Genomic DNA, 288,358 nt, shown 5'->3' on the forward strand with positions numbered 1-288,358 from the left:
TAGGTGTTAGGTCAGTTCAGTGGTAGTGCAGTTTTATTCTTCTCAAGGGAGAGTTCTCCTGGTTATTCTTGGTAGGCTGCTGTTAAAATAAAACCAAAAATAAAATCAGGTTTTGGTACAGCTGACTCCAGCCTTGGGTGGAATTTTCTTTTTAAAGTACTTACTGGAATCAACACAACAGAAGTTTAAAAGTGTAGTAAACCCTGTACCCAAGAAAGCAGCAACAAACCCATTTGAGATGAAAGGAAGTTCCTAAAAAAGACAGTTCCTAAAAAAAGCCAAAGGCAGCAAGACTCTGTGATGCCAGTTTCTCATTTGGAGGCTGTGGCTTGTTTTGTTTTTAGCATCTGCTCCATCAGCAAGATGAATGTGTAAAGCCTTGCCTGACCTGCGAGCAGATGAAAATAATGAATTGCCCTTGTGCACCTACTGCAGTCAGAACAAGATGTAAATCCTGTTGCAGCTCTGTGACATGTGCTGTGTTGTTTGCTTTTGGTACATTCCAGCAGGCTCGTGGAGGCTGCTGCAGCCCACAAACTCACCACAAGGCAAGCACTACTTGCTGCATCCACTTGGGCACAAAGTAACTGGTCAGCAGTCAGTATTTTTTACTTTGGTGATTTTTTTTTTTAAATAGTGGAAGGAATATTTGTTGTGGTTTCTCTGGCTTCAGGTAAACGAGTGAGTGATCCAGACTGGTTGCCTTCATTTGGAACAGCTTCACGCTCTTGCACCCAAGGATGGCTGGTATTGTTTCCTTATGGTCATCTCAGCCAAAGATGGGTGCTGTGATGGGTGTATTGCATATTGAAGGTGTTTGCTTCATGAGAGATTAGAGGAGCTGAAGTCCATCATCAGACCAGCCAGCTACTTATGAGTGTTGGCATTCCTTGCTTTTCACTGCCATCTTTCTTCACTTTGTTAACCTGTGTAGTGGAAATCTGGATTTTTGTTATGTTTTTTCAGTCAGTATCTGGGGAGAGATAAAGGAGGAGGTGTATTTTTCAGGTTTCTACAGTAATGCTGTGTAGCACTGTATCTCATTAATGTCCTTCCTTTATGCTTTTTGGTGAGGCAGTTTGAGATTCTGCTCTGCTGCAGGTAGTTCAGCAGTGTGTACAAGGCTGTGTAGTGTTTGAGTCTGGCAGTAAGTGTAATTTCCAGGGTGCACCTTGAGGTATGTCAACAGCCAGTGGTGGTATGGAATAAGAGCAGATGAAGTGTTGTTTTTCAGGGCTGACAAGGTGCTTGGATTCTTGCTGTGCAAACAGAGACAAGTGGCTACCCTCTCTCTCCTCCTAATGCTGCTTCAGAGTGACTTGCCTGTCATTCTATTTGATCAAACCTCCATCAGTCTAGACCTCAGGAGTCCCTGTCATTTCTTGAGTGATCCATGTGTGTGCCATTTTATAGAGTGGTTGAAGTACCCTTCTCCACTGGGTAATAACATTTCCAGCGCTGATAACATTTCAGGCAGTTTTAACTCTGTTTTATAGCCAGAAAAAGTTGATGACACATGTTGTGATGAAGCAATGTCTGTCCTTGAAAGCTTGAGCCCTCTCTTCCTAGTTTTTGGGGTTTTTCTCTTGCTGATGCTTTGAGGAGCCTGAGTAGTGAATATGATTCTAACTTCTTTCTCTATAAACTTTTCCTTCTTTACTTTGTCTTTTGAGAGGTGGGTTTAATGGCAAGAGGCTACAAAATTTGCATGCTGTTTTATTAGCTATAAACAGGTAACCAGGGTGAATCAACTGACCACAGTGGTGGAGTGGATTTAATATTAACCTGCCAGTTACTGCATGCAAGTTCTCTATATTCAAAGTCACAATTCCTAGTCTTAAAAGAATTAGAAGAAAAAAAGCACTCTGGTGCTACTGTAGTTAGTGTAGCAATGGATTTTTCCATCCCCTGTGTGTTGCTCCAGGCTTTTCCCACAACTTCCCACGAGTTTATGTGTTGAGATTATTTTTCTGGCTTAAGTTCCATATTTTTGATAATCAGTGTATTGTAGGAGAGTGTGTACTGGAAACTTGTGTAACACTGTTCTTTCCAGCAAGTGACTTGTTTGTGTCCTGCTTGGCCTGCTTCTGGTCTAGCACTGATGCTTTACCAGGGCTGGCTGAGCAGCTTTTTGCTGATCAGCTGTTTAACAGGTTTCACTACTTGGAGCTCATAATTTCAGTTTTTAAGAGAGAGTAGTGATGCCAGGAATTTATTTTATTAAAAGTGCATTTTTTAGTATATTGGTTTATACTATCCAGGTTTGCTGTAAATGTCTGCCTGCCACTGAGACAGAAGCACACTGTTTATCAGAAATGTCTAGACCTTTTGTTAATGGAAAATTCACCACCATTCTTTGCCTTGACTCCAGAAAATAAAATTACTTTAGTTTTTCCATTGACTTGATAAGAGTGTTTCCCATCTTCAGTTTCTGACAAACACACAAATGGGTTTTTGTGCTTGGATTGCTGTCAGGAGATGTGACAAAAGCTGGTCTTGAGTATCAGTAATTGTTTTGGGTGTTCCCTTTCTCCTGAAGCAATCGTGAAATTTTGTGAAATTTTCAGTGGGACGGTGCCTCTGTCTTTTATTGTGAAGTCAGGGCTATAATCATTGTTCCACCAGCTGAATGAAGAATGTGATTTTTTATTTTTTTCCAAAGTGGGTAGCACATGCTTGATTTGAGCTGCCTCTATGAGCTGCTTTGCAGGAGCCATCCTGTCTCCTGGTGGGTGTTGGAGACACTGTTTGTTTCATTCCCTGTTGTGCAGTTCTTGTGGCAGTGGGCTGGTCAGTCATGGCTTCTGCCAGAGCAGAGGGCTTGGAGGAAGGAGCTCAATGAGTGTATCTGGACTGTGAGCTAACTTCAGGTTCGCAGGTTCATGGCAGTCTGGTTTTGAATTTGTAACCTGTTCAGGGTGTTTGCCTCTAAACACTGTTGTTACTAGCCCATTAACTCTGAGATCTTAACAAGTAGTTTATCTTTTCTCAGGAGAAGACCTCTCCTGAAAATACAGTATCACTACTGTCCTTGGAGAGAACTGTGTGGCTCCTCAGTGATGTTTCAGAGAAGGGTTTTAGCAAACCTTCCTCAGCATTAAAACCAGGAAGTGGACACCTGATGTGCAGTAACCTTTGACACTGTTTCTCTGATGTGCTCATCTGTTGCTGGGAATGTTGTCTTGGCTGAAATCTCTGGTGTGCAGCTGGTGCTAACAGCCAAACACAAAATGTTAGCAACACGTACTGTGGAAGACCACTGCTGACTGCAGTAACTTTCCTCGAGAGCCACAGATGCACACAGAGCTTGGAAATACCACTAAAGCATCAGCAACTTGCATTTCAGTTTGTAAGCATCCCCAGTATAAGGCAGAGAAAGTTTTAGTTGGACACAAAACTAATTAAATGCTTCAAAGTTCCTGTCTTCTTTTTCTCCTGAAGCAAACTCGGGCAAGTTGTGGCGATGTGCTTGTGATGGAAACAGTCTATGCTGTGTGTGATGCTGTGATCACTCTCAGTAACTTGCCAGTTTCACTCAGTTGCAAAATAAATGGGCTGCTTTAAATCATTCTGAAGTTGCTTATAGGAGATAGGATTGTCCCATACTTCTGGGACATGAAACATTATAATCATGACTACATCCTTATAAACATGAGTGAATTTCTTTATAGTTTATTAATGGCATCCTCCTGGATTTCCACTAAGCAACTTAAAACCAAATCCAAATGAACTAACAAAAAGGTTTGTTTCAATATTACTGATGACTTTTCTTCATTCATAAAGGGAGAAAACTTCAAGTCTGAAGAGTATTTGCATAGTGGATATTTTTAGGATAACCTACAGCAATCTTTAAAATTGTATTTTCAGAAAATTAAAAAAATCTTATCTTGATAGTTAATACTTAAGTATCTGAGTTTGAAATTAAATTGTGTATTTACTGCTAGCAAAGTGTATAAGGCTTGCTTCTATAATCAGTTTAGGCAGCTTTTATACTGCCTCTCCTCCAGTGGAAGCATATTCAAGGATGCCTTTGTTTCAGCAGTGTTTTTGTTTAGCTTTGTTTCTTGTGAGTTACACAAAGCTTTCTTAGAAACAGCCTTTTGTACTTTAAAAAGGGAATGAATCTGAAATAGTTTTTGATTAGTAGAATATGTTATGTATAGTTGTACTTTGAAGCAGGAAAGTGTTTATGTTCTAGGAAATGCATCCTTAAAACCATTTTCTCTCCCATAATTGTGCTGTTTAAGCAAATCATCTTTTAAATAGAAAAATAGGTGAGAATGTGTGTTTGGGGTTTTGAGTTGAATTGTAGTAGCAGGTGTATGGCCATTGAAATGTTCCAGGTAGCTGGATTCTACTTGCCAGTGGAGACCAGGCTGTGGCTGTAAGCAGGGTGTTTCACTGTCACTGTGATTTCAGAGACAAGGGAGGCTTTCATATCTTGGCTTTTATTGTTAGGCTGTTTTGGATTCTCTTTCATTTACCAGAATGTTTTAGGGTGATACATAGCATTTGCACACCTTTGTTTTCTGGAGGAAATTTATACTCTAGGGGATCTATTAGTGAGATCTTATCAGAATAGACACCTTGTGCTTTATGAGAACAATTTCTCCTCTTAACTACAGGGGTATGATACACAGCAGTAGTTATGTTATAGAGAGACTGCCTTTGAAAAGATGAAAAACATGTTGAAAGGAGGTAAAAACGTCACTTGACTTCTGGTGAAATACTGAAGCAAAATAGTCTGTTACCAATCAGTTAGACTCCTTAACAGTGAAGGGAGAAGAAAAATGTGTTTCCATGGAACATAATAACTGCTAGGCTGATAAATATTTTCTCCCTCCAAACACTTCTGGTTTTACAAAACAAGCAGTGTTACACCACCCACATACCCATGAAGCTTAAAGCCCTAAATACAGAATTTGCCTTCTTTTTTTCATTCCAGTTACTGTTAACAAAGTGTAAATCTATGTGCATCTCACTTTGTGTTTGTTGCTAATGACTGAAACCAATAATATTTTAATTTTTTTTTGGTCTTAGCTTCCCCACATATGAAACACAAGAAGGAACTTCCAAACTCTGCCTGTGTAGTAAGAAAACCAATTATAATCTGTAAAATTCTGTAAGGAGAACTGATTTTTCTTTCTTCATAGTAGGATATTTGCCTGTAGCCTCCTGTCTCAAAGCATGGCCCTGTAGTATTTAATAAAATGAGAATGAGCTAATAAATTACTGGAAGTTTTTAATGAGAGCTTCATTTTTGGAGTACAAATCTGCTATCTATTACCTGAACGACATTGAGAGATAATGGAAACTTGTTGCCTATCTAAATCAGTTTTCATTAATACATTAGAATAAGGAATCAGTTTCATTTTTGGCAGGGAAAACAAAATCCAGTAAAAAAAAATCAGACTGAGAGGTTGAATTCACTATCTTAATTCCAGCCCTCTCAGTTTTCTTTCATCAAAAAGTACCAAGTTTTAAAAAACCATTGGGGATTAAGATTTGTTTGCAAAACAATATTAGCCTGCACTCACAGCAGTAGTATTCATTGGCTTGGTTACTCTGTTTTACTTTGTGGAAGTATAATTCATGTGTTTTGCATATAGTAGGTACATGCAAATGTAAACTAAAGGGCATTTCTAATTGTTCCATTCCATCTTTTACTATTGATGCAACCAAATCGTGAAACTGCTTTCATAAAGATAATGATATCCACAGTACTATGCAGAGCTCATGAAAATTCTTTGCCAGAATTTTTCTATTGTTTCTATTTTCCTTGTAGCACTGAAGATCAATAATATTAAAGATTAAATTTTGTTGGGGTACAGGCATTAAACAAGTACTTAAATTTCCTTACCAGCTGTATGTCAGCATGAGGAAAAGCCTCCTGCCACAGGAGAAGGCAGACTGGGAGCAGGAGTGCCCTTAGCTCTGTGTTCCCAGCTGAACTGCAGGGGGCATAGGGATGTAAAATCTACCGATGTTCATCACCTTTGCATACAGGAGGCTGCCACTGCAGCTGAGTCTATGCCTGAAATGATGAAGGGATTGTCAGCATAAGCTTAATTTGAAATCTGTCTGTTACTTTGAGAGAATGGTCTTCTACTGGTTTTACAGAATTTGGCAGGTTGAGTTTGAGAAGATGTTTAGGATTAGGGATCAGGGTTGAACAAGGATGAGATGTTTTCTTGGAAGAAGTTAAATGCTTCACTGTACCTATGTTTATTTTTAGAGTGAAATTGCTTTATGACTGCCTAATGAGCTTAAAAGTTGACAAGGATTTAAGCTGTGTCTTGAAATACCTTGAAGATTGAGAGATGGCACATTAGCTAGTCTGAAATACAACTGTCCAAGCCACTAGCAAACAATTTCACTGAGTATACTGTTTATCTGATTAGAATTGCTATCCCCCTAGTTAATATTCACAAAAAGCAAGATTTCTGTTTTCTTGTCCCAGACGAATGTGAAAAAGTATCAGGAGATATCCTGCCTTGCATTTTGAATTGTCAGGAGGAAAGGGAGACACTGCTGTGTTGTGATTGTTTTGCTGCTTTCCCATTGATCAACTAAATTGACAATCAGCTCCACTGTCCTGAGCAATGTGGTTTAGAATAACCAGAAATATGGGCTATTTACCAGCAAATAGCAATATCACTCAGTGGCAGTGCAGTTCAAAATGTGGTGTAACAGCAAATTTCCTGCAGGAAAAGGCCAATCATGCCTTCCTTTTACAATACAAATAATCCTCTGATGAGGTTATCATCTCTTCAAGACTCACAGAAAGGTCTAGGCTGTTTTCCAATTACATGCTGGGATACTGTCCATTTCCATTTGCTAGTGTTTTCAGCCATCCTAAAACTGAAAGCAAATGAAGAATCCCAAGGGGACCACCTTCTTTGGCAGCTGAAGATGAATCAGTGTGTCCAGCATGAACAGTCTTGTCCTATTTCCTTGTCTTTTTCCACCTTAGATCTAATAGAGATGGTGACATCTGGGTTGTTCGTAGCAGCAGCATTTCTGTGTGTGTGAATGTAACCATTCTGCATTTAAAAAGGAAAACAAAAACTTAAAGAACTGTTAAATCTGAATCAAATACCTGTTAAAACACATGAAAATCACCATGTGCTTCTGATTGCCCACCACAAACTTGCCGAAAATTGTTTGTGTTTGTTTTCTCCATTGATGTACCTTATTTGTTTGGCATCAGGCTGCTTTTTGCCACTGGATTTGTACTACTGTAAGAAAATGCAGAAATGAAATTTAAAGAAAGCTTCAAAGAAAGATAAAGGTCACTTTGAAAAATTGCCTCTAAAATTCAGCATGTAAGCAACCTTGACACAACTTGTCATGTATAAACTTCTGAGCGAGAAAGGTGGAGTATTTTGGATGCAAATAAATAATGGACATTTTGGGATAACTGAACTATAATCACTTTGTAAATCAGCAATCCTTAAAAGAAGATCAGTTAAGTGTTGTGGTTTCTATTGGTACCATTCAACAAATGAAACATTTTATTTAATGGATAATGAAGAGAGGAATGACTTGATAGTTTTTTTAACTCAGGTCATGAGATGAGATGGTCACTAAAGGTCTGAGTACTCTTGTTTGTTTTCTCAGTAGTACACTTTATTGAAGACTGTTGTCCATCATTAATTCTTCTTTATGATGCTGAAGGTAGACTTGGTCCCATGCTCCTATAAGTCTTTAAAGGCTTCCACTGTTTTCAGCAGCCTCTACTTGCTCTTTGTATCACCAGTAACACCCATTAACTGGCAAAGTGCCTCTGTGGGCCTGAAGGTACTACTAAAGGTAAAAAAGGGAAATGCAGGATTTGCAAGAATCAAAAATACCTTGCAGAACTTACCAGGAGCTTCTGCACTTACATACCTCAACTGCTTTCTTAAAATCTATCCATTGCCTTTTTTTAAAATGTCTTCTTTCCCTTAGGACTCTATTAAGTGGCTTCCCAAGTCTCCTAAACTGCACAGTGGCCATAACTGGAGCTCCCAGAGCTCTCGCTGGGCCTCATTGAAAGGGAGGGAAGGTTTTCCTGGTGGTAACCTGTACAAATTCAGCTCTGCCAATGGGAAATGGAGAGAAGGGAGGATCAGTCCTGAGCAAGAAGCAGAGGAACTCGAGGATCCTGATGATGTAAGTAGTCTTGAAATTGGGAGAGACAATGTGCATCTGTGAAGAGGCTGCAGCTGCTCACACTGCTGTGCAGCAGAGCACATTGGGTCTGTGGGACCTGCACTGCTTATACTCTCATGTCCTTGCTTGTGCAGAGGGTACAGAACTATGTTCAATGTTTTATTCCTTCACTTTGCTTGCAATTAATTCATCCAACCCTCAAGAGTACAGTTTGACCTGCAGGTTAAGATGGGTAACCTGAGCAGTGATGAGACATGTTTTGTACTTTCCTCCTGCTTGCATCCCCAGTCACCAAGCTCCCTCCATCTCTTTCAGGTAAGTGGGTTGCTGGCAGCACTTGGGCCTCAGCATCTCCCTGGGTCTGGATGCTAGAAAAGTGAGGTTGCAGTGCTCCTCCACTGCATGTTGATTTTGGGTGCTGCTCTTCCAGGATGCTGATGTCTGCGAGCCCCTGCCTGCTGTAATTTCTCCAGCCTGTGCCTGCCAGGTGTCTGTCACCTGTGCTGCAGCCTGCCTGGGAAAAGGAGGTGGTGATTGCACTCTTGCAGCCTTTCAGGGCATTGCTTGCCATTCTTCCTGATGTTAACTGGGAGATGAGGCAGGAATGGGGGCTCCTGCTCCTCTGCTTCCTTCCTAGCCCCTGTGAGTGCTGCTGGTGTGCCCCCTCCTCCAGCCTGCACTCCTGGCTCTTGCTCATGGCCTTCTTCCCTGGCACTCACAGCCCTGCAGACGTGTCCAGGTTAGTCAGCCTGGCACTGTAAAGAGAAATCTCTCTCAAGAGAAGAAAGGTAATGAATGCTTTGTGCGAGTCAAAGCTAAGCAAATTCCCTTTTAAGTGAAAATGGGAAGCAATCATGCCTTTTATGCTTTCCCTGGGGTTGGCAATGCTTTTTTCCATCCTAACCAAAAAGAGATTGTGGGAAAGTGCCAATATAGATTGGAAAAATAAACTGTCCAGTGGGGTTCTGCACAGCTGTTCAAGGTAATATCACTGCTTTTTATTTTGGTATTAAACTTCCAGGCTTAGAAAAACACTTCTGGGGTTGATTTTCAGAGGTGTTGATGTATGTTTGCTGCATAGTTTTACTGCCAACAGAAGATAGAAGGATTTGGGCAATATGAAGATCTGATTTGACGTGAACCCATCAAATTAAGGAGCAAAAATCAACTAAATATAAGTAAAGCATTCCTAAAATGTGAACAGAATTTGAGCATTGTGTCTGAATTTAATTTAACCCCTTGCCCTATAACTGATAGCTGGAAAACATCACTACATTTTGCAGTCAAAATTGTCTGAAGCTTTAATTGTTGGTGGATGTATTTTAATTGTGTATTTCTCTCTTCAAGCCCTTGTGGTTTAGCTAGGCATTGGGTGACGTTGTTGCTCCTCACTGCATCTCAGAGTAGGTTAACCCTAGGGCCAGGCTTCAGAGTAGACTTTAGTATGCATCACCTTTGAGGTTCCATTTCCAGAGGACTCCTAAATCATTGAAGTTTGCAGGTCTCCACTCACTGCCATTTGCAACTGAAGTCAATCCAATGACTGAAACAAAGTCTTGGATACATAGATGCAAGGTAGGGGCTTGCCTTCCCTCTCACATGTATGCTTCAAGAATGGAATGTGAGTTTTGAGGAACTCAAAGAAACATTTTATTTTCTGTATGGAAATATCTTTCCTTTGCCTTGTGTGTGTGGTTCCTTCACCCAGAACAGTGGATTCAGTGCTACAGAGCTGCCAGAGGCTGCCCAAAATGGTCTTGTTCTCATGCTCTGCCATTTTCACCGGCCATTGCAGGATTTGTGCACATATGGATATGTGTGTGTTACCTGTACTTGTGTGTGCCAGGGAATCTAGTGAAAGGATGTACAAAATCCCAGTCCTCTCCCTGTTCCCACAATTTCAACCCCAGCGTTGAAGGCAAAACATGCCCAGAGAAATAACGGTAAAAGAAATCTTTGTATGTTTGCTGTAAAGTTCCAGTTTTGTCTTCAGTGAAATAAATTCTATCATTCAGCAGTGTGAGGGTGAGGAACGAGTCCATGTTAGCACGGGTGAGTTGAGTGTTTCAGATTCTCCTTGCTGTTGCTGTGTTTACCTTTTTTATCTTTAACCCTCAGGAACCTATCTCCAAGTTTTCCGGCAGCCTTTTTGATAGCAATGAAAGCGTGCGAGATCAAAGAAATAGCAGAGCAACGCTCCAAGAAAAGCACAAGTTGGCCATGAAGGGGAAGGCTCTTCCAGGATCTAACAGCAGGGTGCAGCCACCCGTGTCAGCAGCTGGCAGCTTCCCCAGCCAGGGCGGCCGCGCCGCCGAGGAGCTGCGCACGCTGGATGTGCCGCAGCCCCCGCTGAAGGTCTGGAGCTGCTGCTGCTGCTGCTGGGCGTCTGTGGGGCACTGCCTGTGTCTGTGGGGCACCCCTTGTGTCTGTGGGGCACCCCTTGTGTCTGTGGGGCACTGCCTGTGTCTGTGGGGCACTGCCTGTGTCTGTGGGGCACTGCCTGTGTCTGTGGGGCACTGCCTGTGTCTCTGGGGCACTCCTTGTGTCTCTGGGGCACTCCTGTGTCTCCCTGTGGGGCACTCCTCTTGGGTGAGGCAGTTTATAAAAGATGCAAAGATGGGGGGACATTTGTCACGATCCGTCCTAGTGAACGGATGGTTCGTAGGAGTGATCTCAGGGTACAAAAAACCGACACGGTACAAGGGGGTTTGCACTAATAATCAAAACAAATGCACCTTTATTGAATGACCACAGCAAAATGCAACAGAGGGATTAAGGGAGAGAAAAAGATAGACAAAGAGAGAGAAGAGAGGGGGGGGGGATATAGCTACCAACGTAGAGATGAAGTCCTTTGGTCCAGTCCAGTCGAGGATCCGCCTGTTACGCTGGGGAGATCTCAAAATCTCTAGCTAACTCAGAGGTTTTTATTATTGAAAATTGTGAGGGGGGGGGGAACAGATACAATAGGGAATAGATGTAACAGGTAGTCTATGTTCTCAGCAGTAAATGAGAACCATTGTTTTCTTGGTGGTCACAACATGCAGGCAAACATCTCGCTTTGGTCAGCTTGCCTCCCCCACACACCTCCCCTGGCTTGGGGATTTCAGTCCCAGTCCTTGGAAGGAGGAGAGGGGCCTTTTCACATGGGAGTTTCATGTCTCAGTCCTTGATGGAGAGGCTTCTTACATCTCAGTCTGTCTGTCATGGTGGTTGTAAAACAGGTGAGGGTCTTCTGTGGGAGACCACCCAAAACTCAGGAGAAGTCCAGCCAGGCCGAGAGGTGGGACAGCTTCCAAAGCCATTGTTGCAAAAAAAGGGCACAGTGCCCCTTCTTCTTCTCAGTGTAGCATACAGCAAACACACCTGTGAAAACAATAACTTAACACTGTCCTTTCAGGTCTCAGGGCCTTTGGCGTGTGACTTTCTCCTTCAGAGCCAGAGATTCTAGACAGGGGGGGGTCTTCTCTTCAGTGGTCCCCCAATGACAATCATGAGGCAGAATGAGGGAAAATTCGGACGGACTCTCACAACATTGCATGGCAGATGTCATGAGGCTTACCTTAAAGAGAGTAAGGTCATTGTCATTGCTCCCCATGGCTTAGATGGAAAAAGAATTTCCCATTTAAAAACCCCAACAAAGCCCACTTTCCTTGTAGCCATGCATCTCACTTCATATATCCAGCATTAGTACTTTGAGGCCAAATCAGAGGTACGTGCAGGTGGGCACTGAGCTGAGTGCAGTTCGTTCAGTCCATGGTTTCACAGCAATGGTGGTAAGTCTTGCATGTGCCAGTGTTGAAGTGTAGCACCATTTTTCACAGGGCTGGGCTCTTCAGAGCATGTCTGCTGGTGTTCAGAGTGGGAGGTAGTTTTTCAATGCTCACATAATTAAGAGGCAATATTTTTGATTAATCAGGTCACTTATCCATTGTAATTCTTTTCCAGGTTACCATTACTGTGTGCAGTCAAATGGGGAGCCTTGGTATTAGCATTGCTGGTGGAAAGGGCTCATCGTCATGTAAAGAAAGTGATGAGGTGCATTTCATTTTTAAAAATTTGTCTAGTGATTGTTAGGAATAGACAGATGAGTAGATCCTTGAGTTGTTGTGTTTTGTTGTTTGCTTTCTGAAATTGTCCTTCCTGTAACATTTCCATCTTTCTAAAGCTAACAAGGGTTAACAGAGGTCGCTTATTTCCCAGAGTAGGATCTGGCTTTACATTTTGATGGGAAACTCCAGAAGGGATGATTTGGGAGCGATACCCAAATGTAAACCAATGATTTTGCAAAGACAACCTGATGGCTGAAATATTCTCATTTTCTGCCTCAATTTGGGGTCACTCCCTTGGCAATCTACATGCCTCTCCCATCTCATTTGCTCATTCCCAGGAGCTAACTTGGTTTGAGAGAAATATTTCACACATCTTCTCACTGATTTATCTTTTAAATAAATCTTTGTTTTCCAGTCTGTTCCCCATGGCACAGTGTAAACAATTACTGACTTTTGTTCATTGTTGTAAGTGTCTGCCATGGAGGCTTTTTTTTTTTGTCTTGATAATGTGCTAAGGCATCTAGTTTTTAATTTTATGGAGGCAACAAAACAATAAGTCTTGAAAATTAATTACTTCCCATTTGCTTTTTGTATCAATGGGAGAACAATGGGAGAAACTGTCACTTCTGAAACCTGTGTTTTGTGTTACCAGGGGATCCTGATTGCACGGCTGCCAAAAGATGCTCCACCAGACTTGGCTGGTGTACAAGCAGGAGACAGAGTGGCTGAGGTAGATGGGTTGTTTGTCACTGTGGAGTGTGTTCTCTTGTTGTTGTCTTTTAATCAAACCACTTAGAGTTGGGGAACTTGACATCCACATCTAGGCCGGCCTTAGCTTTTTAGATGCTTGCCATTATGAAGAAATTATAATAACATTAAATTGTTGTTTTCCTTCTTATTGTGTTCTAGTTGTCAGATCTTTATGTTCAAAGTGCTTAACAAAATATTATTAAATTAATGATATACAAAGGAAAATAATGGTCTTAAGTGGTTATGTAAGTATAAATGAAGTATTTGATCCAAGAAGCTTTCTTGTGAGTGGTATTAGATTTACTAGATGAGTTCATTACAGCTGCAACAAAGAAATATAAACTAGATGAGCTTGTTTCCCCAAGGTAATTTTTGGTGGGAAGAGAACAGCTCAAAATAACTCCCCTGATGGAGGCTTGCAGTGCCAGGGGATAAATGTGCCCCTCGGGCTGCTCCACCTCAAGCCTCATCTTTCCTAGCACAAGCCACATTCTTGAGCTTCAGAATTTCCCAAGAACAATGGGGAAAAATGGCCACATACAATTTTGTGTTACATACTTTTGATGTACTCTTTGGTTTCTACCTGCTGAGAATGGTGGAGTAGGAAGAGAACCTCTACAGAATTACTTTGAAGTGTAACTGGCCCATATTTCTTTCAGCTCTTGTTCTCTTAAACTGTCATTTATACTTGGTTATATTAATAGTTTTTGCTCCACCATGGTCCATGTTGAATTAAGGTGGGATAGAGCAAGCAACATTGTCTGTCTGTTAAATTGTCAGGAATAATGATACAATCTGTATCAGCCAAAGACTTTAATGATAAATTAATCTAATAATTTTGTAAAATTATGCTATGGAGTTATTAATAGAAGGTGGTGTTCCATAATAGTAAATATTGTGATAGTTTGACAGTTCTTAAAAGGTCAGTTGTAGATAAAAATCTGTATAATTTTGCATTTTTTCTTTAATGAAAGGTATTGTAACAAATGAGAGAGAATGTAAATAATTATCTACATATTTCACATTATCAGATGATTAGGGAAAAAACCACAGGAATTTTAGTTACTGTACCTTTACTTTCTGAGGAGAGCTTCTGATCAATTTAGTATCTTAAAAATCAACCCCATTGCTCAGGTTCCTCCATGAGGCTATCATTAAATATTTATTTTGGGGACTATTTGGAATATACTAGGTGTTAATGTCTGTTCACTTAATCAATAGTGAAATAAGTGAAAAAGAAGAAATTTCCCTTCCATCCTGTTCTGCCCTGCTGTTATTGTACAAATAGTTAGAATTTCTCCATCTCCCACAAGATGGCAGAATCATTCATCTGTTTAAAGAATATAGAAAACAACTCTCTGCTTTTTTTTTGTGTGTGTGTGACAAGAAGGAATTAATGGGGTGTGCTATAGAAATACTGCTGTTTTTACACAGGACTAATCTGTCTACAAATAACAAGCATTTTTCTCTGGACACTGTGTTACAACTTCTTATTCTTGAACTGGTAATTTCAATAGTTCAAATATAAAATTCACCAAAAATGGGAAACAGCAGGAATTGCAATTTTATTTGCTTTTGTTGTACAACCACATGTAGCAATAGGGCCAGGTGTTTGTATACTAACTTGAGAGGGAGGGAGCTCCTCTTCTTAAACAGCATTCAGAGTAAAAATATGTTCCTGGTGTTTTCTTTTAAAGGCAACCTTTGTTTCAGAGCCTGCTGCCCTTAATGCTGCTCCTACTGAAGCTTCCCCCAAGGGCAGCCCCTCCCCGACAGTCAACCATGTCATAACAGTAAGTAGGATGCCCCCAGCAAATAACAAATCTCTCTTACCTAAGAAATTTGTGTTGTCTTAATGTTTGTGTTGTCTTTATATTAATGGTAGTAAAGACTGGCACAGAGCTCAACACATGTCAAAGATCAGAGACCCTACCAAGGATTTAGGTGGCTGTCACTGCAGCTGGCACATGGCTTCTGGAGGAGCTCAGCTCTTGGGTGAGCACCCAGCTTCTGAAGCACTCTGGTTTGGGGACTTCAGGGTGGTGTCCATTCCCCCCAGTTTGTCATCGTTCTGTTGTCTGGACTCTGTCTCCAGCTAATGCAAGGAGCAGCATTTCCAGGGTCCCTCTTTTAGGAGGGAGAGGGTGAACTGCTACTTGGAGGTGGTGACCACTTTCCTCTTCTGACTGGAGGAGGAACTTGTGTCACAGGCTAAGACATGCCTGTATTTTAGGTGACTGGTGAGAGAAAGCTTACTGCCCATGTTACAGAAGGCAACAGCTGGGCCTGCAGAAATCCACTTTTTTGAACTTCTCTAGCAAGTTCAATTCTCTGAAGACCTGCCCTTATCTTGGTCGTCTATGGGCACCACTGATGAAACTATGGCTTCACTAGGAATATAGAATAAGATCAAGATATCTGAATAATTAAGGTCAAAAAGCATCTTACTTGTGTGGAGCTTGAAGTACCAGGAAGCAATAACTGTTTCTCCTACAGCAAATGCCCGAGGAATGCTTTGTTTGATTCCTCTTCTTCCAGTCTTTGTTTAAATCTTTCTCCATGAATACCATTCACAACCCAGCTAATCACAAAAAATGAAAGTATGTATATTATGTAAAAGACTATAATCAAAGACCATATCAGTTTTTGTAAACCATTTATATAACTAAAGTGATTTGTTAGTTGACTGAAAAAGTGAGCACATAGATCATTCAACTGTTTTTCTCTGGTTTCCTGTGTTGGTCATTGTCACTGTCAAACTGTGTTTGGCATGTTGAGCTAACAGCTTTTGTCCATGAGATAGACTAAGAAAGGCTTTCCCTTCTATTAGTTGCCTAAAGAAACTTATTTTGAGGCCTCTGGCCTCCAACATCATCTTGTAGATCATCATTTAGACCAGTTTTATTTTCCAGCTTAAAACACTTTCATCAATATTCATCAGTTTTACCTGGTAGCTATTTCTTAGTCTTTATCAGCATTGCAGGAAGCATGAGGCTTCCTGTTAGAGGAGTCACTGTTGGAAGGGTTTATTCACACATTGGCAGTGGCCTGGATCTGTTGCAGTTGTCTCTGACTTGTAGTATTTTCATCCAAAACAGAGAAATTACTGTATTTTTATGTTGTATGCCTCCCTTTAAAGTTCTTCAGGTGTAATGGGGGAGGAGGCAGATTAGACTGAGATACTTAGAGCAGAGTACTCAGAGGGAGTAAACTGGCAAAATATGTTCTGAGTGTCAAAAGTGCAAGTTCTTTTGCGAAGAAACATTTGTATTTCTGGTTTTGTTTCTTTTTTGAAATCAAAATATTGGTGCTGTAGCAAATTATACATTTTATTGCCTGTAACCTGGAGCAGCATTCATCAATTTTAGGGATTATGGGCTTGTGGGGAGTATCCTGCTGACTTGGGACTGTTCAATTTCTCACTTTGAAGTCCCTCTTATTTCTCAGTAACTGAAGGAAATCCTATTATCTGAAAAATGTTTGGAGCCTGGCTTCTCATGGAGGACTTGCTTTGCATGTTCAGATAAGCAGGTGGCAGTAGGACCTTAATGCAGAATCTTCTTCTGTGCTAGGAATATAGGAAAGTTCATTTCCTTTGTGTTTCTGATCAGGTTTCAATAGAAGATGGTTGTGTCTACATCAGGGGAGGGAAGGATTGAAGCATAATGGCAGAGAAACCAGAGACTCCTATTAGTATTCTGCAAAAACTGAGTATGTGCCAGATGGTGTCATCCTTCTTCTCCCTCTCTTCCATGTCATCATCCTGCCTTCCAGCAGATACTGTCTTCATCTGTTTATTTTTATTGAATTTTAATAAACATCCTCTTGGCATATGCTCTCTGTGATAATATTTGTCTCATTCTTGTAGCCACAGCCCAGCCCATCTCTGAGCCAGCTGCTCTGGCATTACAGCAGGCAATGCTGCTGCCAGGTTCAGGTTTCCTCTCTGTTTTCCCAGACCAGGCTTGGTTGCTCTAACTGCTTCTAAAAGGCTCAAGTAATTGTTAACTCATCCAGCCAAACTCAATTTCAAACCCTTTGTGTCAGCTTTGGGATTTCATGACAGTGTGAATGACCAGTAATTAATTGGACAAACTAAATGTTCTTTCACAGTGAGTCATTGTTTTGCAAAGGAAAAATGAGAATCTTCCTTGGTTTTAATTATAATTATTTTGCTGACATGTAGATAGAGGGCTCAGAACTTTAATTACAAGTAGATAGTTTTTACATACAGTATTTTATAGACTTGCCTCAGTTATGCTAATCACACCGCAAAATTATGAAAATGCATTTTACTTTATTTAATATATATATATATATAAATTCAAATATTTGAATTGAAACTAAACAAAAAAAAAATCAGGGATATAAACAAATGCCCATACTGACTTTAACAGAAGGAACTTTAACTTGGATTCTGGAGTCTTCATTTCCAGTTTTGTTATTGTTTCATATCCATCCTCTCAAACATAGAGCTAACTCTTCACAATATTTCTCCATCATAAATATTTTCATTCAACCTCTGACTGAAATTCCCAGAGGATTTTGTCTGACTGAATGGAGAGTGTTGACAGGTTTCAGCATTTTGTATAATTTCATAATATGCATCATCATGCCATCTTCTTTTACTCATTTTTGGGGCTATTAACATAATAAGGATATTAGGTAGATTGTAATTAATATCAAGTATTCAAGATATTTCAATCTAGTATTTAACTTAAATTGTTAGCATATTATTTGATTTAATTTTATGCCATTGCCCTTGGAATTTTCTCAATTATATTTTTTCATTTAGTTCACCAGGGGTACAAGTGTCACTGATACTAGCATTTTCAAGGGAGGTTAAAGTAAGAATTACCAATTAAAAGTGATTGTGTGGATAAATAAATAAATAAATAAAAGGTGAAGCTTACAGAACTGAAAAAAATCTGAAGAGCTTCTTTAGAAGGCTAAAAAAGCCAATTTTTTTGGCTGCTCTGTTAAAAATCCAGAGATACCAAATGTTCCTAAATCTGCTGAGAAAACAGACAAGTGTACCAGAACCTGTAACATGTATCAAAATGAAATCCTCTTGTGCCTGCAGAAGGTGCATAAGCAGGTACACCATCTCCCACAGTATGCAGGTCTTCTGCCTTTGTCTCATATTGTTCACGTCCAAGTTGTGAGAAATCTTACATGGATGAGAATCCCAGCAGATCTACCTGCTTCATTTCCAGCTGATAGACTTTCCAAGAAAAAACCTTGATCCACTTACATTAGTTAAAAATCTTCAAAAATCTAATTATCAAGCTCTTTCTTTATTCATCTGAACATGTTCTAAACATATCAGAAAACTGAAATAATACAGCATAAAATAAAACTTTTGTTTCTTTAATCATTGTCTTACTTTGTTGAATTTTAAAAGCAAAGCCAGTGGAGTACTCAGGTCAGAGAAGCAGTATAAAAGGAGACAACAAAAGTGAGATTCAGAATGTCCTTATCATGAACAAAGCCAGCTTTCTTCTTAAGCTTGTTTCAAACAGGAAAGACCTTGCTCACATCACATACAGTGTTTGACTAACCTATAGCACCATAAGATCTACTATTTCAAGTTTCTTATGAGCAACTGTTTTATCCCTTCTCCAAAACATTTTCATGACTCTTTTAATCTTACCAGGTAAGGGTGTTTGTGTTTTTATGTTATTCTTTTTTCTATTCTGACAAGCTAAGTTTGTTTAAGAAGTCAGGAATCTAACTCTCCCCTGCCTTGCATCTGGTGCAGGTTTACATGTGTTTCTGAAGAAGCCTGTGAGCCTTGTTGGGTGAGGGAACCTTAGTCATGCTGTGAGCTCCAGTGGAGTGTGAGCACCCATGTGCCATGGGATTGCCTCCTCCATTTCATCTCCTAGTTTGCTTCTGCTTTTATCTAAGCAACTGAGTATTTCTGAGTCATGATGAAAGATGGAACATAAAAGGTGTGTGTTGTAGACACCGTGTTTGTATCCATAGTGTCGTGGTTAGGAACTTATTTTGTGAATTTGAAATTAAGTTCCTGCTCCCAACAAATGCTTCTGTTTGCACAGTGTATCTTCTCCCTCTCTTCCTTTTAAGTAGTTTTCTCACACACTCAGTCAAAACTGACTCATTTCAAACTTTAAGTTCTTGGATTTTGCAAGGCTTGTAATTAACAATGCTACATAGGAAAAACCTTTTAAAAAGACAGAACATTAATTGATCTTTTCAAGTTACCATATTAAAATATGTCCAAGTTAGAGAAAATCTACAAAGTGAGCCCATCATATGGTAGACAATATAAGCACTACAGACAATATAAGCAAAAACATACAAAAGACAGACTCAAGCAAGGCACCTTGAACTGTGCTGTAGGATAGCAGATTATTTGAGAATAAAAGAGGGTAAGTATTTAAAGAACTACACAAATAATAAATAATGTCCTCCCTGGTGAAAAGCATCCTCGTGGACTCTGGGAGTGCTGCAGGGGAAGAGACTGCACTGAGTTCCTGCAGGCTTCTGACAGCCACTGCCTTCCACAGGGGTGACGAGTTTTCTTCAAAAAAATCAAAGGATTGGCAACTTGGACTTGCTTATGGGGGCAGTGCCTTTTAAGTCTCCTGATGTGGTCAGAGCAATGCATTTTCTTTGATGTTTTCATGGTATCAGGCCATAAATGATTACACACTTACATGAAGGCACTTACATAAAAATCTGTAAGTCAGGTTCCAGTGTCAGGGAAGTCACTATCCAGTGGCACATTAGAAGATGAAAGAAATGGACCAAGGACAATTTTTCATACGCAATTTGAATCATATAAAAGCCTTTTGTGCTTGACAGCATTGCAGATATGACATGATGAGAATTGATCTTCCATTTTTGTTTGACACAGCTCCATCTTTCTTGCCTTGTGCATTGCCCTTGGGAGGCGCTTGGCAGAGAGCAAGAACAGAAAAGAGCTTTGCTCTAAATGTGACATGACCAAATGTTGTATACACTGCATGCTGGGAGACAGATGAAACATGCAAGATGTTCTCTTGCTATTCCAAGAAGTAGAGAAAATACTCAGTTTTAAAACTGGGCTATAAAATATATCAATACCTAGAAAATTCACACAGCGGAAATTTCCATAGAATCATAGAGTGGTTTGGGTCAGAATGTACCTTTAAAGGCCATCTTGTACCCTAGTTGTAGTGACCAGGGACATCTTCCACTAGAACAGGTTGCTCAGAGCCCTGTCCAACCTGTTCTTGAATATTTCCAGGAATGGGGAATCCACATGTGTCTGAGCAACCTGTTCCAGTGTTTTACTGCTTGTCTGGTTCATTGACTTCCAGGAAATCATACTGAGCTGAATTAGATTTTGAAATTAATCACTGTGCACAGTGTGGGAACAGCAACAGGGAAGAGAGATGGGCTGGTGGGGCAGCCCCTGCTCAGGCCCTCACCAGGCTGCTGCGCACAAAACTGAGGCAGCACTTGCAGAAGCATGGTGCCAAATGCACTGTCAGTGCTTGAGAGTGCTGTGGCTGCTCCAAGGGCAAGGATGAACTGAATTATGTGGTGCCCTCTCCCAGCCCCAAGCAACAAAGGTGTTGTCATGAGCTGGTTGCTCCCTGAGTGCAGCAGCACAGGTCACACATTTCCTTGTGCAGAGGTCTTCTGTAGCCAGGTGTAATGAGGTGCTTCATCCATGCTTTGCATCTCACCAAAGATTTATCTTCCCCAGAGTGTAGGAGAGGTTTATACCTCTCTCTCCATCCAACTATACAATTTCTGGGGTTTGGCCAGAGGTCAAACACAGCAGTAAAACAGCAGTAAAATAACATTGTAAAGTGCTGGGAAAAGGGATGCAGCCAGGGATTTCTACAACCAGGAGAGCTGAGGGTGCACCATAAAACACAAGCTTATTGAAACGTCCCTGATACGCTATGAAAAAGGAGCTGTGTTGAACGCCTGGACGGGGTTTCCAGGTTCCTGTGTTTCCATACCCACAGCTGGCCATCAGCTGGTTTGTGTCCCCTTGGCCCTGCCCCAGCTGTGCCCTGGCTGCTGTGCCCGCTCCCGCCTGGAGGTGGGGTTGCTTGTGAGTAAATAACTCCCAGGGAGATAACTGGATCTCTTTCTCTCTCTTTGACTTGTATTTCCTTGTTTCTTTTCGGGGAGAAGGTTGTTTTTTTTCTATTGCTGCTGACATCAGTTAAGAACACCATCAGATGCTGCTTTGTTGTGAACTGTGCAGCTCAGATCTGCCCTTTCTCTGCTGTTCTGTTGGATGCATTTTTGCAACCGCTTTTAAAAATTTTTATTTAAAAGTCCAACTGTGAAATATTTTTTTAGGCATGAGTAAATGCCCTACTTTACTAAATTATATTTAGACCGTTTCTTTTGTGAATACAGTCACTATCAAATGTGATCTTTTGCATCTAGCAAAGGACTGTTCTCATTGTTTAGTGAGAAGTCTAAATTTCCTGTTCAGGTCTAAAAAACTACTTCCACCCCAAGTGATGACAAAACAGGTAAAACTAAGCATGAAATCATAACATTATTCATGAGGTTTACATAAACCCCTGCACACGCTCTCAACTGTGCTGATAATTTTGTTTTCCCCAGTTAAGGGTACCATCCTTAGCACTGGAGCCACTGCAGATCAGCTGTAAAGTCAAATTTTAAAAATATGCATTATTTAAATACAAATTTCAATATGAGCAGAGCTAGGCAGACATTCCTATTACAGGTATTTTCTAGTTGGGGAATATTTTCTTTTAAAATTTACCTGTTTGAACTAGGTAAAGTTGAAAGTATGTCTGGTTTTCTTGCTAAAAAAGGTCAATCCAAATTCTTTGCTCTTGCCCTTATTCCATCAAACTTTGGCCTTTCATGTGTCATTTCACCTTTGATTTGTAGCCTCTGTCCCCAGCAGCTGGCCTTGCTGCCAGCTGTGATTTGCCCTGTCACTGCTGGCTGTGCCTTTGATGAGAAGCTTGGGCTGTAGCTGTGACTGTTGCCTTGAGAACTTCCCTCTCTGGCTAATACTGGAGTATGGATCTGTGGGCTGGGAGAGGCCAGGGGAAGGGAAAGGCTTATAAAAGAAAAACAAGATGATGGGGTTTGTTCTGTTCGGTTTTAGTTTAGAAAAAATTATAAAAAGACATAATGAACCATCTTTTATGGACTGTTCTGCAATGTTTTGGACAGACATTTTGGCTAGAAGTAGGCAAGGAAAGCATATGTGTGCATCTGGAAGTTAAAAATTATTGGATGTTAACCTGTTGGCAAGACATCACATTTATCATGCTTTATTTTAAAAACTGCTTTCAAGCATCATAGCTAGTTGTGGGATTGTTCCTATCCTGAATTTTTGCAGCCAACACTGCAGCTGAATTGCCCCAAGTTGTTTAGATGGCTTTATTTTGCTTCTTCCTGCAGAGGACCAGGCATGCACAGGCAGCCCCCTGTCTGTGCTCCAGCTGAAGGACTCTGAGTTTCAATGTAGGATGTTAATCCTATTAAATGAGAGTGTCTGAAATAATTTGATTTTTAGTTATGTGTGATTCAAACAAAATTGAATTTTTTTAGTGTAGAAAGTCTTAGTGGTTATGTTAGAAAAGTGACACAAACAAGGTAATGGAAGAAGTTTCCACAGAAAGCTCACTGGTTTTGCTACAGGACATGTCCATTTTGAAGTTTACTTTTTAGGTACTGAAAATGTAATTTTGGGGAAAAATGGAAAAATAGTAACTTGTTTCAAGTAATTAATGATGCATTTTTCTGAAAAAGTATTCTATGTATTTTGACAATTTGAGATTGAATAGTAGTTCCAATATTATTTAAATAATGATATTTAAAGCATGATGATGGAAAGTGAGTAGGAGGACTTTGAAATTTCAACAGAAGAATTTTAAACAAGTTCAAACACTGCTGAGTAACCACCAGTGGAGAAAACAGTGGAATAACAGGAAATCTTGATAGTTTGTCCTCCTACACTGGCATAGATTTTTTTCTGCAGAATTATCTACAGAAGATGGAAGTTTCACACCTTCCCACATGCCTTAGACAAGCAACTCAGGTGCCTGTACTGGAAGGGTTTTCCATCCTAAATTGCCATCCTAAATGTCTCTGTGTTGCCCTGTCTGTAATGGGCAGTGGAAATAGTTTGCTTCCTCTTTGCTGTGCCATTTTTTCACATAGGAAATCTGTTCTATCTTCCCTCAGTCATGCTGCCCAGGAAATGTACATTAAAATACAAATAGTAAAGAAAAGTCCAAGAGCCAATTTAATAGGGTAATGCTGAGGTCAGTGAAAATAAGCAGGGAAATAAGAAAGCAAAGGTAAAATCCCTCTGGGACTCTGGGAAGAGAAGCACTGGGTTTGAGAAAAGGATATAACAAAATATAATGCATGTTTAGAGTTGTTCAGTTTTGTTACTTTCATTTGTTTGTGGTTTGTTTTGTTGTTGTTGTTGTTTTGTTTTGTTTTAACAAAACTGAAAGAGTAAAGGAAGCTGATAAACCTGATATTGTGATATTCCTGGAGCTTGGGTGAATGTGAAGGCAGTGACAGAGAGTGCTGGGCTCTTAGGGGATGGTTAGGTGCAGATGGTTAGGCCACTGTGGTTAGAAATGTGATGTGTGTTGCTTACATCCATTTTGAGTTGGTTTTGCTTTATAGAGGAGCTTGATTGATACCTCTGCTGCAAGGAGAGAGGGACTAGAGGCCTGAGCCTCTTTTCATTGAATTAGACCTTGTACAAATGCATGCTCTGTTACTTAGTTGCATTTAGAATTGCATAACTGGCACCATCCTCAGCTGAGAGTTGTTTTTTCATTGGTCCCTATGATTCAGATTTGAGGAAATGGGCTCCTCAGCATCCCATCAGGGAGAGAGGCACAGAGGAGGATGCCTGGCTGCAGGACAAGGAGCAGCCATGGTTTAGGGACAGTAGTGGCACAGGTTCACAGGGGGTTTCAGAGGGACAGTGGGCAGGGGGTGTGCAGAAAGCAGAGGGGCAGAGATGCAGCTGCACGGGGACCAGGACATTTGATTTGTTAGAAAGACTCACCAGAATGTGTCCAAATCAGCAAGAGTCAGTGTCTGTGTGAGCTTTCACCTGCCTGGAGAGGGCGCAGAGGGGCTGCTGTAGATCACACCTGAGCCCACTCTTCTCTTGGGAGTGCAGGTTTGCAGCCTCTGCAGCACTTCTGGGCTGAGACACTGTTCAGCCTCTGCTGTACAAAACTGGTTGTTCATTTAGTAATGCTTTCTCTTTACCTGCAGCAACATGAAACACTAGATGTAAGACTTCCCCAACACCATGTGTTTTGTGGAGCAGTTAACACAATCACCTCAGAAATGTTGAAGGAGCACTTTTCATCAATTAAATTGATTTTATAATTTTCAGACCTAGTTCCATCATAATATTTGAAAGACAGTATGCAAGCAGTCATGAAATGTTTGAAGAAAATCTCTTTTAGAGAATTAGTTTCAGTTCTTTGGAAACTGTGTAGTAGGAATCATGCTGAAAAAGAGTACTTAAAAAACTGACATTCAAAATGGCTAGGTCTTTTCTTCAAAATGACAAATAGGTACAGGTGACTCTGCATTGCTAATGAGATGCATGTCAGTCATGGGGAGGTGTGCACATATCTATTTTTGAGCAGCACAGTACACAAAGAAAGGTCTTCCCTGAGCTTTGAACTGACAGCTCAATGAAATGCAAAGCATGGTCCTGGATATGACTGTAGGTAACTGGGAGCACAGACCTCTGCAGTAGTTCTTGAGCTGTCAGAATTTCATTATGTGACCCAGCAAACCACCTGTATGTATAGATGTGCATTTGCTGCACTGCAAAGCAGCTGGCTGCTGGCTGTTGTTAAGCAAGAAGCATATTTCAGCAAAGATCAGAACTATCCAGAGCAAGGAAAGCTTATAAATTATGTCATATGTGCATGACAAAACCACATCTTTCCAGGACTTGTAGCTTTGCCAGTGCTTAGGATCTATATAGGTTATTTAAAGCTTCTGGAAAGGTGCCCTCCTTAGTTTAAACAGAAGAAAGGGGGGGAAAAAAGGTACATAATTGGGTGCTCAGTACACCAGGATATACACTAGATTTATACATGGTTTTAAAATCAGCTTGCACCTATCAGGGGTGAGATTCAGCTCTGGACTGACAGCTGCAGTTTGGTGTCTGCGTGTAGTGTGCTGTGAGCAGAGGGGAGTTGGACCTAATGTCAGAGGAGCCTGGGGAATAATTCATTTCATTTCAATGCAGACACCTCCTGGCTGAATATGCAACACCACAAGGCATCAATATGCTGGTGTCATTTCCTAAATCAAATAATGTACAGAGAGGAAATAATAGATAAACAATTGAATTGTGTGATGTCAACATTAAATGTTCTCATGAAGTAGAAGCAGCTGATAAGTCAGAAGATCTAACTTTCCTGCAAATTTTCATACTGCTAGTAAGATGGCCACTTTATTTATTAAACATTATCCTCTTACCTGTTTGTTAGAGATATTGCCTCACCCTTATATGTTTACATTACATGTTAAACCTTTTTTGGAAAGCAGTAAAAAGGAGGATGATTTTGTGCATCAGAGTGAAATTTGTAATAATCTATTCATTGATAAAAACAATTACTGATACATTATATGACTATATGACAATTACTGCTACATTATATGACTGACACTGGGGTTTTTTTTCCTCAGTTACAGCATTTAAATGAATTTTAAAACATTGCAATATGATTCTCAAAGAAAACAAAGTTCTTGTCCAAAAAAATACAAATCAAATCCATGTATGCATATTTTACTGAGAAATTTAAACATTTATGTTTTCTCTTAATGTTTCCCTTAAATATGTTTAGTCAGTAAAGAAGCTGAAATATGCAATTTTTTAAAGATCAAGAATTGATTTGATTTATGGCTCTTAATTAATCCTTTATTGCTTTCAGGGGGATGAATTGAATGAATGATGAAATTAAATTAATTTTGTATATTTACTTGTCTTTATTTTTAAAAAAGTATCTTAATCTTTTTTTCACCTAGAGGAGGTTTTTTAAAAGATTAACTAATGAGAGGAAAAGGCAATTTATCCTAATTTTGCTTTATCGGTGGCTTTTTGACATAAAACAAAAAATGAAAGGCAGACCAAGGGCAATCATCCTTTATTGGAAGTGGTAAGAAACAGAAAAAGGATAAGCAAAAGTCTGAGGTACTTAATGACTTCTTTGCCTCAGTCTTTAATAGCAAGACCAGTTCTCTGGGTGCCAGTCCCCTAACCTGTAACACAAGGATAGGGAGTAGAATTAAAGCCCCTTAATCCAAGGGAAATATCCAACACCTGCTGCACAAGTTAGACACACACAGAGCTCTGTGGAGAATCCAGCCAGGGGTACTGAGAGAGCTGGTGAAGTGCTCACCAAGCCCCTTTCACCATCTCCTGGCAGTCCTGGCTAACTGGGCAGGTCCCAGCTGACTGGAGGTTGGCAAATGAGATTCCCATCTAGAAGAGGGGCTGGAGGGAGCATCCAGGAAACTTCAACTTGACTGACCTAATCTTCTATGACAAAGTGACCCACTTAGATTTTGTCTACCTAGAATTTAGTAAAGCCTTTGCCTTAATTTCCCAGAGCATTTTCCTGGAGAACCTGGCTGCTGATGGTTTGGACAGGGACACTGTTGCTGGCTTAAAACTGGCTGGATGGCCAGGCCCAGAGGATGGTGATGAATGGTGCTACATTCAGCTGGTGGCTGGTCACTGGTGGTGTTTCCCAGGACTCAGTACTGGGGCCAGTCCTCTTTAGTATCTTTATCAATGATCTGGATGAGAGCACTGAGTGCACCATCAGCCAGTTTGCTGGTGACACCAGGCTCGGTGGGAGTGTTGACCTGCTGGAGGGCAGGAAGGCTCTGCAGAGGGATTTGGACAGGCTGGATTGATGGTCCAAGGCCAGTTGTGTGAGTTCAATGAGGCCAAGTGTCAGGTTCTGCCCTTCAGTCACAACAGCCCCATGCAGAGCTACAGGCTGGATGCAGAGTGGAAAAGGACCTGGGGGTGCTGGGCTTCAGCTGGCTGATCATGAGCCAGTGTGAGCCCAGGTGGCCAGGAAGGGCAGTGGCATCCTGGCCTGTATCAGCAGGAGCGGGGCAGGGATTGTCCCCCTGTACTCAGCACTGCTGAGGCCACACCTCAAATCCTGTGTGCAGTTCTGGGCCCCTCACTGTGAGCAAGACATTGAGGGGCTGGAGTGAGTCCAGGGAAGGGCAGTGGAGCTGGTGAAGGGTCTGGAGCACAAGGGCTGTGAGGAGCAGCTGAGGGAGCTGGGGGTGTTTAGCCTGGAGAAGAAGAAGCTCAGAGGAGACTTGAGCTTCTTCTTCTGTCTGCCATTGCCTGAAAGGAGATTGTAAAAAGGTGGGGTTTGGTCTCTTCTGCCATGTAACAAGTGACAGGGCAAGAGGAAATGCTGTCTACCATTGCCTGAAAGGAGATTGTAAAAAGGTGGGGTTTGGTCTCTTCTGCCATGTAACAAGTGACAGGGCAAGAGGAAATGCTCTGAAGTTGTGCCAGGGTAGGTTTATACAGGATATTAGAAAAAAGTCTTTACAGAAAGGGTGTTCAAGCATCAGAACACATTGCCCAGGGAAGTGGCTGAGTCACCACCCCTGGACATGTAGTTGTGACACTTAGGGACATGGTTTAGTGGTGGACTTGGCAGTGCTGGGTTAGTAGCTGGACTTGATGATGTTAAATGTCTTTTCCAACCTAAACAATTCTATGATTCTCTATGGTGTTGGACCTCTCACATATTGTTTTCTCATCACTTGTTTCCCCTGTCCCTTTAAAATATTCCTATTAAACACATCCCTGCTCTTGATCTGATTCTTTTCTCTGAAATCTTTCCCATCTTGCTGAAGATACCTCGGATAATCCTCACACGCCCGTCCACTTCTGATGAAGATGCCGACCAGCTGCCCCCAGACCCTGAGGACTTTGAGCCCGAGGAGCCTGACAGCACAGAAGGCCATGCCTATTCAGACTGTCTGAGCAGTGCTTTCTATCCTCCCTAATAAAGTACTTTTCTGGCAGGAGTTCATGGGTGGTTTTCTTTCCCATTGTTTGATGACATTTAATGTAGTACTTGAACCGCTATGCCTTATTTATAGTGAAAACCATGACATGGAGGATGGATTTGTGAGGAGAACCCTGCTTGTATTTCTTTGCCTTGAACTTTTTTCAGCAAGAACTTATGAACCTGGAATGCACTGGGTCAAGTTTTGTGAATGTCACCACGTGTTTCAGTAGCCACTTGTAAAGGTACCCTGCAGCACCTAAATGTAATGGAGAAAAATGCAAGTGATTTTTATTCAGAAGGTACTTTACCCATTTGGAAACACACTGAAAACAATTGTATAGTTGGGTGGGAATTTCAAAATCTTGTGTCCATGATTTGTCTAAACAGCTCATCCTTCTATCTCTGCCCAGGTTCCTTTGATTTGTCCCTTTTAATGTCATTTTCTATGAGGATTTAAAAAAAAAATCTGTCTTTAAATAGTCCTGTTTTGTTTTTTTTTTTACCCACTGAGAAATGTTATCTGTGTTGGAATTCTGTATCTCATTCTATTGTAATAAAGAACAGTTTCTCCAGTTATATCAGTAATGTGAATGTATATCAGATTTGAACAGGACCTGTAAGTTGTATTTCATTAGATCCACATGCAGGAGGCACCTTATGCAACTATGTACCTGATATGAAGTGAGAAGCAATTTATTATGCATGAGGAACTGCCTGAAACTTCTTTTTTTCCCCCGACTTGCATATAAGCAGAACACTTAATTTGCCTTACTGCAGTATGCCTGTGTTTCATGTATAGATGTGTATGCGAGGAAAACATTTAAGAGCAAATTGTTCTGTACAACACTTTTCAATCCTTTAATTCTCTTCACTGCTATTCAGTGCATTGATTTCTAATGCATTTTAAGCTGTTTAAGGGAACTGTATGGGGCTGTTCTTTTTTGGGGGTTCCATGGTGCTGCCTTAACTCAGAGGTGGGGTCTGGCCCTGCTAGACTTGAATGCCATGACTTTCTTTTCATGTACATTAAGTGTGCATTTATGGTTTTTATGATGTTTATACAGTTTATTTTCCTGTAAATGTAATATAACACAACCTGACCTGGTAAATGCTCATATTTTATTCACATTCTTGAGAAAGATTTCTCAGGTGACCATTCATAACTTCAATGAATGCTGGTAGCTGGATTTTACAGAATTAGAAAGTTTCCAGGAGGGTATGGCTGTCACAAAGAGAACAATATCTCCTACTAACAAAAGGGAAATTTTATTTTGAAGAGATGGATTTGTGCTAGCAGTATGATATCTAGTCAATGGCATCCAGTTAGGTTTTTTATTATCTTGTACATCTGCATTTTAATTGATGATAGCAATAGGAATATTAAGCTAACTTCATTCATTTGCAAAATGAACATTATCTTAGAATCTCCTATGACTGTAATATTAAAGACTGAATAATGTGCGTAAGCATAGGCTTAAATGATATTGATAAATGAAATGTTATTTAAAATATTTGTTTCCCATCTCTTTTCTTCCTCCAAAATATACAGGGTTCTTTCACTATGACTTAATGTTTGATCAATGCACGTTGTAAAAATATCAAACTCAGAACCCACAAATGCTTTGGCCCTCTAACTAGTAATGCACAATTTACTACTACTTTATTGTGTCTCACTAGACTGCAAAAAAACCCACAAACCCTCAGCTGTTATAAATCAGCCTTAGATTGCAGAACAAGTTGTAGTTGAAAGCTAGTAAAAATAAGAGTTCTGTTGAGAACTTGGTATTTTCTTCCTTTTTACTTCCCATGCAGAAGTGTTTGTTTTAGATTTTCCATTAGATCTTGGAAATCAAAACAGTTGCTATCAAAATTACAAGCTTTAAACCAAATGCTGTCGCCATTCAGGTAAGTTTTAAACACTGAGATTTTTATCTGTCCTTCTTCACTGATTTTCAAAGCAAATTTCATACTGCAGTGTTGAAAATTTTGCTGTGAGTATAAACTTACGGTGGTAACATTTTGTAGAGCTGCATGTCTCTGTGGACATGCAGCTGTACAAAATATATCAATCAAAGCCTATACTTATTCAAGCTTTCATTAAAAATAACCAAAAAACAGTGGCAGTTAATTATGTTTTGCTTTTGCTCTGCCAAAGAGGGGCAGGGGTAAAGGTCAGAAGCTGGTGTCCTTATCAGCACTGAGTAAAGTCTCTTGAGGTTTGGCTGTTTGATAAGAATGGGCAGAGACAGAAGGTGGAGAGGCTCAATGGGAGTTGGTCTTTAATGACAGCTCATATCCTGTGTCCTCATTTCCTGCTGGCCTGGGAGGTTACTAGAAAAAGTTGCTGCCTGGCTATGGACTAGTTGTTTTCTGTGGGGAATGGGCTCCTCCTCATTCTCAGCTGCCACATAATTTAAAGATAGCTATGAAGGTATATAATGATTTAGTAGTGTTTTTCATTAGCCTAATCTCGTTATTTTTGCATCCATCATTGTGGAGAAAGGCATGGCAGTAGCAATCAATATGGGAGGGAAGATTTTTCTTTGTGCAGCTAATCTATTGATATATATTTTTCAGCCCAGGATAATTTGGTTTGCTGGAATTTAGCAGTAATATTTAGGGACATCATGTATATAGCTGAAACAATGGATATCTGACAGAAGTCTGTTGTTCCATTCCTGTCTGTACTCCTGGAGGACAGTAGATGTAGGACCTGCCAGCACAAGGATAGTCCACTTTAAAACAATTAACTTAAAAGACCTGCAAAGAGAAGAATGCAAGTACAGGATTGCCATTCCAATCCTGGAAGAATGCTTCCTAGGATTGCCATGTCAGAAAAGGACCTGAGCTCTTGGAATCAATTTACTGTAATGTTGAAATAATCTTCCTTGTTTTCATCCTCAAACATAAGCAAACTTATCTCTTTGGAGAATATTTGTCAAGGAGCCTTCAGCTCCCTGTCCATGACATGCAGGACTCTGCTTCCTCACACACAAGGCACTTGTGGTGCCTGTGCTGTTTTCCTTTTCCACACCTGCTGTCTCCTGCTCTGTGAGTGTTTGCAGAGCCAGCAGGGTGGACCAGGGAGTGACAGCAGCAGCTGTTGGGTGCTGTGGCAGGAATGTGGACCCATCTCTCCTAAGGATCAGCTTCCCACCCTTGGCTCCTGGCTGCCTGGAAGGTAAGCCTGCTTCATATGCTGTCTCTGTAGCTCTGTCATGCTCTTGGTTTCTGCAGGGATCCTGCCATGGAATACCATCTCGAAATGCTGCTGGGGTTCTGTGATTCCAGGCGTGTGCATGTGATCTTGGATGCATGTGACCTGGGCTAGCACAGGGAATGCTTGCTGGTGGGGCAGGATGGGGCTGAGAGAAGGGTGAGCACCAGAAATAACCTGGGAAGCTCAGCTTCTGCTGGACTGGCACTTACAGAGGCACTGCTGAGTTTGGTGCTTGTTGTTACTTTCAACTTTTTGATTGAAGTGTGGGACAGAAATGCTCTCCACCTTAGAGCTTTAAAAATCACTGTGAGAGTAATTTCTGTATTAGTCTTAGGGTTTTTAACTGGTAAATGTGACTTAAGTAGATGGTTTTCAACCGAGTATGGTCTCATTGACCACATCAGGGGCAGAATTAATACTTCTGTTGAATTTTTATGATGTGTCTGATGCTGAGTAAATAAAAGCTACAGGCTTAGGAGAGCAGAAGTGCAGATGTGTGATGTGTGGTGCAGCCACTGGCTGGCTGCCCTGGGCTACTGCTGAGCCAGGCTGAAAATGAAAATGTGCAAATTTAAAGAAGTGCAGGAGCCACAAGAGTGAAAACACAGCTGAGTGTGACACACAAACTTCATGATTGCATCACAAGCATTCACTTGCTTCCTTCTCCAGGAACAGCAGATCAAATGAGCACAGAAAACACATCTGTTTAAGTGCCTTATTTACAAAATAGTGTTATTTGGGATATTCAGCACTTGGATCTTACAAGAAAGCCCACAGCCCTCTCCTCCATCAGCTTCTTCTCTTGGCCTCTTGTTGTTTCTCTTCTGCTCTGAGAAGAGAAACAGGTGTCAAGAGATGAATAACTGTAATAAAAAGAAGCAATTGGAAATAGCACAGTAATTTAGGCAATGTCTAGAACATGCTTTTTACTCAGCACCTGTTTGCCCTGTTTCCCCTTGTGAAATAAAACAGGAAATATACAGTTACTAACAGTGTCTCAGGAAGTTCTTGGAGTAGAATAACCATTATTTCTCTGTAGGAATAAGAAATGTACTCTCATGATTGTATAAAACCATGGTCTTTCCTCAGGTTTGGTGAGGAAATGCCATGCTGAGCAAGGTGTGGTAGATAATAAGGTGATGTCAGCTTTTCTATGCTATCTCTAGGGTCCTTATATAATAGCCTTCAGGCTACAGAAGAGCTCTGCATCCACTGTTTCCTGGGCTCCTTGATTTTGGTGCGAGGGCATGAAGTTTGGTGTCATATTCCCTTGTATTCATAGCCTTTTTTTCATGTTCCCATCTCCAATGCAGTTTGCTCCAAGTGCCTTGCAGTTGCACGGGCAGCAGCATGATGCATCCAGAATATGAATTTCCATTCATGAGAAGTGGAGATTCTCAAGTGAATGCTTTAGATGGTGTTACAAGAATGTTAATGGGAAACCTACTTGTGAAATGACATACTCTCATCACTATCTTATGTTAAAATTATTGAGTACAGTTCACACCATAATTAATTCCTTGTGTCTTTCTGTAGCGATTGTTTTCGATATCAAAGGGTGAGCTGACACATGAAAACAGTATTGAACCATGCAAGTAAAGACTATAAACATATCTGAATATTAAGTTCTTGGGTAGATAGGATGAGTGCTAAGTTACATGCTACATAAACACCAGATAAAAATCTGCCATTGCTTGCCTGTATACCTCTCAAGTCCTGCATTGCTGGTTTCTTGCACCACTGAGAGCCTGCTCTCTTACCAACATGGATATCTGTTCCCCAGCCCAAGGAGGAAGTGCCTCCCCTGGAAGCTGCTGTTTGCAAGCCTGCTGACATCCAGGGTGTCCCAGCTACCAGAGGGACAGGGCTGGGAGGGCGCCGAGCCACGCAGCTGAACGTGCCCACCTGAGGTGCTCCTGTCCTAGTCTGTCAATTAAAACCATTGCAAATGGACTTCATTGCAAATGAAGATTTAGGGGACTGGAGGAGCTTCAGGTTCTTCACCTGCACTGCAGGAATGGTCAGTAATGTAAGCAGCAGTGTAGTGCAAGCTGCTGTTTGGAGCCCACTGAAGACCTCCTTTGAGGTCTTTAAGTGGTGCAAAGCCATTATGAAGTCCCTTGCCACAGGGATAAGTCTCAGCCTCACAAAAAGATTATGGAGGTATGAACTTCTTGTTACTGTTTGCCTTCCCACTGAAGAGTGGAGAACTGCAGCTTTCCTCTGGGTATTATGTCACTTACTCTTGCTCCTTTTGTCCCAGCAGTTCCAGGAGACACAGTGGGGTGTATTTTTGCTTCATGACATCAAGCTCATATTTATTCCCTCTGCTGCAGCAGCCCGTACAGATTTGACTGGTTCTTTGCATTTGCCTTGCCATATTTACTCTTCTGATGGCTCTCTTATACTTCTAAAAACACAGGTAAAATAAAGGCTAAAGAAAACAGTTGTCACTGAAGTAACTTTTTGTTTGTTCTGAAGAATGTTTAAGAACAGGAGCAGTCTTAGGTTTTTTCAGCTTTTCATATATAAGGTATAAAGACTGTTGGGAGATGACTGGCTACCTTTTCTTCCTATTCAAAGCTCTAAAGATCACGTGAATATAGCATCTCTAAAAAAGCATGCAGAAAGGAATGTGCCTAGTTAGGGCTCTTGAAAAATTGTAGATGAAAAATGGTTCAATATTCATTTATTCATTTATCCTATCTGCTTATTTATCCATTTTATGAGAGTCTTCTTTTACCAATGTGTTGACAGGAAGAAGTGGAAAGGATGTGTGTTTACTGGGGATTTAGTGAGATGCTTAAACAGCCAGCTTTAGAGCATGCCTAATGAACCACAGATTACCAGAGAGCACATTCTTTAACAGTAGGAAACATTTTCTGTGTTACTCTGTGTCTTCATGCTTCCCCTTCCCTTGCTGGCACACGCAGAGCCAGGCTTGTGTGTGAATCACACCTTAGACAACGTGAGCCCTGTTGATGTGGCAGCAGAAGGGTGTGTTGTAAACCTTGGCATCCTCAGCAGAGCTGCTGAGAGGTTCCTCCAGCCCTGCAGTTTCTAATATTGGCCTCCTGACTTTGTCACTGTGAACCAGAGCCAGGTTATTCTTCAACAGTCAAGTAACAAACTCCACAACCACCCTCGTGCGGCTGTCGGCTCCATGCTACTTGTTCACTGGTCCCTTCTTCACAGTGCCTGATGGAAGTTTAGCATTTCAAAAGTGCAAGATGTCACTCTGATATTAGGATAGGAGAGTACTCTCTGCTTGAGGGAATGTGGGGATAGCTCAGTCCCAAACACTCAACAGGGAAAGATCAATAGTTATGGTGAAACACTGTTTTAAAGTGCTTTTCTGTATGCTTTTGTCTTGGCATAGCACATGTAAATTATATTCATTATTTTGCTTGCTTAATAATCTCTGTGAACTCAAGTCAGTGCTATTGAGACATAACTATTAATTTTCATGGACTTTTTCGGTATGAGCTTTTGGGATAGAGAGGAAAAAGGAGAGAGTGAATGGGGCTGGTAACCAAAATCCATCCTGAACAATCTGCTGTGATACCAACCCAATGTTTATTGTTATCAGAGGCAGCTGTCTGCCCCCTCTCCACACTTCTATTTGTGGATTTTTGATGGCTATAAATGGAAACACACGCTGACCAGAAATCACCACGGTGCTCCTGATACTTTTCTGTCCTGACTCCAAAAGTACAGGGATATCTAACATGTAGTCAGGTTGAATCACTTCTGCTCAGGATATTAGGTGGTTTTTATTCCTCTGGGAAATGGAGTTAGGAAAACATGAAAGCAAAGCCTCAGGAAGAGAAGCTTTAGAGGAAAAGCAAATGGTAAGATATACTGAGAAATGTTGATTTTTAAATTTTTTAAGTACTATGGATTATTTATTTTTCTGCTTATTTTAAAAAATAAGCAGGAAAATAAATGATCCATAGTACTTTATAGGAGTATTTCCTGGCTTCCTTTAACCACTGACCTTGAAGATTAAAACTTCATTCATGTATATTAAATTAATTATGACAGTGCATTTCTGTGGAAATTATGTAAATTTGTGAATTCATTTTGTGTGCATGTGAAATGCCAAAACTGAAATCTGGTTAAACTTTGTTATCATAACCCAAACTGATAGCTAATATCATTGATTTTCTTGTATTTTTCTTAAGGGACTATATCCTTGCACATAATGTTCCATAACTTTAGATCGGTAAATGGCAGAAGAAATTATTTGTATCTGGAATGAATCTGAAGCTTACTGAAAAAAAGGTGTGACCAAAACAAATTATTAAGAGAAAGTGAAAACAGTCAAAACACAGCTTATTCCTAATTAGCTGAGGCTTGCAATGCAATTTGTAATTTGCCTTGCATTAATGAGTTTTTTCCTTGATGTCACAAAAAGGGTAGTTTATTCTTGGCTTTGCAAAGCTGTGAAGAAAAGTGGTCATCACTCTTGCTAAGAAACAAATTAGCACTGAATTTTTTAGCACTTAAATGGTGGTATTGCATTGATTTGGTTTCTTAGTGGGCCAACTTTTACTCCTGTTTAATCACAATGTTGGCCTCTGCCAGCCTCAGTTAAATTAGTTTTGGCAAGCTTGTGTATTAGTTAACAGTTTTCAATACCACTTCACCAAGGCAAGTGCATTAGGAAATAAAGAAATAAGGCAGGAAATAAGGAAAGCACTAAAACTGAAAGTAATGACCTGGTCTTATAGTACCTTTTCTTTAAAAAAACACGATTTATCTAAAGAGTAGTATCTTAAAGAGCATTGCTAAAGCTTCATTGCTTAAATTCTAATGGGAATATTATTTATTGTTTTAATTGTTCATTTTCTCATTAATCAATGAATTAATTCTTTAGACAGTGACCTAATTTTCAATTTGTGGTTGATATATAAAACATAAGGAAAACATCAAAATTAAAAACAAGTATAAAATCCACTTGATCTTTAAGGAACGTTTTGGAGGAAACCTTTGACATTTTGTTCTAGCTCATGCAAAGAGAAAATGCATAGCAATGTAATCAGCCTGTATGGTTATCTAATTGCAGACCATATCCTCATGCACAAAGAATTGAGCAGCCAACCTTAAGTAAGGCTTTTCCAGAATGCAGAGTGCTTCATTTGGAACACTAATGATCTGCTGTTGACCTTCTTTGTGTGCATCATTTACTAATTTTAAGAAGAGCAAACTGGAGCAAGCAGGGCCCCCGCTGCTGGGAGCCATGCTAACGCCCATGTCAGGTCACACACTGTTCAGTAATTTCCAAACTAAATCCTCCCAACACGTTGAGCTGAGAGTGTCCCTGAGCAGTGGCAGGTCACGCTCCTGTGGGTGCTCAGTGAGGGGATAGAGCTGCCTTGGCTCAGGGGGTTTCACAGCACTCTGTTGACAGTGGGGGAATGCCTCTGCTTTCGTCCCAGCCCCTTCTTCGCTGACCCCTTCCAGCTGAGCCCCAGCCTCCTCTACATCCCACCTCAAACTGCCTCTGCCTGTTTAGTCTTAATGCCTTTCTTTCTGTTTGCTAGATTGATTTCCCTTTGCCCCCACATTTTTTCCCTAGTTTTGCATCTCCAGGATTTTTACTGATTCTGCCCTTTACTCTTAGTTACATGCTAGTCAGGTCAATTGACTGCACTGGAGCAGTGTCAATCTGTGGTACAGATACTATTTGTACATGCTGTTGTGGATGTCTGTTCATATATTTAACTTCAGTAGAGCAAATACACACACTGTTTCATGCTCTGCTTCCACCTCCTGTGCTGCCTTTTTGCACTTCACCTCAGTTGTAAATTTTCAGTTTTGCCACACTGGTGTCCTGGTAAGTCTGCTTGTATTCCTGAATCATGAATAGCCTTGCATGTGTAAGAGGTTGCTTTCAAGGACATGATAGCTTTCCCAAATTCCCTGTGTTTCCAAGCTTCCTTCTACAGTATCCCACTTACCATCTCCTGGATAGGCTGAAGTCAGTTTTCCTAAAGCCAGCGTGTGTGTTTTGGTACTCGTCTTCCTCGGTTCCCCACACGGTCTTAGGCCTCACTATTTCACAGTCACTACAGCCCAGCCTGCCACTGAGTGTAAACATCCACAGCCACTTCTTCTTTGTTTGTAAATAACAGATCCAGCTGGGTATGACACTGCTCGGCCCATCCTGTGCCTGCATCAAGAAGCAGTCCTTGATGCCCTGCAGAAATTGTCTGCATTGCTTGTGCCATGCCACTTTGTTCTCTGCGGGTGTCACAAAAGCTTAAGTCTCATGTGAAAAAACCCAAACAAACAGGGTGTGCAGTCCAGATACTTCCTTGAGTTGTTGTGAGGAGCACTCTCCACTTCCTCACCCCTTCCATACTGTCTGTAGCCCAGTCCCACTGACCTCTCCTCTGATCCTGACCCACATGCACTCACCCAGCCCTGTTGTTCAGCCTGTACAAATGTTCTCCACGTTTTAGCTGTTGCTTCACACAGAGATTGTCTTCTTTTCCCTGCCTTTCTGAAAAGCCTGTGTCCCTTGCAGCACTATAGCCATGTGAGCTATCCCACCACATCTGTTATTTCTGTAATGTTGTAGTTCTATGCCCTATATGTATTTATATATGTAAAAGCAATCTTGGGTTTGTATGCCTTGTTACAAATATTTTCTAGCGATTTTCAAAAGAACAAAGTCTGTCATCCTGATTGTAGCATGTCAGTCAATCAGAGACCAGTTCATGCTCAGAGTCTAACATAGAAGACAGCATCACAGACAGTTTTATGAAGTTGTATTGTACCTTTACATTCACTGCTTATTGTGCATGAGGTAAATACTATAATATTCTCTACCACAGGCTATTTCATGTAATATTTGTGAAATTTATTGTTAAAGAATTCTTGTCCTTGCTTCCTGGAGGAAGACTTGGCAGCCAGAATCCTGAAGAGAGTCTTTGTGTAGAGCTGACTGTGAGAATGGAAGATAATGGAGGGCCCATTTTGTGAAGGGAAAATAGAATGACTCACTATAAAATAGATTGGACTAAGTAGATGGGCATACGTGCCCTTTTCAGAGCTTTGATAGCTCAGAAGGACCCAATAATTCCAAAGTTTTCCTACTGAAAAAATGGCTCACCTCAAAATAGTCTGTTTTCATTCTAAAGTCCTCATCCCTTAATGCATATTGCCTTATTTGAATTTATTTTAATTATATTTCACACTTGTCTCTTTCCTTTTTGTCCTGTTCTCTCCCCATGAAAAACAGCACATAAACTATTGCATTTAAAATAATGTTTACATTGGTATATTTAATGGGGAACATTTAATCTTTGTACTTTAGTTTGGATTTTAAGGTTTTTCTTTACTTTGTTCTTACATGGAGTAGCAATAAAGAACAGTTCTATAGAGAAAATAGATCAACCAAATGGATATGTGAATCAGAAAGGATGCCATGCACTCCTTAAAAGGCTAGGTTTTGAATGATAGAGTTGCAGGACTTCATTCAGAGAATTAGCTTTGCTTTTCACTAACTGTGGATACAGCTTTACAGAGCAGGGCAATTTGGATCAAGCCCGCCCAAGTGAAGCAATGGTTCATCTTCTTACTCTGGTAGCAGCATCAGAAGTCCTGTCAATATCAGGCCTTCTCCATGGCAAGTGTGGGAAGTAGAGATTCCTTGAAGAAGGCAGCCTGTTTCCTGAAGTGTGCCACCTCAGGGAGCCCAGGCAGAATGAGGATGATGATTAATGAGGTGATGGCAGGTCCTGCTTGCAGGTTTTGTTGTTGATTTAACGATGTGTAAACCAGGTGAGAAGCGAGTATGAGATGGGAAGGGTTGTTTGAAAAGCAGCAGATAAGGGAGCTGGGTGGAGGCTGGTGGGATTGGCAGGGCAGGAAGCACTGGGTACAGCCGTGCCTCCATGGAAAAAAACCCTTCTGCCAGGTCACCCCCAGTGCCATGAGGGCTGGGGTCAGGGATGGCAGCACTGCTCCTGGGCTGCTGGGGTCAGGGATGGCAGCACTGCTGCTGGGGTCAGGGATGGCAGCACTGCTGCTGGGCTGCTGGGGTCAGGGATGGCAGCACTGCTGCTGGGGTCAGGGATGGCAGCCCTGCTCCTGGGCTGCTGGGGTCAGGGATGGCAGCACTGCTGCTGGGCTGCTGGGGTCAGGGATGGCAGCACTGCTCCTGGGCTGCTGGGGTCGCTTCTTTTCCAGGAGCAGGGCCCCCTCCATGGGCAGTCTCTGGCACACTCCCTGGGTGTGCAGCAGGCGGGTGTGTGCTGTGGCCAGAGGTGTGCTAAGGCTCTGTGGGTTGCCACAAGGAGGAAGGAGGAGCTGAGGGAAGAGCAAGTGTTTGTCCCACCTGGACAATGGGATCTTCTTTGGCACAGCAGAAATCTCTGTGGCTGAGGAACAAAGAGTAGTTTGATAATTCGGTGCTGAAGTTCGAGTACCATGCTCATTTCATGACATAAAATTAAATAAACAGAAAAGTCAGAGAAGGCTTTATATGAGTATATATTTAATTTATTCTTTTTTATCTAAGAGGAAGGTTTTAGTTCATGCTGTGGAGGGTGTGTGTGACCTCCTCTGGGAGATTTTGTGGTGTAGCTGAAAATGTGGTGGGTGAGTTGACACACTTAAGATATTTTGTGCTACTTTGTCCTGAATTACAGCAGCTCTGGCAAAGAGGGTTGCTTCAGAAGGGCAACTTTCAAATAACCCAGAGCTTTGTAGATCAGGACTGAGGCTTTGCAGTTGCTACAGCAATAAGATCTCAACATGGTGGCAATTGCATCTTGCTGTACAGGTGTAGGAAAGTGACCAAGGCAGAGCTCTAGCCAGAGCAGCATTTCCTCTTGCATACCTAGAGCTGCATTCCTGCCTGTGTGGAGGCATGGATTACTTCAGCAAGCAATCACCCAGGAGGAGGAGGAGGAGGGAATAAATTGGAGCCTGCACGTAGCAGCATATTTTTAGCACTGTTGATGTGACATTAAACAGGACAAAAGAAATTGGGAAGCACCGAATCTTGGTCTGCCCTTCTTTCTAATCCTGTCACGGGAGCATAAATGCCATGAGGCAGAAGCTGCCTTTTCTTTAGGCTGATGCCAGTCTTACAGAGGCACTGCTGGAGCATTTGAGGCAGGCTTTGGTTGTATCAGTGGGAAAAGAGCTATCTGGGGAAGGTGTCATCAGTGCATTTTTGGTTGGAGGTTATGTGAAACAATACCATACAATATCACACAGGGGTTCAGGAGAGGAGTGCAGCAGATTCCTGTAGGGTCTTGAATGTTGTGGTAAAAGAGGCTTTTCATGAGCAAGTAGCAATTGCCTATTTTAATGTTTGGGGTGAGGAAAGATAGGAACCCCGGTGCCCCTGTAACAGTTGCATCAGTTGCTGCCACAAAGTCATGCAGGGCAATTCAAGTGATAGAATTTTGGGTGAGGCATCAAGAAAATGCCTCATAGAAAATGCCTCAGAGTGTTAGTATGGAGAGACAGCCCATGTTGATTAATTAAAGCAGTTCTGGGAAACAGTTCTAGACATGAAACTCTCTAGAAATCAGTTAAATTTTTTTCTGTGGTATTTTTTTGAGACTTCTCTGAGTGTTACTCAGGTATAACCTGAGAGTTATAATGAGTGAGAAACCATTTCCAGAAATAAGTTTGGCTATGGAGACTGTTATTTAGAAAAAACCAATTTTTTCTAAAGATATTCCTCAGGAATGTCTGAGTTATGAGTGATACTTGTGAAGATGTTCACTGCTGCTGCTCACACTGAAATTCAGAATGAATTCTAGGAAAAGCTCCTTCATTAGAAGTATAGTGCAGCACTGGAACAACCAGGGAATTTTTGGACTATCCACTCTGGGAAGTTTTCAGGACTTAACCATATGAAATCATGGCCTTGCTTTGGCAGTAGTCTGAAGTTGAATCCATATGCTGGAGTGGATGATTTTTGGAGGTCCCTTCCAAACACTTCTTTAATTTAATTTTGAACTACACTACGGCATTTGTCATGAAACATGCTTATAGCTTTTCCCATCTGCAAATCTCCTCACACATTTAGTATGGATACACAATGAGACTGTAGTTGTCATGAAGGCATCCTTATTCCAACATTTTAAGCCTAATGTTTTCAATTCACTGTTCTTTGAATTCTGAAAGCACTCAATAATAGAGTGGCAACATTAAATCTTTTGCTTTTGTATGAATTCCTGAAAATAGAGATTTTTGTGGTTTAATCCCAGACAGCAATTAAGTACCACACCACAACCAATTAAGTTGCACCCTCCTTCCCCTTTCCCACCCCACGTTGTGGAGGAGAATAAAAAACCCGTAAAACTTGTGGGTTGATATAAAACCAGTTTTTATCTGTTTAATAAGTTTTATCTGTTTAACAAGTTTAGTAATTGAAACAAAATGCAACAATAATGGTAATTATAATGACAATAATGAAACAGAGAAATAGAGAGGAATAAAAGATAACAAAGCTTTTATGCACAATACAATTGCTCATGACCTGCTGACCGATGCCCAGCCTGTACCTGACCAGCTCCTCCCAGTTCATGTACTGGGCATGGTGTTCCATGATATGGCTCATAGCTTTGAGCCATATCATGGTCAGCTCTCGTGTACCTGCTCCCTGGCAAAGCAAGGGAAACTGAAAAGTTCTTGATTTAGAGTAAACACTAGTTAGGAAAAACTGAAACATCAGTGTATTACTAAGACCTGTATCCCAGCTGAAACCAGGAAAAACTACTTGACAATGTACAGAATAAAGAGAGAGGAGTGGTTAATGAAAGGGATAAAGAAGGCAGATGTTAATGAAGCTGGGCTTGGAGGACAGCATGCATGTGGTGTCCCACATTGCTCCTCAAGGGGAAGGGGCACCCAGGATTCACAGGTGCCCGTGGTCAAAAAGGAACGACAAAAGTCAGAGGGGCTGCAAAAATTTGCAAAGTTTTATTAGTAAATTATACACATGGCAGGGCAACTGGAGTGTTAGTCCCTTATGATATAAACACACTGCAGTGGATTTTGAGTAAGGAGTAGGGTGAAAGAGGAGGGAGAGAATAAAGAGAGGGAGAAAGAAGAAAGAAAGATCACCAGTCCTGGCTCTAGCATCAATCCTGCTGATGGGGTGCCCGGGGTCCTGGATCACATGTGTGCCTAGGTTTTGTGGGGTTATGTTTTTATTGGTACTTTTTGCCTGTTCTGGAGCTAAGTGTCTCACTTTCTGTTCAAATGAGTTGCCATATGCAGTTCATTCTTCTAGATCCTTCTGGAAACAGGTTGGAGGACATTGGGGGTCTTTGGTGGTCTTGCTCCCCCTCTGCTGGGTTGGCCTTTTGATGGCAGCCCATTCCTGCTTCTAGACCTCATCCCAGCACTTGTGCTGTGCCGTGTTTGCTTATCTCCAGAAACCAGAACAAGGATGTTTATCCAGGAAAGTGCTTCCCTACCTCAGTATGGCCTGCTTCTCCAGTCACATTAAGTGAGGCATCAAGCCTCCCTCGAGTGATGGTTGCTTATTTCATCTCTCCTTGAGAGGAAGATTCCACTGGATGAGGAGAAGCTGGAGTAGCATAGCCTGTATTTCACTTTTTAAGCATGTGGTCTGCTGCAGTGAGGTTAGCAAAGGCAGGCTGAAGAAACACAAGCTATGTGTGGAATGAGTTTGTGCCCCAGACGGATGATGAGGCACTGGTGAGTCCCTGCCATTTCCTGACAGGATGGAAAATGGAGCAATGCCTGCTGGTCCTTAGTTTCTAGGACCACCCTAAACCTTTCCTTCCTGTTGCTGCTCCTTTAGAGGGAAGCCCTACCCTAACCCCGAAGTTCTCTGTGCCAAGGGAGCAGAGCTTCAACTCTTGATTGAACATGAACGTCCTGCAGATGCTAGATTGATGAAGGAAACCTTTCTCCATTTAATACTTCATTTTTTAAAGTTAACTGTTACCTTTTTGGATAGAATGGATGGTGATCTGTAGTACATATTGCAAAATAATTTCCGATGGAAATTTTGCTATATTAGTACCTTTCTGGTAACAAAGATCCATTCTTGAGGAAAAGGAACAAAAGCAAATTTGCTAAATGTTGGTGAAAAATTAATTTTGCTCAACCACTTTTAATTTGTTCAGGGTTCTCAAAAGTAGAAAGTAACTGGTTGAAACTTTTCCTATCTTGAATTGTACACAAATGAATGTATTCATACGCCAGAACTGACAGAAATCCCTAAAGCAATTTAACATTTTTCTCTATGAGACAAAAAGTGAATCATTGCCATTCTCTCTTTGCTGTATCATGTTTCTTGTTCTTGAAGAAAATTTGGAAACCAAACATGGGAAAATTATAGTGTTTTATAAATGTTATGTTTTTAAATGATGTGAAATGAACCAACAGGATTTGCTTTAAACATTTAAAACTGAAGATTCAGGGAAGAGCCATCAAAAATTGTTCCCCTGTTGAATAGATTTAAAATTGTTTTTATAGAAACTCCATGCATCTCATAAAATGTTACTGACAGTACATTTATCACCATTTTACTCCTTGAAAATACACCTGTTGGTGATGATAAAAAGAATGTTTGAAAAACATCATTAGATTTTTCAGCCTCAAGCAAGAATTAAATAGTTTAATAGCCTTTTTAGTAAATACACTTTGAAATACATCCAGATCAAACCCAAAATCTCAACTGAGTTAAGTGATAATCAAAGAGTAATTCTTAGCAAAGCTCCTGAGCCAAAACTCAGTTCTTTCAGTCTGAGACAACAAAAGCAAAATACAAAGTATCTGTATTTGAAATTCCAGCAGAGGAAAGGGCATGATTTGTCTTTCTCTCTACTCTCTACTGTTCTTTAATAGATCATTTTTTCACTAATGTGATGGAACAGATCTCAGTTAAAAATACATCAGCTTTCCTTATAGCAATCTTATTAACAGTCTTTAGGTGAATTGACTCTGATATTTACATATTTTAAAAAATCCAAAGAAAATGTCAGTTTCTTGGGGTTTTTTGTTTTTTGTTTTGTTTTTTTTTTTTTTTTGAGAGAAGTAGCCAAATCTAACAAGAAAGATTTCCTTTTTTAAATTTCATTTTATTCTTAATAACAATATATTCTAGTTTACAGTGTCTTTTTCTGAGAAATAAAGTGTATGTGCTGAAGGATTATAATGATAAATGATTCATGTAATGGTTTTCAGCTCCTTCCCAGTTTCTAAGTCTTAGAAGAAGAAGTCAGGGCTGTGCACCTCCAGCCTTGCCAATGACTTGTGGTGAAACAGTGCTGCATCGTGTGATGGATTGCCTGGGGTTTTCAGAGGCTCCAGAGCACTTTAAAGTTTGGGAAATAGGATTATCAGGGCAAATTGAATTTTCACTTTGTTTTATTTGCTTTGTTTTATTCATAAGTGTTATGATAAAAAACAATGTCAATAACAGGATTACAGGCTATTTCTTTGTTCTCCGGTGGTGATTTTGCTTAGGAATCACCATGACCAGCTACATCAGGATACAATGGGATCTGAAAGAGAGTAGTTACCCTCAGTGGTATTGTAAGTAAAATGTGGTAAAATAAAACCTAATATTTCATCCTTCTGTTTCCAATTGAATATTTTTTTGACTTTTTCAGAATGTGCTTCTTGACATATGTAGAAAATCTAAGTCAAATGGTTGAGATGTCCAAAGAAAGGGAAAGCTGTAATTTTCACCCTTCCACATGACAATCACAGGGATGTGTCCAGAAAATGGTTCTGCATACTGCAAAGTGCTCTCAGAAATTATCCCCTGGCAGCAAGTGTGTGGGTAACACTCTCCAAATTACTAGGAACAAGTTAAACCAGTTTATTTTCTTAAAATCAGCTAAATTGTTGATATTAGTAATTTTTAAGAAGTGTTAATGGTCAGACTGCATGACTTCCAGGAGCACTGCCTCTATGAAGTGCTCAAGTACTGCAGATGTGAGTGTCATGTAAAAGTATGGAAATAATTTTCATGATGCTCTGGGCAGTGTATGTCTTGGGAGGGGTGTGAGATTGAGATTGGGCTTTGCAGAAGTAGGATATGCTTTGACACATGTTGATTTTCAGAATATCCTCTGGTGTAGCAATATTACAGATTCCTCAAAATTCAGATCTTATTTGAAATGTTGACCCCAGTATTCTGAAGGAATCTCTTTGGTGTTCCTATGTTGGAGTTTCTTGATAGGAAACTCTGTTAAGAACATAAGTACTTATATACTGTTATATTTACTGTGTATAGTAGATTTCCTGTAAAACATTATTTGTCTATGAAATGGTATATTAGAATTTTCTAATTAATGTTCTTTTGTTCTATTTGATTACTATTTCTCATGCAAGATCTTACAGGTTTAGATGTTCCTTCATTAATGCAGGAGATAGTTGCCCTCTTTCAGATTTCTTAAGCAAGAACAATTTGGTCCAAGAATAGAATTCTATTTGAAAGAATGGCTTTTGTATAAAACATAAATAGTTACAGTAGTTATCTCACTGAGCTGTCTCAGGGTGGCAGTGATTTGGTTTGATAGTTGTTTGTCTTCCTTTGTGATTGTCTTATATTGTAGCTACCCTCTTTTTGATGTCAGTGAGAGGGTACAATTCTAAATGATATCCAGCAGCTTACATGTGTAGTCCAAGAATTTATCAAATTTTCATCACATGTAAATAATTTAGAGGGCTAGTCATGGAGATAAAATATATTATATATAAAATAAATTTGTTTATATAAAACCAGATAGCCACTTTCAATCAATGTGTGAGTGAGCAGATGATGACTTTCAAGTAAATCTGTTGTTACTTACATGTCTATGTCTTGCAAATAGACTGCATTTTATGTAAAGTGATGATGATCTGTAGCATGTCTGAAACACTGCCCTGCAGTAGAACAAATGCCAAACAATGAAGAGCAATGTTTTTGTATTTGCAGGTGTGGGACAGAATTTGCAGCATAAAGTGTGAAGGGAGTTGATAAGCTGTTTTGTAAAACCAGCTTTCACTTTTGAAGCAGAATGCAAAGGTATTTTTAGCATTATTGGGTGTTTCTGAGTTCAGTGCACCAGCTTTTCCTCTCAAAAGAAAAGACCAGAACTTGTTCAGAGTGTGACTGTGCCTGCTCTGAGAGAATCAGGCCATTCTGGGAAGTATCCCAGCCAAATATTCTTTTTTTTTATCTGGGAAGTGGAGGAAATTGTGAGAGGGATTTTAGTACTGCGGCTTAGTGAACATAAAAGGAATCAGATAATATTTGAATTCCAAATGATTGTTTTGGAAACCCGTGGAGAATTGAAATCATTGCATAAATATTAATGATATTTGCATCATCATTAGCATTACTAATATTGTGATTTTCTATGATGTATGTTGCAATTTCACCCATGAATCATCTACATCAGGGCCTTTTAGCTCAAGGTTAGGAGTTGCCAATGACTACTTATCTGCAGAACCCTTATATACTAAATTCTTCATATGAGTTCTTTGTAAATGTCTTTCTAGTTAAGATGTTTGCTTTAAGCTGCTATTCAATATGTAGAAAAGGCACGAATTCAAGTGATCTTGAAGCAATCTTCAGAAGACTACGACCAACTTATTTCTTCCCATCTGATGCATAAATAAACATCTCAAACTGTTATATTCTTGAATTCAACAAATAGTTCTCTAATTTAATGTGTGTAATTAAAAATATGTAGATTTCATGAACAGAAAGTTATTTCCATAATTTAAAATATTTTTGTGCTAGAAAATGAGGCATGTTTTAAAGCAGTTTTAATGAAGTTTTAAAACCATAATGATATAATTAGTTTAAAATGTTTTCTGTGCTGTTACTTTCATTTCAGAGGAACGAACATATCTGACAGAAAAATAATCAGAAAGTACATTTATGTCTATTAGCTGTGTGCTGAAATCAGTTATTTAGAATTCCACTGAAGTGACTGGCTGGGTATTATGTGGAATGGCAAATACTCAAGCTGTTTGGGACTGTTAACCCACACAAGAAATTGAAAGACATTTTTTGACTTTTAAAATAGACACAGGTCAATGAATTATATCTCAGTGAAGTTTATTTGCACCAACCAGTTACTTTTCAAAATTTTTTTTATTATGTTATCACCTCCTAATTTCACATTTTTGGCTGTTATTGTGGTGTGTCATCCCTGCCTGTCCTCCTCCAGCTGAGCAGCAACACTCCCCTGTCAGGAACGCCTCTGGTGCTGGCTTTTGTAATGTGGATTCTCCTGAGCACTGCTGCTGCCTGTCAGGAGATGTGGTCTGTGGCACCTGAGTAATAAACCCCAGTCTGGATTTGGGTGTGAGATGAGCATCCAGGTGGATGTTGAGCTGAGCCAAGGCAGTGACAGCTCTGGATAAGCAGCAGTGGTAGCCTGGGTACCTAAGGATGCTTTATCCCCATATTTAGGCACATGTGAGTTTACAGGTGTGGATAGAGGGATGAGCACTGAATGGAGGAGGAGTACGGGTTGAAAAGTTGAATCTGAGAGAAGCATAAGTGCTATTTTGAGTTGCTAAATTGGTTTTGGTGGGGAGCTTCAGCACTTCATTGTTTCCTGAAGCAATGGGACTTAACAAAAGCATTTTACTCTTTGCTGCTTATGTCAGTAAAATCAGTGCTGCAGGGAAAAGTACTGGTGAAGTAAGAAGTGGGGTGAATCTAGGGGGCTCTTTGCACACACTGGTGCTGTGGCAAAATGTGGCATGCACCACAAACCTTTTTAGTACTGCACACCATAGACATGGTTGTAATACACACATTAGACAAGACTTGAGAGGGAAGCTGGTAATAAGACAGGAGAGGCAGGGAGTCCTAAAAATTATTAAAAGAAGGTGGAAAAAAAGTAATAAAAGTAATTCTCCCTGAAATGGGAGAAATGAAAGAAAAGGGAAGAAAGATAATTACTTCTGAAAAATGAAGTAAAAAAAGCCTACAAGATGGTGGGAGTGAAAATTAAATAGATATGTGTGAATTAAAGAAGTTCAAGAAATGTGGGAATAGTGATGGAGAATGAAAAATAGGGGATGTGTTTGGATGAATTTTCAGCAAGCTTATCTTTTAATAATTGATGTGTGACTAGCTTTATTTTATTTGTCAATGTAATAATTCCATCATTTGTACCTACTATTAAGTTTCCTCACACTTTTGGTAAATAACTGTGTAGAATTCACAGATTACTTGGGAGAATACCTGTAAACATCTTCTAAGTTATGGCTCAACAGCAGCAACTCCCTCTGCTAATGTGTTCATAGCAACCCTTTGTATTCGTAAAGTGATTCTCCCAACATCTGTTAATTCCCCACTAGACACTTAGAAGCCTCTTCCATGAAAAAATTTAGTTGTGTTTTTTCACATATTGTATGTATTTCACATATTACAGGATAAAAGATTTCAGTAAGGATACTAAAACCTTGTTGCATTTTTCTTGCTGGCTTCATCAGCACAGTTTTCCACATACCAATGTGGGTTGATGCTGATAGTAGGGAAAAAAAAACTCTTTTCCTTCTGTACAAACACGTTTTGCCATTGATTTCCATACCTGAGCCCTGCTGAACTGTTAACAAGATTTCCCTCCTTTCACTCCAGCACTTCATATAAAGCACTCGACTGCACTTGTAACTTAGTCTTAACCAATTGTTTTTGTGCTGATCTATAGAAATAGATGTAAATAGGTATACAGAAGATTTTATATCCTGCAACTGCTGTATAAGTAGAAGAGATATATTTCTACTCAGAAAGCTGGGAGTGATACTTTGCATCATATCTTAAAGTGAGAATGCTTCAGCTCTTTTCTTGATTTATTTTGCTATTATTATTTCTGTGGTTAATATCTCTCCAGCATTGCAGACAATCCTCCTTTGCTGCTACTCTTTCAGTGACATGGTTGTCTTCTCACTCGACAGCACTAGGCAATGTGTCACTTCTTTGGTTGACCTCTTGTTCTCCTGTATTTTCTGAAGTGTTTACAGGGTTTGTGGCGCTCCTGCTCGCTGCACTCCAGGCATGTGAGGCAGCTCGCAGGCTGTGCTCCAGCCTGGCAGGAGCTTTGGGCATGATAACAAGAATTGTCCTTTTACAGCTTTGCAGTGCTCTGCAGTCCCATGGTTGGTTCTTTATTTGAGTCTACAGATAACCTTGTATTTTTTCAGCATTAGGAAGCCTGAAGTAATATCAGATAACATAAATTAGATTGTGCGTTGCCCTTGTTGTTTGTGGGCTCTTACAAGATTCTATTTGGGTTCCTTTATTTTCATTTTGGTTGTCTCCTGTCACTTGCAGGAGCAACAGACTGACTGCTATTAATTTCTGACATATTATTTATTTTTTTGGCATCTGGTTGGCACCTGTTTCTCTCTGATAAATACTTAGGGCTACGACTTTGTGTGGATCTGTGCACACACTTCATTAGCAGCACGCCTCCACTGATTTTGTTTGGATTGCTTCCGTGATTTACTATCCATAGGGACTGGAGTTTGCAGTTGAAAAATTTGATAACTCCATGAAAATGATTGTTGTAAGCACTGTGTGTCTGGCTGCTAATGCTGAGATGAATGTAAGCACTGACTGTGTGTTCCTTTAGGAAAAGCACTTGCACTCTTAATTGCCAGTGCACAGCTTCATGTGGCTCCTTTTCTGCAAATGCAGCCAGCTTTGATTATATACCATTTTGATTTGATTGAAAAAACAGCAACAAGGCCTCAGACACTACAGATTTTTTTAAAGCTTACCACCACAGAATGCAGGTTTATTCAGACAGCTGGCTTGCATCCTGATATAGTCCCTGTTCCTGCCTGTTATTATGGGCTCTCTGTACAGGCTTGGCTGCAATAAACATAGGTAAAATTTGGGGGGAACCCCTGAAACACACACAAACCTTTTTTTTTAAAAAAGATTTTCTTGAAAACACTTGTATCTATTTCCTGGTCTTAGCAGCATTTAATAGTCCTAGTGTGTGTGTGTGTGTGTGTGTGTGTGTGTATGTCTATTTCTACACAGTTTTGAAATAACTGATGTACATTGATTGTACTGGAAAATAACAGTAATTAAGTTTTCTCTGAACCATAATGGGATGAAGGGAATGGTAGTTACTTAGTGCAAAAAAAAAAAATTCCTGTGTTTATTTGGATTTTTCATTTTTTTTTTTTTCTGTAGAGTGGATTTGAAAGTGCTCAGAAGAAATTGAATTAGCATAATATGACAGTTTTTTTTCCCTAACATAATTCTTTCAGTCACGAGGGAGATGTATTTAATATAAGGGATATGTGTCTCCTTCAGCCTGGCATAAGAGTTCATATTTGGTAATGCATAGCAGCAGTGATTGGTGAAATACAGTAGTTAGCCTGATGGCTAATTTAAAAGTAGAAGGAAAATGAGATGTTTGGATAGAAGGAAAAAGAATGTCATATGTAAAATACTTTTTATCATAAACATGTCAGAGCTTATTTTGTGTTGCAATGATAGCTCACTACTGAGTTCCAAAATATTATTGGGAAATCCCCATGTGTCTGATTCTTTAGAAAACAGGGTTTAAGAAGAGGGTTTTGAGCCATAGTTTGGTGTTTCACTGTCATAAAAAATAAGGGACAAGAGACAATGCAGTAAAAAGAAACATTACAAAAAGCAACCTTTTCTCTTACTGTTTGTGTTCTCCCCAAAAAAGATGGAGGTAAAAATTCAATTAGCAGCATTAGTCACAGGCTAAGATTTGAGTTCCCCAGAAAAACACTCTGCAGTCAAGTTCTGCTGCTATTTTTAGCAATTTTTCAACTTTGCTCGAAAGGATCGAAGATGAGACCACTGCTGGTGACTCACGTTGATGACAGAATGGATAATATCAAGTAGGTGTTTGGCTCCAACACTAACTCTCCTCACCAGTAAATATCTCTACTGAAATAATGTGTCAGGAATGGAGGATTGGACAAAGCACAAATGTTTTGAAGTAATATTGGGAAAGCAGATAAGGTGATGGCTTGCATTTTTTGTTTGGGTGCTTTGTGGTGTAAAACTGAGGCTTAACCTGCATTTGATAATCCTGGAAAAAAATGGTATGAGTGAGATAGGACTATAATGCTCCTTGCTTGGCTCACTGCTGGAAGAACAGTGTTGGCAGTATGAGGTCAGAAAACAGGAATGGATGACTGAATTGGAGATCCAGTCCATCTAGCTCAGAGTCCTGTCCTCAGCTGTTACTTGAGGTTCATGTTTATGATAAAAAAGGCCTAGTGAAAAGGATAGATATTCCTGTGTCTTCCTGTTCCCCCTGAGCTTAATGTCAGTAAGTGGATCTGTACACTGTGGATGTTTTTTCTTGGGTTTTGATCTGTTTTCCTTTTTAGCATCTGGAACTTCCTGATGCTGCAAGTTTCATAATAATTATGTGTTATGTGAGCTGACACTTTTGTTTGTATGATAAATTCATGTGGTGCCTCATGGCAATTTTGTTCTTATCCCAAGAATCCATGATGCTGTAGTAGAAACTTAGCTTTATACAGATTCGTTTTTCTAAACAATATTATAGTAGTCATAGTCTTGTTCTAAGTACCCACTAGCTCATATTTACAGGGAATCTTTTGCATGAATGGTCCAACAAATGTTGATTAGACAGGAATCATATCCCCTCTTTGAGATGTCTATAATGTACATCTGAATGAGAAGAAAATCTGATGTTTTTAATATCAGCTAAAAAAAGAGACTATGATTAATCTGACCCAAATTAAACATTTACCTTTGAGTATAATGGACTGCACCTCAGAAGTGCCAATTTCTCTCTTTTGTATGTAGAGACAACATGGCTTAGATGTAGACTTCTGTTCTGGACACCTCTGCATTTGGTCAGATGAATATTGCTTTTGGGGATGTCATTCACTGTGGAAGAAGAAAAAACTGCTTTATGAATCATTCACCATATATAATAAGCTGGTAAAATGCATTTTACTTGCTGTCCTACCTCAGACACTCTTTGGGCAAGTGGTAGCCAGACCTTTGGCACTAGCTGAGATGCTTTTGGAGTACAGAAGGAAATAGCAGAGGAGATTTTATACAATGAATACTCTTTAGCAGGGTTTTTTTCCTTAATTCCTGACATCATGGTATGCCCACAATTTCTTTTTTTTTGGTGAAATTGTTTGTAACCTCAAGAGAGCCCATTCCTTGGATGATGTGCTTCATTTAGATTGTGAAGAGGGCTCCCAGCACAGTGTCTCTTCAAAGGTCACCCAGAACATTTTGATTAATGCTATCTTGTGTCTGTTTGGCAGCTAGTAAAAGGGAGGAAAAGAAAACAGACAAAAAAAGCAAGGCAAGGTGAAAAAACCACTTTGCTCCTTTAACTAAAGCAAGGTGGCAGGTAAATGTTATCACCACAAACACATGGTGTGCAGTGTGCTGAGGAATAAGAGATGATCCCAGGGCCAAGGGAAGAGGAGAGCTGGTCTCTGCACCTGGGAGATTGTGAGCCTCAGCTTGCAGGTGCCTTGGTAGTGTGCCTTTAATTGAGAGCTTGCCATCTTAAGTCAGTTCCAAACATTTGATCTCCCTGATGGCTGAGGAATCTGTTGCTGCTACACTGAACACTGGCACAAACACGCTGCCTGGCAATTGATGTTGCCCTCTGATGTCAAATCCATAGAGTGTGATTCCACTAGGTCACTGGAAACTGTATTTTGATTTTAACCGGTTTTTAATAGGAAAATATGAGAGAAAAACTTTATTCAAAGAAATAAACAGCCCTAGACTGAGCCACTTAAGTAAGCTTCAAGAACCTCTAGCATTTGCCTTACCCTGGTTATGCAGTTTCAGTAACTAACAGCAAATGATATTTAGTTCCTAGTTGTGCTTTCTGGCATTCTAGCACTAAGCTTTCCTCAAAAAAAAAAAAAAACCAAGAACTTTGGACCTATTTCTTGATAGTTCTGATTTCCAGCATTCATTCCCACTACAATTTCAGGTGCCAGCATGATATTTCAATGCAGATATTGTAAAGAAAGTATCAGAGTACTGTTTAAATTTTATTCAAGACCTATGCTATTAACTTTGATGTGGAAGGCAGGCTCTAAGTGTTTGAGACCTACAGAAGATTTCAATATTTTACTTGCTAGTCTTCAGAAATAATTGAAGAGGAGAGAATGGGTAGATCCCAGGTTAGAGTCCTTTTTCTCCTGCTAATTCAGTGTCTGACCTTGCTTCAATTACCTGATTTTCATTCCCTAAAATCAGTAATTTAGAAATTCTTATTTTAGCTAACAGGGCTAATCAATAGGCTGTGATTCATCTCTCCTGAATTTAGACAACTGCATTTACATCTGAAGAGCTTGTCCAGGCTCCTGTTGCAGTCAGGAGAAGGAAGTAGGGACTTCTTGGGCATTATTCTCTGATGTAGTTTAGATGCCTGTCTTCACTCTAAGTCTAATCTATGTTTCCTTAACTGTCTGTATAGGAAATGTCCCTTTAAGTTTGCAGAAACTTTGGCTTTTCATATTATTGCAATACTATTTTTTTTCCTGTCAATTCATTTAATTCAATTTAATTGCTCAGAGTTATATTTGATGTGGAACAGAGGTATCAGCAGGCACACCAAAACTTTAGATGTGAATTTCAAGATATACACAAGTGAAAATACAGGGAAAATGTAGACTGAAATCCGGGCACAGTCCCAAGAAACAGCCATTGGCATTCCTACTCCTATGGAAAGTGTTAGGCTATATTAAGAACCACTGTTTTTGATTGATAGCAGAAGGGATTCCAGTCTGGAAAAATATTTTCAGCATGTTAAGTATGTCAGGCATTTATTATCTTACACACTCTTTTTTCTTCATGTTTTCTGAAGCTATTTTTTCCCACAACCTCTTTTAATATCCTACTACACCCTATATGTTCTTTCTGGTACATTGGGCAGGGCTCTGCTTGTGTTTCTGTCTTGAACAATAAAGGATCAAATGGTCAGAAGAGCATTCAATTTGTACTGCTACTTATGTGAAATTAAGTACAGCAGTTTCCAAGTTGTAATAACCACAACTCTTTCCTCTTAGGGAATTGCCATTCAGACATCACCACTGCAGTGGGATTGATCCACAAGGCTTGTAGATTCCTTCATTGAATTGTCAAACAGAATAGTCCTGGAAGGTTACTCTCCTTGCTGTGTTTGTAAATTCAGGACAGTCTCCGATTTAGTTGTTACTAGTCAGGAAAGAAAAAATTGTGAAGGGACATCACATGTCCTGGGAGAGGGCAATCACACCCACAGAAAAAAAATGGCTGTTGGATAAATGTAATTATCTGTATTTTCCTTGGCAATCCCTTTGTATTTTGGGAAAATAGAATTAAGAAATATAGGGGAAAAAAATCTGCCACTGGGATGATTTACATATACTTAATAAATGCTTTTCACCCAGTATTCATTTGTTAGAAGAAGATGGAAATTATTTAACTTCTGTGTATTCACTGATCATCACAGATGCAGTCAGTGTATCTGCCCTCAAATAATCAATGAAAACTTCACTTAGACTGCCAAGAAATTTTCTATGCCTTTGTCATGAAAGTGCAAGACAGAAATATGTGGAAATATCCCACTTCCATTGCTTGAATTTTGCTTAATTTCAGAGTGTAAATACTCTGTTGAGTATGAATTAAAGCAGTAAAATTATGCAGGAGCTCTGCAAAAATTCTTGCAAGAATTAACTGAAATTATAGCAACAGATGAACCAGTTGATTGTTCTCATCTAGCTTTATATTTCTGTTACAAAATCATAATGCAGAAAAATTCAGTTCTAGGGAAAAATGCCTTGCAATATAAAATCTTTACAGACAAAACAGGTTTTGTCATTTAAACAAGAGTGACTTTACAAAGGAAACTCTGTCTACAAATAAAGAAGGACATTTGTAGGAAGAGAGAGGATTATTATTGGAGTGATACATTTGTACCTATAGACATGTAGTGACACAGACAGAAATTAAATCCATGATACTTATCAAAGGTACTGACCATGGTACCCATAGCAGGTAAACCCACCTAGTACTTGTCTGACTGAACCAGATACTCTGACTCATTGCCCCTGGTGTCAGATTAACCTAATTTCTTTTGTGCTTGCACTTATTGGACTGAAATCAGAAGTCTTTCGCAGTACTTTTTTACAATTAGTTTTTCTTAGGCTGTTTTGTCCAGAGAAAACTTAATTCTCCAGGGGAAAATTCTACATTGCCTAAAGTAAAGCAAAAATCTGTACAGTTGAACTAAGGAGACAAAGAACATTACTTTCAGACAAGGAATTGGGCTGGAGGAGAGCTGGAAAAGAGATGCTGCTCTTTTTCTCAGTCACATTGCTCACTGGATTGCTCCTCTTCAAATCAAGCTGGCTTAGCACAGGAATTGCCTGAAGTTGAGTAGTATGAAGTGGAAATAAGTATATATATAAATCTGTTAGCCTCAGTCTGCTTTAATCAGAATTTACTACAAAAAAAAAAAAAAGAGTAGGTTTTACTGACACTTGACGTGGAGTTATTCCAGGCTCTTTAGAAGATTCTGTACCTGCACTTGACCCCAAACATGCATGAGACCATGGAGCTGGCTGCCTTCTCTTTGTTGTGGGCCCCTCCCCTGCATTTGTAAAAAGATGGCCACATTTGCTTCATTTACAGCCCCAGAGGGGTGTCTTGGAAGGACATCTTAAGCTTTGTCTCCCTTCCCACCACCAAGCCCGCTGTTCTAAAGGTACTGTAAGTCTTAAGAGAGAAGGAAACATCAGCCCTGAGACAGAGCACTCCAATATTCTGTAGATAATGTAGATTAGTCCAAGAGACAGTGCAATATTATGGCATGTAGATTATTTTCAGTCCATTTGGTCTATAACAAATCTGCTCTGTTCCTATTTATTTTCCAGATTTATACTACAATTCTTGAGCTAGAGATGACAGAAGACAAAAAAATTAAATGGCTCTTACTAACCATATTTGCCAACTAGCTTACTACAGTGCAGAGAAAGGAAGAAGTCTCCTTTTCCAGGACCAGAGATGAAAAGCTTTTCCCACCCAGAATAAGGTTCAGACATAATTCAAATATCTCAGTCAAAATTCTGGAAAAGCAATTTTTAGTTCCATTCAAGTAATGGGCTTTCAAAGTTTTCATATATGAAAATTTCCCAAGCACATCCATTTCAGCTTCAGTGGCTCCATTTTACAGTATATTCTGAGTATTTTGGTGCTGGTCTGTAACCATATCTCTATCACAAATGCAGAAAGCAGAAGTTATTTTGATAAGTCCTTTCATCCTATGAATTTGATCTGAGCCCCTCACAGAAGAGAGATCATTTCTGTTAAATACAAAGGGAAAGGGAAAAGAATAATAATTGTCCCCTTTTGAAAGGCATCCTGCTGGAGTGGGGCAGGGGAATGTGGGTGCCTCCAACATCCTGGAGACCCAGTCTTTAAATAATTTCTTTAAACCAACCTAAAGATGCATCCCAGCCCCCAAATCTCATACTCTATTAATAATGTCCCTTTATTATTGGTGGCCAACAAGCAATCATAAATACTGAATATTTTCTGAATATAAAGTAGTGTAATAGAAGAGGGAATGAGCATTACCTGTTGCAAGAATGGCCTCTTGCCTGGTGGTTGGGGAATACATGGGTTTAAGTTTCTTCAGGCAGACTTTATTCAGAAAACTGGTTTGCAAAGGAAAACCAACTGCCTGTATTACACACCCACACTTGTTTGGTAGTGTTTCCATCTCTGTATTGCCAGCCTTTTCCTAGTGTAATAGAAAGAATATTTGAAATTGAAACAACTTATAAAATCAAACAACTTATAAATAGCTTATGGAGGATATGAATTTGATGCTAAATAATATTTAGGAAGGTATTTAGAAATGGGTTCTATGCTAATGGAAAACATTGTAACAAATAAATTATAGTCATTACTATAGATTCATGATAATATTAGATAATATTTTATCTGGGAAATACTTCTTGAGACTTGCCTGTTTTCCTGTGCTACTAAAAGCCTGATTGCTGAAGTTTGGCCCAGAATTTGTATTACTGTCCTGGGGGGTTGTTTCAGAGTCCTAGATGGCACTGGAAAATGTTTCCTGATCCCCAGCTGAATATATCTTCCTGCTCTGATTTTTTTCCCCCACTGGCACTGAGATGTGGACCAGTGAAGCCACGGAGAGATACAAGGAATGCTGGCACTTCACATCAGCTGAAGAAGAACCCCACAGTCCCTTAATACACCTTCAGATGAGTTTTACCTCTTTAATGAATTCCTCCACAGATACTTCAGATTTTTTATGCTTTCCTGAAGCTGCAGGATTCATTCTTTACTACTGCACAATTTTAGCTCTATATAAACTTTGTTCCATCATTATTGTAAAGCTTTCTCATAGGCACAGCAGTGTCAGATTTTTTTCTGTTTTGCTTACTATTACCAACATATCTAGACAGCTTTAAAGAAAAAGAAGAGACCTGCAATGGTTTCTATGATGTTGGAGTGCTGCTCTGCAGCAGAGTATTCTACAGGAATGGTGCAATATGGTATGTAGTGCTTTGTATGGAATTATGCATCAACAGATAGTATAGATGAGAGGAAGTGTGAAGCTGAACACTAGGTGATCTTTGGTTTAACCAAGACCTGTGTTAATGAACCAAGCTTTGTTTTTCTTAAGAGATTCTCTACCCCAAAGAAACAAATATCATGGTGATTTTGTGGTTAGAAAGCTATTTGCTACTTTGTCACATTCGAGGTATAGTTTAGCATTTGCCTACAAGTTGTGGGGACTGTATTAAAGAATATGGGCTCATTAGCTTTCCCTTTCCTCAGTGTCATGTCCTTGTCAATTTTAAGGCCATCTGGTTTAATTTAAAATTGTCTTTCATTGCAGTACTTACTGCACGGATCAAGTATGTTTTTGGGAATGCCTTTAGAGAATTAGGGTTTGACAAAGTGCAGTGATATTTATACACATTTATGTACATTGAAGCATGCAATGGATTCTCTTTGGAGATAACAGACAGATCCTGAGACTATTGCATTTATATTGGTTTTCTCTATCACTAGAAATGAACTTGGCTGGCTGTCATCAAAAAACTTCATTTCCATAACAGGCAAAGAAATGTAATTGCTTTTGTAGATTTGCACACCATAAGCTCAAGGGCTCTAGTGTATTTTATCACAGTTGCAGTTGACTGATGGAGATTAACCTCATGCTAATCACTGTAAATGTAAAACCTTCTGTCTCAGATGGTGCTTACTACAAAGATCACTGATGTAATTTATTCATATAAACAATAAGGTTTTTTTAGTTGTTTGGGAGCCTTTGTAAAATCTGACTAACTAATACATGACTTCTGACCATCTATAATATTTATGGTGCACTTTCAGTCATACAAGATATACTGCTGCTAAACTTGAACAGAAAACAGGAAATATCTTCCAAGTTGACAGCATTTAAACCCTTTAAAGCATAAAATTTGTGAAGTAATGATATTGTTAGCATTTTTGTAAGTGATCCTTCAAATATTTTACTCCCTGTCATGTGTCTTGCTTAATGAGATGGATATTTAAGCCAAAAAGAATAATAACAAAAAAAGATTGTTATTCTGGAGGCTCATATAAGGAGTAAGATATAATGTATATTTTACATTTAGTTCTGAATTGAACACAGTAATAATATCTAGCCTTGCTAATGCTATGGTCTTCTGTCTCATGTTTTGGGAGGATCTAGTGCAGGATTAGATGAGGTTTCCATGACAGAATATAACCCAAGTCCACCCTGTGCTTTCTTTTCTCTTTAGAGAAAGTAAGAGCAGCACATCTGACCTCACATAAGCATTTTCATTAAAGTACTCTGGAAAAAATTTGGTGACATTTCTTCACTGAAATCAATGAAAATCTAAGAGTGAAAATCTCAGAGGCCTGTCTGGTCCCAGAATTTCCATCCCACCTCTACCCTCCTCAGCACTCATAATTGGTTTGGGCAGATACAACACTACCTTGTCCCCCTTTGGTCTCAGAGAGCCATGGACACACTGGTCAGGGTCAGTGGCTGTGACCTGAGCACCTGCTGCCACCACTGCAGGCAGTGTTCACCAGAGCCTGTGCAAGTGGCAATGAGCTACAAAGGACTGGTCCCAAATTGCTAGAGATTTAGGGAGTAGTCTTTCCTGCAGGTGACACTTGGGCCCAGAAAAGCTGCTGTCATGCATATGAGTGTTTCTAAGGGGTGTTTTTATTTTATGAAGGCTGGAAAACAGCAGTTAGGCTAAAATGATGCTTAGAAAGTTTTTTGTCTCCGTATCTCTTGCATAAGTGTTTGCAGTGATCTTTAAAAAAAACTTCACTGGGAAAAAACCTGTAAAATGATTTCAAGGTCTTCTATAGGTAATCAGACATTTCTGTTATACTGCCATTATTGTATTACTAGATGGTATATGTGGTACTAAAAAAATGAGGCATTTTCATAATATAAAAGCTATTAGAATATTCAGCTGCAATCACTGCCAGTCTTTTATAGTATCTACACTGGCAGAACCTTAGTTTGCTTGTAATGCTTGAAAGTTTATTACTTATTCATCAGCATCTTAAATTAGACAGCCTCAGTATCTCAGCTCTCTGTAGCAGGGCATGTTGATTAGTGTTTCTAGAAAGATTTGGCATAAGTTAGGTTGATGCTGGCAGAGAGAGGTGGGTAGCATATGTACTGCATTATCACTATATGTTTTCAGTGTTGACAGGAATAGAAGGAAGCTGACATAACACATCTTGATAAGTAATACTGCTATTACGAGTGTCACTTTTATCACCAGCCATGCAAAACATTGACCTAGGACTCTGGTTTGATGTTAAAATAACATTGGTGTGTATTGACATATATATCATATTGATTTTGTCATGACATTCCTTGGCAGGAGTATTATTGTATATTGCTTCAGTTTACTTGTTAGTGTTGCCCTTAATATCTCCTTCAGAAGGCAGTAGTTATTTTTGTGCTTTTTTCCCCCCTAGTGACAAAGATAGCACTTATTGGTTTGGATATGAAATGCTTATAGGTAACATTTTCAAATGAGAGGCTGTCATACAGTTAATTTCATTGCCAGCAATTCAAGTATTGAAAGATTCAATGTCATTCAAAGATTTCTTTTTTTTTTCAGAATACAAATCCATTTTTGATAATTCCATCAAAATTTGATGTCTGGAACAGCATACTTTTTCTGTTAAAAATGGAATTTTACTATTACTTATGTAATGTTTGATGCATCTTTAAGATGTGCCAATCATTTGATTACAATTTAAAGATGATTAGCGGTTGCTAACTTCTGAATGTGAATGACTGGTATCAAAATACTAGGCTGATCTAGCAGAGGTATTCTGGAAAACACCGTGTTGCAAATTGCATAACCCTCCAAAGTACAGGGATTTTGGGGTGGTATAACTGGTATGGACTCTGAATGGGTGGTGGGAACCTGAGCTGTGAGGCATTTGCTTGCACAGGTTCATGATGACAGCACTCTAGATCTCACTGGAGTTGATTTGGCTGTAGACTTTTATTTTCACCATGTAGGTACTGTGGGAGTGTACAGAAAGTGTGGGGTATTGTCTAGGGCACAAACAGCTCAGCAGCACACATTTGGACAAAAAGGATCTTTTGTCAGAACTGAGAGTTGCTTGCTGGAACCTCTGAGACGTGAGAGGTGGGACCACAGTGGCTCTTAGTCCCGTGTTGCCTTTGCAGGACTCATCTGCTGGTGCTGTGCGGTGTTTTGTCTGTGCAAGTAATAGGAGCCTCCTCGAGTCCCGTCTCATAAGCTCTTGAAGGTCTATTTCTCACCCAAGATAGCTCAGCCACCTTTGGAGGCATAAAATCAGCAGGATGGCTTCCGTTGCAGTGTTGGAAACAAAAAGGTTTAATAAAAGGCAAAATAACAAACTTCTTACAGGGAAAAACCGAGCCAGGTGCAGGAGGTTCTTGCTCCTGGTAAAGCACCTCACAAAAGCAATTAGTCTCTTTGTTCTCTTCTTTTTCTAGTAAATTGCCCAGGTGGGATTTTTTGGCTCCTGTCCAATTGGCTATCCTTAAGTTTGAGGCGAAGTCCCCTAGGCCTATGAGGTGGCTTTTTCACCTAATCGAGGAGAGAAACTTCTGGGCTTCTTTCCTTTTTGAGGGGACAAAGGTTAGTTTTGTCACTCCGTCAACAAGGAGCACATTTCTGTACATGCACACAGGCACATCCCCTCTAAAGCTTGGAGGGCCGTGTTTAAAGGAGAGGAGACACCACCATGCTGTGACCATCTGGATGGGAGCCACTTTGGTGTGGAGGATGAGTCATTTGGCTAGCACAGAGCTGTGCTCTGCTTATTAAATTAGGTGACGTGTTACACAATTAGCCTGTATTTGCGCGGCTGGTGACCCAGACTGGCTCAGGTGTCCCAAGCTCTGGAGCTTAGGAAGGGATAATTTGGACCTATCTGTAGTAATCACCCAAGAAAGCTGTGACCCCGGAGTGGTGGAGCTGCCTCAGGGAGCCATCAGGAAAAGCCGCCTGTAGAAAAGCGTCCGAGCCCTGGCCCTTGGAAGCGGTAAGGACCTGACACGGAGCCCCAGGGAGCTGCTCCCCTTCTCGCCTTTCTCAGCTGTGGCTCCTTCCAAATTTAGGCCTCTAAAGTAGGGATCAGTTTCTTACGAGAATGAGGCTGTGAAAACGGCCCCAGTGGATCAGCCAGAGTGCCAGTGGTGCAGTGTCCTGTCTCAGGCTGCGTCTGAGAGCTGACGCACAGAGAACAGTGGCAGAGAGGGGCCAGCATTAGAGCTGAGCTCACATCTCTCCATTTGCTGGGCAATTACAGTACTTCATCATTAGGCACAGAGTATGTCAGTGAGTTTCTCCTAATGAAAGTCTTTCATATTGTTTAACTAATTGAATAGTCACTGGGCCAGAGGAATTTAGGGGACCTAAATTGTCCTTTCCATTCCCATGTCCTGATCAACACCTAATCCTTAGCTGCTTCTACATTGCCCTAAATATTAATTATTTATATGGATTTTTTTGGTGGAATTTCTATGTATTTGTTAAATGAATCCCCCTTTGTTACCTTTTACTAACCTAATATTTTAACTTTTTTCCCCTTAAATATTCTGATTTTTGGCTTCCCCCCACCCAATGATTCAGTTTTCCTGAGAAAATTTCAAGAAGCTTTAAATGTTTCTCTGCATTCTGAACAGAATTTGTGTGTTTGAATATCTCTTACATTTGATGTCAAAATCTAGCAGCAAACCAATTCTTGGTGACTTTTTTGTGCACCTTCCTTTGCTGCTATATGAATAAATGACATTCTTCACATATTCTTCAAAGATGTCATGCCTCTATTTTATTTTAGTTTAGATTTCATTTTTCAATAATTTTATTGGCATTTTATAATATTAATTAGAATGAAAAAGTTTTTGCATTGAACTAGCTCTCATTAGGCTCTCAGAAGTTGTGTTTGATAATTTAGTGAGTGCATTTTTACAATCCCTGGAAAGTGTGCAGTCAATGTGAACAGGGAAGAAACGTGAAGCTTTACCAGAGGGTTTATGTAACTGATCAGTTGCAATGATGGATGCAGTGTATAAGAATTCTTTCCCAGAATATACTTTCTAAGTGTGTATTTGTGTAACAGATGTTTTAAAGTGGTGACAAACAGCAAAGAGAAAAAAAAGAAACAAAAAAGAAGATAAATATCTTAGAAGTGATGTAGAATTCAATGTTGATGACTAAGAAATACTGCAAAAGAGTTTTTCAGGATGTTTCAGTCTTGTTTTACCAGTTATGAAAGGCCACATGACTGCAAATGCTTGACTAACATTCAAAAAGTCATCCCCTGTTAGCAGAGAAACATTCTCATGCTACCCAGGGAAGAAGTAATGGTAGGCTATTTAAATAAATCCATTTGCACCACAGTATTTTTTTTATTTTGCAGTTGTGGATGTCCAGCAGTCCCTAGATGATTGATTCACTATCTGTACCTCCACTGACAGATAATAACCTTTAAAAATAGTCTTGCAATCAGATGCACATGTTCCAAGAGAGATGAACTAAATTTGGATGAGAAAACAACTTCTGAAGAGTGCACCATTGGTAATTAGGCTTGAAACAAGCTGATAGTTTAGAATTTGGTCTTCTGAAGTGATACAGCATAATACTTATGGAACTGCTTCTTTCATTAGTCTTCATGGAATGAAGTGTATTTTTAAGTAGCAGGTGCAAATGCATGAAAGCCTACTTTATTTTTATCATGATGCAATCTCAAAAACACTGTAAAATCTTGCTCAAGTCTAATTTTTTTCATTTAAAAATCCATTAAACTGTAGAGTTTCATGTGAGCAAGGCCTAGTCTATTGTTATAGGACAAGTACATAGTCTGCTGATCTAGCTGTTTGCAAAAGCAAATCCCAAATTCTTGACACTTCACCTCCACCCACATAACATTCTCCTGTCTCTCATTTGAGCACACACACACACAAAGACACACACTACAGAAACCATGCCAAAGCCTCTTAATCCTGAATGCTCTATTAAATGTTTGAGGTTCTAGTAAATTGGAGTGAAAATGCAATGACTAAGAAATAGTTTGTGTCCTATGTAGTAGACAAGGAGTTCTTAAACAGACCTGATCTTGTTTTTGTAGCACAAATCACTCTCTTTAAACCTTTTTGGCCGTTGAATTTTGCCAAGAACAGCTGTGGGTCAGTACAACCTTACATCTTGTGTTTATTTAGCATTAGTGAGGAGCCAAACAAAAATGTCTGCCCATTGCTTCAAATCTGTGACTGTGTGCATTTCTCATATGCATTGTTTTGGAAGAAGAATAAAGGCTGATGGCAGGTCAGATGTGCAGATCCTTCACCTGCAGCTTTCTGGCTTGTTTGTGACCATCAGGTGCTGCAGTGGCTCTTGGCTGCTGGCAGGCAAAAGGCAGGTTCCAGTGAGTGCTGCAAAACAAAACCTGTCACCTCACAGTTACCTAAAGCTCCTTTCTCTTGCTCCACAAATCCTTCTTCCAAGGCCTTAGTGTCAGGATTTTTGAGTCAAATGCTTCTCCAGCTCTGGAAGGTTGCAACGCCATTTTAACTTTCAATAACTGTGTCTGACAATTCTGACTAGGAAAAGACTTTAGCGGGAGGAAGGCTTCAACCTTTGGCAATCTGTTTTCTGATGCTAATGGTGGAAGACCTCTTTCAGATCTTATGCTGAAAAACACATCTGAGAAAGAGACATCTGAAAATAGTCTGGTAGCTGGGTCATTCTTATTCTTGTCATTCAGAGAGACATTTTCAAAAGCAATTCTGTCTCTCCATTCTGGTGCTTCCAGCAGTCATTCCCTCCTGGATTCAAGGCACCATCCAGATAAAATGAATGAAGCCAAGTAGGTTCTGTTAAAAAGGTTTTGTTCAAGCAAACTGACTTTTTTAGTGTGGGAGAAAATACTTAAATGAAAGATTCCTGGTCCACTGCAGAACTGCAAAGGAGATGGGATCTCCTATGTACAGTGGCAATACAGAATCTGTTGAGGTAACATGCAACAAAACACAGCATCTGACTTCTACCAAAATTAAAGGCAACCATTTCAATTAGTGGAATTTCATAATCTACTAGTATATTTTGTAATTTTCTAAAACATCTTTCTTGGAAAGCAGAGTAAAAGTAATTTTTTTGGTACAAGAGGTCTTTTAAGTTACTTGAAAAACAACTTCATTGATTTCCTTAACTTTTAAATTCTTTTCTTCATGCTGATTTCTGGCTAGTTAACAAACAAGACCTTATAGGCAGGGCAGATACAAAGTCAGAGACTGGAGCTGGGAGAAAAAATACTGTATGAGGGTACAATTTTTGGGAGAATATGTAAGTGGTTACACTTTCTTTAAGAGTCAGAGAAGGGGTGTTTTAGGGAAGAGGACTGGGCTTGTGAGTGTATCTGCCTTTTGCTCTTCTTGGGTGCCTGAGTTCTCCCCTTGACCTGTGTTCTCTGCTCTTATCAAAACCTCACCTGGATAGCTGTGGCAGCACTGGGCTTTCACTTTTTTTCCTGAAGAAAGAGCTGTAGCCAATAGGAACATAAGGTCCAACACTATGAAAAAGAATTTGGCATAAATAGTACAGCAGTGCCTTTTTTCATAAAAACTGAGTTTAGAATATTTTAAAATAATCCAAAGATTTAGTAAAAAGTGTGCATGATTAAAATTTTATTGGATTGCCAATACATTGCTGTTAGGATGGTCTTGATACATGACCTAAAGTTTCAGGGATTTTATTTTTTTTTTTTTTAATTTGAGACTAGCTATGCTTCTGTGTAATGTAAACTAATTAAGCTGTTCAGAAGACATTGATTATGAACCTTTCATAGATTGTGCCTTGTGCAGGCAGATGGGAGAGCTTTATTAAAAATGCTTGTCATTTCTTAATATTGTTCACAGGACATATAATCTCTGGGATAAAGAATACTTGCAAGAGTCATTTGCTGATGCAGAACAAGGACTTTTATTAAGTCCAAATCTGTTTATTATCTGTAAATCTTCTAACTTGTCAAAACATTGGATGAAAAAGTAATGCATGAGTTATAGGGTCTTTTCTGTTGAATTTAAATGAAGAATATATATTTGATGTCTGGTTTAATGATCCCTGCTCTTGAAAATTAAAACCATGACGGATATGTCAAACTAACAAACTGATAACTGAAATGCTTTCACTTTTTAAAACTTTATATTAACCTCCAATTTTATTTAATTTGAATTTCAGTTTCAATCTTCATCCAAGATATATTTCTTCCCTTTTCAAAGCAAAGACCAAGTTCAGAAACTCAGAATCATACTTACTTTCACTCAATTCTTGGGTGAAATTTGACTTATTTCAAGTAACTTTAAGAAAAAATGGTCCAAAGTTATTAAAAAAAATTTAAAAGTCACCATTTCTTCTGAAATCTTGTAAGATTCTCCTCAATCCAGACATTTTAGAGCACTGCAGTAAGTAAGGGATGTTTTCCCTGAACCTGTCGGCTCTGCTTTTGGGAGATTGCAGATTCATCTCCCACTAAGGCAAAAGGAGCAAAGGTCTCTTTGGCTACAAAATTTTGGGCTCTAAACCCTAGAGTTTGAAGAAGAGGGCATGTGTCTAGCTAATAGAAAACACAGCACAAGAGAACCTTGACTTATGAACACTCTTAACGTCATTGAAATGCTAAATGTCCTTTACAGGAGGAGGGACAGAATCCATCCTATATAATGTATGTCAGGAATGTCACTTAATGCACAGCTTAAGGGTAATCAGTTCTCCCTGGTGGTGAGGGTGGTTTAAGAATATTATGAAATATACTGGAATTACTGCCAGGACCAACCTTGATTGTACTGAGTTTATTTTGGGGTATTATAGGAAATACAGGCTTTGAACTATTTTAAGGTGACAAAAATATTTCTAAAATCTCTGATATTGTAGTTCTTTCAGTAAATTAATTAAATTGCTTCTTTAATCAATCTAAAGCTATGATTATTACATTCATGCCTTCCTCCAATTTCCTAGAATGAAGATACAACATGACAGTACAAATACGTAGGAATTAAGTACTGAACCGACATTGTTTCTCACTACCTGCCAAAGTGTTTTCCATTGCATTGTCACGTGTATTCTAATATTGGGAACTTCTGAAGAAAGTATCTGTAGACAGCATGTAGATTTTTGTTAATTTCAATTAGGTCCCCTCCCTTTGTTATAAGCCTTTGAGCCTCTGATCCTTTTAGTTGAAAAGTGTGTTAAATAACACTTAAACAAGTGTGTAATAAATAACACTTAAGGAGTGTTATTTATTACACATTATTACACATTATTCATTTTCAACTGAAACACCAAGGTATTCTTTGTAACACTGACAGGGTTTTGCTTAAATTTGGAAGACTCTTCTTTAGAACCCTGACATTAGTAGCATACTTGGTCTTGAAGTGTTTTCTCACTACCCAGATTTGTTGTCTAAAGAAATTATGCTTGTTCTTGGTGCAAAATGTACATTCTGCTGTTCTCCTACAGTTCTTCTATTCTTTCTCCTACACTCTGAAATATCTGAGGAATGGTACATGACTGTATTTAGTGAATTATTAAGCCAAAGTGGAAAAGTAACAATTTTTTTAAAATGAGACAAAGTCAAGCTTGTATATATATAGTGTAAAATTATTTAATAAGTAAAAATAAAGTTATTTAATTGGACCAAGTGTAATTATTCTTCCCAATAGATAAAGTCATATGAAAATGACCCTAGCACTATAGCACTATTCAAACATGCAGTATTCTCGATATCCGGGAAAGCTCAAGTTAAATGTTTAAGGACAACTGCTTTGGAATGATTAACACAGAGAAGAAAACAAGATCCTAAGTTTATTATCGTGCCCTCCTGTGAACGTGCAGAAGAAGCCAACAGCCATTCAGCTTTACCTTATTGCTTGCTACTAGCTGAGTGCCAGAATAATTACTCTTTGTAGCCAGCATTCTTCTGAGCCCACACAGACCTACTCAGAAAATAGCTCATTAAAAGGACCTCTGAAAGTCCTTGCTGAGAAGGGGAAAATATGACCTCTTCTTCAGTTTTATCATAGACATTTTGTTGCTGCTTTTTTAATGTTCATTTTTTATTTATCTTCCAACTGTGCTCTACATACTACAGGCAGCAGTCTGCAGAAGGAGGCATCTGAATTATCAACCCTCTGAGTTTTATTAGTAGGGGACAGGTAAGAATGCTTGTAGATGAGCTTGTATTGATTATTCCTTAAATGCCTGGCACAGATGACTGTAAAGGGTGCAGCTTCTGATAGGGAAGCCTATTGCTGATAATACAAGATGAAATAATCCATTTCTTAGAGATTAAAATATTAACTGCCTTCCCCTATGTGTGCTTTGTTTAAAAGCTGAAAATTTAGCAGCAGATATTTCCAAAGTGCTCTGTGTATCCCTAATGTACCATCAAGGAGAACTCTGTTCTCTTCTTTGTGGAAAGGAGCTGAGGAATATGGGCTAGCTGGTATTACAAGACTTTCACTGCTGTCTGCTGAAATGACAGTAGAAAAAAAATTATTCTAGATTAACTAGAAGCCCTCAATCTGGGCATAAATGGAGTAGGTAAAGAGTAACGTTTTAATTTGCCTGTGTTGAAATCTATGACAGCATTGCTTTTCTTTTTTCAATATACCCTTTTCTGATTGATAAAAAAGCTTGTTAAATCCAGAGGCCAGATGGCTTTTTGAATCTTGGAACACATATTTGAGAGTATGTAACAATAATTTAGTGAGGTAATACCAAAACATGGAAGATGTGCTATTATCTGTCGTTGGTATGCGGGTGGCAGCTGTATGGCCTTTTGAAAATCTAACACAACTCTTTATTAATATTCTTTGGATTGCAGCTCCAAAAATATAGTTCCTCTGCAGTACCAGTGGCCAGACACAAGCTGTAGCAGTTTGGGAAAGGAGGCACCTATTGAAGATGTGATTCTTATTTTAAAATAATAGTAATAGCAGAGTCCAAACACAGGAAAGAATCTGTGCTGCCAGAAGCAAATCACATCAGCCTTTACTTTCCTCCTGCCAGATCAACTATTTTTAAATGAATATTTACTTTCCAATTAAATAAAACCTGTCCAAAACATTTTAACTCTCAAGATCCCTTACTTTCTACAGTTTTTAAAAATGAAAATATTTTAATAAACTAAACTGAAAAAGCCATCAAAAAATTAAATGTACTTTTAACAAATTTTTGTTTAGCTGAGAACAGACAACAGTAATAAAAGAGGAATATTAGAGGAAAAGGAAACTTTTAGGAAATCAGAAAATCAAAATGAGGAGACAGCTGTCAGTGGAGACATGCATGTAGTAGCTGCAGGCTGTGTATGAGCATTTCACTGCATTTTGGTGTTTGGATGAGAGCAGCTGGAGCTGGTTGGTTGTATCAGGGCAGGAGGTAATGACAGGATCTGTTAACCTGGGGCATGGGAATGGGAACATTAAATCTTACAGAGGTAGCTGCAATCTCTGAGGGGGAAGTATTGGATACTGTCTTATGTCCTCTCCTGGAAAGAATTTTCTTTGCTGAAAATGCTGGCAGTGAGAATGAATTTGAACCTGAAGCTGTAGTCCTTTGGGTTAGAGGACAATGTTTCTTAGAGTAAATGCTACAATTAACAGGTGACCATGGTACAAAGGGCCATGGTTGTTCATTTCTTCCTGTCAGATGTGGGTGACTGGGGTGTTCACACTGTGTTGGAGTGTTTTGGATAGAGTTATACCTGGGGGAACACAGAGAAAACGCTGTTGTGAAACAAATGATGTTGTGCTTGCCAAAATATTGCTGAAGTGCTCTTGCTGACAGCAGGTTTGCCCCAAAGCACTGAGAGCCCATGTCCTCATAAGGGTCCATGAGGGATTTCACACACAGCTGTTAACCTGGAGAAGTTTGAAGTGTAACTCTGTATAAATCATCTGCTGAAGTGGGGCTGTACCAGTCCTTCAGTTGCATCTAAGCTAAGGAGCAAAGCACTGCTTTAAAACTGAGCAGAAACCTGCACAGGTGGGAAATGCTCAGTCTCATCTCCTGTATCCAAATCACTACCAAACCTCAACAGAGGTAAGACCAGATACCTTGTGCAACTCATGCAAGCTAGAGAAGCATCTATAGAGATGCAAAAATTTCTAGTTACACTAATTGGAAAATTAGCAGTCTAATCACAGACTTATAATGTTATTAATTCCCTTTTCCCCGACAGGAACAAGTTGAAGGAAGCACTTCTCAAAAACAACATTTATATGAGCCCTTTTTCTAGTCAAGATATTAAGAGAATGAGGCTGTTGTTGTTAAAGCAGATAACTTTCCACAGGGTGTGTTTGGTTGCTGAAGCAGCTTTCTCAAATTCTCATGCACTAACTCATGTCCAGCTGGAGGCACAGCCCTTTGTGCAGAAGTAGAAGGCTTTACTACTGCGCCTTTGGCTTCTTGGTGAGCTGTATGTGTAATCCTGCAGTCTTTGGGTACAGCTGATACAGGGGGGGTTCAACTTGTTCATTGCTGATTCCAGTGTGTCCTGGGGGTCTTGGGCTGATACTTGGTATTCTGAATTTATCATTTATTTTGTATTCAACTGGACCACTAATCCCCTAAGTTTATCCATTTGGGAAAGACTTTTGTGCACTACCTCTCACACTTACCCTCTCTTCAATCTGTTTTCTCTTAGCACCTCCTCATTGTACTGTTCACCGAAGTGCATGCAAACTCTCGTGTGCATGGGGCTTATATAATGGTGTAGTCTAGGTACAGACATACACTTAAAGTCCAAATGTCCTATTATTGCAGCTCAATGGTCTCACAGTTGAAAGCAACCTAGATAACTTCCTCTTCTCTACCTCTTTTATTTTCTATGTATCATTATGGAAGCTGCCAGCATCTCTATTGTTTGCAGGAAGGTGGATGATGGTGGTGGTGGGGCTTACCCTGTGCTTTGGGCCCACTTGAAGCTACTTTACTGTCTTTGTTAACAGTTTACTTGTTCCTCCTTCATCAGCCAGCACATCTAAATTTAATGGTGTTTGACATGTTTTATATATGCCACATAAAACATGTTCTTTTCTTGCTCTGTTATCCTTAATACCACCAGCACACAAGGTTACATTCCTGTTGTGAGTTACAACTTATTATTAATGATTTGTGCTTGTAACCCTAAGGCTCCTATTCCACACTTGCACTTTCAAGGCTTCTGCTATTATCTTGTCCTTGTACTTTTGGAAGCATCTTTTAAAATCCCTTGTTTTCTTCAACAACCTTCAAGCTATGATAGCATGACATGTAGTATTAGCACATATATATCCTTTTTCTGGAGTCACTCTGTAGTTAATCCAGTGTACAAAATTAATGGTATAATGGTCTGCTAGGAGATTAGCTCAATTGGTTAAAGCATAAGTAAGATATGCCAAGGCTGTGGGTTCAATCCCTGGCCACTCACAACACAAAAAACGAGTTGGACTCATTTTTCCTTATGGGTCCCTTCCAACTCAGACTGTTCTGTCATTCTATGAATAAGAGGGTGCAGTTTACAACACATGCAGGGGTATGTGCAGGCACAGCTGTGATGCTGGGCACCACCTGCTTCCAAAATGCATTGTTTGCAACAACGTCACTGGTGTGTTCCCAAACTTGCTCTGCAGTGTGCTTTTGGAAGGAGAACAGCAGAGATGCTCACCTGTGCTGGCTGCACCACTGGGCTTGGTTCAGGCAGGCAGGACTGGCAGTGCTCAGGGTGTGGTGGCAGAATGTCAGAATGTGAATTGGTGGCACGTGAGCCCCAGCTCTGCAGGGAGGGAGCTGCTCTGGCTGAAACCCCTCTGCCCTCAACCACTCGGACATTTTGTGACACCAAAAGGCAAATGGCTGATGTGGGATACTCTAAAATTGAAGTTCCTTCCTAGCATCATCCCACAAGACTGATGTCTCAGCTCTGACAGATGTAAGGAGGGATTTATTTATCCTCCCAGTGCTTGATTTCAAACAGCACCCTCTTACTGATAGGCACAGCTTTTGGGAAAACACAATGAGAGGAATTATGTCATATAGATTAATGAGAACGTGCTTTAAGTTTGCTGTGAGGGTAACAGCAGCACTTTGGTACTCTGTCACAGGGCTGAAATTGCAAGAAACTTACAGAAAAAAAGAATAAATTCTAATTTTCAATTTCTCACTGAGTAAACAAGTCAGAATTGTTCAAAAATGAACTGGAAAATGGGGATCTGTTTTGCCTCTCTGCTATAGTAATGTGACTGACCAGCGTGCAGCCTTTTTTGCTGGGCAGAGGTATCGTGACATTGCATAGGCATATATTATATATATCAGTTTTTATATGTATCTGCTAATGTGCTAGCATGAATGCTTTACATATGAAGGCGTAAGTCCTATGACCTTGCAAGGCCTCCAGTTTTAAGGCAGATATTTTTCTTTACCTTCAGGCACTGGATTTGATCTGAAGTCTCACATTTCCCAAGAAGTCTTCTGACAATGATCAATATAAAAATATTTAATAAACAACCCATGTGCATGTACGCAGCACCAGTTTTTTGTTTTGTTTTGATTTTTTAAAAGTTTTCTTTTGCCTTCAAACTTTTTCAGTCTACTTTTGTCAGTCCTTGACTGCCTTCTGTGGAAGGCCAGATAGCAAGCCTGGCCACACTAGTGCAGAATCAGCAACAAGATTTCAGCTTAATTTCTGCTTGATCCACACAGCAAAATGAACACAGGACAGCCAGAAGGAAGTGGTGATTCCCTGCTGAGGAAGAAGCCAGGGGCAGTCTGGGTGTGGGACAACCTACCTGTGGTTTTTTACATGGGTGATGGACTAGAGCAGCTTGGGATGTTACAACACAGTGTTTTAACTTGGGAGATATTGCTTCTTAGGAAGTTTCACAGACTGAAAGCAAATCAGCAGTTTAAGGGTGCCAGTGACACTAGAAATATAATTTAAAGACCCAGATCATCTTAGGGTCTAATATTTTATGACCATTTAGTCACACTGCATTTAATTAAGTCAAGTAAGCATAACAGAAGAGGTATTTTACTTGCCCTTAGCAAAAGGAGGAAATTAAATGTTATTTTCACTTACTTTTCATCAAACTTAGCTGCATATGTGTAGAGCAGTATCAAAGAGCAATTACAGTTGTATAAAGTCTGCTGGGCTGAAGAGCTAATTAAAATGATGTTTGAAAAAAACCCACTTAATCTGAATGAGCTCTTGCATTTTGAATAATAGATTAAATTTTTTTACTATTATTCATTTGCTCTTTCCTGTGCTGTAGACACATCACACATTAATTTTCAAAAGATACTTGTCTGCATTTGAGTGTGTGTTGATGTAATGAAAGAAGCACAAATGATTTGCTGAAGGTGATAAAATGGGCACATCATAAAGCTTGGGGAAGCTTCTAGGCCAGAGTTATCCTGGGAACTTTGGCACAAACTTCTTCTTGACTGTAATTTCATTCTGGACCTTTGGAATGGGTTTAGCTTTTTCCTCTGAAGTTCCACAGAGAGAAAGTTGGTGTTCAGATGATCAACTGCTGCTGTTTGTAAAAGGTTTTAGAAAAGCCAGAGCTCATTACACAATAAACAGCTAATCCATATTAGGTTACTGTGATAGCTATAATGAGTCATGATATGAAGACAGGCTGAAGATTCTTACATCTCATTCACTGATCATTCCATCTGACTAGATTTTTCTCTAGATTTTTCTCTGTCTCGAGGAGGAGGCAATGTCTCTTTGTGCTTTGACTTTAGTCTGGACATAGAAAAGGAGTTTAAGGAGCGATTACAGAACTCAGACTGTGTTTTTGGATGGCCCCTCTCCCTAGCTGGGTGAATGGTGTTAGCTGTGCTCTCTCTGAGTGTCAGAGCTATATTTATCACTCAGGAATTGTGGGCATGTGAATTTGTGCTCTGACCAAAACAGTGCTTCAGTCAACATGTTTCTATTTCATGATGTACACACTTGTTATTTTGCTATTATTTACTCATCATTTCCTTTTCTGTCCTTTAAACAAATAAATATCTTCAAAGGAAGAACTAGATGTTTCAAGAATGAGGTTTTCTCAGGGTGTTGTTTTATTAATAGAATGACTTACATTAACAAATCAGTGCAAGAAGTGGTAACGTGACCCAGCATATTGAATTTCACTTTAGCAATCTGTATTCCAGAAGGAAGTCCTGAGAAGCAATCATTGACAATAGAACCTCTATTTAAATTACAAAATAGGCAGCATGCTGAATGCATATGGAGCATATGAGAGATTAAACAGAAGTGTTTGTTTGTGTTCATAAGGTAACCAAGACAATAAAAATGGGCTCTACAACTAAGGACTACAGAAGCTGTGGTAATGAAAACAATAATTAATATAATTTAAGTTACTATCCCCAGGGCAGCTGTGAATTGATGGTATTAATTATGCAACAAACCTGTTTGTAAATTGATGACATAGGAGCTCATGGAAGTCATCTAGAATAATTTTTTTGTTTTGAAGCTTTTTGGCAATATATTGTCCAGCTGCCCATAGGCACCAGTGGATATATATAAAGGTTATTAATATTAAACTCTATAATTTCTATTCTTCAAAAAACTAGTTAATGTGAGGCTGCAATTATAAAAAATCAGTTATTTCATGTGCATAAGATTGATTATATAATATAAACCAGAATTCCTCAGTTATTGAATTCAATAGATGTCCCATTTGGTATTTTTCTGCACTGTAACTGTATTGATTCAAGTGAATTCCAGCAGCAGGGAATGTATGATATTGAATTACCTCTGCTGTTACTACTGATTATGAAGGAAAGATGATAAGAAGTTTAATATATTTTTAATATATATTTGAATTTTAAGCTTTTTTCTTTATTGTCTACCTCTACATATCAGAGTGGCTATTAACAGATGAAATGCAGTGCTGGAGGTCCAGCCTGTTCATTTCTTTTTGGTTCTTCAAGGTTAGAAACATCAACCAGAGAGAGAGAGATGGTAAATGAGATGAGCATATAAAAAAGGTATAAAAATCTTTTTTCTACCTTAAAGAAGGAAGTAGTATTTAACAGTTCCTTCTGCTTTGCATTGTTAAATGAAAAATTAAATTTTAAAATGTCCAATTATTTTTACTTATTTTTCAAAAAATATATAAAATAAAAATAAGCACTTAAAAATAATTTAAAGCCACAAGTATCTGTCTTTTGTTTTCCCTCAGTGGCAATGTTTGTGTTTTCTGGCTAGTCATGTGATATTTGCTTGTCTAGGTTTCTGTGAAGCAGCTTAGATTGCATGACCGGTTTTACCAGCTGGAAGTACCTGTTTCTCAATTGCTGTGAGTGAAACTAAGAGGAGCACAGTCCTGTCACTGCTTAGTGCAGTACCTAGCAACTTGAAACTGTCTGAAATGCAGTAATTGTATTTGCTTGTGTATGCTTTCTAAACTTTAAGAAAATAATATACACTAGGGGAATAAAAATAATGCCATGATTTAATGGCATCTCCCACCTGAAAAAAAATCTTGTTTGTCTATTTTAATGTATTTTCCAATCATGGTTTTAGCTTGCAAGCAATTTTGATGATTATTTCCACAGTGTCTTTAGGCCAAAGATGGTGAGGTTTTCTTTGTGTGTTCTGTAATTTTTCCACCAAGGCAATAAAAATGGGAAGTGCAGGGTAAGACAGATACAAAATAAGGTAATATTAAGATATCTCCATTACTGTGCAACAGCCTGGAGCCTCTAGTCTAATTTCTTGTTTGTATTTCCTTGTTACAAATATGCAAATAAAATAGTGGGAGTTTAGCAATGCTGACACATTATATTGGAATTTGCCATAAATCTGTTTGTGTTTGGGCTTGCTATTTGCACACTTATTCCCTCTCTTCCTTTTTCTTTTATAAGGAATATTTTGCCCTCTGACTCAATAATGTCCAGTGATACAGAACAGCTGCTGTCAAGTGTCAAAACAAGAGCATGACTAAAGGGTGAGGTAGAGGGGGGAAATGGTTTTAAAGACAACCAAGGAAGTCAAAGTCCTCAGCTGCACTTCCTAATTAGAGAGAGAAGATGAAAGCAAAACTACAGGTCTTCAGGAAAGCAAAGGTCATCTCTAGCTGATTTTAGTGTAGACCCAGGCAGGGTGTAAGACTGCAGTGAATGGTGTCAGCTGTACAGAAATCACTAATGCTGATGTGATGCTCCTGCCTGTGTGCAGGTAATCCTGCCCCTTGAAGGCACCTTGGGCTGGAGGCTGCATCCCTGGCTGTGTCCTGGGGAGTGGCAGCTGCTCCCTAGGGAGTGCATCCTTGAGTACTGACGGTACTCATCTGGCTTTTATCAGGTGCAAGGACAAAGTGTTTATTGGGCTGGCTAATAATATTTAAAAATGGTGTTGGTCTGTTATGAAGAGCAATGATCAGACTCTAGTACCTTAGCTCCTGAGAGAAGGACAGAGCTATTGTTTCTCCTTCACATAAAATAACATCCCGAGCTCCTGGCATGGTGCAGCATTTAGCTGTTATTCCTTTACTGTTGATTCAGGCCGTGCATTATTTGTTCCAGTGCTTGGTCACTTGTGTGAAATGGAGGGGGAAGTAAAGTAGGAGAGCACCTTGTACCTGCACACCTGGATGTGTCTGAGAGAGCACAGTTGTTCCAAACTGTAGAGGAAAGAGCAGTTGACTGCATTTCTACATATAACCTGCCTCTGTTTTGCCCAAGCACTCCAGGAGACAGCTGTTAGTAGAAGTAACTAATATTTGCCTAGAGTTTTTTAAAACTAGAAATCTGTGTCCATCATTTTAATGTTCCAGCCACAAGATGATCAAGTAATGTAAACCATAATTCTGCTCTGTTCCATAATTGCTATTTGCTTATGGATGCAAATTACAAAGAAGCATAATGAGAGTCATAGCTCTTCAATTTGTTTCACTTTAAACAAGCAAGCAAGCAAGCAAAAAAAAAAAAAAAAGAAGCTGAGGCAATAATCATGTTTTCCTGTATGATTCAATACAGTTCAACCCTCTGCATATTAGAGTTCATTGAAAAGACAATTAACAGAATTAACAGTCATAAGATTTACATAAGATATAACAAAGGAATATCAATGTACTTCATATTCTTGAGTCAGAAAAAAGAATTTTTTACACCAACAAGTAATGGGAAGGCCAACATGTCAGGTTCAGTGGTTTGGGGTGTGGCTCCCTCTATTTACCTGGTGCATGTGCAGTTCCCCTTCCTGACATCTGGCAAAGCAACTGAGAGCTTTATGATGATGTGGACTTCGTCTTTTCCCTGGTCCATCTCCTGTGCAGGGGATTCAAGTGATCGGAGAGCACTGTGATAAAACCAAACATTTAGGTGAAATTGCCTTCATTTAGTCTCTCTTGTCTTTGGTGCATTCAGGCCCTATATACACAGCCCTGCTGAGAGGGCAACAGGGGGAAGGAGAAACAAGCAGACAGACAAACAACTAGTTGGTGTAGGTGGCTGGGAAGCCCAAAGAAAATGGAGAAGATACTTAAATTACAATTTATTTCTGACAATTTGGTATTTGTTAAGCAAATACTCTAGGGACTGTAATTTGCCCAGATACACTGATATAATTGAATTTTTGTTCTTCTAAAGTAGAGTTAAACAAAGATAAAAACAGCCTTGAAATGGATTAAATATGGTTTCCTAATTTTGTTATGGAAAATTGAAAGAATAGCAAGCTATCAAACAAAAGTTCTCCTGTCTGCTGAGCCACACTACTAGAATATAGAGAATGTTGATGAGTATAACCATGGCAGTGTTTTGTCTGTTAAAAAAGGCTTTAATACACAATTAGCCAGTTAAAAACCCCCACCAAAACAACTACAGGTAGAGTTAAAAACAGACATGTAAGTTACATAGATTCATTATTTCATGTTATTCATATTATCTCAACTCTGATAAAAATTGTCTTTGTTTGGATAAAAAAGTTGAATTAATTTTGTGTTTTGTAGGTCTCTTCTCAAGAATCTGGGACCAAACCATTGACCTTCACATTCGTACCATCCATTGGACAGCTTCCAACTCATTTTGAGGTTGTGGATATCTCTAAGTTCCTTGTGACAATTCCAGAGGAACCAAAGGATCTGAGCAACCAAAAAATTGTAAATAAGGTAGATTTTTCTTTGCATTGCTTTTTCCACTTCTTCAAAAGATAATTTTATTCTGAGCATTACTGAATTGAAGCCCTTTCCCTTGAATGGTTTCTTGGCTTGTGCTTGGTTTAATTACCAAGATATGGAATCATTGTGCAAGAGAAGGTGAGTGTCTGCTCAATAGCTTGCATTGCCTTTGCCAGACTTTATACTGGAAGGAAACCCTTGATCATCTCAATTCTGTGCTCTGTCAGTCATGCAATGGCAGAGGGGGACTCCTTCTTGATCTTCATGACAGCAAGTGTGGTGTGCAAGGAGTGTTATTACATGGAAATGGACCAGGAGTTGTTCACTGGATCCTGGTTTCAGCAAATGCCAGTGCTGTGGCTTCCAGAAAGGTGCCAATTCCTTTCATAGCTGCATAGTAATGCATCAAAGTGGAAGTAAGCTTTTGATTTTTGAAAACTTTTCCCTGTGATTTCTTGCACAGTGAAGCCCGCAGCACAGCATTCCTGGCTCTCCTTCTTTTAGTCAAGCCTTTGTTTGTTTCTTTCCTGCCTCACAACACTTAATGTGCTATTTTATTCCATGTTGCTTGAAAGGCTACCACAATCCTCAGGTTAATATTAGTGCTTATGGCAATTCTGCTTTTGTATAATTGCTCTTTTCCGGGGACATTGCTGGGGCTGCAGTTCTGGGTGCTTCTCCATAATAAACTTTTCAGAGGAGTTCACAGCCCTCTGACCTGAACATATTCCAGCATTTCAGCAATCTATCTGTCGAAAAAGGGGTTAGGTCTGGGCAAAGGGTGGATGTATTTGAAGAGACATTCACTGGAATATTATCCTCAGGTGGTTTAACTAATTAGTTACATTTACAGGTGCTCGGTATTGGTTTTGTTGTAAGTAATGCCCAGGGTAAAGCAGAATCAGGTCATCCTGTGTATCTCTTCCCCATGTGTTTCTCTGTAGACAGAGGAACCCTTTCTGGAGGTTGATGCAGTAGTGAGGCCTTCATAGCACAGATTAGTCCCTCTTCTAAATTGTCTAGAACCTGAACAATGTTTTGACAACAAACATCAGATAATCAAAATAACACTGTCAAACTTGTAGTGGTGCTATCCCCTTTTATGGTCCAATATTTTTTCTAAGAACTGAACTCCAGGACTCATGGAGCTGCCAGTGAAGTGGAAATTTGTAATTACCGCATTCCTCAAGCAGCATTCAAATATGAGCCCCATCTGGAGGCCTTCTCTTGCAGTACACAATATGTCTATTCATTTACCTGATTCCTCCTCTGACAAGAAACATGATTTACAATAGCAGTTTCAATACTGAATGCTTTAATGATATGTGTGTCATGTGTGTAGTCTGCACTATTTCTGCTTTCATCTGAAGCATGCTTGAGAAATGACATACTGGATGTGGAAATTGCAGCAAATACGAGGAACAATTGCGGTCTGTGCTGCGAAGCTTGAACATACAGCAAAGCTCTCTGACCTCTGAGTCTGTTCGCTCTCTTCGAAGAATGCCTTGTCTTAAGGGCCTTTGTTTCTTCATTAATATGTATAGGTTTTGTCCCAGATTTGTCTGTCAGGCTCCTCTGAGGAGCATTGTCTGCTCCGTGGATGCTGTGGTCGGGGTGCCTTCCCACCGTGTCTGGTGTAGTGCGGTGTGACAGCTCACTCGGCTCGGCTGCTCTCTCCTTCCCAGCCCCTGTGCCGGCTCTGTCTGGGGCCATCGCTGTCTCAGAGCCCCCTGTTGCTCTGTGAGCTGCTGAGAAGGCAGCTCCCACAGTACTGGCTGCGGGCTGGAAGCTGGGACTCCCCAGCTTCCAGCCAGAAGTGGCTTCTGCTGTGCACTCATGCCTAAATTCTTCATTTGCCTACAGCACTTTTGGTAGTGCAGAGACAGCCACTACCTAAAGCCAAAATTACCTCACATTTTGGGGAACACAAATAAAATGCAGTTAATTGGGATCTTTTTCCTTGTGTCTTTTGCAGTCTGACGCAGTCTCTGATGAGCTGGTCTTAAAGAGTGGGGCCAAACAAGGCTGTGTGTCCACTGTCTGTGCAGGCAGCGCCCGAACGGCTTTCCCGTCCCTGGGGTGTCATTCAAGCAGAGGAGAAATGCAGGAGAATGACCTTTTTAAGGCTGAGTTTATCCTGATTACGGACTCTGGTGATGAAGATGAAGTAGCTGCTGCCTCAAGCAACGTTCATCAGCCTTCCGATGGCTACAGTCCCATCAGTGCTCAGCTGCTGACCACATCCCACGATTCCCCTGGCACCGAGGCAGGGAAACCTCCCGGCGATGGGCACCTTCCAGGTGTTGCACTTTCCCACAGTATTACTGATCCACAAAAAAAACAGGTAATGAGATCTTTAGAGATAACCTTTGCTTTCTAAACCTTTCAGGATATGGAACCAGTTTGTGCAGCAACTGGGTGAATTTGTTCTTTAATTAACATTTTCATTGGATATTTCTGTAACATTTGGACCTTAAGGAGGTGGCCCATCCCTTTTGACTTGCTGCCTCTCCAGCCTACCCATATGATTTTGCTGTGTGTGTGGAGCAGATGAGGCAGATGTATTCTTTAAGAGCAGCTCATCATGACAGCAAGTTAATCAGGAGATGTTAGATTCCTAGCTAGTCTAAATTGGGTAAGGTCATTGAAATCAATGGAGCCTCGAGATCATTTGAATTATTAGCATCAGACTTCCCAGACCTAGATTCTTTTTTCTCCTCAGCACCTCTTGCAGTCCTTTATGCAAGAGAAAGAAGCTGTAAAAATCCTATTATTCTGATTGTTGGTTGGTACACCTGACTTTGCACAGATGTAAAGAACTAATGAAGATGAAATTTCTATTTTATGTGGATCTTTATAGGTGCATTTATCGACTGATTAAATTTTCAATTCTCCCTGGGGCATTTCCAAAAAAGAGTCTTTGAAACGTTTCATTTACAAAATGCATCAATCCAAACTACTTCATGAGAAGTTAATGTCTCTCCTCTTGGGAAGAACACTGATGTATATTGAAGGGTGTATATGCAGTGGAAAATTCCACCTTTAGCAAAATAGCAATGTCCATGTCACATGAAATAAATTCAGGCATTTCCTTTGACCTTGACTGGGTTACCATCACTTGAAAATGCAATTCTTCATTGATGATTTAAAAACAAATGTTAAGCATGGCTACTTTGTTTCTGAAAATGATTTCCAGATTTCCTATCTTGTGTTGAAATACTTTTGCCACTCAATTTTTCATAAAAATTCAGAGTCAATTTATGATAGAAGACATTGTGGATAAGAAATCCACTCTAGTTTGGGATTCACAGCATATGAAATGTTTATTTCTTCTGAGAAACTCCCAGTAAAGTCAGTGAGATTTTTCCATGAGGAAGGTTAAAGTCATAGATAAGCATACATAGAGGAAGCAGCCTGTAACAGAATACTTGTCCTGAGGAAATACAAATTTACTTTAGCAATGTTCAGGCTTACTTGGGTAGTTTTTAAAAAGCTTTTACAGAAATCAGGTGAATTTTGGAATACTATATAGAAGAGTTCCTATGTTGGATCTTAAGCTTCTGGTGACTTGAGAAGAAAAGAGGGGTTTGGCTGGTAACAGAAGATAAAGATTGCACAGAACAAGAAATTAGGTCCAACTTTGCTAACTGTCCACCTGAACAGGAAGAGAGGCAGTATGTAATATGGGTAATTGCATATCTTGTCATTATTCCTTACTCACAAATTTTCAAGACTGTACTTCCTCAGTCTTCATTATCTCAGTATCTTTAGCCACCTCTATTCTTTCATAAAAAAAGATGTTTTTACTAACCTGCCTTTCACTGTTTTGGTTCTAAAGTGTTTCCTTAGGCATCATTCTTTCTGACTTGCTAACTAATGAAGGATCATCACTTCTGAAATGAGGGAAAAACTAGAAAAAGATTAAAGAGATACATTGTTTATCTGTTGGCACATTTCCCTTTTACAAAGGACTCCATATATGGGCTACCTTTTCAGTTCTTGGATTCTAAGGGCAGTATCATGTCCCTTTTAAGAGTTATTGCATATAGCATTACATTAACTTGAAAACATAATTAGACAATGAGTTTCCTGTCAGATGTGAAAAAAGCAAGGACCGGTTTTGGGGACCATTGTGTTGCAGAAGGGGTCACTCTAACTGACCCAGAGGGCTCATTCAGCTTAATTCATTTCTGACTTTGTTTAAACAAAAGGAAAAAAGGAAAGCACTAAAAAATTGGAAATTTCTGTTCTGTGAGGCATAGAGGTCCTGACTGATGTTGGAAAATGCCATGCTATTTTCAAAGTCTGAAATAAAATAACCTGTTATTCTGGTCACATTTGGAACTTTTTGGTAATAGTTTAATGTTTATATGTTGTGTTGGGGTTCTTTTGCCCCCTTTTTTTTTTTTTTTTTTTTTTTTTAAATGTTAAAGAGAGTCTAGCCATGCAAGAGAGTCAGACTGACTCCTGCCTTTGGGAATTTACCCTTTGGCTTCAGCGGGATGTCTGCTTCCCTGAGTGTCAGGGCATGGGCTCAACTTGGAGAAATTTCTTGACTTGCTGTGGGGGGTCAGTAACTGGAAGGATTTTTAGTTACTTGAAGTCACTTGACGTTCCTCAGTCCATTGAGTGCCATCTGGTTTGGCTTTTCCAGATGAATGAGTCAGGGTTCCTACAAACTCATGCCATTGCTTGGACAATGCACCTTCCTTGTTGGGAGAAACTGGACTAAATAGCATTTATATTAATTGGGTCTCAGCTCACAGTCTGATTTACTGTGTTGTCTCTAGGGATTTTTTCATGTTTTTCACAGTTTCTGGTATTTCCTTCTGACTTTCTGGTTCTCAGGTTGCAGTCTTTGTAGGTAATTTGTTTTTATTTTTTCCTGTCTATAAGGATATTCTACTGAGGTCAAAGCATGGTTAACTAGGCCCAGGATCAGGTCTAAATTGAAGACATGATTCACTCAGACGTGATTTGTGCCTTTTGGGGTCTCAGTTTGCACACTCTTTGCTTTTTCCTGTTTGACCAGCACATCTTTCAGGGTCTTGCTGGTATATAACTAACCACATCTTTTGTGCCCTTCCAGAACAGTGTGGCCTCACCAGAATGACCATTTGCAATGTCTCCAGCTCAGTTCTGCCATTTCAAATGTGCTAAAGGTCTTCTGGGCAAGGCTCAATACTAGTATTATGTCCACTTTGAAAATTCTGGAATGATTAACTACAAAGCATCAAGATCTTTTTCAAGTGCCTTTATCCCTTTGTGCTAACATAACCTTGCCACCTTTTTCAACTTTCTTCATACATTTTTGGGACATGTATAGGTACTCAGGAGAACAGAAAATGGCTTGCAGTTGAGAATCACAGACCAAAGAAGCACAAAACTACTTTGGTCACTCACTTCTTCAGCACTAATCCAATTCACCTACAGGAGGGTTTAATCTGGTAAAGAACCTGAAAGGAAAAAAATTCTCCTGATTGAGGGAAGTTATTCTATCTCACCTGGCACTGTTGAGGCTGCAACTGTAAAGCCATGCTCAGTTTGGTGGCCAGCAACCTTCACATTCAAGAGAGATGTGAGGAAGGGAGTGGGGTCCAGCACAAAAGTGTAAACATGTCTGGGGCACATGTGAGCTGAGGCTGAAGGAGCTGGCTTTGTTGACTCCCACCAAGAGACAGCCTAGGAGGCATCTGGGAGCTGCCCAGAGCCCCTTGCAGGGCAGTTACGGGCACGACAGAGCCAAACTCTCCTCTGCAGGGACAGGTGAGGCAGCAATGGCTGCAAATCACAGCGTGGGTGATCCCATCTGGAGCCCAGGAGCAGCTTCCTCAGTGGGAGGTGGTGCAGCACTGGCACAGGCTGCCTGGGGGTGCTGGAGCTCCATCAGAGCTCTGGGGACTGAGGAGACACAGGCACAGCTGACCCGAGCCACTGGTGCTGGTGAGAGCCCTGCTTTGGGTAGGAGGCTGCACTAGATGATCTCTGGAAGTCACTTCCAAGCCACTTTGATTATGATTCCCTGATCCCGTAAATGAGGTTCATCATCTATGGATGTGGTTATTAATACTGTGTTGCAATAGCAAAATCATTTCTGAATATTTGATTAATGGCTCAATTAGCTCAGCATGTGAATGTTCAGTGGTATTTAAACTGGAAGAATTCTGCAAAATGTCTTGATCTTACTTGCAGGAGCATATTTGTCATCTGCTACCATGAATATTTTTGTAGCTGCTTATAAATCTTATTAAGTTTTAACTAATTAGAAGTCAGTGCACATCATATGATTTTATTATGAAGTTTCATATTTGTTCCTTGCTTTTTTTTAATCTGTTGTCTTTGTAAGGGAAATTTATCTATTCTAGTTTGAAATACAGAGATTAAATACCCTAACTCTGTTTTGGTAGTTGATTAACTTCCAGAATTCATTATTAAATTCAGGAGGCTGCTCCAAATTATCAGATTTATTACCACACTGCTTTTCAACTTGTTAAATAATTTTATCTTTCATGACATATTTAATAATAGTTTTTCATAATGATTAAATGCTGGTAAATGATTTTCAATTTCCAGTATTTTTGCTTCTTCTTAATTAGCAGTATTTTCAACAAGAGTCCTAATTTCTCAATTGAATAGAATATATATACAAGGATATAAACAACATTAATTTTTATATCCAATATTTTCCCTGTATACATCCATTGACTTTCCACTTTGAAATGTGACACCTTAACACATGTATAAAACAGGGGAAGTTAGTGTTGTTGTAAAGGCATTTGGAGGTTTTGTGTTTATTCCCATAAATCAAAGCATTGACCTGGCTTTTCTGAAGTTACCTTATGCAGAAAGCATCTTTGGTTTAAAAGGCTTGCTATTTGTATGGTATCATTTAGCAAGAAGACCTCACTGATTTAAAGTTACAAGGGCTAATAGGGTTTTGAAGTGTGTGTTTAGCCTGTATTTAGGCATAGTTTTGCCTTTGAAAGCTTTTAAATCTTCCTCTTCTGTCGCAGCTTCTTCCAGCATGTGCTCTCACTTCAACATTAGTTGTTTTGTTCTTATTTTTGTTTTGTAATATATCAATACTATATTACATAATCATCATAATTTGTCTGTATTATGGGTAAGATATATGTATTAAAAATATAATTAATAGGCTGAGCCAAAGCCATGAGCAAGTAGTGTGTTGAAATTGAATTGTATAATAATAGTCTTTCATAGGGCTGCATAATATTTTCAGGGTATCTAACAGCAGTTAAATAGGTGTTCTGATATATACATCAAGTTTGATGAAATTGGAGTCAATTTCCCTGCTTTGAAATTGCTCAGTCAAATGTTAGGTGACAATTTGTATCCTTTTGGTTTTACAGTTGACTTCAATCATAATTTCATACTGCTATGTTTTATTCATATTGTGCATACCTCAGTTTTTAATTTCAGCATTATAATAACTTGAAAGATTTTGAGAGAATTTCTTTCTTTAGAAGCATGAAACTGTATAACAGGTTGATAATATACTTGTATGCTCTAATTAGTTTTGACAAATCCTAATTAGAAGAGACTCAAGAAAAAAGACACTCATGAAAGAGCTCATGACTGTTTTATTAGTGTATTGAAAGACTGTGGAGAAGGGGATAAGGACTCTAACATGCCTGGAAACTGTCAAATGCTCTGCACTGTGAATGACAGGAGAAGTGAAAAGCAGACTGGATGTCTGATTTAAGTAGTTCCAAGCAAATTTCTCATTCTGATATCACAGTGCTGCAGAAGGGCAGTTTGGTTGTTTACTGAATGAGAAAAAGAACACTTGACTTGAATCCTATTTTCAAAAAGGCTGCTTTCCAGTGAACTGGCAAAGTGAGATTGGACACTATTGCAATTTTCTTACCTTCCACTGTGTTTGCATAATGTGGATGGCATCACATGATTCCGGACACTCATGGCACCACTGTCTTGGGTTTTACCTCAAAGGAAAAATACTGTAGCCTTGAACCTTGTTTACATCAACAAAACTGAAGTGTCATAAACCCAAAGTACCACATAACTTGTCTGCCTCAGTCACCTCCCCATAAGGACCTTAACCATCAGGCTCTATGGCCAAGCTTAAAACAGCCCTATGCTTTTAACCCACACAGCAGTACTAATGGAAACCCTATACGCATGACCACAGGACTGAAATGTGGGGTGTTTAACAGTTCCACAGGTTCCACCTATTTTAACAATTCTGTTCTTTTTTTTTTTTTTCTCTCCAGTTAATTTCTACTCTTTCCACCTCTGATCATCTTTCCTCTAAACCACCTGCTGTCCACTTAATTTCTCCAATTAATCAGAAAGTAGCGTGCGGTGCCGTGGTTAACATGAATCAAGCCTCTTCGCTGGAAGATTCCTGTAACAACTGGCAGTCAGCAACCAGGTTATCTAAGCAAGAGTCATCTCTCTACTTTCAGTCTGCTTCCCATAGTTCATCTCCCTCAATGTCTAAAATATCCTCTTCTGCATCAAAGAGTTGGTACTCCACTCCTCGATTGTCAGATAACCTACAAACACCAAGTCTCTATAACCCTGACTGTGTTTGCAAAATGGGAGGCTTCACCACATCCTCTGTTCTGACAAAGAGTCCAAATCTTTCCTCCAATCCTCCATGTTCAACTGAAATTCAAGGATCTTTAGCTCAGTCTGTATCCCCCAGTTCTTCCAAAAAATTGAATGCTCTGTCTCCTCTCCCTGTACATATAATAACACATTCATTATCTCCCAGCCCTAAACCTTTGTCTCCACCCTCTCTTTACGGGTCTTCTTCGACCATATGTAGTATAAATGAGCCTTGCACACAAACGTTATCCAGAGGAAATTCAACCAAGTCAGGAGTCAAATCCCCTCTGCCAACCAGACTGACTCTCTTAACTGCTATTCTGAGATCAGGCTCCTCTCAGCGGAGGCCGCTTTCTCCTGCTTCTTGTCCCACATTTTCCCCTAGCTCCCTTAGTTCCTCAACACTTGCAATAGATCAAAAGTTCAAAACAACTCCCCCAACCCCCAAGAAATCTCTTTCAAGCCCTCCTATTAGGCCAGATTCCCCCAGCAAAGAGGATTATTGGCTTTCAGGATGGGCTCAGCATCTGCCTTTACCTTCCAAGCCTCATTCCACCCCTCAAGCAAGGTCCCTTTTTCCTAAAAAGCCCCCTCCTGTTCAATCACTTTCTCCAGACTGCCGAAATTCTTTGTCATCCCCTCTCTCCTCCCATAGAAGATCAGTTGCTTCTCCAGATTTGCAGTCTTCCCTGCATCCTCCTTGTGCCCCAGCTCCCTCTTCCTTTGCATACCCCACCTCTCCTTCTCCAGAAGGGCTGGGCGGTTCTGCCTCCCGGTCCTGGGCACCTCAGAAGTCTCAGAGAGTGCACACTTACTCACCCATCTTCACTTGCCGGTCATATCCTTTGCTTGCTTCTACCAGTCCTAGTGGTGCATTGTCTCCTCCCTCAGAAAAACACTCATCTCCTTCCCCAAGCTTTTTGCACTCACCTTCTAGATCTAGATCAGATTCATCCCAAACATCTGTTCATGAGATCAGCGCCTCCTCTCCTACCCCTTCTAGCATCTCAAAGCAGTGGTCTCTCCCACGGCCTCACTCTACCCCACTGGTTCCACAAACTGGTAGCATTAATTCCCATCCACAACAATTGAATTCTTCATTGGTGCAAGCAAATTTTAGGTCTAACTCCTGCTCTCCAAGACCTGAGCATTCTGCCACCTCATCAGTGTTAAAGTGCAGATCTCCCATCTCAGTCAAGGCACCAGGCACACTGCCATCAAGACCCAGAGAGCTGACTTCACCACAGTCTTTTTCCCTGCCTCCTGGCCATGAAAACTTCAAACCCAAGGTACTCTTGGTGCATGCTTATTTTATAATATTTCTTTGTCCCCGCAGGAAAAAAATTACACCCATGTTGCAGAATACTAGTAAAATAAATGTGATGTGGAAAAAATGTGGAAAAGGAACAGGTTTTGTATCAATAGTGAAGATAGTGAAAATTAAATCCTACCCTTCAAATTGCTAGCACTGTGTTCTGTATTATGGAGATGATGTTGTAGGAATCCTTTAGCATAAAAAAGAAGATACTTTATTCTTGACTATGATGATTTACTACTAAAGATGGATTTGTGTGCAGTGGCTCTGATGTACATTTGGTACACATATTTGTGAAGCTCGCCTAAAATCCTGGTGTATCAAAAATCAACCATGAAGCATGTTCTCTTCACCCCATTCTAAAATAAATCCTTATGTGTTCCCAGGGAAAGTCATAGAATTGTGGTGATCTGAGGTGCAGGGCTGAGCAAGAAGCAGTTTAATCGAATTGATGCAAACTAGCTGTTCCACTGATAAGTGATTCCCAAGCACCCCATCCTGCCTGTCCTCCTCATTTTCCTGGAGGCTTTCCTCACCCCAGCCACCCTGGGACTGGCCCGAGGCAATAATGAGCTCAGCCTGAGCAAAGACTTTGTGGCCAAGGGCCAGCAATGGAAGATGAGGACAGTCTCCTGCTTCTTCCCTTCCTTTTGTACTCCCCTGATTTTGTTGTGCTAGACAGAGGATGAGGGGGAAAAAAAAAAGCCAAGCTTCCTACAGCCCAAACAAGCTCCTGCTGTTTGTCATCCACCCAAAGGCAGGAGAACCATTGCAGAGTGAGAATGAGCAACGATGGCAGTTTCTGCAGGAGGGCTTGGGAACCAATCACACTGTGGATTTAAAGGTGTATCTCAAGAAAGGGAAGTGAAGGGTATCCAAAAATATGCAGCAGGTAGGTGAAAACAAGAGGAGCTGCTATGCGAAAAGGAGGAGTTTGTTGCAGAAAGCATCAGAGCTGCAGGAGGCTTCCCAACATTTTTTATCTTATCTTTGCACTCTATCCTTTCCTTGTGCTGTGTTCCCTTTCTCCGCTCACATCTGAGCTCTGTCCATCACACAAAGTCTATCATAGTTTATTGATTTATTTCCTCACAGCACACCTTACAGCCTGGTCTGCCAGATCAAGTTGTGTCAGATGTACTCCTAACAGTTTGGCCATGGCAGGGGTGACTTAAAAAATGTTAATTGGAAATGAGAGGTTAAAATCAGCACAAAGTAGCAATTGTCATGAATGGTTCTTTTAAAATCCAAATGAGCCAAGAAAAGCCATTGTGCCAAGCAAAGCTGTTCAGTGTTGTTACACCCTGTCAGTATTAGTTAATGAAACAAAAAGAGATATGAAATTGTAGAAATTCCAAGAAAAAAGACCCTGAGACCAAACTGTAACCCATGACCAAGCCTGCAGATTGCAAAACAGTTGCTGTTCCTGCTGGCTGGTGCATGGAGCACTGTGAGGTCTCTGGCAGTAAGGAAATTCTCTACTTGTGACACAGAGCTATTGTCTGGGTTTATATTTGCAGAGATTGTTATACTTGTGTCTTTCCTACTGTCCCTTTTCCTACTAATTCTGCTTTATCATGCAATATGGCAGCAATTTTGAAACTGCCCTACCATCCCATGGAGACTGGGAGAGTGTCCACCAGTATCACAGACTTGGACCATTAGTCCAGTCTAATTTTTAATCTTGTAGACAAAGCTGACTCAACTGGAGATGTGGAAGACCTAAAATATCCAAATCTAATGCAGCTGGGTGTTCAGTGCAAGAAAGGTCTCTCATGGCTTTAAAATGTGAGTCAGAGACTTCATCTACTGCTAATACTGCCCATTCAACCCCCACTCTGCTCACTTATTTCCACCCCTAGATTATGGTTTAGCTTAATGAACTTTGCTGATGTATTAATGGTAGCAGGCTGTCCAGTGATACTCCAGCCTCAAATCTCAGTATATTTCCAGAGAAAAAAAGAGAAGTTTTGAGGAAAGACAACTTTAATATCTTTAGCAGCATTTAGGTCTCTTTAGTAGTATTCAGCTCAGCTTTATAACTAGACAAAAAGCAGATTGCTTTATCTGACGACTTTTGACGCATGACAAAATCTTTTTATGTACAAAAGTACTAAGTGAACATCAAGGGAAAAAATACAGCATCTGGAAGTGCTTGCCTTTGGTGTGTATAATTTGGCACGTGTAATTTTTCAGCCTTAATGTTGCTTCAACAGTCATTACAGCAACATTAAGGCACACATTAAACCAACATCTATTAAAGCAGAATTCGGACATGCACCAAATAATACAAATCAAAGGATAACCTATTCATTTGTTTAACTGTTTGTATATATATATATATATATATATATACATATATATATATAAAAGCATGTGCTTTCCCTTGGTTTGTATTTGTTAATGATTTAAAAATGGAAATGTTTTGCAAAGTGAATATAAACATGAATCCACAGATCAGTGTGAAGTGTCAGCTTTGGGTGATCACAGGAAATAAAAGCCCTCTCCCTAGACTTTGTAGATACTTTGTTAATGTCCTCATGGACCTAATATAGCAAAATGGACAGTGAAACACTCTAGGGACAGATAAATTGTGCTGGAATAGTTGTTAGAATAACAACTTCTAGCTTTCTGTTTTGAAAAAACTTTGCAGTGGTTTCATGGGGTATCATTCTTCTAAAGCCTTTGATTTTTCCTATTTGAATGTAGCTCAGGAATGCATACAGATCTATACAAAACAGTTGGGGAACAAACTGACTTTAGCAACATGGAGCTCAGCACAGCTGCAAAACCTACCATAAAGCCAGAAAGATTATTCATGAGGAGCTCTAAGCTACCAAGGTTGGTAGCACTGATTTTAAGCCCTTATAGCAGATGTCTAGCAGATTTTGAAGTGCCTCATGGGTGCCCTAGGTGATCATTTGAACAAAAAAAGCAAAAGTTTCTCCCAAACTCCCCATCTGACATTTTCCCAAGCTCTTATGTTGGAATTGGTTTGCTTTTGCCTGTACTGTGGTGCAGGCCAGCAGACCTAACTGTCCACAGCTGTTTAAAATTATTGCTAGATTCCTATGAAGCAGATTATTAAATATATTTAGGTATTGAAAAAATAATTTTAAAAACCATGAAATAATGTGTAAAGAAACATATTCATATAGATGAGAAACTGAATTAAAGACTTTCTACTCATCAAGACCTGCAAAAATAGCATATTGCTCTCAGGTTCTACAGTATATGGAAGTCATGAAGCACATGAAAGCAGTACAGAAACTTTCACATTTTAAGAGTCTGTTATGTCTTTGTTTAGCAAATATAATAGTACAACTAACCTCAAAGTGATCACAGTTCTCTTTTCATATATGATGCACATTTTGTTATATGTCTTCACCAGCCTAGGAGCTAGTGAAGACATTGTATTTCACATGTTCAATGACACAATTTTAGTTGGATTTCAATTATAATCAAACAAGAATACATTTTGTGAATATGCCTATTTTAATATTTGGAATTCAGTCTTCTGTCTCAGTGATCAGTATTTTATTTTAGTTTAAAATAGCTAAACAGAAGTTTAGTTACGCATAACTAAACTTTTGCATATAGTTTTTGTATATGCATAAATTCATCTATGGAGCTCTGCAGTGTTGCTGTCTAAATGTTCAAAGGCCAGGATTCATCACACATGACTTTTGACATTTGAAAGTTACATATCCAAGCACAATTTAGGTGATTCTATTACAGCTAGTGGAGAGAATATGGTGTATTTAGAAGATGATTTTATTTTACCTTTCCATTTGCCTACTTTGGGATTAGATTAATTCTGTAGAAATGGCTATGATTATAAAAAGCATCAGTGTTGACTGAAGAAACTGAATGATAGACATAAGTTAGAATCACTAAATCTCAAATGAATTACTATCCCATGCTCTAAAGCCTCTCCCACCAAAAAACAGAAAAAAGTTCAGTTCCAGAATTTGCATTCATCTGCTTTGCCAAGCTGTTCATTCAATTTGATTGCTGTGATTACTGACTTCTTGAATGACTCATTCTCCTGTTTCCGACTGAGTAAAGCCAAAAGCAAACAATATTATGTATAGAAAGAATTAAAAGGTTGTTCCCTACACTATTTCAAGACAGTTGTGTGGATAAATTTCTTATCTGAGTTAAAATTTTGCCCACTCTGCTGTCATTGAGACCTTTAGTAGATATAAAGAAAATGAAAAGTAAACAAAATAATGACCCAAAGTGCAATATGCTGTTTCGGACTGTTATCTCATAATCACCAGTATTTACTGATGCAGATAATGGTACATTAAAAAACCTGACCCGATTAACAAATAACCTTATTTCCGACTGACTGTCACAGAAGTAATCAATCACTAACTTAGAAGTCTATTTTTGTGTGAATTTATGACTTTTTTGTCAGATTGTTGCCAAATAGGGAACAATGTAGCAAATATCTTAATAATAATAATAATAATAATAATAGTGAACGTTCTAGCAGTCCTGTGATTAAGAATCCTACCTCTTGAACTCCTATAAATATAAAAGAGACTCACCAATCTTCTAAAAATTACTGAATTCAGCCTCTATATTTGTAAAGAAAATGTTAAAAATATTATTTGTAAAGATTTAAAAATAACTGGGCAAACAAATATAGTCTAAAATATAAATTATTTGAAAATAATAAATTTTAAGGTTCATGTTCAAATTTTCATACCCAAACTCATACATTTTGTATGTTTAGATCGCCAGTTCTGTTAGTTTTCTTAGAGTGTGAAAGTTCCTATGCTTATTTTGTTTGGGTGGTAGAGTTATTTATTCCGGAGATGAAAAGCTGCATGAAGATTTAAATGGCCTATCTACTCAAACAAGCAATTCAGCATTTAAGGATCATAATCAGTCTCATGAGAGCCAATCACAGTAATCTCTCTGATTTCATGGTTCAGGATGACACCACTCAGCAACAGTTGTTGAGGTGGATGTACTGACAGATGTAGCTGTACATTTTCATATCAATTCGCAAGAAAACTTGGAAAAAAACTTACAGCCTGCCCTGATACTCATTTAAGGGTAGCAGTCAGCAGAAAGTGGTTAAACTTACTTTGGAAGCTATAAGATAGAGGGAACTTGTTTTGTCCTACTTCATTACTAAGAACAAAACCTGTACATTACCAGACTTTAAAGCCTCAACAAAAACACTAGATTTTTAAAAAGGAATAGTTTTTCTAGGAAATACATAAGCATTGTTTTGTTGCAACATGTCTGCAAGATGATTGTAATTGTCTTTCATTCTGTCGTACCTTTCCCCTCTCTCCCCTCTCTCTCTTCTACCCTGTTTTACTTCTCTTCCTGCTCTCTGGTTTACCCTTTTAGCAGTACAAGATCAAGACAAGCTACAAGGCATTTGCAGCAATCCCTACAAACACATTGCTTATGGAACAGAAGGTTAGTGTTTGCTCAAAGACATGGGCACTGCATTGTACATTTGAGACCATTCAACTTTGTGTACAAAATCAGATATGTCTGTTGGGGAATACTGCAGAATGTGAATTCTGGGAAGTACTCAGGACTGTAATTCCAGCCATTTTATAGGGTCATCCACTTTCACTGAAGATCAAAGTTCCAGTAATCTGAATTTCTGAAAATCTATTTACTATAAAAAAGAAAAAAAATTCCACTGTCCTAAAGGAATTGCCTTTTATCGCAGCATCTCAAAATCTGTTTTGTTTTTGCAAAGTGTCTGAAGCACTGCTGTTCTGGGACCTGACAATCAGTAGATCTTGGTCAGTTAATGATTATTGGACAGCTGTGCTTATACCCATAAATTTAACAACAAAAAATACGATATTTTGACCTGCTGTCTTGTTAAACTGAGAACCATCCTGGCCATTGTTCTGACCTCTGTTAACTTCCATTCTTCCTGAACACTGTGAGAGCTAGTGGGCCATTCTCAGTTTGTAGTTTATGCTAACAATAATTTTCTGTAGGACAGGCAGATAGATTCAAACCCCTGACTTCAGTGCATTGGTTTACCGCCAAAATCACAGTCAACAAAGGCAGGGCTGTATAGTCTTATTCAGACAATTCAACTTGGGAAGTCAATTGAAAATTTAAGCTTTGCATTAAGGGTTCAAAATACCCACAGACATTTATTTTGAAAACATGTTTCCCAAATTAATTTACTCAAAAGAACAGCTAAGTTTAAGAAAAATTTTCTCTGATGACCAATGAGCTAAGCGTCTTGCATGTTTAAAGACATGCTTAATCATGGTGACATTCAGTTTGTAACTCTATCAGAAAAAGCTTTCTGTTCAGGACCTAGTTGAGGAATTTCCCCTCTGATTAATTTCTTTAAGCATTCCTGACTACACATCTAAATATTTATGCACATACACAGCTCAGTTGATTTCACTAGGAGTTTACAAAGCCTGAAGTTATTGGTTAGGGTGAACTCAACTGTGTACAATATTTGAAGATGATAATTTTTTCCTTGAAATGTTACTGATTATGATCTAGTAATGATCAGTTAAGTGCTATAAATCAGATTATTTTTCAGAAAAAAAGAGATATTCTTTTCCAATGTTCTTTTAATCTTGAAGGATTTTCTTAATCTTTTGCATAAAACCTGATCCTTCCCTTACTTAAATCTTGAATGCACTAATGAAGGTTATGTTTGCTTTAGCTTGCAATGTGGTGCAATAGAAACGGCTCTGTAAAGGAAAATAGCTGATGCAGGAGATTCTACACCCCTACAGAATGTATTTTGGGAGGGTTTTGTTTGAGCAGAAAGCCTGTTAGCAGGTTGAAGAATTTGGTGGACTCCTGAAGTACCACTTCATGGTTGACTTCACCTGAAAGGCACTGTTTGTGCACTCTGAGACTGCACCACCCTGCAACCCAAGCCAGGTAGGTGACCCTGAGCAGGACACTCACTCTAAGATCACACTCCTGATGTGAACTAGTGGGTTTATGTCAACTGTCCGATTGCACTTTTTCGTAAGAAAATGAATTTCCTTTTGACGGTCTTGCTGGTGCTGTCTTGGGCATTGACTCACAACCTGCATGTTACTTATCCCCAGTACATGAAACTGATTTGTACAATCTAATGCCAGCACCTCTGGAAAAAGTAACAACTCAAAAGATATCTGTGTTTAGATAGACTTTTAGTTATCCATGGATTTACTGAAAATCGTAGCCTTGGTGTATCCTTCAGTAGTGAGAGCAGTCATGTAGTACTAATAAGAAATCAATTCTTTGTTATTGGATTTCCCTTCAGGAGAGACTCTTGACTAAGTAACTTTGTAAGTGTATGTTTCAGCATTGCCTGAGAACATGCTTTCTCCCATCTGGGGAGTTATGGATGACAGTCTCCTATTGATCTGCAGCAGCAGCTAATTGTAGTGCTCCTAAGCTGGTCCTGTTGTGTCAGCTGATGGGAGTTGAGAGTATGACTCCTATGAGAAAGCATGAAGAAGTCACATGGCACACTCGGGCCCCATTGTACCAAGTCTTAATATCCAAATATTTTTCTCAAAATGTTGGGTAAGGAACTCATGATATGTTCTAGCTCAATGAGAATAGTTATGTTGTTTCCATTTTATGCAAAGCATTTTATACGCAGCATTTAAAAGAGAGAGATTTAGGCAGTAAGATTTTAACTACATAAGTGATATTTTATTAACATCCTAATAATTATTATATGATTAGAAAACCAACATAATTTTAGATACATTTTTTAGCCTAAGGTGCTAAAGAAGTGTTTTGCTATGTGATTAAATTAGAAATGCATGTTACCAGAAGTAGGCTTTTTCCCACTGTGTAAGTAATTATGTTATTTAATTTAAGTGGTCATGAGAAATAAAATTAGTAAGAATTGTGTTGTGGGTGATCCTAGTAACAATTCATCTGCAGTATTAATTGGGTCCTATGACAGAAAACTGCTCCTCATGGGCCATGTAAGGTGCAATGATTTGACTGCCTCTAAATTTTCTGTTGATGTCTAACTTTCTTTCTCAAGTTTCTTTTACGTTTGTGTAGATGCTTTAATTTAAACTGGCATTTTTCAACTTTAATTTAAACTAGCATTTTTCAACTTCTGCTAATGAAACCATTAGGCTGTCATCACCTTAATGTTTTTTCTAGAACATGCTCCTATCCTCCAGTACTCTTACTCAAAGAGAGTTGTTTGAGTATGCGCCCATTAGTTGAGAAGAAAAGGCTGATTGGCTCTATATGTGTATACTTTGAGAAACCCAGAAGTGGCTTAAGCTCATCAAGTCTCCTCACTGGCAAGTTTCCCAGCTGTTTGAGTTTGTATGAACCTGGTGTTTCTCACATAATTTCTGTTCTCTGCTCAGAAAAAGCGCTATCCAGGATATCTCTTGAAGGATTGGGTTGTAACTTCCTTCACAGCCAGAAGAACAAAACTTGTTTTTAGGGGACTCACCCTCAGCATGGGCAGGCTCTGTCAGGGAGCAGCAAGAGGGGGCTGCTCTGCAGAGAGCTGAGCTGGCAGCAAGGACGTCAGGACAACGTCCTTACCAGCACAGGCACAGCTCCTCAGTGCCTGAGCAGGGATGGCAGAAATGCTGATAATGAGTTGGTGATACCCAGGGTCACTCAGCAGTGCCATCACAGCCACACAAATCCAGAGCTTTGAGTCAGGACCACAGGCTGTGATACTGAGCTCTTCAGCCCAGCAGATCATAGGATCCACTGGCCAGAAGAGGAAGCCGAACAAGTTTAAAATAGGCATAAGGCAAAAATTTGACAGAAAGAATTAATTCGCTATTAGAAAAAATTGCTGGAGACTGAAATAGGCTTTTTATCACAAAAATTGAAAAATCAAGACAGGAAAATTTTCTGGTTTCTCATATTCCACATAGTCCTGTGGTTTAAAGACGTCGTAGTAGGTGAACGCTGTCATTCCTTCTGGCCTTATTAACACGGAGACAGTGAGTCACACTTATACAGACAGTCACTCTTGTGTAAGTTCTACAATTATATGGATGTGGACACAGTCTAATTCAAAATTCCCTTCTGAATTGGGTATTATTTAAAAAGTAATATGTCTGTTATTTAGAGGTTGTATTTATCAAGTATCAACTGTAATGTCTTTCAGCCAAAATATAGAGATGAAGAATTTATTTCCAGGCGCTATAGCAAAATTCGTAACTTTAAATACCTCATGTTAAGAAAGAAAAGCAATAATTTGTGCAGTTGTAGAGTGATAAAGGGCCTTGTTTGTCTGTAAGAATAACCAAATGTGCTAATATAGGAACAGCCTCTGAACTCCTTCTTTCTTTCTTTCAAGGGCCTTGAAAATAGTGTCTTAAAACAAGTACAACTTCATCTTTAGGATTATGTAGAATTTTATATGTAACCCAAAAACTGCTGTAGGCTTTGGATTTACAAACCAAAAAATTATTCTCTTAACAGTTCAGTCTTCTTTGGTCTACAGCAAGCTCTATGCAGGTGAATATGGGTTTTCTGTATTTGTCCAGCTACACATCCCCTCTACCTACTGATTGGTGTGAATTTCCCTTGTCTAAGCATCATTTTGGTGGAAAGGAAACATGGGCATACAGACTGGGTGCTGCAAATATTCTGCTCAGACTTCCCTCAACCTGAACTGAGGATGAAGTGTGGCACATGTGTTACAACCCAGGATGATGGAATGTGTCATGAAACAAACCTGCTTCACAGCTGAGGCTTATCCCACACTTCTTCTATCCCACATGTCTTCTGAAACACAATAGGTAGGACTGGCTGTGGATGGAAGGGGTGCAAGTGTAGTCTCATTTGGATTCTGTTTATTAACTGATTACAAGCAGACAGCAATAATTTCAATTCTAAGTAAATGTAGAAAAAGTAAAACAGTCTTTCCATATTTTGTTACACTTCTTGGAAAACTTCAAAGATCTGGTAATTGCATTCCATCACCTGCAAAAACAGACTAAAGACAGTGCAGCATATTCTCTTTGTGGAAGAAAAAAATAGAAAAAGGTATTTTCCTCTGCACGCAGAAGGAAAAAAAAGAGGGTATGTTGGTTGTCTTTTTTTTTTTTTATTTTTAGATTTTTTTTTTAAGTGAAAAGGAAGAAATGCAACTGAGGAAGTATGGCAGCATTCAGCTACATTGAAGACCCAGCTTTAAGTTCTTGCCTTTAGGAAACTCTTAGTTATTGTATTATCAAAAATCCATTGCTACAGGAACTGATCATGGCAAATGCAGATACAGGTTGCTCCTTGAAATCATACAGCAGGAGCGTGGAAGACAATTTTTCTCACTCAGATGATTGACCTAACTGCTGGACAATTGGCTATTATGAGGCATGTCAGAACTTTCTGGACCTGGAAAGCATTTCTGACAACACTTTATTGAGAATATTTTGATAAAAATAGGTTTTCCCAAAGTATTTCTGGTGTGCAATTACTAGGTGAATTTCTTTCACCCAGATTATATGTTCACATCAAAGTGTTTCTCAAGGCTAGAGACAAATACCTCGTGGTAAGAAAGGCAATAATTTGTGCAGTTGTAGGACTAAATAAAAGACCTAGTTTGTCTGTAATAATAATCAAATATGCCAATGTAGGAGCAGCCTTTGAGCTCACTCATTTTTCATGGGCCTTGCAGTTTTCAATATTAATTATTTTATGGGACAGAAAATAGTAGGTATAATTTCAGTAAAATTTTCAGTATAATCCCCCAGAATCTTCAAGAGAGAAGTTAAAGGAAACAATGGTATGTGAAGTTCCATTGTATGGTGGGATTTCTTCACATGTGCTGAGGGCTTGGGAAAAGATAGAGATGGGGAAAATATGCTCAGTCCAGGGTTTTCAGAATACAGTAAGAAGAAAGTTATGTCAGATCTAGGTCACAAAATTAATTTTCTTCTCTTTCTATTGATGCAGTCCATTGGACTTTTCAGTCTTCTAATGAAATACTAGGTATTGTGTTTGGATCATTTACCAGTGTCCTTTCAGCTCTGATACAGTTTTAGCAATCAAAAAGGAAAAAAGAGGAGGGAAGGGTTGTAGTCATCAACGATGTCAATGGCACAAATGCATCACACCCATAAAATTGCCCTTTTCAAGGAAAAAAAATAGTGGTTCAGCAACTGGTTATTTCATTTAAATTGCTTTACATTTTCATTATCTAAATTATGATGTTCTTTTAAATTGTGGTACCACTGTTGTTTCATATATAATCAAAAATTTGAATGTCTAAACAAGAATGTTCCACTTCTAATACTGTTAGACCATCAGCATAGGAAGTGAATCTTGAGTACTGTTGATAGTGCTAATCAGCAGCATGTAGATAGAAATTAATCATAACATTTTTGCATGATGACACCAGTAATTTTGAAAATGTAGTTGTACTTTTTATCTCTTTATTTTTTCTATGTGGAAATGTGAAAGAAGGCATGCTGGGAAAAAAATGAGATGTGTTTTGAAAAGCTAACAACAGATTAAACAGAACCATTTATCTTAGTAGAGGTGGTAAGGATAGTTATAGAGAGTATAGTTTCCTGTTTCTACTCTTTCTTTGGAAAACTCAGCTGTTCAAATAAGAAAAATTGAAAAATAGGAAAAAGAAAAAAGAAAGAAAGAAAGAAAGAAAAAGAAGAATTAAAGATGAAATAGTGAATGAAATTAGATTAATTGGTTTGAAGATAAAAATTTTCTTTTCCCAAAAGTACAGTAAGGGAAAACACTGCAGCTTTTTTTAGCATGGCTCCTGCATGATGGCTGTACCTCAGAGGGACTGTGGAGAGCACAGACCTTGGTGCTGTGCTCACCTGCATTCCTTAGTCAGTGAAGGCTCCAAAATGGAAAGATATTTGGGAACTCAGCTTCTGAAATGAATAGATTCTTAAATTAGCCATCTTGGTTCTGAACAGAGACTTCTGGATGTAGCTGTAATTTCTCTGGAAAGATTCCCCCAAATCTTCAGGGTAGTTGTTTCTTACCCTTGATTTTGTTCACCCACTATTCTGGTGAAGTGAATATGAAACAGCAACTGTATTTTTTTTTCTTAACAATCTCTTTATTATGTTTATTATCTTACTGGTTTATTGGGGGTTTTGAGAAGCTTAGATAATTCCCCATTCCAAATCCATGATTGATTACAAGTTTTTCTTTTCCTAACTCACATTCAAACTCATCATCCCTCTATATCAGGCTGTTTTGTCAATCCTGACCCTAATAGGTACTGAAATTACTCTTCTACTTAATTTTATTGCTTATTGAACCAGGGGCACTGTATTTCAGTGCAGTGCTGAGCTCTCTTTGGCTGAGTCCTCCTCTTCAACAGGACTGTCTGTCTTTTTGAAACTCTAGCTGGATGACAATGATGAGACTTCAGAGATGAGAAAGGCTATTTATCTTTTCGTGCTCTGTCTTGGGATAAGATTACATTAATTTCTGTATATCAAAGTGAATCACTTTTACTTTTCACCTTTTGAACTAAAACTACTCTAAGGCCAACACATTTGTCACTTGTCAAGAGATAGAGAGAAAGGAAGAAATGTTGGAAAGCAATCACTTTTAATTTTAGTAGAAGACATGGTGTTCCATGAATGTGCTTTTGTGCAAGATCATTTGTGGGTGGTATTATAATATTATGAAAAGTAAATTGTCACTAACTTTTCGCTTAGGTGTACACAGATGCATGCTGCCAGTAGCTGGACAAGGAAAGAAATCAAATGTAGTCAGCAAAGTAAAACTCAGAAATAAGTATGCTTCTTTTCTTTTTTATTTTTTAAATACTCTGAAATTTTCATCACAGGTCCACATACATCTCCTGTATTTGGCAGCCCTCATACCCACCTCAGTGGCACCAGCCCATTCACGCAGAATCCCACATGCATGAAAAAGGGCTTTATTGGAATGCTCTTTTTTCTCTTATACTTAAAAAAAATTAACAAGACGAAACCTTACAAAAACATAATGTGTTAAACAAAGAAACTCCACAAACCCTGAGGTTCCCTTCCCTGTAGTCCAGCTTCAGCAGATACATCAGCAGGCTTCCAGAGTAATTTTTGGTCTCAGCACGGTGTCTATTTGAAAATCACTTCAAAGCAAAAACGGGTGATGGCAGGGAGAATGTGCTTCACAGATGCTGGATGAAGATGAAAAGGGAACTGAGCAGTGGATTTTGGCTTTTGAGGGTGTTTTGTGACCCTTATAAAGTGAAGGGATTGGCAAACTGATTTCCACTGTTCTCAGACCTGTTCCAAGTGCCGGTATAGGGAAGTGAGCGGTATAGCCAAACACAAAAAGCTTGTGTTTTGTTTGGACAGATTGCATATGTGCTGATTGTGAGATCACAAATAGAGTATGGAACATATTTTGCTCCATACATTTCTGATTTCAGGCTAAAACCCAAGAATGGCAAACACTGGTTTTTTTGCAAGGTGACACCACCATCCTCTTTTAAACAGGAGACGCTTTTCACAGAAAATATCCACTGAGGGAAAAAAAGAGCCTCCTGTGTGTTTGGGTCCCTGCCTTGTCCACCTGCTCACAGGTGGTGGCTCTCTGTTGACACACAGCAGGCAGCCCCCAACACCTCTGTGGCACACAGTGCACACTCACTATGTCACATTTACTGTGAAGGAGGTGGCATTATTGAAGGAGAAGACAATTGGAACTGGTAGTTTCTGATTTTCCAAAAGAGATGATTCATCCTGCTTGAATACTGTCTTCTCTGTAAACCCATACCCATACCACTATGAATCAGGTTTTGGGAACCTAAACATCACTAGGCCTGTAATTTCTTTCTTTTCCATCTTTCCATGGTGAAAGAGAAAGTGCCACCTTTGGAAACAGAGTATTGGAAAAAGTGTATGTTTGTTTGGTTTTCAAAATTTTCAACTCAGTATCACACCAATACCTCTTGAATTGCAGGCATTAGAAGAGCCAACCAAGCCTGCTAGTGTGACTGAAGGCACCGCTTTGGACACTCATTCAGAGGTAGTGGTGTTATTTATCTTTCAGATCTATATTTGAAATCAAAAAAGCAAAGTTTAACTGAGTGATCCATCCTCCCTTTTCAGATGTGCTCCCCTGCCCAGCTCAGACAACAAACAGAAGAGTTGTGTGCTGTCATTGATCAAGTCCTGCAGGACCCCTTGACTATGGTAACCCATCATCATGTGGAATGGACTTATTATCTTCTTTCCCTTTTGTCTTTTGGCATTAACATGTCTATTCTCTGTTGAAAATAATCTTCCAGCGCCGGTGTGAGTCTTCTCCAAGTTTTCTGCAGATGAGCACAGAGTCAGATGTTGGCAAGGTAGGTGAATAAGCCCATGTCCACAGCAAGGGCTCTTTTCAAGTAATTATAAAGGCAGGCAAAATCGGTAGGCAGTAGGGACTGCTGTGACAATAAAACTAATGGCAACTCAGAGCTGCAGCTGAGAAATGCAAAATCAAAAGTGTTTGGTGGCAAAAAAAGTATGGAAAGACAGAACTGTAGCCCTGGAGTCAGTGCAGTCTTTGCTGCAGGACGCTTTCCTGAAGTCACAAGGAGATATATTATGAAGGAGTGTTTTAAGGCTTCAGAGGCTAAAAATCTCTCATACCTTGCCTGCCATATGGCAGGGTCTCTGGCCTTCTCCCAGACTTCATCCCATCCATGTGTGCTTACTACAAAGCAACCAATGTTTCTAGCTTTGGTGGCTGGAAGCATCTTTCAGAACGTAGGGTTTTTTTCAAGTTCATGATTTATTTTAAAATAATGGGAGTATTAAATTAATAGTTGGACATGTTCTGAAGTTCGATTTCATTTTAAGTCTCACCACTCCTAGAAGGAGGATGTCTGCAATATCCCTTCGTCCTGGATGACTAAGAAATAGGTAGTGAGAGGGAGGGTTAATTTTCTCCTTCTGAACTTCTGGTTTCATTAAGTTATACTGATGTGCCTTTTGGGTTCAGAAGGATGGCTAACCAAGGGAAGAAGGTCCTGTATTCAGTTTGCTCCAGCTAAATTAAAGTTACCTATCACAGCTATAGGAAAGTGAAAATGGCAGAAATACAACTAAAAATGGCAGGAAAGGCATTTCTGGCAGATGAACACACAAAAAAGTTAATCCATTCAAAATATCCTGCTGAATGTCCAGTCCACCATGCAAGAATAGGGCACAGGTCCAGTATTTCTCAGCGGCTATATTGAATATAAACTTCAAAGTTAATTTCTGTTTTTGAAAGTACTTCTGTCAATCGGCGTGCAGGGGTGAATTGGACTCCAGGAGGCTGAAAGACAGAAATGTGACAGCAGGAGAAGGATGGGCAGATAGTGTAATTGAGTGTGTTTTCCAATGCCTGAAGAATCTGGAGTGGTTAAAATCCTGCTACCAAGTTGAGTTAGAGTATCCAAAAAACACTTCCTTGGGCAATTGAGAATGGCAGGCATCTTTTAGCAGTCATGAATGTCAAATAAATGCAGCATAGGGACCAAGCTAAAAGTGTTGAAGATCTCAGAATGAGGTCAAAAAGTGCTTAACAGAGGGTGAAAGAAGGTCATAGACATGGAAGAATAAAAAGAGCTGATATGCCTTAGAATTGTTATGGGTTAGTCAAATTAAAGCAAATTCTTGCAAATGAAAGCATGGAGGTGTAATATTTTGTATTCTGTGAGCAAATGTCACTTCAATTTCATGGGGCAATGATACTTATGGCTATCTAATAATAAGCATTTTGTTATGAGAGTTCTCATTAAATGCCAACCTCAATAGAACAGGATCAATGTTTTTGAGCAGTAAAATTTCGTAGTATTTTCTATAATAAACATACAAGCAAAGCTTAAATATGCCTTAGTCTCATGTATGGTGTGAATATTTCTGGAAAACGTAAGTTTTCCTGAATTTGAGCAATTAATAAAATCTCAGAATGTTGAAAATCTCTTGGAGTTACTGTTCAGAGTAACTCAATATATTGATTATATATCTGTTTGTTTTTTTACAAGATGTCAACAACACTGCAGAGAGCAGCTGGGCGTGAAACCAGATATGTAAGTACTTTTACCATTGCTCTCTATTTTGCATGCAAAAATGCTTACTTTATCTGCTCCCAAACAATCCTGGGTGAGTCTGAACGCGCATCTGCTTGTGATATCAGATGTTGACTAGAATAGACAAGCAAATATATTACAGTGCTGGCATTTGAGACTTGAAGTGTCTTCTCACGGTAATAAACCCATCCCAGCTGGAGTCTCTCTTCACTGCTGTGTCTGTTGATAATTTTACCTGTGTAAATATGATGTTAAAATTAACCTCTTCACACACTTTGTTGTTGTTTCCTTCAAGCCTGGGGCAAGAGTTTAGCTGTTTGGTAAATGAGTGTTGTTTGTTATGGGTGCTGAAGGGTGCATTTCTCTGGACCCAGCCTGCACTGTAGGGGACTTGCTTTGGTAGAAGTCCTGTAGTTCTTGCTTATCCTTCAGAATCTGGGATTGATCCAAACTTTTCTTTCCAAGATACAGAGCTGGCTGAAAACCCAGATGAATTGAAGCTGTTTTGCCACATACCAACATATGTTGAAAATATCTGTATTGAGTCATTTATTCAATTACTGAAACATTAAACCCAATTAATATATTAATTCTCTCTAGCATACACACTTACTGCAGGTTCCACATTTTACTTGCAACTCATTTAGTCATGTGGTGAGAAATCTCAGCTTCCTATTCATCATTCAGCATTTCTATTGAATCTCAAATCAAAGCAGTACTGGCAAAGCAACAGAGCTCTCCCAGTTTTATGCCAGCACAGTGCTTGACTGATCAATTCAATTTTGCTTCCTGAATGTGGCACTATGCATATTTTATTGCATACTGTGATTTTTGCTTGACAGATTGTGCTGGCTCATACTAATTAGGAAGAATATCAGAGGAGAGCTTTTTAATGAAATAAAAGAGTGTACTTCAGAGGTAGTCTGTGAGAACAGAGTGTATTTAATAACACTCCAGTGCAAATCTCCAGCTCCCAAAACTGAAATATGGACATATACCATAATTTCAGGCATCCAGCTTAGGGAAGCCTAGGGATGGCATAGAAAATCACCCTTACAAACACCTTTTCTTCTGTTTCCACCAGAACTTTCTAGATGAATGAAACAAAACAATATTTAAAATGCATTTGGGAATAACACAGAGGTTTATTGGAAGGCCAATCTTTCCTATAAATTGTACAGGTGTGTTGAACTTTTTGTGTGTCAGGAGACAGACTGGGGTCCCCAGGCTGGGCTGTGGTGCCTGAACTTGATGGGTCCAGGTTCTCCTGTGCTCTGCCATTGCTGTACTCTGCAGGTGTCTTTAATAGCATAGGTGCATCACAGTTCTTTCCTCCTCTCTCACTCTGCTTCCTTAGTAGGATGTAAAAAGGCTATTTCTGCCCCAGTTAATAATCCAGGCAGTGGTTTGTCCTCTGGCCATTAGAGAAAGGACACACAGAAATGGTTTTCCATAGAGTGATCTTCTTTTTGTATTTACAATATCTAATACTGAGATGCTTGTCAAAATGTTGCTTTGAAGGCATTTTTTATTAAAAGAGGAGCTTAAATTTGTTTATGAGTAATGCTTAAGTGTTATTTATAACCACCACATGTAAAGGTATATGTATGTATACATGGTAATATTGCTAATTACTTCAATAGGTAATAAAAAGTACAAAACTATGTTGAAATAGCCCGCCATTTAACAATTACAATGTCATAGATTTGCCATGGCCTCAGCTACCTTTTATATTCTCATGAACTTCAGAACCTTTTAAGGATGTAAATTGTACAAACAGCGAGTGTCTAAGAAGTATGAAAACTAAATTCAGTTTATACCAGCTGACAACTAAGTACCACAGTTGTAATTTAATGACATTTAAAACTGTATGGTGTTTGATATGATTCTATTCACCATTTAATAATAATGCATCTCTGTTGGCTTTAGGGATGATACTGCCAATTTTTAATAATAATAATACAATGATTCTCTAGATAGGAATTTCTCATTATTAACTGGAAAAATGAATGTCCATGTTACTGACATGTATGCTTATGTAGGATTGTTCTGGTTCTCCTACTATAAAGTGAGAAAAGGTTGAGAAGGTACTCAACCCAGTACTATTCATAATATTAAAAAGATTGATGCTGCAAATTAACAGACAATGGCAGGCTCAGAAAAATAAGATATAAATTTCAAGATTAGATCAAGACGAAAACCAGAAATTTTGTTGCACTTGGAAAAAAGAATTCCTAAAATCTTAACAGGCATTTGACTATATCTAGAAATAAACTGGAAATGAGAATGTTTTATATTCTTTCATACCACTGTGTCAGTGGGAAAACCTTCTCCAGCTAAGTTAAGCCTAGTGCTGTTCCTGAATTTTTTTCTGTCATCATTATAATCACAAATACATTGCATGTAATACTGTATATATTCATCTTTTTTGCAGGCCAACCTTTACAAATCGGTGCCTATAGTAACTGAGAGTCAGCTGGTATGTAGAGCACAGCTGTGATACACTGTTTTCAAAATTTGCACGAGCACAAAATTTTATTAATTATTTACTTCCTTAGTCCTTTGAAAAAAAATCCAGTCAATTTCTTTTTACAAAGCTGCATGGCTTCTACAGAGCTGTATTGGGGTTTTTTTCTGTGCTGAATTACAATTTTTTCTGTGCTGAATTACACACCCGTTTCAAGTAGCTGTAAATCCTGACACTACTTGTAAACCCATGGGCCAAATGCCAAACTACAGAGTCATGCTGGATCTTGAGGTGCATGACAGCAGTAGAATCAGCTGCTGCTTCTTGGACTCTTTTAATATTCCACTTATATAGTTTTGTTTAAATGTGAAATTATTCTACCATCTATTTTCTTCTTACAATCTATTTTATATCAAAGATGCTTTAATGAGTGAAAAGCAAGGGTAAGATCAAGTAAGAAAGGGAAATTATGTATCAGATGTTCATTTAAGCTCTGATCACAAATTTATCTTGTTGGAGACAAAATTTCTGAAGAAGAGTCAGAAGAGAAATCATGGAGCCTGCCCAAGTGACGGTGATCATTAATAGCTGCTTAGGGGAAAAAAGATGTGGATCAGAAATTTTTCCCTTGTATTTTAAATAATGGAATCTTAGGGACTTCCTGAATCAATTTCTTCTCCTAGCAATCTTTGACTAATCTGCTTTCATGATTTTTCCAGTTACTTTTTGAATTTTGTTGTATTTTGATCTTTATAACATTCTCTAGCAGTAGACTTTACTTTTAAATTATCCATGGTGCAATATAGTACTTTAGTCCTTTGTTTTAAGCCTATGACTTGACCTCAGTTCTTGTACTGAAATAGCAAATAATTTTTCTTTGCTTTCTAAATAACGCAAGTTTTTTCTAGGTATTGCAATAATATCTAGACCTAGCACTACCAGTCATGTCTATTTCATGTAGAAAATTAAAAATTGCTTGGTCACTCTTTGAAAAGTATGGATACTATCTCATATCACTGATGATCCTTCTTGCCCTTCTCTGTATCTTTTTCAGATATTTGTTTTTGAGACTGGGAGACTAAAACCATAAGCTGCTCTAGTATAGCTCTGAATACAGAACTTTCTATTTACATGAGGATGTGATAAGGTCCTTTATTGCTATTTCTATTCCTTTCTTAATAATTTATATTACTTTATTTAGTTCTTCCTACTTGTATTGAGCAGCAAGCCAATGTTTGCACAGAACTATACACAAAAAAGTCAAGACATATTTCCTGAGTAGTGAGAGCTGGTTTCTCAGCTAATTAGCTCATTGGTGCATGAGCATGAGCAAATTTGGGATGTAGTTTAGTTTTCTGCTGTGAAATGTGTCAATGCTGAATTCAGTTATGTTTCACCTGCCTTTTATTATTCATTTACTCAGTATTTTAGGATCTCTCTGTAAGTCTTTGCAACAATATTTTTAGTCTCCTAATTAGTATTACCACCAAACTTTGTCACCTTACCAGACAATCTTTTCTGTCTTATCTGCATCCATAATTCAAGCCCAGATTCCCAAGCAGATTTCTCCGGAACTCTGTGACTTGTTCCAACGCTGGTGCTGTGGACAGGGACACCTTTGACTAGACCACATTGCTCAGAGCTCCATGCAACCTGACGAGGGCTGGGGCATCCACAGCTTCTCTGGGCAACCTGTTCCACTGCCTCACCAGTCTCACAGCAAATAATTTCTTCCTAATACCTAATCTAAACCTGCCTTTTTCTGTTTCAAGCAATCTCCCTTGTTCTGTCACTGATGGAATGGGGTTGCAACTGGGACCTGACGCACCAGTTTCGGCAAGATCCCAGGGGCAACCAGGGTGATAATAACGGGGGAGAAAATTAGAGGTGAATGTGCCCATACCTCTGCCAACATTCAGTCTTCTCATTTTTTGGACAAATACTATGCAAGGCTTATTTTCACACAAAATAACCTTCAGTTCCTGAGGGAGGGTGGCCCTGCACCCCAGCCCAGCCTGTAGATTATTTCTATTTGTGCATTTGCTCACTTGGGCCAAACCCATGCCAGAGAATTCCCTGGCACTGGGTCAGTATCACTGATTATGGGTCAGCTCTGGAACTTGTGTTTTGGCCCTGTGTAATTTGCTGAAAGTTCTGTGCACATATGATGGCAGCCCAGTGCTACCATGACAGCCTTTACCATTTTTTCATGTTGTTGTAGGAATAACAACAGTTTCCTTGGCAAAACTTAGTTTTAAATTGTTTCTCAGCATGTCAGCTGGGACATTTGTCATCAAAGAAAGAGTTCAAGTTCTTAGTTTTGGATCAAAGATTTTATGTAGTTTGTCAGAGTGCTAATAAAGTGTTTAGAATTCTGGTTGTTGGCTGATATCTGTCACTCTGTTAGCAGAGTTAGACATAAACATATGACTCAGCCAGCATTTGAGTACATGATGTTGTTTAGAAAATGCTTCCTTAAAAGCATTTCTACAGCATGCATTTGGAAGAGGTTTCTTACAAAAGGAGAGTAGCTCATCCTTGATGATTTCAGGTACCACAATGGGCTTTTGATTGCGTGGTTACATGGTGTGGAGAAGTGCCAGAAGACAACATGTCCTTTGTCTGCATAATAATGACTTGATAGCAACTGCACCTTTCTTTTTAAATTTATATTTATTTCGAAAACCAGACATTTTACGGATGCTTTACAGAAATATTGATAGAAAAATAAGCATCCTACAAAGATATAGTCATGAAATATGGACTAGCAATTCAGTAATAAGCACTGCATCTTTGAAAAAGTTGATCTTTGTAATGAAAATGTTTTTGATCCAGTTTGACAGTTACTACTCTTTAAAAAAAATTAGTATCACTGCATGGCTGATTTTTTTGCTTTCAGTTGAGTATTTTTCTTGCTTGATGAGACAAATGAAAGGGCCCCAATATGTGGAGAGGAGGGAGAGTAGAAAACACTAATGTAAGAGAAGATACTTTGCTCCCTGGGCCTTGCTCTGCCCAGGAGTGTTATGCTTATGCCTGCCTCTGCTGCCTTCACCTCAGACCCTGGGCTGAGCTCTGTCCTTTCCCAGGGCAGAAGCAGAGCACAAAACACCCTCTGCACCCTCCCCTCAACGGACATTGCTGGATGCCTGCAGATCCTGTTTTAAGGGGATCCATGACTCAGTTTACACACTACATCCAGCAATCTCAGCTGAATCATTTTAAGCTTACTTTCATAGTAAACTTCTCTTTTTCCAGACTGACTGATGAAGTGTATTGCTATTATAAATAGACAGCAGGGTATTATTGAGTATACGTATGAAGTGGTCCAGCTGGAGAAAGACTGTCCTTGCACATCCCGGCTAGCTATCCAGCACTGCTAGCAGTATGGGGGCACTGTCCCGATCTCTGTGGTTCAGGACAGCACCTGAGGCAAATGCTCTGTGCTATGACAGCAGCGCAGCTTGTGGTAGGACGTGGCTTGGCTTGTGGCTACAGTCAGCAGAAATAAGAAGAGAGCGCTCTCCAGCTGTGGTGAATCCAGGCTTATTGGGTCCCAGGGGAAACCAACAACCGAAGAGAACAAGGAAGGAGTTGCAACAGCTTATAAGGAGGGAGGGACACAGGGGAGGAGTCAGTCCTTGGATGAATAGGGTTTCAGAGGGGAGTGGGATACAAAAGATTGACTTAGGGAGAACCCCAATGGGGATAACTTGAGGGTGGGGCCCCGGCCCCTGAGCCAATCACTCGATGCTCTAGCTGGAAGTTTCTAGAGAGTTCTAGGGAGAAGGGTGGGAGCACCAAGTGACAGACAGGGCACCGGGGAGGGATTTGAGAAAGGGTACATTGATCTCCAAGGCAACTGGGGAGGAGTTGGGATAACTGGCAGCACAAAGGAGGGAGGGGAGAGCCAGGGCAGAACCATTACATGATAGGGGGAGCAGAACAGTCCAACTTATACAGACAGAACACAACATATGTATTTATTTTATAAATAAATCTAATAGTGAATCAAGTTTCTTCTCTTCATTTTTATACCTGGTTGGATACTGAGGATGGGGAACTGTGACAACACTTATTTCTCAGTCCCAGCTGGGCAAGCTGCTTCTCTGTGCTGCAACCACAGAAGGACCTCAGCAGCAGTCCTGTTGTTACTACCTTCATCAGTTGTGACAGAGACCACTTATTTTCTATGGGTTTGTCATAACAGAAGAGAATACAATGGACTCATTTAAAAGTTTAAATTCAATCACGGATCTTGGAAGACTTGACTACTTCTAAATTCCAGTGAGAAAGTGTACTTTTTCTTCCTTTTTTGGCTCACTGAACATGTCTATTTCAAAATTATCCCTTAGCCTCTATTTAGAGTTTATGCCACAATCCATCTTGTCAGATTTTACAGTAAGAATTAAAAAAAAAATCACAGATATACTAAATTGAGAAGGTAATAGTCAAATTTTTTGGTTCACTGGTTGATGACCAAGGAATATTTTCTTGGTGAAATAATCCAATTTGTCTGAAATGATGAGTATCACATATCCATGCTGATCAGATCCTCTAAAATTGTACTTTTCCAACTGAACTCTTAAAGATACTGTCACTGTCACCGAGGTGAGTGGCTCTAGTGCTGGCATGATTGGCAGTGGAGCGCTGCAGTGAGGTGCACAGAGGGGCTCCCTGAGCCAGGGGAACCTCAGAGGGAGCTGGAGAGAAGAACTGGCTGGATGGCCAGGCTCAGACAGTGGTGGGGAATGGGGTTAACTGGCTGGTGGCCAGCCACCAGGGGTGTTCCCCAAGGCTCAGTATTGCAGTCTGTTCTGCTTAGTATCTTTATTGATGATCTGTGAGAGAGGATTTAATGCACCCTCAGCCAGTTTGCAAGTTGGATGTTGATCTTCTGGGTAGGAGGGTTCTGTGCAGAGGGATCTGGATCTGGACAGACTGGGTAGATGGGCTGAGGCCAATTGTATGAGGTTCAACAAGGCCGAGTGCTGGGTCCTGCCCTTGGGTCACAACAGCCCCATGCAGAGCTACAGGCTGGGGCAGAGGGGCTGGAACGGGGCCCAGTGGGAAAGGGCCTGGGGGTGCTGGTCAGCAGCATCTGAGAATGAGCCAGCAGTGAGCCCAGGTGGCCAAGAAGGCCAATGGCATCCTGGCCTGTATCAACAATAGTGTGGTCAGCAGTTGCAGGGCAGGGATTGTCCCCCTGTACTCAGCACTGCTGGGGCCACACCTCCAGTGCTGGGTCCAGTTCTGGGCCCCTCACTGTGAGCAAGACATTGAGGGGCTGGAGTGAGTCCAGGGAAGGGCAGTGGAGCTGGTGAAGGGTCTGGAGCACAAGGGCTGTGAGGAGCAGCTGAGGGAGCTGGGGGTGTTTAGCCTGGAGAAAAGGAGGCTCAGGGGAGCCTTATCACTGTCTACCATTGCCTGAAAGAAGACTGTAGCAAGGTGGTGATAAGACAAGAGGAAATGGCCTTAAGTCATGCCAGGGAAGGTTTATATTGAACATTAAGAAAAGTTTCTTCAAGGCTGCACAGGGAAATGGTTGAATCACCATCCCTGGAAGAATTTAAAAGATATATAGATGTGGGTCTTAGTGATATATTTTACTGGTGGACTTGGCAGTGGTAGGTCATTGGTGGGACTCTATTATCTTAGAGGCCTTTTCCAATAAAAAAAAAAATCTATTCTACATGTGTATCATTTACAGTACCTGAAATCAGTATTATGTCTCCACTTTTGGTACTCTGTCTTAACATTTCCACTCATTGGACACAATATTCTGCAGGTACTTAAAAGATATGCAGATGGAGTGCTCAGGTACATGGTTTAGTTGTGAACTTGGCAGTAGTACGTTTATGAGTGGACTCAATGATTGTAAGGGTCTTTTCTATCCTGTGATTCAGTGACTCTATGACTCCATAACATCCAGCACACAATCACTGGTATTATTCCCCAATAAGACTTTTCCTAACATGCTTCTGCCTGGGTGTAAGCTAACAGCATCACAGGTTGTCCTTGTTTCCTTCACAGTTACTGTTTTGAGGAGCCCAGTGTGAAAGCAGATGTGTGGCTGTGCATAAAGTGTGACTTGAACTAATCAAGCTGCAGCTGAACAGCCAGAAAGAAAAAACAGCCAGCAAAACCCACAAACCACGGTCTGACAGCTCTGTAGCTATTTTTTGTCAGTAATAAACACATGCCAGTGATGAAGTTCTGTGCCTAAAAGCAGTTCTTGGCACTTTTCCACCCTATCTGTATTAGAAGTAGTCCAGGCAGCATGACACCTGAATAATTTTGGTGGTGAAACACATCATTAAGAAAATTTTTTTAAATATAGTCAGTATAGCCCCACCAGAATTGACTTGTCTAACAAATATTCTGTAAATGGTAAGGTGTTTTATGTGATTCTTCTTCCATCTCTTTTCTCCTGGGTGTGCTATGGGTCAAGACAAAACCTGGTGTTATTCGTCCCGTGTTGGTGAAAGCAAAGAGTACACAGCAAAAGGAGGAGTCCTATCAACCCAATCCTTTTAAAAAGTACCTTGAAGAAATCAGTGATCAAAATATTGAGCAGGTGAGTAGCTCTCACTCTGAAGGATTTTGTAGCCTCAGCTAATTTCCCTAAAGGAAATGAAGGAATGATGAAGGAATAAACATAGATCCTTGTTTTGCTCCTGTCTCTTCTTTTTTTTTTTTTTTTTTTTTTTTTTTTTTTTTTTTTTTTTTTTGGCAAAGTGAGATGATTCCCTAAGGGGCACCTGGATCCTAAAGGAAAGTCTTCAAGCTGAGATGAGCAGCTGGGCTTTCTACAGGGCCATTTTTCTTTGGTGATGTAAACACCTGTATGTTGAGGAGAGGAGCTTTTCATGACATCTGTAAGAAACATTGTAAAAAAGAGGGTGGAAATCCTGTGCTTCCCTATCAAACAGATGTCTAGGTCGTATCTACTAGAGAGTGCTGCCTTCATCTGGGGCCCAGACCTGAAACCTCTCTGAAGAGAAATGACAGTGAGGACAGGGCAAGGTTCACAACTTCTTCTCCAAGGCAGACTGCAGGGGAGCCCCAGTGTGTTTCTGTTCCACTTCCAGTCCATGTCTCCCCCAGTCCATTTCTCCCCCAGGTCCATGTCCATGTCCCTCCACAGACTGAGGGTACAGTTGTACCACATGTGATGCTGGGGCAGCAAAGATGCTGTCTTCTCCCACAGCCCTCTGCATGAAACTGTAGGATCACTTTGCAAAAACACATCTTGGACTGTGCTGACCTGTATGAGGCATTATCTCAGAGAAACTCCAGATAAATGGCTGTGACAGCCTTTCCCCATGCATTTGTGTTTGTGTGCATTATTGGGAAAAAACCCCTAAATATGATACACAATCTGAATGTCCCTGTAAGAGTTTGTTATTAACCTATCCAGTATGTTCCGGATCTTCCATCTGGAGGGAAGTAAAATGAAGCCAATAGTCCTCTTGTCAGACACAATGTGAATAAAATACCTTACTAATTGAATTTCTCTTACTCCTGTGCCTCTCTACGCACATTAGACATTTTTGCAATGGCAGCCCCCTCTTCTTCCTTTTAAAACAGAATTTAATTAAGAATTTAATTTTATCTCTTTCCATTCCTCTCCATAGCTCTGATTTGATGTAGAAAAATCCAAGAACTCCTCGAGAGTACTGCAGCAGTACAGAGGAAAATAATTGTGGTTATGAGTGGGTTTCAGTGACATATATGGGTGGCATCAGAAGGTTTCCATAGACTGTAGAGTTTATATAAAGTATAAGAAAAAATGAATAAAAAATAGTGATTTTTAGTTTGACTTTGAACTTTTGAGGTTGGCAGTGAATATCTGAGTTCAATGACTACAGGTGAGTTGATAGTGAGTTATTCACACTTTTACTTACTGAAAGCCTTCAGATTCCAAGGTGCTGTGCTGCCATTTCCTGGCATGAAAGAGCAAGAGAGTTATCTGGACATTTTACTATAGAGCTTTTGCTCTAGGGCACCTCAGCAGAGCCTTCCTGTAAAGGCAGAGGCAGTTCAGACCTCCCTTTCATCAGGGCTGGACACTGATTATGATGGCTATAGCTTTACTAATGAAAGTTTACCAAACTTCCTCTTTTCAGACAAATACAAACCTGGGGTTATTGCCAGGGTTTGAAGCATTATGACATTTGAAGCTAACTCTGGAAACCAATCAACTTACACTTTATAAATTACTTGTGGCACATATTACTGAAATACTGACAGCATAATAAGTCTAATGTTGTTACAGTAGAAGGCAAAATTATTTATATGAAAGCTACACATTAAAATGAATAAAAAACCCCCTGCATTGTCTTTAATAGATGGAAAAATTGATTTCACAATTAATAGGTTCAGTTTTGCTTCCTTTATGCAAATGAATTGTTGTATGCTTTATAGTACTGATAAATTGGTATCTTTGTCCTAAGCTAAGTAATATTACAAGTTGCTGTAAAATACATGCTATTTTAGAAGATCTTTGTGAAGACATCTTTGCTCTGAAAAAAGAAGTAATGACTTGTATTCAAATGGATTCACTTAACAGAAACTGGTTTTGTTAGTGTGAGATATGGCTATATGATTCTCGTTGTGGTCTCATAGAACAATTAATAGTATAATAATATGCAGATCTAGGGAAAACACTGAAGTGCCAAACAAGACAGCATATGCTCTTAATTTCAGCTCCTGCCTCCCAGAGCAGGTTCATGGTACTGGTATCATATCCCTTGTGGGTGGAGGGGACTTGGATGCCCAAGTGAGGATGTTCACAATCTTTCAGCACCTGTGAAAATTTCCTGAGGGATTTTAGTGCCTGTAGGAGGGCTGCAGCACTGACTGTGGAACTGGGCTTGGTGCCAAGACAACAGCTTGAAAATTGCTCTGGTTGTCTCTAACTGTGAGGTTTTTAGCCTGTAAAGACTAATGACTCATTCTCCCCCTTCACCTGCTCTCAGTAAAAGCATTTTTGGCTGCATGCTGGCTCACTTCTAAAGAGGGGGAGTTCTTCCTGCCAATATTCTCCCCAAATTGGGTAAATTTACTGCTTGCATGGGATATAAGAGCTGGGAATTAAAACTAGGAGACTGGAAGTTAGGCATTCTGTTCTCTGTGGAAGAGCCGGTGCTATTCTGTCCTCAGATAAGAACTTAGGAGACATTAATTGTGGCTGTGGGCTAAAGTGCTCATACTGTTACAGATTTTCCCTGTTTTTCTTTGAAGATTTTCCCAGTCATGCATGGGAGGTTCAGCTCTTACATTTCTATTCTCTTTCTCTCTCTGAGTTTTCTTTTCCTTTCTTTCTAATACTGTTGCCAACAACAACCTCGCTAGGTAACGTTGCTGCCTCTCCTTCACGTAGCCCATCTTGAAAGGACAGACCCTTTCAGGCTGCATCTCTGAGGAGGGTAGAGAGTAGATGTGATTCCAGATGACATCAGCTTTATTAATTTATCTCTTTTGATTTTTCTTAGACCTCTGCAGTACCTCCCTGCCCTGCTGAACCTCTCAGTGTGACACTGAGCACTGGTGACTGTGTGGGTGACATTCAGTTTGAGACATAATGATGCAGCCAGCTGTAACTGCTGACCTTCAGCTTCACATCCCTCTGTTGAACACTCTAGGTGTTCTGCACACCAGAGAGTAGCTTGTTTGTTTTTCATTTCATTGAGAAATATCGTTATGTGGAAAAGTCAATTTCCTTTAGAATGGAATAGTTTTTAGTTTAACAGGTAGATGATCTCACGCAGATAATCCAAAGTAATTAACAGAGAAAAAAAATCTAAATTAGCAAAGATCATCCAGAAAGGATGTAGTTCAGCTCACAGATATCTGTGAGATATCACAGATATCACAGATATCACATCATCTGTGTTCTGAGCACAGTGTGTATAGATTTAGACTCATGTGCCAATAAAATTTATAAACCAAGGAAAAGCTCCAGTTTATTTTGGCTTTTTTTTTTTTTTCATGTTAGCATATGCTGCCACCTTTTCTTTTTGTTTTTTTTCCCACCCTGAGGACCTATACAACTGGTATTACTGTTACCTAGTAGATATCCACCCCTCAAACACTTTTTACAGACAGAGTGTAATGTTTTTGAGGTTCCAATCCAACAGTATTAAGCTTCCCACATTTTTAGATGCCTTTACTAGACATTATGTTTTTCCCATCATGAGAAAGAATTTTTTTTCTCTTAGCACATTTCAATAGCATCCAGGATTTTTCTAAGTATGTTTCACTTTGTTCAAAAAAGAACCATGAAATACACTGGAACTGGAAATAAATCTGCAACAGTGCTCATATGACAGCTTTATGAAGATTTTGATTTGAAATTAGGGAAACAATTTTTTTTTGGAGGAAAGTTAAGCATTTTGCTACATAATTATATGAAATGACTCATAAGGAATGTTAGACAATTCATATGCTTGCAAATATTTATTAGCAAGAATGCTTACAGACCCCTTTGTCATTTAAAAAATAAATTACTTCGGGACATGGAAGAAGAATGATAAGGATGAACTAAAGAGATATTAGTTCCATTTGGTGTGAACCTGTGTGACCAGTTTGCAAAGGTTTAGCATTAATAGGGGCAGGCCTGGTGCCTTTGAAGAGGCACGGCAGGAGGCAAGGCTTGTGTGAAGTGGCTGGGCTGCTGCCCAGCTCTGATCCTCTGTTTGCCCATGCTCACTCTTTTGGTGGGCAATGCATTAGCTTCTGCTGGAACTAATCACAGCTCTTGTCACAAATTTTCTGGTTCTTTGGCTCAAAGGCACAGCACAGTGGAGTTGCTGGTCTAGACAGCCAGCCAACTAAGTGAGAATCCAGGATGTATTATGTCAACAGCCTTGACAAAATCTAAGTGCAAGATGTGTGCCAAAACCTGGGTATGCCTCCTTGACTCTATCCCAATTCTTTTGAAAATCTCTTTTTAAAAAGGGTTTTAACCTTAGGTGCAAAAAGAGCATACATATTGAGTTTTCTTAACCAGAAACACTATTAACTACTGACAACTTAGAGCAGCAAAAAATATTGTCTATGCACCTTCACTGGTTTAACACTTTAATGTCTCAAAAGTCTTGTTGGAGTCTTGCTAAAAACCCTGGAGTGCTCCTGCTCATATACAGATACAGCTATCTTTTTTACCTTTCAGACACCATTTTTACATGGGTCTTGTTCCTGTTTTATTAAATCCCCTAAATATGATGATTTTATCCTAGCACAGGATCCTTTAGGGATTTTCTTTTCTGTCGCTTGAGCACCAGTTGAGCTGCAGGAGGGAGATGCACTGGACCCCAGTCAATCAAAGTATAAGTGGATTAATGGGACATCTACTGCAGGTTTTTGTGTGTGCACTTTCATGCCAATCAAAATGTTTAGTGTAGATCAATTGTATTGGCATAAAAGTTCAGTACCTTTCCTGGATCCATCAAGATCTAGGAGACATAAAATGCTGCAAGAAAAGCACTTTGCTTTCTGCCCAGACTTCTTTTTTTTGCACCCATTAATTTGTTTCTGTTTACTTTTCTTTTTTTTTTCATAGAAGATTGTCTCCTAAACCTTCTCTATCCAACTAAACTGATCCCTCCAGCTAAGTCCCCTTTGTGTCTTCCCTCCATCTCCCTCACTGACTGTCCAAACCCTGGACTTTCAGCCACTTCTCTTCTATTGTGTGTGATGTTCATGAGAATCCTTATAGCCCTTACAGACACAACTTTTTGTACAATAAGGTGAGCATCAAGTATAGTGTGATTCAAGATCTGTGTAGGCAGTTATTCTTTTAATTCTAGGCAGAATTCAGCTGAGTCATTAGGATTCAGTGTTGGCAAGAGCTATGGGAGAGGTATCTCAGATGAGCCTGTGTGTCCAACTTCCCTGGAGATGTTACAGCTTTTCCTTTCCTTGACACAGCTCCTGTTGGGTCTGGCTTTCTCTAGACCAGCTAGGACAGTCTCCCACCACTTTTCATTCAAACTATTTCTTCTCTAAAGCAGTAGTAATCTATTTCATCCCTCATGCTAAGATTAGTTTTAACATTTCCCCTCACTAAAGTAATGGGGTATTTATTTTTTCCTTGGTGATCGAGCAAAGGAAGACTAATTGAGAGAAATACAGACTTTTCCAGTGGCTCTGTCATCCTGACAAGCAGTTTTCTCTTGCCAATGCAAGGTGAATGATGTTATTGCTGACATTTTTACCTTCTTTGAAGCAGCATTGGAGAAGTTGGACAAAAATAACTGTAGTCCAAGGTGTGTGGGTAACAGGGCTGGCTAATGAGCTTTGTAAGGTGAAAATTGTGTCCTATGCCTAAATTGAAGTCTTTTTGGTGAGCAGCTGACACAAGGTATTTACAGTACCTCAAGAGAGCCCCTGCCCTAGAAAAGCATCAGTTGTGGAAGTTCATAAAAGATGCTGTTTGAAACCTCTCAGAGGCATCTCTTCTACTTCCTCTCTTTCTAACACAGAATCTGGCTGGAAATGATCAAACCTTGTTTCCAGGAGAGACTGTCCCACTCTGAGCTGTACAGTGTACTTTGTTTGGGATGCAACAGGTTAAAATGTTGGCATTGGGTGCTGTTTCTTTAGGCTGTGTCCTGGTTTCCTCTTCAGGGGAAGTACCAGGGTGAAATAGTTTCAGGCATGCTTGACAGGGAGTCAAGACTGCTTTGAAAAATGTGTAATCTCTGCAGAGGATATGTGTTGATCAGCGATCAGACTCTAAAGCAAAACCTGGAAATGCCTTTCTCTCTCCATACTAGAAGCATGGTTTAGGTTAATAGGCAGCATCAATAGTGGTTGATATTGGCCCCTCCATCCTGTGGGATTTACAGAATTTGCTATTTTACCCACTTATGAGGATGAGCCAGAAATAAAACTAGAACTAAAATCAACCTTCCATTCTGTCTTTGAGGCAACCTGAACAAAAGCATCTTTTCCAATCTGAGAGACTGGTTTAAGCAGAACAAAGTTCTGTTTAAATTTTTACTGAACTGGGCTGACATATTTAATTAGGCAGAAAAGATTTTACAATGAAATATTTTGGATAAGTTTCGTGGTTCATTGTAGGCATTCACATGAACAAATAAATAGTTCCTATGACCAATAAAACCATTGCTTTATAAGGAAAATGGGTTTTTACTGTTGCTAATGAAAACAATGCTAAAAACTCAGAAATTTGAATAGAAAAGTGAATAAGTCAGGAAAAAGGTGTCTGAAGGTAACTAAGATAGTGTAATTTTTTGGTATATCATGTCAGCTGTCCTTTAGCAAACAGAATAATCAGATGTCAATACTGGGCTATTCTAATACAAACAGAGTTTTTTTCACCCCAAAAGCAAATATTCATCAGTTAAGATTTTTTTTTATGCTTCTGTTTTGGTCTATAATATTAACATTCATTGATAAACAAAGGAAGATTAATTTTGATTTTGTTCTCATAATTAATATTTAACATTTGAGTCAGTATATGCTGATAAAATTCCTAACGATATTTGCCTACTATTTCCTGTACCACCCAACTAAAGTCTTAAGGTAATAATATTTTTAAAAAGAAATTATTAAATTTACTGTCATAAATACTTGCAGTAGCGGAAAACATAGCGCAGCAGACACAGGATAAAGTGTTGACATTTCAAACAGTTGGACCCATTCTGTAAACAACATCCTGACAGCATGGGAATTTCTTTCTGTTCTCTACTAAACCTGGACTATTTTCTCTGTTAGTTGCCTGGATTTTCCCCTTTCCACTTGCCATCCTTTAGGAATAACATGCAGTGTCTCACCTGCTGTCTCTCCAGCCACCCAGTAAACACGTGGTCAGTGTCCACAGGGTCAATCTGTGAATGATAAGTTTCTAATTACTTGTTGTAATTAGAAACATGTTGCTTCACCTTCCACTAGAGGGCAAAACCAGCCGGTATAAATTCTTATAACCATTCTAAATATGTTAAAAATGCAGTATTGAAAAAGGACAGGAGGTCACACTGAATTAAGTTATTCTCCACATGCACTATTGTTAAAAAATTACCTTAAACCAGTGTTCCATCAGAAATGGGAAATGGAAACAACCAAAATGATTACCTATGTCTTATATTAGGGAGACTGGATATGGTAAGGACCTAAGCCAGGATCATGTCATTTGTTGGCTTGGGGTATAAGACAATATCAGCTGTATTGATCTGAAATGCTTATTGTGGTATTGTTTAGGCAGGCTTGACTTGGTGCCAGATTGGTTTTTTTGAAGTACCTGAATCTCCATAGGTGATGAAATTACAGAGATCAAGCTGAAAGATAGACCGGGCAGTTTTTGTTGATTTTAACTGTTTGAAGTGATGAAATACATAATCTGTGTCCCAAATAATTTCACAATGTGGTTCTAAGATTTGATAGAAGGAGGCAGTGGGAACTAAGGTATTGTGTCTCTCTCCTCACATCTGTGCACAGGCTACTTCTGAAATAAAAGTGTTGTCCACTTCACTGAGCTGATTCTGTTCTTACTTGACCTGTTATCTCTCTTGTCCTCTCCTTCTCCACTCTGTTGCCCAGCCACCAGGTGCTTCTGCTCTTATTTAAACTCCCCAGACTTTAATAATTATATGATTCAAAAGCTTTATTATTTAAAAAGCTCCTTTTGCTTTTGATTGCAACAAAACAACTCAAGAAAAAGGAATGACATACAAGTGTTGCAGTGATGGAGAATCAGAGGAAATGTGGAGCTCTGTGGTTTGCTCCAAAGCATGGTTCTGATGGGAATCCCTCCAGTCTTTAAGGGAGAAATGTGGAAGAGCACAACTCTGCACCTGGGATACTGTGTCCAATTCTGGTCCCCACAATTCAAAAAATATGCAGACAGGCTGGTAATAGTCCAAAGAAGGGCCACAGATGTGATCAAAGGACTGAGAAGGAGAACTTGCCCTATGAGGAAAGACTGAAGGAGTTAGGTCTTTTCTTCCTGGAGAAGGGAAGGCTCAGGGAGGACCTCTTCACAAGATTCCAGTACTTAAAAAACAGTCAGGGAGAGCACAGAGGCTTTATCTTCTTATGGAGCCACATGAAGAAGACAAGGTACAATAGGTTCCACTAGCAGTAGGAGAGAATTAATTTTGTTATACAAAAGATTTTTTTTTTTTTTTTTTTTAATGAGAGGGACCAATCACTGGAACAACCTTTTTAGGGATGTATAGAATCCCCACCACAGGTGGTTTTCAAGATGTGTTTGGACAAGGTGCTAGGTAACCTCACCTAGGCTCTATTTCCCTCAAAAGGCTGGGCCCTTCCAATCGGTGCTGTTCTAAGATTCTGTGTTTTGTAGGAGGCACAGTAAATACCTCTCAGGGCAGAGACCACTAGCTTTTAGAAAATCAGCTGTTTTTTGAAGGAGAAAGGAATCACCTGCTCATGCAAAGAGGCAAGAAATGAATGAGTACAGCTCCCTCAGTCTCTAAGTCTCCAGTGCCTTTCAAACTTTTCTTTCTGGCAACAAGGGCTGAATATACGATTTATGAACACTCCTGTGAAAATCTCCCTATTTGTTAAATATTTAGGAGCACAGCCTTTGAAAATGGATTGGAGGGAACTGCCTTCTTGCAAGCAGTGTGAGAAATGTTAAAAAAATTACCATTTCTGTCTGGCCAGGCATTACTTATAACAGTAGCAGAGGACAAGTTCTCTTTAATGTCCAAATTTGGGCTCAAGCCAATTTAATTTTTTTCTTTAATGGTCCAAATGGAATTTTCTTGAAACCACTAAATGCAGTCATGCCAAAAGTGTCAACTTTTCATAATCACTTGCAGGTCTCCAGGCTCATAGGTAAGCAGAATATTTAAAGGGAGTCTTTATTATTTTTTAAATGAAATCTGTGGTGTTTACTTCATCATGCAATCTCCTACTCATTGGAGTTTGTATTTGATTAATAGTAGCATAGTGGGAAGTGACATTCTGTGAATACAGCAGCCTTTCAAGGTTGCCATGGAAAAGCACTTTTCTCCCAGACATCATTCCAACGGCTTTTATTTTCTAGAAGACAGTTTCTTTCTCTCTTTTGAACTTTGTTATTTAAATGTTGCACTTGTGTAGGTGTATTGTGGTTGATCAATCTACTATCTGTGACCCAGAAAAATTGCTTTGGTGTAAAAACAGATATCAGAGGTAAACAAGTCAGTTCATTAGTGCTGAGCTACAAATTGGACCTCCTTGTTGGGAAAATATTAATGATTAATATTGCTGTGTCTTCTTTGTATATTGTTTTATAGCATTCTTGGGCTTAATGATTTATTTTAATGATATCATATTTAGATGATATTTCTATCATTTTTGACTTAGTTTGATAATGCCTTCAGAAAATGTGTCTACAGTCCCTGCTCAGCTCATCTTTAAAGAAAGGTGTTTCTCTTGAAACACTTTTTAGAATGATCATAACTTTCTAAACATAATCAATTGCTTTCTTTCAAAAGCCATTGAATTAGCAACAGAACTTGAAGGTATCTTAGGCTCAACAGAAGACCCAGGAACAGCCCCTTAAATGGAGGTGTCCTAAGTCTGGCACCACTTGGAATGACTTCAGCCACCCATTTCTCTGGAGACAGCTCTTCCAACGAAAGAGAAAGGAATTGATTATGGTGTCACCTCTTTTGGCCTGGGCAGTTTGACAAGTTTGAGAGCCTTTCTGTCCTATTTCCAGTAGGAGAAGCTGCTGAGGGTAGCACCCTGGCATTTCTTTGGTGTGCTGCTGTTCATTTAGAAAACATGCACACAATGCAATGGGATCGAGCCCCAGCAGGCACTTTCTATGCTTAGAAACCAAAACATGCTTCCCAGTGAAGACACCCAGGAGTGTTCAAGCTTCCTCTTGAAACATAATTACAGCCACTTCTATTTCTTTCTGCCTTTTCTTTTATACTGGATGTCTCTGCTAGGACAGATTAAACCAGTCTCAAGCACCAAATAGCACTTTAAGATGTTTTGTCTTCATTCTTAGAAGTCTCTACCTAATAAAAATTTGAGTGAGTTCAGCCTTATATCTGGCTTTCTAGGGTGATGGCATCTGGTCTTCTGCCATCAGAAGTGGATTTCAGACAGACATTTTTTATACAATAAACATTCCCAAATATAATAGAAAGTCTGGTCCTAGCTAACAACTCACTTCTAAGAACAGAAGCAATCCAGAGATAAAGGCTCTTATTAACAACATTAGCAGAAATATGTAATTGAATGAAGAACACCAAATCAGATTTGGTATGTATGAAACCTGTATGAGAAACAAAACTTGTATTTGTGCACTTTCAATTGAAGATAGTGAACAAGCAAGACCTAAAGGAAAAAGAAAATCATAATTAATGGAAAAGCACCCAAAGCTATATTCCAAAGCACCCAGAGCTATATGGGCATTTTTATTGCAAGTATTTCTATAATGTATACTCTGAAATAGAGTCTCAATTCACTCTAATTTCAGTTATGTTAGATAAAAGCATGAAATATAACTAGTTCTGGTAAAATTCCAAGGATGTACTCAGATCTTGAATTCAAGAGGTCAATATTTACTGATTTACAGAGATGTTGTGAACTAGCTTTTTCTTTTTCTCAGTTAAAACTAGATATAATTAGTTATAGTTATCCTATTGGCAGAATATGATCTTAATGCAAATTTTTATATAATAGGTGACAATTACAGATGTTCACTCTTGAAGATTCATTAGAAGTTTCTGGTTTGAACTTAAAGTAGCTAAGGGAAAAGATCTCTTGCATCAGACACTTGCTCAGAAAACAGGGATTTTTCAGTTTAGTAGCTGATCTGCTAATAAAATATGTGGGGGAAATTCAGATCTGAAAATTAAATCCAATTCATTTCACAGTGGCACCTGGAAAGTGGTTAGAGTTCTTTGGATGTTTTCATTCAATTAGAAATGAGCCCCTTCCTTGGGCAGGAAGCATCTAAGCAATGACTATTTTGATGAGTAAATAAATAGTTCACAGTCAATATGCTGAGGGAAATTTCAAACACTTGTGTTATTGGAAATTCTGACATTTTCTTTCCAATACATATTAAATTTTGAAGAGATTTGAATACTCCAGAAACCAATATGCATCCTTTAGGTTACATGAACTAACTCAAGGCAGATGGCTCTAACCCATGTGATTAGAAGCGGTTTGTCTCTGCTGCCTTACCCTATGGATGTGTGGGTTGTGGTTCTCATGCCTTGAGTGTTCATCATGGGTGGTGATGAAAATCCTTGCTGACCACCAGCTCCCATCATAACCAACAGTGAAATCAGCCCTGCAAGGAATTGCAGTGCTTCATTAGCCACAGCAGAAAATAGAGGCTCTTAACATGATTGCCACAAAGTCAATAGTGAAATGCATCTTAGTATTTTATGCAAGTGGTCCAAAATGAAACATCCAAGACAGAAAACACAATATTGTTTGTTGCAGATGGGTTTTCTTGCAATTGAATGCTTCATTTTAATTTTCTAAATTACTAGCAAGAATTTGCAAGAGAAATCAACATATTTTGCAGAAAGCTTAATTTTTTTGTTGTTGCTAGTATTTTTCATTGAAAAATAATTTTGGCAGAAAATCCTCAGTCAAGTCCATCGTGGACTGGCCCTGCATGTGAAGTTAAACTCAATCTGGGAAAAAGCAGCCCAAGGAAAAATAGTGCACTGCTGGGCTTGCATGCATCTCTCTCCCACTCCACTTATAGATAAGGAATCCTTACTGCAAAGCCCTGTAACTCTTCCAGCCTCTGGTATTCTCTGGTGTTAGGCTGCCCAGAGAAGCTGAGGATGTTCTGTCCCTGGAAGTGTTCAAGACCAGATTGGAGGGGATTTGAGCAAGCTAGTCTAGTTAGAATATGATATGTTAGAATATGTCTAGTTAGAAGGTGCTTCTGCCCAAGGCAAAGGGGTTGGAACTAGGTGATTTTTAAGGTCCCTTCCAAACCAAACCTTTCTATGGTTTTATGATTCATTCTATTTAGATTCAAATCTCTCAGTCTCACTGCACTCTGGAGACCTCTGGGCCTGTGTCTGTTAAGAACCCGTCATGAAACAGTGCCTGTGTGAGAGTTGTTTCTTTTTTGCAGGTACTTTCAGTACCTGGAAAGAGTTTTGAAATCTTCAAAATAAAAGCACATGGCTACAATAGTGTATAATAAGGATTTTCAAGTCTGTCAGGATGGTTTACTGCGTAAGTCTGAAGGCACATTGTAAATATGTGTTGTGATTCCTATTTCTACCTTACTTTTCCTTTTTATAGAGGTACAAGATGCAAAAGAATTTGGTGCTTAAGGACTGAATCTTTGAAATAGAATTTATACTGTGTCATCTCAAAAAGACTAGAGACATTTTAATCATAAATTGACCCTTTACATTATATTATTTTCTTTCCCCTTAGTTGAAAGTATTCATTTATGTACTTCTGTGGGTGGTTTACCATTTATTGGTACTGAGTATTTCATGTTCATTGTCACTCAGATAAAGCAGAGAGACATAAAACTGTTTTATGAAAATATTTGCTTGTTGTACATGTTTAAATTAGTGTTTTTAGTTTTCTTTCCTATTGTGAAGGAATGTATATATGTTTAATAAAGGTCTAGAGTGTCTAATTTATTTTCAAAGGGTAACTTGACGGCATAGTGTAAATGTGAATGTTCTCTGGTTAATATAGTTGAAATATTCTTACTTCCTATGAATGCTATCTCTCAGTGGTTCCAGTTTTAAGCTGGTGCCTCAATTAGCAAAGGTTGCAGACCCTCCAGAGAGCGACTTGGATTTATGAAAAACATCTTACACTGAGAACAATTCAGAAAGCTTTATATTAGTTCAGAGGCAGCTGTGATTCATAGCACAATAAAGATCAAATGACCTTTTAAAGGCAAATATGTCTTGCTGATTACAGAACTAAATGAGCAAAGGTCTAATCAAGATATTATATAACCACCTCTTTCTAAGCCTTGTCTTAGTCTGTAAGAGGTTATTTTGGGCAGGTGTATAATTTCTCTTTGAAATTACATCCTGCAAGTACTTATATATTGTAAAGATAATCTACTCTCCTCAGTACAATTTTGCAGTCACAAATGCAGATTTGTCTAGTTTGCTCTTTCACTGTTCTTAGAAATAATAAAGAAAAAATACCACATTAAGAGAAATCTGAGTACCATCTGGAAAAGTTAAAAATTTTTGATTAACCTTGTAGGAGTAATGCAGAATTTTGTAACTGTCACAGGAAAGAGTGGTAATTATAAAAGCAATATTCATCTTCTACCATCAACAGACACAATATTTTCACATTTGCATAGGAGATAGGGCTTCTTGCCAGCTGCTTTGACCTGAAGATGAAAGAATGACAATGACAGAGTTTGATGAGGTCTCACTGATACTATACACCCTTAAAAAGTACAAAGTCCTACTTGCATTCACATCTCAGATCAGTGGACACAAGCACATTCCTGTATGATTCTGAGGGGAGATAGTGACACAATGTCAAGTAAGAAAGGGCTAATCCAGCCTCATGCTGCCTACTTCATATTCTGAAGTAGTACTTTGAAGTTGGCTGTGTTGTGTGCAGTCAAGAACACAAAAAAATCGTATTTTTAAGGAAAAATCAGTAAGAACAAGATTCTGTAACCTTTTGGTTAAACTCAGGACAGGTATGGTACACTTTCTAAAGCAAGGCACACACATTTTGGTTTACACTGACACTTGATGGAAATAACACATGCAATCAGCCTCTGGGTCTTTGGGCTGATGTCAGCCAGGCCAAGGCATTTGTTTCCTTTTCAGCTGGCAGAGGCAGAACTGTATGATTTCGGGCAAGATCTGAACACCTTCCTTTCAGGGACCTGCAAGACTAAGTGTTATTTCAGCAGAAAAAGGGTGCAGCCCTTGGCTTATTGTTCTATATTCACTAAAGTACTACTTAAAGTTCTTTACAAATGAGCTATATGTTGCTTCCTTAAGACTAGACCCACCTGGCTATTAGAAAACATAGACTCTTCTATGATAACTTCAAGGGGTTTTGGTCAGAGAAGCCTTGTGGAAACAGAGGGGACTCAATATTGTTTACTAACTATTTTTCTTCATTATTACTTGGTGAATTCCTTGCCTTCTTTAATTAAATATCTCCAAACCAATTAATATTAAGAGTACCTCTTCATAAAATAGAAATAATTTTCCTCCCTGTGGAGACTGTCACATAGTTTGGCTCTTTAGTTTGAAAAGAGGATGCTATCAAAATAAGGGAAGAAATCTCTTTCTTGGACAAAAAAAGGTAATTACTTTTGTCAGGTCTAAGGATGGACTTGAGACCTCATATTCAAGAAAAAAGGTAAGGTAGAATCATGACTCACAGGGGCATTTCAGGTTAAGAGAGCAGGCAGTGAGTACCAGCAAGAAAGGCCGGGATGAGATAACACAATAGAAGTGCATTTTTCATTGATTTTCTCTCTGTGCAATTTGAGGTGTTCCTTTCTCAGGTCACTGCCTGACTAAGGAGCTTTTCTTTCTTGTGAGAGGTGGAGAATTATTCTCAGAGGGCTTAGCTGTACATCAGAAAGTGAACAGAATATGAAAAATACTTTCCTTCTTCTCTTTGTGGCTGACCCTTCTTACTTTGTCTGGGATACAGATGTGCCATATTCTGATGAGGCAATGAATATCTCAACTCTAGGGTTTCTTCCAATGGGCTGCACTTGCCAAGATGCCACAGGTGTTGCTAGAACTTTGTACCCTGTGTATCATCAAGGATTGCCTAGGCTTGGTGATCACGGGATGTTGGGTTTGGAGGCAGAACATCTGTTCCACGCAGACCATCAAACACCTCCTGTGTGTGCAGCAGCAGGAGGTGGTGTAAGGTCTGGGGGAAGCCTTGGCCTGATTGACATTGGGAGCCACAGGAGTGTCAGAGGGAGAGATGTTGCCACTGAGAGGACCTAGGCACCTTACCCCTTCCTTACCCTTCTTTTGCCTAAATTTACTCCTTTATAAAAATCTATTGAATAAATAAACTTGTTGCCTAAAGTTGTTCCCTGCCCTTTTCATTTTTGGGAATAGTAATCACAAAAAAAGAAGTTAAATGGTTCAAAGCTTCTGTTGTCGATAAAGTAGATGCCTTCTTCTCTGGAAAGAAATCAGGGAAAATTTGCAAAGGAAGAGAGGAATATATAAAGTAATTGCAGAAAATTAGAGTATATTCCACTTCAGTATATTTCTTTGTGTACACAGCCAGTTTAGCAGATCAGTTCTACTTCTCAAAAAGCACAGTGTAAAAATCAATTTTCTTAGAAGAGCAATATTTTTAAGCAACATATAATTCGCTGGTTTACTATTTGATCTAAATGCCAAAATAAATGAATGCCTTTGATACACTGAAAATAGCAGGCTTTTTCCAATCTTTTAGAGAATACTCAAGCACCCACATCTTTTAGCAACCTTTTCTTTAAACATGATGTCTCTGTGTCACACTATAAGAAAATGTCACAAGCTTATGATCTTAACACTGCCTTTGTAAACTCGAGCTGATTTACCTGCATTCTAATTAAATTCTCATTGATGTTGGTATGGTTCTGGTTATAAATAACTTTAAGTGCATTATCTCATACTAAACGTATCATAAAGTAGGCGCTTTTGCTGTGATTTTTACTTGAGATGCCTCTTTGAAATTCAAAAGGGATTTATCCCTTCCGCACCCTTTTAATTATGGGAATATAATATAACAGAAAACAGGCCATACCTTGAAATAGATTTTAATACAGACAAGGAGTAGTGAGAGTCTGCTGAGCACAGATCTAAGTGCCTTGCTATCCTTAGTATGTCTGAGGGTATTGGCTTTAATTTTAAATTTTAGTGATATTTTATATAGAAATTGAACTGATAATGGATTTCTTTTTCCTGTGTTTAACCTCATGCTCTCTCCAACCTGTGACATCTTGGCTCAGCAGTCCAGTCTTTCCATGGTGCCTATTCCAGAAAATGAGATGCTCATCTCCAAGGAGGTAATCAGTTGACATTTAATGGGTTTAAGCATTTGCATGCTGGCTTTATCTTCTATTTGCATAGCCCATATAAGGTTGATCAGTAAAAATGTGCTGAGCTTCCAAACCTACTTTTTTTTCCAGTGCAGAGACTAATAAACATTAATTGTTCTTAATGATCAATAAAGAAAAAAACCCAGAGGTGTTTTACCAACTGTTGCTCATGTGAATTTGAAATAACAGTCACATTTATGCTTCAAGTTCCTGATATGTGCTGTTGAGATGTTAGCAAGTGGGAATGGTAAATTATGCAGCCATGTTTAAATAACACATTCCACAATTTTCAATCACTACTATAGCTTCTGTTTTAAATATCAGGTACTACAGCTACCAGAAACACTTAGGATAGTTATTAAGAATTTCATAAAAGATAGTCAAGAAAACATAAAATGTAATTCAAGTTTTCCCAGTATTAAAATTCAATGCCAGTTTGTTGTTTTTTTTTTTTAACTTGAAGAAGGGTAAAAAATTTTCTTGAAGTCAAAATTCAGTTGCCAATTCCCTACAGCATTTATGTGTCTAAACTGTAGGACCACAGTTATTACCACTGTAGACAACTCATTCAGTGAGAGAAGATGCAATCTATTATTCATTATCAGTTTTCTCTTGAGACAGAGCATATAGAAAATCAAAAAGGTTCAGCTGGCACTGGCAAGTCCCTTTTTCCAACATGAGCATGAAGATGAATGATAGCCTCAGTGTTGGAATAGACATATGTAATTCAATTAACTATCACACTCTTTACTCTGGCTTTGGAATGCAATAGGACACCACTCATTAGGGAGATTTTCAATACTATTTTAGAAATTCACCCATGAAAGCATAATTTAGTACCAATAATAGCAGTATGAGAATGTTTATGACACAAGAATGAATTTTTTACTACCAAGCCTCTTTTACCAGGTGCATTCTCACAATGATCTCACTAGTTTTTTAATGAATGTAAAAATACAGATAGGAATTATAATTATAAATTTAAAAACAGTTTGGTTTAAATTTATTATTTTAAAATTAGATTCTAGTTCGTCTGAAAGCAGCCACATGATAATTTAAATATATGAAATGGGTATTTGCCAGTCATTTCTACCAAACATATAACTTCCTTTTAGTTTTGAAAAATATTGTGGGAGTTTTAGGGTCAAGATCTTCACATTTTAGAAGTGGAGGATTTGCCTGAATTCTGAGTTTGTTGACAACATATCAATATATCCTCAGAGTTTATCTCAGTTTCCACTGGAAAAAAAAATAAGGGGGAAAAATGATAAAAATGAAAAGAGGTTGATATCTTAGTGGTTGGGTGGATCAACCGACTGCAGTTCTGCACCAGGAGTACATAGGCATGACTGTAGCCTCTTATTCTCTTGTGCATCCCTGGCCTCTCTGCGCAGGGTGTCAGGGACTTGGAGCTGTTTCATATCTCTTTTTGTTTGAATCTCCATCACAGCCCTCCAAATCTCCTCCTTTGTTCCTTGCCTTTGACATTTCTGCTTGTTTTTACACCATCAATCCCCTTTCCTCTGCCTCCCAGGAGCCACTTCTTGATTCTCTCAAAAGCAGGTGTTACAGTGTCTACTATTCAAAGAAAAACCCAAAATGCCCTCACAAGGTGAAGTTAGACCAAGAATACATTTTAGATCTTCTCAGGTTGGTTTTTTACCATCTTAGCTGTAAAGTTTTGGAAATATTATTGAAGTAATGGTATATCATTAGAAGGCAGTGAGAAGGACTAAATATTTCTGAGGATGAATTTGGTTTTGAGATTAAGCAGATTTGCAGTACACCAGGAACTCTAAAATGGGTATATATACACATACATGTATACATGTGTATGTGTGTATGTGTATATATTTGCAGCCTCTGATGATGAAGATGATTTTCCTGTATTTGAAAACAGAGGGAAGCAAACAGCTAGATCCTTGTGTCTCATCCTTCTACTTTACAATTTGCACATTGAGGTAGAATTTTGCAAATCTAATGGAAAGACTGATGCTTTCAAACAGAATTCTCTAAGAGACAAGACACATAGTTTAACTACTAAGATTATTAAGATCATTATTACAATCAATTCAGAAAGTGAAGGATCTTGTACTGACATAGTAAAGTCAGACACAAAAAAAGTGCAAAATTCCTTTGGTTAGAGGCCAGCTTGGTCTGTTCCAAGGCAGGTAAAATATATTAAAACTGTCTTCTAAAAGTTCCCTTGTAATTCAAACAAGCACTTTGAACAGAATTTCTATCTACATTTTTTAAAAAAGCTTAAATGTAGTAAAACAATGGGAGAATTTGTACCATGATCTGTAGAACAACTATATCTGATGAAACTGTGGTTGCATTTATAAGGACCAAAGACGATTGATGGGAAAGAAGATTTATAAGTGCTGTTATCAGTACACTTTATATTTCCTTTGATTAACGTCTTATTGGATGACTTATAATAGTGTTAGCTAGAGACAAATAATTAGCTTTAAAGTTGAAAAAAAAGTGTCAGATATCATTTTGTACAGCTGAGCAAGCTGACTGCTGGTTCCCTGGGGCCTGTCACTAATGAGTATTTTGCCACTACGAGTATGCAAGTGGACTCCAGTCCATGTAGAAATATCAAGAAGAATTGTGTCAGGCTCACCGCAAGCTGCTCAGAAAGTATCATCAAGAGATGACATATTTACTCTTTTCTCTATTACAAATAAAAGAAGGCATTTTTCATAGAACTGTTCAACTCATAACAAGCAAATGATCCAGTATTTTCCCAATTTTTTAATCTCATTTTTAGAAGGAGGAGGTGACCAGGGCACATCTTGCTGGCCACGTGAAGGCTGAGCAATCTCTTTGTCTCTTTAATGGGTGTCAGAGAAGACACAAATGCATCTAGAGATGACCCCCATTTTTCATTCTCAGTCAAGAAGAACTGAACAAAGGCATCTGTTTCCCCTGAGATCTATTGCTAGAAACTGAAGTATTCAGCATTGATACACAGAAGGAGATCTACATTTATGCTGTCTTGGAGACAGACAGGACAGCAAAACAGAATTAGGTGCAGCTCAAGTTATTTGGGACAGCCTTCTTAGCTGTCCTGAGGGTAGTGGCTTCTTGGAGATAAGTTGTTGTCAAGCTGTCTCTGAAAAACTAACATATTTTCACCATTTTCTGTTTTTTCTGTGGTTGGGTTTTCAGAATTGTATGTTATAATGCTTTCTCTTTCTAGTGCATTAAAAAAAGCAAGGAAGGTCTTGGTTGATGATTTTTAAAATCACAACATCTTTCAGGCACCTGTGTTGTTCCTTTTTATTTGGGAACATATCTTGACTCTAAGAACAGTTTATACTGAATTCTCACCTTATGAGTTTCATAACCCACAAATCCTCATCCTAATTTAATATGTCTTCTTTTTTTTTATCAGTGAATTCTGTTTGGATGATGAACTGATTAGGAAAAAATCTGCCAAGTCATAAGTCCAATATTACTCTTACTGCTATCATAAGACCCTTAGATCATTCTCCTATATTATCTAAATTATTATCTACTCTCTTTATCTAAAATTATATATAGGCTCATACTTAACATTTCCTGCAATGTTCCCCCCTCAGAATGAGAAAGTAAGTGTGATTTGTGCAGTTGCAAAAGAACCCAAATGGAGGGACAGATGCTCTGTGAAATGTAAACACCTCTAGGAAGGAGTAAGAGAGGAAATGAGGGAAATGTGCTGCTAGTTTCTCCTTAGTAATTTGTATTGTTTTCCTCAAAGCAAATTATTCAGTGGAAATTATAATAAACAAACAAACAAATAAAATAGAGGTACCTTTTTATTCAGAAGAATAGCATTTGTGTAATTTTAGCATCATTCTGTTATGGCATGTACCAAGTAAGACCTGTGACTTCCCTGTGAAAGTAAGAAAATAAATAAGTGATATTCTGCTCCTTGTGAAATCCTCCACTACAACCAGTGCATTTTAAATGGAGGAGGTCTGAAGGATACTCTTTGAAACATAAGCAAGCAATATGCCAATAATTTCTGATACCTACTGTCTTCCTTTCAAGTGAAGCTAGTGTTTGCCTAGGCCATGATGTGGGAATAGTATTATAATCAGTCTCAGAATTTTACTGAGTCAGAACCTTTAGACTGAATGTTGGGCATATGTACCTGTATAATCTGAAAAAAAAAAACCATTGTGTGGAGGGGCTAAAAGTATGTCCTCATTACCCTTATTCATCTATGATTTACAAAATCCTAAGTCTACAATTACAATTACTAATAAATGACTAATTATAGTTACCAATACAATTACTTTAGGCCCATGTAATCTTTTGCTAAAGTTGAGTAATTACTCAGTTTTATCTGTTTGTTTTGTTCACGAAAGATCTGCAATAGTTGCTTGAGAAATCAATAGCATTTCTAAAGTCAACATTTATAAAAAGACCCCATGAGAGAAAGTTGATTCTATTGACTTGGGTGGCAACAGGATTTTGCCAACTATCTTCTGTGCAAAGTAACGAAAGTTCTTGAAATTTGAAATTCCATGAAAATGTCAATATGGTCCAAAGTTTTGTTTTACATTGCTCTTGGTTTTTATTTACTGAAGGAGTGTTCCTGCTCAGAAGTCAACAATAGTATTAATCATTGATAGAGTCTACCTATAAGAGGAAAATGTACCCATTTTAAGAAAGTGTCCTTGTACTACAGAATTTTTGTAAAAGGTTTTACTGTAAACAAAAGCTCCAACCTAAATGATGTTATCATGGCAAAGTTATGTCCTTCCAGTTTAACACCCTCCTCACTGGACCCTGAATTATTCTGTAATGATTCAGCTCTTCCATACTGCTCAATACCTTTTCAACTTGTAAAGAAGATTCCAGCTTGTCAAAGCAAGGACCTAACAGAAGCAGAGGGAGCTCCAGAGGGAGCTCCACTGGAAACACTCCCACTCAAAGGTCAACTTTATGCAAGCACCTACTTTTTCCATTTGGCAGATGAGATACATCTTTCCAGACGTGTTGGGGACAAAGACAGCTCATTGTGCCTTCCTAGGAGACAAGCATGGGCTCTTCATGTGTCACATCACAGATGCGCAATTCACTTTTTGCTTTCCATCTTGCACACGTTTGCAGCCTTGTTCCTCAGACAGTGGAGCTGCTGTAGACTGGTATGGCAGAAGATTGCTGCCCCTTCCTCTCTGGAGTCGGGGTCTCACTGCCCTTGGGTTATTTTGACCAAGCCAAGGAGTGCAACCCTAAGCTCTCTCCATAGACTTATAGCAGTTCATTTAGCTGAAAATTTAATGACCCTGAAAATGAACATTAAATGTATGAATAACTACTGTTTTTACTAAAGGAGTAGGATTTTCAGGTGTTAATGGTGACAAATTCTTTAACTTCTAAATTGGATGGGCCACTGAAACAGCAAACTGTTGCCTTCTAATATTTATAAATAGAAAGGCAAGTTCAAACAATGCACATTTCTAAAATCTCAAATAAAAACTTTAAGTATCAGCAGACAAACTTTCTATTACTTTAAACTTGAACAGTGCTTTATTTTTCTTTCTTTAAGATTTTGTACGTTAAGCAGAAAATTTATATTGCAATGGGTATTTGGGCAATACTTTAGTCACCTTCAACTATATCTTCTTGTTTTAAGTAAAAACTTTCAGTTATAGCCTACTGACTTGAAAGGGCATATTAGATCACCATGCTGTAACAAGGAGAAAGCATTATATGCATTTATAGAATTTTATTTGTACAGTGATTGCATAAAAATAATTGCTGTAAATATATTCATTTTATAAGTTTACATTTAAAAGTCTGAAAAGGTAGTAATATAAGAACGATAAAGAGAAAGTTTGAGATATCAGTATGTGATTCAAACTTCAATTTGAATCTAATTCCCCCTGGCATTAAGAAACAGCTGTTGTTATTGGTCCCCTTCAAAGAATGGCAGGAGTTCTGAGAAATTGTTTTAGAGGAAAAGAACTTGCCTTGAATAGCTAGACAGAACATAACTGTAGGCTGAAGAATTTTTTTTTAATTATTCAGTACTTAAGTAATGCATAAGTAATTAGAATCATAGAATCAGATTTAAATTAGCTATTGTGTTTGACCACTCCTATGATATAAAATATGTTTCTTTATGGCTAATTAAAATTTCCCCACTTGCTGCCTTGTTTTCTTTCACCATGCAAATCTGGGCTGTCATTAAACCTTTCTTGAATGGCTGGAAAAGGAAAAAAATACCCCATGGTCTACTCTTTATGTTAAACAAGTGCTACCTGTAGCCACCCTTCATCTGTCACATATCTTTCCCAGAAATCAACAAACACTTGTAACTGTCCTGATAGTTGTCCATTGGTTTCCTCTGCTTGCTTGACAAAGCAAAATCTATTTTTATAGTGAGAGCTCAATAATGGAAATTACATTCCAGATGCAGCCTTGCTAGTGCCCAGCAGAGGGGATTAACTTCAACCTGCTGGCTGTGCTCTAATTAATGCAACTGTAAATGAGGTTATCCTTCATCACAACAAGGCTAGACTGATGCACGTTCTGTGTGGTGTCAGACCTCATATCCCTCTTGGCAGAGCTGCTTGTCAGTCAGTCAGTCAGTCAGTCACTGTCCTGTGCCATTGCACGGGTTATTCACCTCCTCCATGCCCCCTTCTCTCCTGCCCCATGCAGGATTTTGTAATTGCCTTTGTTCATGGATCTTCTGCTAGCCCATTGCTCCAGTTTGGCAGAGTCCCCCAGACTCCAGAATGGGAGTCATACCCTTAGCATATCAGTCTCTCTTGTCCTCCAAATTAGAAATATCCACAGACTTCCAGGACACGTAGGCTCTTCAGATCTCTGATGGAGATGTCACCCTAGCATCCTCTGAAATATTCCCTGGAGGAGACATTTTGAACTGTTGAATGCTATCTTTGTGGACCAGTGTCCCAGATAGGGACAGGCTGCATTGGGATTCACCCTGTAGTCTATCCCACTCCTTGGTTTGGGTGCCAGGCTGTTACAGAAGACTGGCAAAATCCATGCTAAGGGGGAGGCAAGCAACACACCTGTGGCATGTGAATTCAAGGGTGGCCACATGCTCTGTCCTCCCAGCAGGAAGTTCAGAAAAGAAGTAGAAAGTGGAAAACCAATGTGAATCTGGTGTGTGATTAGTCAAAGTGACGCTTGTCTGTTGAAATTTCTGTGGGCAGAGGAATTCCTAAAGAATGTCAATGCATGAAAAATCATTTCTGGTTCAGTAAGCAGAGTTGTAAATTAAGAGTGCAGCAAACCAGTGATTAAAAAAAACTTAGAAGTGCTGTGTGGAGTTTTCCACCAGTTTTTACAATTGCTCCTGCATAACATTTGCAGTTTTTATTTTCCTCTTCACTTTGTTTTCGCTTTTTATTTTCATTTTTCTATAGGTTTCCAATGAAAGAGGTTCTGTTTAGATATGATGGTGAGTATTACTATTTTTTAAAAATATGATTACAGTCAAAATTAAAATATGTAACTATTTTGGTGTCACTTTATCAAATTTTTATCATTTTATTTGAAAAGATAATAGGATGCTTTAGGTAAACAATTTAGTGTTTGGACAATAAGATGGCTATATTTGGTGAATGATTTTCTATGAAATATTACCAATGCAGAATAATTCCAATTCTTAACGTGACAGAATAAAGTCACAATAGAATTAATTTTAAGTGGGATTCAATCAAATGGGTGTAAGAAATTGAGGTATACCCTGGAACTAGATTGTGAAAGGATGTCAGGGAAATAAGAGAATTTTTTTTATATTTGAGCACATAACCACATACTGCCATTAAATGAATGGTTTGCTAGAGTTAAATACATTGCAAATAATGTACTATGCTTGAGAGCTGACTTAGAAAGAGAGGTCAGCAAATAGGTGATACTGAAAAGTTCAGTGCCTTTTTTCCCCCTCTTACCTTGTTTAAGTCTTCACAAAAAAAAAGGAGATTAATTATGAATAAAATTTTATTTCTATTATTATTAAGAATTTGTGAGTAGGATCATGGAGAGAAATGGAAAATGACACCTGAAGGAATACTGAGGTAAATTGGAATATTTGTAATGGAACAGCCTGATGAAATTTACCCTTAAAATACTTAACCTATGCCATTTCTCAAACACTAGTGATTAGCAGGATGAGTAATTTCCCAGAAAACTGGAGAAAGGTAAACACAATGTTCTATCTAAGCACAAGAGGAAAGGAAAATCTGAGGAATCACAGAAAATTCAGTCCTAATAGCATTTCCAAGACACTGGAACAAAGTCTTAAACAACGTTTGTGGGCATCTAGAGAATGGTAAGAAGATAAGATTATTTGCACAGGGACACGTCAGAAACAAATCCTATCAAGTTGATCTCATTTCCTTCTGTGACAGCAAGGCAGATACAAGGATGTGTTTTATACAGTGTCTTCAATGTAGTCTCACATGACATCCCTAAGCAAGCAAAGTAAATTAAATTCACATAAGGTAGATAGGTACTTGATTGGAAAGCAGGACTCTAAGAAGGGTTATTTGCTGCCTGAGTGGGAGAACATCTCAGTGACTTCCAGAATGCTGTCTTCTAGCTCTAGTACTATAAAGCTTTGCTATTAATTACTTTCTCAATGACATGGACAATAGGCTTACCCAATTTACAGATAATGCCCACTTGGGAGGATTTGCAAGCAGCATGGAAGCCAGGATTTTAATTCAGAAAAATTCACTTATATTAAAGGAATGGCTTGAAATAAATATGATACAATTGACTGAAGAAAAATACAAAGAAATATGATGGGTACAGACAGAAAAAGAATGACAATAATACTGCAGATGAGAACCTGAGGATTATAGGGGAGGAAAAACTGAGTCTGAGTAGAAGAGGTGATGCTTTCAGGGAGATGTTGAAAGGAATGCTTATAATATGATGAAGATAATTACTCTTTTTTTCACTATTAGTGCAAAATCAGTGGCATAAGATGTGGGAAACAAATGGGAGGTTTAGAAAAAATGTAAAGGCTTCAGCATTTTCACACAGAAGATAAGGACATAAGAAATAAGGACAGAGGAGAGGCACAGCAGTTTCTCTTCATAATGGACTATTATAAAGGGAGATTAGTCACTTTTTCATCTTTCCTATGAGTAGGAGAAAAAGAGATGGGTCTAAATTTCAGGGAGAGAGATTTAGTTTGAATTTGAACAGTTACAGCTCTGTGAAAATTTAAGTCCCAAAAGAAGTTTGCCTCAGGCTGCTGCAAAGACAGGCAAGCTTCTCACAAAGATAAATCTGATCTGCCAGCTCTCATCTTCTCCCACAACTATAGGACAAAGGAGGTGTCTGAATATATCTTTTAGGCTTTTTTTTTTTCTGTGAAACTAAGAATTCTATTTGTTAGCCAGATCATCAGGTTGTATAAACTAGGAAAACTAAGTGACCTCAGTGTGTGTTATGCATTTTACTAATCTGTATTTTTGACAAATTGTGTTCATATGAAAATACTTCTTTTGCAGCCCCAAATTAGGATCAAGAGCAAAAACTGAATTTGAAGCCTGTTTCTATATTAAGAAGGAATCCACAGCACCAGTCTTATTTAAAGCAACATTAAAAAAAATTGCTTATGGTATGCTAGTTGCAAGGCAGTAATAACAATGAAATATTCTTTCAAGAAATAATATGTACTAGCATAATTAACCCCAGAGATACACACATGAATATGCCATTTCTTGAAGTGCTTGCTGATTTAAGAGATGCCCAATATAACACAGCATATTTTCTTTAGAAATAATATAAATGTTGAAATTAAATAAAGCTGTATTTTTGTTGCAAAACATTTTTTGTGATCCTTGTTTTTACTCCTGTAAATCTGGCTCCATGGGTTTCAAATAGCTGAGAAGAAATGCCAACATTGCTGAAAGGAATGCTCCTGTGTGCTTTAACTTGGTCACATTTTGCCACCACACAAACACTTGTATTTTGTGAAGTAGTCCAGGGATTATTCATGTTGGTGTCAGCACCCACAGCAGTCAGCAGTGAACATGCACAGTGATTTTCCCCTGCCATGCAATATTCATAGCCCCTGTGACCCTGCCAGGTGCAGAGTGCAGGCAGAATTACCCTCTGCACTCCTGGAACAGCAGGAAGAAACACCGCTTTCCACTTTATGCTGCTGGCTTTTTGATCTTGTGCTGCTTCCACATGATGTTGTACAGGCCTGGTTCTTAAAGATTTTGCTTTCAAAATGAATTATGAAAGGGTAAGGAAGCTGGTTGTCTATGCTTGAATGAGCTACCTGAGTTCTCCCCAGTGTCTTGGTCCTTTGAATCCCAAATGACTCCGCTGGTGACTCTGACAACACGCTCAGGACCTTTGCATCACAGCCCTGTCCCAGAGTGCAGGAGCATTTTATCTCATGATGAATTGTGATAAAGACTGATAATTTAATGAGAATCCTCCTTGATTAAAATTAATGTGATGAACTATTTTATGAAGTACTACCATAGGGAAAACCATTAAAATTAAAACCAGCTTAAGTGGAATAGTCCATAGGCTACTCAGCCTTTTGCCCTATTGGAACTGATGTAACTTCAATCCAGCCTGCTTTTAAGCTGTTGGACTCTGTAGCTATGAAAACTGAAGAAAAGGTCAGCAATTAGTGATTATTTCTCTCTATAGGTAATATATAAATTTTTAAGAATATTGTGGAAAGATTGCTACACATGTAAGGGTGGTTCTTTCTCAATGGAACCACCTTTCTCTTTAGTTTCTTTCTCAATGGAAAAATAACAGAAGTTAACTGTATAGATCTTGTGAATGACATACCTATTAACTAGGTGGTGGAAAAAACTCATTTCAGTGAGTTCAAGAGTTTGTGGGGACAGAAATCCACACATACAAATAGAACAAAAAAGTATAGAAAAATTTAAAAAATAGATAAAAATTCATACATATAAACCATCTATCACTATAAATGTGTTAAAAATACTGTAGGAGCTGTAATAGATCTACCCACTAAGGACCTAATAGTATTTCTTGGTTTCAGTAAAGCACTGAAGTGGGAGAAATTGTTATTTAAAGACATGTGATCTGTGTGATTCTCAAAAGCCTTAGTCTGCTTTCCTGCTCATTTTTTTCCAAGGTATTTGTTTTATTCTGAATTTGTTCTAACCCCAGATTTCTTTTCCTCTTGAATTTCAGTTTTGTAGAGCCCAAATCCAGTCTAGCATGTCTAGCTGAGACAATTGTTCACACAGCTTACGTTTAAGTTTAAATTAACCCATGAGATAGACTGAAAGGTGAAAGGAACACAAGCAAGAGAAGGAACTACTGGGATTAGAGGAAGAACAGAGGAGAAATCCTTTTGCTTACCTCTGGGATTTTGTTCATCTGTGTGTACTTGAAGAAAGAGTTTCCCTCTCTGTTCAAAAAGCTTCCATCTATGAATGAAAAATGAGATTATACTGGCAATCAGTTCCTAGAAATTGTGTCCTGGGAAACCAATGGAAAAAGCATTAAGAAAAAAAATCTTTAAGGAGAGATTATAAAGAGCAAAACAACATGAAAAGTGATTGCCTTTTCTGTAGTACTGAAAGATTAATGGATGATGCTCATTCAATAGTGTAATATATTTAGTCCAGGTTCTGATGCCTTACCCTGATTTTAGTAATGATTTTATGGTAAAATACACATTCCCAACAGGATCACAATGGCTGCATAGCTTTACTGAGGGCTTATGATCCCCTTTTTGCCTCAGCTTCTTGCAATCTGACATGCCATGTTCACCCCTCTATGTGCATGCTTGTGGTGTTTCTTTTGTTGCTCTGTGCTACAACTCAAGCTATCAAGAAAAGAATTTATTAAAGTTGGCCCAAGTGGTCAGAAGGGAAATGTGTCCAGCACAATAGGTGCATTTGGACAGGGACATACTTGAGAAAATCTGGATGCTGCATCAGAATAAGGACAGCCCTTGGTCCCAGGGTTCAACTGGCTGGCATCCAAAGCCTGGTTTGGAATGGCACAGATCTGTGCTCTGGACTCAGTTTTAATGAGAAAATTGCTTAAATCTCAGGGAGTTCACAAGCTAAAGCTATGCAAAATGAAAAAAGTAAAAGCACAGAGAGAAGGATTTTGTTAGGATGGTAAGATTAGCAACTCAGGGATAGAAAATGAAAAAAAAAATCTGTACGTTAAAGTATGAAAAAAATCATTGAAAGCAGAGAATCAGCAAGTGGCAACTAGGCAACACTGAGGATCAGTCTGTTTAAAGGATTAAGATAAAGTCTTACTAGAAGCAGCTGAGGGAGCTGGGGGTGTTTAGCCTGGAGAAAAGGAGGCTCAGGGGAGACCTTATCACTCTCTGTGAATACCTGAAAGGAATCTGTGGCCAGGTGGGTGATCAGTCTCTTCTTCCAAGTAGCAAGTGATAGGATGAGAATGGCCTCAGTTTGTACCAGAGAAGGTTTAGATTGAGTGTTAGGAAAACATTTCTTCACTCAAAGGGTGGTCAGGCATTGATATAGGCTGCTGAGGTTAGTGGTGGATTCACCATGCCAGGTACAATAGGTGCTTGGATGTAGCACTTGGGGACATGTGATAGACTCTGTGATCTTAAATATCTTTTCCAAAATGAATGATCCTATGATTCTAAGATTCACTGGTGGGATAAGATAGGAGCATACAATTGAGATGAACACCAACATGTGAATAACTTGCTAGCAACACCAGCACAATGCTTTCTGAGAGCTCATATTGTCAATGAAATACAGTCCAATGCTTGTCTCCTTCATCTTTGACTGGATGACGAGGTTGGGATTGGCAAATTCACAGTAAACATCACCTCTCTGAAGCTAAATGCAGCCATGCACAGGTTAATATGTTCACAATAGTCTGCACTGATGGTATAATGAAGGTGGCATGTCCTCTCAATAGAGGCCAAAATTTCTGAACCTGATTGTGTTTCTTGAAAGGTTCCTTTTCAGGTATGAGCCACAGTGACTGCTGCTACCTGTTCTGTAAGTCCTAGTGAAACACCATTTAGGAGAGCCCCTGCAATTGTAGGACTACACAGACACTGTGGTGGTTCATGCACTGGGTCCCCACTCTTCACAGGCTTCACTGGGCTGAGCACAGAGTGGTCTGGCCTTACACAACACAAGAGCATGGCTGACAAGAAGAATGAGATGGCATCTGCTTCCTCAAGGCTGACCAAGTGATGCAGCTGGCACAGGAAATATGCATCGTCAATTACTGTGGTGGGTGGGGCAAAAAGGCTATGAGGCCATAACAACCACATAATAATAATGATAATAGAATGATAATAATAATAATAGTAGTAGTAAACCATGTAATGTATATTTGTAACACCTATAATGTAATTTCCTTTTACCTGCAGTTGTTGACTCTGAGCTCTTGGGCATTCATGTGTGTGCATCTCTGTGCGTGAGGAATGGGATTCCTTTGGCATGCACAATTTGGGTCAGTTGCTCTTCCTCTACCTCCAGCCCTAAATCTGTTGATTCAAACATCTGATGAATTGGAAGAACTGGTGTGAGAGCCTGTGAATAACAAGTCACACTGTGACAGGGCGATGAAATCTGTCACATAAGTGACCATTATTCTGAGTTGCATGTGACTTGGATTAACATCATAAGACTTGAGATAGGCAGCCCTGAAATTTTGGATTAAAAGTGTCACTGCTTGCTACCACGCCAACAACACACAGCAGTGACCTGCAGGCTCTTGGCAAACAGGCACTCCCATTCCTATGCCTGCTGTAAACATACAAATAGTGAATTTGCAGTGAGAAAATCACTTTAACACACAGCTTGTCTCTGCGTAAACACATCTAGGAGCTAGGCATTCACAATTTGGGAGGATGAATCCTATTCTACCATTAGTACATGGCAGAGACAACACATTGTGGGATAATACTTTTGTTGAAGTAATTTTGCCTAGAAAACTTTCACTGCATTGCAACCATTAATAAAAAAGAGGAGTAAGCATAAAGTGCTGTGGCCATTAGAAATCAGTGGTGCATTCTGTGCCAGGAGTCACCAGTTAAATTTCCATTTGAATTCAACAAAAGGGATGGATGGTATCTTTGCAGAGTTTAAACTGGAGATAAGCAATTACATGGATTCTCTGATGCATTGAGTTGTGCCTCCTGGCAAATGACTGACCTGAGCTCTGGCATTGTGATTTCTTCCTTAACTGGCCCTTCATTTTCCTGGCAGAAGGTCATAGTACTGCAATTCCCCCTGCACAAGGATTGGCTCCTTGTGGCAGCCAGGAGAAGGGAAGGTATCATTGTTGTCTGATGGGGTGGGCTCAGCTATCCATCCTGGGAGTCATCTTCAGCACCAAGAGTCTTGCCAGCCACTGCTATCCTACACTTCTCTGAAGCTGATGAGATTTTTATGATGCCCAGTAGGCTCAGTCAGACAAATTAGGACAGCTTTTGAAAGAAAGGCTGTGAAATAACCCTAGTGCAGCTTTAAAGAGATTCTTGGACATTTTAATGTCTTTTTATTTTTTTGATTTGTTACTCCATCAATCATTCAGTGCTATTAATATTTTAATTTCTGCCAAATGTGTGGTGTTTTCTGAAGATCAAGAATAAACATCAAGAACTGCTGAAAGAGGAACAAGACAAACATTTTTGCACTTAACTGTGCCAACTAGAACTAATACTAGGACCCTAACTCAAAATCTTAGGACAGCTGTTATGCTTGGAACAGGTTAATCTTCAACAGAGAAAAAGGATCACGTCCAGCTGTTTCTAAATTATTACAGATAAGTCAGTGCAAGCTTTCACACAGTGAAGACAGAGCTCCTTGCTTACAAAGGAAAATGCTAAAAAATCTATTTGCTGAAGCACAATGGAATAGTTTTGTGAGTTTTTTAAGATTTGATCAGAAACCATCAACTGAGAAAAATGGGTTATATCAACTTTGCTGGAAAACAAAGGGGCTTAGAACACAAGTTGATTTTTGTGTTCTTTTAAAGGAAATCTAACATCTGTGTAAATGAGCTGAAATGGTTTCCAAGCAAATTCCTTGCCTCTGGTTTATCATCAGCAGGTCTTTAAAGTTAAAAAGAGATATGCTTGTTCATTTAATCTGACTGACATTTACCACATATTCTTTCTTTTGCTTCCAGAGCAAGGCGATAACTAGATAAAAGTGTTTCTGAAGATTTGTAATACAAAGGAGATTTGAATTTTTCTAATGTCAGTGCAAATCAGAGGTCATTTTCTTGGAGCTGACAGAACTGCACAGATGTAAGGAAAAGAAATGAATTATAATTTCCAGAGAGCACTTCACTGTTTCCATGAATATATCCTTTCTCATCTCCCTTATATTTGTTGCATCATTGCAGTCAGTGGCAGAATTAAGGTTGTGCAAATTTTTCTACTATGAACAAAACAAAACCAATCAAACAAACAAACAAAAAAAAAGCAGAGCAAATTTGAAGGGTTAAGATTTATGTACCATTAATGTGATGGACAGTGATTGCCTGTTGCTGACCTTGGCCTTTCTGATATCTTTCATACAGAAGATTTCCTGCAAGAGAGAAAAATAAAATTGTGTGGTCAGAGGTAATTTTCCCTCATCTGCAGCTCCTTAGTTGTGACAAGGACAGTGTAGGAGGCAGGTCCAATAAAAGCACTGCTGGCAAGAAATTGTATTGAAGACTTCAGTCTTCAATAAACGTACACACATTCTGCCTCTTAATGTCTCTGTCATTCATGGTAATGCATCCACACTGGCTGTGCTTTCAAAAGTAGCTGCCCTTCGATGCTGTGCCTTCCCAAGCTGCCCAGCTGAAGTCACAAAGGGGAAACCCCCCTTAATTCCCTAGAACACAGCCCACCATCAACTTCTCCATGTTCCTCTCACCTACTAAGAAATGGAGACAGAAGGATGACTGATTTTTACCTCTGCTTGTTCAGCTTTGGGAACTTAAAATGTCTTGTTCAGATCTGAAATTGTGTGTGGGGTTTTTTATTTCAGTTAAGCCTTATGTGCTCTCTCTGGTAGAAACTTCAAAGTTCCTTGGTACTTTTTTCTGAATCTTTTCTGGAAACAGTACCACATATATTTCTTTAAGCCCTCTGTTCAAAAAACCTGGAGATTACAGATCATGTAGCAAAGGCTGTTAGACTTATCCTTGATATCTGCTTTTTGGTTTTTTGCTTTTTTTGGTGAATATATAAATATAGACATTTACTTCTTAAATAGGAATGAGCACTTATTAGTGGGTATTTATTATATTAGTTAGAATGACTGCCAAGTTCATTTTGACTACAGAAATGCAAACCTTAAAAGAATACCTTTGAGTAATGTTTTATACTGAATATCACCAGATTTTTTTTCTGAGTTTGCCCATAGTAAAACAAGTGAAAAACGTGAAGCATATAAGGCTAAGATAGACCACTGGAAATAAAACTGAAATGGGGGATGCAGGATAAGTTTACTGCAGTGATGTCACCCTGCTTTTCAGATAGGAAAATTTAGGTGAGATGTTAAAGGTTTTCTAATCATGTGGAGCACATGCTGGTTATGGGAACACAGAAAGAGAGCTTCCTTTGACACCATGTACTCATTCCTCACATTGTTTTGATTTTAGAAGTCTGAAGTACAGAAGTAAAATACTGGATCATGTATATTTTGTATATGTTGAAACTTTGCTATAAACTTTCTCACTTGCAAGAGATCACGCCAAAGTTTCATAATGACAAATACATAGTTGTGGCTCTGTTTCCAGTACCTCTGTATCTTGGACAAATAAATCTGTTTACAACATATCTGACTAATAATTAACACATGCAGAGTCTTCCTGGAAAACTGTAGTCTGCAGCTTTCTGTTCAGATTTCTTTCTGATTGCTGACTGGAGGTACTACCTCTAGAGTAAATGCACATTTGCTGAGAAAGTGAAGGACAAAAAGCCTCAAAAGAGGCTCCTAGAGGCACAAGAATGTGGCACAAAATTCAGATATTGCTCTTATACTGCATTGCCAGTGAAGTTTCAATGACAAAGCGTCTTGATTCTAGAAGAAGTTTCCCCCAAGGAGTTTACTCTGTAAAAGACAGTGGTTCTGCTAAGTGGAACAGGATTACAAGGAGTCTGTATCAGGGAAGTTCCTGCAGGATACGAGGCTGTTGCACAGGAAGAGATGATGACTGCAGCTTCACCATTGTCTCCAGAGGAGCTATATGTTACTGTGACCAGTACTGCACCTCGGGCTCTCCTGGGCCTGTCGACTGCTGTACTGACTACTGGGATGTCTGCAACCGCCCCGTGGAGCCCACCAGGTCAGAGGAGCCTTGGCCACCTCCAGCATGGGGTAAGTGGGCAGAAAATGCTCAGCTGGCTTTAGTGCATCACAGTGAAAATATACATAGAAGTAAAATCCTGAAAAACTGACTCAAGTCATAGTGGACAAAAACACTGACCATGAAACTGGAGTGAGAATTATACTTGCTGTTATTTCTTTGTCTCTAGGACATTAGCGTTGATTTGATTGGTTCTCTTGGACAGAACCCCTGTTTTATTTGAAATTTCTCAAATAACCTAATTGGGTCAAAATTAGTGTAAACTGAAAAATTTCAATAGGGTTCCACAGATTAACATGAGATGAACAGCAAGCTCTAAATATTAGTACAAACAAATAATCAACAAAACTGAGGGTTATCCTGAATGATACTGCCCTGAGATGTTCTGCAATGCTTTTGATTCAGCACAGCTTTCCTGTAGGGCACTGTTTTTCTGGCAACAGCTCAGGTGCAGGACTAAATGAAGGGATGTGCTTAGAACAAGGAGTAGGTGAAGGGATGTATTTAGAACAAGGATTTGTGGCATGTTTTAGTTCCTTACAAGTTAGTTTGCAGTGCAAGTTCCTCCAGGACTACTGTAAACTAAATCTAATTATTTTTATCACTAAAGATTCAAAAAAAATTCTTTTTCAAACATCTGGTCCTCCCTTGGCTTGTGGATAGGCCAAATCTCTGCTGGTGGAGAAAATTTGGTATTCTCTACATCTTTGGCCAGCTTCTTACTGACAGTACACCAAATCTGGCCAAAGATGTAGAGAATGTACCAAAGTTTTAAAAGCCTAAAATCAATAAAATACTACTGTGATTTTTAAAAATTAACTCTTTTTAATAACCTTGCTGCTTGCAGTTCAGCACTTAGAACACAAGCCCTTCAGGAGGCTGTCCTCTTAGGTGTGCAGCCAAAATCTGATAAGTGGGAGTGACAGAAATGCTGCAAAACAAATTTAATTTTCCAAAGTGTTTCTAACCATTTAAAAGAATTTTCTAAGGCTCTGTGTAAATGAAGACATTTCTTTTCATTTTTATTTGGTGCAGTGATGTATATTATTTTTGACATGAGATTTTTGTTGTAGGCTCTACTTAAACATGCAGTTGTATTTCTGCCTACAGCTGAGAGCTGGTGGGTCTACTTTGGCAAACTGTCTTATGGAATTGAATCATTACAAAACCTGCAGCAGTTTGCCACATGGTCACTGCCACAAGTCTACCTCTAAAAAGTAGAAGTGTAATAGAAAGTTTAGATAAGGGAATAGGTGAGGGGTGATCTTTTTACTGCTTTCTTAATCCAATTTTTTGCATTTGTGTTAGCTGTTTGCAACTCCTAACATACCTGCCAGGGGTAGCAATTATATTTAAAGTACCTTTACTTGTCCTATATTTGTTCTTATACTATTTTTTAATATGTCATCTTTAAAAAGATGGAAAGTGTGAATTTTTTAAAAATCTCTTTATTGGATATTCATTATGTAAGTAATTTAGAGGGTAAAAGATGAATAATAAAGCCAAAATTAAGCAGGGGAAAAAAGGTAACAAACAAAACCATCTCTAAAGAATCTTTATAAAACTGGAATATCTGAGGAATTGGAATAAAAAAAAAAGGAGAAACAATTAGGACTAAATGCCTGAAAATTAAGAAAATTAGGAAGCATCATTAGAAATGACATAAGTATGCTAGCTGACTTTTAGCAAATGAGACTACACTTCTGTCTTAGGCTAAGAATTATTTAAGCACTTGAAGACCACATGTGCCAAAGTATTTTTTACCTGGAAGGTCTTGATCTTTTGGTTGCTAGAGGTTTTGCTCTCAGAGCCTCCTGAGTCATAGTTCTTTAAATAAACCAATAAAGTGAAGTGTTTTACATGGGCTGGAATGTACAGCAATAAAACTGCTCAGTGGTTTATTTCTGGATCTCCACATATACACTGAGAGGCTAAAGCAGAAACACTGTGACTTCTTGCATGTGTGTGCACCATGCTGGGGGTCAGTATTGATTTAATTGTGTGGAACTGCTTTTATAAACCCAGCCTGCCTTTATAAACCCAGCCTTCAGTTTGTTTCTATGGCTTTCATGTGTAGTTTCAGAAGAAACTGCACATTCCTCCCTTAAATACCAAATAGAAGTTCAGGGTCTTTTTATTATAGTCATATTTTAAATTCTGTTGTTAGAAGAACTTTTTGAGTTTTATCTCAGGACTTTATTTATTATTTATTTTATCTCTTTGTTTCAGTTATTCTGGTGGTACAAAAGACCTCATGAAAGCCCACACACTGGGTCTCACCCTGTTGGTGGTGTAAAAGTGACATCCAGTGAGTTTGCTGATTGCTTTTACATGACAGATGTGATCTGACCTACAAGGGAGTAAACCTAGAGATATTTCACGGGCAGAAATACTCACACCAATGCTGGGGACAAATTAAATAAGGACAATTAAGGGTATACGAATGTTGGACTGTGAAGGAAGTCTCCATTTCTCAAATCTTCTTCTTTCCAATAATGATTTTCACATCATAAAATTTCATTCACAAAGTCATCAAGCTGCATCTTCAAATTAATTAATTTCCTACTTAATGTATTAATATTCCAACCTAATACATTCAGAACCAGACAACCTCACTGTATTCTCATGTGTCCTTTAGCTTAGAAAACTCTGTTGTCTCACTGATGCCTCAGGCAGTACTCTTGGCCCACAAAATATTAACTTGGCTAGGCTAAAGAAACTGCATAGTGTTAATTTTCAATTCCCTAAGCATAAATCATTGTAAAGCTGCTTCTGTACTAGTCCAGGTTTGCCTTTTATCTTGGGCACAGGCAGTGAGCCCTGCCAGCAGAGCTCCAATGAGGGGCTGTTCCATCTCTCAAATGCTGCATCAATACTTCTCTTGATACTTTTAAAATAACTTGCTTGATCCTCCTTCCAGCTACTGTCTGATGCTGACTTAGTTACATACTGTGACAAACTATGGCACTTTGGTAATTTGCTTTGAGTATTCTGTGAAATATACCTCAGCTCTTAGCTGACATTGGATTACAGCAGACACTTTGGGCCTCAGACTGCCTTGGCAGGATCTATTTTACCTGTGCTAGCTCCCATAGCCTGCTGAATTAACAGCAGGGAAATAAAGGCATTTATAGTTAATACTCACTTAATAATCACCTCTAGTTCCCTTCTGCACTTTGTTATGTAATCATGTAGGGCTCAGAGTGTGTTTCTGTCCTGGCAAGGAAGGAAGTGCAGGCCGCCGAGGGTGGAGTGTGTGTGTGCCTGGGCAGCCAAACTCCAGCCCTGGCCATGAGAGGGGCATAGCCTCCCTCACACTCCTGCTGGGGAAAAGCAAGGTACCATGCCAGTTTGCAAGTCAACACCACGTTAGAGCTTCTTGAGACTGGAGGAAAAGATCGGTCTGCCTTCGGCTGGATGGGCTGCCGATCTCACCCTCCTGACTTGGACTCTGCGCCGTCCAAAAAGCGGCGAAGTCAGAGGAAGCTGGAAGTCCCAAAAGCTGACATAGTCCACACATGAATTACCAGCTGCTGCGTGGGGTCTCACACCTCATGGGAGATGTGGGCACCAGTTGTAAGAATCCCTGTCTGGCGCGCTGTTTGGGTCCAATCTGGCTAGCTATGGACCCCAGCCCATACCATCTTACATGGACAAAGGCAAAAGATGAGAAGCGCTCTTCTCCACATGGGGACAAAAGTCCTAAATTTATTTCCTTGATAGGAGATACCAGATCATCCAGGTGACCCCTCAGGTGAAGAAAAAGAGAGCGATGCCTCATGGCGGGAGACTTTTAAACCTGGGGGATTGGGAGGTGGGGGAAGAGGACCACAGCCAATGGGATACAAGTGAGGAGTGGGCAAGTAAACCTGGGACAAAGTAGTTTAGTGCAAGTCCAGGCCCTCTCAGCAGGGGAAGAAGCATGGTGTCTGTAGGCTCAGCTGTCAGAACAGGCTGGAAACACAGAGCCGTGTGATAAATGCACGGTGCTTGCTCCTGACTCAGTCCAACACCATGTGCAGGCCTTCCGGATCGTTCTTCCACTGAAGCTTTGACAATCAAATGCACCGATGAAGCAATTTATGTGGGAGATACTGAAACGCACACAAAATCTTTTCTCAGTGAAGTGTTACCAAATTAAAACAAATGAGAGGGATGTATTTTTTTGGAGAACTCATCCCTCACTTTACGTTTCATGGTGGGTTTTGGAGAGTGCATGAAACATACATTTGCCTTGAAGTGCAATTGATCTGTCTGTTTTTAAAGAGGAATTAATCTGGCAAGGAAAAAGAGTTTATTACAATACTTTTGGAGTATTCACTAGTTTTATAAATTCTATACCTGTAAAAACCTATTTCTATTTTAATTGTCAATTAGAAAATAATCTTTAATAGAAATATTTTCTTTTTAATATTGGGAAATAACTTTATTTGAAGAACTTTTTATTTATATATAAGATAGTAATTCTTCATTGGGTGTTTTGAATCTGATGCTGAATTTATTTACTATGAAGGATAATATATTTTCTAAAAAAATAAAATACATTAAACTGGCTTCATTACTTGGAAGAAACTGGAACCATATTGCTGACTTTCAACTAAATAATTCAAGCATACTGCATAAAACCAATTAATACAATAGTAGCAAGAGTTTTCAGTAATTCACTTGAAGAATTATTTTATTTTCACACATCTATATGTTATGTTGGCAGGTTGTTATAAAGATGGCCGATATTACGGAGAAGGAACAATAATTAAAGACAACTGCAATTCCTGGTAATGTTTCAGAGAACTGCGAATTGAATTTTATCTAGCATATGTCATGAAACAGGAATTAAAGAAGAGAGCAACTTTAAATTCATACTAAACATGTAATCAAATCAAAATGGCTGCAAAAGTAGTGCTAAGTACTAAGGTTTTGTGGAGGTAGATTACAGTCAATTTAGAAGAACAGCAAGAGGGAAACTGGAATTTCTAATCAAGATCTGAGTATTAGACTATTCAAATCTCTTCCTCACAGGCCTAATTCTGTTTCTGCTCAGTCAAACCTAAATTGAAATGGTTTCAGTCTAGACCTGGGCATTGACCTGAATGCAGATCAAATAAATATAACAAATATCATTAAATTTTATTGAATCCTTCCTCCTTGGTGTTTTTTATTTTTCTTTAATGAGTTATGAGAACTTATATTAGCCTGTAAGGAAAGGATATATATACACACACATATATATATATATATATATATATATATATATATATATATATATATATATATATATATATATATATTTTTTTTTTTTTTATGTGGAAAGGGGTGAATTTTTTGAGCACCCCTTTCTCTGCCTTGGGACAGAAGCAGACAGTGCAGGCAGGTGAGTTTTGCTGTCAGCCCTGGCACCTGCCTGCCTGGGCTTTGCCTCTCCAAAAACCAGCCCTACCCTGGAGTAGGAATCCCAGGGCTCCAGCCCCACCCAAACAGGGCTGGAGTTCCCACTGTGCTGACTTTAGTCCAAAGTCCTTGGAGCACAATGTCTGGGGCCATAAAACCCTTCCTGGGTTTCCAGAGTAAAACTTCCTCAAAACATCACATTTTTTCAGGAATTCAACATCTACGTTACATTCCCTGGTTTGGTCTCCCAAAGATGGAAGCAAAATGTTTCAGATATGACCTTTCTCACAAACTGTAAACCTTCCCACCTTGTTCCAACTCATTAGACGGTGAAGTAGGAAGAAATGATCCTATGTTTTCATAAACTGTCTGTGACAATTATATTGCTCACACGTTTTTCCCCCTTCCATCTGCCTTCTGCTGTTAAAGTGCATATTTTTCCTTTGACAATTCTTTTTTTTTTTGTTTAATGATATTCTTGTCCTTTCAGCAAATGTTTCAACAGTCTCTGGAAATGTTCAACAGACGTATGCCTTGTTCGCCAAGACTTAATTCAGCACATCAATTCTGGAGATTTTGGGTGAGAACCCTTTTATTTAAAAGTTTTGTTATGCATCACAGTATTGCTCATTCTGTGTATGTGCAAATAACAAGGTATGCACTCTTTCCCACCCCTTCTTTCTCCAAATACATTACAGCAATTTGACAGTAAGTATGCATTTGTGAAACTTTCCAAATCACTGGCAGATTATAAAGCTTCAAATGGAAAGATACTGAACATCTCATGCTGGTAAGAGAACATCTGCTGTAAACATCTATCCAAAATATTGCCCAAATTTAGAACAATTTCTTTTCTCTCAAAACAAGATTTGCATCATCTTCCCCTATTCTTCACTGTGTTTATTACTTGGGATAGATATTTAAAGTAATTTTTTCCTGCTCCCTTGAGAGCACTGCTCCATGTAACAGGACTCTATGTAGCACTGGAAGTGGAGAAGATGGGTGAAATGGGGATCAATCATCAGAACTTGGGAGGCTTGGTGTTTTTCTTACTAAAAGTCTTGTTCCTGTGGCTAGTGCACAGAGATTAGGGACCTCAGTACTGGATCTGTGCCTTGGGAGCCTGCTGGCTGTGTACAGACAGAGATACAGGGGCAGCCTCCCTAGAATCTGGGGTGCCAAATTCACCAATGAAGCTTGCGCGGATTTCAAGCTGTCAGGAGTGCTGAAACATTTTGTACTTCACGGGAGGCATTTAAAGCAACTGAATTAAGATAAAAAAACAAGTTAGGCCCCTGTCTCTTGTCAGTTGTGACCCTTGAGATTTATCCTAGGGTGACAGGTGAGATATGACTCAACTTCTACATGTGTTTGCACTTTTCATTGACCGCAGGGAGACCAAGAGCAATGAGACTTTTTTGGGCAGTATAAATCCCACTCCTTGTTCTTACAAAAGCAAGAAAGAAACTGGTAAAAAGAATGCTCTCTCCCCTGTCACTCAGCCCTTATCCAGTAGTAAATTTCAGTGTGTTCCAAATGTGTTTTACGGGATAGCTCCTCCTGTGGGGGAACTCCTGGGCAGGTGCTGGCAGAGCGACTCCTTCGTGGATCCCGGAGGAGCGGCCGCTCAGCCCCCTGTGCGCACAGTCCCGGACGGTTATCGTTCGTGCAACCAGTGTGAAGGAGGGCTCGAGACACTGGCATAAATCCAACTGGGCTTATTTCAGGGAGGTCTGAGGGTCCAAGGAGGGAGGGAAGCAGGGGTACCACCGCAGCCGAAGGGAGCCAGTGCCAGGGCGAGCTCGAGCCCCGAACCGGGGTGGGACTGGGGTTTATAAAGGGGAGAAGGTAGGCAGGGTTGGGGTACAAATCAACCAGTAGGGAGAGGGCTCAGAGGAGGGGACAAGGTGGGGTTGATATGAGGTACACCTATAAAAATGTGGGGAGAGGGTGGTCTGGTTACAGAGTCCAATGGGGAATAGGAGAACATGGAACTTTCTAGAACTGGGGAGAGAGCCACGGCTGATTGACATTTAGACAGGAATGTCTTCCCAAGGCATCCCCGCCCCATTTTCCCTGTGCCCTCCTCCCACAGTGTATGGCTGCAAGGGTGGTTTTCTTTGTGTTGTGCATATAGTTTGAAAATCAACATTGCAATCTGAGTTGGGTCCACCTGAGAGTAGCAAGGGAATACTTAGAGAATCATGGGGAGCCCTTTCTCTCACAGTGGCTATTGGTATAAAACTGGGGCAGAAGGTGTCAGCTGGGCTTTTTGCTGGGTTCAATAGTATCTCTCTTCTGGTGCCCCAGAGCTTGAAGGTGCACTGCAACTCACAACACGAGGCTGCTACCAGTGGGAATCTGGGCTGGAGCATGACTTGAGCATAAGTTCAAGAGAACAGCACCATTTTGACCGAGTGTCTCATTTGCCAGTACTGCTCTGAAGTATTGCACATTCATGTCCTGCAGGCTGATGTGATGCTGACTCCAAATCACCACTATTCATATACTGCTGTGTTGCTCCATCCTGCACTTATCTGCAGTGGAAAAGTCCATAGCAAATATTTTCTTGTACATATTGAATGCAAGTTCTTGAAATGCAATTTCAAAAATTTATTTCTGGATGCTTTTGCTGTTGTACTCTTACATGAGCAGCGTGTTAATGTGAATGTTATCTCTAACCTGGGTCTTGCTTTTTGGTTTTCATCTGTGAGGAAGATGGAAAGCTGACAACTACAGTCAGTTCTGGGGAATGACAGTGGAAGAAGGTTTCAAAAAGCGCCTGGGCACTTTCCCTCCATCTCATTCTTTGCTGAATATGAGAGAAGCTCCTGTAAGTGTCATGTACACTTGTTAATTGTTTTAAATAACCTTATCACATAGAAAAATAAATGTGGACAATTATAAGAGTATGATTCAGGGTTTTGTCACTAAATGTTTCCATGTTGAATATGATGTTCCTGGGACAGTTCTATAAGTCATAGAATGTCTGGCCTTATTGACAGAAATCAAATAAGAAGGAGCAAAAGAAAATCCTAATCACTGTGAAGCTCTGCAGCAATATTAATTTATCATTTTAGTTCACTTCCTCAAGAGGGCTCCATATTAATTCTCTCCATTTGCTAATCCTGGCACACACAGCTGTAACCACTGAAAGATGCATCTGGGCATAGTTCATTTAGGAAAACAGCTGAGACTAAACAGCAATCTTTGACAGAAGCTGTGAAAGCTTTTTTCAGATTTTGAACAAATGGACAGCAAAATTATGGGAATCATTGTAAAATGAAATGGTTCTCTACTACCAGCTTTCTAAATCCCTTGGCCATGACAATTTTTGTGACAGCTAAATTGAATTTCCTATCATTTATTTATGCTGAAATTAGTTTGGCATTGAAGCAAATATACTTTAAGTTATGTACGTTGATTAAGCAATTTAAGAAAAATACAAGTTATTGAATCCAGAGTGATTTTTCCAATGCTTTGGATCAGTTACTTAGTTTCTTTCTTAGAGGACACAATTTATGGAGTTCACAGACCAAAAAAACCATTCCTAACTAGCTCACCAGAGTGAAATTAGAAGTGAAAGTATAAACAGATAGATCCAAGGTTTGCAAAAGTGTTAAGTATAACAGGTGTTTATCTTTGCCTTCATTATAGCTCAGGCAAGTGATGCCATTTCATTATCTATTAAAAGTCAATTGCTGATGCTTGTTTATGTGTTGTTTCTACAATCCAAAGGAAACTTTCCAAACAATATTAAAGGTGATAATATAAAGAGCAGTTCTTTAATGAAAGCTTTCAGGTGCAGAAAATATCTTTGGCACACCTGAAATTGGATTTCCACAAATTTTGTAAGTTTAATTAATTAAGATACCCAGCAAGTACATCCTATAAGAGACCAGTCGCTCTGGTAACCACCCTTGGGCCTGACTCTCAGTGTCTCTCCAAGGGGTTCTCAGCTCTGTATTTTGTTATGTCTCCTGTGTGCTGGTGCAAAACAGGGGTGTTCTTGTTAGAAATGCTTTTCTTGAAAATAAGACTATTTCTTTAAATAGAATTTCAAGAAGGTGGCATAAATGTGTGAGAAAGGATGATCTACTGTTCTGAAGCGTGAGAAAGCATGAAAAATTATACAGCTGCATATTAAAAATCTACAAAGCTGCATATATATATATATATATATATATATATATATATATATATACACAAATACATATTTAAAGCTAAAAATCTTTAGGCATCAGTGGCAGAAGGGTTTCCACATGATAGAAGGCACTGTGGTGACAGAGTGTAGAGCTGCCTCTTGAATGGGTTTTGGGGAAAGAAGGCACAGCCTCTGCAATAATTTGGGCAGTCCTAACCCTTTTGCTTGATTCAGACCATTCTTGGTGACACACAATGCCAGCTCCCTGCACCAGCAGAGTGAGGCATTGTGCTCAGGCCCAGATTGGCCAACTCAACCAAAATTACACTCTGAAGGGTTGCCAGAGCAAGAAGTGGACAGGAATTAAGCTTTGGAGTTTTGCCTTGTAGGATTTTCTGGACTACTCTTGGCAGCCAAAGAAGGATCATTTGAATTGAAGATGGCAGGTCAAAATAAGACAATGACATAAAAGAATTTAACTAAATTTAGTAGGTGTCTGCCTTGAGTTACCAGTGAACTGCACTGAGGCTCAAAAGAGTTGGATTGATTTGTTGTTTCTGGCATTTTCCTTGAGGGATACAGTGTGAAGCTTATATAGAACAGGCAAAAATTGGATTTCATGTACCCAGCCCAGAGACTGACATCTCCATTGCTAGGTATCTAGGTAAGACAAATCCCACCTAGGAAAACAGGAAAGGGGAAGGTTTCAAGAAATTCTTCATGATACTTCCTTTCCTCTGTTCAGTTTGTAGCAGCTGTTTACTCAGTAGTCCTGCATTATATCCAGCTTATTGAATAATTGTTATTAAGCTTCCTGTAGCTACTTTACCTGGTACACTTCTCACAGCCTTTGTTCTACAGATACATTTTTCAGTCATATTTTCTCTGTCTGCTGTTTTATGAAATCTATGAGCCACAACCCAACTCTCTTTGGCACTGCCAGACACCCAAGGAGATTCAATGCATTTTTCTCCAGAAATCCAACTTGGCACATTCATGCATTTAGTCATCATGAGACTTCCTTACGTGTTGCTGGAATCACGTACCTTTCACAGCATTCTAGGAAATCTTTCTACTTACAAAAGCTAAAAATATAAAATAATACTCTCCATGTGACTTTCTCAGCTTCTGCAATATTCTCAGGGAAATCACAAACTTCCTGAAGTTGCTCATAGAGCTTTTAAAAGTTCTGCTTTTAATAAAAGACTTTACCTGCTCAACAAGGTGATACTTTTTTCTGGAAGGGAAGTTTGTCATAATGGTACATTAGAACACCCAAAAGACAATGATATGGAGCAAGAACCAAATCTGAAATGAGGACCCTCTGTTGCACAGTATGGCTGGACCTGAGTATAGACCAAGAGCTAAATGCACCACTAAACCTGTTTGCCTCCTGAAAAAGCTGAAACTCCTCCATCTGAGAAGGCATTTTCACTGCAGGAGACAGTGCAATCATTCTTGAAGTTCCACGTAGCACAAGAATAATTGCAACACCTTTAAAAACACTGTGATGCACTTTTGGTGGTATTCTGTCAGCACAAGTTCTGGCAAGAGGTACATTGCAATGGTGAGATCTGCACCCCCAGCAACAAGGTGCTCACCTGAGTGCCATCTTACAAGAAGATGAAATACATAATTCAGTAATAAGGCACCATTTTCTCAATAAATATCAAGAGGCTCAGAAAAACAATTGAAAAGTAGACAAAGTACAGCCTCTGTTCCACTGGTATATGGCTTTTCACAGTAAAAAGCCTCAGCAGTTGTAGTTCTCTTGCAAATTGAAGGTCATTCATGCCCATTTGGTCTTCACAAAGCAAGTGATGTCCAGGATCTTTTTGCTACATTAAAAAAAACCCAAAAAACCAAAAAAAGCTATTCCACAGGGAAACTATTTCCACATTTGCAAACTCAGTTATCTTTGGCCTTTTCCCTCTTATTGGTCATCTATCTTTTCTGAAGAATTCATTGTTGAAATTTGAGTGCTCTTTTATGTCCTCTTACCTTCCCGCTTTAGCCAGGCTGCTAACTTCACTGCAGAGAGTACATATAAAGGTTTAAAAATAGTTCACCAGTCATTTTTCTGATTGCTTTGTGCTGTCTGATGCTGGTCCATGGAGCATACATTGAGAAACAGTTGTCTAGACTTGATATTTGCCATAGACCAGCAGCACTTCTCAATATCAGGGTAGAAACTTTTTCAGAAAAAAGGCCAATGTTTCTGGCTACAGATCAGTCCTGTATTTCTAAATGACAAGGTTGAGGGTTAATGAGTAATTTGCCCTGGGATTTACAATCAGAAGCTAATAAATACATTGACAGTAGGTTAGGAATACAGAAAGAAATACATTGTCAAAACTGGAGATCTATTTAGAATTTTGCTTTTCTCATTGGGCTCATTTGTAATGAGGCATCATAATGAGCATTATAAGCAGCCATTACCCACACAGTTGTGCTAAATATTTGCCAATTTTTGCTTTTTTACTGGTTGTTAGTCTCATCATATAAAAGAAATTCGATCTGTCTGGGATTTGTCCTGTATGTTTAATCTTCAAAGTAAATCTTTGTGATATTAGTGAGTGCTTACTCACTAATAATGAACAGAATGATAATTTGTCAAGTTATTATTTAAATTAGTTGCTGCTTCCCGAGTGTCACTTGATGTTGCAAGTCCCATGTATATAAAACTATGAAAAAGCAGTCTTTGAAACTGATTAAGCAAAATAATGAGATTAATATTTTAGCAAGGTTTAAAAAATTTTTGGCCTTGTATGGGTGGAGGTGAGACTTTCAAAATCATTGAAGTGACCTAACAGTTTGCAGTATTCCTTCATGGATTCAGGACTCACAGCCTGCATCTAACCTGCTCAACCTAGTACCAGTGGGTCTGGGAAAACACATGGACTGTATCAATTTGCCTGTTGAGGCTGTATCCCAACCTAATGTCAGATATAGACCTGAGGAACAAGCTTCCTTTTTCCTCACCCACTCTTTCTCAGCTGGGGATTCTCTGTGGCAAATCCAGGTGCAGGAACTGAATGGAGGTGCTGCTGTTTCACAGTGTACACAACAAAGTGATATTGATACAGGCAAAGGGCTAAAATTTGGTTCTCCAAAATGTCCTAAAATAGTTTGAAAGAACTGGCCTCAAAAGTTTAAATAATCTTAGCCAAAGGTATGTTTTATGATTATGAATCACATAAACAATTTAGAAAAATGTTTTAGCAAGGGTACCCAGAATTTAAACAGGATAGAAGCCATTGTGCTTCACAATTTCAGCTTGCTTATGAGAAAGAAGCATCAGTGAGTATTTTGCTCAGAAACAGATTATCTTATTTTGTATATTGCATTTCCTTCTGGAACTGAAGTTATCAAGAATTTTTTGAAACAGACTGATTGCATGGCCTAATACTTCAATTCTCTGTGGCTATTCCTATTTCCTTGCACAGCATAATCCATCATTCTATGAAGTTCAACAGTAAAAAAAAAGGGTCAATAATTTTGCTATGTTGAACACCAAGCAGATTATTAGCAGTTGTACCAGATGGCTCTTGCATATGCAAATATTTGTTCAAAGCTTGGAGGACTTTGGAGGAGGACATAAATTTAGGCTGGAAGATGAATTAGGCTGGCCAAATTGCTTTAGTGAGCAGATAATGAATTTTCATGAATTCACTATCAAACTGAAAAGCAGAAGAAAAATAACTGATTTTTATTCTGGAAAAGGAATAATTGCTTCAGATTGAATAACGTCTATGTATAAGACAAATCTATTATACACTATACTTATTTCTCTCCCACAGTGACTAAAATTTCCTACCTACAGCCATGTGTCTGGGAGAAGAGGGTAACAGGTATTTAACTTCAACTCTATTTGTAGCAGAGGGCTTTTCTTTCCAAAAATGCCAGCTGGGTCACACTTAGCAAATTTCATAGGGAATCACTGTTTGAGATAAAAATCAGAGAGGAGCTGGTCAGGTTATTCAGGCTGGCAGTCTTGAAGCTCAGCTTTCCAACTCAGTTAATTGAATGCCAGAACCGTCCCGCTCTCAGGGACCTGCAGCACCCAGCCATGGGGAGACCACCATGGAGTTGCTTGGGAAATCACAGAGGCCAATGCTTTAGGTTTCTTCAGTCTAAAAATTAAGAATTTTAAAAACAAAATTACGATAAAATTTATCATATTTAAGGAAATTAAGCATTTACAGATCTTCTACATTTTGTTTTAGGGTAAGTCACTTCCAGAAGAAAAGTTTCCTGCAATCTTTTCAGCCATTTATGAGTGGCCTGATTGGATTCATGATCCTTTGGATCAGCGAAACTGTGGAGCATCCTGGGCTTTTTCAACCGCAAGTAATATTTCTTTTTGCTCCCTTTGAAAGTATCAGTGATGTTAGATGTGTAATGAAAATTGGAGTGGTTTGTAACAAAATTATATCAACTTGCTTTTCACCTTTTATTACCAAATAGGAACATTTAAAATTGCTACAACTTTCCTTCTATACCGCCCCAAAATCTTTAAATGTCAATATAAGCTGCAGCACTTTGCTTTTCATAAAATGGTGTAACATAAGCATGCGATCAATCTTTGTGACTTAATTTGGCCAGAGGGTCCTCACAGGTGCAGGTTTCTGCAACTGCTTCTTTGAGTCACAGCAGTCAGAAAAGGAAAGGAGCTTCAAAGTCAGCTAATCCCAGCTCCCTGAAAAAACCAGACTGAATGTGCTCTTTTTCTGATTTATCTTATCCTCTGCAGTTTTAAAAAGAGAAAACCAAGAGAGCTTTTAACAGCTCTTTTGACAGATAACTGCAGAGATGAACAGAGATCACTGAGGGAAAGAATTTGCAGATATTGTGTCTAATTTTTCCTTTCTACAAACAAATATTTTAATTTTAATTCACATAATTATTTTCAAAGCTGTGTAGTGTGAGATGCCTTCACATGTTGTTTAGGTCCATCTAACGTTTTCAGTCAGAGTTTTCAAGATTAGTTGTTGCTCAATGAACAGATAAGCACCGCTGTATAATTTTTTTCTTACCATGAATAATTTCTGTAAGTACTCCAAAACTTTTTATACCTATGAAAATAAACTCATTATCATGGGACTTTGCAAAAGCACAAAATACAGTTGCCGCCTGACGTCAGCAACTTTGTTTTCTGAAGACTTCCTCAGAGTTCACCAAAGTTAGTGCTGATTTTGATGGGGATTTAGATTTCAAGAGATTTTTTTAGATTTTATTTTAAAATTGAAAAATGTGGGGCTAAAAGTAATACAAATAAAATTCAATCATAGCTAATGACTTGTAAGAGGCTTAATGATTGTTTCATTGTCATTTGATAAAGAAAGTAGAAGCACCTGAGTTTCACCCACAACTAAGTTAACCTAGTCTGCCTTTAAATCAGTTCATAAATATATAAGTACTAAGAATCATGATTATCTGATTCAATTCAGATAAGGTATCTATGTCTGAGGATTATTTTTGTGTAATAAGGGAAGGAGATACAAAGAGTCCCACATTTACACTTCAACATGTACATCTCCAAATATTCTTTGTAATAAAATCAAAATATACTTCCAGTCTTGAATTGTCTTCTTCATAGGACTGCTCTTTTTTTTTTTTTATTTTCCCTCACATAAAGGAAAGAAAGGCTGAAAAGAAAGCAAAGAGATTTAGAGATTCAGCTGCAGAAAATTGGGAAGTATTTGTTTCTTCTACTGAAGACAAGCAGATGTGAATATGCATTTACAAACATGATACAGACAATTATGCAAATGTCTCATCTAATATTTGGGTATTTGGGACTTTATAATAGCCAGTAAATCTAGGAATTTGTCATATAACAGCAAAGTTGCTCATGATGCTTTGCAGTTTCACAATCTTCTCTCGCAAAAGCCTGGACAGATTATATCAGTATTGTTTAGTGAAGATATATGCACAGACAGAAAATATTGAGGTGGTATTTCTATCCCTCTTTCACAAAAACAACTGCAAAGTTGTGAGTAAATACTTGATTTTGATAACAAAAAATTTATTTTCAAATAGGTGTTGCAGCAGATAGAATAGCGATTCATTCAAAGGGTCAGATCACAGACAACCTTTCTGCTCAGAACTTGATCTCTTGTGATACCAGGAATCAACATGGATGTAATGGTGGAAGCATTGATGGTGCCTGGAGATATCTGAAAACACATGGGTAAATATTTTATCTGTCTGTTTAGATTATTTTAAATTGAAACAGTTGCTTAATTTGCAATAAGACAATACTGTAAATGTACTTAAAACTTCTGTGTTTCTTGGGATACAGGCTCTTCATTTGAAAAAACCTTGAGTAAGCAGCCAGTTGCATGAGACAACACTGTGAATATTCAAAAGAATCAAACATCTTTTCTCAATAAAGCAACTTGTAATCATCTCATTCCAAGGTTGTTCCAGAGTGCAACACTCTATTAAGGATTGTACCTAGATCCTTCTTCCTTCAGATCAGACTAAGCAGAGTTAAGAGCTATCAAATTCCCCCAAAAAGCTAGAAACTTTAAAATGGGATATAATCATTTATGGAATTACAAAATTATTTTGGTTGGAACTTTGGAGGTGACCTGATCCAACATTCTGTTCAAAGCATGACTTTAAAATTAGATCAGGCTATTTAGGCCATTTCCCTGGAAACATTTTGAGTATCTTCAAGGATGGTGGTTCCACAACCTTTCTTGTAGCTGGTCAGTTTTTTGACTAATGGTCAAACACTTTTTTCTTATGTCAGCATTTTCCTTGGTAAGTCTTGTGACCAGCACCTTCTTTCCAGCTTTTCACTGTGCATCTCCAAGGGTTTTGTTCTGTCTCCTCTATACCTCCCCTTATGCAGTTGAAGACAGGAATGATATACTCTTTGGCTTTCTCTTCTCTAAACTGAACAAGTCCAGCTGCCTCAGCTCCAGTTCCCTAAGTGCCTTCCAATGGATTTGCTCAGTTTGTCAGTGTCTTTCCCAGGGAACACATAAGTGAAAATACAACTCCATCTGCTGAGTAGTAATTTGAGGGGAAGATTAATTTTCCACAATGTCTTGGTTATGTTCTTGGTAACACAGCCCAGTATTGACCAGCCACATTTGCCAAGAGCACTCACTGCTCACCTACATTCAATTTGCTGTTTCTCAGGACCTCATGTCCTTCTCTCTTAAATGACTTTCTACACTGGCAGTGCCCTGACAGTACCTGGGCAGTTCTGGCTCAGAGGCAGGGTTTGCCATCTGTCTTTGTTGAAATTCAGGATATTTCTGTCAGGCTCATTTCTTCAGCCTATTAACACTGCTCTGAACAGCAGCCATGCATACTAATCACTCTCTAAAAGTTTTACATTCTCCAAAAACTTGCTTAAGGTGCCTTACATCTGGCTGTCCAGATTGTTAATAGAGATACAAAAGTGTTGCTTTTGTGTTGTCTCCTGGGGAATGTCATTAATAAACAGACACCAGTCACTTTGATCTGTTGACCATTCAACATGCCAGTCCACAACTGACCTTGTAAGCAATTTAGCTAGTCCAATAAACTAGAGGAACACCACAGCAACCTATGCTGAAAATGTCACTAAAGACAAGGTAAATGATAGGTACTGCTTTCCTTATTCTCTCTGGAGCCAGTCATTTCATCATGGTCAGGCTGTCTCATCATATCATCATTACCTGTCATGGTAAATCCACACATCCTGCTTTCAGTCCACTCCTTGAAGTCTGTATGCCTGGAAATGGCTTCCAGGAGAAGTTCAATAACTGCATTTTAGATACCATATAATAAAATTGTGCTGTTTCTCACATTACCAGAATTTTTGAATCTTTTCTGTTCCATACCAAAATCTATTTCCTGTCTTGCTTTCGTACAATCTGATCCCTTACTCTGATAAATCTGAAAATGACAGACAGAGGGATCTCAGGTGTTCTCTCTGTCAACTTTTGATTTTATCTATAACACAAACAAACAAACCATGTCAAGAGCAGAAGAATGTCAGATGTGTCATAGTTGACATGGCGCTCTGGGGATCCAGGAGAAGACCTGTCACACTATACAAGTGACAATTCTGCTTTCTGCAAGTGTATCAAACTATTTCTGATATGACAAGGGCTTTGTATTGTTATGGGGAGAGTTTACTTCGAGTGCTCCTCTATCTTTTTCTCTCAGGGTTTCAACACTAAACTGGCTTTCATTTAGGTTTTAAGAAGGAGATCCTTCAGCTGAGTGATTAGCAAAGGCCCCTTAGCACCTCAGGAGCTAAGGGAAGAGGTTTCATTAATGAAGAAATGAAAGTTATAACTTGACATTTTAATTTTAAGCACTTTTTAACTGCAATACTTTTATTTAACTAGAAAACAGTCTCATGTTACTCAGTAGTTCGTGTTTTTATGAGAGTAATTGCAACACTTAGTCTCTGAACGTTTTTCTTGCCTGTTAAAAACAGGAGCATGAGAATTGCTGGTATAGATAAGAGAATTTTTATGAGCATTATCTCCAGAACAGTTGGATCATCTTATTTTAGAGGAAAAGCTGTAAAGAATGCAGTGACAAGACAATCTCCTAGTTTTCTATTCCCTCTGACTATTACCCCTGTACAGGCACAACTACCATGAGCCCCATAATAATAAAATTCTTCCTATGCCAGAATGTAGTATTATTTTGACCTGAGCACTGTGGTTAGAGACATGGCCTGTTATACAGAAGCAATTTAAGTATAAAAGAGTTACTTAGCTTATTTTTAAAAGAAAAGCAAGGCAGGCTGAAGCTCTACAAGGGACTTCATGATCAACCTAGCTGTACCCTCGCAGGAGCTTGTTCTGGTGTAAATGCAATAACATTACATTTTTACAGCAGAGTGACAGTGGTGTGCTGAGCAGGCTTTCTGTGAGCCTGGAAACACAGAGCCACAGCACCTCAGCTCACACAGCACATCTGTGAACTCTTTTCACCTTCACACTGCCAAGTACTTGCTTATTGCTCAGCCTCATGTTAGCCACCACCCTCTTGCAGCTGATCTTCTCAGAAAAGAATCTGAAGGGCAGTTGTGAAAACCATCATGAATTTTTGGAAGCTATCTAAATCTCCAACAAATCTCAGCAATCCAGGATTATTTTCTTAGTCATTTATTATGCTTCTTTTGTTGCCACGGAGCTAGCCCCAGCTTGTACAACATCACTGTGCTATGACAGACCTTTGCTTGCTACCCATTTTTATCCCTGATCATTGATTTGTCATCAAAGTACCACACATGAAAGTATCCCTACTTACCTATTTTTATAAACATTTCTACATTCTGCTTTTCTTTCCTCAAGTTCAAATATTTCAAAACCCACTCTAAAATTTCCAGATGCAAATAAACACATTAAGGGAAATATCCAAATATCTTTAGAATAGATACTGGAAGAACATATGAACAGCACTTCTCGGTCCATCTAGCCCAATGTTAAGTCTCTGACAGTAGCCAAGAGCAAATAATATCAAGAACAAGAATTAAAAAAAAGTTTTGATTCACTGGAATAATAATTTAATCAGTTTTGTAGGTAAACCCCATAATCCATAACCTTTTACCTGTGACAATGCAAAAATATTGGAAATTTATGGCATACAAGTTAGAAGTGTCTTTTGAATGAGCCCTTTCAAATAGTGCTAGCTTCCACACACTTCCAGGTGACTTATTTTTAGGAATCGTTATATTGCAATCATTGTGTCATTATCTGCATACCCTGCAACAGGGAGAAAACACATTGATTTTCTGTGGGGCCTTGTAAATTATCACAGCAGGCATTCAATGCTGTTTAAAGTTTCTGCTGTTTTGATTTCTGGAGTGTGCTCAGCTCAGGTTTTTGACAGATTTTCAGAAAAATCAAGTGCTGACCTAAACTAACCCCAGTAAAGTCAGAAAAAGATTTCCATAAAGCTCAAGGAAGCTAGGCAAGTGCTGAGACCTGACTTTTCAGAATTACTAAACACCCAATTAACAGTGAAATCTGCTGTAAGTGGACCTGAAATACTGTTTAAATATCTTTGTCTTCCTCCATTAATTAAAGAATAATATGTATTCTATTACTAATTATCATTAGTTTTAAGTGTTTCAGTTACAAGTCATAATTTGGGAGAAATAAGTGTTCTTGAAAGCATCTATTTTAACTAATAAGAAAAACAAAAAGGTTATATTCATCAAGAATGAGGAAGAAACACTTCATTTTCAGGTGGTATAAAAGTTAGACATGAATGTAAATAGTGCTTCTAACCACAATAGGGCTTCATCTGATTTGTACTTCAGGCTCTTGGCAGCTGTAGGGTATGAGAAAGATATTATTGTTATTAGCCAGCTTGCAAATAACATAGTCTAATGTTTAGGATTATTTTCTTATCTCACAATTCAAATATATAAATGCAATGAATCCACAAAAATTTCATTAGATTGAACACACAGACATGACTTCAAATGAATTCTGTCAAGAATGTATGAACACACTACAGAGTTTTCCTAGTTGGCCCTGGATTCTGCTTGTTTCTAACACTATTTTTGTATATATGTGTCTATATTTGTGCATATAAACATATTCACATATATTTCTGTTTTTCTTCTATGACTCTTTTGGAAAGGTCTTCTCCTTGAAGTGTTTTTGATGTTTACTGTAGTGCTGGTGCTTCAGCACATACGACATTGTACTTCAGCACATATAAAATTATGCTTCAGCAGAAAGCTGTTCAATTGTGGTAATCAAGGCTGCAGAAGCTGTGGTTGGTGAAAAGATTCAAACGTGACTCTTAGTTCAGAGATCTCATCTGGATTACCACTCAGCTCCAGTGTGCTACTGTATGTGCTCTACTTTGGGCAGAAAGAAAAAGATTTCTCAGATTTTCTATCACCAAATGCTAATGGTAAAATGTGATTTCTTATTCAAAACAGCTGAAGGATATAGGGGCTTATCTTGTAAAACTCCTGACAGCTAAATATACACTGTCAAGTGTAGTTATACTCCATATAGTATAGAAATATAGTTTTCAATTCCTCAGGTTCAGAAATTCCAGTATAATTGATGAATACAAATGCTTTTTATAGGAGTGACTATTTTAAAGTATTCTGCTTCAGCAAAATATTTGATTATGCTCTGTAAAAGAAACCCTCTCCTAGGCCTGCATGGCATTTATGCAGAAATGTGTATATTGTTTCAGGAATGTCTAACAGTGTTCCACGTATCCCATTTCACAAGCCATTTTTGATAAACTAAGGCCATTGACAACATTGGTAATTTATTGATCTTTTTCAGTGTGAGCTTTCATGTATCATAAATGAGATGAATGTACCAGGTGACAATTACTAAACACATTTTTTACCCTACCTCTCTTTGGAGAAGGGTGGGAAGAGGACTACTGTAATGGAAACTTAATCATAAATATCATGTATATTAATTAAAGAAAATGCCATCCAGCTGAAAATATGCCATCTACATTTCTGAAGAGTATTACTTGAAATACAACAGTTGCAAAATAATTAAAAGCTTGAAGTAAAATGACAAAAATTTTTGAGTGAGCTTCTTATCAACTCTTTTTTTTTAACTACCTGAACAGGGTTGTATCATATGCTTGTTATCCATCATTTTGGAACAAACACCTGGGGCCATCAGCTGAAAATCAGTGTTATGTGTCAAGTGAATATGGAAAAAACCATACAAATGGGCCATGTCCCAATGCTTTTGAAAAATCCAATCGGTTATACCGGTGTGCCTCTCACTACAGGGTGTCCTCAAAAGTAAGTTAATGAAATTCATCTGTTGTCTCAACAATTTTACTCCTTTGAGGTTTGATTAAAATATGTTCACTTAACTTCAAGACTAGAGCTGTGAATTTTCCTTTATGTTGCCCTTGAATTTTCCTATGAGTTGAAATTCTTTATAGTTTCTCAGTTGTACATCATCTCTTTAAAGTTAATGCTTTGTGGTCCCATAGAAATTTGAGATAGAAAATAAAGTATGCAGTCATAACAGTGCAGTTCTTCTCAAACATGTTTCTGAAGGCTTTGTTAATTTGGTAAACCAAATATTCTCCAGGAGAAAAACAAGTACAAGGGCATACTTATACTATATATGTGTGCACACAATGATAAACTAGTATGAGTTTTAATTTTATTTAATAAATGTTATCTTCCCTTGCTCTCTCTGTTGCTGCTCTCACCTCCTGTCAGGAAACTGATATAATGAAAGAAATCAAGGAGAGAGGACCAGTGCAAGGTATGGTAAGTTTAAAGGATGATAGCATTATTGAAATGGTTAGACTTTGCAATGACCTTGTACCAAAATATTAGAAAATGCAAATTACATGCCACAGTGGAGAAACAAGTCATATGCACTGCAGTCCATCCAGGGATATTTGGTGGGTAAATAGTGGCCCTAAAGGCAGCATGGCTGCATCAGAGCCTGTAAAGAGTAAAATGACCTTGAACTGGATACGTTGAAACTTTGTGCAAAATGTGCGTGCAGGAAATCTGTGTGCCTTTTTTCATGACAGTTCTTTGGTCATTGGTGAAATAGCAATTTATGGAATTAAATGTTAGCCAGGCTCCGATCTATAGGGCTGGGGTGGATTCCCCCATGGCTAAGGCCAGCCCACCAGACCTGCTCTCCTCTGAAGGTAATGCTGAACTATATGGGACTTCCAGCAAATCATTCAGTACTGAAATACCCTAGAATTTCTCATTTCAGAGCCCAAATGCTCTTGTTGATGCCTACCAGTTTTGAATTTCTCTGCTGAACTTTGCAATGAAGATCCCTGACCTCTTGGAGGTCAGAAATACAGAGACTCAGCATTGAGTAGGGAACTGCAAATGTTTTCTTTTTTACCCTGGGTGCTATCCATTTGTGGCCATGTATGGTGCTGGCACCAGCTGAAAATGCAGATTCCTGCTCACACCCAGGCCAGTGTAACTAGAGAGATTGATGGATGTGAGGTTTGGGATGATGGAGAATGGTCACAGAGCAGGATCTCCACCTCTCTTGGATGGCTGGCTGATGCAAACCCAAAGAATTTTACTTCAGGTGACTTCTGCATTTCTACTGCCTTTAATTATATAAGGAATTATCATAATCTTCAATTTAGTATTCAAATTGTTTTGATTATGAGATAGAATTCATTTTGATTCATCATGTAGTTGAAATTACTTCTTAAAGCTCTTTATATGGGCAGCTGCAATTAATCTGAAGTTCAGACTTACAAGATCAACATCATCAGTCTTTTTTGTGTGTTTGCTCAAGGAAAATATTATTTCCCACATTGCATTTGATCTAGATGTGAAAAACAGTAATTTCTGCCAGTTTTAGAAAATGATAAAAATTAGGATCCTCAAGATAGAGTTTCAAACCTCAAACATTCTTCTGGATTAAATCTGCTAGTACTAAATTTTACACATGAAATAATCAATATTCAGCCATTTATTAGGATTTAGCCACTCAACAATTCAATTTTTTTTTTTAAATTTAATGCTTTTGTGTATCAGGTTAAGGTAATGTTTTTTGCAGAAAAATCAAGATTTACATAACGGCATATAACCGAGACTATGTATCACTGACTGAAATCACTTGCTCTTTTTTCTTTTGGATATGAGTTTTAAATTAATCACAGTTATGACCCTGTAATTTGTCACTGATCCTCTCTTCTATCTTCCCATATTACAAATACAACCAGGGCAAAAGTCTAATTTTAAAACCATAGCATACTTTTTCTGCAAATGATCTTCAAATACTGAAGGGGTTTTCCATTATTCATTCACTTGTCACTTCTGACAAACTTACAAAATGCTCAGGGACAGTCTTTTCTAATGTACTAAGCAATGTTTAATAGCTGGGAAATGAATTCAAGATCCCTTCAAGATCATGATGATGAATGGATGTGGATTTTTGGACATATTCAAAGTTAAGAAAAAAAAGGTTTTTTAACAACTGTGAAGCAGTAGGTTTAGGAATGTAATTGAAGATTTTACGTTATACAGCTTTCAAGTTTGAATGACAATTTCTCTTTGACCTACATCATTGTCTTACATGGTACAGAAACCGAGCAATTAGCAATTTTTAATTCAAAGATGAAATACTAGTTTTTTTAAGAAATCCATTTTCAAGTAAACATAGTGAAATTTCACCAATCATTTCAAAACATTCAGACAATCCTAATATGGCCCATACTTTTTTTTTAATGGACTTTAGGAAATACTCTGACAGTTACAAGGCTGACGAAGGAAAATTATCCTCTCTGACACATCAGTCAGTCTCGATTAAAAGACAGGCTTACAAATTGCTGGCAATACATCACAGTTTTGACCCCACAAAACTTAAAATTTCAGCTGTTATGATCTTGGGAAAATTTTTTATATTTGCTAAAGAAAGTAAATTTGTAAAAAGATGAAGAAAATTATCTGTAGAAAGTGGTTGATTATATTAATGTATAAGCTAAACTTTGTTTCCTTTTGTAGCAACTAGTTTTAATTTCTCATGTCTTTGTATGAGAGACAAAAAATCATATTTAAGCATTTTATGCAGGGGAATGCATAGTGGAATCATTATTTTGATCTGCTGCATCTATATGCATAGATCTGACAAGCTCAGCATGACTGAAGTAGCCCATGCATGAAGTATACTAAATCTTATGAAAATCGCTGCCTTTTCTGATTCATTAATAATTAATCTGTTCATTTTGGGAAATGCAAAGTCTTTCCTATGTGAGAAGGAACAAAATTAGGTGGTGGACTGTGATCACCTTGTCCTGTCCAAGTCACAGTCTGTATCAGGACAAAGCCACTGGATAAATAAAAATATCTCAGTTCTAGATCTAGAATTACCATAATCTTTGTCCATCCTGTACTTCATGCACCCAGACCACTCTAAATCCAGACCATACCATTGTTTAGGTCCTGATTACAAGGTATTACATACACATGGGTATATATATTTACACTCATATAAAAATGTGTGTGTACACATGTGCCCAGGTGTGCAATGTATATAGAATATACAATCATGGATAAAATTCTGTCATATAAACTAAAGTTATTCTGGAAATACACTTCAAAAATTTCTACTTTATTTAAATGGAAAAAATTGAGGTATGATATCTTCACAGACAAGAATGTGTCTCATTTGGGGCACAAGTTGTATTCTCCTTTGTACTTACAGTTGAAGGCAGCAACATTGGAAGAAACAGATGGGTTGAGTCTATTAAGACATCATGGCTCCATGGCTGGTGTCACAGCTAAAGTGTTAGGGGGTTTTGACAATGGGATGGGCTAAGCACCAGGCATGCTGGCATCAGATGGGACTCCCCTTTCTCAGAGAGGAAGGAGAGCCTTTGCTCAGGAGCAGTGGGTCTCATTGCCAGAGCTTCATCCAAGCTGTGATGGGGAAGGGACACAATATCAGGCTTGTCTGTGGCAGGGCAATTGGCCTCATTTAACCATGTTTTGAGAAATCTCTCTCATCCCCTAAAAGTTTTGACTGTTTCGTATCTTCAGCCAAATATGATAGAGGTTCTTTTAAAGATAGTTAAATTTCTTCAAGTTTATGAAAATATTCAGGTAGGAAAAAGAAATTTGTAAGTATGCCAGATAGAAAATATGGCAGCATGATCTCATCTTACTGGATGCTGCAGATCTATACCAGGCACATATGTTATAAATGGTCCAACCACGTAAAAAATGGTCAGTGAGACTTGTACTTTATGGGACTCCCAAGGTGCAAGACTTTAGGAAATTGGATTTCACTAATTCTCATGTTCCAAGCAGTGTGACAGTTAAAATCATAAACTAAAAATAAAATGGAATGAAGCTTATAGTTAATGCTTCTAATTCACTGGAATCTAAAGGTAATGTAGACCTGAAAAATACTTTCATTTCTCTGGATCTGGTAGCCCACCATAAAGCAAATGGTACTAATGGTGGCAGAACATATGTGGAAAAGAAACCCAGAACTATTTTCTTAATAAATGAATGATGCTTCTAAGAAATAATAAATAGGCATAAAATGCAACTTGTAATCTTCATTTTCTTGCACAAAATGTTCAGTCCATCAGCTCTTTCACCTTACATTTTTATGAAAAAAGGGGTGACTCTTTCCACACTTTCAACTAGCAGTCACGATTTATATGCATACAAACAATTTAGTTTTCTTTAAGGAGATTACTGTGTATTTGATGAACTTTAAGTTTCAGAAAAAGGCATTTCACTCCACTATATTTCACAGGATATACATTTTCTGTTAAATACTTTTCTTGAATATGCAGATGCTAGTCTGAACTGAGTAGTTTTTATATGAACCTTGGGGAGATTAATTTTATTGAATTAGATTTCAAAATTTATGTAACCCTTCACGAGGCAATGTTTCCTCTTAGTGCATTGGAAGAAGTCAGTGAGAGGGAGTTTCCATGACAAGGAAAACTGACAAACTTGATAAGAGACCGTAGAGAGAACTTTGTTGAAGTATTTCTATTGGTTCACTCAGAGCAGGACTCTTCCGAGAAATTGATGCTTTTAGTGGAATTACAAAGTGCACTTAATGCAATCCAACACACAACAAGAATTTCACTGGTAAAATGCAAGGAGCAAAGAATAATAGCGGTTGTGTTTGCTGACTGTGACTTTTCCTACTGTTTTTCAGCTATAATGAAAGTATATGAAGATTTTTTCCTTTACAAAGAGGGAATATATCGACACTCCCAGAAAGCAGGATCTAAATGGAAAACTCATTCAGTCAAACTCCTTGGGTGAGTAAAGCACATTCTTTTACCTTTTTTCTCTGCCAGTCACGAGTGTAATAAAATGTCAATGACCAGTCTGTAAACCAAAGACTTGACTGTCACAGATGGAACACTGCTAGCTCCCAACATAAGACTGATGTTTCATTTTTGCCTTGTCTATGAATTTTAGAGAGTATTGAAAAGAGGTGTAGACCCATCATCTCTTAATCTATTCTTATATTTGTTCAAAACCATCAAATATAATGTTTATAGAATAAACCATTTAACCCCATATATATATATATAGTTAAAACCCACATACACACACACGCACACACACACACACACACACACACACACACATATATATATATATATATATATATATACCATATAAAAATACTTGGTTGGGTATTCACAAATATTCCAAGTTGTGAACAAAGTTGATATCATTTTCTTCAAATATGCCACCAAACAGAATGCAAATAGAAACATGAAAATTGAAAACAGTGACCTCCCACTTAAATGACATATTTAGGGGTCTAGGCTTTCTGTGCCCTGAATAGAAACCAACTGCTGCTGAGATGCTGCTGATTTTATTTGGAAAACTGCTTCAGAAGCATGTGTGTAGTACACTAGTGGGTTTCCTCTCAAATGTAGACCAGGCCACTATGTTAAGAAGACAAGTGTCTAATAATGCATATGCTTGAATTACTAAACACACCACAAGGCTTTATTCTTTGCCATGGAGGGAATCTGCAAGGATGACTTTTTATTAAATCAATGAGTGAATACACAGAAAAATTACTGTAGAATCTCAAGAAAATATTTTATTGGTGGTCTAGAATATTATATAAGTAATGATTCCATGTGTGCTAGGAAAATTACTGAGAGTATTTACAACAAGTATTTCAAGAACATAAAATTGCAAAATAAGGTTAATTTTGTGCTTGTGATCTTAGTGAAGAAATCTTCATGAAGGGCATGGAAATGTCCTTCATGGTTGTGGAAACTGCTGCCTATAGATTACAAGAGTGTGCTTGACAGTGGCATAGAAGCAAAGAGACGCAGCAGGCTTATGACAGATCATCTTTGATACTGCTGCAAAAAGTATTGGCTCGGACAAATAAAGGAAAAACTCCCAGTCATATGATTATAGAGAATATTGTGCAGCAATGAAAAAGAGAAACTGGAATTTAGTGTAGAAAAATGGGGCACTAAATTAGGAAAATACATTTATGGAGGACAGATGGTAAGTGTTGATTTTTGTATCTGTATTTAAGGTAACAGCTGTGAGAAACCAATAACATTAGACAGTAAAATGTGCAGTGCAATTTGAATACTTTAGCTCTGGAATGAGCTGCTGTGAGGCTGTAAGTTCAGATGCTGGGAGGGCTGTGAAGTGTGCTTGGTGCAAGCATAGGGTGATGACAATTCTTCCCTAAGACAAGCTGCTCCACATTTGTGCAGAATAACTTACCCAGATGAGTGATTATGCAAGAATAGCACCAGGGGAAAAAGTGATGGCTGAGGAGGGAGAGAGGAGGAGATAACTAAAGTGCCAACCATATGTACCAACCATATGAAGCTCAGGGGAAAGTGCCAGATTCTGCACCTGAGATGGGGCAACCCTGAATGTACAGACAGACTGGGAAATGAGATGCTGGAAAGCAGTGCCACAGAAAAGGACCTGGGGAACCTGGCTGATTGAAAGTTGAATATGACTGAGCAGTGCCCTGGCCAGGAAGGCCAACCCTGGGGGTTATCAGGCTCAGCATTGCCAGCTGGGCAAGGGAGGGGATTGTCCCTCTCTGCTCTGAATTGGGGCAGCCTCACTTCAAGTGCTGGGGGCAATTTTGGGCACTGCGATATAAGAAAGATATTAAACTATTAGAGGGCGACAAAAATGGTGAAGGGCCTTGAGAAGAAGCTGTATGAGGAGCAGCTGAGGTCACTTGGTCTGTTCAGCCTGGAGGAGACTGAGGGGAGACCTCACAGCAGTTACAGCTCCTTGTGAGGGAAGGAGGAGGAGCAGACACTGATCTCTTCTCTGTGGTGAAAAGTGACAGAATCCAAGGGAATGGCCTGAAGTTCTGCCAGGGAGGTTTATGATGGATATTAAAAAGAGATCATTCACCCAGAGGGTGGTTGGGCACTGGAACAGCTCCCCGGGGCAGTGGTCACAGCACAGCCTGACAGAGTTCAAGAAGCATTTGGACAATGCTCTTGGGCACATGGTGTGACTCTTGGGGTGTTCTGTTCAGGGCCAGGAGTTGGACTCAATGATCCTTGGGGGTCCCTTGCTAGTCAGGATATTCTACGATTCTGTATTTCCACGCTGAAGTGGATGCTGATTTAAATGGGAACTGACAGGTTTTGCAAAGAAAATATAGCAAGGGACCCTTAGGCAACCCTTAGGCAAGGGACCACTATGAGCAAAATCTGAACACCTTGACTGAGACACAGGACTGTGTTGAATGGTCACTGGTGAACACTGAGAAGGAGGAAAGACAAGTGATCTGATGTACTGAAAAAGAATTTAAGTGAAGGAAAAAGAAGAAAACTGAAGATGATATTATATATGAAACCCCAGATTTGTTCAGAGTTTAATATGGGGGGATGCATTTTCTTACTAACTCATTTATTTAATTTGAATATTCCTGAAATATCCAATGGATCCAACAGTATAAAGATTTACCAATCCTGAAATTGTCTAAGGCACAAATGTTGAAATGTTGTGGCCTCCAAAGTTGTGCCATATAAAATACTTGCAGACCTGTTTAACTGTAAAAATTGAATTAGATCTTGACAAGTTGGAGGCTGTTGGAGCCTTGAGCTAGGTGCTTCTAGAATGATAAATCCAGCCATAAAATGTGATTCTGCATCATGAACTTTAAACCACTTCATTGTATAGATTCTAATGTCTTCAGGATTAAGCCATCACTTTTAAATATAATTTATTAGTTTCAATGAATTTGAATGCAAAATATGTGTTGTGGGTGTAAGTTCTTTGTCACTCATATATAGCTTGGAAGCAAAAGAAAATGTAGACTCCTTGACCTCAATAAAAAAACTCATGGGAATCTCATCATAGTTGTACTTCAGATAAAAATACGGATGAATATTTGCATTTTGCTTAGCTGAGATGGCTCCTGGGGAGACAAAAAGGAGCAGAGACATGCTGATAGATAGGATAAAATATGCAGGTTTTTTGTGGGTTGAGGTTTATTGTAGGCTTATTTTTATTTATAATCCCTTCCATAAAAGACATTCAATACTTGTAAAAGACAGCCATAATAATGACAGACCCTATTAAACTGATATTTGTAATATCTCAGAAACATTTTTGAAAATGCCTTAAATTGCTCATGAATTGTGCAACATATAAGGCAAAGGAGTGATAAAATGCAAATACATTTTGGTGATGCTTGCAAGAGCTATTTGTACAAAACCAGAAATGCACATACAAACTGCTCAATTGATCATTGGGCCAGAAGGATTTTAAATTTTTAGACTGGCTTCCCTTGTTCTGCAAAGGGGAAATTGAAAGTTATTCTCCATCAAAGGTTTATTTATAAAATCAGCTGTGACAAGACTGGGAGTCTATCTCCCAGTGTAGTACTGTGAGGTACTGTGGGACCTCAGGCTCAGGGAGAGAATATGAAAAGACAGAATAGCATGGAAGGAGGAGAGAAGAGTGTGGAAGAGCCAGGTGGAGGCTGTTGTGGGTAGCAGAGTGTTTGGGTTTGGTCACAGTCTCTCTAGTGAAATAGGGCTTTCAGTAATCTGAAGGCAGGATGGACTGACCCACTGATACTTGACGAGAACAGGATCTCAAGCAGTTTCTGTGTCTATTCTAGACACAGGGAGATAAGCAGAAGAAGTGAGTAATGGAGACTGGAATACATAATAACTAAGTTTTGACGTAGTAAAGTTAAATTCCTATGCCTCTGCACGTTTCCTTTATCTTTTATAGATATTCATCTGCTCTAGCTCAAGTATCTAAAGGTAAGCTGAATTGCTTTGTTGGATCTGATTTCTCCTTTTAGACTATAATAAAATCTGTGGGATAACATCACACTTAAATAGCTAAAATGAAAAATTCTAGATTAGATTACAGAAATCCCACATGGAATGACATCTTAAAGTTGCTTAAAACCAAAATGACTGGTGCATAATATTCATAGTGAGACAGTATTTTCAGAATCTTGCATATGTATGTGTGTATGTCCATACATGCATTCATGGATCCATACATCCACAATTACAGCTCTTAATGACACCAGAATGAAAATCAGTTAAAGAGCCACAACAAAACTGCAAATGGCAAGTGGGACTAAAGAGGACAAACTATTAGTTTGATAATTTTCATTTTTCATTGGCACTCTCCTATTTAAAGAAGATTGATGGCTGAAAAATGACATACAAAACTGTCATTTTTATCTCAAGGTCTCAATAAAAAAGGACTAAATTCACATCAAAGATGAACTCGGTGGTAGATTTCTTTCAGATCTGTACATTTAAGCTAGGATTTCTCATCAAACTTGTCATATTTGTTCTCTACTAGATTCTCTGCAATTTTTTGTTGTTGTTGTTGTTGGTTGGTTGGCTGGGTTTTTTAAATTTTATTTTCTCTTCTTTCTAGTCTTCTGGCTTTCTTAGTTCCATCTAGGAAAAGAAATGTAATGTCTATAGGAAAAGAAAACCTGGGGCAGATTTGTTGGTATAAAATGCCATAGTCTTTTTGGTAAGGAAAGTACAGCTCAGTCAAGGAATACATTGGATGGATTAGCTGTGGTTCTAGTTCAAAAAAATATCTTTTCAAATTTAGTGAAGTACCCATCCTGTATGTTTGCCGCTTGTTCAGACAAATCTCTCTCAGATTTTTATTTCTGAATCACTTTAGTATCAGTGCCAAGCTACAGTACATGATCCATACCTCACTAAAAAGCTGCAACTGCTGAAGCCATGACACTGAAAAATCCAGGCAGGTCTCAAAAGCCCATGTCTTTGGCTGCAGTTAAATCTATGGACTATCACTTTAATGCTTGGAGGAAACAAACAAATGTTATTAAAAGCCTTGATAATCTTTCATGAACAAGATAGATTTTCAACGCTTGGAAGGAGCTCAGAATGACAAAAGGCTTTAATAAGAGGACACTGAGATGTACATTAGCTGGAAACACATTTCCCCTCTATTTTAATTAGCAATTCACAGAAAGATTTAAATGGAATAATGCAGCAGATTAAGTGGCTTGGCCAACTACTAAACTGAAACTTCTATGCCCTGAAAAAACATTGGTTGAATGTTTAACACAAAAAGCCATACTAATGGAGATAAAATTGATATGTGAGGTGAAGAGCTTGTGGTTTAATTTTGAGGAGAGAGCCAGACAGAGCAACAACATTCTGAGATTTAATACATTATTAAATGATGCACCTATCCAAAGTCCAAAGTCTTGACTACTGTTAGTGATATCTGGGGTTTTGGCTTTGGAGACTGTTTTTCTCTATATTTTTCTCTTAGTTGCCCTCACTCGATCTTACACTCAAAATAGCTACAAACAAGTAACATCTTAAACCTCCAAAAGTCATAACCCAAACTGTTTTGTTCCTGAATAAAGAAACCTGGGCTTGAGTTCCCTTCTTCTTTCATGGGGAAAAAATAATTACTTTTTCACTGTCAGACAATCAACATCAGGTATTAAAGTTAAAAATTAAACAGCAACACTCAAACATTTTATAGCAAAGAGAAATACATGAGGAGATCATGGGGAAAAGATACAGTGTCTGATGATTCATGCAGTTAAATCCATGAGAGTATCTCTCATACAATTCATTACAGTAGATCTGTGGGATCTGTGGCATCTGTGGGAGTGATTTAACTCTTGGCTCACTGGCTCAATTTGACTCACCTCTCATGCTGAAAAGTCCATGCAAAACTACAATGTCAAATTCCAGCAACCACTTTCTAAGAAGCTTTTTCTTGTGGTGAACATAAGTTAGTGACCCTAACCTTCTTATTTTTAATACAAGATTAAGAATTAAACTTTTATCCAATTGACTAGATAAAATTGCTAATTTTTGAAGTGTACTAGGCCGTTGTGATCCAGCACTAAGAATAGGACATGACCCACAATACTTACAACTTTTTTCTCTGGTAGCATTATGATAGTTATACAATCAAATCCAGGAAGAAACTGAGATGAGAAGTTTTTAGACTGCATATATTTATGTCCAGCAAGCAGTTTAAATCCTTGGTTAATGCAAAGCATTGACTTCTACTAATAACAACTAATCTGCAGAAATTTGCTTGAGATCTAAAACCTGCCATTCCTCTTTATTTTTAAGGCCATATTTGTTTTCTGTTCATACCTTCAGTCTTAAGGAGACAGTTTGTATAATATTATTTAGCACAATCTTCAGAAATCTTCACTGTATTTGCTGTTAAGAGCATTTTACCTACAAAAGTGAGTGTAAGCACCCTTGAACCTAGTTTCTGTTATCTGCCAAAACACCTTAGTTTTGAAGCCACTGCTGATAACCCTTTTTCTTGTGTAAAGTTATATTTCCCATTTTTTATAATTTTATTTGATGATTAATTATCAGCTTACATTTTTTCCTAATAGCTTTCTTTATGCTTTCCTTGTGAAGTCCACATAAATTTTAGTGGTGTAGTTTATTGAAAAACAAACTGGGAAATGTTCAGATAAAACCAATTTCCATTCTCTGTAATACTACTGAAACAGTCTCCGTATTCTAGTTTTTACCTGTCAGGCAAAGTTGTGTATTCAGGGCTTGCTCCTACAGAGTTAATGTCAAGGGAAAGTTTTTACTGAAAAGGACAGCTAAGGTGCCTCTACTATATAAAATTGGACAAAATTATGAAAATCATTTTATATGAGACCACAAGAACTCATCCTTTTATCTGAAAGAGCAACAGAATTCTTTTCACAGAGTCACTCGGAGCAGGTTTCCTTGGAGTAAATGGAAACACATTGCTTACTTTTTTTCCTGAAGGGGATTAAATGTGGTTTTGTAAAATTACTTTTTTTAATTCAAGGTTATTTTTGATTGAAAATCGTGATAGTTTCTTTTGGAAAAGCTAAGTGGAGTATATCTCACAGAATATTTTTGCAAGAGAGAAGAAAACTCCCTTTCAAAAGTAATTTTCAGTAATTGATAAACAGATCTTCTTAATGATTTCTTAAAATCCCTTCTTTTTCTTCTAAATAAAACCAGGAAGTTTGAATATGAAATAGTGTCATGATTTAAGCCCAGCTGGAAATCAAGCAGTCACTCTCTCAACAGCTTCTCTCCCCCGACACATCCCAGTGGAATGGGGGATAAAATCAAAGTAAAACTTGTAGATTGAGATAAGAACAGTTTAATAATCAAAAATAATGTAAAATACAATGATAATGGCAAGTGATAACAAAAAGGGAAAAAGAAGTGCTGTATGATGCAGTTGCTCACCCCCTGCTGACTGGCATCAGAACCCCTTTCCTGAACCCAGATTGGACGTGTTTCTGGTAACTTCCCCCAGTTTATATACTGGGCAAGAGTTCTGGGGTGTGGAATATCCTTTTGGTCACTTCCAGCCACCTGTCCCAGCTAGGGTCCCTCCTAGTTTATTTTGCATTCCTCTTCACTGCTAAAGCATGAGACAAAAGGATAAAAAAGTCCTTACTTAGCAAAACCCGAAAAATCAGTGTGTTATCAAAATCACTCTCATTCCAAATTCATATCACAGTACTGTAACAACTACTGAGACCCTCTATTCTAGTGGAAACCAGGACATACGGGATGTTGTCCAAGAATGTGTCACTTTTAAATTTTGGTTTTGAAGATTTTGAGGGACCGATCAACAATTTCTCTGAGCTGCTGCTCTGCAGGGAAGATGATCTGGAATTCTATCTAGAGTAAGCTGGATGCAGCCATCACTACCTCCACTGGAAGTTGAAGTTCAAGTAGGGGATGTAGAAGGGTAGAAGGGGAGCAGTGGGGGGACCACCAAAATACATCAGGGGAGTCTGTTCTGTCTTCTCTTTACCCACCCTTTGCAGAGAAGACAACAAATACCTGCCCTGAGCCTTCCTTCCTGAAGGCTGTACAAAGCCAGCTCCCTCAGCCTCTCCCCATGCATCATGTGCTCCAAACATCTCAGTGGACTCCTGCTGGTCTCTTTCCAGCCTGTTTATGCCTTTCCTGTGTGGGGAAGCTCAAGAGTGGGCACTGGACACAGAATGGCAGTCCCAAAACCAAGGAAATCCATCACTTCTCCTGAGCTGCTGGCTGCACACTATATTTTAATTTACTTTAATTTAGAGTATTTGATGAATACCCATAGGCACTGATTAATGAGAAAGCAGCTCTTCTTTCCAAACTGTAAATAAAAAGCATATCTCAAGTGCCTATGTATCTACAATGGCACAAACCCTGGGAAACTAAATTAATGGATATGTTAGAGTCAAGAATAAAAAAAAGTTTCATTTTCTATCATGGCTTATAAGTCTTCTTTTATTTAGAAACATTTCTAAGAATCAATTAATTCCTGTCAATGTATGAAACTAGAAGTTGACTCTTTTAGAAAATAACAAATATTAGAAAAACATTTAATCACAGGAATGTGACCCTGTGAGATATCGTCATACTCAAGCAAGCAGGAGAAATTATGTGTAGTACAAAATGCAGGAATACATGAATTTCAATTCAAGGCAATTTTCTGTCTTTGAGACTAATGTAAATATTGGACTTTCACATTACAGCTGATGTATTTTTTTAGTAAAATGGCCATGAGTAAAGAAGTAAATCTGAATCTGATATAAAATTCAAAAGCCTACAACTTTTTTAAAAAAAATTATGATCATGACAGATTGTATCTGAAATATTTGGTGAAGAAACGGCAATTATTGAAAATCCCTGAACATTCATGTGGAAATGAAAAGAAAATGCATCATGAGGCCTCTTTAAAAGAAAGATAATTGCATGCCAGGCTCATTATGGCAAATATTGTTTTTATGATTCCTTGAATTTAATCATCAGTAGCTACAATTTGTGCTTGCAAATACAATCCACACTTCATCTCTCTGCTAGTCACCAATTTATCTTCCTTTCCTTTTTCCCTTTGTCTGAAAGCACAGGTATTCCATGTGAATGATGGTTCACTGTTAACCAAGGAGAGTTGATGTCACTGTTGCTGCTCAAACAAAAGGATGACAGAAAAATCCTATTTTCCCCATTCACAGTGTGGGATTTCTCATCATATTTTTGCTGGTTGCCTTTGAAAATGGCTGGAGCACTGCAAATACAGCTCAAACAGGCAGTGTTGATGGGATATACACCAGTAAACACCCTGTCAATGGCATTTGATATATCCTAGGATTAACTTCACACTGGAGAAAACCATCTAAAAGTTCACATCTTTGCTTTTCTGTTTATTTGTGCCCTTTCAAAGGCACCCAAGAATGATGAGCTCTGAATAGTAACTAGACAAGCATTCCTTGTATAAATTAAAAACAAGACAGAGCTCTTTAAGCTCCAGCAGAAAACCCATGTGGACTTAACTACCTAAGGTGTGCTGTGCAATTCTTGCTCACTGAAATACATCCAGGTGGTTGGGTTGGAACGTCTTCCCTGTGTATAAAGTGAGACCTAAAATCAGAGTACTAAGCAGTTCAGCTGCAGCTATACCTCTGTGAAAATCCCATCACTTGACAGGTGGGGAAAATTTCTTGTATGATTTCACAGATATTTCCACAAAAGTTAGTATGCCCTCAAAGATGACAAAATCACCAACACCCCCCCCCCCCCCCGCCCGTTGAAATGAAACAGATTAGGCTGTCAGCAGTCCAATTTAATCTGAAAAAAGCTAGGAATATTTTCAGTCCCAACTCACCAGCTATTTCTGTAAAGGTGCTGGATGAGACTTCTAACAAAAATGTTGCTAGGGATCTTCAGTTGATTTGAAGAAATATGCTCACAATAGTTTCAATATTTCTACACAGTTCAGTTTGGCAGGCAAGCTCTCCAGAAGAGAGATTCTGTCAATGAAAACAGGTTTTTGCAATGAAAAACTAAAACTAGACTTGTGTTAACTTTTTGTAATAACTAATGGCAATTTGACTTGCGGTTAGCAAGTCAGCAGGTAACCTCACTTGAATCATCAGAGTTTGTTGCTCAGGATTTGTTCTGACACTGATAATGAATACAGCTAATGCTTGTATTTTCTGACTGCTTGTTTCATCAAAATACCATTCTTTTCTAAAAGGTGGGGAGCATTACCTGACAAAAATGGACAGAAACAGAAGTTTTGGGTAAGTGAATACTTTGAACATGTTTTGAAGCAGATGAAAAAATATCTCAACAGCAGAGATCATCTAAAATCTACTTCTTTACTCTCTCTGCACCGATTTTTTTCCTTCACCTTAAAGTGTCCTACATAATTCTATTCCCTCTCTGGCAACTTTTATCATGCTGACCCTCGAACTATTGCATCACCTACCTCAATTTCAAAACTTGCTTCATCCCACCTATACCTGTGGTTTTTCCTACACTGCCTTTTCTGTTTCAAATCTTATTCAATTTTTCAAATGGTATTAAAATTTCTATGAAGAGTCAGTTCTTTTTGATGTCTGCAAATGAAAGTCGTAAAATTAATCAATAGTAATTGTTAAAATATTTGGAAAAGACAAATTTTCTGTTTAAACAGTGTTGGAAATTGTCATCAGAATAAGCCCCCAAAACTAAAACCAACCAAACTAAGAACATTTCTTTTAAGCCATTTAGAGTAAGTTAAATTTTATCACTTGGACTATGACTAACAGCTCATCCCATTATTCCTGTGTTCATCTGAAGTTACTTTGGTGTTTACACAGCTGATGGCAGGGCTTATGGTAGGTATTTCACTGGTATCAAAAGCAAAACCTACTGAGACTTCATCAGAAAATAAGATTCTTAATATGTCAATCAATAGCTACCTGAATAAAACATCATTCTTTAAAACTCATTATATATATATATATATATATATATATATATCTTTGGTGCATCTCTGACAGGTTAGTTGGAATTCTGACCATTGTTGTTTCAATAACCACTTTCAACAGTAAATAGTTGAATATTCATGTAATGATTTCTGCTTCAATGTATCAAACTGTCTTGTAGAAATACTATTCCATTTTTACTAACCCTGATTTTGGAACTGAAATTTTGATCAAACTGAAAAAGGAACAAATTATTCGAAACCAGAAAAAGACACGTGCTAATTCTCAGTGCACTCAATCTGAGAGACTCTGTTCCTTAAAGAAGAAGTTAACACAAAATATTAATTTTGCATTTTACACTCTGCATTTTAAAATTAAAATAGATAATTTTTTCTGTTTTGTTTACTTTTAGATTGCTGCAAATTCCTGGGGAAAATCCTGGGGAGAAAATGGTTATTTCAGGATTCTTCGTGGACAAAATGAGTGTGATATTGAGAAGCTGATTTTAGCTACTTTGGGACAACCATAGTTTATCTGTACCATACTCTGCTTGATGTATCTATTCTTTCCATTGTTGTTTATTGAGTCTTTATGGGGGAAAAAATGATGTCTTCTCTCTCAGTTACCTTTCTAATAGCCCTCATGAGGTCTTCCTGACTTGAACACACTGCAGACATCATAGCACACTTGGATCTCATCAGGTACAAAAAACCCTTTAGACTAAAAGCATGTTTACATCCAGGACTACTGAAAACCTTGATGTCTCACAGAGCAGGAAGTTCCCTCCTCATTGAACAATGCCTGAAAAAAATGGAGTTACAGTGTTAGCATTAATCTCTTTACAATATATATACCCTGACCAGAAATTATTTCAGAAATATTAGGTGCTCTTCCAAACAAAATTGGCTCAGACAGCTCATGGTCGTACTGGATAATAAATTCCAAAGAAATGTAAGCAGTTCTGATCCTGTAGTTGAAGAATTATTTCCTATCCACCTTTACTGAAAACTAAGTAGATAAGTTGTATCTATGTATCAATATCTCATCCAGGAAATTAATTTTTTTCTAGTAGATCCCACAAAGTTGATGCATTCAGTGTAATACAAAAATAGCTTGTAATGAAAGAGTGTGTTCCTGTTCCTGCAACCACAACCAAAATGGTACAATTTTAATAATGTTTTAATTAAAATAAAATAAAGAAGAAAATGTAATTTCTCCTCAATTCAGTCTAGACTAGACTAATTCCTGAACTGCTTGCCTTCCACTCCCTGTTTAACCTGAGAACAAGCACGTGCCAACATTCCCACAAGCTTGTTGCAAACAGAAAAAGATGGAAAAGGTATTCTGTGTTTGTCTGGACTGACATATCTGTAATTCAGGCTCAGTTCCTGGTGTTGGTCACCACGATCACTAGTGCAAATGAGACACACAGAACTCCTGATGCTTCTGTAGCTACTTCTGTCTGAAGAAGCAGCTTTTTGACACACATTCCCTCCTATAAGCATTGCTGCAAATCTTGACAAGTTTGAGGACTGTTTTGCTTATTTGCTAATTAAAATATCAATATTGAAACTACTGGCATAAGAAGAAATTAAATAATTTCTAACCCTTTCTGTTTCAATTAATCCAAAGGCCAAATGCCAGCTAGAATAAAATTATCTATGAAAGAAACCATGGCACGTTAAATAAGTAGGGGGAAAGAGCTGCCATGAAATATCAGTGAACAAAGAACTTCCAGGTGTACCTTCAGTGTGTTTAATAATGCTTATTCTTTCTAGAATAACAACCTGTTTTCTAATGTCATCAGCAAATTCATTCACGAATTTTTCATGGCAGTGGTATATGACAAGTGCCCATGTCTCTGAAATAACCTCTCTTAATCTAAAGCTGAGTGACTATTTATGCTGCATCACTTAAAGAAAGACATTTGTTAAAATGGCATTACCATACTGCAGCACAACAAGCCTTCTGTGGCCTTTAGTGTCATATAGTAAACTGAATTTAGACACAAAAAAACCTTTATCATTTGAAATTTGTAGCAAATTGTAACACAAGCAATTTTAGAAGCTCTAAATGCTGTTAGAGAAATAACTCTTCTAGTTTTAGTGAGCTAAGGTAGTACTTGAGAGAAAAATATACTGAATCATCTGCACACCTATTTCCCAACCTCTTGGTATGTATTGATTCCATAAATGTCAAGATTTCAGAAGAGTATAATTTAACTTTGAAGTGAATGACACTGTAAAAACATGTTCAGTAAACTCTGGAGGGGATTACTTATTGCAACTTCAAATTGGCTTGCACTGCTGTGGCTTTTACTTTTGATGGTGGCTGTTGCTGCTCCTGATTTCCTTATGAGACCTTCCTAAGATCTGGTCTGTGATGTTAAGCTTCTAATTTAAGGTAGTTGCTTTGTCCTGGATGCTCAGAGTGAGATTCCTCAAGGAGAGCTTCCCCTGGGCATGCTGAAATTAGGGAGGCTTCACAGCTTCAAGCTGGCAGCCAGCACTGGGACTCACAGCTGCAAAGCTTTATGTGCATCTTAGTGCAACATGCTTTATAGGAACACAACCTGAAACAAGAGGAACAAGAACTCCCATGACATAAGGAATTTGCATCTAGAGCAGAGATGAGACAAGCCCCGAGAACAACATGGAAACTGTTTTCCTGTAGTTGCAGGGTTCACAGAATATTGCCAGACTAAGAGCAATCCTGAAGAGAGGAGCTACACTTCCAGAAATCAGAATAAGAGAAAGATATGTTTGTAAATATTTTCAGTGTAATGTTTTAGTAGAGATCTGACAGGAACTTGCACTTGGTCACTTAATGCTATACCTACCATTTGGAAACTGTTTTGTAAATGAAATTACATCTCTGCACCCATTCCTCCCTGCAAGGACCAGGTTTTTATCAGGATAGAGGCTGGGTCTCTGCTTCAGTTAACAGAAAATTGTAACATTGCTTTATTCTAAAGTTCTCCTGCATCCCCTCAGTCCAGATACACCTGTATCCAGTTACCATGTTTGTTTCCAGACAATGTGGAGACTCCCAGATCTCAACATTTTCTCAGTCCCATGTTGTTCAGCAGTCACCCCAAATCAAGGATGGTGGCAGAGGTCAGTGGGTGAGGGCTGTAGAGCAGGCACCTCTGACTCAAACAACTTTTAGTTAGGGCATATTAGAGACAGAATGAATGCAATGAAAGGAATAATTTCTCTTTTCTTTATAAGTCTAGCTGTCAAATACACACACCATAATACAGTGAATGTTATTGCTTCATCTATAACAATTTATTGTTTTGTCTGGAAATCTTTATCATGGAGCAGCACTGCACAAAGCTTTTCCTGGAGAAGGCAGCTGAGGAAGAAGCCTGAGGCAGGAGGTCAGACTAAGCTCACCACTGAAATCCTCTGTGCTTTAAAGTCTTTGGGGCTCTTGAAGCTGTGGGCTGCCTCAGGCTCTGTATGAAATATTTTAGGTTTATCTGGATGTTTCATTCAGCTCTTCCAACAGTGACAGCCACACAAACACATAGATGGGAACTCATTAATTTAAACTACTGCCTTAATATAATCACAACTGCAATTCAATTGCAAAACTCTGGAGACTATAATCTTTTATTTCTCACTGCAGCAAAATGAGCATAAAAACACAAGTGTAAATCATTATGTCTATCAAATAATGATACACAGCCCAATATGTTATCAAAGAAAAATTTCTAGAAAACTTATGAGTAGAAGAAAAATATTTAGCCCTAGTGTGCTGTATTGTCATACTGTGAAGGACTCAGCTGTTGGTCCAAATTAATCAGCAATATTGCTATTGCATGTAGTTATAATACTGTTCTCTCTCAGAATCATAGAATTAGAAAGGACCTCTAAGGTCATCAAGTCCAACCATTAACCTAGCACTGCCAAATCCCAAACATGCACCCTTCAATGGCACATCTACAGCTTGTTGAAATACTTCCAGGCATAGGGACTCAACCACTTCCTTGGGCAGACTTTTCCAAGTCTTGAAAAGCCTTTCTGTGAAGAAATTATTCCTAATATCCAATATTAGAAATTATTCCTAATATCCAATGTAAAACTCTCCTGGCACAACTTGAGGCCATTTCCTCTCGTCCTGTCGCTTGGCAGAACAGATTAACTCCCCACTTTTTGAAAAAGTTCTTTTCCAGCCTCCTTCAGGCTATACAAATCCAGTTTCCTCAGCCTTGTAAGATTTGTGCTCCAGCCAAATAGCTTCTCTTCATCAAGAAACTTGGAAACAGCAAAACTGGAAAATCAAGGTTTTAGAAACTGCTTGTCTTCTTTTTTAAACTACAGAAGAAGTTTTTTAAGAGCACTGTGTGCTACTAGCTAGCAGGATCCACTACATGTGAAAAAGTGTATTAAAGTGTGACCTCAATAGAACCCAAATTGCTGAAGTCTGTGAAGGTCTTGACATCAGAAGAAAGGCAAAAAAGCATAGAAGAAGAGGGAGGGAAGAAGTGTTTTAATAATTCTTTTTGGTTTCCACCAGGTATGGAAGCAAAAAGTAATTGTACTTTTGTCTTGGAAACAAAATTCAGCGAGTTTTTCAGGGCTTCAGCTCAGTCTAAAACAAAAAATTGGGCCATATTTACAGATTTTTCAGCAAGTCTGGGCCAAACTTTGACAAAGTCTAAATCCACAATGTGTTTCAATTGGAATCATCATCTTGTTATAGTTCCACTCCACCGAGTCTGGCATGAAACTCACCTGTTTCACTCTGATTTCCTTCTTGGAAAACTAACCAAAATCAAAATGGACTGTAAAAGGAGATTTTCTCAACTGCACTTAAGGAATGCACCAGAACTAAAAAAAAACCCCCAAAAAATAACAAAAAAACCACCCCTGCATCTTTGGTCTCTACTAAATACTGACCCTCCCAAATTTCATACAACACTGCTGCAAACAAAAAATACTAGACCACCACAGTGGTAGCTGCCGTAGTGACATTTTCATGGTAAATAACTGCATAAGGATTCATCCAATAAAAAAAGACAGAGGGAAAAAACACAACTAATCACTCATCTTTTCAAGCCCTGAATAATTTATTGTTCCATTAAACAGGAAACCTTCCTTCTTTGAGTGAAGTTTGGATGAACAGATGGCATTTTACTAGTTGGCTACTTTTAATGTGGATTTTCATTCACTGTTCTAATGCTTCTTTGTCCCTCATCGTGTGCTGCCTTTTAATGTGTTTGCATTTCTTGTGTTACCTTTGTTATTACTGACATGCTAATGTTTGGGACACTGAAGGTGATATTTAAATAAGGTTGCAGGCAAGTCATCTGTGTATACTTAAGAACTTGGGTTCCCATAAGTTTCCATGGTATTTTGGAAAGGCTGGTGGAAGTTATTTAAGGAGAGCAGAAGAACAAGAAATTTAATGGAATTTCTGTGTACTGAATTTTCTCAATGGACCGGCTGCCCAAGTGCCAGTAGCAGAAAGGGAAAGAACATAAATGGGCAAAACTACTTTGATTTCAGTCTGATTCTGTTCTGCTCTTTCATAGAATCATAAGATCACAGAACCATCAAGGTTGGAAGAGAGCTTTAATATCATCAAATCCAACTGTCAACCCAGCACCACCACTGCAACCCCATAATCACTAAACCGTATCATCCAGAGCAAGATCCAGATGCTTCCTAAACACCTCTGGGGTTGGTGACTCCACCACCTTCCAGGGCAACATAACAGTGATTTTTTTTTTCTAATATCTAATCTGAGTCCCCCCTGTCTGAGTTTAAAGCCATTTCCCCTCATATTCTCACTGCAGACACAGTAGAAGAAACCAGCCCCCACCTCCCCACAACCTCCTTTCAGGGAGTGTAGAGAGCAATGAGCTCCCCCATGAGCCTGCTCAACACTTAAAAATCCCAGCTCCCTCAGCCACTCCACATAAGACATGTTTTCTAGACCTTTCCTTCAACTAAGTGGGCCACTATTTCATAGAAGGAGATCAGATTGGTGAAGCAAGACTTGCCTTTGTAAATCACATTGGCTGGGCTTTATCCCATAGGTGTCCTGCCCATGCTGTAAGACGGCACTCAGGATGATCTCTCCACAACCTTGCCTGGAACAGAGGTCAGGCTGGTAGGTCAGTAGTTTCCCTGATCATCCTTCCAACTCTTCTTTTCTTGTGGATGGGCATTACATTTGCTACTTTTTTTCTCCATAGCACTATCTTGCGTCTAGAGCTCCTCTGCAGGAGAACTTCAATTCAAAAGGATGGATAATACAGGTAGTCAGGGTGTTCAGAACTGCAAAAAACTCAGGGAAGAGAAGGAAGTTTTCTTTCTAAAGGTATGTTGCTCAGTCTACAAGCTGTGAAGGTACCTGTACAGAAGACATGAATTTGCTTTGCTGAGAACATTGACTGACAAAATAGGCCTGTGTAACTATTTCTTGTATTTTTTTTTAAAATACTCTTTATAAAACAATAAATTTGTAGCCAAAGGTCAAGAACTTTAACTCTTTTTATCACACAGAAAGCTCTGCAAAAGCATCACACCCTTTAGTACCAGGAAGAAAACAACAAGGAGGCAATCCTGGTGCAGATCCCACAGCCCTGCCAGGCCCAGGGCCTGGTAGCACACTCTACCAAAAAGAGTACTAGTTTCAGAAATGGTACTGCTTCACACCAAAATGCTCCTGCAAAAGTCAGCTGAGGAGTAAGAAAGGCCTTGAATGGTCTGTTTCTAAAACAGAACATAGCACTGGGTGTGAACGGTAAACTCTGTGAATTTATGTGAAATGCACGGCAACAGAGTTTGCTCAAGAGCAGGTCATCATGTGAGATGAGCTATCTGGCAAGTTTTTGTTCCTGAGGCTGGAGCTTGTGTTTTCTGGGTGTGGTCCCTGAAAGGCCCCTGATGTCACCAGGGAGTCATTGTGACACCTGTGACAGCAAGGCTTTTGGTTCTACAGGGCAGTCCTGAAGGGCCACAGTGCCTGGCCTCCTCCATCAGGGACAGACATCCAGTTGTGTGCTTTCTAAGGGTGCAGAGAAGATTTGCTGGACAAGGACACTGGCAGGGCCTGGGGCATGTCTGTGCCTCTTTGGGGAGGAGTGAACACCATCAGTGGGACTGCCACATTTGTTTCCTTGAACTGCAGGGGACAGGAATCCAAACCCCGGGGTGGTCCCACAGCACCTGGCACTAAATACCACAGGAGAAGCTAAGGAGGATGGAACACATTGTGGGTCAGGCTCTAAGCTCTGAACACGATGATGCAGTGTCAAGGAGGAGCGAGCGCCGTCGGCGAGGACGCCGGGTTTCTTTCAGCGAACCGCAGACGGCGAGGAGTCGATCCCCGCAGAGGTCCTGCAGCACCTGGCACCAAACTCTGCGGGAGAAGCTAAGGAGGATGGAACGCGATGAGGGACGAGCTCTGAGACCCGAACGGGACAACCCAACCTCCTTGGGGTGGAGTGAGCACCATCAGCAGGGACGCCAGCTTTCTTTCACTGAGCCACAGGTGGCAAGGAACTGATCCCCATGGAGGTCCCGCAGCCATGCTGGGCACGAGCCTGGTAGCACCCCCTACCAACAAGGGAACTATGTATGCCCTCTTACCAGTGTCAGGAATGATACCACTTTAGATAAAATCAGATCCAATGCTCAGGCCTCAGGCCAAGTATCTATTCTCCATAAAAAAATGCATCTGAAAATCTGAAGACACTCTTGCAAGGCCTTTTATGTTAAGAAGATAGCAAACATGAAACTTGAGGGCTGGTTTTGTCATCGCATTCTGTTTTATGCTGTTCTATAAAATGTGGTACTGCATTTCCACAGTGTTATTAACTGAAGATGTTTTATCAACTGAAAGAGCACTTTTTCTCCTTTTTGCCCAGATATTAACATCACCAATCACTTATTAGAAAAAGCTTTTGTCCTTCCATACCTGTTTTCACATACTTCACTCCAAGTATCACCCAAAATAGCTTTTCCTATTTTTTACCATTCTCACAAGGTGGCAGTGAAAAGTGAAGTCAATTTACAATTACTCTGTCTCACACTGCCAATAATGCCAATCTAAATCTCATGCCTGGTAGCAAGCCTCTGAAAAGCTTTCTCTTCTCCTGCTTCCTTAGAGACTTTAAAAATAACCCCCAAAGCCTGCATGGAGAAATTCGCCCCCATGCCATGCCCTGTACAAAGCCTCAGGTTTAATGCCCAGCATGGCACTACAGGCTACATGCTCTTCAGACCATGGCCAAAGACTACCAAAGTCATCAAAAAACAGTGTTGCACCAAGAACTAGTAAGACTGGAGCAAAAAGAGGAGTCTTCTCAAAAGACAGGTGTTACAATACATTAATTACTTGACAAACCCTCCCTGTATTCCATTTTTGTATTTAACTGCAGGTCACCTCTAATTTGTACACTCCTCGTGTCCTTCCATGACTAGTACTACTGCAGAACAGAAGCCTTAAGATGCCACTGTGAAGGAATTCAGTTGAGGATCAAGCTGCCTTCTTCTGGCTCACAGATTTGATGTGCAGCAAATTGCTTCAATTATAAATTGTGACCTGCCAACCAACAGGGAAAACTATAGTCACCTGCAACACACGCTGAGACAACAGAGCCAATGATTTTAGAGAGGTTTTTCACTCATTGCACCCCCCATATTTTTTTAGCTTGTTAGTTGTCTATGCAGTCACTAATAAATCCCCTAAAGGGAAAAAAATTTAGGATGTGGAGATCTCATGGATGACCAGCTTCCATGAGGCAACTTACAGCCTGGAGGCAGCAGTCTGAGCCCTTCCTCATAGAAGCTGCTCTAGTCCCTTCATTGTTTTTGTGGACCTTTGCTGGAGGCTCTCCAGTATGTCCATCTCTCCTAGTGTTGGGGAGCCCAGCACTGGCCAGAGTACTTCAGGTGTGGCCTCACCAGCACTAAGCAGAGGGAGAGGATCACACCCCCCTTTGACCTGCAAAGCCTGCTGAGGAGTAAGAAATGCCTCGAGATTGTTTATTTCTAAAACAAAGCAGAGTGCTGGGTATGAATTTGAAACCTGTGAAATTATATTAAAAAATAGGACAAGAAACACTCCTTTTTCATATGTATTCTTAAATAGAAAGTACTGAACTCTTGGTGGTGTTCAGTAGCTTCAGTGCTCACCAGCTTCTTTTCTTGTCCAGAAATGCACACAAAACCCCAGAGAAACAGTGTCACCATACTGAGCATGGACAAAAATTATTCTCTGACTAGACTTCATTGAGACTGATGATGGGACTTCAGACCTCGCTGAACTGGGAAAAAATATTTCTTTCCCTTTTTTTTAAACATCTTTTTCTTCAAGACCCTGAAACACTTTTGATTAGTGCTGCTCAGTACTTATGTGGTTCTGAAGGGATTCACAGAACAGTGAATCAGAACTGGACAGTGCCAGTCTGGACAATAACATTTGTCTTTATTCAGAGGAGTCGAGCTCTGTATCAGAAGCAGCTGTAACAACCTTTAAAGTTCATGTACATCCACACATGTGAAATCTATCTCTTGGGGAATGCTTTAAAGGTTTGTATGAGTATCTGATCAGAGCAGTTAATAACTTTTAAAAAGTTTATAAAACTTTTTTTTTAACTTTTTAAAAGTTTAAAAAGTCTATTTAAAAAAATCAAAACAAAACAAAAAAACAACAAACTTTCATCTCTTAATTTTACATCCATCAGAGCAGAATTTACTAACTTCCCATATATATACAGCATCTTTGAAGAATTATAAAACTCCTAAGGAAACAGCAGCACTGTGTCCTGTTTTAAATCCAGACAGAAATTAGGGTACCATGCAGCCATTTGATCACCCTGCCCCTCCCACTCCTCCTCGGTGGGACAGGAAGGAGAATCAAAAAAAGGTAAAACCCACAGGTTGAGATAAGAACAGTTTAGTTATTAAAATTATAATGACAGCAGCAACAATAATAACGATAACAATAGTGATGATAAGGATGGTACAAGAAGAAAGAGAGGAATAAAATCCAAAAAAAGAGAACCCATGCAAAATGCAACTGCTCTCTGCCCACTGGCCAATACCTATTTTACTCAATGCCCAAGCAGTGACTGGTACCTCCTGATAACTCTCCTCAGTTAATAAACTGAACATGATGTTCCATGGTATGACATAACACTTTGGCCAGTTTGGATCAGGTACTGTGGTTATGCTCTATATCAGCTTTTTTGTGCAGCTTCTCACTGGCAGAGCACGACACACTGAAAAGTCCTTGACTTTATGCCAACACTGTTTAGCAACAGCTAAAACATTAATGTGTTATCAACATTATTCTCATGATAAATCCAAAACACAGTACTACACCAGCTACCAGGAAAAATATGTCCCAGCTGAAAGCAGGAAACACTAAAACAGTACGGTACAAGTCATGTCAAATTGTAATTGTTGGAAAATGAAACTCTTCCTGACCCTTCTCTGATCAAGCAGACATCTCTGGATGTCAGTACGCCTTCTTTGGCTGACCTGCTCTCCTGTAATCCTCTCCACCCCCCTCAGGGTTAGGTAATTGAACAGAATTGTCAGAGATGCAGTAAAACTTTGGATCATTCCAAGAGTGAGGTAAGGAAGGAAGCACAATCTCTTTCTGTTAATTTGATTTCCAGGGCTGATATTCACTGTGAATGGGATGAAGCATTGCCTTTGCTCAGAGCCTGAGCCAGGACAACTTGACCCTTGCTGCAGTTCCCCTTTGAGTTATAAGGGCTGGCCCCTCATTTCCATCTCTGTTTTGCACTTATAGTAGAGGAAATGTATTGTACCTGAATATCTGTACTTGAATATCTGTACTTGAATATCTGTATAGAGGCTTTGCCCCGGGAGGTCCCGGTTGTCTTCAATGGGCTGCAGCTGTGATGTCCTTAACTGGGCTGCAGCTGTGACCAATGAAGATAACTGGGATAAAAGGGGGTGGGTTAGCCAGTCAGGGAGAGCCTTGGAGGAGCCCTGAACTGAGAAAGAATAAGATGTAGAAGGAGTCTGTGCCGTGAAGATCTGCAGCTGTAAGAACACACTGAGGAGGTATGGACTTCAGAAATCTGATAACAACAGTATGAGACTCCAGAAATAGAACAACAACAGCACTGACCAGGCCTGTTGCACTCCAGGTCAGTTGTGTTAAAGCACCTTTTGGAAGTTGGGTAGTGGTGCATCTGGCAGTACAGACAGAGCTAACAGACCCAGAAGCATCCCAAACCACCATCACACTGCTTAGACCATCTTTTTTTATTCAAGTAACTTTCAAATCATCTGCTTTCAACACAGAGAAAGTCTTTGTGAGTCATTGATTACCTTTTTATTCTCCCACAATGCTGTTTCTCTTGCTCCTGTATTTAGAAACAAATGGGCTGTCTGTAATATAACAGTCATTATTGATATATTCAATATCAGACATGTGGCTAAGGTTTTTTGGAGGTGCTTAAGAGAGCTTCAAGTCAAGTTCTACTGATGCACAGGAAAGTTGTGTGAATTATTTATGAGCGCTTATGAAAAGCTCACTTATGTGTATTAGAAAACTGATTTGTGTTCATAAAATTCCACTCTTTGTAGACACAATGTAACTTAAAAAAGCATCTTAATGGAGTCTAGCAAGAACCTAAAATCAATATTTCATTTATCCTAAAGAGAGCCTTTGCTTTCCAAAAGGCACAAAAAATAGTGTCTAGAATAGGGAATTGAGAGGTTTTGCCTGATAACATCACACAATCCTTCATCCACTAGAATTATCACATGATATCACCCATTTTCTTTACTTTGCACTTTACGTCGTCCTTCCTTTTGATATCCACAAATTGATAAACATTTTCCAGCTTATAATTAAGCACCTGATCTAAACTTAGAGGTATGCAATTTTGTGTATCAATTTACATACAGGTTCTTGTACTAGTGGTGGAAATTTAGATTGGGTTGTTCAATACTTGGTGAGTCAAACCTCAGATCTCCTGTGATCCACCAGAACATTGTCAACTTCTATAGACAATGGCAGGTAACCATTTATTTTGTGTTTCTGTGTGGTATGTAGGACTGGCTAAAATGAGGGATTCCTTGTGGATTACCAGGTGTACACAAGGCATATACTTTTTCTTTATTCCTACTTTGACATTCCTAGGCATAGTAAAACCATATGTCTTAGATTCTCCCACCTCTTTACTTGTGGTCTTTAATTGCCAGATACATACTTGTGGAAATTATGACTGTGCCTTTTGGAAATTCTTATCCTGAGAAGGAGTGAGATTGATTTCAACACATAGGTAGTGAGCATTCTCCTAAGCTGTGTGAGGCTATGGGAGAAGATGGACATGCATGCAGAATCCATAGTGATTCACAAGGTCCTGAGTGTGATCTATGAGGCTAGAATTGTTTATTACATGAACTTGACAAAAATAAATTGTTTAAGATTATAACCACTCAGAAAAAAAATGTCTCATGCAGGATTTCAGTTTCCCGGAGAAATGAAACTTTACACAAAATTAATTCTATGGAATAAATTACTAAAATAAAAAAGAGACAAATATTTTCTGAGTCGAGACTAGCACTTTGTCCCCTTTGCAATTTCTCATGTGCAAATCCCACAATGATAACAAGACACATGGATTTAACTTCCTTTTCTTTTTCCTGACAGATAAAGCTCCTTACGGCAGAGATGAATAGAGGGTCCTTCAAAATGGTTACTATAGAATTTTTTAATACCAGAAAACATTGTAATACATTGATGTCTTTCCAAAACCTACTTGTAGCTACATTTCCATTTCCTTTAGACTCCAAGAGGCACAGGCATTACATTTCAAGCCAGGGTTTCTATTTTTAGAATGGCATTAAGTTTCTTTAGCAGTTTCTCCAGGCTGGCTGTCATTCTGTCTGAGCTAAATGGAGCTGAGCAAATGAAGTCATTCCATTCATCTGTTTCTTTGCATGTTCGTGGTTTAAAGTGGAACTGGTTTGTTGGGCTTTATTTAGCTTGACTGCAGCTTGCACTCAGTATAGCAGCAATGGAAAGACAAGAATGACTGCAATGTTTCAAAGTAAAACCAACATTCACCCATTGCATTCTTTCTCAGATGTGTCTTGCAACATCCTACAGCTAAATATTTGTCAGATCTCATAGAATCAAAAGATTATTGTAAATGACTCATTACTTTTAAAATGTTGGAGATTTTTTCAGTTTAAAAGACTTTTGGTTTACATACAGACCATGTACTTCAAACCCTTTATCACTAGATATGTGAGCTTTGTAATAAATTTTAAAATGGTAAAAATTATCTAAAATCCTCCCAAGGACACCTCACTTCAGGAGCATAAAATTCTTGCTAAGTCTTCAGGATGTAAAGTATAAAATATAAAACCATGTGTCACTCCAGGAGTGTGCATTTCCTGTATACATATTTATTTCTTAGATTCAGTAAAGATAGTATTCTTAGTGTAAGTGAACATGGTATGGTCATTAGGAAATAATGTAGTAGGCTGTGGCAAGTTCACTTCTGCCAATAGTTATTGGCATTTCCATTTATTTTATTATTAAAAGATTGAATAAACAGGATTTTTAAAATATATTTTTGCCTAATTTGGTTGGTATTACATTGCCCTTTCTTTAAGATGAGTTAAAGATGATGCACCACTACTTGGAGTTCTTATATGCTTGGACCTAGAGGAAGCCTTCTTACTGGAATAGAAGAGGGTTTTTTTATTCACCATGATCATGTCTTCCCTATCAAAATATAATAATACTTTCCCATAAAAATATAATAATCAATTAGAGTTGGGAGTTTCATTCCCAACTCACTGCAATAAAATGATCCTGTGTCAGCTGGTTTTAGGTGGCAAGGTGAGTTACTTTTCAGTTTAGAAGCTAAATGTATAGTACAATTACAGGGATTAATTTCTGTCAGTGCTCTTTGTGTCATCCTGCAGAAGGTTCAGCATTCTTTTGCACTTTCATTTCCCATGTATAGAAAGAAATACTTATTCTCTTAGCTCACAGTGCACCGATACACCACAGGTTACAATCATTGCTCATGAGAGTCTGGGTTTATTTGAGAGAGGTCATATAGGTCTGAATGACTCTGCTGTCATCCAATTGAGCATAATTTTTCTCATTATGGTAATTTTGACTAAGTAAGAAAAATACTGTAATATATAAATCCAACAGCTGTGACATATAGGAAAGAGAGGTGTTTCTTGTTTAATATGTATTCTGATATTAAACACTTGACACTTCTTTTTCATCTTACATCAAGGTCTTACAATTCACACTTATGAAATATTCCTCAAAATGAATGAAACGGGATTGCCAAAAGGCACTGACTTATTAAGATGCATTTCCTTTAAATTCCAAAATTCTTAGTTAGAAACATAAATAGAAAGTCCTGAAACATGAGAACATGTTACGTGGAACATTTGTACTGGTTCAAATGGATTTTGTCTCTCATAAAGGTAATATTATGTCCCTTGGAGGGATATGCATCTATCTATATTTTTTTAGCTATGTATTTATGAGAATGTATTGATTGATATTTTTGGATGTAGAGCTGGATGTCTAAGTATTCAATATTCCCAAGTGGAGTTCTTAATTCTGATTATTAAATGTATCAAATTGCCAAATGTCAAGTATATAATCTTCAAAATATCTTGAAGACATTAAAAAATTTTGATAAGTAAACCTTCGTAAGGTGCAGAAGCATGAATGTTATTTCAAAATGGAGGAAAAAGTGAAGAAAAGTGACTTTCCTGTCACCCAGCAGTTTGGTAGAAAATAGATGATTCTGCTGTTATGATATGGGCAAGTACACTGTCAGTAGAACACCCCTGGAATTCATCAGGCAATTAAAAGAAAAATAGTCATACCTTATAATGAATTTTTAATGTTCAATTTAAATTAGGGTTGTGTTCTCTTAAATAATCCTTACTTATCTAAGCCACCATTCTCCTGTAGCTGATTTTACCTTGGTTTTTTAAGAGATGAGCCTAAATCCTTTCTTAATAACTTATTGCCAGTTGTAGCTTATTTTAATGGTAGAAGATCCACAGAGATATTAATTAAATATGTAGGAAGTTAATCTAAAGATGCAAGCAGAAGCAGACCTTATTTTACTTCCTGTCAGGATAGAAGAACCCCTTACTGTGCAATGGATAAGTCAAACTGTGGGGAAATTACTAAAAATGCTTTGAGATCTTTCACTGAGTATTTGCTGGACCTCACATATACTTTAAAAACAATTTAGGACACACTGCCACCCTTCCTCCCACAAAAAAGTAATCCAAAGAAAAAAAAATTAAATGTCCTTAATTCTATTGTTCACACTGAGTCCACCTGCAGAGATATTTTTGTGAGTTTCTAATGAGAGTGTGGCCAAGACACAGCTCACTGAGGTGCTACCTGGTATGTTAGCATTTGCATTTAAATAATAAACCATGGCACAGTAATTCTGTGGACAGAAGTCTACTGCTGGGTGAGACCCAACCAGCTGCCTTTCTCCCTCTTATTATACTGTTTCAGTCACTTCCCATCCTACCAGTCAGGCATTTGCAGAAAAATCGGAGTCATTTTAGATACCCAGGCAAAGTTATGTTCAGTAGACTTCTCTCAAATGTCATTTTCTTTTTCCAGCCACACACAGCTTCAGTCACAGTGCTCCTTTTGCAAGCTCTCTTAATCCATTTTCGTGTAGTTACCTTTCTCACTGCATTTTTCCCCCAGACCTCCTTAGTTCCAAATTCACTTCATAGCTGTTGAACACTCTCTGCTTGGGAAGTCCAGTTTCCAGTTGTGCAATGAAAAAGTGCACCTGTGCATTGAACTGCTGATTGCCCTGTAAGCAACAGTATTTATTAAGGTTCATTCCTGTGTTAGCACCATTAATCTAATGTGGCAGCTTCTAGAACACTAGAACATTGCTTGTGCTCTGAGCTGTTTTCCCACCTTTATTCTAAGAGAAGGGATTCATAAAGTCTGTTCAGAAGTGTGGGTGCGAGTTTCCAAATTGTGTAGGGCTGGTCTGTGTTTCTATGTGCGCACCTGAATGGCTGCCACAGGTCTGAAAATTATTTGGATTTAGCTCTTTGTAGTTTTTCTTGCATCTTGCATTAGTTAGATTTGAATCTTGAATGTGAAAGTACAGAGGTATCTCTTCCAGGCTGTATCTGGAAGGAACTTTGAGGGTGTTTCAGAACTGTTTGTCTTTTTTCACAGACATGACCAAGTGACGTTATTAGCTACTGCATTTCCTTCCTTCCTGTTCATTGATGTCTGACTTGTACTGTTGCATCTGTTGCAAGTTCCCTAAGGATCCCAAATATCCAAGTTTTATCCCTCTTCTGCTTTTGCCAAGGAACTCCCCAGGCTGATGACAGTAAGCAGAAAACACCTCTTTTACATAGCACCTGTTGTAAAGTACTCATGAGCTAACCTGAGCATGCTAGCCCACCTTGGCTGCTCTGAAAAGTACTGCTGGGTACTGTCAGAACCTTTCCCTTTAGATTGTCTCAAAATCAGTATCCTGCAAGACAGTTTGTGGCAAGTATAAGGATGTAGTTGAAAGACTAAATACAGGCATCCACCTGGCTGGGAGATGGCAGCACTTTCTTCATTACTGAGGCTCCAATTACAATACCCTAATTGTATTAAAACCACAAAAAATGGAAACTTTTTCTCTCTCTTCTTACACTGAGAAATTTGACTTTAATGCAGACAATATTCCTCTCCTTTCCAATAATGAGTAAAATAAAAGATAAAAACTTTCATGGGGCATTCCCCCCACTCACTGCTTAGTAACAATTATATTATTCCTTTATAAAGGGTGTAGTTGACAATCAATTATAAAAAAAGGATATTTCTGAATAGAAAAATAACTAATAAAATTAATAAGAGAAGAAAGCATACTAAGAGGAATCACTGGGTATATACTGTTTCTTATGCTTCTTCCTAATGCATTTTTACTGAAACCTGACAGACAAGATGCTGCATTAGGCAACTGGATCCATTAGGAATGTTGGAACAAAGAATATGGGATTGCTAAGTGATTATCCATTATGAATTTCCTGTGGCTAGGTCTCATCCTGAGCACTGTTTTCTTTTTATACCTATGAAGGCTGGATTATTATTTTGAATAAAATGTGAGAGAGAAAATTTCATTGGCTTGGATTATGCCATTTTCTGCAGCATGACACTTGAGTCAAATTATGTCAATGAATAATAGTTTAGAGGCTTTGAGCAAATATGGAACACTATTCTTCCTAATTAAAAAGCAAAACAATGTGAAGCTCTTTGTTTCTGTAATGAAATTGCCACAAGAACAAGCACATTAGAGGTACAGAAACAGAATTCACAGTCAAAAAGCAATAACTGCCTGCATGCTATTGAGATTACAAAACAATATGTTTCCAGCTGAATGACCATAATTCTTTGTAGAATAGAGATCCATTAGGCAAGCAGAATTTACAGCTCATTTCAGCCTATGTGTACTTCCAGTAAAAAAACCCCAAAATACGATGTCAAACCCAGGAAGTCACAGATGGCCTTAGTCCAGCACAGGAAGAAGCTCAAGTGGGACTCACAGTAATACAGAATATTACTTTACCTCACAGATATTTAATTCAAGTAAAAGTCTTTTTGAAAACATTTGGGATGACAGTATGATTGATTAGTTACACTGTACAAGCCCTATACTGTACTGCATGAGAAATGCTTTCAAACTCTCAGGACCACAAACTGGGTTGAGCTAAAAGGACAGAACTAAGCAGCTTGGAATACATGCTGTAGACAAAGAAATTAATGCTGAATTTTAAAATATGCATAAGATATCAATAAAGCATTCATATTTTAACAAGTATTTTCTCTATTGCACTGACACAAATTATCCAATGAAGCCTACTTTTAATCTGTAGGCTCTTTCTTTTATTTTCTTTTTTTTTTGCCTTAGAATCGCAGGAAATGAGATGGGAATCAGAAAGTCCATCTGATTTTTACTCCCCAGTTTGAGGCAAGGCTGGCTGTATCTAAGCTAGCCCTGACAGATGTCTGGTAAGTTCTTAAAGCCTGCAGAGGAAGATGTAGGACATTACTGCTAAGCAATTTACTCTGGTACTTACCTGTCTTTCCCATTAGATATTTTTTCACCTTTCTGATGTACACTTCCACTGCTGCAATTCTAGTCCATGCTACTTGTTTCATTCTCAGTAACCATGGAAAAAGCTTTTCCCCTACCTTCTTTTTCAGCCTCTTTTTAAGCTTGCCACTATGATTCCCCAAAGATTTCTCCTGAAAAACCAAATCACATTTTTATGTTTCCACATTTATTGTCTAATAATTCTTAAGGGCTCACCTTTTTGATTGTGTAACATCCAAATTGGAAATGGCAGTCCTGGGGAGGTCATATCATTGCTGAGAAGAGCAGAATGATTACTTCCTGTGATTCATTTTAAACAATTCCATTTCAATCTTTCAGTATTTCAGTAACATTATTTAATTAAAATTGAATATCTTTTTGCAAACAATAATTATTTAAATTCTTATTTGCACTGATATGATATGTCATTGACTGCTATGTAAACTTGATTTTATTGTCACTATTTCCTGTCTAGGACAGGTTTTTTTGTAGGGTTTTTTCACCACTGTTTGTCTTGGTATTTTTGTTCATTTGGTTTTGTTTTTGTTTTGATTGCTGCTGTTTGCTTTTATTTCTTTTATCAATATCCTTCATTCTAATATTACTTACAGTAAGCCCACAACCACACATGGCTGGCACATTTAATACATTGGATTTTGTTTAGGTTCCTATATAAATAAGAATGTTTGAGAATATGGAACCATAAAGTCCCCCCGTAGTACTTATATCCTTTAACTTTTGACCTATTAAAATATTTTTCTCCAATTACTTATCTATTTTATGAGAAGCTAATCAGGAGTGTGCTTTTGGAGGAAGTCAAGTGACTATCCTGTTGGACAGGGTCAAAAGTCCTATTCAATTCAAAGTATCTGCTTTCACCCATCTTTCAGGTTTCTTGTCATGTCAAAAAATGTAATTGGTTCATCAGGATTTCTTTTCAACAAACCCATATTGATTATTACTCATCAGTTCGGTGTCTTCGAGATGACAATGTTTTGAAGTTGTTTCTTTATAATATTTCTTTGAAAATTGAAGTTACAATTATTGCAGAAGCTTTTAGGCCTCTCCTATGGTTTGGTCTCCCTTTTTTTCTAGGAATGAAACACTGAATGATGTTATGATTAATGTCTACCATATGGCCAGTTTTCCAAAATTGTTCAGAATAATTTTGTTTGAAGAAAATGTTATTTTTTGACTATGTCTTAACTTCCTGGATCTAAAAACATGTCCTGCTTGCCTGTTGTATAGTCCTACTCTCTTTCTTCAGTGAATCAGGAGTTAGACCCCTGCCATCAACATCAAAGCCTATCTGTCAGATGATGGTACTAACACTTTTTCACTTTTTTTTTTCTAAAGGTTTCTTCCACTTGATCTTGCTAATTTAGAAGCCAGCAATAGACCATACCTGATGGCAATATTCTTGGGGGTTTTTTTTCCTTTTATTGTTGTGTAGAGATTTAATGAGTCTAAATGTCATTACATTTTGGATTCAGTGAAAGTGCATATAACTTGATATATAAAATTCTACCCTAAACTTCTTAATAAGTGTCATTATTCACCAGCATTCATGTTATAGAAATGATCAACTGAGTGATAGTTTTGGTGCTGAAATAATGTTGCTTACATTCCTGTGTGTTACATACACACATTTTTGTCCTTGTTACTTTGCTATAGTTCTCTTTTCCGTGTAGGTGCATCTAAAATCTTGCTGATAGTGATGCACCTTTTCCTACCCAACCAATTCCCCCTTCACTAGAGATTTTCATGTTCATTATGTTGATAAGCTCCTGGTCTTCCTTGAAACTCATTAACCTACAATCATTCAAGTTTTCCCACTCGATCAATTTAATAGGACACATCTATCACACCAGATGAACTTCCTGACATTTTCTCTTGGCAGGAAAAAAGAAGACAAATTGTGTGAAACGTGGGCCAGGATACAGTGTGAGGATCCTCCCTCTGTCAGACAGAAGGCATTTTGACAATACAGCAGTACCCTGCTGTGGTGGTTTGACAAGAAATGTGTTTTTTGGGATGCTGTGTTTTGGGCCAATAGATATTCAGACTTTAATATTGGCATTTAACCTGACCATTGAGACATGGACACGCCTCTGAGAACACGGAGTTAAAAGCAGAGCTCTCCCCTGAGAAGGCCCTCTTGGGTTTCCGGCGGGAAAGAGTTCGGGTCTCTTCCCCGGCCCAGCTGCTGGCTGGGCAGGGGGAGGGGAAAGCCATGAAGCCGAGAGAAGTAGGCCTGAGCCCGGGGGTAGAAAAGTGGAAAAGAGAGAAAGAGAGAGAGACACCGGGAGCCATCGGGCAGCCCCCCCTGAGAGACACAGAAAGAGAGAAAGAAAGAGAGCCGCTGCCTGAGACTGTAACCTTGAAGCTTGATAAACATGGGCCTGTGCCGGCAGCACGGCTGGGACGGAGAAGAAGGGGGGAGTTCAGCCGGCCGCTTGTAGGAGCTTTTAACCCCTTTTTAGAGAATGCGAACTTTACAGAACATTGACCTCTCCTAGAAGATAGAGTAGAAGATAAAGAAAGAAATGGGCCAGTGTGAGAGAAGCCTGGGCGAGTGAGAGATAGTAGAAGAATAGAGAAGAATCCTAGTGAGAAGAGATGATAGAGTAGCTTTTGCTAGACTCTTTTTGTATAGCCATAGACAGAACCATGTTCCTTGTGATACAGAGACTGCATTCTAGGGGGAGGCAATGGCCTCAGAACCAAGAAGGTTCAGTGTTAGTGCCCCTCAGCCCCAAAAAGTGAAAAAATATGGAGAAGACAGGTGTCCCAAAAAGAGAGATTGTAGAGACAGGTGTCCCAAAAGAGAGACTGTGCCTTTTTTAGATCAAGACAGAGCATCCTTAAAAGACAACCCTAGAAGCAGTTCTAGTCCGTGTTCAGTGGTGAGAGCACTGAACATAGAAAAGAAAAGTCACGACGGCAGATGTACTCCGGGCGGTGCCACAAGTGACACAGAAACACACGAAGCTTCAGCTGTGTTTCCAGGAAAAGCCCATAGTACAAGAAAGACTCCTCTCCTCTTGATGAACTGAAGATTGATTGTCTAAAAAGTAGTACTGGACCGAGAGTTAGTGATTTGAAGAACCAAATGTATTGTGTTAGAAATTTAGTAAAGAGAAGAAGAAATGCATTTGTGAAGTTTTCATTTTCCCTGTATGTGTGTGTTCCTTTTTATTTGTAATTGTAGAGTAGTTAATAAAGTTCTGGTTCTTTTCTTTCCTAAGTAAGAGCCTGCTTTGCTTATTCCTAGTCACATCTCACAGCAGAAACCAAAGAAAAAGTATCTTCATAGGGGCACTGGCATTGTGCCAGTGTCAAACCATGACACCTGCCAATTTGCTTCCTCCTCCTGGAGTCTTTGCAAACTCGAATGTTTGCTTCGTGTGTTATTGTTTTGGGATCAATATACAGAAAAAATTACATGGGTGTCCTCAAAAGTGCTGTAAAGGAATTGAGGGCAGCCTATTAAGCATGTGTGTAACATCATGAACTCCATTGGAAGTGTTTTAATGAAAGTCTCTGTTGTACATGGGGCTGGACGGGGAGAATTTTTTTTTTCAGAAAATTATGAATCCAGATCCACAGTGTTATTTTTTTTTAGACCAAATACTGCTAGAAACATAACAGTTCAAATTCCTATGCATAAGATTGAATTTCTGAAAATACAGAAAACTATATGACAAGAATACCCAACAAATGTGTAATAACTGAAATGGATAGCCATTAACCATGATTTACTCTCAGCTAGAAAACTGGTCTCCTTATCAGTTATAGCAGTTATAACTCATGGCATAAGAGACATCACCTCTTAACAAAGAGTATAATTGCTCTGGGTTTTTTTTTTCTGATTATGAAAGGTCTGACTGAGATAATTTGCATCAAAAGTCCCCCAAGAAAAGTACCTACAACAAATACAATTTATTTTTATTTTGTTTTCTGAGGGATGTTTTAGTCTCTAAACTTATGGAAAATACCTTTAGGACTTCTCTGTAATTTTAAACTATACAAATAAAATTTGATATTAGAGGGATGATTAGTGTTTCTTCATTACAAATGTATTAAAGTAAATGCAGTAAATTTTGGTTTTGAGAGCAAAATGGTGTAAACCAAATGTAACAGAAACTGTGGTCTGATTGTGTTTATCCCCTCATTGCAAAATAAGAGCAAAGGCATTCAATAAGATCCAATCGCAAATTTTTATGTTGTAACCAAAACCACGTATAACCAAGTAAAATGCATAGAAGAGCTGCTTGTAACTGATGAAGAATACAATGTAGAACATCCACTGATGGTATAGCATAGAGAAAATATGCTCCATTGTTGGAAATAGAGATCAAACAAGCTAATCTATGTCTTAAAACCTGTGGGATCTGCCATGCTTTCATTGATGCCAAGGTCAAAGATAAGGGCTGTGCTCAGCAGGCATACATCAAAAGTACAAATTACTGCAGCCACTCATTGGAGTGACTTCTGAATAACTACTACCATCACTGTGGGATGGGTCAAAACAATTATCATTTTGAGCCCCTCAAATAGCTGTTATATTACCAAGTATGTCTTATGTATCTAAGTGCCAGACTCAAAAGCATACTTAAGACTTAGAGGAGAAACAAGCAAGGAATATGAATCAGTGAATTAGTGGTCAAATCTTTTAGATGGTAAGACAGAGTCTTATGTACAGGTCGAGCTCCCAAAGTCATTACTGTTTCTTGCTTCTCATCCACTGCTAATGTGAAATATATCCCAAGGAGAGGATCAGGGCTCCTTGTTTCCTGCTTCCTCCTCCTGTTATCACTGCCACCCACTTTTAACTTTCCAGAGCAGATCTGCAGTTGGGAGGAAAGACATCTGACTCCAGAAACTTCTTTGAGACTTGCTGTAAGCCCTTGAATGTTCTTTCCTTCTTTACCCAGGGAACCCAACAAGAAGGATGAAATATGGGCATCTTCCTATAAAAAGCCTACATGCTTCCACTCCAGGAAAGCCAGGTACCAAGATATTGTGAAGTGTTAGAGCCTGAATCCTAATAGGGAAATCTGGACATAGAAGCTGTCTGTGCATTGCAAGGAGTTGAAAAGCATTGGTTTGTTATAAGCTAAAGGCAACATCTCAATTTTACAAGTAATGGTAATGAGGAAACTGTTAAGGGAAAGAGCTGAATTGTTATTAAAAGTCACTGCAGCATAAGTAATTTAATTTAGTTTACTCAATCAATAAAAAGCCTTCTAGCTAACTGTAGGGCTTTGTCACAAGCCCTTACAATCTGTGGCAATTTCTTTGTGTTTTTCCAAAATGGAAAGGCAGAGTGAAGACTTTTCTCCAGATCATGGAGAAGAATCAATGAAGCAAGAGACCAAAATTAGTACAGGATTTCAGCTGAATTTGGAGTTAGGCTCCAAAACTGATCCTGAACATGTCTTACCTTTTTTGGATACTGGTGGACCTAGATGGGCAAAAAATGCTGACTTCTTTGGTCAAACAAAACTGCTGAATATTTTAACCAACAACCAACCACCAGAAGGTCTGTTTCTGGTCACTTGGGTACTGCCTTTGCAGACAGGAGTGAGGGAGGGGTCAGGAGTGAGATCTGGGTGCCCAGATCCCAGCCCTCATCCTGCTCTGCAGCTGTGAGAAGGGGCTCTCCACCATGGCCCACCAGGTCACCAGCCTCAGCTGCTGCCAGAGCATTACACACCTTACAGACATTCATAGGACTGGCACTCAGAACATGCTGAGTGGAATCTCCACTGGAGGAGGGAAAATTGACCTGACCGCAAGAGAAAGGTCATAACAGTCTGAACAGTCATCCAAAAACAAGCAACCCCAAAATCAAAACCCCATTCCCTCAATTTTATATATCTTATCTGGTGACTTTTTCAGTCATTGGCCACTGAGTTCTATTCTGGCACACTGTTGTCCTGGCTCTCAAGGGAAGCAAAAGAAACCCTGCTATCTGTGAACTCCCATTTCAGAGGAAGAAACCCTTAGTATTTCAGAGGCATTGTAGGTAGCTAAGTTTAATAAAGCTGGTGAGGTATTTATATTATATATGTATGTCTATGTCTATGATATGATATATAATTGAGGGAAGATAATTGTCAAAAGGAATGGAATGGAATAGAGAGGGGTGAGAGCATGGGATGGCTGATAGAGTCACAGAGCAATGTAATTTAGCAAAACAGATGAAGCAATAGAGACCAACCTACTCAGCTCAGAGAGCTGCTGGCAGCTTGCTTACCTCATGCTGAATGCTGCTCATTGTTTAATCAGTCAATATATGACTCCCCTGACTGTGTTTGGGGAATCAAGGGAAGAAAGATTGAAAACATGTTTTGCTGCATTAATTCTAAGGCTTAATTTTGACACTTCTTTAGTACCATCAGATGTGACTTCTATGCATCAGCTCACCAATAAAGCACTGCTATTCAGTCTCAGTGTATTTTTTGACAGACTTACAAACTGAAAAGGGTGTGAAAATAAGGAATCAGTCATAGGACTGGCCAAGCAGCAATTTTCCATCAGCACACAGGAAATGGAGTAGTTGTCCTGTTAGCATACTCCAGCAGGGTGTTTTAGAGTGGGACCCTGGTGATGACATCAGTTTTAGGAATATGGTTGCACTGGCCAAGTCCTGTGTCCTGAGCATGCAGCCAACACTGCTGGCTTTTAGGTTTGTACTTCCTACTCTGAAACCCTATATGCATTTTGCTGCCTCTGCACTGGAGTCCAGTACACAAAATACTGTGAGGGATATTAGAAAATTCTCTAACAGCAACCCAGCAGGAGAGGGGCTCCCACTCCTGATGCTCATGCTCACAGGCAGAAAAGAAAGTGGTCCACCAGTTGTGGGACATAAGGGAATTAATGGGGTATGGAAAATGCTTTCATTTCATTCTAAAATTAAAACTCTGGATAACTTTGTTTCACCGCTGATTAATTTAAAACTTTGATTAACCAGGCCTGGCTTTTCATTAATAGAGACTAGAATTATAAACAAGCTGGCAAGCCAAACAAGTCAATGTGGTTTCTTAAGTCCAGGTCTTTATAGATCCCGGCAAAAGTAAGGTTTACGCAGATTCCAGCCAACGTGTTCCCATCCCAGTAAATTCTGAGTACTTCACCTTTATGCCCTGTCTGATTCTACTGTCTGCTTTGTCCCACAAAAGGAAGAGATACACCTAGTTGAATCATAACCACTCTCACACTGTGTCTCAATGCTCTTCCTCCCCCTAAAAAAGAAAAGATCAAAGGCTCTTTCATTTAAAGGCCACAAAGATCCTAGGTGAAATCCCAGTGCTATTGAAGGCAATGTCAAAACTCCCACTGAGTCCAATCAGGTCAGGATTTCAATGCTTGGTTTTGTGAAGCAGATGAGTAAGAGGACGTGGGATATGGGTACATAAAACAGTCACAAATCACACTGTGAATCATGCACTGTTAGAGCTGAGCTTTTGTATTACAAGAAATAGGTCATCCTGGGAAAATAAGAGTTGCAAATCTAAAGCTGATAAGAGCGAAGTGTTTTTATCTCATGCATAGTCACGTTTGGAACATCATAGCACAACTTTTTCATTGCTGAGTGAAGTGCTTAGATTAACACATTAGCCACTGAATAAAATTTGATTTAATTTAATAGGGGCTAGGTAGTAAAAAATAAGCATTATAAATGTCTATGATCAATAAAAGAAGATATTGAAATCAAAAACAGATGAGCTTTGGCAAAACATTTAGGGAATGGACAATTATTGCAATACCTTCTCCAAGGTATTCCTATTTGCCATCTTAGCTGAAGGATACAGCACACAGAAGAGATTCCATAAGTTCTGTTGGAAATAACTGATGTTGTGAGAAGAGATGATTCTATGTAATTAGCCTGTGCATTATATGCCTCAGCAACAGTTACAAGAGTTTAATGCTAGGTAATCTCATGTCTCCCCATGTGGACAGGAACTGCACTCTGTGCCCTGCCTCTTACTGTCCCATCTTTGCAGAGTGACAGCAGCTTCAAGAAAAAAACAAATTTACTTGAGGCAAGCAAAAACCAAGACCTTATCCAATAATTTAAAAAGAAAATTAAAAAAAAAAGAAAAAAAAAACAGTAGTGGGGGCTGGAGTAAGTGACCAGACGTTCCTTCTGACCTGAATTATCTGTTTCTCCTGTGAAAACACAAGCAATCTGTAAACTCAAAATGCACAAGATCTCAACCTGTTTTCAGTGCAGGAAGGGATTTCTCTGATGCATTTCTTGGCTGCAAGAGCCCAACTGGATAGTCCTGCTCCTTACATCCTATCTGCAGAACCACCTTATTCATCTGCTAGTTGGTAGTGCTGCTCTTCTTAAGCTACCCAGCACTTGTGAAAAGTTTAGTGGTTGCTCTTCAGGTTATATGAAAATTAGTGAGAGCCTTTCCTTAATGCTAATTCCTCTATCCATATAAACCTTTTTCTCCTAGGAAAACAACTGAGTTGAAGCTACAAATCCACAGCTGCAGTATTTTAGAAATTATGTATCTGAGAGGTATGTTCTTCCTTCACAGTGGTCTTCCTGTCTGCTGGCTTTTACAGGGACAGTAAATGGCACATGAATTCATCTATTCTTTAAAGGCACCTTGTCACAATATAGTATTGGTCTCCAGATCAGTAATATGTTAATAACTTCACAGTGTTAAAAGACAGATACTTGGGTTTTGGACAAAAACCCCCAAAATTAAAATAGCAGCAGCAATGACAACAACAATATCAAAACATTTTCATTAAAAAATTCACATTTTTTAAAAACTTGAAAATTCCAGCATCTTTCAAAAGTCATTGATGAATCCACATGATAATGTGTCAGTTACTTAATCAGTGATTGCATCTATTGAGTACCAGCTCTCAATTTTCTTTTTTCATTCTTGTTGGATTTTTCCATTCTTTCAGAGGAAGAAAAAAAGATGAAGACTTTATCTCTGTTTCACCTGCACTTAGAAACTAAAATGTTTCTCCAAATTGGGCGCTCTAGTGCTTGTTCCTACCTTATAACATTCTACAAAGGAAGTTCCAGCACCGGGATTTTATTTAAAGACTTTGGGCCAGATCATGGAACACAGAGCCTGTAATAACAGACTTTTTATATAACTGATTCAGCTTTGATTTAGCTCAGTGTCTGGCTTTTAATTGCATAGAAATCCATAAGCCAGGAGGGAGGGAAAAAGAATCATTGTGACTCATCTAAAGGCTTAGATAGCAATCATTTTTGTGGTACCTCTCCACATGAAATTAACCTTTGCAAAGGTGAATTGATATAATCCTCTTGCTAAAGTAAGTCCTCCTCTTTAACCCAGGGAGAACCTTATCAAATTATGGACAACACCTCCACTGCAGATAAACTCAGTAACTGAAGCTACTGACCACAGTTATTTCACTGTTTAAGAAAGAAAATCTAAGAAGAGCCAACATGAACAAGTACATAACAAAAATGTCTGGTTTGGCTACAGCCTCGTTTTGGTATCTCTGCTTTAAGAGCTTTGATGGGGACTACTCCTTTAGGATGACTCCCTCCTGCAGTAGGATTGAAACTTATTAAATTTATTTCATAAATGAATGGTGTTCATTCTGTTCAGTGTATTACAGATACAGAAATATCATGTAAGGATTGGGAAATTTTGCTTAGAATATTTATGGATCACTTGAGAGAATTTGTAAAAGAGAGAAGTATACTGATCTTACCTAAGCCTATGACATCAAAACAAGTGTTAGAGACATTATTTTAAAAGAACTCAATTATTGACACTGTTCAGTAATAGGTAAGCCATTTATATTAAGAAATTAAAAATAGATTAATTTCTTCTCATTCACAGAACCAGAAACCACTTTATGCATGCTTTTCTAAAGCAAATAATTGAAAGGAACCTTGATTTAGCACCTTAAGCTAAAATTGATAAGGATTTTTTAATTCCAGAATATTTTGGAGCTATAAAAATTAGTGTCAGATGGGCCAAGGTTTTTTACAATTTCACTTGTTATTGCTTAAGATATGACTAAAATTTTGACATCTCATACTTTCACAAAAGAGGAAGCCCTAACCCTAAAACTCCTGAATGTTTCATTAATATCTTTCAGTAAAGAAAAAAATACATTTCATAGTTTGTCAGATCCTTATAAGTTTACCTCCTCACCATAAAATAAATAAAGTCCCAGTAATAGTCTCTCCCTAAATATACTTAAAACATATAAATCTTAGTAATTGTAAAAGTAATTATAAATATAAAATTTCTGTAAAATTCTATTATCTCAGGTAGTGAAATGAACAGAAAACCAATAATTTAATTTTTGTTTTGATGACTTATTTTATCTTTTTGTGCAAAGAATAAAACTTTGCCCTCTAAGTGACTGTACCCTCTGAACTAACACCAGACCTTTATGATGTTCTAGTGGTTTTTTTTGTTTGTTTGCTATTTTCACATTTTCACGGAATAAAGTGACCCAAAATTTGAGTAAATGTAAGGTGCTTTGTATATTTTTACATGTTATATATAAATATAGGCCCAATTGTGACTCACTGAGGGGTCTCAAATATCCTTGAAGCTTCGTCAGAGTGTTTACTCTCTTTTGTTTTTTCTAAATTAAAATGTTTCCACAGTCCTCTTTTAATGTTGATGACATGCTGGCTACCATACTGTAACTGATGCCATTAAATATGTAACAGTGTCACTTTCAATTTTTTTCTCTGTTATAATAATTGGATGAATTTTGCATAGGAGTTACTATTTTTACATTTGAGGTGAAAAGTTACCTATATCAAAGCCTTCATAAAATGTCTGAATCAATCTAAAATTATAAATCTTCAACTTTTATCCATGTTGAACAGTAGAACTGAATCAAATATTACTTCAGGATCTGGAAATAGCTGGAAGCTTCATCTTTAGACTCCTATTTTCCTGTATCTTTATGACATCTAGGATTTTGAGGCAGAATATATTATCTCTTAGAGGTTTGGTCTTTTAACCCATGGTAACAGTTCATGCAAGAATTGAAGTTTGGTCTCTAAATGATTTATGTCAGATGTATGTAAACTGCGTAAACATATTACATATGAAATCTGAGCACGATCTTCTGCAACCTTCACAGGAATATACACAGTGTTCAAAACTGGAATAGATATTCAAAATGTAAATATTTTCCTCATCAGATACCTGCATTTTTGGGGCTGCCTATAAAAATCCAACTTCTCTGTTTTATTTTTCTCTTCTCTTTCTTTTTAAAACTCTGTTTTAGTGCATCTCTTCTATTAGGTATATCTTGAAAGCCAGCCCAATTCTATAAAAACACCTTTCTTCCTGCAACTGGAGTTCCAAGACTCCCCAGCCTTGTCAGTGAGTACACTGAAGCCCAGTCTAGTAGATATTTAAGCAAGGCAATGAGCGTGGGCAAATTGTTGTTTTCTAAGGTTCTGCCAGTCATCACTGCCTTAACAAAATGAATACGTTGTCTCTTTCCTTTACAGTTGCCCTTTTCCTCCTGTGCATTGCACTTCAGATGTTTGTACATTTAAAGGCCAAACTGTGCCTTGACATGCAGCTTGTACAGCCGTGACCTGTGAGATCGTGCGTTATGACACATTTACAACTGTTTGCCTCACTCACTAAAGAATGATGACAAAAAGAGTCACCATTTTAAGGCAAAATCTTGCATTAAATAACCCCCAAATCTTACAATGTGCAGGCAATTCACCACTGGTATTAGGTCACCCACCAAAGAGCACTGAGCTGAAAAGCATCAGTGCTGAGTGAGTCTGTGTCTCTGCCAAAGGGTACAGAGCCATGGGAAGCAGAGGCAACCTCCCCTGAAAGAAGATGATACCACAGCATAAAAATCCACTTCCAGTGGCAGAAGCAGAAGGCAGGTCAAATTAATCTAAGCTTTTAATTTTAGTTTGTTTACAGGGATGTGAAAGACAAGATGAGATGTATCCTGAAATTCCCAGAATGTGGCAGACTGTTAAGCATAATGAAACATCAAAGCACCAAACAGGGGATTGAGCAGTGGAAAAGGGGTTGTGAGTGCCAGCTTCCCATTTGGAGCTGGATGGACGTGGCCAGGCAGTTGGTGGGAATAATTCATGTCTGCCAGACCATCCAAGAGGTGAGCACAGCACACGAAGACGAGAGGGAAAGGCACAAACGAGGGCGTGAATAAGGTTCCTGAATAACACACTGGGCACTGGTTGCAGGTTACACTCCTTGAACATGCTTCAGAGACAAATGCCCGAGCTCTGCAACAGGACACATTTTCAACTTGTTGAGGATATTAAGGATTGAAATGTTTTTGTGCTCCTATACCTAACAGCAAGGGCTAAGGAAATCATATAAAACTGGGAAATTTATATGGTTTTCTCTGAAAAAAATCTCACTCATTTATAAAATCCTTTCTTTAAATTTCTAGACAAAATGAAGCACCACCATATGCTGAAAGTCATTCTTACATTGCATTTTGCTCCTCAGTCAAGTCTGGTGTCTCATAAAGGATTGCTATTTAAATGTTTTATTGTTAATGTGCCACTAGGGATGCTATGATCACTTCTCCAATTTTCTTCACTGTTCTCAATGGTATCCTTTCTATATTTTTACTTAAAGAATTTTTTATATGCAAGATGATCCATTTGACTAAAACAGATTAAAATTAAAGATATTTCGTTTACATTTTTGTACTTTATGACTATAGAACACTTTAAGGAATGTATTATAGTGACAAACTTCTAGTCTGTTTGTTTCCACCAAGGATGTGTCTGTCGTCAAGTACCTTGCTATTAGAAACAAGAGTGCTTTGCCCCCTCTTTTGTAAACCTAGAGAAGAGAAAAGTAAGTCTCAAAAGAACAAGCTAATAATGAATATATTTGAAACAAAGATAATTCAGTTTTTCAGGGAAACAGATGCTACCTTGTAATTCTGATTTCCTACTGCAATAAAAAAAAAAGTGGAAAAAAGATTGCAAGCAATAAAAATAAATTATATAAATTATATCAGATTCTTTAATAGACCAGGACCTGTCAAATATTCTTTGATGACTGGTGACCTGGAAATCCTGTAGCCTATTTTATATCCATTGGTTTACTTGCACAGTACCGGAAAGTCAATATCTGTGTCCTAATTCAGCTTCCCTGTATTGTTCCTGTTTGTGCTCCTGGGACTGCAATAAGCCACTGCATTTTACAGTAATATATAAAAGAAAATCCAGATCCTTAAGTATATCTGCTTGCTCTATATTATGTCAAAATGAAGCAGATGTGTGGGCTGATTTTTTTTCAGATAATTTGTTTATAAATCCTGTCAAACATGGAAAAATAAACAGTTTGGGTTTTGGGGGTTTTTAGAGTATTCAAAAACAAATTTAGACAGAATCAGCATTCAGAAAATCAGGAAATGAAAAAATAAACAAATTGAATGAAACATAAAAAACATGTCATTCTTTTAAAATGTCATGAAAATGGAAGAAAACTGCAGGTCATTCCAAAGACTGGTATCTCACATTCTTAAAAAAACTGGGTTATTTATTTGGGCTGTCAACCTGACTGATGATCAGCACAAAACCTTGTTGTAAAATTTTCATTAAACCTTTTACCATCAATTCAATCGTTCTTCAGAAAGCTATATTGATTTAATTCTTCTTTTGTAAATGAAATTGTTCTTAGAGAGATGCATTGAGATGAAAATATTTATTATTTTAAAGAATGACACTTTTAGGTTGGATTATCCTTTCAAAATCACTTAATTTATTACTATTTACTATTTTACCTTTCTGTTTCCTCATGACAGTATATAATAGCACATCAATCAGTAGTAATTCACAATAATATAAAAATATTGTTGGGCTTTATCGTGTCTCAGATTTTAAAGGGAAGCTGATACTTTAAACTGGTTGAAGCTACTGATTTTCTAGAACTTATTGTCTCCTCTGTTCTTGTAAGAAAACACTTTGGCTTTTAAAACCCAAAGGAAGGTAAACTGAAAATATGCCAATTACATGACCAGCAACTTTCAAAACCTTTTTTTTTGGGAGGATTTCTTTTTTTTTTATTTTTAGAGTGAAAACAGTTCAGTGTTTATTTCACTTCTTTCGAGATAACAGGAATACTCATGCCATGCACCGTGAAGCCCCTGATTTATAAAGTCTAATCTCTCTTTCTGTCACTATAATTTATGGACAGAAGTGCTTAACTTCAGTCAGTAAGAAGACAAGCTTGAAATTCTCTAAAATGCTTGTATCTCACTACTTACCGAAAAGAGATCTTAGGATAAAGAGGCTGCCAGTTTAGGGATCTAAACTGAAATCCTAATGTAGGCAGAGTAAATACCATCTTCATCCAGTATTGACAAAGACCTCGCCAAAATACTTTGATAAAATTTGTAAATAAAAAGAATAATTCTATTATGCCGCAGTATATTATTGGAGATACAATGATAAATTGGGTTACATTGTTCAGAACAATGACATTTAAAAGGATGCATTGTCCAGTCATGTCAACCATAGACAGCCCAAGCAGGATTCAGACTAAAATATTCCTCTTAACATCCATAACATCCATTATATGCTAGGATATGTTTTATAGGGACAGTGCAGGGGAGTCCTGGGGTAGACTAATTTCTTGTTGCTGTTTAAGAGCAGCATAAATTAAAAAACTGGTGCTGCTGATCAGAAAATATAATCACAAATTAAAATCAGCTGGTGAAGTTATTTTAAACACCTACAGCAGCACAAGTATCTGCTTTTAAGCTGGATTATAATTTTTGATGTTTCACAGGGAAAATACATATTCAAATGCACTCCTAGACACAGTAGAGCACTGACAGTGGTCAGGCCACACATCCTCTGAGTAGAAATAGTCACCAATGTATCTGTTTCAAAAAGAACTAATTTAATGTTTATATTTCTTCTGTACTTTTGAATGGGTGGTTCTGTGGGAACCCAGGAAATTCCTCTGGCTGCCCTGGAGGACTTGAGACCCTGCCCAGGGCGCTCAGAGACCTTGGCACAGAGCCCAAGACCCCTGTGCCTTTGATTTAGCCCTTGGAAAAAAGAATTACCAACCTTGTATGAAGAATTACAAGCCACGAAAGTTTAAGTAGAATGATAGTGAATTTATCATGGGGTGAAAAAGTAGATTTTGGGGTTTTTAGAATGGGGGTTCAGGGGGAAAGATGGAGGAATCTGGGTATCCTGCCTTTCTCCTTCTTCTTGGCCTCCATCTTCTGCTGTGATGTTGGCACTTTTACATTGGTTTAGAGTAGAAGGTCACTGATTAACATAGGTGATAGGTAGTGGAAAGTAATTGTAAATATTGTATATGTAGTTTTTAGTATAAAGACATAACACCGCCCCGGGGGCAGGCAGAGTGCCCTGGACTGTCTTGCTGAGTGGACCTCAGCTGGACAGGAGAAAGAATTTTATAGATAAGGAACAATAAACAACCTTGTGACCGAGAACTGAAGAGCTCTGACTCCTTCTTCAAGCCCCAGGCTGGGAAAAGAGACTTTCTAACTTTTCTCTGGGTTACTTTGACCAACTAGAGACCCCGAGATGCTTCCACTCTTCCAGTTTGGTGCACCAGTGTGAACTGCAAGTTTTCAGAGAGAGGGTGTCAAACCAGCTCACACCTTAGTTGTTATGCTCTAGAGTCATGAACTCAATCTTTATACTCTGTTGCGGTGTTGTGGGTCCCCAGGATGAGATGAGAGATGAGAATTGACTCCAAGTTCTCAGAAGGCTGATATATTATATTATGTTATGTTATGTTATGTTATATACTGAAACTATACTAAAGACAGAGAAAGGAGACATCAGAAGCTAGAAAGGAATGATAATAAAAACCTGTGATTGACCAGAGAGTCTGACACAGCTGGACTGGGATTAGTCATTAAGTAAAAACAATTCACATAGAACCAATCAAAGATGTACCTATTGGTAAGCAATCTCCAAACCACATTCCAAGCAATCAGATAATTATTGTTTACATTTCTTTTCTGAGGCTTCTCAGCTTCTTAGGAGAAAAATCCTGGTGAAGGGATTTTTCAGCAAATATCATGGTGACAATACCCCATTATGATTTTCATCCGTACCCAGCAGATTTTCCAGCTAGCTGTTCCTCAGTAGATATTTTCTTGAATTGTGGTGTTTTATATGAAAATATGGGAGCATTTAAAGAAAAATGTGGAAGTATTTATATCTTCTTAATGTAGCACAATGTTTGGAAGCTTTTTTGACAGGCACGGAACTGCTTTATCAGGAAATGATAAAATCTGTCTGATTATTTAACAGATCTATCAATGATTCAGCAGGTGTGTACTTTTCATGTTTAAGAATAAAGAAAATTTGTTTATTACCACTGTAACATACTATTCTCTTTATATCACAAGACTGATGCGCATAGATTTGTGATTTAGGAAAAAATTTACTCCTTGTCAAGGAACTGAAATACATTCCTTGTAAAGTGCAATATGAAAATGCATCTCTTTTAAACATATTTGAAAAACAGAAACCATACATTATAGTATTATTAGATTAAATTGTTACTATTGTGTAGACAAGCATTTTGGCCAATATCCAGTGGAATTAAATGCTTTCAAACATGCCTCATGCCATCACAACTTCACAGGATCATCTTGACCATATCTTTTAATTCTTTTGTATATTCAACATGTCTATTTGTAAACCATTGCATTCTGTAAGCCTTGATAACTCTGAAAATGATCCCCCCAGACATTCTGAGTGCCTTTAAGGGTACACTGGCAAGTCCATTGGCATAACTATTTCTTAGGAGCCATATTCACTAATGTTTTCTTCCATATATTGAGGATACAATGGCTGCTGGTTAATGTACATTTTCTGCAGTGATGGCTGGTTTTCAACCATAATCATAATTGTGTCTTTTCTGATCAGCAACACTGATAGGTAAAGTCAGGATGTGAATAATATCTCTCAATCTCAATTTAAACAGATAGTGGTGGTTTATAGGAGAGGTGTGAGATTGAATCAGGAAACACAAAGCAAATAATTACACAGTCAAGGCACTGCAAAAAGAGTGTAGACATGGCTGTTAGATGGCAAAAGAAAGGAAAAAGAGGATAAGGTGGTTTATCCATTTCAGAAATAAATAATACTGTGATCAGTACGTGTATAATGTCTTAATTAATGGCCTAGATTAATGGAAGGGTTTCCCTCTTGGCAAGTTTGTGGGCAACACCAAGTTAGAGGGCATAGTCAGTAAGTGGAGGCTGGAGAAATGGGCTGACAAGGACCCATGTCCTGCAGCTAGGTAGGGATAACCCCCACAGCACAGAAAGCCGGGAAGCAGCTCTGTGGGAAAGGGCTGGAGGTCCCAATGGACTGCAAGGAAAGCCTGAGCCAGCAGTGAGCCCTGGCAGCAGATAAGGCCAACAGCACTGGGGGCTACACCAGCAGGTCCACAGGATGATCCTTTCCCTCTGCTCACGCTGTTGTGATTCCTACCACAATTTCTCAGTAATCTTCAGCATTCTGAATTTGCTGTACAAACAAAAACCTCACATTTTTAGCAGACTTTTTCTCCATTTATTTAAATGTTAAAATTTTGCCTTCTTCATAAATCCTTGTCCAGAATTCTGATACATTAATTGGGTTTTGATTTAGGTTTTTTTTTTTGCCTCTGTGTCATTACATTGTCACTCTGTATTGAGTTCTGAATTGGCTTATGTCACCTTGTATTCAGTCTCGTCTGTTCTGCAGTCTGACAGCTGTCAAGAACACATTTTTTTGTGTTTTGACTATCTGTATTACTTTACTTGCTTTTTGTTTCCTGATTTTGCCTCCTACCACCTCTCCCATAAAACATCACCACCTGCTCATATTGGAAGCAGTCTCTCACAAACCACCAAATTTGGGCTCAGTCTGGCTGTTCAAGCAAAAGGTTCAGGAAAAAGTCCAAAATGTATGAACATACAGATCAACTTCCCTAGCCAATATACTCCTTAAAAAAAGTGACAAATGATACTGCTATTTAAAATGAAAGACAAAAATCAAGGAATTTGGATGAGGTTTGTATATCTTCATCTCTCTTTCCTTTCAGTTACCAACAATTTCTGAGATGGCTTAGGTGCAGCTCTCTTAAACTGCAGCTCACCCCTTTAAAGCACAAAGCAAATAATGCCCCATCCTTGCAGGGAAAGGGAAAGATGACAACAGACCAGGATTTTCCAGTGACTGCTTAGAAATCTAGCTGTTTAAAAGTAGCTAATTTTAACATCATTCAGGTTAGGTTTCCATAGTTTTGACTGGAAATTACTCCTACAAAAATTCACAGGGCTAAAGGACGCAATATAAATTAACTAGTACCTGTGTAGCATTGATGTATTGAGAGGCAAAATCTAATACTAAATACTGTCCTAAATATTTCTGCAAGATTTGATCACTTTCTTGTTCTGAAAGATATGTGTCCAGTAGAAATTAAACTTTGCAGCATAGTGGAGCAAGTGACTGCACAGCAGCAGCTACTGAAGTTATGTGAATATTTAAAAATATATCTTCTCAGATTTCCATCTTCCACCTTTTCTTCAGAGAGTAACACAAAGCAATAAAAACTTTTAGTTTTCAAATCTTGCTTGATGTTGTCTGTCTAGTCCAGTGGAAGCTGCATTCCACCTCCATTTTTGTGGTTTCTTTACAAGGCAGTGATTTTCTCTGCTGCAGCAAACCATGTGGAAAGCTACATAGCTAAAAAACCTCATTGTTAGTATTCAATAATTGATAAGCAGCCTAAATAGTACTAGAGATAGCTTTCAAATATAGGAACCAATTATGTACTAGTAACACAGTAGTAGTCACCTTTGAGTAAGGTACCTTTGAAAGGCTGCCTCTAGACAGATTGTTTTGGATACACAAGACTGACCAGACTCTTTCTCGACAGCCCCAAGATAGAGAGAGGTGACTTTTCCAGTGTTTGATTGAGAAGAACATGGATTCTGATAGCATAGATGCAGGAAAAAAAAATTCTGGCAGAAAAGTCCCAGCAGTGGAAGATTTTGCTTACTACTCACTGTAGCTACTTACAACACAGATGCTCAAAACATACCTTCACACTACTCTGTGCAGATGTCACATGGTTTTACTTGTTGATTTTACTTTGCCGGTATTACTGAGCTGTTTATAAACTTGGGAAGTTTGAAAGAAGCCTTGAAAGAACCAGCTGCAGTTACACCTGTGATGGATGGAGAACTTCAGAGACTGCAGGGCCAGGAGGGACAGCTGAGATCAGCTAGGCTGAGTCCTGAGGCCTCAGCACACAGCAGGTACCAGACCATGAGGCAGCCCCAAAACTCAGTGTAACTGCAAAGTAGCCCAAAAAACCAACAGACCTCTCCTGATTCATCAACAAGAGCACAGGGTTTGGGTGCCTTGAGCATTGTTAAGAGCAATAGGACAGAGAAAACAGAGAGAAATAAGAGATGGTGTTTTGGAACATAATGACCTTCCTCTTTTAAAGCTCTGTGCTCAGCGGTACCAGAGGCTGCAGTCAGGGTCAGTGGAGTAGCAGTGACATAAAACAGTCCCCAGCCAGGCTGATGCTGAGCCTGCCGTGCACCCTCTGCAGGCTGAATCATCCAGCCAGGTGAGAAAAGTTTATACAGGAATGGATTAAGCTAAGAAGGGATGGTTTCATACCTTGTGGAGAAGCACAACACATCGTAGTTCACACACAGCCTGCTATGTCACGTAGCTGGAAAATGACAGCTGCTTAGATTGTGAAATGCCCATTTGAAAAGAAACCAGAGTGGTATCAATCACTGTAGATAATTTCCTTCATTCTTCAAGTAGACAGTGCACATACAAATACTATAGAGACAGTTCAAATTTAACTGAAGACTTACCCAATTTAGTTTTATGTATTAGGCATACAATCATTTTTTAACACCCTTCCAAAGACACAAATCTGTCTAAAGGATAAAAGACCAGTTGGATATTGCTGTTTTTCTGCAAGATGGAGTTTTCTGCCTTATTTTTAACACAGACACAAGTCAACTGCTAGTTTATCTTTGTCCTGTATTTCATTTTTGTAAAATTACTTGACAGCTGTGTATCAAGATGAATACATAATCTCATCTCAACTACAACATCCAGAAAACTGAAAAGCTAGACTTAAAAATGCATAGTAGATTTTCTTTTGAGACAGTATAAGGGATTTAAATCACAGTGTCCCACTTAATGAATTTCTGAGATATGTCAATTTCTTCTTTAGTTCTAATGTTTCTCATTTCACTTACATTTATTAGAAAAAAAAGTTATGTTTATAATTTCTTTTTAACAATAAACTCAATATATATAAAAAGTCAACAATTAAAAAAATCTTAGAATATAAAAGTTCATAAATGTCAAAGTTTCACCTGCTTTGGAGCAATACTGAGATAATTTTTATCTGAAAATACAAAACAATACATATGCAAGTTTTCTCCATCTCAAACTAATCAGAACATTGTCCTCCTCTTGTCTTCAAAACAATCAATTAACCACCAGACTTCACCACAAACAATTGATACATATTAAATATGGTGGTCAGAATACAGATTAGAAGCTTTTATCAAAACTCATCTTAGTGTTGCACTGAAAGCAGAGCCTTTCTCTTAATAAAGCATTTCAGTCAATATCTGAATATGCAATAAGCACATGAGGCTTGAATACTGATGACTGGAGCATTGATTAACATTTTTTTGGAAGGCTTATTTCCTAGATATTGGGGCATATTAAATTAACATTTGGACAATGTTAATTTAAAATGCCCCAATTCTTGCTGGAAACTTGAAACAAGCAAGGGGCCAGATCCAAAGTTAGGCTTTCAGTAATTAAAATAGAACTTGTAATATTATAGGAATTCATGTCTAAAATTATGTTGCTGTATAACAGCTCATGATCTGCTTAATTTAGAATGTACATTTTTTACACCTAAGTGAAATAAATTCTCGTGTTCATAGATGTATACATGCTCAGACCAAGTCCGGCTGAAGAAATCAATCTCATTAGACTTTACAAACTTAATGCACCTAAATTCTCAAGGGCCTGGATTAATCCAGCACACTTACAGAACCATACCCTTCCATTTCAGCACCATGACTCTTTCTCTTTGCACTGCATAATCTTGCACCTTTGCCCAGAAAGGGCCAAGGTGCCCAGCCAGGAGTCACCACCTCTTGCACCTGGGGGGCATTTGCTGAAGGAGAAGGTCAGATCTGACTAAAGCAGGAAAAGCTGAGGACCTGCTCTTCCCCTCCCATACAGCTAACTACACATGATAATTGGGAAATGGAGCACCTCTGACTAGTTCTTTCAGAGAGTTCTTGATGGTACTTAAAGTTTTGACTGGCTTAGAGAATTCCAGAGGCCAAGTTCATGTGGATTTTATGCAAGCAACACTTCAATCTTTGACTGAACTCCAGAGCTGGGCAACAGCTCAGGTGATCACTGACAAGCATTTCTTAGCTACAGGAATGTCAGCATGATCAAGGAATAGGCTTGGCATTAGTCTCCCATACTATAAACAAGAGATCTCACACTGTTTTTGAACAAGGGTGAAGTCTCTGCACTTAAGACAAATTCACAGACAAATTTACAGATCTTGACTAGAAGCAGAAAAAAATTAATCCAAATTGATGGGCTTTGAAACAAAGTATTTCAAACCACAGTAGTGATGTGGCCTTTCTTCTCCTCTTTGCCTCAGGGAAGTGAGATCTTATGGCCGTATAGACAATTGGGGTGAATTTCATGTTCATTGTCTTTATCATGAACTTTTGGCCATATAATTTAAAGAGCTATCAATTAGGATTGACTTCAACTTTGGATAAGTAATCTCCATTTTTCATAGTGATATAAATACTGAGCCACTATACACCAGACAGACTGTGGGAGGAGGGGACAGATAGGATGGGGTTGGGACACCATGGGATGATTTGATCAATCATCTGTAACCCACTCCCTCTCTTCCAGAAAATTCCCTGCTCCCCACTCTTTCATTGGATCTCTCCCTAAGAACACCCTCTCCCCATTTTCCTATTGGTGTACTCCCTATCACCCCACCTTGAGCCCACCTCTGTACCCTCTTCCTAATGGTTGGATTGGACCCCGACCCCGTCTACACGCCCCTCTTATAAACCCCGGTCCCAGCCGGGATTGGGGCTCAGGCACCCTGGCTCTGTTCCCGTTCAGCCGAGGCTGTACCCTGCTTTCCTTCCCTGCCTGCACCCTCGGACTGCCCGATATTAAAGCCTCTTGAACAGCACCGGAGCCTCCAAGTCCTCCTTCTATGTGGCCGCACCGTCCATTATTCACCCGGGACTGTGCATGTGTGTTGGCGGCGGAGACGCTCCCCAGCGGGACTCATCAGGAGGAATCTGCCCACACCCACCCAGTATCAGGGTTCCCAGCAGCAGCCAGGACCCCAAAAACCCGCAACAGACCTGCTGAAATTAATGTTTCAGCTCCATATCCATCTCACCAATGACAAAAATGGCAATGTTTATTATTATTACTGCTATTATTACTTATTATTATTGCTATTTTTATTGTTGTTGTTATTATTCCTGTAGTTCACCTAATGTTTAGTTCTGTATGATTTAACAAACCAGAGTGGTTTTAAACTCAGCTGGTGAGGACAGACACACTTAGTAAGAATAGCACATCTTCATGTAAAATAGATCTTGAGAAGCTTCTGGTTTGTTACCAACTCCTCACCATTAAATTACAATTGAAATGGGTCAGGTTAAACAAATAAGCAAAGAGCAAAACCATGCAAAACCACACGATGTGTGAGAATTGTGCTAGCAGGTCATCAATAGCCTACAGTGAACATTTAATTGTTTAGACACAAAATAAGGAACTTAAGCACTGTCAGTTAACATGAAACAACATGGATTTTCAGGATTTTGCAATATGGAAAAAAGCCTTTCTCCAGATTTTTCACCTTCCTCATTCCTCTCAGCACTCAGGTCAGTGAACATACTGCTTTGCATAAAATCACCTTAAAGGTGACTTTACAAGAACATTAAATCAAAAGTTAAAATCCACCTAATACAATTTGGAAGATTTTTTGAAAATAAAAGGTAGGATTCTTGTTTCTATTTCCAAAACACAGTAGAAGCTGACCTTGACAATTAGAGCCTATAGAAAGCACTTGTGAAATTGAGAACTGTTGGAAGCAATGTAGTACAAACACATGAAATGAAGAAAGACTTGCTTTTCTTTAGACATATTTGCATCATACCTTTCTTCAGTTTCTTCAAATCACTTATGAACTGCACATTGATAGAACCACTGACACTGTCTCTTCACCTCATAGCAATGCCTGTGAAATGGAAAGAGGATTCAGAGGCAAGCTTGCAATGTCTCTTAACTGAAAACTGGTCTGATAGCTGACTAATTAGCCTTTCAAAAGGGGATTTGGTGAATGAAAGCAAAAGCCTTCATAAAAGATGAGACAAAGCTATTCTTCATTCTATTCTATTCTATTCTATTCTATTCTATTCTATTCTATTCTATTCTATTCTATTCTATTCTGTTCTTCCATCTTTCTAAGTTGACAGACATTTATGCTTTTAAAAAGAGGAAGGAGTATTAAATTTGTATCTGTGCAGAGCAATGATTGTGAGCTGAAAAGTGTTGTAATTTGTACTCAAGTCTTAAGAAATTTCTGAGAAATGCATTAAGCTGGAGCTTTTACTGACTCAGTAATTGTCACTGCATTACCATAAGAAATTAGTGGGATAAAGATATAATGGAGATTATTATTCAAAATGAATGCAGCCAGATTTTCCCAGGTACTTTACAAAGTTTAAAGACAATTTTTTTTCTGCTTTTAGCTGCTGATGATAGACAATCCTTGGACTGAAGTAGGTGAGAGGGTGGAATAGAAGGCACATTAAAAGAAATTCAACAGAAATAGTCCTGTCACATCTGTCTCATTATCATCCTTACTTCTGAAGCATCTGACGTCTGATTTATGTTCGAGGTGGAGAATCTCAGTGTTAAATTAAATGGAATTTTAGTAAACATCATAACAGAATCAATGTCTCTGTCAGTTCTTATAGTCATATCAATCAGCTCACAAGTAACTGCCAACAGTTTTAACTGTAAGCTTGTCACAGTCTTTCATTCAAACAACAGCAATTGCTGTTTGCACGTATTCTGTTTGTAAGCTGACATGATAATGATTCATACCATTGATATTAATAAAACCTGCATTGTAAAAATAATTTGATGGAAGACTCTCAGCTGTCATCCCACCCTTTCCATAAATCTTGTGCAGTTTGTGTCATCATGAACATGATGATCTCAGGTATCACGAAGTAAAATGAATCATGCAAAAAAACCCCAACCTAGATTATGAGCAGAGGTTTTACAATCCTAGGTTGTACTACTGTATTCCTTGATGAGCTGCAGGGTTCAGGGCACTGAATCAGATCTCACTGGTGCTTTTGCTGTGTTAGCAACCATGCAAAATATCTGAATCTTCATCCATTTTTTTCTGTTTCATTGACATCTGATCAGTGAATCATGGAATGGTTTGGGTTACAAAAGGCCTGGGAAGTCATCACACACACACACGCAGCCTCCCGAAGCTGCAGCCCTGCTCCAGTTGCTGGTACCAACCATCACACTGGTCATGGCTTCCTAGGTAAGCAGGAAGAAGTAAGGAAGAAAGAACATGGCAATAAAGTACATGGCAATAAAGGGAGGCCGAAGAAAGCAGCTGAAACACAAGCACATTAGCATTTTTTTAAAAAGAAAAGGTTGCTATTTGACAAGATAGCAAGGTTTTCCTGGTTGTTGTGATAGAATGGTTGATGTATAGAGTTGGAAAACAGAGATCCCTAGGAATGGGCAGCAGAAGTGTCAGTCACTGTAGCTCACTCTGCGGCCACAGGAGCTGGATAAACGCCGGCTAGCTGCTCCCTTTGTGACCGGAGGGGGCCACTAGATCTGCCACTCTCGGGTCCTCCTCGGACACCTCTGGGTAGTGGTGGCGTCTGCGGCGTGGGTGGCACACATGAGAGTGTAGGCAAAGGAAGGAGAGCGGACACTCGTGTAAGTGCCAACAAAATTTTATTCCCAGACAGGACCAGGAACAAGCGTCAAGAGAGAGAGGCTTGGGGAGGCACTGATAAAGGGAGTGGGCGTGATAGGAGAGGACATAAAGTAACCAATAGGCAAAGGTCAGGGGAGGAGTGTGAGACAGAGCTGAGCCTATAAGGATCACATAGGGGAGGGAAGAGGCTCTGAAGGCAAATCATGCATTGAGTAGGGGATGACTGACACGGAAAATTCTTGAAATTAAGGGGGGGGGGGTGGTCACTATGACAGACAGGGGAAGTGGGCAGCACCATGAGGGAGGAAAGAAACTTATAAGGGCATAGGGGGAGGAACAAAGGATCAATCATTTTGAGGGACAAGCCACTGGTGGGAAAAACAGGCGGTAAACAACCTGGGGAGAAACCATTCTGAGGGGATTATATGGGGGGAACTGAGGATCAAACCATTTCTTAAACTTATACAAGGATAACTAACTTTACAACAGAACCAACATGAATACCTCTAAAAACGCATGATGCCACAAGTCACCATAGTGTTTTCTACACCATGTCATGTAATACCACAGTGTGGAAAGTACTTGTGGGAAATACCCTTGGTAAATCCTTAGAAAAGCCTAAAGATGATTACCATCCTGAAAAAAGGCAAGCCCAAGCCCATGGGGGGAAATGATGCCTTAAATTTTAGCTTTTGTATTTTTCAGCTTCTGTGCTGTTTTGGTGTGTAGTTCTGAGCTTCATATTAAGGGATGGTAAATGTGGCATTCACATTTTCTGAACAAAGAGAGACATAATTCTCTTCCCAAGGATTTTTCCTGGGAAGGCAGTGAGAAGCACAGAGAGAAGAGAAAACAATTCTTATCTCTATTCACTGCTTCTGTTTTTGCACATGTGGAATGCATTATGGAGATTGTTTACTGAAAGTGATGTGGTCAATTGGACATGGGTGAAAGTTGTTTTGAGTGATTATCCAATCATTCAAAGCTGTGTCCTGGCTGTCTCAGACAGTCATGGGTTTTCTTTAATATTCTTTAGTATAGTATCTCTTTAGTATGTAATTTAGTATAGTATTAATGTAATATAGTATAGTTTAAATAAAGGAATTGTTCAGCATTCTGAATTGTGGAGTCAGAGCACATTATTCCCTGGCTGGGGGATCACCTATTTCTACAATAGGTAAGCTCTCTTCACAGAGTGGGTAGAAAAAACAATTCCTTCTCTAGCTTGGGACCAAGGACAACTAATCCAAGAACATAAACAACAGTGGACTGAAGAGAGAAAAACAAGAAGGATGGGGCTTTATAACCTAAAGATATAACTGGGCAGTTAACTCCAATATGCAAATGGATCAAAACTTATAAAAGTGAGAGACCTTGTGTTGATCATCCATTTTGTGACACCCATCTTGGGTGTAGCCCTGGCCAGGTTCTTGTACTGCCCAAGCTGTATCCATTGAGGTGTTTTAATAAATACCTACTTTATTAATAAATACCTACTTTATTCTTTAACTCTGTCCAGCGTCTGTTTTAGGTCAGTCATCTCAAGGCATCAGTTCCCCACAGACAGGTGGCCCTCATGGCTGATCTAGAAGACTTAGTCCACTGAATCGTTAATTTTTTACAGTCGTATCCTAAAAGTCAAAATGTCCATGGGGAGGAAAATACAGACCTACTTAGAAGTATAGAAGTACAGTAATTTTCTTCAAATATAAAGAGAGAGATTAGGAGATTTAAGAGATTAAATTTTTTCAGAAGAAAGCAAACAATCTGAAAATCTAGGTCAAAATTTCTTTATTTGGCAAACAGGACTTTCACAACTGTCCCTGTCTGCATGACCCCCATATGGGGTAGGAGTAGCAAATATCATGTTTTCCAAAGAATGCAACCTTAGTAATTTTGAAATTGCTATGTGATATTAGTTACTATTGTTTGTGTGGGAACTTAAATAATATTTATCAAGGTTTTTATCCTTTAGATGAACATTGGTTACATAGATTCATAATTTTGTGTAAAGCATAACACTGTACTGAATACATTTTTGCATCATTTTGCCAGCACTCTTGTTTTACCAATATTTGCTTTTCTGTATGTTTGTGTTTTTCAAGGGCCATTACTCTTGTCCACATCAGCCCAGAAGCTTATCTTGATAGGCGTATTAGAATTGTGTATTAAGCATAATCAAGGCCTGCAAAATAATTTTTTTTCCTTCTTTCTTTCTATTTTCTTTTTTTACTGCTTACAGAAATAGCAACTAAAGTATGAGTTTCTTGCTTTCAAAGGTATTCAGAATTAAATTGTTAAATACAAAAGAGACCTAAACCCAAAATTAATTTATTATGAATATTTTACTCATGCTGAGTATGTGGGATAAATGAATAGTTCAGATTGGGTGTGGATAAATGGCAGGTGGAGTTAATCAGAAGCAAATGGAAAAGTCCTTAAGCATTTGAAGTTTCCCAGTCCAGGCACAAGTCTCCAATGGCATTTCAAGAATTCACATATCTCCTTGCTAGTTAGCTTTGAGAAATTACACTTGAGTATCTGTAGAACCTACTTCCAGTCAAGAAAACTTCTGTTTGTGTCCATAATCTAACCCTAAAGGAAAACAATTTGGGATTAAGCAAAAATGGGGAGCTGCTGGGGAAGCAAAATGTATTCATGCATACTACACAGTTAAAGACTTGTGGAGTGTCTAAGTTTATGGTGAACAGAAAACTCCAATGCATAATGACTTATAACCAAATTGCATTTAAAACCTCAAGTCACTTGTGAGAAAAAATGAGAGTGTTACCACGTAGTTGTATAATTTCTATTCTGTGAGTGTAAAGATTGAGAGAAAAGAAAACAGTAGGTTAGAAGCTAGTTAAATGTGATAAACTAAATAAATCTCATTAGGAAGTATGCATCTTAAAAGTTTTAAATCACTATAGATCACCTCTAATATAAGCTACTAGCAGCAACCTAAGCATCACAGTATTGTAAGGAATCATCAGGTAGGCAAGGGAAACAAGCTCTGTGAATGACTCCACAGTACCAAATAGTGCCAATTGACTGCAATCCTGAGAACAGATCTGTGGGTGAGTATTACTGCTCACAAAAGAGGATCTAAGGGGAGTCATTTTACAAGATTGTGCAGCTACAAATAGCAGCTGAACCATTCTTGTCAGGGTTCAAAGAGACATTGATAAGTGTGACACTTCTGAGCTTTGGGAAAGCCTTCTCTGACTATATTCTGTACCATGAAAGAAGACTGTGATGGAAAAACACAGGCTATCAAGGCAAATAACACATTATTAGGCCATGCTTTATACTCAGTTCACATCTCCAGTGTGGAGGTCAACACTCACCTTTTGAGCTCCCCAGGACACCTCCCTGGTGTCAGGTTTTATACAGGTAAAAAACCTGTATAAAACCTGTTACTATTTCCCATCATGTCACTGAGCTTAGACTCTGAGAGGGCATTTTGGGCAGACTCATCATGTCTGCAACACTTTGTTCCCCTACACTCCTCTCTGGACACATCAGAGTTTTCACCATTGCACCAGTGCCCTGGTCAGCCTTGTGCTGCACCACTCCTGCAGCTGCATGACCAGCTACTGCCTTTCTGCTCTCATGTGCTCTGTGTCCCAGGCACGGTGCTTCTCCTGATGCTCTCCCTGGCTCTTCATCTGGCTCCAGCCTCTCCAAGCCTTCCTGGCACTGTGGCTGGGAGAGCCACACCTGAAGCCACCCCACCTTCCTCTCAATCTCCTTTCCCTGCTCTCTGCATATTGCCCCAGTCTACCTGAATAGATACCTGCCGTTCTGAATAGACTAGAATGTGTATATAAGGGTATATAGATATATACACATACCCATGCATATATATACATATATATACACTCTCACATATATACCTATATATATGTTATATTAATGATTAAAGAGCATTAAGGCTGAGGCAATTGTGGCAGCTGCTCCTTTGGAAAAGACTATAAAACTATGACTGCTTCCCTGCTATGCCCACCAGTTTCCTCTATGACTTAAATTGGAATATGAGATCACCTACTCCTACACAAAATACAAGAGAGGAAGCCAGAGAAGAGATAGTGCTCATTGAGATTTGCTTTTAATGAGAATGAGATCTGGCACAAAACAAAGTTATCTTCCTTGTTTAAAGTTGTGTTCACTTGGGAAGTCATGGGGAATAAACACATCTGTGCATAATCTTCTGCAAAGTAACCCGCAGAGTATCTTGTCCTTTGCCAAAAACATGTGTAGCAGTTTCTTCAATGAACTCCCAGTTTTCCCATTTTACTTTGCATAATCCCCTCACACTTGTGACTGAAATAGAAGGGAGGTTATTCAGACACACATATATCTGGCTTCCAACACCAGTTTTTCCTGGGTGACATTTAAAAAAATTTTGAAATTGAGTTGTACTGGCTCAAATCATTTCTCCTTGGGGCCTGCTCTGTTCCAGCAGCACTGGTATGTGTATAAGCAAGAGCTTGTATCCTTTGATAACTTCCTGAATTAGAACAGTGTTTGTGGTTAGTCACAGCAGGAAGAGCAGCAGGGAAATACTTTGGGCCAGCAGGCACACAGATGCCATATGTTGACTACTAAAGTGGGTGCTCGTGTCACAAGTAATGGTTTTCAGTAGTGTCCTTTTGCTTGCTATAGTCACTGTCTGTTTTTCTGCTGTGCCTTACAAAATGCTTCATCTGCTGCATTGTCTTTTGGCAGCTCTAATATCTTGAAGAGAGAAAAAGTAAGCAGGAAAAACAGTTAGGCCAAAAGGGTTATCAGGCACTGGAATGGGGAGGTGGTTGAGTCACCACCTATGAAAGTATTTAAAAGACATGTAGATGTGGCAATTAAGGATGTGGTTTAGTGATGGATTTGGCAGTGCTGAGTTAATGAGTGGACTTAATCTTAGAAATCTTTTCCAACCTAAATGATTCTGTGATTCTATTTCTTAACTGCCTCTGAGCTAGGATTCAGGTAAGCCATAAAAGACCTGCTTCATTTTCCTTCTTTTACTTGACTTCTTGTGGCTTCAGGAAGAAGACAGTTCTCCAGCTCTTCCTGCTTTTTTGTCTCTAAGTGTTCTATTCTCCACCAAGATTACCTGCCAACTTCTCTGTTTATTCCTACCAAAAATAATGAGATCCCTCTGCAATATTGCAGCCAATGTGCCTGAAAGTCTGTTTATCTTGTAGGTATTTAGAATTGATAAAATCTATGTATGATATAGATCTAGAAAGAATTCAGAGTTTACAGACTTTGTATCTGTCTCTTGTCCTCTAGCACTCACCATATTCGTCCAATAAGTAATACACTGTGAATTTGTTCTCAAGACCAATATTAAAACAGTCACAGAAAAAGCAAATCAGTCAGAAAATGAACATTTTATGAATAAATCTAATTATGGGCAACTGTAGAAAATTATCAGCTAACAGGTCAACTACTAGATTTCAAAATTGCTATAATCATCATTGCTACCTTTTACTATTTTCTCCAGCAAATGCATAGACCAACTTTGAGATCTTCACTCTTCCCAAGAAATATTTCTGTTTGAAGGGAATGGTATAGGTGAAGGGAGAGATCCCAAAACAGTGCTGAGTTTTAAAACTGAGAGAGACTTTTAATATTTCAATAGTCTAACTCCTTCATATGTAGCTAGAAAGGTTGTCATTTATAAATTATTAGCTTTGTTTACTAGCACTATGATAAAATTCCTGGATTAGTGTGGTTCTGTTTTATTTAACTAAAGTACTCTCTCTACTTTCTTACCTATGTCTTAATTTTAATTCAAGACAACTCAATCAGAGTTGTGCTGTGCTTCAATTGTTTGTCATTACGGGAGTGGGATAGTATCCAAATTTGCTTCCCTTCATTGCTTTGACCTCATCATGTAGAGACTCACTGGAAGATGATGTCTATATTCACTTTTCTGTTGTCCCATAAATTTAAGAAATTGAATTGAAGATAGACTACTTTGTTTGAATTCCCACATCAATGTAGAAAATTTTGAAGATCATCTGGTTTTAGCGTCCATTAGGGAATAGAAACATAATGGGACAAGCTGAGCTTGTGTAATTATACAACACAAAAAATTGCTTGTAGAATTGTCTCATCTTGGTTACCCATTGTAAAAGTTGCCACAAACCCTGATCTTTCCGCGGCAATGACTCCTCCAGAGTCTTCTTGTCCACTCCATGTCCATCTTAGTGATGGCTCCTTTTAGGATACCATCCTTGTACCCTGAAATGCTTTGGATCTTACTATAAGGCAAACAACTGGCTAAATATTCATATATCCAGGCATGCATTCTAGTTTGTAATGGCTGTTATGTTAGCACAGTAAATAAATGGATAACATAAGACCATGGGTTGTATATATGAAAATATATTAATTTAATATCCATTAAGAAAGAGGGTATTTATTTGCGAATTGCCTTTCAGGAAACTGTTTATTTCTTTTATCCTCATTTGTAGAAGCCTTGCCACAGTGAAGTGCTGTGAACTATATAGCAAATATATTTCACTGCCTGCGTAGGAAAAAGTATAAATTGAGTGAAAATACAATTTCCCTTGAAGTTGTCTTTTATACAGGATTTCAAATACAGAGCCTAGTAAACGAAATGAATTCCCACTGGCTACAGTGTTGTTTGTTCAAACAATACTAAGAATGATAAAACACAATTTAATGCCATCCATATACACACTGGGTAAAGATTTCCTTGTTTCTTCAGTCTAGTATACTTAAAAATTTATTAACCAATCTGTTATGTGTTTTTTTCTGAAAACGTTGAGGTCTGTTTTGACAGAAAACAGAATAAGTATATCAGCAATATCTATTTTCAAGGCTTTTGAGAAACTGAGATTAAAAGAACTCTGTTCCTAAAACTTGATATGGTCATTAGTGAGAAACTAGTTAGCTGTTGAGGAAAACATCACTTAGATTTACATGTTTTAACAAGTCTTATTAAATATGATAACGCTGAAAAAACTTTAAAGATTTATCAAGATGGAGAAGATAAAGCAATAAAACCTCAAGTCAGATTGTTGAGGGATCCATTCAGAGCTGGTATCTCAGTGAGCAGCTGCAGTGGGAGCCACAGGTGGAGCTCTGGGAGCCCAAGCCCAAAGCAAGAGGTCAGGAATCACTGACCCTTTGCACAACAGAAGGCCTGGGGACACTCAGAGCCACAGCAGGAGCCTAGGACTTCCCTGGGTCTGTGAGGACTCTGAGAGGTTAAATGTCCAGAGTTTTCTTTTTCTGAGGTCCCTCTTTGGAGTCACCAGCTTGAGCTGGTTTTGTGTTATTTAGTTATTGGACCAAGATTAAATTATTTTAAGAATTGATTCATCTGAGACTCTGCTGTGGGAAACCTGGGTTTGAGGCAGCTCAGAAGCCTGGTGTGGCTGTGTGAGTGTGGGGATGTAGCTGCAGAGGGGCCTCGCTCCCAGCTCCGCTGTGGGAGTGTGACTGACAGAGTGGCTCCTGCAGGGATGGGCAAGGACGTTTCCCTAACTAAATATCCTACCTTTTTAATAGATTTAATGAATATATTGAATCATGACTCATTCTGAAATGAACAGATGCTTTTTAGTTACTAACCTCAGAGGGGCAAGGTTTCTGCTGTTTCTGCTGTTGCCAAGTAGTGAGAATCTAGACAGCATAGTTCATCTCCTGTTCAATAAAGATTTTGTCTAGAGAGGTGGGTGAAGAAATTAAATGGAAAAACAGAGTAGGAAGAGAAAGAGAGAGAGAGATGGAGGAAAATGCAATCTGCAGAGCCTATGAACAGAGTTCCCTTGTGTCTGGCTTGCTCTTTATTTTTCTCTATCAATTACAGAGTACGTTCCTGTTGCAAGAATGCCCTTCTGGAGTCACTCAAGAAATGTTTATCTAGAAAAGCTTATCTTTCAGCCTTCCAGGCTAAAATATGTTGAGCTTCAATTGTTTGTCATTAAAGGAGTGGGCTAAAAGATAAGTATTGACAAAAATTCACTTTAGTGAATAAAAAGTACAGGTTACAGCAATAAAAAAATAATGATCTTAATCAAAACCATGAAATTGGTGTTTGTATTCCCTGCTTTTGTGAGCTTTAAATGACACAAATATATGTATAAATAATACCCTTCTGTTCTTAGAATCTTATAATATCCTGAGTTGACTCCTGGCCCTGCTCCAGATATCCCAAAAATCCCACCATGTGCCTGGGGCAATGTCCAAATGCTTCTCAAATTGTGGGTGCTGTGATCTCTTCCCTGGGGAGCTGTTCCAATCCCCAACCACCTCTGGGTGAGGAAGCTTCTGATATCCAACCTACACCTCCCCTGACACAACTTCAGGCCATTCCCTCGTGTTCTGTCCCTCGGTGTCACCACAGAGAAGAGATCAGTGCCTGCCCTTCCTCTTCTTATGAGGAAGTTCTTGCTTAAGATCACCAGTATTTTTGTGCTTTCATTGAACACTGGGTTTGATAATGTTACTGCTCCTTAATCCAGTTTAGGGGGGAAGATTTTAAGCACATTCTGTATAGCAATATTAAAGCACAGCTGTATAGGAAAAGCAAGTAGTGCACTTTCATTCGGATAGCATATTTTTTATTTAATAAAGAGGTGTCAAATTTTAATACCTAACAATATCTACTTTCTGATCAAAATGTTTTGTCACAATTTCTTTGTGCTCTTGAATCTTAATGCTTACAGCTTTTCTCGTTTTTGAAAGCTGCAAACATCAAACTGACAATTCAAGTTAGAATGTTAAGTTCCTTTCAATATTATTTGAATAAAAATTACAGTAAGTAGATATTAAAAAAAAACAGCAAAATTTTCTACATTGTGTTTCTTACTTTAAAGGGACCCTTGCACTGTCAAATGGATGACAGTTTTAAGAAAGGTGCAGCTCAAAACATAATTTAAAATTCTCATAGAACTGAAGTCTGCATGGAATTTAGGGGTTACCTATATGCAAGGCATAAGTAACAATGTTCATGTTAGTCTCTTAATACTTCCCATTTGTAAAAGTCCAGGCAGTCTTAGAAACATGTGACTGTTGTCCCCTCTGTCTATACAGATGTGCTCACATTCACTGGGACTGTAGGACACAGCAAGGATCAGGCTGTAAGATTTGGTGAACTGGGCTGCTACAAAGGGTTCCAGTGAGCATCAAAAAAAAGTGCTGCTGACCTGTTTACCAGGATGGCAGGAGTAAACATCCTGTGTGAAATTCTGCTGTTGTCAGTGTTGATAATAAGATGCCCACTGGCTTAAATAAGGCTAGATTTCGCTTCTCCTATGTTTAGTTTTTCATTAGTCTGCTCAGTGATCTTTTGACCAGTAATTAAGACCTTAAGGGGGAGGGGGTTATGGAAAGATTCAAACTAGCTTTTCCTGTTTGCCTCTTTAAGGTTTTATAGGACTGGGATTCTTCATCATTATAAACTCTTCTGAATCTTTCTGGGAAGATGGGAAGCAAGGCAGAAATGTGGGTGAGAGGTTGGGCACTAGGTTTGCCTTTGTTTCTTTGCTGTTTACTTCAACCTTCTTCTCTTAGACTAATTAGGGGCTGGGGGGTCACAGTCTATGACGCAGTCTACATAGTAGGTGGGTCTCCTGCACATAGCTTTTTTCAAGAATCTGGGTTCTAAAAGATGAACTTACTGCAGATTTTGAGTCTCATGTAGGAAAATTTTATTTCCTCTGGAATCCTTGAAATGTACATGTAAGTAATTACATAGCCCTTCTGAACCATTTGAAAATGTCTTTTCTTATTATCAAAAAATAGTGGCATCTTCAATTGGCCATTTTTTCTTGAATTACTGCTTAGATGCTTTTTCTGTGAACAGCAGGACAGGCTGGCATCTAATGCCAATCAACATGGCCTGTCCTCAGAAAGCAGCAGCAGAAAAGGAGACTGCAGTTTGACATTTGCTTACTATCTCTTCCATGCATCAGCAAATTCCTCCTTCTCCCTCTCTTTTCATGAAATTCTTCTTGGTTCTTTGGGGCTCTTTGAAGGAAGCTGTACATGAGCCCAACACAGGGAGAAGATGATTTATGCGAGGGAGGGTTGTCTTCTCTGAGAGTGAAACCTTTTCCTAGGTAAGCTCAAGAGGATACTTGTAAACAAGAAAGAGAAAAAAGCTCATTTGTAGGCGACCTGAAACCTGAAATGTGTGCAGAAAAGAGAGGTTGGATTTCTTGTCTGAGTAGATAAATAACATAGTAACTTCAGAGGGGTTCGGGTCAGTCCTTAGTTGGAATTTAGCTCCTTTAATAGGATTGGGAAGGTCACATAACAATAGAAGCTGAATTCTAGACAGATCTCTGTAGTAACTGTCAATACTGATTTCAAAGGGTGTGCAAACAAGAAATTTGTCATTTTTCATGTAATTTTATGAGATCTCTACCATAATGCACTGCACGAAGTAAATAAAATATTAATCTCCCAAACCAGACATTCTTCAAACGTTTCCCACTTGCATTTTTTGTTAAATGCTTACCAGTTGTAAAAATAACAGTGTAAAAAAGAAAAGCTTTTTCTTCATCTAAATATATAATCATACAATTAGTTTTTAATGAACAGGAATTTTCTGGTTTTGTTTGGTTTGATTTTTTTTTCCTGAAGGAAGAATCTGTTGATTTTAACATTGCTATTTTCTAAATGGTTTTGCTGATAAACATTAATTTATTCCTCCTCACCTTCTTTTTGCAAACCTGCCAGAGATTAAACAGATATACAGGAGATGGCAGAAGCTGCACACAAAATTTGGATAGTGTGCTTGGCATCCTCTAAAACGCTTGGTGGAGCAGATGAGAGTTTAAAGAGAGTACCTCAATTAGTACCTCAATTGGTCCGAGACAAATGCAGAAGTTTGAAAACTGGAAATAGAGGCAATCATTAGGAAATTTGGGTTAAAGAAATGAAACTAACACTCAGCCAGGCAAAATTCCCACAGAAGCTGAAGTCTGCATTGTAGCACAAAGTATCTGCACAAAGTTTTTATGTTAAATGTAAAAACCCCATGTGTTATAATATCGCTCTTTCAAATTTGTAACAACCTTTTTTAGAACAATGATGTTTCCACAGAACAGCAGTGGAAAAACAAATATCTTGCTTCTTTTGAAGAAAATGAGCTGCCGTCGTAGCTGCACCTTTGAGATCAACTTAGTTTGATATCTTGTTCCCTTGCTGCATATTCCTGAACTGAGACTCTTGCTTGCAGTTGAAAACTTCACATAATATCTCTAGGACTTAACCAATATTTAGCACCATGGACATTGTTTCAAATAGCTGTGGGGGTGTTTTAAAAACACTGAAAGTTACCTGATAGCAGAGTGGACAGTTTAGAACAAAGAAAGCCATGGGGATTTTTGACACATAATGAACCAGAATCCATATATAAACAAAGAAAACTTATAAGGATATGCAGGAGATGGCAAGGAGTTTGTACAAGGAGGGAAGTGGGAAGCTCCTGCAAAGTCCATGGTGATGTTCTAAGCAGATAAGGAATGGCAGTTAACAATAATATGGTCACATTCAAACCAAATTTTTATGCCAAAAGGGTACAGTGAAGTAAAGCAGATCCATGGTCATAGCAAAAAAACCGAGCTACTAATTTAACTTTTAAAGCAATTTAAATATCTGCAGCTTTATTGCAAGTTAAAACAAATGTTTCTGTAAAAACGTTATATACTACCAACACTCTTAGCTGTCTTTCAAGGCTCTTGGCAGTGAAGTTCAACATTGCATGTGAAAAAGAGATTTCTTGAACACCACAGCCCGCACAGTTTTATTCAGAAACAACATTTCCTTCCTTTCTTTCATTATATTAGAAAATAAGGAATTTTCCCCCATTATTTCTCTATGATGCATATTTCTGTTTCATAAGGAAACCAGATTGTCTGTGGGTGGCTTTGGTATATGTTTTACTTGGTCATCAGTCAGTGAATCAGTAACTAGCAAATATATTTTATCTGAAAAGTCCTAAATTCTTTCAAGTAATTTTCCATTAATAACTTCTACAAACTAACCAGCTAACCATGTTACTATTATATTACTATATGTTAACTATTTCACAGAACAGTGGACCATCATTAAAATCACCCTTTGAAGCTCCTGTTGAATTATGTTGGGTCAAATTGGTTTCAAAGGCCATACTATTGTGTATGACTAATTTCTCCCTTCAAGTTTGCTTTTTCCCTGCAGATCTTAAAAGGAAGCACATTAATTTCTGATCTGAAACCTATGATACTTTCCAACTTTCTCTGTTATCTTCTCTTTTGTGCTATCAATTGCAATGGGAAAAAAAAAGAAGAAATGAATCTCTTGATAGATCTAATGGGAAGTTCAGTGGGTGGTTAATGGAATGAAATTACCTGGTTTGACACAAGATATCTATATTGTGTTAACAGACTTTGATGTGTTTGGTTTTTTGAACTGAAAGCTGTTTAAGAGTTAATTCTAGGATTCTTACAAAATACTTACGAGTATTGATGTCAAGTATTTTGACAGGATACTTTGTGAAGCCTTTTAATAAGGAACACAAAACTCCTACTGTTGTATCAAATATACAAAAAAATTAAAGAAAATGAAAGAAGTTTAGCCAGAAAAATAAAATGCCTCAAATGTATTTGGAAGATACACACACGAGTGCAAAAACCACATAAAATAGGAGTGTGCTTAAGGAGCAGTTTCATGATCATTCATGTAGTATTTTCTCTGTCCATCCTCTCAGATATAGTAGAAAAAAAGGCAGCACATTTTTGTATTTCAGAATGTTTCTTTTTGTCGCTAAAAACATTAATACTATCTCGATTTTTACTGAAGTTGGTGTATTTCTGTGACTCACTGTGATTGTGTCAAAGCAGAAATAACACGGATTAATCCTTTAATCTGACAGTCAACAGCTCTTTGCTCTATCAGCCACCACAGACCTTTGTCTTGCTCATAAATCTTTTGTTCTTGAACACATATCTGTTTTCCAGGCATTGTTTCCAGCAAGTATCTGCAAGGGCCCAGTTATATCTGAAACTTTGCCTTTTATCTGCTTTTCCTTCAAATACCCATTCTTCTTCAACTCTATCCCCACTTTTCAGAACACTCGGAAATCGAACATGTGTCAGGTGATAACTCTTGTGTGAGTAGTTTATATCTACTCAGTGTTAACATGCAGCTTTAGATTTTTGGGTAGATGCCTCAGTTTTCACCACGGCCTTTACTTCATTTCATTACTTGTCCCAGCTAACTTTCTGTTATTGCTCTGTTTTCTGGCTTCTCCAGTTGCTCTGCTCATCAGCTCAACTTAAAATAATGCTACCTATGAGATATCATTCCTTATTTGATTAAACACCATGTAATCAAAACAACAGACTCTGGATAAAATTAATTGTGTGATAATTGACTTCATTATTTTGTCAAAATCTAACAGGAAATAAATAATTTTCATTGAGTCACATAAATCATGAAACTAGTTAATGATAAATAGATAGTGAGAAAGCAGTATCTGCAAGAAATAAGGAATTTTTTATATACCACATGGGGAATTTAAACAATGACTCAGGTCTAGAGGAGAGGGGGGGCTCTGAATGCCTACTTGGGCATAGGTGGGTCTAAATCTGTTGCTAGGGAAATGTGGTTGTACAGAATAAAAAACCTCACTTTCTGTTAGAAATGTCTCAGATTAAAAGCATCAGAAAGAAAAATGATCTGTTGATTAACCTTTATCATGTTTCTTCTGATAATGCATTTCTGACATCTCCAACTTTCTTTGAAATGTTGTATGATGTTATATTCTCTCCTGAAATGTACTCTGTGAACTTTTGTTACAAATCCCTTTGTTACTATGGAAGCTGAAGGCTGTAGAAACCCATTCTTCTTCATCTTTCCCTTCTTTTTCTCTTACCATTTCAGATGTCTTGACCTTAGAGAGGATTGGTTTTACACTTAAAATTACCAAGAGATTACTTGTTACTTACAACTATGTTCTAGTTAGTGAAATATAAAGTACTCAAAAAAAGAGACATTGTTGGTTCAGATCGATCAATCCATTTGGATGGTGAATTCTATGACTCCTGAAGAATAAGAATGATCAATATATTAGTGTATACATAAGTAATAAATAAAAAAAAATCTTATGCCTCTGTCATCTGCTAATATCCTAAAGTCTTTTGTCTGAAATGTAGCACCCCAGAATAGAGTAGGACTGTGGGCATATTCTGTGGACTATGGACTGCTAATAGCCAGTAGTCTTTCTGACTGCTGAAGCACATGGGAGCTCTCCCAAGTACTTTCAGGTAAATCTAGGCTATTAAGTGTTGAAGTTACTCTGGTTTCCAAAACCTCTTTCACAAAGAACTATAAAGATAAATTTTATCTCCCATATTACTTGAACCCTTCCAGCAGATCTTTGGGAGTTCAGGTATGATTTGTCTGTTTTAGCAGGACCTCTAATAGTAGGTGCACTGGAATCATAACCACCAAACTCATGACACGACAGCATGGGATGACTTCTGGAGAAACAGTAAATACCTCAAGCTAGTGAATTGAGTTTGTGCAGCCAGGTTTGGGTGGTGAGTGGCTACAGGGGGGGCTTCTGTGAGATGCTGCCAGAAGCTTCCTCCATGTCCAGCAGAACCAATCCCAGCTAGCTCCAAGATGGATATGCTGCTGGTCAAGGCTGGATCAACCAGAAATTAGGGTTATGCCTCTGTGATAGTTTAGAAGAGAAATAAAGTGATTATGCAGTTGTAATTGCACCCAAAGAAGAGCAGTGTGAGTATGTGAGAGGAATATCTCTGCAGAGACCAAGGTCACTACAGACAGAGGGGCAGGAGGTGCTCCAGGTGCTGGATCAGAGATTCCCCTGCAGCCCCTGGTGCAGCCCATGGTGAGGCAGCTGTGCCCCTGCAGCCCATGGGGATCCACAGGGATGCAGAGATCCACCCACAGCCCATGGAGGAGACCCGCACTGGAGCAGGGGGATGCCTGAGAGGGGGCAGTGATCCAGCCTGTTCTGGAGCAGGCTCCTGGCAGGGACCTGTGGAGAGAGGAGTCCACACTGAAGCAGGTTTCTTGGTAGGACTTGTGATCCATGCTGGAGAAGGCTGTGCCTGGAGCACTTCACCTGGTGGAGGAGTGACCTATGTTGGAACAGTTTGTGGAGAACTGTCTCTTGTGGGATGGATTCACATTGGAGAAGTCCCTATAGGAGGCACCCCACAATGGAGCAGGGAAGGACTCTTCTCCCTGAGCAGCAGCAGAAACAACCTGTGATGAACTGACCATAACCCAATTCCCTGTCTCCCTGTGCTGCTGGGGGAGGAGGTCAAGCTGGGAAGAAGGGACGGGTAGGGGTAAGGTATTTTTAAGGTCCTACTGGACTTCTCTTTATCCTGCTCTGATTTTGTTAGTAATAAAATCAATTAATATCTCTCATAAGAGTCTGTTTTGCTCATGACAGTATTTGATGAGTGATCTTTCCTGGTTTGCATGAACCATGAACCCCTTGTTACATTTTCTCTCTCCTGTCCAGCTGCAGAGGGGAGTGATAGATAGTTTTACAAGGCAGTGGAGCACAACCTTCTCTGGTGCTAGGTATTAGATGTGAAATAGGATAGTAAAAAATTCAGCTTGGGTTTTCCCATGCACTTCAGAGTTGGGGTGGGAAAACCAAAAATAACTACTCCAAGATCTTTTCTTTCGTTAGGACAGAAGGGCATATCTATTGTTAAAAACTTGGATATGATGTACAAGCAGACTATAAAAGTACCAAAACAGCATGCAGGTTTAAAATCCTGACCTGCAGGTACCAAATTTGCTTGTATTTGCTAGTGTTTGAACATTCTAGTTTTTGTTTGATTCAAATAATTTCAGAAAATACTTTATAGACATAACAGTTAAGTATCAAATTTATTAAAAATCAATGGGAATCATTCTCCTTCTTTCTTTTTGAATATTTTGAGTCTTCCCTTTTTTGGTGTATCCATAAAAATATGTTAAAACTATGCTGAAAAAGAGCATAACGACACAAGAAATGGTATCAAAACCAGCATTCAAGTATCTTTTGAATCTAAACCAATCTCAGACTTCAATTACATGACATATGCAATATGTATTTAATAAATTTAAGGTATTAATTAAATCCTTCCACTGCATCATTATCAATAAATACAGAATAAATTATTGGTAAAAAAAAAACTCTGATAACCAGTTTTTAATTACTTTGTATGACCATTTTCTGAAAGAGAAAGTTCTGAGGCAATTTGCATGCATGCTTAAATATTCAAGGAAAATCAACAGCTAACTCGATGCATGTAGATTTAGAACCTAAAGGCTTTCCTGAAAAATCCTTTACCTATTGGGAAAATAACTGACTTCTTCTGTTTGATTAACTAACATAAACACAATGGAATTTTAGCTGTGGAAAGGATAATGCAAGTCACTCAACATTGAAAGAATAAAATCAGCATAAAGCTCTCTCCCTCCTACTCACTGTACTCTCTCATGTGGTTTGACTTGCTGCTTTCCTCTGCTCTTTTTGAAAACTGTACTTTAAAATAGTCTACTTCCAGCCAGATGTAATATTTGAAACCAGCACCAGTAAGACACTTCAGTTTAAGTTTCCGCATGCAAAGGGACTTTTCTTAGCATTGAGCTTATGACAACTTGTCCAAGTATATTAATGACCATGGGTGACAAAACAAACAACACTTCCCATAAAAAAACTAATAATAAACAAAAAATGTAACAAATTACAAGAAACCAAAGTGTCAAGTTAAATGGCTTTAAAATTAAATTCTTCTATTTTCCCTTTTATTATTATAGGCGGTGTGTAGCACCTAAGCTCCTTCTGTGATCAAGAGAGAGAAAAGAGGATCTGAGAGGTGCACATAGTACTTGGCATTACTCATCCTCTGGAAGTGTCTTTGAGGTAATGTCACTTAGATTGGAATTTTAACTATTAGATTGCTGCGATGACTTCAAATTAATCCCATGCTACTGAACAGGCTGTGTACAGGAACTCTCAGGGAGTTTTAGTGACAAGTCTTAGTCTACTCAAATACAGGCTACACTTCACATGGCTGCTATAATTAGTGCAAGAGGCGTTCGAAGTCAGGACTGACATCTCAAAGAGACTTGAGCACTTAGGAGCCTCCCCTGAATGCCAAATAGGTTTGGGTAGAGTGAGTCTTTACCTGTGCAAAGTGCATCCAACAAGGAAGCACTACTGAAGGTACTCACTAGCAGTGCCCAGGGACTCAAACACATCATTCAAGAAGGAATGTAGGAGCCTTCAACTGCTGTGAATGAAGTGGCAAATGCCAATGAAGTGGCATTTCTCTGAAGCAGGGAAGGAAGGCTGGCACTTAAATCCTGCCCTAACCTGAGCCTTCAATCCCTTGGGCAGCAGCTGGTCACTGGGACCAGCATTTTCCACCTGAACCAGAGCTGGACTTGCTGCTGCACATGAATGAAAATTGATATTACTGATTGGTTCTCTATTGGCTTCTCTTTGTGTGTCATGTCTGCTTCAAGCTTGCTTTTGTCTTTAGGTCTATGGATATTTTAATAATAAATAGGTTCTAATAAGAACTAAATAAATTCTAATTCTGATAAGACTGAATTGAGTTTTTTACTGCCTTATGTTCTTCCTTGTATTTGCAGATAAAACAGAATTTAACGTGAAGTGTTGACCTTAGTCTAAATATCTGAATGTGTAAGAATCAGGAAATAATGCATTTGAAGTTGAATATTATACTTATTATTTCTTGGCAGGTCTGTAACCATGAGGTCTGTAATTAACACCTCCTCTCTTTCAGTAGCATGGGACTCTGCTGGCTTCTTTCATCAAAAGGTTTGTGTGCTTGTTATTTGGCACTTGCAGTTTTGTGTCACCACAGAATAAAAAGCACTCAGAGCATTACTTCTTCCACACCTACTGGTAGAAATAAACATTAAACATATTGCAAAGAAACGTCCTTTTTTTTTTTTATGGTTTCCAAATAGATTAAAATGACGCAATTTGAGCTAGTTTAAGCAGTAATTTCTCAGGTTGGTTGGTCTTTTTTTGAATGAGACAACCTACTGAAATTGGTGGACATATGAGAAAGCGGTCCTCGAGCTTTGGGATGAACAATCTCCATGTATGACACTCTTAATGTCTCTTAATATCCTTAATAAATTCAATAAAAATCCAACAATATTCACCCACTTCAAGTACATGTAATTGAAAATGCAACTTTCTTTCTCCATTTATAAAAATTTTGAAAATAAGAAAGATGAATGAGTGGGTTAAAGGAGCTCTTCATAAGTTTGGGTTACTCTCTTTAAAAATATTGCAAGGTGATGATTGAGTTCTGTATAGACTCTAGTATGAATTATGTCTTTGCATAATCTTAAAGAGGTCTTAAAGAGGAGGAGAGAAAGTGTGGAAGCAGCCCAGGCTTTTGACTTCTAGGGGGATGATTAGGACACTTGCAGGACAAAGGGCAGCCTAAGACAGAGAAAAACCCCACAACTTGTTTTGGAGGGTCAGAATAACCCACTTGCTAGATGCCAATCAGCAGTGAAAACGTGGGTTTTTTTCAATTCATAGCCATCCTTCTTGTACTTGCCTTAGGAGGAGTGGCGTGTAAGGTTGTATTTCCACACAAACAGTACTGATGGATCCCTCTATGCTCCAGTTTTCCTTTCTGTAGTGACAAGGCACTTGCACACAGCCTCATGGACAAGTAACAGGGCAACCTCTCTTTCAGGTTGCTAAAACACTTTGCTGAGGTCCTGGCTATGTTCCTCTCTGCTTTTCATCTTATATCCTTAATGATTTTGGAGTCTGGGGGATCCCCTAACCATCTACTTCCAATTTGGTAAAAGCCCAGCACAACATCTGCTCTACCAAAAGCTTAATGGAAATCCCTGTGATCACATAGATCTGTACAAAAAATAGGGTCTGATATGGCCCTAAGGAAAAGTGGTGTAGCACAGCTAACCTTCCTTACCTCATCCAAACAGCCCAGATCTGTCCAGGCTGCATAAGGGAAGTAATCCCTGGCTCATTTGGTTCCTCACATTTTCCTGGGCATTTTCTGATAGTTGCTACAGCCTAAAAACTAGCCTTGCCTTGCCTGAAGGACTTCTGGGAACAAATTCATATGGATGGTAGGAACAGTGCTGAGCTGCTGTCCCAGACACCTGTTATTTTTAGCAGTTTTCACATCTTTGAGTCTCCTCAGGTCCTTTTCTCTCTTTTGCCTCCAGTCTGGCCCATACTGTTAGGTGCTTCAATGTCTTTGTGAAAGGATATGTGCAGAGGAGATGTATCTGTTATTTTATTGTTTTAAAACTCTAATTTTCTTTTTTATTCTTCCTATTTATCTTGTAAGCCATTTAGTTTAGTCCTGTTGTTTCTCACAAACTAAGATTCATTAGTTGCCCCCAAGATATTGTGACAAATAGTGAGCTATCCATCCCTACACAGCTCCTCCAAATCTCTGCTGTTTGTGATTCTCTGGATCTTTATCACAATATTTTTGTTGCCTTCTGCCAATGAGAAGGCAACAAAATCTTAATCTTTTTAATAACTCTTTTAGTAACTTAATCTTTTTAGTAACTCTTCAAGGTCTCTCACATCTTCACATATTATTTTTACCCTTTTGATTTATACTGTTAATATAGATGGTCAGGATTGTACTGATTCTTTAAAATGTGTGGGAACATTCACAAACTGATAGAAAATAAAGCAATTCCTGTTTTGCTCTCAGTTCTTAATAGCCCTGAAAATCACCTTAACTGTTTTTGTTATGTATGGAGGACTTGACCTTCCTCCACTTGACCTCTAGAGTATAATTACTTTCTAATTACTTTTGTTCTGTATTTTTTTACATGGGAGTTATGAAATTATGTTCTACTTTGATTTCTTTTATTTTCCTCTTTGTTTTTAGTTCTGTTGGGAACTTTAGTCATCTCTTGCTCAGATGCTTCTTGAAGCTGATAGTACTGGATATTTCAAGAAAGGTTGTTTATTGTAGTAATTTAAGACATAGTCACAGCATGTCCTGAAGGACTCAGTAAAGAACAGAATTCAGATTTCACTGCCTACGTACCACAATTCTGGGAAATAACGTTTGAGCATAATTTGAAATGGTTTAATTATTTGACTTTGCTATCTTTTTAAATCCTCAAGTGGATCAAAGAAATGATTTCCAAAGTGAACTGCATCTATTTTCTTCTAGCATCAGTCCACCACATATTAAAGACTGAAACCTAACATGCACTACTTTTCCTTTTTTTTTAAGTAACTCTCATCTCTTCATTTCATATTTTAAAGTATTGAATTGTAACTTTTTTCTTTCCCTACGTATGCAAATGTCAGACTTCCTGCCAAGAGCTGAAAATATTTCACAGTGGAGACAGTGAAGAAAGGAATGCCTGCAGCAAATCTTTTGGGTGGTTTGCTTTGCCTCTCACATGTTCACAAAGAACTACACAATAGCCAATGGAAAGAAACTACCCCTTGCATTATATTTATTAGATATATTTTGGTAACAATTATTCTTAAATCTATCTGTGTATTTCCTTAATTTTTATAAACTCTGTATGTGTCACAATTGATAATTATGAATTTGTCATGAATTTTAATGGTTGCGGTTCAGTTCCTTAACTTTCAGCTTTTCTGCAAGAGTCTTTCAAGTTCTACAGAATGCTGTATTCAAACCCTCCTACAGGTACAGCACACCAGGATAGCTTGATTTGCCACTGTCATGGTTCAGATGAGAGCAGGATTGAAGGAACTTAATTGTGAAGATAGATGTCACAGGCAAACCCAAACATGTTGATGCTCAAGCATGATCTGCCTATATTAAAACTTTGGGTTTAATTTCCAAGACTTACTTCCTGTAGGGTCAGAAGGATAAGGAGGTGGCTTGTTTTGGATAAAGTCTAGGGGATTGAAGTTGTAAGAAACAAAATGTGTATGCATATCATAAGAAAGATGAAGATTTTTTTTTTTCAGAGAGTAAAGCTGTCAACTCATGCCCTAAGCCAGGCAGGTGTGGAGGTTTTGAAGGGTCTACCTCTGGTCTTCTCTGCTCACATAATTAAGGCTCACACAACAAAAGCTCACATAAATAAGGCTTTCCTGATGCCTGTCATTTCAAAACAGATCAAGTAGCCTCTTGTTTGAATCGTAAATTAATAGAGGTCACTTTACCTTTCCCAGTACAAGAAGATCCAGCTGCAATGAGGGATAATGAATAAAGCACTCTTGTCCTGACCACTCTTTTAAGGAAAGAAGAGGAACACAGAGAAAATGAGCCCTTTTCTGCTAGACTACCTCTTCAAACCAAAGAATGTTACTGTTTACTGCTCCTAAGTATTCCTCAGCAATAGCTCTCTGCTGGGAATTGGCCCCAGCTTGTTTGGAAGCATTTGTGACTTTGATTGAGGTAACCTGGGATTCATTCTGGGGTTTTTGCAAGACTGAGCCCTTATCACTCTTTTTGGCTAAATGCTATCTTCCCTGGTAACAGCTTCCACTGGTAAAAAGTTGTTTTCTCAGTATCTAAGTGATACTAAGATCAGCAAGGTATATCTCCTTTAATAAAATTTTATTTTTGTAGACAATGAAACTATGTAGATAAAATTATCTTGCTTGCTTCTGTTAAGAATCTTTGTACACAATAGCTGCAGTTGATTGGAATTCCTAATTTTCAGGATTCACTTTTCTAAAAACTTTTAAAATAAGCCCCTAATAGATTCTACTTGTATGTGTGTGTGTATATACATACACACATATATATATACACACTATATTCATAAGTACTAATTTCACCTCTGCCTCATCCCAAGTTGCCCAAAGGGACCTATTTATATGGCTGCTATAGCAGGATCAGAAGACATCCATATGTGGTTCCAGTCTAGAGCAGCAGCAGCATTCAGTAGCCAGTATATGGAGAAGGCTGGAATTAGTCAAGACAGGAAGTTTCAAAGACAGTCTGTCTGCAGCATTTATTGGCCAATCACCTGCTGATAGAAGGTACCTACTACACTTTGAATTTATAGTACTATAAATATCTTTTTCATAAAATTTGAAAACATGTTGTTTGTGGGTATTTTTCCCAAGATGTGTATCAGGAAGACTTACTCTCTTCCCATATATGGCCTTAAAACTGTGATCCAGAAGTGAGAATTCTCTCTCTCTCCTTGGTCCAAGACCATTCACATTTACATTTTCCACTCCCCAGGGAGCTGTTGCTGTGGTGTGAGTGTCAGTCTCACAGGACAAGGCTTCCTCCTGAAGCCCTGCCACTTCTCTCTGTGAGGACCCAGGCTCTGAGGGGGAGTGCTATAAATGCAGAAAGAATTTGGGACACATGGGGAATCAGACTGTAGGCTGATTATATATAGGGAATTTGCATTCCAGAATCTTTGCTGGAGCACAGGCTTGGTAGGCACCTGAGGAAAGGTGAGCAGCAGTGTCTCTGGGATACAGGGAAGTGTGGCTCAGGTAGCCCTGTTTCAAACATCCTCCTGTCTTCTCTATTCCAAACAGCTCCTCTGGTGCCAGAGCTCCTCTGGTGCCACTCTTCCCAATGCACTCAAAGCAGCAGGATCCTGCTGCTGTTTTGGTCCCAAAGGAAACAGCCCTGACCTTGCCAAGAGGTCCTAGAGCCCAGGAAGATGATTTGAGTTTGTTCCTAATGGGAACTGTGAGGAGAACAGGGAGGGGGAGCACTGCTCTTATGCCCTAGAAGATCACAAAAGGAGGAAGCTGTTGAGTAAAAGAGGGAAGAAAGCATTCCCTGCCTTTGCCTCTCCCTCAGACATAACCACAGTCTTCCACAGAAATCTCTCTCTGTAACTGTACAGACTCCTCTCTTCTACCGAGACATTGGGATGTGCCTGGACCTTTCTGACTCTGACTCTTGCTCAGTGTCCCACACAGCTCTCCTCTGCCATCCTGCTTTAAAGAGAGCCATCTGCTGTGTCAGTTCTCCCTCTCTTCACTCAAAACTGCTCAAACCATCTCTCCCCCAGCCCTCTCTTTGACCATCCACATATGAGTGTGGTCCTTTCAATGCCCCTCCTTCCCCCAGTTCTGCTACCTTCTCTGAACCAACTAGTAACAAGTGGAGATTCAGCTATTTTCAAACTAGGAAGTGACTCTGTAGAACATATACACAACATTTAACTTTAACCATCCTTCATATGATTAAAAAAAAAATTAAACAGTATTTAAGTTTTTTGTTTTGTTTTTGTAAATGCTGGCATAGACATTTTTTACTCCATTCAGAAAAACCTCCTAAAAACGTAAACTGACTAAAAAGAAGAAAAAAGAAGAAAAAAGTGTGACATAAATTGAGAGATACATGCAAAGAAACACTCTTACAAATGAAAAACTTATATTATTTTTCTTTTGAACCAGCAATGAAACTTAAAGTCAGTTTAAACTAATTATAATTTCCTACGTGGTGTAGTTGCCAATGAAACAATAGCATGCATCAGAGGGATGAAACTATTTTTTTTCTTTCATCTCTATTTCCATGTCTTTGGCATTTTAAAAAGCAGGCATATTTTTCCTACAGAACACTTTGATTTTTCAAGTTACCTAAGGAATTCTGCCTTGTGAGGTGCAAAATGAACAGGGGAAATCACAGGATGTGATAGAAGTCCCCATGGAGTCCACTATAATTAACTGTGTCTCCCTGAAGGATCCCCAGGAGTGGAGAAAGGCACTTGTTAAATGAGGCAACAGTTTCTGTGGAAATGAAAAATAACCATTCTCTGAAACTTCCTTTAAAAAACCCCAAAAAGCATTTAGGCTGATTTTATGAGTAATGTTACATTTGGTACATCTTTCCAGACTGAAAACTTGATGACTTTCTACACTGCTAGCAATGACTAGCAGTGCTGTTAGTCCAATTCTTTTAATGTATTTGGGCAGATTTATCAGCTTAGCTTGTAAAAACTGACCACACTTAGCTAATCACATTTAGACGTCTTGCTGTCTTTTTGCATATAGTGCTGTTTAGTTATAATTTGAGTTATTTTTCATTTTGAATGTCTATTGATGAATAGAAATATGACTTTTTGACAGCAGACTTCTCTGCAAACTGCAATTACACAGCATATTCTGTAACACAGCTGTGAAAACATTCAGGAGTCAACTGGCCAAAAAAAATCTCCTTTTAAATGTCATTGTCCTACCTGACAGTTAGGAGTCCTTTGCAAATTTCAGGTCACTGAGCGCTCAAAGTCAAGCTGCAAGTGCAAAACAATCTGAAATCATGGATGGATTTTACATCTGAGATTTTGCAATAGTAGCAGAAAAGCACGTTTGAAGTTCTGCAAGATATATGCTAGGATGAATGGACACCAATGAGTTCTTAAGCAAAAAACCCAGGGTAGGTATAAATATTAAATATTTTATGTTCAATTTAAACCATATCTTTTCTATTGAAATAATTCAATAAAAAATGCTTCTTAAAAAATTTAATTATTTTGGCCTTTGGAAAAAAGTAGCTAAGCGTGAAGGCTTGAACTTTGGTCTCACTTTTATGTGTTCTTTCAGCTTAGAATAAATTTTTGGCGTCAATGAAATAGGACATAATTCCTGTTCCCTTCAATGGGCTGGGACATTGTCTGTGAAAGAGAAGAACTAAATCCTCTAGTTCTGCCAGACTAGTAAAGCACTATGTTTTTTTCTATTATGAAAGAAGATGTTGTCAGAAATACTTTACTCTCTTCTTCAGAAACAGATTAATCTAGCATCTAGCACCCTTGAGAGCAGCAGCCTAGTTGCAGAAATGACACAAAAATACTGGGCAGCTTGGATTCACCATAACTTTCAGAGCATGGATCCCTGGAATGGCTTCATATAGTTCTGGCTACATGGAAATATTGGAAACAGTAGATATAAATGAAAAGATAAAAACCAAACCAACCAACCAAACAAAAAAAAACTATTCACATTTAATTTGTCACTGCAGCCTTACTAGATGATCTCCTGATACTGGAGCAGTTTATGTTCAGACTTCTTCTGTGCAACACACAGCTCAACTCATATTTCTGCAGCATTTATTTTAATCAGAACTTGTGGAATGAAGCCCCACCTAAACAAGAAAACTGCATGAATATTCAGCTCTTGTTCACATATATTTTGCTGAAAAAAATTAACTCTGAACAAATTAACTCTGATTTGCAACTCACCTCTTACATACTGTGAAGAAGAGAAAGAAAAATCAAGGAGTTGTCATTAGCAAATCTCCACTGAAATTGATTACTACAGGTTTGATAATGAAAGCAGTAAATTTTATCACAATTACTGTATTTAGTTTCTGTGGCAAGGTTTTGGTAGTCATACAAGTGAAAATAAATGTTTATTGAGTAGTTATTGAGATGATGAGTCTTTTTATTTTGAGCCACAACCTTCAATTGGAGACGATCTGGCATAGGAACAGGCTCTTTTATATCAGTATAAATATTCAGATATTGATCAAGGGATTGTGGTAATAAAATAAAAATAATGCTCTATAGTATTTGAAAGACTGAATTATGTCACCAGAGAATGTCATGCCTGAAAATTAGTTATTAACTGTGAGTAAAATGACAAAATAAGTGAATCTGAATCCATATTAATAGAAGGCTAGAGGATGACAATATAATTAATACAAATCACCTAATACTAAGCATCTCTGTATTGAAAGCTTGTTCTCTCAAAGAACTAAATGTTAGTGCAACAGTGCTGCTTTATTTCACTTGGGCTTATGTAAAACCACCTCAATTTCATTGCTTGGCTTTTTAATGAATGGGCTAAAACAGTTTGAAGCTGACAGGATGTATGTTGATTAGATACTTTGATTGTTTACACTGTAGTTTTAAGGGAATACTTAATTATGCTTTGGCAGGTTATTCCAAAAAATCATTTCTTGGCTAAAGATTAGTACATATTTTTACCAGCATCCTCAGGGTGAACTTGCCAGCTCACTGTCTCTGTATAACCAGACTCATGACCAGTATGTTCTATTTGGTATAGCATTATCAGATGCAGTCTCTTGGCATTTTTTGACTATTAAACTGTGACAATATGTGACCTAATTTTATTAAGTAATAATGAGAACATGTAACTTAGGAGCCAGGGTGAACACGTGTGTAGGGGGAAAATGAGCCTGAATACCTCCACCTGCAAGAGCAAACTGCAAGATCAAAGACAGGGCTTTGACCTGGCTACATGGGCTTCCCTGGCAGCCCCTGTGTTGGTCCTAAACCTCCTTATAAGCTCCTCTCTCCCTCTCTGCATCCAGTGCTGAGAGCATTTTGTGGAAAAAAAAATAAAATAAACATTTTTAATTTTACAAGAGCAGGCTGTGGATGTTGGGAACTGAACTGCTACAGACCACAGACCGCACTGTTTGGAACCAGCTATTTTCTTCATTGCCTTGTAATAGTGATCAGTTAAACTTAGTGGCTGAAGGAAGCAGATCTCTGTCAGACTCTTTGGCTACATATGTGCTGCTAAATATAATGTGCAAGGAGCTGTCCTTTGGTCCTGCATGCAAGTAGCACATAATTCACGGGTTGTATCCCTAGAGCTAAATATGACCCTCCATTGTGCATGCAGCATGGAGTACAGCAGCAATTGTGTATGTGGGCAATCACACACTAGTGCTTGGTATCGTGTTCAGATCTATCTAATACTCTTGGCTATGGATGTTGACTAAGCAAAGCACATTAAGGTGATTGAAGACAGCTCAAATCCCATTTAGTGGACCAGTTAAAAGCATCATTGACACTCTTTGGAAACACATAGGCTGATGGATGCATAAAGAACAATCCATGATATAACTGTAAATGATGAATACTGGCTAGTCAGAAAATGGTCTTATTTCTGTCAACAGATGGCCATACTCTAAACAAAGCACAGTCAGTCACCTATACCTGTGCTAACATGAAATGAGAAATCAGAAATGCTCAGGGAGACAACATTCTGTGTAAAATACTGACATTTCCCTGAAAAAGATGAGACCCAAAACCCCAAACCCACAGAGATGTTCATCTCTGCCTTAGGCAGCAGATCCAGTCTTACAAGTTTTTGAGGCTAATGGAATCCATGATAACAGGCTAAATCATGAATAGAATACAGGTCAAAGCTCATGATTTGCTAAGGAAACCCAGAGTTTACAGTTAGGGAAGTAGTTATATATTGTTCAGAGAAATAAAATCACTCAGTCTTGACAGAGTCTTGATCTTTGACACAGGACCAACACTGACAGACAAGGATACTACAGTCAGAAGCAGGTTGAGAGTGATAAGTAATTCAAAATCTGAGCTCTCTATGAGGAGCCAGAGCATCACGTCCTGACCAAAACATGGCCATCCAAGCATGGCCACTGCAACCCTGTGGGTCAGGGGGAAAGGTACCAGGAACAAAGAGGTCAAAGAGCAGGTGCCTGGTGACAGCAGGATTGCCTCCCAGGAATTCCTTATGGGACACATAGTAGCAAACAGCTGACAAAATAGTTCCCATGAAATCAAAAGGTGTATATCAATTTTACAATCAGCATATGACTTTTATATTAGAAATAGAAGAATCAGTACTAAAGGAAGAGATACACTGACCAGAGGTTTCAAAACTTAATTCTTCTGAGTGTGTTAACTGAATTGTATCTATTAACCACACCTTCCCCACTCCTTCCTCTCCCATGCATGAGGACGTATGACATAATAGATTAAAAAATGTATCATGCATAATAAAAAGGACTTGATACTAAAAGGTTGAACTCTGCTTGTTGTTGTGTAAAAGTACCCCTCTCTTGAGCAAAAACTGGATAAGCAGGACTTTTGAAGCTATGAAGAGAGAATGTACTAAACATACTCACAGGAAAATGAATGTCCTTGCTATTATCTGTATTTTTGTTTTATCTAGTTTTTTCAAATCCTCTGTTACCCTGACAGCTGAGTGGTGGCTCTATATACTTAAAATTCATTGCTTAATGGGAAAAGTTCATTTCAAAAAATGTCTAAAGACCTAAATACATACCTTTGTGTAAATGGGAAAGCTGTAATTATGGTACCATTGAAAAAAAAAGGAGAGACCAATACTGGATTAAATGGATGTGAAGGTATTGCTAAGTCATAGCTCTCATGAAAAGGTAACGAATAAAAATAAGAAGAATTTGAGGAGCCATCAAGGTAATAGAGGATCTCTCAATGGAGAGTTGATGGGAATGGAAGGAGTTTTATATAAGGGAATTATGTACATAATTCTGTATATTGATTCTGAACTCTATTAGACCTTGAACAGAAGAGGATCTGTGGAAGATCAATAACTTGTGTTACAGTGAAAAACTTGTTCCATGTCAGTGATCCCCTCCAGTCTGCAACTCTGTATCACAGTGGAGCTATGGAGTCCACAGCATAAATTTTTCCTGTCAGCATTCCTAGAGAGCACAAGCATTGTGAACATCTTTGGAAGTTAACACAACTCTGTTCACTGACACAGAAAAAGAATTTAGGACCTTGGTTCACCTCAGATTTGGGCTCATTTCATCCCTAGGGTATTTCTGTACTTCTCTACAATGCTACTGTGTTGTCCAGAGTATGAAAGAGAATAGTTAATCACAATTTTCCTGAGGCATTAATAAATTGGAGTCTTCACTGAGCAGTTACTAATCCCCAGTGTCCAGGTTTCATATTCCTGTAAAGGTTTGGAAGGCTTCTGTGCCACATTTTGATTGTGAAATGAAAGCTGTGTTCCTATACTGCACACAATGAGGTACATGGATCTTCTTCTAAAAGCACAGCACACAGAGAAGGTGAGACTGTCACTTCTGAGGATTAGCATTCTGTGATGGCTTTCACTTGGATAAAATATGTATCTATATCTGTACCCGTGCTTGTTTATTTGCAGATATAGTGAGAACTGGTTTAGCACCCTGTAGCATATCAATGAAAACTCTTTGCTCCTGCAAGCTGGAACTAGTAAGACACACCTTGAGTGGCATGAGAGACTAGTAGGCGAGCAACATGCCTTTCACACATTAATATGCATGGAAAATGTTTGCATTATGTTGAGCATAGGGTACATATGTCCTGAAGGTCAAGGTCCTGCTCAGGAAGCAAGTCCTGAATAATTTGGAAATACAGTTTTGGGTAAGGGACCATGATAGAGACAATTCTTCATCTAATTGTCCTGAACATGCTGGTTAATTATGTGTGGGAAGAGCTTCCAAGTAATTTGAAGAGTATCATTAAGGAAAAAACAGACAAAGTGAGGCACCCTGTGCCAACACTGCTAGAGCTGGCTCTTTCTGAAACACCTCCCACACACTTGATGCTGGCAGAACCATTACAGCTTGCACATTCCACTCCTACTGTGAGCTTCTTCTCAGATGAACAGCTGTTGATAACAAGCCATAGAATCTATAAAGGGTGTGAATTATCTCTCACTTAGTGTTTCTGCACGAACATTTAGCAAATACAACTTAATCCAGATGTTCAAAAAAAAGTTGTACTTGAACTTCAGCTCTTCCTGGGGTCTACCATAATGCTATTATCAGATTTATAAAAATGGAATGGAGGGCTAATGCGAGAAAAAGAGAGCATTCTTTCTTTAAATCTCATCCTCACCTTATTCCAACCTCAAATTTTTCTTTCTAAAATAAAGACTTAGAAAAAGACAACTATTTCATAGAACCTTATACCTAATAGTTATTTCACTGTTTTAGATATGACCTAAACTCAAATTAATATTCCACATTTTTTTTAATTCTATGATATTTTAAGAATAACATGCATGATAGTTTTTTTTTGTCTTTGTCAAAGGTTTATGTAACAGGATTTTTTATTATATGCTGCAGTTTCTAAGATTTCTGATAAGGCAGTTTTTAAAGGGGTTGACATGGAGATCTAATATATTATCTACTTTCTTATCAAATTTTAATATATTTTATTTGCTTCTGTGTTCTCCACACATACATCCAAACCCTTAGGCCATTCTTTTAAATTATCAAATTTAATTATTTGAATAAATTTTCCAAATGTAAGATGACTATTTCTGACAGTTTTGAAAAGGAATTGAATTGAAATGGAAAGTTTTAAGGAAAGATTAGGCAAGAACTTGCCAGGAGAAGTCTAGGCAGCTATAGTGTTAGTCTCAGAAAAAAGGTGTGTTACATAAAACATTGAGGTTGAAGGCCTATGCAATGGTGTCTTTTAATGATTCTTATTTTATAATAAGCATAAGCAACCTTAGGCTAATGGTATCACAAACTAACCTTGAGCTACAAACTCAAGTATAATATGTGAGTCTATTCATTCTCAAAAGATCAAAGAAATATTTTAAATGTTTGCTGAAATTGTTTGTTTGTCTGTTTTGGTTTGGTTTTTTGTTGGTTGGTTGTTGGTTTTTTTTTTAAGGGAAACCTGGAAAAGAAACAGTTTTGTCATAGAAAGCTTTATCTTAAAATTCAATATTTCTTTGCCAGAAAAAGCTAATTCATTCTAAAATACATTTTACAACTAAATACACTGTCATGAGAAACCTGATGTATCTCAAGTACTTGTCACATGTAAACCTTCTGAAAAATCTGGATTCTTTATAAGCATTAATTCATTATCTCTAGAACACTCTCTTTTAGCAAATACTGTCTCACCTGTAAACATGGGAAAATTGGTGTACAGCACAACTAGAACATCAAAATTAAGCAAAAATTGTGGTTTAGCTGTTAATAGCACCCTTGATTCTCCAAAACAGAAGAAATTTTCCCCATCCTACTAATAGGGATTACAGTTATCGTCTCTTTCTCCCGATGGCTCTTGGATACTAAGCCTTTCCAGACCCCTTTCCAGACTACCATTAATGACTGGACAAAGTAAAACCACCAAGGATCCACACCTGCAGCAGGGATTGTCTTCCATGGTACTGTAAAAACATTGTGATCAACAAATTTTGCCCAATGCACCTTCTTATGAATAGATCCCTAGTAAAATGGTATAAACAACTAATTTTAAACAGGAAAGCTACAGGCAAATTACAGGACATGGAAACTAATTAGAACTTGTGTATTTTGTTTTCATTTTAGCCCATTGCATATTTTGCCCATTTTTCTTATTTAGCCTTTGCAGGTCTGGCTATGGGAAGTAAATGTAAAGTAACTCTCTAATTTATACAAATCAAACACTGAATGAGACCCAGAACAGAAAAGATTTAAAATTATTAGGAATATATTGATTGGTAAAGGAACAGAAGATCCTATGAAAATATTAGGTGCTTTATCCTACATTAGACTCCAGTCTGGAAGGGTTTATAAACATAATATGAATCAGTAAACTGCTCTCTCATAATGAGGAACGGAGGTGGATGCTTAGACAATCTAATATTTGTAGAGATAATCAGAAGGAATTATTTTCCCCTATACACAGTCAATATTTTTCATATTCAGTATGCAAATGTTATTTTAAAACTATTCTTTCTTTTATTCTCCTTATTAGATATCTATCTATATTTATTTAAAACATCTTGTTTGGCCTTTTTTAAAATGAGCATGAGAACTGCTGCTTTTGTTTCACAAATGCATACATATTAAACTTAGTTAGATAATCCAAATTACACTCTGGTGGAATAGTTTTGAACTATGTATGGTCACCTTGCCTTCTGAAACACAGGAAGCAGCAATCATTGTATTAGTAATGAAAATCTTGAACCAAATGAGTAAGTGAGTAGACACAAGCTAGTTGTAAAGATTCCCTCCCAAATGCAGGAGGGGAACCTCAGATCAGTCTTCCCACTGAATTCTCTTTGGGCATTGCTCATATGTGTCATCTGACCAAGAAAAAAATTATTAAAGACTTCCCTGTCTTCACAATCATCAATAACAGGAGTCTGGGGAGGGAGGGGGCTGTTCCGTTAAGTACAACGCCAGTTTTTGGCATCTCTGATGTAACACAAATGAAACTTGAGCGAGGCAAGCCCAGTATTATCCACAGGTACCTTAAGGGTATTGAGACAGCAGCAAAACCTGCTTAACCTGCTTGCTTTCCCATACTCCTAGGCTTTACCTAGCTGCCTTATGCCAACCTCCTGCTTAATTGTTTGATTTAATTGTTTCTCATAGAATAATTGGCTTTATTCTAACCACATCAACAGCTGTTATACTGTTCTGGGCTTTTTCTTGCTTTCATTTATAGTCACCTCATTTTGTTTGTTTGCTTTTGACATTGAGGGGGTTTAAACTCATCCTGTCCTTAATTTAGGGCCCTAATGTTTCTCTATTCTCCATGTCATAGAAAGAGATTAGGAAAGCCAGAAGATTTAATGAGATGAAATTAGTTAAGATTCTTTCAATTCTGTCTTTTCATTTTGTTGAAAGAAGATGGGATTGACAACCTACAAGTATTATTTGTCTTTCAGATCCTAAACCAAGAAAAGTGACAGAAATAATGGGACAGGTCAAATTGCTCCTTTTAAAGGATGGGCACTGCAACAGCAATAAAGCTGCTGGGAAGCATTGCAGGCAAATACTCAGCCCTCCTTTTGTTCTGACAAGTATGAAGTGAATAAGCATGAAAACCTAAACATTTGTGTAAATTCTCTGATTCACTCTTTCATGAACATCTGCAGCCATAGCAGTGATTAAATTAAAAAACCCAAACAATGAAAAACAATGCTGTGCTGACAAAAGACTGCTTTTAGGGTGTCACTCTAAAAAAGTCCTTCACACAAGTCATGGTTCCTCTCATGTCACATCCCATTTCACAAGTGCAATTCCATGGACCTTTTTTTGAAAACAAGAAGAACAAACACTTTCCTTTCATGCATCCCAGGGAATACAGTGCAGCATTGCTTTTTTTGAAGGATATCTCTTAACTTGTTAGAACTTGATTGTGCAAAGGCACACAGTCTTGCATGTACTTGCCTGTTAACTGCTAAATAAAGGCCTTAATTGCTGTATTTCCAGCTTTTCTTTCACTTCCCAGGAGTCATAGCCTGAGTGTTTTTAGCTGCTTAGCAGCAAGTTGTTATTCTGATCACATTTTATCCTATCTGGACTTTCTCCCTTTCCTCCTCAGTGTGCACACAATTCAATTACTGGCATGACCATTTGCCAGCTTTTCCTGATACTCAGTGGAAATCCCGTTATTTCTGCACTGCCTGGCTCCTGCATCCCAAATACCTGGTGCACAGGGAGGTGCTTGAAGAGGAGCTGGGAAGTGTCCAAGCCTGTGGTACATTCGTGTGTGCTGAAATCCACGGCTCAGTGTTTGACGTTCCATGCAAAGGTTCTGCCCATGTCAGCACAAAAAATCTTTGACTCTTTAGCTCATATCTGTCTCTGCCAGCAGGTTAAGCCAGAAAGCTGAGCTGCAAATTTTTCAGAGTGAGGTAGGCATATGTGCTTTCTACCACTCCAGTGCTAACCTTACTAGATCAGTCAGTGGCTCTGGCCTGCATAGTCTTGATTTCTGGGCATTTGCCAGGCATCGTGATTGCAGTTTGAACAAACTCATTGAAAGCCTGCATGTGCTCAGTTTCGGGTGGTTTCAGTGAGGCTCGTGTGGCGCTGACACCAATTTGCCACTGGGTTGGCTCCAGCCCACAGCCAGGGGACAGCACTCACATCCCAGCCACAACTCAGACAATGCCAGACGTTACAAACCAACATGGGGAAAACAAGTCTGGGACAGAGTATGATGTTTAACTGCAAATGGGGGAATGCTCCCAAAAGATGGAGAGAGAGATGCCTCTGATACAGAAGAATCAAGGCTCAAAACCAGAGAAAAAGTCTGTAGTTCAGAGTTCCATAAACTTCCCTTTAGCAAAGTTACACAGACACGCAGGTAACTCTCGCCTTCCACAAGGACCTGGAGGAACAGCTGATGCTTGGTTGCAGAAAGGCCCTTTGCTACACCAGCTTTCCCACTCGTGTGCTGGTACTTCCTCACAGAGTTGCCCGTTGGTGGGTGCTGGGCAATTGAACTGCTAATCCAGTTCCTCCAGACCCAGCTGCATCCTGGGCTACATCAAAAGCAGCAGTAGCCACCAGTTTGTGGGAAGTGCTTCTCTCCCTCTGCTCTGGGGAGACCCCACGTGGAGTGTTCAGCTCTGGGGTTCCCAGCAGAGGAAACACATAGACCATTTGGAGCATGTACAGAACAGAGCCAGAAAGATAATTGGAGTCCTTCCTCCTGGGAAGGCATGCTGAGAGACTTGTGGATGTTCAGCGCGGAAGAATCCTGGGAAGCCTTAGAGCATCCTTTGCTCCTGAAAGGGGCTTGAAACAAAGATGGACCCAAACATTTTAGCAGGGCCTGTTGCAATAGGACAAGGGGTAATGGTCTTAAACTAAAAAAGAGTAGCTTCCAACTATATATAAGGAAGAAGTCTTTTTACACTGCGGGTGATGAGGCACTGGAATAGGTTTCCCAGAAAGGTGGTAGATGCCCATGCCTGGAAACATTCAAGGTCAGGTTTGATGGGTCTCTGAGCAACCTGAGTTAGTTGAAGATGTCCCTGCTCATGGCAGGAGGGTTGGACCAGATGATTGTCACTCTTGTGCCAAGAATGACACAGGAACAGGTGGAAGGCAGTATTGTAGAAAGAGAAAGAAGGCTTTATTCAAGAGAACCGCGCGGTTTATATAGAGTGATACAATAAATTCGATTTGATTGGCTAACTAACAGAAACACCTTCCTCATACACCATCCTTGAGAAAAACAGAAAGACAAAGTAGAAAAACTCCACCTGCAGATTGTTTATACTTAACAAGTTATCACATCCTTACAACTCCCTAAAAACTCCCACAAGCTGCTGTGAGAAATGCTTGCCGTTTCTCTCTCTCTGTCCCATGGCATCCACAGATGATCTTTAAGGATCCCTTCCAACTCAAGCAATTCTATGACCTTGATTCCAAGTCTGGCCTCAGGTCTCTTCTCTGCATGAAGGAATAAGAAAGCATAGCCCATCTCCTGGTTCCATCCAGTGGGCCCTGAGGAGAGTTAGCTGGCTTAGATGAGCCGTGTAGGACACATCAGAACAAAATGGGATGTAGATGAAATGGGAAGAATCTCTTTCTAGAGATAACTTGCACTGGCAGGAACTGGGTACAGGGTATGTTTAAAAACTTATTCTTTTCTGTTAAGAAGAAAACAAGAAAGGTGTCTAAGTAAAATGGTATTTTCTCACTCTTATTTCCTGTTTTGAATCAATATGATCCTACTACCATGATGTATGCTCACACTAGGTTTTGTGCACAGATGGGAAGGAAGTGGCAAGCCTGGTATAAAAGAGGACTGTTTATCATTTTGGAGACATAAAAAAGCCACCACAAACCCCTCAGAAAACAAAACAACTAAATATAAATTGCCATTTTGCCACTATGGCCTCAACAACTGATGTGTAGCATGTAATTCACTTGCAAACATAATTTCTCTCTTAAAGGCCTGCTCCTCTATTTCCCAGTATCTATGGCCTCACACTTCAAATTAATTTTCATTATGCAAATATTCCTTTTAATTTTTTGTATTTGTTAAATATCCTACTCACTATGAGTTCACAAAAATATTTTTCTGGAGTTCTGCAATATGACAGTAATGGGGCCAATTTATGAAATGTTGATGTTTCCTCCTGCCAAACTGCCTAGCTCAGTACTTTTGCTATACTTGTCAGCCATTCCAAATACAGGTAATTAGGGTCTATGGACATAATTTTAATTGACTGTTGTGTTCTATGTTATTGTGTTTTCCTCTACAGTTGTGAGGAGTTGCTGTGCTCTTAAAGGAAGCAAGGAATAAGAAATGCACTTTATTAAACCAAGTAAGACACTTGTGAGTTATGGTAAAGGTACCCACAAATTAATGTGTTTTGTATTCCTCCCTAAATAGATTTTACCTACCTGAACAATGTATTGTGCATTGTGAAATTTCCTGTATCGTGCTATTTGGAGTTTTCAGTTCTAAGGTGGGGGTGGGGGGAGGATTGCCATGATAATAGTGGTTACAGCTTTTACTGCAAATATTTGGTGACTATGCTGGTTGTAACCCTTATGGAGCAATCCAGTCCAGGACTGTGTCACCAGGTCTGAACATGCATTTTAGGAAGGATGTTGCTCATACTCTGAGAAAACTCAGTTTGGTTTATTACAGTCATCTGAGTAATTGCTTGAGAATTCAGGATCCAGAGGTGAATTCTCATGAAAGATTCTTTGATTTTTGTGCCATTGGTTCAGATTTAGGCTTTACTAAGGGGTAAATATCAAGTTTAAATTAGAATCATTGGAGCTGGAATTGTTCTGTCCTTCAGCAAAATGTATGCTTTACTTAACTTACCACATTGGGACCCTTTTCAGCTCCTAACCCAGTGCTTCATATTTTTTCATCAGTTTTGATCTGCTTTTCTGTAAACAGCAAAACACTGCACATTGTATCACCAAACCTCAACCTTTGCTAGTACATTTTTGCAATGTACCCAAAGAAAAATAGAGGACATTAACTCCTAGCTTCAGGTTCTTGCTTGGAATCATAGAATGGCTTGGGTTGGAAGAGATCTCAAGGATCATCTTGTTCCAGCCCCCTGCCATGGGCAGGGACACCTCCCACTAGACCAGGTTGCTCAGAGCCCCATCCAAGCTGGCCTTGAGCACTGCCAGGGATGGGGGAATCCACAACGTCCCAGGGGAATTGTGAGTAACTGTCCTTCTCTTAGGATGTGCTCCTCTGTGCAACTGGATATATCAGGAGAGAAAAAGACAGAGCCATCTGGATTTGCTTACCCATAAACCTACAGTTATAAAAAGAAACATAAAATGTACCTGTTTATTGGAAAGAGCATTGCAAATTCTGGGGCTACAAATTCAACAAATTAGAAAAGTGCTGAAAAATTTATTTTGTTCAAATTCTGTTTGTATTAAATTTAATCAAAGATTGAAAGTAATTTTTTAAGCACATACAATGGCATAGGCAAAAACTTCAAACGATCTATTTTCCTCTCTCTACATGATGAAACACAGAAAATGAATAACAGAATGAATATTTTGCCAGTGAAAACTAGAAAGGTTTTCAACAAAAAAGGGATTTATTTAACATGAAGTTAGAAAATAAAATAATTCTATTTATTTTGAGAAGAAAGATATGCTCCATTTCAGCCAAAGGTCAAAGAGTTTATACAGAAAGTATATTAATTTCTAAAATTTCATGTGTTCCTGTGGAAATAGGACTTCTGCTATCAAAATGTATCATTTTTAACCATAGAATTTGAGCTGTGTCCAACTGCTGATTAGGTAGGGACAGGACCTGCATCCAGTGTCCTTTATACTGAGTTATGTAGAGGAAATGAATACTGTCAAATGTATTACATCTATTGTATATGTTAGAAATACTTGTCAAGGTAGATAGTTGCTGCTCTCACTGCCACAAATATTTCTCATGACATGAGTTTTATGTTCATGGTGCTGCATATCAGAGAAGGGTACTTTTTACAGCACATATTCAATAAATAGAATTTTTTTTTTTCACTTCTTGAGGTAGTAATATGTCATCTGTTGATGCAAATATTTGTTTTAACTAAATGTGAGTGACCTTTTGAAAACAGCTTTATTCTTGTAAACAACTTTATTGCCAAGGTAGTTTGATTTGTTTGCTCTGGGGCTGATTCAAATGATCATTTTGCATAGCGTGCACATTAGTCCAACTCCCCAGGTCCACCTTATAACAATCCAATTATTTGCCTTGATGAAGAAACCTTTGGTTAAAATAGAAAAAAGTTTGCTAACAACTGAGTCAGGTCTCTTATTCTTATATGTCACATCCCAATTTACCTATGACATACCTTTTATGTATAAAAAATAGCTAGTTCTGGCAGGTTGTGAAACAACAATTCCATTATTCACCTGTTTGTCTCTTTGTGCAATATCTTCTATGGAGGACAGAGCATGCAGCTCTTCACACCCTCTTTTCCCAGACCACTGCAGGGAATTTCCTAGGTTATATGTGAGAAAATCAGCAAGCTTGCTGTGCATACTCAGGTATCCTGGGAATTCCACTATTTGGAGCTGAAAAGTGCAAAAGCTGTCAATCAATTTGTATTTACCAGTTTCTCTTCTTTGTCTAAGACTGATGCTGTTGAAAAAGACAAAAGACTTTGTGATGAAAAAAAACCCAGTATGCCTAATGCAAAATTTAATCAAGATGTCTTTTTTTTCCCAATTATTTGTCAACTCCTATATTCTTTCTGAGTTGCCATAATATCTGATATGCAATATAAAATAAATTTATACATAGTTCACAACATAAAGGGCACATACAACCTTTGTATTTCCAGAACAGTTCTCACCCAATTTACCCTCCTTTACCTAAAATTTTCAATACATATTTGTGATTATATATGTTTAAATATGATATCCACCTGCCTAATGGAAACTCCCATTTAAAAATGTTTCCACCTCAGCCTATTCTTACAGTCCTTATTGAGATAACTGATGTATCTCTTCAAATCTGAGCATTAAGTCTTCTTGACAGAGGTATTAAGTCTTTCACTCAATTATGCAGTTATTCTTATCCCAATTCTTGTTCCAGTCATTTATTTTACTCTTCTTACTCTGCCCTATTGTTTTCTGCCCATTTATTATCCCACCTTGCTGAACTGTGAGGGTTGACATTGTAACTGTGAAAAGCATGTCTTTTTTTTCTTCCAGCCATGACACAAAACTATTGCTTGTCCTGACATTTCTGTCCTTCCATTTTTTTTCAGCTGCACTTACTAGAAATAAATCCCAGCTCCCATCTCTTAAAAAATAATTAAAATATTCAGGAAGGACAGCAGTGTATGCACCTGCTGACAGTAGGTCTTGGGGGGATGGATAATACTGGTTTTTTCCTGCACCCTTAAACAGAATAAAATAATATTAACCATCTATTTCTATCCTTTGCATTTATTTATCACATTTCTCACAGTTTAGGGTAAGTTTCAGGCTTTAGAATTTCTTCCACTAACAGAGACTTTCATTACATGTTAGGTGTTCTTAACTTTTAAAAGCTTTGCATTTGATTAGTTTTCAGCTTTGAAAAGTTGTACTGCACAAGTCACTGTCTTACTTTAACTAAAACACAAAAATCTGACGTATCTACCTCTCAAGTGTGAAATAATTTTGAAAGGTAGCTTAGTCACAGACACCACTTCTCAGTTATGGCTGCATACTTTTTCACATAGAAAATGCACTCAGAATTATCTTTATCAGGCCAAAACATCTTTCCCACTCCATCTAATTCCCTGGGAATATTTCTGTTGAAACAGAAGGAAAAAATAGGAAGCTGGTGCATAGTAGCACCTTAACCTATGGTAGTAGGGTGTCTCCTATGGACTGTTGATATAATATGATAGAATTTTACTCAGTCAAAAGGGCCCAAAGGGCAGGAATTAATAAAATGAACAAAGGATTAAAGAAGTTTGGAGTTTTTGCTTCATGACTTTTCTGACCCTCTTAACTCAGGAATTTTTTGTCTGTGTGGATTTTAACAGGACCAAACTGGATATCTTTTCCCATAACTTCTATAATATTAATTTGGAAATTACTCCTACAACTGTTGCATTAAAGAGACAGACTGAAAAAAATGTTTCATATGGAATTTCTATACCTTGACTTTTCATAGTGCTAAAAGCAACAAGTGTCTGATGCTAATATAAACTTTTAGACACTATAGTACTGGTTATAATAATTTTATTTTCTTTTTAGATTACTGTATATTATAGTAATTAAGTCAATGGTTTTCTCACACATATCCAGCTCAGTTCTTCATCAGCTAATGCATGTGGTTTAAATGGAACAGTCTTTTTCCACAGTCTTGGTTGCTTTACAAACCCTTGCCTAACAGAAAAACTGAGGCAGCTGAGCTTGTTCAGCACAGCAGAGTGAAGGTGAGTGAAGTTCTTACAGTAGTGACAATAAGTATGACAAGAAGGTCAGAGGAGACCCCTTTGAACTTCACTAGCTAAGGACTTAACTGAAACTTCATTTCATTTCTTTTGTTTTATACAGTAAAAGGACAGTTAAATACTTTTACAGGAAATATATTTCACAGAGCCCTGTAGAATACCACAGTAGTTTCTCAGACTGCAATATTTTGCTCTGAAGCTGAAGGGTGAAAATATTTATTCTGTAATCACCTTTTTTTCAGTGAATATCTTCTCTCTTTCTACTTCCTCTGTCTCTCCTTCCTCACACATCCACATCACCTAAGTGATATTGAATGTGTAGCTACATCAAGAGAACAGAGAACAAGTGTCTTTAAGTGTCAGAGAACATTAAGTAACATTCACAATTTTCTGATTCCAAGTGAATCCAAGGGCTGGTGATACTATGGAAGTAATTCACACCTCTTAGTTTGGCTGAATCACCTCTCTTAGTTGACACTAGCAAAATCTCTGCATAGTTAAGAAAGATACAGGCTCAGTCTTAGATGCAGATTTAAATCATCAGATGTGAAGAACAGCTGAATGATTGTCTTTAGCAGATGCTCTGCTAGGATCATCTTACACTGGTCTAGGTGTCTTACCTGATGAAAAAAATAATGTAAAATGTGAAGAGGATGCCATTTAAATATCATCAGGACAATAAAAAGTTTGGGACATGCCCTTGCATCTCAGCACAGGAATAAAATTCCAGACACAACGACTTCACAGCAAATAAATACTATTTAATGGCCTGCTCATGTGTTTAATACTCCAGCAGTTACATCAGCACAGAAGCGACTAGGTGGGTCCTCCCAGTGGAAATGAAAGCCAGATGTTTTCATGGTATGTTTTACTTGTTGGCCACTGCTATGCAGCTTCTAAGTAAGCAGAATCTCTTCTGAGTGCACAACATTTGCCTTTGACTTGAATTCACAGTTCCACAATTTCCCAATTCCAGCACAGAGCTCAGTTGTAGAAGTTAAGAACAGATTTTCTATTTTAAAAACTGTCTTTTAAAGGAGCATAAATCACAAAGGATATCACAGAATATCAGACCAGGTTGGAAGGGACCAGAGTGGGTCATCTAGAGAACAGTGCACAGGATTGCATCCAGGTGGTTCTTGGATATCTCCACAGAGGGAGACTCCACAGCTTCTCTGGGCAACTTATGCCATTGCTCAGTACCTGCACAGTAAAGACATCCTTCATCATATTCAGCTGGAACTGCCTGGATATCAGTTTCTGCCCATTGCCCCTTGTTCTATTGCTTGGCACTACCAAGACCCTGACTCCATTGTCTTATCTTCATATTCAGGTACTGATAGAAATTTATGAGGTCCTCTCTCAGTCATCTCTTCTTGAGACTGAGCAAGCCCAGCTCCCTCAGCCTTAACTCATAAGAGAAATGCTCCAATCCCTAAAACATCTTGCCACCCTCTGGTCAGCCTGCTCCAGGAGCTCCATGTCTCTCTCATCCTGAGGAGCCCAGAATTGGACACAGCACTCCAGATGTGGCCTCACCAGGGCTGAGTAGAGGGGCAGGATCACCTCTGTTGACCTGCTGGCAATGCTCTTCCTAATGGCCCCCAGGATACTGCCAGCCCTCTGGGCAGCTTGTTGTCCACCTGGACCCCCAGGTCCTTCTCCACAGAGCTGCCTTCCAGCAGCTCAGCCCAAGCCTGTGCTGGTGCCTGGGGTTACTCCTCCCTAGGTGCAGGACCCTGCATTTGCCTCTATTGAGTTTCAGAGAGTTCTTCTCTGCCCAACTCTCCAGCCTGCTGCAGTCCTTCTGAAGGGCTGCACAGCTCTCTGGGTATCAGCCAGCTCTCACACCTTTGTGTCCTCGGGGAACACGCTGAGGAGGCCTCTGCCCTTTCATCCAAGTAACTGATGAAAAAGTAAACAATGCTGAGCCAAGGATTGTTTGGTATATCTACATGTGTAATGTATCAAACAAAGGCTAGTAATGAGAAGATTATAACAGACAAAACATGGATTACATGGATTGTCAAAAAAAGCTTCAGGAAATGAACTCTGACAACACATCTAAAATGAAAAAGACTAAATATAAAAAGTTATAAAAAAGATGTTTTAGCAAATAATATTTCAGAAATCTGCCACAGTCAAAAAGATGATGGTATCAGAGAGTTTTGAATTTAGTCAAATATCTCTTAAGAGATGTGTCCAAATTTGTGTGTTCATAATTGAACCAAAACAACAGAAAGTTTATGCTGATATGCAGCAAATAAAGCACTATATTTGTTTATACATCATTGGTAGATTTATGAACTAATGCCTCATCTAAATTCCATTAAAATCAAAAAGAAATCTAAATTAGATCTCTACAGGGCACTTAATAATTTTTTTTAATAAACATTGACAATATTCAAACCAGAGAGAAATAAGCTTTACTTTTATGTTTTCATGCAACTCTGAGAGCTGTAGTTACATCTTCTTTTCTTGTTGAAAAGCAACTTCATCCTGGAGATATTTCCACAGAGTTGTTTCAATAAGTTGTTCATCAGAAAAAAAGCCTGAAACCATTTCAACATGCAATAAAGTCCTGTTAGGGTGCTTTCTCAACTGTCCAGCTCTCAGTTTAGTCTCTGAACCAAATAGAAAACTTTGTTATTAGCATGGTGTTATTAGTAGAGCTCCTTGTTGCCAAACCTCTTTGATTTTTAACAGTAAACCTGACACAACTATGGTTAGACTGTTGTATTGCTCAGCAAACATCTAGAGCCATTTTGCCATGAATGAAAAATATATTTTCATGGTAGGACACTGTGAACTGTGCAGTTGTGAAGAAGTGTATTTGCACCCTCTTTTTTTGTGTTCTTAAACTTTTCTTACACAGGCACAGGTATGCTGGAATATAATATGGATAAAGCAGAGACCAAATATCATTGGCAAATACAGGCAAATACATTTTAGAATAGGGTTTATAAATGCCAGGAAATGCCTCTCATGCTAAAATTCAGAGCAGAGCTTCATATGTAGAATAGGTAAATTGACATAATAAAGCAGCTTATGATCCACCAGTGTCGATGTAGGATAAAATTTTCTTAAAATGCTGAGAACACAAAAAAATCAATTGCTGTACATGTATTTAATAAGCATTTAATCTAAATGGAGGCTCAGGAGAGATTAAACACAATTCATTTAGATAATGAATAATGTCATGGTGAAGGTCCAAGGGTAATATCTTTATGAGAGATCCCTATGCTAAATCCACTCCTTCAGAATGTTGAGTTATAGACTGTCTTCAAGGCATTTTGAAGGCATCTCAATGATGCCAGTACAGTCTCCAATGACCAATGCACATGAGCACTGGCTCAATGAGCACTGAATTAGAAAATACAGACTCAAAATATCTCTCAGAGCATAATAAACCAGAAATACATTATTAAAATGTTTTAATTTAGGTACAATATATTTATGCATATGTGCGAACTATTTAGAAACAAGCTTTTATTACATATAAAATAAAGTTGCAGTTAAAGTCAACAGATGCTGTTCCTGGATATGAAGTTGAAAGCATTTTAAAAGTTTCTGGTTTAGATCACCTTGATTGACACCTCAACCTGATAGAAACCTCCAACCTTAAACAACTTCTGTATTGGTTTTCTTAAAAAAAAAGGGGGAAAAGAGTTAATTTGAGTTTTATGGGACTGAATGAATTAATGTTTGTGAAACAATCTGACACCCTAGAGGAAATGAATAATTCAGCCTTACAGAAGTGTTTGAATAATGTGAGGTTAATAAGGTCATGAAGTAGACAGTGAACAGTGACAAGCAAATGCAATATACAGCTTCTCACTGCTGGAACAGTCTCTTCATGCTTAATGAAGCAGGTGACCTATGTATCTAAAGTGTCATAGTACATTCAGCAAAAGATGGCTGAATTAAGGTTTCCTGGGCAATCCTAGTTCTGGCATTTACTATCTTTTGAGTACTTGACTCTGCAACCTTAATAATGTTCTATTGTTTGCAAGATTATTTGTGTTTTAAAGACATTAGTCATTACAGTATCTAGGCAACACCAATGAAGTACAAACATCAAATCCTTCATTACAGGGGAACTTGCCTGCTTTCATCTCAAGAGGAGATAATCCACAGCACAATGTATCCCCCAGTATGCTCCCAGGAGCAACTCTGTCCCTAGTAAGGCACTACAGAAAGTGCTCTGGTTTTGAATGCTCCTTCAGGCTTAAGGACAAGTTTATCTCTAGCAGCAGAAGACTCCACAGGGGTTTTCTGCCTTCACCCCATTGGAGTTGAAGTGTTGGTGACTTCCAGTGTCAGATCCAATGCAACAGCTGGAGGAGCAGAGCAATGTAAAGGAGCAGGCTGGAGAAGCTGAACAGACAGACTCTACAGGCAAACAGGCATTTTAGGGTTTCATGCTGGATCCAGTGTTCCATAAGTAGCTACTTCAGAGCAGATTAAGATACAGCCTATTTACTTCCATCCATGGCAGCTGTGGGGCACTGAACAGCAGTAAGAAGCTGCAGCTTCCCCAGAGCTTTCAGATTTCATTGGAGTAAATGATAAAGTCCATTTCTGTGGTAAACACCATGACTTGCTTCAGCAAAAGTTTGACTGACACAAACCAGATGAGGCAGGATTTCTGAAGAAAAGAAATACACATATTTCTGCATTTTGCGAAGAAGCCCTTTAGAGCACAGTACACCACAGAATGTTAATCAGAATACACTGTAAGAAAGACACATGGCCAGGCAGACCTGCTGGGTCTGTCCTTGAAGGAGGAAGAGGCAGGAGGGCTTTGCAGATGTGCCCACAGCTGGCTAGTGTGAATACAGAGTGACCCTCAGCTTGGTGGTGCCTGAAAGGAAGGAAATTTAAGGTCATTTTGCTTCCAGTAGACCTGTGCCAGGTCTTCCGGACACACTGTAGCCAGCTGGGAAAACAACAGTTTCCCAGGTAGTCCTACAGGCTGACTATAATCTGTGGCAGAGGAAGATCACTGAGAGAGCTCACCTTTCTTTTTCAGTGAGGATGACTTTAGGTAAAGAACAATACAGATGTCCAGCTTACTGCATTTGTTTTTATTTGACTTTTTCCAGGAAAGACACTCTGCCAAGGAGATGCCCCTGTTGCTTACTGTTACAACTCCACCAGGATCTGAGGAATATGAAGTTGCTCATCTCTCTTTTGAATAATGGAATTACTGCCTACCTCTAACACTATCTTTCTCTTATCAGTCTCTAGTAAAACTCCTTCAGGATGTATATAACTTGGCTTTTGAAGCTATTTTAGATATTTAAACAGGTATCCTTTTGTAATTTTTTTCTGTTCAATTTCCATGAAAAATAAGAGTAAATTTATATTTCTCTGGAATATAACTGACCCTTTGTCTAATAACAAAGGTTATTTGGGAGGATTATCTACAAAACAATAACATTTATTTATTCTACTGTTTATGACTTCACAATGAATCATAAAAAATTTACTAAAAACTTCAATAATATTTATTTATTTTTAAGAAATTTTTTTTTTTTTTTTTTTTTTTTTTTTACTTTTGGGATACCATAAGTGTAGTATAAGAAACAACAGTATTCTTTCACCTTTGTCGACCCTCAAACCCAGGTCTTTGAGGGACAACAGCTGAGCTGCAAAATGGTATCTCACGTGAATTGTATCTGCCTGAAACCCTGGGAGACTGATGTTTCTAGTGAAAAGCAAAGGCAGAGACATGCGATTTTTTTCCCCTTCTTAAAGGCTGAATGAGCAACAGAAAAGTCTTTTAGGAAGCATGACAATGTAAGACCAGCTTATTTTGCTGTGCTACAATTTGGTTGTGGGTCCTAAACAGAAATGCAATAAATATTATTATATTTTGTTTCTTGCCTAGATTTCTTCAGAGAAAGAAAAAAAAAAAGCCAAGGCCAAACTAAAATCAAAACAAAGCAGTCCTGCCATTGCTGAAATACTTCATTCTCATATTGGCAACTTATTACATTTTTCTACTGGTAACACAAAATGTTCAACTTAGAGCCCAGTTCACCCACATGGAGTCAAGAGGAATGCACCTGGAGACTTTAGTGGGAATCCGTGATTCAAACACTAATTGCTCATGAAGACTGAAGCTAAAGCTGACATGAAGCTGGTGATGAAAGTAAGGAGAGGGGTACATGATAACATAACCTCCCACACCTACAGAGTGGGAAGTTCCACGTAGCAGGTGAACAATTGCTGGGTGAGCAGAGCAAGGCTGTCTCATTTCTCCCTCTGCCCTCTACATCAAACTGTGCTGGGTCCACACCAGCCAGACAGCTGAGCTCCTCCTGGAACAACACCACAGATGCCTTGACATGCATTTCCAGGAAGATACTAACTCTACAAATCTGCCTCCTGTTAGCAATATAGAAAAGGTTTCATGGCGATTGCCTTAGACATCTTTTAGAAGTCAAAAAAAGGTCCCTACTTGGTTTCATTATGAATAGTGCATGAAATCTGAAGTTATCAGGTTCTAATAGGAGTCACTGTGATTTACCTTGAGTCTACCACATTATGATTAATCCACATGTAACTTGAACACAATGACAGAATATTAACCTTTGTTGGACATTCAGAGTCTGGCTGAATGTTCTAACCTAAGATGAAATCTCATTCTTGTGCAAACTAAAATGTCAATATAATTTGCAAAGTTAAATGCAAAGCATTGATTCCTTTCTTGCTGGCCCAAAAGCTTAAATTAATTAAAAAGCTTCCCAAACTTACAGAGGCAAACCCTGGTTTTCTTGTGTTTCTTATTTCTATCATATCAGTACTAAAAATTATCCATTAAGATTATAGTAGGTAGCTAGGTGTTATATAAAATGAAAAAAAAAAAGATATTTCCTCACCTGCAAAAGCATAACTCTAAGGGAGAATAAGAAAACTCAGTTTTTTCCTCATAGCGTCATCACAAAAACTTTTTTTCAAATTCAGACAGATGTGAAGGACTGCATATAAGAGATATTGCAAAGTCTGTCCCCTAGTCCTTTTAAATAACATTTTGAAAAGTTCTGAGCACTTTCAAATTTTATATTCCTTACTTAACTTTGAAGTATTTTATCTTCCTCATCACAAAAGGCAATCCCTCAGAGGTGGCAAATCTCTCAGCCTTTTCCCCATACCTCACTGGAAACAGAAAGTTAGACAAGAAAACACTACTGAGAGGTTAGCTTTTCAAGAGGTTAGCTTTTAGTTTTTGTTGTTGTTTTGGGGGATGCTTTTTTGGACTTTGGAAGTTTGGGGTTTTTTTTGGGGGGGAGGGGTGGATTTTGGTGGTTGTTTGTTTGTTTTTATCATTTGAGGTTCATCCCCACCCTCTGTGGGTTTGGTTTTGTTCTTTTTTTTTTTCTTTTCTTTTTCTGGTGTTGGTGCTTTTTTGGTTGATCGGTTGGTTGGTTGTCTAGTTTTTGTGTCACAGACTGCAGGATTACACTTGATCTGGGTTATAGGATTTACTAGCCTACTGATGAAGTTCTTGGAGCTTTCATAGTATATAAGCCAAAAGCAAAATTTGCAAAGAGCAAACAAGTACCTCCAGTTAATGCAGGAGACTTTTGAAGAAGCCTGCAAACTTCCAAACTCTCAGCCTAGATCTGGAACAAATGTGAGACTTTTTACAGAGAACAGTTCTCACTCCTTTTCTCTTTTTTTTTTGGAAAGAGAAAGGATCAGAAAGAAAATAAGGAAAACCAGCCATGTACTTGATGCAAACAGACTGAGAGTAACCAAACATTATAGAAATTATAAGTATCCTATTCCATAACAGGTACTTGTATATTAAAATACTATTTCACATTTTTATAATAATTTGATAATTAATTTTATTGTGTCTCTTAAAAATCATAAATAGTAGGTATTAATTCCTGAATTAGATTTTATTAGCTTGACAACAAAAAAATCTTTCAGTCTTTACTCAGGGGATGAAAGAACATATCTTGCTTGATTTAAACCTTATAAACAAGATTTTTTTCCTGGAACTTCAACTGTCACTTTTTTTTTTTTTTTCTGTAAAAGTGCCTCATTCTCATTTTGCTGTGGAAAAAAAGAGTTTTCAATAGTGATTAAAACAGTACAATATGCATAGTATGACAACAACAACAACAACAAGATTATATCACAGTATATAATCAGAGTATGTAACAGTACTGCTCCATTTGGTTTGTGGGTTTGATTTGAAATGTAGAAAATGTTATTAGCATATGGGTTTAACCAGATTAAAAAAAAATTCCATTACTAGTCAAAATGACCAAAGGTAGAGCTGTATCTTCAACACAAGTATTTAATGTAGTTTTATTCCTCACCATATCTTGGTGATCTATTACATTGTGATCTATTACAATTCTACTACTGGACAAATTCGTGATACTTTCTGTGTGATACAGCTAATTTTCACATCAATTTTCCTAAAACAGAGACCAATGCTGCATGATGCAGAATATGTTAGTCTAGTCAAAGGACAAAAGGCGATCAGAGGAGCAGACAAATTTTTGACGAAGTAAGACACATTAAAAAGAATGAAACAAACTCAGCTGTGTTAGTCATAAAATTGCATTTCAGTAATGGCTAGATATGTTGCTGGGTCAGACCTAACAGCTATAACACTATAATAATGCACAGATACCACTGAGTTTAGGTACCCAAATACTTCTTTCTGTCAACTAAACCACAGAATTGCCTAAGTTGTCAGCATTTATTTTGGCAGTTTGATGCTTTTTATCTTTTTCCAAGCTTGCAAACTGTTATAATAGATGAGGCAGGGTTGTCTTGTTGGCTTTAATTTTATTTTTCCCTTTAAATTTGCCTTCTTTAACTGTAATATTGCAGGGAGGAGTTTTTAATGCTTGGCACTCTGTCAGGAAGGTAACCATCATTTTCCTGAGAAAAGCCAGCGCCCTAAAGGCTCCAGCTGTGTACGCCAAGACATTTCTTTACAAGAGCCCTTAAGTATGAGGATAATCATCAGGTATGAGAAAATGCAGCTGGAAAAGTACCAATGTTAGAGAAATACTTTTGCCATGTTGTAACATGAACGGGAAGACTCTTTGCCCGAGTACTGAGTTGCGCACGAGAGTGCTGTGAGACAGCCACCCTCGAGGCATAATGCAGCTGAAGGTGCTGGGGAGTGAACTCCCCACAAGAGTCAGGATTTACTGCTGACCACACCTACAGTACTCATAAAATGTCAGTACAGCACATCTCGGTGTGGGAGAGAAAAATGCAGCCAAGAAGTATTTCCTTCCAGAGCTCCTTTCCAGGGTTAATGTCTGCTGTACATTTTCACTGAGCCTGAGTGCGTTTTCTCTTCCAATTCAGAATTTTCATGGTAATAGCATTTGCAAACCAGCTGCTGTATACAACTCATCCAGAGGGATTTTGAGGAAGGATTCCAAGTCCTTCTTTCTTTATGTATTTATATACATATGCAAGAAGTTACAGTATTTCTGGATAAGGAAGAGTTGGAACTGCTTGCATCCAGATGCCTTTTGTTATCCGCAGGGAAAACCTGGGTAGGTATCTAGGCCTCATTAAGCCATTTGACTCTTTCTTTGACACTAGGGCTGATACAGCTTTCATGAGGGACTGTGGTGCTGGCATGAGATCTCACTGTCAAAAAGAGTCATCCCATAAAAAATACACACGGAGCCTTCTAATTCTACTGACAAAAGATTGTATTAGAGCCACCTGTGCCGTGATCTGTGTGGTGGGAGGAATATCAGACAGCCAAGAGATCCCTTGGGAGATCAGTGTCACTGCAGTTATTACCTTTCAAACCATTTCTGGAGGGAAGCAGTTTTTCCTGCTAACAGCCTGACAGATGAACTGGTGAAAGGAACCAATACTTTGGGGCATATTTCTCACAAAATGAACACCAGGCCTCCAATGGACACCTCCAAAGTTCTCTGAGTGCTGGACCTTTTAAAACAAAAAGTGTTGTGAAAGTTGATAGCTGAGGAGCATTTTCTACTTACTGAGCAAGTTTGTTTCTCTGTCAGAAATAACCACTGTGTTTCACAGGTATCCAGCGAGGATCTGTGCAAACATGTTCCCAGCATGCAGAGTCACACCCTGCTGCATAGGGTGTGCAGCATGAATCACAGACGGAAACACTGTTTGAAAGTTTGCCCTAGATTTTTATTTTGGAGAGTGCAGGTGTCCCACAGTAGTTGAAAAAACAATGTGCAAAGTAGACTTGGAAACAACCCAAGGAGCAGATTTCCTTTTTTCTGCAATGTCCAGCTTCTCAGGAAGCATTGCCTTTTGGGCAATGTTTACACAATTAGTAAATAACCCAAGACAAACTTTGTAATATCATAAAGTGCTTTTTTAGCACTCTATCAAGGGAAGAGTATCAGCAGATAACTGACCATCTACAGCAGAGGCTGGAAATATGAGCTAAAAGATAAAATATTAAGCATAAAAAAATGGCAAAGAAAAAATTAATTATGAATCACACAGAATTCTATTTTAGCATCTTTGGAGTTAGCCTGTAAGCACTATACTCAGAATTCTGCTGGGATGCTTCTGATGAAAATTAGGCTTGTGCTTTTGTTCAGATTTTGATATTTTTGAGAAATAGGTTTAAAGCAACATTACTTTTACACTTGGTTCACATGTATTTGTAATTACATACTGATTTTATCTATTTGTTGAGCAGCTGTTCATAAATGACTTTGTAGGCGAAAACCTAGGTTCAATCCCTGTCATCCTCTGTGTTTCAGGAGAAAGAAATCAAACACTGCTGACAAATCTGGCCAAGAGTGTTCTGCCAAGGGGAATAGATATACCAATAAATACCAAATGCCTTTTCAGATGACAACACTAAAACAGAGAGGTGACATGATTTGCCCAAGGGCAAAAAGCAGAAAGGGGATGGTTGCTGTTCTCCTGGTTCATGTGAGTTTGTCTGATTCCCAGTCGTGTGTATGGCTTGGAATGCTACCAAATGTGGTGACTCCTTTAACTCACCTTGAGAACAAATTTTGCAATTCCACAAGGACAGACAAAGGCAAATCACCTCTGGCAGTGATTGAGGCTGGGGTCTGGCTGCCTGAGGGGCAGATTTTCTGAGGAGACCTCATGGTTCTGGGTGACACCGAGATGAGCCTATGCCAGAAGTGAGTCCTGGCAGCTGGAATGACCAACAGCACCTGGGGCTGTGTTAACAGAGCATGGCCAGGAGATCAGGAACAGATTTATTTCTCTCCATTTACCACTCATTAGGCCACATCTAAAACATGCATTGTGTCTCCTCCTAAAACAGTTGTAGTTGATTTTGGGAAAGTGAACCAAGACCATCAGTGCTGGAGCACTTGTCTTTGAGATGAGGCTGAGGGAGATGGGCCTGTTCAGACAGGAGAAGACAGAGCCCCAGGGGAGACCTACAGGGAAGTTATTTGGGAGGCAGAGTCAGGATTTTCCCAGTGTTGTATCACAGGAGGTTAAGGAAAATTGAAAGCTGAAATGGGAAGTTTGGAGCAAATAGAAGGAGAAATTTTGTCACAATAAGGATAGCCCAGCAGGAGAGCAAGCTGCCCAGAAAAGGTTTGTGCAGTCTTCTGCCTCTGAAGTTTTCAGACTCATCTGGGTAAAGCCCTGAGCAACCTGTTCTGACCAATCTGATCCTGGTTTGAGCAAGAAGCCTGACTAGAGACCCCCTGAGTTTCCCTCACACCTGAATTCTCCTGCGAGCCTCTGACATTGACTTGACTAGTTATACCTTGTGTTAACATTTTGTACCAGCAATAATTCTAGAGTAACTCACCCATAGCAAGCAGCATCCATAGTTTGTACAGTATTCTTGAATAGTTTTCACATTTTTGAACTGACAGGAATGAAAATAAAAACTTTAAAATATGAATTAGTATCTGTAAATATTGTTCAGGAAAAAGAATGTTTTCCAGTTTTTAGCATTAAAAAAATACATAATTAAGGCTGACCTAATGTTCCTAATAAACAATAATTTAAATAATTCTATTATTAGTATTTTAGGGATACCCTTCTCATGTTACTTGGTACACCTGTTGGGTCTCTGCTGTAGAAAAACAACACTCTGTTGAAACCACAGTAAAAACACAAGCTTAGTGACTGTTTTGGCAAGGTTCAGTAACATCCAGTTACAAAATACACCAGGGATTGCATCACATAATTATGGGTGCAGTATTGGTAATACCTATTTCTATAAATGCTCAAATATGTTGGCATTGTTTTTGAGGACACACCATTTCAAATAATTTTGTTGTAATTTTTTTTTAATTGAAGGAACACACATAACACATGTAAAGGGATGTCAAAAACTTTATGGATAGTATGAACTGACAATTCAAGGTTAACATGGAAATTTTTTTGGACAGAAATGCGTTTCATTTTCATGCAGTCTAAAGCTGCTTCTAACTCTGAGATCCATTTTCAGAGAAAATCCCTTCAAATTTCTGTAGCTGGGAGACAAGGACTTGAATTTATGCATTTCTGTCAATATTAATTTCATAATGTTCAGGCTTCTAGTTCCAAAAACCCACAGCTGCAGTCCTCTTCAGAGATGTAGTCCATGGTGCCATGAATAAGCAAAGGTGAACTCTCCCAGTTCAAATTTCTAGTTGTAAATTCTGATCCAGATTTTCATAAACTCCGTACTTCCAGGTTCCTTTGTGACACATGAAACCCTTTGCTACAAACCATGGTGAAAAGAGTGGCTCACTACTAAATCTAGAATTTAGAATGTATCTTCTCACATATCTGCTCAGGATAGCTGCATGACTTTCAACCAGTATAGTCCTGTGTAACCCTACACAATTCTGGAAATGGCTGTTGATTCTGAATTAATTTATCTGCAAGATGAGACACAATAGCTTAAACCAGAATCTCAACATCTTCATGCAATTACTTATCATTGTCTTTTTTTTTTTTAATTTTTGTGGGCGTTATAGAAAGCTATTAGCACTGGCATAAAGAGGGATTAATTCACAATAGCAGTGACTGACATACAAGGCTGCATTTAAGGTAGGGCTTCTATCTTTTCACTAGTAGCTCCCATGTATTTCTTGCATCTGGCCATTGCACACTTTCTGCTTAAACCTCTGTATCTTCTGATCTGACTCCCATGCTTACATCTACCTGCTTTTGTGGCTGTTCAGTCAGCTAAGTAAAAGAAGTCAGTGGTGAGTAGATAATTTTGGCTAAGCACAGATTTAAAAGTAACCTGCATCCAAAATACTTAAATTAGTTACAGGGGATTGTAAACTTTAAGAATCTAAAAATGAAAAGAATGAGTCTTAAAACTGTTATTATTTCAAGTGATTTATCTCAGAATCATCCTGACATTTGCACACAGATGAATTCTTGTTTTTCTGTCTCTTTCCCAAAAGGTCCAATGTCAATTCAAAGCCTGGAGATAAATTTGTAAATTAGTATGTTTGCTGGTTTTCCTATTGCAACAAGACAGCAGCTTGACATATGTCTAAATGTAACTCCTTTCCTTATGTGTAAGCTAGCATAATGACATTCATGACATTAATCATCCAAATGTGAATGATTAAGAGGATGCTCTGAATCTCAAAGCAAGGAGATGGCACATTCTCTGTGGCACTAAAGGCAAATATACCAGCACTGTGACCCTATGCTGGGTTGTCTGAGGTTGTTGAGGAAGCACCAGTCCACAGTCTCCATATCTCAGAAGGTGCAGATGAAGAGCCAGCAGCACAGTTCATAGAGAAGCCCCATGGTTGCAAGCCTCTATACTGTCCCTGGCATGGCAGAGTACCACAGCACACACCTCTGCAGAGAGATAGAGCTCATGTTTGGGGATCCAGAATGGCAAATGCTGGGTCTGAAAGATAAAACACCAAGGATTTTTATCTGCATTCCACCCAGGACACTGACAAGCACTGGATGATTGGACGTAGATATTTCTTCTGGGCAAAGAGAAGAAAAATAGCTTTTGATCTTTACATAAAATAGATCTTTTGATCTTTACATAAAACTGCGTGACACTTAAATATATATTAATTTTTTACCAAGAAAGACCTGCCTTACATCTGACACCTTTATTGGCCCAGGTTGTCAAAAGTATATGTGCTTGCTTGAAGATGCTGTTCTTGTACTGTTTCTATTCCTTTTCATCCCCTTTATCTGTGTCTCTTTCAAACTTAGAATGCTGTGCTTATCCAGGGAGTGACTGGGTGCTGATATAAAAACATCTGTGACAAACAAAACCCTTCTGTGTTTCTCTCTGGTGTGACAAGCTGTTTGCCTGCCTTCCTGCCAGCATTGCCTGGAATTTGGAATGTGTCAGGTCTCCTTGTAGTATAACTGAACATATCAAACACTGTATTTGGCAATAAAACCACCTGCAACTGCGTGCCTTAACATTTTCCTATTGGTAACCAAATATTCCACAATTAGAAATAAAGCAGGTCCTAAACAAGTCTTCATTAATTAATAAGGGATATATTTTTTTAGGTATTCATAATCCAAAATGCAATAGTATCAAGTGTCCAAATCCATTTCTAAGCTGTGTGGCCATGTCTCTATGCATGCTTTTTTAAACACCCAATGCAACTTGCCACGTATCAGAACAACATACAGAGGTGAACAGTGTAATTTCAACCTGGGCTACACAAGCCCTATAGAGCAGGGAACAGAGTGCAATTTCTAGATACTAAAACCTTGTAAGAACAGCAGGAAAATTTCAATTTCTCTGGTCTTAGAGAGATTTCTATTCCTAAAAAGGATTAAAAGGAGCGTTGATAACTTTCAGCTTTAGATTTATGTTTACTGAAGTAATCTTGGAAGGGTTAGCCATGGGCATTATGACCCATGGACATAAGACTGTGCAGAGGGATGCTCAGAAGTCATTGCAAGCCATCATTGTAAGCCATTAGTTTGACCAGCATACATAGTCTTACATTTTTAATTACTTGAACCAGATTTTGGTCTTGGAAGTATTTGGATATAAGCTAATTATGCCTGTTCATACAATTTTTTGGAGAGTTTGGTGTCAAGGGACGTTTTTATTAAGTATTAATAATAGCCATATGCAGGCTATATTGGAGGTCTTCATCAAAGCTAAGAGGTGGGCATCAAAGGAAACTCTCTTTGCTGTTGTCATGCACATCTCACAACCTTTGCCAGACACGTTGCTAGAATGGGAAATCCCCTTGGGAAATGAGGCTGAAGAGACAAAACTAAGGTAATTGATGAAAAAGAGATGAAAAGGAAGAAAAAAATAATTTCTCCTTTGTTATTTAGATACCTGTTGTGATTTTGTTCAAAGCAGCAGTCTACATGTATTTCCTTAGATTAAAAAAAAAAAAAGTGATATTTTTATCCAAGAGAAACATAAAAATGTCAGAGTGACCCATACTTGCATGGGAACTCACAGGCCCTTGCAGCCCTGCCAAAATTTCATTCTGTACAGTCAGCTGTGCTGCAGATGACATGAAATTTGTAAATGTAAAGCAGTTAAGGCTGCACATATATATGTGTGCTACACAAATATATGTGAACAGCCCTGTTAGAATCAGCTCAGCTTCCTGGAGCCTGGAGGTGTCAGAGAATGGTGCCTGGAGCAGTGATGTACAGTAATTGTGTTTGCAATGGAGATTACAATTGTAATGTCATGCCAACTGAAGTTCACAAACCTTTGGAAAAAGAGATTCCTTAGCAGGAAACGGTTCAAAGAAATGGCACTTCTCATTTTTACTGAGAAGTTAGAAAGAAAGAGTAAAGAACATAAGGCCTGAAGACACTCAGAAGTTATAAACAGGTAACACATTATCAGTATGGTGTTAGATCTCCCAAGAGACCACATCTCCTGAACTCTTTCTTCCTGTTCATTGCTGATGTGCTGACAGCACTGAGGGCAAATAGATGCTGCACCTGAGCCAAGCAGCTGTGTCCTTACACTGTTACCATGTGAAAATGTCTCTCTGGCCTCCTTCTCAGAGTGCTGTGCTCCAGCTCCAATCTGCATGAGCCTCTTGGGAGATGTAGGCCAGGTGCATCAGCCTGACTGTCCACAGATGAGCTGCAAAAGTAAAATGGAGAAGCGTATTCAGCCTTTAGCAGAAAAATCAGGAAAGTGGCAGAAAATTTAGACATTTTGCAAGAAGAACCCAGCCAAAAGTATATATGGAAGAAGTATACAGAGGAGAAGAAAAATTACATTTCTTGTCATGTTTAAAATCAGACATGATAGTTTTGCTGATAAAAATACTTGTGAGGAGCAATGCTACACTGCTGGAAGGTGACAAGAAGACCAGGTAATTTATTATCATTTGCATATTCTTTGACATCAATTTGGACTACTTCAAACAAATTTTAGGCATCAACAAAATCTATTGTTCATTCTGAGACTACAAATAAGAACAGAACTTATCAACCTGAGACTCTTAAGACTCATTTGCTGATATAGAGAAGGTGTTTCTTTCTGAAAGCTACAGTGGCTGCTAAGAATTGGTAGCTTACATCATTACATGAAAACCAGATATTTATTAAAAAAATATATTAGAAAGAAATGTTACTGCTGTTGCTAAATGTGTGGAAAACTCAGCTGCACATGTATTTCCATATCCTGTTTGAACAGGACCCACATGGAGTTCAAGAATCAGGTAAAAGGTGGTTAAGGGATCAAAAGTAATAACTTGACTGTCCTTATGTTCCACTGTCTTTAGATGACTTTTTATCCTTAAGGACATTGTACAAGTGACAGGTGTAATCTTCCCTAATAAGGCTCAGTCTGCTACAAATGGCTGCTTGGAAGGGCAGGATAGAGGTGTATGGATCAGACAGACTCAGAATCAGACAAGCTCAGATGAATGGCCAAGAGCAGCCAGAACAAATGAACCACTTCTCAGCTTATATTTTTAGCAGAAGTCTGCTCTCTCAGCAGCAGCTGATGGCTGGTGGCAAAAAACCAGCTGATGGCTGTTTGTGTCATGCAGATTCTTCCCAATTGTTTTCCTTTCTCTGAAATAGAGCTAATTTCACATTCATCCTAGGTATTCTAAGAAAACAGCAATATTTACATTAAATTGTCTTCAATGAATATAATATTGTATAAATAGCTCAAGTGCAAGGTGAGCTCTCATTACAGTATTAGAGCCTGCCCAAAGTTTTGTGGCAGCCTACATTAGAGCACATGGCAAGTTGAAACATTTTTTCGTTGTGCTTGGTTTGTTCTGCATTTGCATTCCTACCTCAAATACACCAAGTGCCTAGGGCTTTCCTCCATTGATGAGGACTCTTCAGCCATTTTAAGGATTTCTGTGGTCTCTGGAGACTTCCTACTTGAGGCTAGAAGTGAGAAAGCAGATATGAATTCCACATTCAAACCTGGGGGTTGAGACGTAGCTAAACTATGGTGCAATTTCCTACTGTGTGAGTAGGAGAGGCTGGGAAGAATATTCAAACCCAGCCTGTGGCTGCTGCTGCAGTGTAAAGCTTATATAGGCTTAGTGCCACTGCACTCTTCCCAGAAAAGGACATTTCATCTGTCAAAGAGATCTTCTATTAGAAAGCAGGTGAATTTGGCTTTATTTTCACATTGGCATGGGAGATAAGGAAGTTTCATTTTCCACCTGTGTCTGATGACAGGGGGATGTCTGTTCAGGAAAAAAAGTCAAGATGAGATAGAGCTGACAGCAATTATATCCAAAGCTATTGTCACCTGCCTGTGTAGTAAAATTATTTTCTTGACATTCTTCCTTTTTGTTATTTCTGTTCACCACAGAAAAGTAGAAATAATAATTTTAAAGACATTTTGAAAAGTAGGAAAAAAATGGAAAGAAATTTTTGTTGGAAATTGTTTCAAGAATTTACTTCTGCTGAAATATTAAAATCCCAATTGTGAAGGGAAGGGGAGGTGAGAAAAGTCAGATTTCACCTGCTGAGATCTGAAATTATTTGCATGTTTTGAGTAAAACATGAAAATACTGACATTCAGGCAGGTTTTTTTTTAACTATCTTCAAAATTCAACAAGTCTTTCAAATAGGTCTACAGTTATATTAGGATTTTATTTTAATTTATTTTCTTGAAGAAGAGAGTTATTATTGATCACAGCTTGTAATATCTCCATGTATAAAGTATTTTGCATGTTCTTCCATATAAGTAAATATTTTAGACTACTGGAGGAGTTTTGTAACTTCTTATTGCTCCTCTATTTCTAAAATGAGATGGATATAAATCATCTAAGTTAGCACAGTCGAGCATACATGTTCCAAAAATGATTGTAGTTTTCATTAGGAGTAAGAAAATTAGTTGCAGTAATTTCTGATTAATATTCAACTTGATAGGTGTAACTCATCTGAAATTTTGCTAAAATATGCCAACTGGTTTTCTTGTCAAGTAACTGAGCATATAGAAAGTAATTACAAAGTCAAAAGTAACTCTGGATGTTCACTTCTTATAACATTTTAAAGATGATTATATCACAGAGGCTGACAAATCAACATGAAGAAAAGTTTATCATTTTCCAACCATTTGCTTTGTGTTACCCCTGCCATAAAAAGTACTCTAACAACAAAAGTCTGAATAAACTGTCTCTGATTACTTCCCACAGGTGAGACTTACAGGATCTGCATGTAATAGGCACACCCATTTTTTTCTCTATGAGCAGTGCCATTAGGAGATTATTTCAGGAAAAAGCAAGCTCATAATTATTTTTAACAGAAATACAGTATTTTTATCAGAAATGAATGAGCTGTCTTCCTTATCCACTAACAACTGAGTAGTTTCTTGAGGAACAGTTGGTCTTAAAAACAATTATATGAGTTTGGGATATATGATCTTGACAAACAGAGCAGACAAGTACAAATAAACAAAAATAAAAATAAAAAAAACCAAAACCAAAAATCCCAACAATGTGCAGAATCAATTTGCACTTTGTTGCAGTTTTTCCAAAGTATTTGTAGCAAATTTGGAGCAGTACTGCACTAACATGTAACATGTTTTCTTTTTTTCAAAGAGGGTACAGCCCTAATGTAGCACATCAAAACATAGGATGAAAGGCCAAACTAAGTAAAGGTGTGAGACAGTACTGTGGATTATAAAGAGAGTTAACTTGGAGATCTGTGTTCGGGGACAGCAGAGTGAGAAGAGGACCTGATAGATGAAAGCAGAAAAGATGTCTAGCAGGATAGAAGGAAGGAAGCAAAGCAGATGAAAGAAGCAGGAAAATTAAAGGATTGGGAAGAACAAAAAACAAGAGAAGAAAGATAAAAGCAGGGGCGAGGTGATGAGATACGCAAAATTCTACTCAGACACGTATAAAATTAAAAACACACCCTGATGTGTACAAAACTTAGCCACACCTTCTTTTCACACACAGATCACTTACACTACCTGATAGTCCCATAGATATGCACTCCATTTCACTAATATAAAGGCATATAAAATCCACATCCAATTAGCTTTCAGTCTAAATCAGATAAAACCCTCAGCTGAGCAGCAATTTATATACACACTGAATTTATTAACATGAGACATCACATTGATTACTAGCAGGGCTTTACACTGTCCTGAAGCTTGGTATTTAAATAACTACAGGTTGAGACCTCTAATGTGTGTGCTTCCCACTTTATTTCCAGTTTCATGCTATTACTAACAACCTAGCTGTCATAAAAAAGTGTAAGAGTGCAGTACTGGTACACAGCATGACAAGTGTCATCCTGTGAGATCTTTGGGTAGTTAGAAAAGTGCTGTGATAGTTACAGAGTGGTGTTTGAGGGGCACTGCTTTCATGTACACTCAAGGCTGCAGATATTAATGTTAGGGTAAGAGTTTTCTTTTTGGTTTAGTAGTCAAACCCATCTTGCTCTGAGGTTCAAATGGTGCCAGGATACCAACAGCAAATAAATCACAACAGTAGATTTGGAGACTGTGGAGACGCCTCATAGCATTAGCTTCCTTTATTGAGTGGATGTCTGAGAGGAGGTTGTGACCCGTGGGAAGCCTGTGGAGAAAGGAGCTCACACTGGAGCAGCCTGTTCCTGAGGGCCTGCTCCCTATGGGAATGACCCATGCTGAAGCAGTTTGAGGGAGCCTATTGTCTGTGGGATTGGAGAGTCTATCACCTCTGAGAGGGACCCCACACTGGAGTGGGGGAAGGATGCCTCTCCCTGAGCAGCAGCAGAAACAACCTGTGATGAACTGACCATAACCCCCATTCCCTGTCTCCCTGCACTGCTGGGGGAGGAGGTCAAGCTGGGAAGAAGGGAGAGGTGGGGAAGGTGTTTTTAAAGTCTTATTTTACTTCATATTATCCTGCTCTGATTTTGTTAGTAATATATTCAATTAATATCTCTAATTTGAGCCTGTTTTGGCTGCGGCAGTATTTGGTGAGTGATGTCTCCTTATCTCAAATCATAAGCCCTTCATTATATTTTCTCTCTCCTGTCCAGTTGAACAGGGGAGTGACAGAGAGGCTTTGGTGTCCAGCCAGGGTCAACCCATACACTTCCTCATGAGGGGAGACAGAAGGGCAGGCACTGAGCTCTTCTCTCTGGTGACAGGATCCAGTTTTGGGGGAGAACTACTAGAAGAAACATCCTTGAGGAGGAATTCACTGTTCTGGCTGTGCAGATGTGCAGCAAAATATGAAAAGGGACTTGAAAGCTCATATAAATGCGTGTGGTCAATGTTGACACAAGCACACATTCATGTGGGTGTACACAGTCATCTAAGCAGAGAGACATACATGTAGATAGAATGGTTGAAAGGGGGAGTCATAGTTGCAACTAAGCCCCTACACATTTTAATCCTAGGAGCATTTAATCAGATGCTTACAGCTCCAAGACCTCCATTTGCACCAATAGTGCAAGTATTGTTTGCAGCAGGGTGATCTCACACTGCAAACATTTTTCCTGATCTACTGTATTTGTGCAATCCAATAGAGAATGAGATCACATGAAAAGGTAATATCTCTCCCAAAAGATTCCTATCTCATTCAAAATACCTATTTTGTGGCTCCCAGAATAAGGAAAATAAAATGTTAATAGAGACAGCTTCTCACACTTTGACGTATTTCATGGGTCTTGATCAAAATGTCCAGTGTATAATTAATCTAATAAATCCTGTCACACTTGACCTGGGTTTGCACTTCTCCCCAAGACATGCACATACAGCACTATCCTCAATGTCACTGTCCTGCTGACTCACTACCAAATAAAATTTTCCTGCTGGATGAGTCTGCACAGGTGA

At 38.6% G+C, this 288,358-nt stretch overlaps 3 protein-coding genes across 3 annotated transcripts; all 3 read left to right on the forward strand.

Annotated features, from left to right (window-relative positions):
• The first annotated feature begins 8,382 nt into the window (after nucleotides 1-8,382).
• LOC136554295 (protein scribble homolog) lies at nucleotides 8,383-28,469 on the forward strand. The gene is made up of 6 exons (XM_066546145.1): nucleotides 8,383-8,469; nucleotides 10,273-10,509; nucleotides 12,100-12,189; nucleotides 12,856-12,933; nucleotides 14,651-14,746; nucleotides 27,870-28,469. The coding sequence occupies exons 1-6, from the start codon at nucleotides 8,383-8,385 to the stop codon at nucleotides 28,020-28,022; spliced, it is 741 nt and encodes a 246-aa protein (XP_066402242.1). The 3' UTR covers nucleotides 28,023-28,469.
• Nucleotides 28,470-35,035: 6,566 nt separating this feature from the next.
• On the forward strand, nucleotides 35,036-138,963 carry MLIP (muscular LMNA interacting protein). The gene is made up of 14 exons (XM_066545878.1): nucleotides 35,036-35,098; nucleotides 77,795-77,953; nucleotides 79,938-80,306; nucleotides 86,215-87,843; nucleotides 93,243-93,314; nucleotides 101,781-101,846; nucleotides 101,930-102,013; nucleotides 102,109-102,168; nucleotides 103,840-103,884; nucleotides 106,319-106,363; nucleotides 112,803-112,928; nucleotides 129,306-129,362; nucleotides 136,796-136,830; nucleotides 138,896-138,963. The coding sequence occupies exons 1-13, from the start codon at nucleotides 35,036-35,038 to the stop codon at nucleotides 136,820-136,822; spliced, it is 2,802 nt and encodes a 933-aa protein (XP_066401975.1). The 3' UTR covers nucleotides 136,823-136,830; nucleotides 138,896-138,963.
• A 7,395-nt stretch (nucleotides 138,964-146,358) lies between these two features.
• On the forward strand, nucleotides 146,359-184,491 carry TINAG (tubulointerstitial nephritis antigen). The gene is made up of 11 exons (XM_066545879.1): nucleotides 146,359-146,728; nucleotides 151,429-151,492; nucleotides 152,596-152,685; nucleotides 154,824-154,938; nucleotides 160,476-160,599; nucleotides 162,292-162,442; nucleotides 167,833-168,013; nucleotides 168,446-168,491; nucleotides 172,899-173,004; nucleotides 183,248-183,293; nucleotides 184,375-184,491. The coding sequence occupies exons 1-11, from the start codon at nucleotides 146,359-146,361 to the stop codon at nucleotides 184,489-184,491; spliced, it is 1,410 nt and encodes a 469-aa protein (XP_066401976.1).
• The last annotated feature ends 103,867 nt before the right edge of the window (nucleotides 184,492-288,358 follow it).

The sequence above is a fragment of the Molothrus aeneus genome, chromosome 3, assembly GCF_037042795.1.
Source record: "Molothrus aeneus isolate 106 chromosome 3, BPBGC_Maene_1.0, whole genome shotgun sequence".
NCBI lineage: Eukaryota > Metazoa > Chordata > Aves > Passeriformes > Icteridae > Molothrus > Molothrus aeneus.

What these genes read in the sequence shown, in the direction of transcription:
- TINAG (XM_066545879.1), top strand. Translation starts at nt 146,359, where the DNA reads ATGTGGCACAAAATTCAGATATTGCTCTTATACTGCATTGCCAGTGAA. An exon ending in CTGGGCTTTTTCAACCGCAA is followed by an intron (nt 160,600 to 162,291) that starts GTAATATTTCTT and finishes ATTTTCAAATAG; the next exon opens with GTGTTGCAGCAGATAGAATA. An exon ending in CATTCAGTCAAACTCCTTGG is followed by an intron (nt 173,005 to 183,247) that starts GTGAGTAAAGCA and finishes CTTTTCTAAAAG; the next exon opens with GTGGGGAGCATTACCTGACA.
- LOC136554295 (XM_066546145.1), top strand. Translation starts at nt 8,383, where the DNA reads ATGGGTAACCTGAGCAGTGATGAGACATGTTTTGTACTTTCCTCCTGC. An exon ending in GCTCCCTCCATCTCTTTCAG is followed by an intron (nt 8,470 to 10,272) that starts GTAAGTGGGTTG and finishes TTTAACCCTCAG; the next exon opens with GAACCTATCTCCAAGTTTTC. An exon ending in CATGTAAAGAAAGTGATGAG is followed by an intron (nt 12,190 to 12,855) that starts GTGCATTTCATT and finishes TTGTGTTACCAG; the next exon opens with GGGATCCTGATTGCACGGCT.
- MLIP (XM_066545878.1), top strand. Translation starts at nt 35,036, where the DNA reads ATGGAGTTAGGAAAACATGAAAGCAAAGCCTCAGGAAGAGAAGCTTTA. An exon ending in ATGAAAACTTCAAACCCAAG is followed by an intron (nt 87,844 to 93,242) that starts GTACTCTTGGTG and finishes TTACCCTTTTAG; the next exon opens with CAGTACAAGATCAAGACAAG. An exon ending in CTGGGCGTGAAACCAGATAT is followed by an intron (nt 103,885 to 106,318) that starts GTAAGTACTTTT and finishes TCTTTTTTGCAG; the next exon opens with GCCAACCTTTACAAATCGGT.